This window comes from Rhinichthys klamathensis, unplaced genomic scaffold (assembly GCF_029890125.1).
Source record: "Rhinichthys klamathensis goyatoka isolate OS25496 unplaced genomic scaffold, OSU_Roscu_1.1 h1tg000154l_1, whole genome shotgun sequence".
Taxonomy (NCBI): domain Eukaryota; kingdom Metazoa; phylum Chordata; class Actinopteri; order Cypriniformes; family Leuciscidae; genus Rhinichthys; species Rhinichthys klamathensis.
The window spans coordinates 1-275,202 of NW_026606689.1; the positions used below are offsets into that span (position 1 = coordinate 1).

Here is a 275,202-nt window from a genome sequence, read left to right on the forward strand (position 1 = left end):
AGTGCAAAATGCAGTTCATTATCAATGACAGAACACAACGCTCTTCTGTGACACCATATTCCTTCAAACACATTTAGGGAATCCATAGCTTTGTAAAAACGAAAATCAATTACAAGCCTTGATTTGATCATAGCTGCGAACACCCTTTCAACATTATAATCACTTTGTTTTTCAATTTTATCTCTTCTACTAATATAGATAGCCATTTTGGCTTTACCCAAAATAAAATTCAACAAATGACACTCGTACTTTCGCTTTTGAACATATTTAAAGCCCAAAATAAAAGTCTGCACAGAAAACTTCTCATTAAAACAATTAAAAAGATTCTGCAAACCATCAAATAAAGGCTTAAGCCTTGAACAATACAAAAATGTGTGAAAAACAGTCTCTCTCTGAAAACAAAAAGGACATTCTTTGCCAACATCTGGATTTAAAACAGAAATAAAAGCATTCACAGCAATAATGCCATGCAAAATCCTCCATTGTAGATCTCCATCTCTTTTAGCTAACGGTGGCTTGTACAGCGCTCTCCACTCTGGCCTGACACTGTCATTCATCTGAAACACAGCACGCCATGGCGTGTCAACTCTTCCATGTAGTCCCTTTTTGTTAAAAGATTTCACACAAGCTTTATACAACTTTTTCCCATTACTTTCATGCAAATCCATATCTGTCAATTTTTCAGATTCCAAAAACACTCCTGTACATTCACCTAACTTTGGTGAAAGAAGCAGATTTGGAAATGTGTCCCTCTCATCAGGGATAAACTCCCCTTTACAGTAACCTTGAAGCATTTTTGTTTCTTCCGTTGTAAAAGCAGATTGCAGTTTATGTAATACTTGTGCAACAATTCGCATGGACTTAACTCCCAACAAAACAGCTAAATCTTCAACTTTATCAAAACTTGAGCCGGCCACATTGATTAAACACCCAAGTGTTGTGATCTTAGATTTAATAAGATTTGCAGACATTGACCCACATGCTCCTAAAATGTCCAAACGTGACCCATAAATCAGAGGTTCTTTCAACAGCCAAAACAAGGAGGATGTAGACTCAATTCTTTTAACATGAAAAATGTCCCACACTTTAAAAAGATTCTTGTAGAACTCCGGCATTCTGGATGTGTTGATTTTCCCGGAATTTAACAAGAACAACGACTTGTCCAAACACAGTCCTTCAGCAGTCTTTAAAATCGTACTGGCCACCGGCCTCCAGCATAAGTCCTCTGGACCAGTGAGAAATCTCTGTACAAATTGTAGCCGAAAAGCTGCAGTCCTACTCTGCAAGTGTACAAGTCCTTGTCCTCCTTCTTCTTTTGGTAAATATAAAACATTATGAGGTATCCAATGCATTTTTTCCCAAAAAAAATCTACCAAAAGAGACTGAATTTTCCCAAGTATACATGCAGGTGGATCAACACAAGCCAGTCGATGCCATAAGGAAGAGGCCACCAAATTATTAATAATCAGAGTACGTCCTCTGTATGATAAACTTTTTACAATCCATTTCCATTTCATCAGACGACCTTTAATTTTTTCAATTATTCCCTCCCAGTTTTTTTGAACAATCGTTTCATCTCCTAAAAACACTCCTAAATATCTCAAGCCATCTTTTTTCCAACTTAACCCATTTGGGAGTGTTGGTACCCCTCTTTCCCATTTTCCTATTAACACTGCTTCGCTTTTACCCCAATTAACTCTTGCTGAAGAAATGGTTCCAAAATCTCTCAATGTTTTTAATAATAAATCCACATCATTTTGTTTGTTAAGTATAATGACAACATCATCAGCGTATGCTGATAAGCATAAAGTGCTGTTACAGGCTTGTAAAGATACCCCTTCTAAAACCCTTCTCAATTTATTTAAAAGTGGTTCTATTGCCAACGTGTAGAGTATTCCTGACAGAGAACACCCCTGTCTTACCCCACGACATACTCTAAAAGGAGCGCATAAGCCACCGTTAACTTTCAGTAGACTCTCAATGTCATTGTACAGAATTTTAATATAACCTATAAAATCAGAACTAAAACCAAATGCTTGCAAAGTTTTCCACAGATAATCGTGTTCTACACGATCGAACGCTTTTTCCTGATCTAAGGAAATCAAACCCATATCTACACCCACTATTTTTGAAACATCAAATAAATCTCTTATTAAATGGATATTATCAAAAATTGATCTTCCAGGTACACAGTAGGACTGACCAGAGTGGATTACCTCCTCCAAAACTCTTCCTAGTCTAGTAGCTAAAACTTTTGAGAGCAATTTATAGTCATAACACAATAAAGATACAGGCCGCCAGTTCTTTATGTCTCTCACATCACCTTTTTTTGGCAGAAGAGTAAGGACCGCTCTTCTGCAGCTCAGCGGCAGAAGTCCTCCGACTAGACTGCCACTGAGAACCGCCAGCAGATCCTCCCCTACCACAGGCCAAAAGGCTTTATAGAACTCCACTGGGATTCCGTCTATCCCAGGAGCCTTGCCGTTCTCCATGCTCTGGAGCGCTTCGTGCAGTTCTCCCAGGCTTATAGCTCTCTTGAGCTCTGCATTGGACTCTTCAGAGACCTTTGGTAGCTCTTCATAAAAACACTGTTCAATAACCCGATCTTCCCTGTGTTCACAACTATAAAGCTTTTCATAAAAACTGTTTGCTCTTTTCCGAATTTCTCTAGGGTCTGATTCAAGAGAACCGGTCTTAGAAAATAAAGAATGTATAAAACGTTTCTGACCGTTCTTTTTTTCTAGACTAAAGAAAAATTTGGACGGTACATCCATCTGGTCTATATCTTTAAAACGTGACCGAACAAGCGCCCCCTGTGCCTTCACTTTTTGTATGTCGGACAAAACAGATTTCTTTAAAAAAAGGGATTCGATGTGTGTTTGATCTCCACTTGACTCTGCCACTTCTTCGAATTTCAGAATTTCATCTTCTAAAACTTTTATGGATTTAATTATATCTTTCGTGACATTGTGAGTGTACTGTTGACATAGTTGTTTGATTTGTACTTTACCAAACTCCCACCATTTTTCTAAAGACTGAAAATCAGTTTTTTCCTTCTTAAAGTTTTCCCAAAAAAATATAAAAGTTTCTCTAAAATGTGCATCACTTAATAAGTTTGTGTTAAAGTGCCAGTAAGCACTTCTCGGCTTGACAGAGTGTAAAGTTACTGTACATATAACAAGACTATGATCTGAAAACCCAACTGGGATTATGAAACAATTTTTAAAAGTACTAAGATGATGTTTAAAAACATAGAATCTATCTAGTCTTGCCAATGACAACCTATTATCACGGGCATGTGCCCATGTGTACTGCTTTAAATTCCCATTTAAACTCCTCCAGACGTCACATAAATCGTTTGTTTCGATCAACTGGATGAGTCGCTTACGAGAAAGCAAATGTGGCTCTACATGATTTCTATCCATGTTACTTTCTACACAGTTGAAGTCTCCACCTAAAAATAAATGCTCCTCGCTATTACATTTATCCAATGTTTCACAAAGAGTATGTAAAAACACCATTCTTTCTGCTGGTAGAGTTGGAGCATATGCACATATAAAAACAAAAATGTGGTTCTCAACCTGGGCTCGAATCTTTAGCAATCTACCGTTCACAACCTCTTCCGTCTCAATATTAGAGGGAGTAAAACTATTGGCAAATAAAATAGCCACACCACCACTAAGTGAGGATTTGTGACTAAAAAATGAAAGACCTTTAAATTCTTTCGCCCATTCATCAGCATTTGTTGTATCGCTATGTGTTTCTTGCAAAAATAAAACATCAAGTTGTTTCTGACTCATAGTATTATGTATTTGTATACGTTTTATGCATTCTCTTGCTCCATTTACATTTAAGGATGCAACGCGAAAGTCACCCATGTGAAAGTTATAAAAAAATAAACTTAGGCCATAGAGAAAAAAAAAGCCAAGAAGGGCCAAAAAATTAATCCAATTTACTGCCATTAATTACTCAATTGTTGTTGGAGTTTTGTCACAAATTTTTTCAACCTATAGACTTCTTTATTTGTGAAACATCCCTCAGCCATGAAAGCCCTCGTATTTTCCACAAAACGCTTTATGTCTGGAAAATAATCAGCAACCTGTACCCCCCTCGAGTTTTTTGACATTTTTAAGAACTTCTTGATTTCTTCAGTATCATAATCTCGACACGTCCACTCATTCTGGGAACAACTAGAAGCACCAGAATCAGAGAGATCACTCTCATTACCAACATCATCATCAGACTCCCTTTCATTTTCAGTTTTTTTAGCTTGTTTTGATTCAGAAACCTTGTCATTCTTTTTCCTCTTTAACGGTGTTTTAAAAACTGCCTGATCTAGATCCATCATTAAATTTTCACTTACGTTGACACTCTCTGAAGGAGACTTTGATTCAGACACTACAGTAGTAACATGCGAAATATCCATGCTCTCATCAGCCTTGGGCTCACCTCTATCAACTACATCAACTAAAGCATTCTCCTCGTTATTCGCAGCTATGGCCTGATTCTCATGAGGTATTGTCTCAGTTAGACCACTAGTGGATGGTCTGGGATCAGTTTGGGTTAAATCAGGAACATTATCCACTGTATTCCTGACCTGCACACCAGCTTCACCCAAGACACCTTGTGTATTTGTACCATTACTGTCTGGACAAGCACGCACTAAATGCCCAGTTTTTCCACAGCCAAAGCACTTCATCACATCAGTGCTTACAAAGACAGTGTAATCAAAGTCGTCAACTCTGAGTTTCAAATTCAGGTTGAGGTCAGTTCGATTATCCTTCAGGATCATATAAGTAAATCGCCTGAAAGACACCACATGTTTAATCAAGTCTGATTTGCTACCCAGAACGATCTTTTTCACGGGACTGACTATCTTTCCAAACCGTGACAGCTCTTTTATTAGCATCTCATCTTTTATGAACGGTGGTACGTTAGACAGAGTGACTTTTTTCGCGGGTGTAGAAAGGGGAAGCACTGGGGTAAACAAACCACTGATCACTACACCTTTTTCCACTACTTCATTCGCTCTCTCAACAGAATTTAAAAACAAAACCATTGCATTGTTCATCCTAGATGCCGCTAAAATACACTCATGGCCAACAACATTTCCAACTGCAAGAATGCACTCCTCCACATTCACCGCGGACACCACTTTCACTCCGTGACGCCGCGTGAGAGAGTCTAAACAGGTGTTTGTGTTTTGGGCTGCCATGCTTCCCAGTGACACACATACACTGGTTGCTGACGCCCGAGAAACCTCTCGCGGGAGCCTTATTCCACCACCCGATACACCACAAATACAAAAAAAAAACCTCAAAGAGATTGAAAGAAAAAGATTTGAAAGAAGAAAGCCACAGCGGGCATAAACCACTCGCACTCACCACACGCACCTCACACTCGCTCAACAGACGCTCACGCATGCGCAGAGAGAGAGAGAGAGAGAGAGAGAGAGAGAGAGAGAGAGAGAGAGAGAGAGAGAGAGAGAGATGAAGGCTCATCTCAGCTGGGCTGTTCTGAGCTAAAAGCCCTCTGGTCACTACTCACTGATGCTCTCTCGTCGCATAAAAGACAGAAAGTTCAATGAGCCCACGAGAGTCATAAGCGCTGAGGTGCCGAGAGTCCCAAACAGCTTTTCCCTAAACAGCCGCAACTTTGGACCATAATGGTCGCCCATAAAGAAAATCATCATCAATGAAAATGACAGGTTATTAAGATCTGATATTAAGCAATGGGCTTTAATAATGATAGGTTATCTATAAAACCTTTACAACCTGGCTCCGTACGAACAGATTCAATCTCGCCCAGCCGCCACCGCTGACACATGTTAATAAGCCCACAACCTTTAATTAAGCAGTATATATAAGTAGGGCCCCATTAAGGGCTGATTTGTGGGCGAGTTCATTACGTCAAGCACCGGGCAGCAGACACATACTCAATACAAATCAAGGCAGACAGAATATTATCCTGCTTAATGTGGCCCCAATATTGATATTTTATCACTGTGTCTTGATAAGTGACTTTTAGAATCGTCATTTTTCATGGTGTTGAAGCAGCAGTGAAGACCAAACGACCCGCATTCATGTCTTCGTAGAACTTTTACTTTACATTGTTGTCTGGGTGATGAACTGCCTTGCTTTTATGTATTGCACTTGTATTGTAGTTCACGTCTGGTATTAGTTTTCTACATCTGTCCTTAGAGATCTGACACAAAAACCTGAACACAAGAAAGCCACTATATATATATATATATATATATATATATATATATATATATATATATATATATATATATTGTATTACTGTAGGTAAAGTTAAATGCAAATCTTCATTCAAATCCATGTTTAATTGGAGTGCATCAGTTTCCATTAAATCTTTCTTGAATTAATTTTGTCAATATCCTTCATTGGTTTTGCTACAAATTATTTTAACTATTTTTTTTTCTTTTTTTTTTTTTTCTAGGTGTATGTAAGGGTTATGTTTAGTTTAGTTGTCAATTTAGCTTTCTGTTTCCTATATTTCATTTCGGTGGGGGGGGGGGGGGGGGGGGGGGGGGGGGGGTATATAGGGGTGTATATACTATATACACCCCTTGTATAAAGTATTGTATTGTATATTGTATATTTGTTGTGTTTATCGGTTCTCGTCTTTATATTCATTTTTTAAAGTGATAGTTCACCCAAAGAAATTCTGTCATCATTTACTCACCGTCAATTTATTCCAAACCTGTATGAATTTCTTTCTTCTGCTGAACACAAAATAATATATTTTGAAGAATGTTGTTCCATAGTATTTTTTTTCTTTCTCCATACTATGGAAGTCAATGGGGCCTATCAACTGCTCGGTAACCAATATTCGGTCCCACTTTTTATTAAGTGGCTTTAACTACTATGTACTAACATTGAAATTAATAATTTGATACAATGGACTTATTGTGTACATACATGTTTTTACATTGTACTTATATTTACAAAAAAACCTGCATGTAATTACAGCTGTAATTAATGTATGTAATTGCATTTGTAATTACACTGTTGACCCTTCCCTTACACCTTAACCCACCCTTAAACCGACCCATATCACCACACCTGTCCCTAACCTTACCAGTATCACTTCTCAATAGCAGCAATGTGTTTTACAATACAACATGAATACAATAAGTACATTGTACTTATTTTTAGATGTAAGTACATAGTACTTAAAGCCACTTAATATAAAGTGGGACCAAAATATCTTCTTTTGTGTTTAGCAGAAGAAAGAAATACATTCAGGTTTAGAACAACTTGAGGGTGAGTAAATGATGGCAGAATTTTAATTTTTGGGTGAACTATCCCTTTAATTTGTAGTATGTTGTATCTATAGTGTTTTCTAATTCTTGGTGTGTTGTATCTCTTTCCATCTGTATCTTATTGAAATCACCTTGGGCTTTATGTGTGATTGACTACACAACATGACAGTATACACTTTTACAAAAATAGTCGGACACTTAAGTCACAATTAACATGTCTAAATGTCATTTCAGTTAATACACAATATCAAGTGGCATCTGCAAACAAATGCTGTCAGAGTTTTTTTTTTTCTAATTTCAACTTTTAATCTGGTGCTTTGTAGAGTTTTAGTCAGTTCCCAAGTTAAGTTTACAAGTGTCCTAGCAGAGAAACATAGGCGTATATATCCAAATGTACTGTGTGACTTTGTGTGTGTGTGTGTGTGTGTGGCTACTTCAGGCTGGGCTCTTTAATTCCATTGCTTGAGTCACAGGCACTTCCTCCAAGAGGCTCAACCCTGTGCGATCCTTTAACACACAACACAAACAATAAAAATTTAAAAAATCAAATAACAACTTCCAGCACCATTATCATATAACTGTTTATCTTAATCTACATTCATTTGCGTCTCGGTTTGGTGTTGATACTCACGCCAGGCAGGTTTTCTCCTCTTCCTCTCTCTGAAATGTGTCACGCTCTTCATCCTCTCATGTTCCTCATGCACCTCTGATGTCTGAAACTCTTTGCTGTCAGAATCATCCATCACCTGTAACACACCATACAAAATGATCAAACTAATTATTCAGATTGCTTTGAAACTTCATCTCAATGCAAGAAAACGAATTAACAAAAAGTTATTCAAAACCATTTAAGTTATTTTCCCACAATTAACACGCATCCACGTTGAAAGTGCAATGATTCCAGTGTCATCTGCTTCCAGTTATCTTAGCAGTACAAAAACAGTCCATTATGCTGCTTGATTTAGCAAACTGGTTTTTGTTTTCATATTGCAACTTTAACCATTTACTGCACGTTGTTCTTCTTATAGTAATGTATATACTGTATAGTGGCTAATGAATCAGAAGTCTCACACATTCACAGGAAATTCTTACTTCCGTGTTGTAAACTAAAGTGGATATTCTGTCAAAGTTGAATTGTAGTTGTATTGAATTGAACTCATTTGCAATACTTATTGGTTCTGTAGACATTTAAACTAACCGTTAGGCAACAAGAAACTGTACAAGTTAACCATGAACAGGGCAGCCATAGTGGTAGAAACAATAATGGGGGGAAAAACGACAGTGTGTAACATTAAAAAATATATAAAATAAAATGACACATACAACAAAGTGGTCTTTTGAAGATTAGGTTTCACAGTGAAGTGCAGTTCAGCACTGCACAAATAAAATCTAAAAAAAATAGCAACATGTTCTGTTCCTTATTTTGGCTGGTTAGAACAAAATCTCAAATTAAATAACTTTTATCACATCACAATTGCAAGATATTGTTCAATTCACATAAATAAGTTTGCTATGCAAAAAGGACATGCATGCAACATATTTGAATGATCGCCCCATTAAACAAGAACAAAAACTTAAAAATGGTTAGAATGATGTCTATTTTTTAATTATTATTTTTGCAGTTGACCTCATGGCATATGAGACATAGTCAAACATAAAGAACAGTGATTTATAAGCAGACACGAGAGGAGGAACTGAGGTCGTTTGTCAATGATTCTAGCTGCAGGATTATTTTAAAGGTTAAATATTTCAAATTCAAATGCTAATCTGGGTCAATGTGGCTTCGGTCGGCTGTCCTGAGCTCTGACTCATAAATGTGAGCTCAACAGAAGGACTTTAATGGAGGATCTGATACACTATTATCCAAATGAAGATATGACACATAAAATGTCACGATTCTTACCTCATTGCCTGCTGGGAGCAAATGATCACCCCAGGTTAGAGAAGAAGTCTCTGGAAATGCCTTGGTTCAATAACACACTAATAACACACATAATTAATGGTATAGGGGTGACTGGGACTAGATGTCATAAATGCTAAATTTCAGGTTTTGAATCAAAAGTTCAGTTACATAAATGGTTGTTTTCTCCAGCAGTAGTACTAATTAGTCATAGTGAGTAATCATAAAATATGACCTTTTTTTGGAACTCCAATATCATCAAGCAAATACAATAAAAGTGGACTATATTATACATTACAAAAAAAGTCTATATAGCTTTATAAAGATTTTAGATTTAACTGAAAGTTTGAACTAGGCTATTTAAAGGGATAGTTCATCCCAAAATGGAAATTATGTCATCATGTACTTATCTCCAAATCATTCCAAAACCCTTTTGACTTTCATTTCATTCAGTCTTCTGAAGATACACAATCACTTTATATGATGAACAGATTTAATTTAGCCTTTTATTCACATATAAACACTGATCAACACACATGTAGAGCTCATCAAATATGGTGAGTGGAAGTTCAACCGTACATGCTTGAAATCTCACTGTTCTTGCATAAGCTCAAACATGCTTGCGTGACATGCGAGAACAAACTTCATTGGCTCTCACGTGTCAAACAATCACGTTTACCTTTCGTTTACCATATTTGATGTGCTCTATGTGCATTGATCAATGTTTATGTGTGAATAAAAGCCTAAATTTAATCTGTCTCATCAAAAAAACTGGTTTAAACTGCTTTGGAGATCTTTTAACATCTCTTTATGAACTTTATGAAGAGTCGAAGTTTATGTGGAATAGACTTTCAATAGGGACGTAAATCAGGGACGTAATAGGGACGTAAATCAGAGATTTCATGAAACTATTTTCATTTATGTTTCGAAGATGAGGTTAAGTGTCATGGGCTTGTAATGACATAAGGGTTAGTAAATGATGACAATTATCATTATTCGGTGAACTAACCCTTTAAAAAAACTGCAGCAGTAGTTTTAAATGTTTTAATTTTATATAATTCATTGATTCATAAATCATGCTGTTTTATGAATTGTTTCACTGAAAAATGTAATGTTTTGCTGAGAAGCTATTAACACAAGCCTAGAATACAATTTAACTTTACAAAATAACAGAGTCAATAAACAGCCCCATATACAGTGATGCCCTGCTATTATAATGCTATATAAACATGTTAATTCAGCTATATACATTTTTTTTTTCCTGGGCAAAAAATAGTGGGGGGTTTGGGGGAGTGCTGTCCAATAGGTTTTCTGCATTCAAGACTTTAGGTTTGTGTCAAATTCAGAAATTCACTTGATAACCCTGAAAATATTCATAGGAGTAACAACTAGCTCCGGTTTACACAATTCAAGACAAGTTCTTTGACATGCAGAAGATACTCTCCAGCACCACTGTGTCACTAAAACTATCCGTTTTGTTAGGCAAAAGTCATAGCATTCAATCGTGAGCACCTTTCGATACCAGACGATTGTCACACGGCGTCTATTTAAAGAGTCTGCTGCATTCAAGGACAAACAAAAGACACACAGAAACACAAACAGTGCCGCATGCTTCAAAACCTCAAAAGCCACATGACAAAAACAGGCTGGCAAAAGTGAGTGTGTTTAATGCGTGCTGGGTGCTCATCAGCGGTTTTGCCGAGCATTAATAATTTGTGCAGAGGTAATACTCAAGCTGTTGGAGCTGTAGTTGTGCATTTTTAATGGAAGTTTTACAGAAGTGGCGGCAGGCTTCACATATGCTGCAGACGGCATATGGGAACAAGAGATGATGCAGCACAGTTGGCCAGAGTGCCGCTTTCTTAGGCCGCAGACACTTAAACACTAGCCCGAGAGGAAAGACACGCGCTCACGCACATAAACCTACTGCCGTTTTAGCACGAGCCCTAATGAATTCACACGCGTTTATGTCCAACGCCATCTTGTTTCCACATATGAGGCGGGTGTTGGCCCAATCGGAACTGAAGAAGTTATTGGTGTTGCATTAAAATCGGAGCTATTATCTGCCTAATTTGTAGTTACTCAGGAGCGGAAAACATCTGCTTAAGTAATGTTTGCTTTTAAAGGATCCCTAACTTTAATAGAAACATCACAAGAGGATCATAAAGTTGCCGCAAAATTGCAACTGATTAAACTGCACAGTTTTCTGTTGCATGCTGACAAAGCTTATCTTCATTGAAACCCAAATCCCCTGTAATGATGGGTTTGTGCACAGAAATGTATTTGGATCTAATCAACTTCAATGGTGCAATACAAATTTGTAAACAAAATTTGTAAAGAAATAATGAGAAGATGACTCCAATCCAGTGGCGAAGCTTCTATAAATTTATAGAAAAAAAGAATGATTAAATGCAAGTTTCAATGGTCAATTGCAGGTGGTTTCCTAGTTTTCCCTCTCCCAATAGGTGCATATCATTACGCGTGTGAAAATAAAACATTAAAAATGATTCGTAAGTCTCTGTTAGTCCCGTCCACAATGTTATCCTTACGATGCAAGGTTGTAAAACTTGTAATAGTAAGATTTGCTCATTTGTGGAGTTGAATTTGAAATTGGTAAAGCCAATATCAATCAGATGATACTGTAGCTTAAATTATTTCAAATATCCCACTTGTACTGCTGCAAGAATCCAAGTCTAGCAATGAATCCGGGTGATTCCTTTAACACAAACTGACAGAGAAAATTGATTATGATGAGTTCATCTCCGTTTTCAACCAGACGTTCTGTTGTCTAAGACTAATATAGCGGGAGGACATGGTAACATTATCTTAATGTTTATAATTCATGTAATGTTTACACTGACATAGTTGATAATAGGAAATAGGAAGAGACATTTTATTGTGTTTGTCATGCACTGTTAAAAAAAAAAAATATATATATATATATATATATATATGATCAATGTCATGGCAACATGTTTTACATTACTTTATCTCATAAAAATAATTTAAGCAATTTCAACTTTCTTTTATAAGAAGATTCAACTTGATTTTTAAAGTCAGTTTTAATATAATTTAAGTTAAGGTGACTTGCACAGCCAATTTGATTATACTCAATTTGCAGCAGCGAAACTACTTTTTAAGCAGCAGCAGAACTTAAGTTTTTAAGTTTAACAGTGCAAATTTTTATAGGCTGTTGTTGTTTGCAGTTTTGAACTTGAAATTGTGCTGCGTTATATTTTGTTATAGGCAATTTGGTGTGCAGGTTTCATACTCTTTGCCCACCTTATTTTATGAAGGCCCACCCTTGAACAATTCTGACCTTGAACGCTCCAGTCATATCACTGTTCTAGAAAAAGTTGTTTTATTTAAATTCAGCCGCAGACATTTGTTTGTGGTTGTTAGACTGCTTACTATACACTTAAGAAATAAAACTTGAGGAAAAACTACATATTCCCCCAAAATAATACTAAAGTGTATAACAAAGTATTTTAAACCCCTGCTCATATCCCAGTGTCAAACACCTAAATTAGCTACTACATGGGTAGCTGTAAATGTAAATCTTCAGATCACTTTGTGTTCTAGAGCTTTGATTACTTCTAGATGATAACATTACATTAAATACATTGAAAATGAGTTACAGTTAGTGTTAGGTTGGCAGTGCTGTCTGGGTGCTGGCGTGGCTGTCGCATGTGCCCTGGGGTGGACGGCACTGATGCTATCAGCGTCTTTCGTGTGTCAGCCTGCCCACCGCCACACCCATCACACACTCCAGATACGGCCTGACACTTCCCTCTGCTGAGCCAGCCACAAACACTATACACAACCCCCTCCTAAAATAATCAGTCACTCAGTGCGGAAGTCCACATGAAATCAAAGATTACTTTCTTAATACTCTTATTGTGCACACTCTTATTGTGCAAAATAAATCATTTTTAATAATAATAATAATAATAATACATTTATACACTCTAAAAAAATGCTGTAATTTTTGGCAAATTTTTTTATTGGGTTTATCCATATTTGACCCAAAGTTGGGTTGAAACAACCCAGCATTTTTTAGAGTGTACATTCTTTATTTTTAAATAAATAAATGTCTCAGTGTGCTGAATTAACTGCTTTTGTGTGGAAACTGTTCATATGATACATTGACGGCCTGAATGCTAACATTTAACATGGATGAATGCAGGAGCGAACAAACAAACAAACAAACAAATGAATTAAAACATGCATACAGCAGTAAAATGGGTTTGGAACATAGCTTCCGTTAAATTCAGATTCCAAAAACAAAATCGAAGACTTTTTGGGCATTCTGATGGTTTTTCGTCTAAATCACTATATGTTTGCAAGAGTGAATTTTACAAAGCTGGCATTTACAGAACCTATTGTATATCTAGATATGAGTTTGCATGATTTGCTATTGTTGAATGCTAGTATACAGAATTTGGTCTTACAAACATGGACAAAGTTTAGGAATTTTTGACAGCTTGTCAAGTGTTTTGTTGTTTAGTATCATCACTGATGTGTTTGTGTTTGCAGCTCTCCAGGGCCGCCCCTCAGACTGATAAATATGTGGCGTGTTCGTTGGTGCTCTCATCAGTCACAACACAGCTCAGGACGCCATTAACCGACCGCACTGCCTGCAAGCGAGCCGTTGACGCGCATGCAGCATAAATCTGCTGTTTTTGACACGGAAGTTCTAAAATATTAATTTTGTTAGGATGATCCAGGTTGTTCTCGGGGGGGATGGGAGTTAATTCATGTGCTTGCAGTTGTTACCAAGCAGAATCAGTGGTACATTTAATTAGACAGCAATCTGGACGGCAGTCTGCGCCCTGCTGTTCCACTGCATTTAATAACGTGTGAAGCCATGGGCGGAGGTTAGCGAATATATCCTGCTATAGATTCCTAGATTAACCAAAGGAAGAAAGAATTAGCACCTAGTCCAGGTGTGAGGGATACATTCATGAACGATATGCATTGACTGCCTCTGGTGAAGGTGACAATACCCCATTCTTTAGCATTCTTTAGCTCTTTAGCTCAGTTCCAAAACCTAGTGAGCAGCAGAATTTTTAGGGATCGTTAGGCACACTTGGACAATAAGACTTTTTTCACAAGATACACTGTAAAAATTATTTTTCTTGTTGTAAATTAAATAAACATTATTGGTGTACATTTTACAAGAAAATACTATTTCAGTTATTCTAATTCAAAATGTAAGTTGTAATTTTTTGTGAAATTTTGTAGCAGTTTATGAGTGAAAATTGTTTCCACACCAATTGGTTTTTTTTTTTTCAGTGTAGACAGCACCAGTATGCTGCCATTTTGGATTGTTTTGGCTAAAACCAGAGGAAGAATTATATGTATCCTTCACAGGTAAGGCAATATCACAACATATTGTAAATCAGTAAGATGCTGGATGGTCTCTTTAATACTGAAAAGTGTGCAAAATTCTTCAATCCAATGACAAATGTATTATTATTTTTTTCTGTTTTGTGTTGTTTGCATAATTTGCAACATGCTAATGTTAGGCTCAATTGTGATCAATTGTGACTGATCAATTCTTGGGTGACCGCCACGTGAGGAGCACCATTTGTGTGTTGTGCATATAACGTTCTGAGACAGTCACTTATTAAAGGGTTAGTTCACCCTAAAATGAACATTTTGTCATCATTTACTCACCCTCATGTCTTCCCAAGCCCTTAATATTTTTGTTCATCTTTGGAACACAAATTAAGTTATCTTAAATAAGAAGATATTTTTTCTGTGCCTCCATTGACTGCTACGCAACTACCACTTTGCCTGCTTGAAAAAGTTCATAAAGAGATTGTAAAACTAATCCATTTGAATTGAGTGGTTTAGTCCAAATTATTTGAAGAGACACAATCACTTTATACCAGAACAGATTTAATATAGGCATTTATTCACATATAAACCTTCATCAACTCACACATCAGTTATGGTAAACGCAAGCATCCTTGTTTGACGTGCAAGAACCAATGAGGTTCATTCTCGTGTGTTACACGGCACGTTTGAGCTTCCGCAAGAGTTTGTTCTCGCGCATCAAGCATGTACAGTTGAGCTTCTGTTTATGTTTATTGATCAATGTTTATATGAGAGTAAAAGCCTAAATTCAATCTGTTCATCATATAAAAATGGTCTCTTCAGAATTTTTTTTTATTAAACTGCTTAATACATATAAATTAGTTTTGCAATCTCTTTATGAACTTTTTGAAGCGGCAAAGTGGTAGTTGCGTAGCTGTCAATGGAGGGACAGAAATAGCTCAGATTTTATTAAAAACATCTTCATTTGTGTTTCGAAGATGAACGAAAGTCTTACGGGTTTAGAACAATATGAGGGTAAATTATGACAATTTAAATTTTGGGGTGAACTAACTCTTAAAGTTCACTTTAGGATTCTGCCATAGAAGATGCCAACCTCTATAATGGCTCCATCAGGTTGTCTCAGGAAGTGTCTGTAATGTTGGCGCAGGCCGCTTAAGTGCAGTGTGTAGATGGATAGATGGGTGCTTGTCTCACATCCTGTACTGGGCATGCCTACAGGCGGTGCCAATCCCACCACAGGCTCCTCCTCCGTCCAGATGTAGTCATACACTGCCACCTAATGAGACACATACACCCCCACACATACACACACCTTATTAGAGATGACTCAAATATATATACAGAACTGTGGTACCAAGTATTAACACAATTTGCTGAGTTACTGCTTTTAAAATTGAACACATGCTCTACAGAAAGTGCTGTGTACATGAATCAGTGGGGCCCAAAACAACACTGGACTCTATTGACTGTCAATGTATCTCAAAAAAAGAGAAAAAGATATAAAAATAATATAAAAATATATATAAAATATAAAATAATAATCATAAAAAAAGAAAAAAATATATATCATAATCTTCTTTTGTCTTCAATATAAGACAGAATGCTATACAATTTTTAAATCACATCAAGGTGATTTTCATTTTTTGGGTGAATATTTCTTCAATGAAAAGTTTATGTCATGTCTTAGATGAACTTTCAACTTAACCAACATTATTTTGTAATTTATAAACTACCCCAAGGTGCCAAAAATATTGCACAGGACATTTTAGGATTTCTTTGTGGAATTACCAAAGATTTAGTGAATTAATTTTTTATGGGTTTTTTTTTCACCCGCTCAAGACATGAGGATTTCAAAATATGTTTTAAATTGTGGATTATTTGGAAGAAAAAAAGGAGATAATTATAAAACAAAATTGTCAAAATATCTAATTGGTGTGTTAGGCCTTGCAGCTATCCCGCTGTCATTAATAACAAAAAAAACTGCTCTTCATTTATTTCTATGTTCTTTATTTTTTACCATTTAATTGCATGAAAAAAAAAAATCAGTTTGTTTATTTGCATATTACTTTTTAACAATTAACTTCCAATTAAAGTGTGTGGATTGGCATATGCTTTGCTGTGGTATCAAAATTTGGTATATTGATATTTTACTGGACAATGCTAACGCAAAGAAAGCAAAAAATAGACTACGACTTCACATTCATGTAGCTGCACGTGTTTGTGTGTGTGTTCAGACCAAGGGTGTATCTGAGTACAACTGCATGCTTGCACGAATGCTTACCCTGACGCAATTACCTGCCCTACCTGCGGCCACAGTTCAGTGCTCACTGAGATGAATGCAAACCCGGATAGTTGACAGTAATGGTCTGTAATTTACAGCTGTGCTTGTGAGGTGATGAGCTCTGGCTGAGAGATGCAGGAATGCAGCGTGTCAGGTTTCTGAATGACTCACACAGCCTCTGACCCTGACACGACACTAACCAACAACAGTCGATAATAACCTGCTTCAGCCTAATCCTTAAACGAGGGAAAGGAAAAACAAAGAAACTACTGGCCCGTATCACTCATTAATGCTGGTGTTAAAGGCCATGCTTGGAAAAGCATGCTATTTGTACTATTTTTGCACAGTATGCAAATTGTCTTTATGTATGGAATACTTTGTTAGCCTGGTTCTACCAGACTCTCGTACATTTCATTTGTACAGAGAGTCTGGCCTCGCTCCATTGAGAAACGTTTACTTCCTTGTAGGCGGGTTCTCTGTTAAAGTTCAAAACTATTGGATCTGCCCAGCGTCACTCAGGATCTGCCATAGCCAATCACTAACGTGTGGGCGTGACGTATGTCATGCGCCGAAACCGGCTGGAAACAACAAGTCCGAATTCCATATTCATAAATCTAAATATCTAAATGCTAAACCTCTCTTTCTTATATTTGTGAAAGAATTTTAAAAATACCTCTTTTCAATTAAGTTGTCTGAGAACAAAAAAAGCCTTAAAAAAATTATCTGTTTGTAATTATTTTCCTTTTTTCAGTGTCATGTAATTCTCTTAACTTGTTCATGTTTATTTTATATTATCCCCCTACTGTTTTATTTTTGTTTTTATTATTATTTTTTGTTTGTTTTTGTATTATGTTTTCTGTTATTACTTGTGTATTGTTTTAAGCAATAAAAAAAAACAAGTCCGAATGATCAGAGGATTATGTTTAGAATAAGATGTCTGTCAACGAGAGCTGCATGTTTTGTTCATCGAATTTAAGAGTTCAAGGAACAATTCTAAATTCTAAATGTATATTTGACACTAAGGACAGTGATGTATTCAGTCAACTGTCGAAGCAGGGTGTAATCACTAACAATACGCCGCTGCGGTCGTTTCGGATCTGCCGCAAATGCTGTACAGTGATCATCGTGCACGCCGAGCTGCCCAGCACCAACTCCTAACCTTTCTGCCTCCCTCACTTGGTCCTCCATTAGTGCAACAAGAGGAGACGACAACAACTATCGGCTTTGCATCCTATCGTTCGCCTTAGCTAACTCATTCACCACTAGCGGAGTGAGCTGGAAAATTAAACTTTTCCCGAACCCCGTGGGGAGGAGGGCCACAACATCATGGCCACCAACAACACTTAGCAAACATTGATCTTGCTCCGGCTTTAACTTCTGGATATTCGGCAGTTTTGCAACAACGGACCGAATAGATTTTCTCACGTCTTTCTCCGCTGCCATTACTGAACTCCAACTCAAACTGACGCGCTACATTAACGTCATCGTTCTCAGCCACTCCCTCTGTTTGCTGATTGGACCGGTAAAAAAATTATTTCTGGAAACCAAAGTCTACAGCACAATCCCAGACGTAGTACTGAAGGAAAATAAAATTGAGCGGAAGTGCGTAGGAGGGCGGAGCCAGGCTAATACTTTGTTTGAAGACCTACTACACAACTACAGAGTGCTCAAGTTGACCTTGCTTTTCCAGTAGCATGAATGAAACCGGAAATGATATCAACCACAACCTCATAGTGCAGTGGTTCTCAATCCTGGTCCTAGGGAGCCACTGCTCTGCACAGTTTGTGTGTCTCCCTCATTTAACACACCTGATTCAGATCATCAGCTCGTTAGGAAAGAGCTTTATTAACTGAAGTGGGTGTGTCAGATAAAGGAGACATATAAAATGTGCAGAGCAGTGGCTCCCTAGGACCAAGATTGAGAACCACTGTCATAGTGGATCCTGTTTGCTTTGTGCACAATTCATTCTAATGAAAAAAAAAAAAAAAGATAACTGATCAAAACATGTTCTGACTCTGAAATTACTTTTCTTGTTTACTGACATAATGGATCCCTCTTATTTCCCATTCAACCTGTCATAAGGACCTTCCGGAATAAGGATGGACATCATATTTCATTTTTACAAAGCTGGCATGGATAGGAAGTTAGGAACTTAAGACAGTACAACCTACCCTCGCAGCTATGTTTTTATTTGCCAAACCTTAAAAATGCAATTTACCCTGAATAAAGTCTATAGCAGAAGTGTCCAATCCTGCTCCTGAAGGGCCACTGTCCTGCAGAGTTCAGCTCCAACCCCAATTAAACACACCTGAACCAGATAATCAAGCTCTTAAAAGGCAATCTAGAGACTTTGGGGCAGGTGTGTTGAGGCAAGTTGGAATTAAACTCTGCAGGTCAGTGTGTAGGACCGAGTTTGGACACCCATGGTCAATCATGTCCCACTACACTTGTGGTTGTTGTTGTTGATTATCCTGTTTCAGAAATGCATCAAATTATAGAAGTAAAATGTGGCATTTCATGGTGACTTTAAGACATAATTGGATAAAAATGCAAAAGCTGCAAAAGTTGAAAAGTTTGGGTTTAATATTTTGTTTTTCTTTTGAAAGAAATTAATGGTTTAAGCATATAGTAACCCTTTAGTTTATAGTTTAGTTATAGTTAACCATATTCTAAATCCCTTAATCCTATTGGGTAGGATTTCTTCAAAACAAAACAGTAAGAAAATCACTTTTGCTAATAGACTTCCTAATATATGTATCACTTATGCCACGCAGCGATTTTTACTTAATTGTGCTGCACGTATCAGAAGATTATTATGGAGGCAGCTGACGTTGATGCAGGAATTTGCAGCTTTACTCGCAAACTACAATTCCTATTTATCAATAAGGTGAGAATCAGACCAGTTATAAACCTAAATAACAGGAGAAGATGACATGGCTCACCGTGTTTGTTGACTGATCCGACTTACCACAGTTGTTTGATGGACCCGTAAAAGGCGCGAGCGTGCGAGGAAAATAAAATGTCAAGCACGGATGGCAGGTTAACAGGCTAGCGAAATGCTAGCGCGTTGTGCTAACGATTTAGATTAAAGCTAGCGGTGTCAGATTAATGTGACAGACAATATTAAATAATATCAGATATATTGTGATGATTAAGTTATATTAAGCAATATAAACAGCAAGGAAAGATAGAGAATAGAGATTAAAAACAAAGCTATACAGAGGAGCAACCGCATACCACTCAGGCAGACAGGAAACTGCTGCTTAACAGTGAAAACAGCAACAGACACAAACAGACCGAAACATACAAAATAACAACATAAAACAAAAAAAACACAAGATGAAAAAAATCAGATGTTGTGATTAAATCAGATCTTAAGTGTCTCAGCAGGTCTTATGTCATGAGGGATGGCTCTGATCTGTGTGTACGTGTCCCTTGTGTGTGTTGTACCTGTAATGCACTGCCCTGCTCTATTAGAGGAACACAGGAGACAAGCAGAGCGTGTAACATGCTATATAGGTCATGGATCTCAGACGCATTGGTGTGTGAAGATCACAGCGCCTCTCACCCAACTGGGCCAGCTTCACACTAGTGTCAGCACTGCTACACTCACCCCCCCTCTGACCTCAAATACACACACACACACACTATACATATACTCATCATTTCTCAAACATATGTGTGAATGCGCTGTCACAGCACGTTATGTGCAAAGACTCACCATTCTTTTTAGGTAAAACAAAAATATGACAATGGTGTTTTGGTGTACTTTGGAGTGTCATGTAAATACTTTGGTACATGGATATTATTCAGAACTACAGAATATATCAAAGTGCCACAAAAAAAAAAAAAAAAACACTCCAACATGGAGGCTCTTAACCCTGAAATGAATTATTTGTATATATTATACAATTATAGAAAGAGAAAAGTCATAATAAAGTGCTGCAGGGACGATGTATTTTTGTAGGCCAAAACCAAAAAATGAGTTAGCATTTTAGCACTTCCAGTTGCATCGTCCGGAAGTCAATGTGTTCTTTAAATTGATGATTTTTTTTCTAAATGCCTAATATAAGGTCTGTGGTTAACACAAACTCAAGATATTTTCACATTTTAATTTGCAACATAAAATACACCAGTAATATACCCTTGTGATTTTTGTCAAAAGCTATTACTTGCCTTTAAAAAGACAGCCTCATTATGTTTATAATCGCATTCTTGCACACTATTTGTGCACACTAACTTAAACTGTCAGGCTTTTTTTTTTCATGAAGACTGAAAGAGTTGTCTGAAGTGAAAATCATGCGACCATGGTGTAGCAAGTTCATAACCAACATTATTTTTTTTACTTCTGGCAATTGTATTTGAACCGTGTAGCCCAAGACTGGTTGCCCACTGAAGCTAAGCAGGGTTGAGCCTGGTCAGGAGACCTCCCGGGAAAACTAGGTTGCTGCTGGAAGAGGTGTTAGTGACACCAGTAGGGGGTGCTCACCCTGTGATCTGTGTGGGTCCTAACGGCCCAGCATAGTGACAGGGACACTACTGTCAAAAAGCAACTTCCTTCGGATGAGATGATAAACCGAGGTCTTGACTCTCTGTGGTCATTAAAAAAAAATCCCAAACAAATTTTGCCCATTGGCCTCTGTCCATCATGGCCTCCTAATCATCCCCATATACTGACTGGCTTCATCACTGTCTCCTCTCCACCAATACGCTGGTGTGTGGTGGGCGTTCTGGCACACTATGGCTGCCGTCGCATCATCCAGGTGGGTCCTGCACATTGGTGGTGGTTGAGGAGATTCCCCCCTTCTACGTAAAGCGATTTGAGTGCAGAGAAAAGTGCTATATAAAATGTAATGAATTATTGTATTTAAATGTATAAAAGTTGTGTTCATTTTTTGAGAATATCATGATGAACAACGTGTAAATATTCTAAACTTTTGTTGGTCACAGAGATTATTTGTGCAACAATACAAAAGCCAATAGAAAAATGCTGTTGGGTTTTTGTTTAGGGAATACAAAGTCCCACACATGACATGCGGACATATAGTGTATATACAATGTATGTATGTATACGTATGCATGTATGAATATATCGTGGCCATGAATTAAGAATTATTTATCTTATTCTAGTAAATTGTAGCCACTCGTTTTAATTAAATCATGGCCAATCTAACTAATTTGTACCCTCACTTTGATTTAACTAAAACAAGGAAACAAATTATTACAAAGTGGCCACGTTTTAGTAAAAGGAGGAAACAAATTATTATATATTATGCACAATTAACTTAAAACAAGGGAACAAAATAAGTTAGTCGTGGGAACGGATTGTTAATTTGTGGCCAAAATATAATTTTATTTTATTTTTTTCGGCATGTCATATGTGGGGAATCAGGGGGACGCTAACTTCAAGGTTATCCTACAAAAATACATCATCATAACAACGCTCTATAGTGGACATTTTTGGCTCTTAAAAGCAAAATGAACACTCAGTCCAGCAGGTCTGGATGACCAATAAGACAAATGCTGAGAAGAAAACAGGACTTCATCCTCTGAGACCACAAACAATTTGAGGGGTGTTTGGAAGAAGTCAACAGGCTCAGACAGGCCTGATTTCAGATTACCACATGACTCACTTTCTCTCTGTTTCTCTTTTCCCTCTTTTAGCAGGAAGTTTTTCAGGCCACAGCCGAGTTTATAAACTCAAGGTGACCCTTTAATTTGCTCAGTAATTACGACTCCTCTGGAAAAACATAGGTCTTGTCAGGCAGGGTCAGAGCGAAGGAGAACTTTAATTTCGCTGTGTACCCACGTCTTGATTTTCTAACTACTTAAGACTGTTGGCTAAACACAGGTCGGAAATTGAGAGTCATTACCGCACGTAATTAGACACTTCTTAAATACAGAGTGCCTGGAGAGAAGGTCTGCAGTGAGCATTGTCACAGGACACATCAAACGTCATCGGAAAGACATCAGCGAGCAAATTGCAAACACTCAGATTCTGTTCTCTGAACCATTCATGTGTGGTCTGGACAGATACTGAAGGCTCTGTTGTTTGGCGCTTCATATTACGTGACATTTCAAGTGCTCCTCTTTGTCGCTTGAGCAACATCTCGTCTTGGTTGTTTGCACCGAGTGGGGTTAATCTGCATGTGTAATTCCACTGTCAGAAATCACAAAGTCTGTATTCTGAGCGTTTCACGCACTGCATCATGGTTATTCCTTTGAACCTTTTCTTAAAATACTTGGCGGGCGCTTTTCTCCAGCGCTGTCTTCACGCTGGCGGTAAGTGCTTGACTCACACTCAATGCCTGGCTGTTCTCAGGGAACCCATCTGTGGGTTAAGCAGATAGCATTCAAGTGAGCTAACCTAATTCTAACCAATCAAGCTTCGATTTATTGTGGACGTCTGTATTCAGAAATCTGATAGAGTCCATATCAGTCTCTTTATTTGAATCTGGAGAGACAGCCATTGCTTCTTTGAGGACTATAAACATCAAACCATGTCTCCCAGCCGCAACATAAATTCAGATTTTGCAGGCGTTACGGCAAACGGACAGACAGGCTGGGGTCCGGGAAGTGAAAATACGGGCTGGAGCTCCATTCCTCTCCAAATGAGCCTGTGCCTGTGCCCAAGCAAATGAGATTACACATCTCCATATTTGTAAAAATGGATATTCGAAATTTAATAAGTGCATTATTTAAGTGCGGGTGCATCCTCGCGACAACCCTAATATGCTAGCCAGTGTGTACGAAAGCTGCTGTTTAATGGAGTAATAACTGCAGTGCCGTTTCAGAGTCAGATGAGAGCTACTTTTTAAATACTGACATAAAGAGCCAAATTTATTCAGTGATTTGAAATGGACCCATTTGTTCTTGTGTAAAACAAAATGCAACTAATTAGACTGTACAAACTACATATCTAAAGGGTGAACAAACAGTCTAACAACAAAATAAAGTCAAACAGATGAAACCCACTGCTTACAATCATGTTAATATTCAAAGGATTTTTTTCCCCCAATCTTCTACATCTTTCAGTAGTTTTTGTGCAATTGGGCATTTTTAGAATTTATTGCAGATATCTATTTATATATATATTTTTTTTAAGTTCTGCCCTAGTGTTTAAAATTCATTGTGACAAGCGCAGTAAAAGAAAAAAAAGGGGGGAAAAAAATCAATAAACAGCCTGATCCAATTAAAATGTCATATTTTAACCAATAACACTGTGTACTCTGTATTTTTTAAGCTTATTAGATATACCACTGTTAGCTGAGCAACATGTTAACGTCAAAATCAAAAGTGCTATTTGTGTGGCATGTAGAGTTGCTATGTACTGAAAAGCACTTAAATTAGGCACATTCTATTGTGTATTCTATTCTATTTTTTCCCACTGAGATTCAGCATTAGACGGTAAGGCTTACTTTGGTTTGGATCAATCTCCTTCTGTTGTTCAGTGCATTGGGGTGACACATAATCAACCCGATCTCACGGCAATTTGTATTAATTTTACGAGGTGGCTAATTCGTATGAATTCATACGACCTCACTCGTACGAATTTGTAAGATTTTTGCTAAGTTGCTAAATTCGTATGAATTCGTGAATGACCTGACCCCGCCCCTTAACCTACCCATCACGTGGGTTTAGACAAATCCTACAAATTCGTACGAGTAAGGTCGTGTGAATTCGTAAAACTTAGCCACACATAATACAGCAGAGGCACGTGATGGATATAATGTTAAAGTGATAGTTCCCCCAAAAATGCAAATTCTGTCATAATTTACTCACCCTCAAGTTGATACAAACCTGTATGGATTTCTTTCTTCTGTTGAACACAAAATAAGCTATTTTGAAGAATATGGGTAACTAAACAGTTGATGGGCCCCACTGACTTCCATAGTTCCAAAACAATACTATGGAAGTCAATAGGGCCCAACACCTACCGAAATTCTTCAAAATGTCTTATTTTATGTTCAGCAGAAGAAAGAAATTTAATAAGTAGGCCTACACATAGTGTAAAATAAAGTGTAACCACTTTTTCTGTTCGAATGTAAAGCTGCCCCCCTCCGAATCTCATTGTTACTTTATATATAATGCTCTGAATATGTATATATAAAGATATGTGTTTACTGAAGATCATTTTCATTAGTAGCTAGAATCAAGTGTAGCTCACAGATTCTTTAAACATTTAGTTTGACTGTAGTTGAATTTCTTTAAATTAAAATCAGCTTGTAGCTTGGCAAACTCGCAGGTTCAAAGTAGTTTCTCCGACACAGATTTTAAGATTCCTTCACCACGAGCACCTCTGCTGTTTTCCTCTTGTGTTATCAAGACAAAACAGCGCTGACCTTCCTCTGGTGCTCTACCCACCCGTCTCCATGAGAGCGGTTTATATATAGTGCCGTTCCACCACTGGAATCTGCAGCTTCTCAGTTCTGTCCCACTTGGCTTTAATTTACAGTGGGAAAATAATTAGAATCTCACTTTTGCGAAGAGTGGAGTGAAAATGTAAACAATGCTTCCCTGCGGGCGAGTGCTTCATCAAGTTGACAGGTGGATTTGAATGAGCCTGTGCGTGCGTGTGTGTGTGGCGGACAGCCTGGGTTATTTATGTGGCAGTTGCACATGGCAGGCATGGTACAGTATGATGTGATGGGCAGATTACAGCAGAGGATCATGGGAGAAAGTAAGGCAGAGCTGTAGCTGGGGTTTGAACTTTAGGGTGAATGTGGGGCCAGTGAGGGCATTCAGGGGACATGATACTGATATACAGGGTTAAGCTGCAGAAATCACAAAAGTGGATGGCTGAGCTGTATAACTATCTTCCAAAAACTAGTGAACTACCAACTTAAACTGATTGATTAGCTGCACTCCAGATGTGAATCATGTTTCAAAAGGTAGACACCAAACGTGTTATGTTCTAAGTTTCTATAACAGTGGTTTTCAAATGGTTTTGGCAATGGAACTCACATTTTCCTATGGTCATTAAGCCGCAACCCATTTTTTTTAGGAATTTGACCTAATTCCCAAATATTTACTATATTGCCAAAAGTATTGGAACACCCCACCAAATCATTGAATTGAGGTGCTCCAATCACTTCTATGGCCACAGTTGTATAAAATCAAGCACCTAGGTATGCAGACTGCTTCTACAAACATTTGTGAAAGAATGGGTTGCTCTCCGGAGCTCAGTGAACTCAAGCGTGGTACCGTGATAGGTTGCCACCTGTGCAATAAGTCCATTTGTGAAATTTCCTCACTACTAAATATTCCACGGTCAAGTGTTAGTGGTATTATAACAAAGTGGAAGCAATTGGAAACAAAAGCAACTCAGCCACGTAAAATCACAGAGTGGGGTCAGCGCATGCTGGGGCGCACAGTGCGCAGAAGTCGCCAACTTTCAGTCGCAGAGTCAATAGCTACAGACCTCCAAACGTTGTGTGGCCCTCAGATTAGCTCAAGAACAGTGCGTAGAGAGCTTCATGGAATGGGTTTCCATGGCCGAGCAACTGCATCCAAGCCTTACATCACCGAGTGCAATGCAAACCGTCAGATGCAGTGGTGTAAAGCACGCAGCTACTGGACTCTAGAGCAGTGGGGACGTGTTCTCTGGAGTGACGAATCACGCTTCTCTGTCTGGCAATCCGATGGACGAGACTGGGTTTGGCGTTTTTTTAGGAGAACGGTACTTGCCTGACTGCATTGTGCCAAGTGTAAAGTTTGGTGGTGGGGGGATTATGATGTTGGGTTGTTTTTCAGGTGTTGGGCTTGGCCCCTTAGTTCAGTGAAAGGAACTCTTAATGCTTCAGCATACCAAGACATTTTGGCCAATTTCATGCTCCCAACTTTGTGGGAACTTCAAATTTTCAAAAAGTGCAAGTATCACTCAGAGAGAAAGCAATACCACAATTCATTGCAGAGCTCAGTGCAATAAATAAATAAATAAATAAGGGTGGTTGAAGTCAAGAGAAATGGCATTCAGTATTGCACAGTGGCAGATAAAGTCAAGAGAAATGCCACTCAGTACTGAACAATGGCATATAGTCAAGAGAAATGTCACTCAGTACTGAATATTTTGCTAAAATTGTAATAAACTAGTTATATCTAATAAAAAAACAAAACAATTTCACATGATATTTGTATGTGGCGTTAATGTTTGTGATTAATATAGTTAATTTAGCATCATGTGCTAACTTATGCATTTTAGTTAGGATGATGCCTTAGTAAACACCTGCCAATGGAGAAATAGACAGTAGGCAGCACACTAGGGTTCGGAACAGAGCCACAGTGATTGGCATAAATAACAAGCTGCACACACTTACACAGGAAGTTAACAAAAGCTTACTGAAAGCACTTGAATTTGTACAAAATCAGAGAATGCTTGAAAAAAAGGTACAAGACCATACTTATTTTTAATGAGGTGGGGAAAAAAAAACAATCCCAAGAAGCAGTGAACGGCCAACCCGATCTCACGACCAATTCGTCCGAATTTGACGAGTGATTAAAAGATGGCTAATTCGTAACAATTCGTACGACCTCACTCGTACGAATTAGTACGATTTTTGCTAAAACGTACATATTTGACGAGTTGCCCAATTCGTATGAATTCGTACTAATGACCTACCCCTGACCCCGCCCCTAAACCTACCCATCATGTGGGTTTAGACAAATCGTACAAATTCGTACGAATGAGGTCGTACGAATTTGTACGAATTAGCCATCTTTTAATCACTCGTCAAATTCGGACGAATTGGTCGTGAGATAGCGTTGGAACGGCATAATCAAATAAAAACCACGGAGAAATACAAAACTACTGATTTAAAGATTTTGATTATTAATATTATGTTGAATATTGTTTGTTATATTGAATATTAATATTATTTACAAAGATTTCTGAGAACGTAGGGAGACTGACTATTAGGCCCTTTGCAGAGCTTCATTGGAGTGAGTAGGCACTAAAGGGTTTATTTGGTGTGATTTGCTATTTGCAATTCTTTGGTTGGTGGTTTTATGCAGAATCATGGATAATGTAGTTTCTCACCAGGAATTCGGCTATTAAACAAAATGTTGTTTTAAATACATTGAAATAATGCGGACAGGCTTTAACAAAAGCACACTGATTAACAGCCTTGTTACTTACGTCTTTAAAATAATGAATTCCCCTAGGTACCACTTTATTTTGATGGTCCCCGTTAGATATACGTAAAAGTAATGTTGCACCTACATGTCAACTAACTCTCATTATAGTATTACTAGGTTGTCTGCTTAATATCTGCCATTTTTTATGGTCCCCAACAGATATGCTACTGATAATAAGTAACTATAAGTGCATGTCATTGTCAACTTATTTTTACTAACCCTTAACCCCTTATTCAGTAACCCAGTAACAGTCTACACTATTAATACTCAAATGATACTCTACTAAGAGTTAGTTGACATGCAGCATTATTTTTAGTCAACAGAACAACTAAAGGAGACCATCAAAATAAATGCATCCTTCCCCTATATGGGACTACTTCCTTATAGCAACTGGTGCATTCTATACTGAGGTGATATTGACTGAGGAGAAAATGCCAATGCATTTAAAGCAGAGACTCCTGGATTACCCAGATATTTCCTGCATGTAGAACAGACATAGATGCGCATTATCGCCGCATACATGGCAGGGAATGTTGTTTGTGTAATTAGGGCAGCATAAATCTGTGGTGCCCGGGCGTGATTTGCCTGTGGAACGTCTCTATATCTGCCCTACCGCTTCCACAGACATGACAAGCAACTGCCGAACATCAGATTCGGACAAAATGAGTCATCTCAAGATCATTTGTATTGTTTATTTACCACTTGTTTGCAGTGGACAGTGAGCGCTCTTCTGACAACTCATTTACCTCAGTGAACCCATGCTAATGCAACGCCAATCTACTGTGACGTGTGCTTGACTGAAACTGGGCTGGTAGAGAGAATTATAAACTAAACGGGCATGAATATTTAACTTCAGACTCCAAGCAGAGACAGATAAAGAGGAGATAGTATCTGAGCTCAGGATAATCTGCCCCATGCATCTGCATAATTCACTGTTACTAATCTGCTTTTATAAATGCTTAAAAAGCCCATTTAATCCATAAACAACTCTGGAAAGGAGATGGTGACTTGCATGAAGCACTGATGCCTGGAAGTGCAACTTTTTCGAGGTTTGTTTGGAGGGGAGAGAATCAAGGATATTTACATTCGTACTAAGACGGTTTTGCATACACCAATCTTCTCATACAGAGACTTGAGCATCAGTACAGATACTAGTTAAAAACACAGGCCGATTGGGTTTTTCCAATATACAGATTGGATCTTCAACAAACAAAAGTGAGAACCCGATCTCATGAGAAAACAACTATTCTACATAGCCCAGGCTCATTAGAAAAACATCCTTGTGGCAACATTTTTGCAAAATGAGCTGCGTCGTGCACGTTTCGCAACAGTTTCAAAGTGAAATGTCCAGTGAGAGGCGCTAAAAGCGTTTTGTTTTTCAAAAAGATAAACGTGAATATAGCAATAATGTTTTATTACGTTGGAGTTTGTACGAATTCATACAAATTAGCCACCAATACACCAAAACTTATTTATGAAGAGTGTGCGGAACATTCTCCTAGCACTTTGTTAAAGCCATAAGCCACTCAAGGCTTTGATTTTACGACGGTGATTTTAGAGACAACACAAAGCAGACCCTCTAATACCAGAGGCAACAACAATATGGTAAAAGATATGGTAAAAGACATCAGTGTCTCTTCTTTACTCTTGGCTTCAGCTTGTTCCAGCACAAAAATGCTTGTCACCTACAGCGTTTTATAGGCAAAGATTCTTACAAAAGAATGGGTTTCAGCTTAAACTTATTCTTAAAGGGGTCATATAATGCCATTTTTGTACAAGCTAATATGATTCTTTAGAGTCTAAATTAAAACTTTGTAATATACTTTAATTAAAAATTCTCATTAGTATTGTAAGAAAACACTTATTTTACCTGGTCAAAAACAGCTCTGTTTTCAGCACGCCGTTTCAGTGCATATGACTTTAAATGATAATGAGCTTTGCTCACCCCGCCTCTCTGTTCTGTGTACACCGTTTGTAACACAAAACCATAACGCGTTGTTCATTATAGATGTGGGATTATGAATTATATTGAGAACGTCGTACATAGAAAACATGCCGTAATGTACCCTGAGTGTAAACCTTAGACGCATTCATTGTGAAGCGTGCATCTAGCGATTTGCAAAGATTAATATAAATATTAAAGATTAATAAAACGATACACTCACTTCAGTTATTTTGGAGGTTCAGCAGGAACACGAATAGTTGGTACTTCTTAGCAAAACCAGCTTTATACTGACCCTCCTCGTTTATAACCAGTCTGGTGTGTGAAATGATTCGCGCAAATATGAAAGCATTGACGTTGCTCGTGGGGAATATTCCCTTCGAAAACAAACTCAGCCACTGCGTCTTCAGCGGTTCGGATTTAGGAACATTAAAATGACTGCTGTGTTCGTTATTACACCCAAGAACAGAACACCACAATCGCTTAGACGCCATTCTGCTCATAGACAGTGCTCCAACAATGACCGCGCCGGTCCGGTCCGGTCCGCGCCGCGCAGACTATGATTGACAGCTCGCTCCCTCACGAGCGAGGGCGGGTCTGTGTTGAAACCCGGCTGTCAATCAACAATCGCGGGAGGGGCGTCCGTTTTATTGACGTCACAAAAACGAACGGCTCAATTTGAGGCAGGGGAAAACATATAAGGAGATTAAAACAAAAACACTGGATGGATTTGTATCATTATATGATGTTTGTGTACAGGCACTGCCAACACACATTTCAGTACAATCAACTTGTAAAAGTGCATGTGCCATTATATGACCCCTTTAACTTGTTACGAATTTTAGTCAAATTACATATTTTGATTGGGATCAAAATCTTAATTTAAGAACTTTGTCCACTTCTATTTGTGACTATTGTGTTTTAGCGATACACCATCTCTGTTCTGAGGCTCTGTTGGTCAATTGAAGTTGTTGCCTGAAAACAATTTATTTGGTCATTAGGGGGTGGAAAGAATTATATAAAAAATGTGATATTCTCACAAATCCCTGTTGTGCTGCATCTTTAAACAATGTTCACTGACTTACTGACCATCCAATTTGTTCCTTCTGTTTTACGTTATGAGTGAACGAGAGAGAGAGAGAGAGAGAGAGAGAAGGAGAGAGAGAGAGAGAGAGAGAGAGAGAGAGAGAGAGAGAGAGAGAGAGAGAGAGATTACAGGATCTATCTAAACATGTGGACTCAATTTCAAGCTCCCAGCTGCAATTGTTTTGACAGCTGACCGTGTGCAATATGTTCGGATAAATTTAAAAGAAACGTCCATCTCTGATAAAACCAACGTCCAGCCTGGTATGTGGAAGACAAGGGCTGTATAAAAACAATCATGGTGCTGCCATGTTTTCCGAGCGTGTGACCAAACTAACTCTTGCTCACTCTCTAAGATAATGTTTTTACTGATTACCCATCCATCATAAAATCCTGACTTATTCATGACCATAAAACAGCAACCAAACTGCAGATGAGATATGAGTTTTGTAAACCCAGAAAAGCAATAAATTAGCCAAGAAAAATCTGAAGGGCTTCCACACTCTTCACAAATCCAGACTAGATTCTCCCTCTTTTCTCTAAGCATTGTGCGACTGCAACACTTTCACACATTGCGCACACAACGACCAAAAGTCGTTGACCTTTTCTGCATGGCAGGCGTGTCCCCTCTGCAGTCATGTCGTATTGAGCTCTGTTGTGCGGTTCTGCGGCGCTGTAGCCCGGGGCCCTGCAGCCTCTGTGCACTGTCCACTAATAGCCTCCTGTAATTGAAGAAGCGGCTTTTAGAACTAATGCAAGCAAACAGGCTGGCGGAGTGGAGGGGGAGGGCTGCAGGTGCCTTCCTGTGACCCTTCCCATATCAGGAGAGATTCGGAGCATCTTCCCCCTTCGTTCCTGTGTTTATCTTCCTGTTTTGAGTGTTTTTCCAGGTTTTTTTTAAGGCCCATTGTTGTCTGACAGTCTCCGGAGCTTGCCGGTCATGGGCGGCTAGTCAGCAGGTGAGCTTTTGTAGGTGCGAACCAAATATGAGAATACAGGGAAATCCCTCAAATGTATGTGGGACTAAAAAAAAAAAAGATGATTTCTCTAAAATTACAAAATAACACTCAAAATAATCCTCAGCATTCTCCTTAGTGCAGTGTTTCTCAACCAGGGGGCTGGGGCCTCCACAAACTTCCAAGCGGGCCTCAAGATGACTTAAAATTATTTAAAATAAGTCAAAAGAAGCATGAAAATAAGATAAACCAAACTGCAAATCTAAACCTACAGCTACAAATATACATTTGTCTAGTTATGCCAAGCTTTAAAAAATGTATTTATTTTTTAAATGTAATACTGCGATATAGGGTACTATTCAATAGTTGAATAGTAAGTAAAATGTTTTAATGTTTTATTTGTTTATATGGTTATAAAATTAGTCGAAACTGTAATTTTAGGAAATTTTATTACAATTTAAAATAAATGTTTTTTAATATATGTTAAAATGTAATTAATTCCTGTGGTGCCAAAGCTGAGCAGTCATTACTCCAGTCTTCAGTGTCACATGATCCTTCAGAAATCATTTAAATATGCTGATTTGATGCCTAAACAATTCTTATTATTGAAAAGCAGCTCCTTAATATATTTTATAAACAGAAAGTTCTGCTGTCATTTTTACCAATATAATGATATTCAGATCCTTGCTGAATAAAAGTATTGGTTTATTAAATATAAAAATAATATTACTGATTGGTATAGAATTACAGAAGGGTTTTTAAAATATTTTGTTTATGTTTTGCTTAATTGTAATAAACACAATATTACAATGCAAAAAAAGGTCTAAAAATAGGTGTATTTTTTTTTCTTTTTCTTTTTACAGAAACATAATTTGTTATACTTTCATTTGCATTTGGAAAGAAACTTGACCCAAAGATGTTCTTGACGTTGTACTTTGAAGAAAAGCAGATGCCAAAATAAACAATACAATATTATCAGGGTTTTCTGACTTTCAAATATAACATATAGTTGACAATATTTCATCATGTGAACAAAGGCAACTTAAAGCTTGGAGCGAGTTCTATGATGAATTTGCCATCATAAAGTTAGACTAAAGCAACAGCATGAAAAGGTCCCACGTAACTCCTGTCTTAATAATTACAGACGGAGAGACAGAGAGATGAGTGGTGGGGGGTGCACAGGAAGAGAGCGGCAGTCTGGCCGTCATTAGATCTTCAATGCGTGTGTTCTCCTTCCTGCGACAGGTTGGGCCCCCTGTCAGTTGTTTTGCAAAGCACCTTGGGTGTTCCCTAAATTCAGCCCGTGGAAAGACATTACTGAGACATGTGGAGACAAATAGCACGACAGAGCGCAAATCTCGATGCGATTCAGTAGCGAAAACATCTCCAGGGCTATCAGCAGCCATTAGCGTAACGTTCTGGTGAATTACGGTGAAGATTACAGCGACGCCGGACTCCTCTGTCACTGTCACACAGCCAGTGACAAAACAGTTTGCGTTACCTGCTTAAGCACGGCAGACATTAGCACCTCCCTTCCAGGTACAGTAATCAAGAAGGTGACGGCACGCAATTAATGAGGTCCATCTGCAGCAGTGCCTATACATAATTAATGAGCTCATTATCCGCACACTTTGACTTTAGGCCCCTTTGCAAGATATACACACTATAGGAGTGCGGTTAAAACATAAAGTCTATGCGGTTGCAGTCACCATCAAAGAAATGTATAGTTTTATGAAAAAAAAGAAAAAAAAAAGACCCACACTAACCATGCTATGTGTGTTTATGAAATGCAAATCCTTTTTTTTTTTTCCTTTTTTTTCAGTTGCCGCTGAATGCTAGTATGACAATGTGTTAATAATGTAATAATGTTGATCACATGGCCTGGAAGAAAATAAACCATAATATGAAGTTAATTAAAGAGTAAAAAATCAGATTAGTTTTTATGATCGCCCCATGAAACGTGCAGAATTTGATCATGATAAGACCAAGCCACTTGCAGAATTATTTATTGTGGATTGTTTTATTGTTGTAGTGCTCGGAAGAAGAAACTTGCGTTAATGATGAATTACCCATGACTGTTTTACTGTCAGAACAGTTTCTTTATTCTATAAAGAAGAATGTGCTTCATATGAGGTGGGAATCAAGTTACTTAAATGAGCAAATTATTAGCTTGAATAATCTTATACCCAAAGGCTAGATGACAGATTGAATGGACACTGATTTTAGGTTAAAATGTATATGTATGTTTATTTTAGGTCAGAGATTTGGCGTAAAAACAGAGTATTTCAATCCACCTTATTTTGCAACACTGAAGTAAAGCTATTTTCTTTGAATGTGAGAGACTTCCCATGACTTTCACTGGCCGCTATAGGTAAATAGCTAGAAGAATAACAAAGTGCAGTAAACAGTAAAACTATTTGCACTACAAACCAGTGTGATTATGATAATAAATTAGAAATTTGTTATTTTATGAAAATAAAGCAACTGGAAACAAATGACACCGGAAACCTTGCATATTCAAGTAAAAGAAAAAGAAAAAAAAAGACTTGGAAGCTCTTATGTTAAAAAGGAGGTGGATTGTGACTATTTTTATGCAGTCCACTTACACTGTATCTGGTCTGAAAAATACATTTTTTAAAAGTGCATAAATTCCATGTAGTATCTTAATTAATATGAGCTCATAAAATCTGCATGCATAATAATTGTAGAGGCATTAGAAAAATAGTTTTAAATAAAGTACAGCATGTCACACTGCTGGCCTTTGAAATGCACCCAAATACTCGCATTACATAAAACAAACAGATCTTTCAAAAAGATGATAATAAATTATATTTATTGTAATGATGGTATTTAGTAAATATAATTTCCCCCCAGGGCTTTTGGAAACCCCGAGTTGAGGCCAAGACAAAGCATGTCAATCTTTGCAACATTGTAATATTCATTCGTAATGATCAGCACATGTATTGGCCAGAGGCATTCAAACAAGCTGCTAAAACTTTCTGAAGTTTCCAAGCATCCTGTGGCTCTATCTGTACCTGTAAATGTTTTCTATGCTCTCTCCACCCCCATTCTCTGCTAATGAAGGCCTCGTGGCCTCTTGTTATTAAAATCATGCCTCTTTCTGCGATATTAATTGGGTCCATAATAAGGAATGTGCCGGATTCATTATTTAATTGTGAGGGAACATTTGGAATACAGTTTCTGAAATCTATTTTTAATGAAAACTACTACATCCTGACCTAATCATATCAAGCATATTCTATCTAATTAAGGATGCAAAAAATCATTAGAGTTGCAAAATATTAGTTTCAGCTCTGTCTGGCTGCTCCCTCCCCTCCAACATATATTTTTTTTCCTACTGTGTTGATAAATAGTTAATGAGGGAAAAATGACAAAAATTTGCAAGTAGGCAAATTAGTTTAATAGGGATATGTCTTTGCTGAGTTGGGAAAGTGACCCTTTTTTGCATAGAGGAATTGCCACAATAATTATGAAATAATGGCCTAGCCCGTCTTATTTAAATGAAAAATCGTCAGCCTGAATAATGTAAAAATTGTGAAATGCAATAACCCTAAATTTTCATCATGCTGGCAAATGTGTTTAATGTGTTAGCATTTTATCAGTTCAATAACGGCAAATTAGGGCCAATATGAGAGAGGAGGTTATGACTGCAGTTCTGGGATGAAGACCGCTCTAGTTAAAAAAGATTTTGCAAGTGTGTTGGTTAAACGATGCTGTTTTCTTAATTACAATCTAAACAACTGTATCCAATTTGTAGCACCTTCATTACTAATATTGCCACAGCTGTAGCAGTACTTTTGGAATCTAAAACATAAACAGGGTCATTGGAAAGGGCTGGAAAAATAATGTGATTCGCAAAGGTCTACGATTTGAGCTAGGAATTACAGAATGCCTTTTTAATGACTTGTTTGACAGCCAATAACATTTCCTCATCAAGAACACTAAAAGAGGAGTTGCCACCCAAGTTGTGAACGTATGTGTGTGTGTGTGTGTGTGTGTGTTGTGTGCGTGTGTGCGTGTGTGTGTGTGTGTGTGTGTGTGTGTGTGTGTGTGTGTGTGTGTGTGTGTGTGTGTGTGTGTGTGTGTGTGTGTCCTCATGCGTCCCTCTGTTGATTGAGCGGTCTTTTTTCTTAATGAAATATTGCTGGAAATTGATTTCCGTGGATTAATCAAGCCGAATTCCTTTTTGGATAATTAGCCCCAACTAATTAGACTAGCTAAAAACCTCTGTGACAAATTTTTGGCATTCATAAATGTAACTAAAGAAAACAGAATGATTTGAAATAATAATGTTATATCCTTTGATTCCATTTTATGTTAATTATAATGCATATTAGAAAGCTCAGTGAACAGTTCAACGTGACAGTCCATTTCTGAAAACCATCACAAAGGCTTTCTTACTCATAAATGCTAGCGGGCATCTACAAGCCATCAGACAGACATAAATCTTTTGCAGAGGCAATCTGATGGATTAGTATCAACTACCATTTTGCCCATCTTCTTTAAAACAGCCATTAATCCAATTAAGCGCCTAAGACTTGAGTAGAGCTTTGCAACAGTCAAGCGTTGTGGCAATGCAGCCCATGGCAGCTGGATCGCCTTCTTGCAAGAAGATATTCTTTTTGAAGCCCAGTGTTCAGTGCAGGTTGTTACCACTATAAACAGAACTTCCACAGACTCACCTTGCGTCTCTCTCCATTGAAGCCTCTCCATTGCTCTGCCTTCTTTACAATGTAATTGAGCTCCTGGTTGGAGACCTCCATGTCATGTGGAATAAAGAATGCTCCCTCAGTGCTGTGGAGGCGTTGGTAGATATCTAACAGTCTCCCATCATTGTGAAGTCTGCATGAAAAAAAAGAAAAAAGTTAACGCTTAATTTTAAAATGGCAGTGTATATTGTTGCTTTTGAAATGCATAAGTTGAAATTTTGTAGAAAAAAAATCTACTTATTTTAAACCAATTTTATTATTTAACCATGAAATGAAAATCATGTTGTTGTTACAAAAAGAAATGTACAGACACCTTGTGTTGTATCCTAATCTGTCACGTGACATGAAAGAACCAATGGCATTCACTGTTAATGATGAACATCCAGCTGTTTTTAATTGAGCACAAGTGTGAATGATATTTGAGAGCCCCCAGTGAATATCAACTTAATTTCCGATCTGTTCCTCACAAAACGCTGTTGGAATATAGCAACTATGAAGGGGTTGGAATGGCATGTAAATGATTAACTGATACATCAATTAACTAATTCTTAGTTTGTTGCAAAGTTGCAGGACAGAGGTTCAGAGTTCAAACGGGTTTTATTCCACCTTGTCACATCCTGGTCATTTTTCTGTCAAGGCTGTTAACGTCTGACGAACAGCTCATCTGACCTTTCCAACACAGTGAAATTCTGATGAGCTTCAGCTCGGCAGAGAAGCAGGCCTGACCTGTCAATGTCAACCGGCAGAACAGAAGCGACTCTAGTCTACGGTAGAAGGTTTGACACATTTGTTAACTAATTCCGGTATTTTCTTCTCCCCTATATTATACTCAAGTAAACAAAGTCACAGAGAAAGTCAAAGAGAAGGTGCCATGAGTGACTTGGGGAGTATGCTAGATTCTACAAGGAGTGTAGGAGGCTTGTTTGTTTGTGTTTTTGTGGAAAGGTTGTCTCTTCAGATCATACATTGATCCTAATGTTCTTCCAAGAAGTTGAGCATATAGAGGCATCTGAATTTCTGTCTGGTGACAAAGAATTGAGTCATATGACTACTACAGTGTGGTTATTGATATCGAGTCTCCTCAGACATCTCACATACTCAGTGCATGAATCAACAGCCATAAAAAACACACAGCTTGGCTGCTCTTCAAAACGCCTCGACCCTCCGCCACAGAAAAGAGATTATTCTTGTTCAAAGGGTAATGAGCACTCCAGAAACATTTACCATGCAAAGTATAAAAGATGAAAAACAGTAGAGAAAAAAATATGATGTGAAATATAACTGAAACATATTGTGGAATATATCGATCCATCATTCTATCATGGGAAAGAAGCGTGTGATGACTGCTTTGCTATGGCATACATCGGACTTAAGCATGCATGAACATATGAAGATAACCCGTTCATTCATGATGAACAATTACCAGAGTACACATATTCTATTACATACTTAGTAACCATATGTGAACTAATATTCATCCAATCATATTTCCATTTTAAATTATGCCAGGGATTGATTGTAGAAAGTGCATGACCAGTGATGATGCTTTCAGTATTTGAAAAAGATACAAAACAATGGCTTAAGATGCCTAAGGTAAGCTGAACAATAGAAATAATAGTTTGCAGCAATATTTGGTTTCTGTGGAAGGTTTTGCTAACTGTGATCCTGGCATGGTGATAGGAGCCCCATGGTCATGGATCCTTCTCCTCAATTCCAGAACCAGAGATGCCTCCAACCTTGTCGTACCCTGAAAGATTATTCTAGTAAACTTTATGATCACTCTATAAGCATGTTCACTTGCTTGCAGAAAAAAAAGTCAGTAAGGATAATGGCATTTTCTGTGCTCTTCTAAGTCTTTCTGTTTCTGGAAGGCTCCTGTTTCTGAACGTCCCTCCAACACTCCATTGCCACTCTAGGTCCAAACTCCAGGCAAATTAAAGTGAGAAACATCCATTGCTATTCATCAAACATTTCTGGATGTGCTGGACATAGCTTGCAGTCCCGGTCTTAGCCACCTGCTCAAAATGTGAGTCTGGATCTGAGACAGCAACATGACTGCATCAAAAGGCAACAACAATCCAGAAGGAGGGACATCCAAAGAAAGTTCATAGAATCTGTATGAGGGTTGCTGTGCCTAGTTAATATGACCTGCTCACACCCAGCAATAACAGTTGTAAGTACATTTCAAGTGTACCTTTCAATGATAAATTAAGACATTCGAATAAATCTGAATGTCAGATTTACAAGCAGTCCATTGACATCTTGATAATGTACAGTTTGTTTCATCTAGCTAACAGTTAAAGAACTATTCCAAGGTCAGATCAAGCTATAAATGGGAAACCATGACATCCCATGAACCAGTGGTGCTCAGTCCTGCTCATGAAGATTTACCTTTAAAGCACAGAAGGTTTTAGTGTTTATTACAAATGAAAAAGTGTTTTAGATACTAAACTCTGCAGGAAGGAAGGAGCAGGATTGATAAATCCCACCATTAAACATTTGAAACTATCCATAAAATATTCCTGGCAAAATTTCAGAGCAAAGAAATTCATCGGGAATTAAACAAAGACCCCGGGAGAACTAGCACATTCTCGTATCAGTCTGCCTCTTAACCAATGATATCGTCAGCCTGAAAGCCTCTCAACCAACCAGATGTTGAGCAGGAGAACCATTCATTCACTGCTTTAAAACAGACACTTCAGTTGTGCCACTACTCTCCTCTTATTCCAGAATAACAGGCTCACTAATGGACCCACATCAAATGCCTGATTGTGTTTATATATTTTCCAACATATATAATGATAAAATGCAAAACATGCCTCTTTCCGGCTTTGCAGGGAGTGAATCAGGGCTTGCTAAAATGTAATTAAAAACGGATAACAGTTCATTCTATCTATACGTGTAGCCTCAGGCGTTATTTTAGAAATAGGTCAGGCACTGTGTCAGTGCTTCTCTCCACACAGTGAATAGAAGCAGATAACCCATAAAAACGTGCAAGCCTACTCACAATCAGACTGCTGGCCTACATTCACACAGCACAGCCACTCTTCAGCTTTAACCCATGTTACATGCGCCAACCCTGCCATCCTAGAGCCATGCACTGGCATGAGACATTACCCTTCTCTACGGCTGACACTTAATGTCGTCCATCCAGTGTGGGATATAAGCCCAGCCATTGAGAAACAAGATGAAAGCTCTTTCTCTGAGACCATTCTACAATGATTAGTGGAAAATCAGGTTGTTACACTTTTGGGTCCTTTGTTTTATTTCCAGACCTTAAAGCTACAGTGTGTGATTACAGACCTAAATATTCAAACATGAAAAGTGATCCATGAACAGTTGATGCCATATCTATATCTGACACGTGTATTTCTTGACTTCTTGGTCCAAATTTAGCCTTAACATCAAAGGATTTCCATTTGTGTTAATATGATTGTGTGCATCTTTCTCTTGCCCAATAACAGCAATTCAAACAATGAAAATCCAAAAGAATTCAAAATTGAGCCTATTAATTTTCTCAATGCATGTCTCTGGTTATATTATGCATGAGCCTTAGTGGACATTATTCCCAAAAAAAAAAATTCATGAACATTTCAAGAAGGCAGTAAAGCTAAAACACGACATTTTGCTGCCTGGCAATATAATCGGAAACCCCAATGTTCATTGTGTCTGTCATGCATATTAACAAACCCTGTGAAGGTGATTTGAGCTCATCTTCATGTCAGTTCTCTGATTATTCATTCTTTAATTTCATGAGAGTATTAAATCAAATTGCATTACATCAACACTTGGCTGTCAGATGATGATAATGAGCAGAAAGCTCTTGATAGAGCCTGTTTATGATTCTTATGTGCTGGTGGACAGGACTTCATTGGCTGGATGTCCCTAAGGGGTTCCCTGTCCAAAAATACACTGCCATAATCTCAGACTCTGAATAGTGTGGACTGCAGTGTTTTGACACTTTTGACACTTCCACCAGGAAGGTCACACACAAACTCACAAGTTGACAGCAAAGAACAACGGAAAAGAGAAGACTGCATTTTTTGTTCTTATTGTGAAATGTAGTTTCCAGAGATAGACAATTTATTGCTTTTTCATCTTCGCGTCTTTTCTCTCAACATCAGAATTTCCTCCACCCCACACACACACCATATACAAACATGAGATGATGCTGTTAACTAGATCAATAAATGTCAAGTCGATTATATCTATGTGTGTGTAAAATGTGTAAATGTGTGTATATGATAATATATCCCTCTGCTCAGTTGCACTGCTAACAGCCTTGTGTTTTCTCTCTCCCTCTTGTACAATTAAAAATGGCAAATGAAGAACACCTCGTCAAGGTCAGGTGAGTTCCCCTATACAATGCATGCCCTGTTCAGAGAAGAGGAACTTCTTGCGACCAATTCTTGAACTCGTGTTATCAGGCGTTTTTGTCTCTCCCACTTAACTAATTATTATACCGCCTATTTTGCATTCTAAATGTATGTGTCATTGCCTGCCTATGTTGTCTCTGGCTGTGGATTAATTGAATGTAAATTGGGGCTCATCCAGAATTACACTCCTAGAGAATATTATATTCCAAGACCAAAATGCAAGTGTTTAATTTCCGATACTACAATGACTAAAATCCTGCAGTGAGATTCAGAGCTAGTTTTGATTTCTACATTTGATTTGTAAATGTAAGCTACATTTGATTTCATTTTTGGACAATTTTCTGAAATGCCTTTGGAGGAAATGATTAGGAAAAATGATTGCAGAACCAAGGTTGCTGCAAAAGTGAGTGCTCACAGTTAAGCAAAGTGATTTGCAGTGGCATGAGGGCATGTGACAAATGAAACAAGACATTCAAGTTGATCCACTGGGACAAGTCCAGAACAACTTGAAAAACTTTTTTATTTTTGTGTTTGTTTGATTGCTTTTAAAGTACTGTACCTGAGGATGTAAACATAAAGAAAGGTGAAGGAGAAGATGCAGTGGACGCCATACAGGAAAAGTGTGATGATGATGCCTGCTGTACCCGACTGCTCCGTTCGAAAGAAATGCCAGTAAAGCTTGGCAGCATCTGCTAACGGTTCCTCTGCACTGTAGGATAGACGCTGACCAAACAAAATCAAAACATATTTTACAAATTCAAAACTGTTGCACAAATTTAAAAATGTAAATATATAACTCTCTGATGCTATTTGGTCATTTTGATTTGTCAAATTTGACCATTTTTTAAAAATTTTACCCACATTATCAGAATGGTAAGAAACGTGGCACTTGATATGTGAATAGACACAAAAAAAAAAAAAAAAAAAAAAAATGATTCGGAAAAGGTTAAATGGTCCAGAAAAAAAAAGTGTTCTCCTTGAACTAAATCTTACTGAAAGCTAATTTTATCAAGCTCAAATTTGTAAAACAACTTGTTTAGATTTATGGCCTTGATTTTCTATATAAAATATAAATTTCATATAAAAAGTAAAAATAGTATTTTTGTGCATTTTTTCAAAACAATAAATGAAAATTCTTAAACTTTTTTAAAGTTTACTTTTTAATTATGTTTTTTTTTTTTCCAGCAATAATCTGCCAAGTGTCAACTTTAAAAAGACCAAACTTAAGTCGGTGCTCCAAAGCATTCACGATTTATGACAGTTTAAATATAAATGTAAATATATAAATATAATTTAGTACCTTAAAATCCCCTAAAAATACAAAATATTAAATAAAAAAATATTATCGAGCTAAAATATAGTACATTCATTTCATTGAAATAATAATAATAATAAAACAGCACATTTTTGACCACCACATTAAGAGAACCAGAATAGAATAGTGAATAGGTGGGTTATTATTAATTAACCCAATCTATGGGTTCAATTGGTTGAACACATAATTTGTAAAGGGAGCACAATTCTGCCCTTTTTCAAGTTGGCCCATCTTAGGCACTAATTCGGGAAATCCAGGCAATGTTCTGTAACAGGCCTCACTGCTCTCCACATTTCTGTTGCACATTCACCAGGAAAGTTTTACGGGATTTCTGTACAATCTGTCCTGTTAAAACAAGTCCTAGTAGATGCCAAAGATGGTGGGGGTGGATCGGATGCAATACAAGTTATGGTCATTGAAGTTAAAATCATAATCAAGTAGGCTACTTTGCAAGTTTCTTTAATTGTATAATTATCAATACATTAACATAGGTGTTTTTCTTTAAATCATGAGAAATGATTATTAAAACATAATTAACTGTACTTTTAAGTAAAACTTTTAATTTGACTACAACAAAGTCCACTTTTTAAAAATGTGTTCTCATTAAAGTGCACTATCTTTAAGTAGGCCTACACTTTACACATTATATTATATTATCTGCAAGTACAGTATTTAAAAAAATACCAGATTTGAAGAGCAATTCTTTTCACAAGGAAAAAACTTAGCAATAAAAATGCTTGATAAAAAAAAAAAAAAAAAAACAAAAAAAAAAAAAAACAGTATATAATATTTCCATGAATTGAAATTAAGGGGTTAAGTGTTTGGAACAACCAATGTTTTTTAGTTATGCCACATCTTCATTGGTTCATCATCATTATATTATATATGCATAATAACACAATATATTCTAAGATCCATTTCAATATGAATGATGTTTACAATTCTAAGTTTAATTCTTAATATATCTAAACTTCTGAATGTACAGTGTATTGGCATATGTAAATGCCATTCATCATCCCAACCAAAAATACACCTGAATAATGTTCTCTCTCTACAGTCTGTCTATCTCATCCTTGTTCTTACATTCAGTTTTATTTGTAAAGTGACTTTGCTAAGATAATGTGAAACTTCTATATACAGTCCAGAAGTGTCCACGTTATTTTAAGTGACTTACCCCCAGGACGGCATCCACAGCAAAGACCGCCAGAGGGTCCAGCACTGTCCACACTGCCGCAGCCATGATAAACTTTGACAGGAAGGAGGGCGGTGAGCCAAACGCTAGCTGACAGCCCCATCTGATCAGGAGCAGCAGTAGCGTAGCTGCATTCAAGGTCAGGGGGCCTAGCAGCACCAGCAGAACCTCCTCCAGGGTAGATAGAAGCGAACCCTGATAGACCAGATCCACCGTGTGCGCACCCAACCCAAACCTGCCCCGAGAGACACAATGACGGGAAAATGATTTAGCAAGATTATCAAATAAAAAATAAATGAGAATTCTTCATATAATGGGTGTAAATTGTAAACTTCATCAATTCCAAGTTATGTGGTGTTGTTACGCTCTTAAAAAACAAAGGTTCCTAAAGGGGTATTTGCAGAGATGACAAATAAGACCATTTTGGGTTTCCCAAGAACCTTTCAGTGAACAGTTCTAAAAAAACAAAAAAACAAATGTACATGAATAATATTTTAAAAATCTAAATTACATTTTTTCAACTACGAAGTACTACGAAGTAGTAACTAGAAGCATAATGTAAAGTGAAACCAATTAACTGTTTATACATGCATAGCAATAATGAAAGCTGAAAGCAAAGGGGGACATAATCTAATTGAAAATCAAACAACAGCACAAAATAAGGTGAAATGTATAAGAACTTACACTAATATGTAGTGTTTTTGCACAAAGTTTCATGTCTTTCCTAATCTACCATCCTCTCTCTGCTCATTAATCCTCCTCTAATGTTACCTGGGAATCTCTTCCACTCTTCATTTCACCTATTCGGCCCATTTATGCTGCTCACGTTCACCACTCCAGCTGTTCTACTCTCAAGCATTTTCCAACACTTACTGTAGGTTATGTCTTTCTAATAAATGTTCATCTTTAAGATGATATTTTAGATTTATAGTCAAATTCAATTCAATTTAATTCAACTCAATTCGAGACTCGACCTGATTCAGTTTTGTTATATTATTCAGTCTTGAGATACAACTTGAATCCATTCCATTCAAGTTTCAGTCTGATTTGATCTGCATATTATGTATGTGATACAATTCCAGATTTGATTCTATTCCATTGTCAAATATGAAATGCACTCTTCATGTTTGTGTTAGGATGCTTTGCTGTAAATTACGTCAACAGATTTAGCCACCTAACACAACTCACTCCAGCGTTTACAACAGGACCTGTGTTGGTAATGAAGAGTTTTTCCACATGCTTGTGGTGCAATAAAATCCACAGAACACATGTTGTTGTGTAGACGGGTGGGACTCATTTGGCACTGCAAGGTTGTGTGCTGATTTTGAAGTGTGTTTGTGTGTGTAGGAGTGGAGGGGGGTGGTATTTGTGAGAATGCTGGGGGTAATGAAATGTGCGTGGGGTAGAGTGAGAGAGAGACGCTAATGACTGCGGGGCGTGCGAGCGTGTGTGTGTGTGTGTGTTGTCAGTTTGCAGCTGATCTCTGACCGCTACTGTGGTCACCAGCCCTGTAGAGAAACGCTCGCAGCGGACAAACGGACAGACATGTGGAACATGTCATGAGCCTATGACCCCGGCTCTGTGTTTTCCACTTGTTTCTCCCTCATCTGTCCTTCTTTACATTCCTCTCATCTTCTGTCAGTCGTTTTCCATTATTTAATGATCGGATTTGTTTGGCAACAACGCAACTTGGTGCATAAGAATTTTCACTGGGTGACTTCTGGATGATAAATTAAATTAACACCACATGCAAAACAGAACCACACTGCGGTATCACACAGGGTTTATGATGAAACGTTGTCCACACAATAGGAGAAGATAAATTCTTTCCAAATAATGGACACTTAAAAACCCGTACCACCGCATGTTATAATCAACTGACTTTCCCCTCATGAGGTTTTTAAAGTTTAGACAAGTCTTGTAAAAGATGCACGTGTATGAGTCTGTTTGCTTGCATATAAATGCACATGCACAACATATGACAACAGGGCATGAATCACCTGCATGATTTTTTTTTTTTTTTTTTGCGTGCGAGTGTGTTTCCAGTGAATTATTGTAAGCAGACATTTGTAAAGGTCAGCATATTCTCTCTTGGAATATTTCTGCATGTATTTGTGTGTTTGGAATAATGATGAGCTTGACACTGTGTTTGCGAATGATTGTTCTGTGTGTATGGTCACGCATGTCTCACCTGTTGACGGGGATGTGTTGAACCTGCAGAAAGAGCCACTGGCTGCAGTAATGCATGTACAGACGGGGAAACCACATTACAACGCAAAGAAAAATGCTCAGACTGATCTGAGACAGATGAGGACATGGACGGCAGGACAAATCGAGCAGTGACGGGAGGAGACGCACTGCCAGACGTGTTCTCTCGGCTGTCCCACAACACACAGGGCCAGACCTGTGCAAACTGTGCCTGTGAGATCTGGGGACGACACATATGATTTTATAAGCTGTGCACATATGAAGAGACTTTCTGGATAAATATGATTGAATAAAAATGAAAAACAAAAATCACTTCATTTTCATTTAACATGTCTGATTACAATTATTACAAATTTTGGTTCTGGGGACAAAATTAAGATCACATTATAAAACAGGCCATGTTAACATCTGTGGCTACCAAGTCTAAATATCATTAAAGCAAAAAAATTCTTAGTTGTGATTTTGACAATGTGAAAAGGATTTATAAAAGGAGAAAAAGTTATTAAATTCTTAGCTTTTAAATATTTAAATAGTGATGTTTTTTGAAAATCTAAAAATGCAAAACGTTTTCTGTTGTGTAGGATTAGGAGAAATAATATACCGTTTGTCCAGTATAAAAATCATTATGTCTAAGTAAAGTCCCCATAAAACATGAAAACCCAACATCATCTCATGCTTAACAAGGCTGCATTCATTTGATCAAAAATACAGTAAATTTTGTTGAAATATTATTACAATTTGAAATAACTGTTTTCTATTTTAATACATTTCAAATGTAATTTATCCCTGTGATGACAAATCTGAATTTTTAGAAAACATTACTCCTGTCTTCAGTATCACATGATCCTTCAGAAACCATTCTAAAATGTCAATTTGCTGCTCAAGAAATATTTCTTATTATTATCAATGTTGAAACCATGATGCAATAAAAAGTTCTAAAGAACAGCATTTATTTGACATTTTCTAACATTAGGCTATAAATGTCTTTACTGCCACATTTAATTTAATGTTTCCTTGCTGAATAAAAGTATTAATTTCTTTAAAAAAATATACTGACCCAAATCTGCACACACATACACACACACTTTCCACTATCGTAATCGAGTACGATACCTGTGTCTGCAACATTTAAGCAATCACAGCTGACTAAGACATGAAAGATAACATATACAGAACTAAAACATCCACACTACACCAAAACACCTTCTGTAAATCCACAACACCCTAGACAGAGTTAATGTGTCAGGGATGCTTCCATGTCAAGCCGCATTACGCCACAGCGGCAAATAAATTCTGACTTGCATCCCCTCTCTAATGAACGTATCAATGATATATGAACAGATGTATTTTTAGCCGCCTGCGCAGACTAGCTTTTCAAAAGAGAATGTCTAATGCAATGTGAAATCTGTTGTTGCCATAAAACTGATTTTTATTGCTATAGCTCCATTTCTTGAAATGTGTTTAAAAGAAAGTGTGAACAGAAAACAGTTTATAGCACTTGAAATGTGAAGGAGAAAAGAAGAAGGTAAAGTGTTGCATTCATCTGTGATGTTACATCCAGACTTTGTTCAATTACACACTATTGTTCACAGTCAGGGTAAGTGATTTGAACAAACCTCTAATTAAACTTTGGCTTGTAACTCATCCTGCAATGTTTGTGCTATATGGACGTACCAGTAAGTGATATCACAAATCATCTTGGTAAAATCTATCTATAATAATCTAATGTTTGTATGAATTACCAATGACTCAAAACTAATTGTTCCCACTCTTCTCTAATACAGATTGCAGGAAAACATCAGAATTATTACAAGTAGTGTGAAGTGTGGCGTAGGTGCAGGTCATGACGTGTGTTGGCAGGAAAGACGTGCAGTGAGGTGGGATTGATTTATGGCCTAATGCCTATGAGGCAAAGCACAGCAACCCTGAGAACTATCTGTGCCTTTAGTTACTGCTTAAAATCTGGAGTCAGTTAAAAGCTGGACGTCTTTTTTATTTGCAGAATTAAGTTATTTGCTTTCACTTTTTCTGTTTTGGACTAAAGGCATTGTTTTGTAAACGTGCCAAAGCCACTTTTTACCCCCTCCATCAGAGAACACACTGAGTCACACAAAGTGCTAAAGAGGGTCAAAAATGAAACTAGAGGTGATGGGTGAAAAAGAGTGAAAGCAGAACCTTTTTAAAAAAAGAAGTCAGAAACATTACGCTGACTTCTACAATAACCCGTTTTGGCCCACAAATAAGGCATCATCGCATACATGCTTCATAAATAAGCCAATCCCAAAATGCACTGCAATATTAATGTATATTATTAATGTCAAATACTGAACAAATATACAAGTTAATTAAAATGTACCATTTTATTCAATATCATATGTCCCTATTATGTTTTTTGTTTGTTTTTACAACATGCTATTGTAAAACCTTATTGGAACTTTGAGTCTAGCCTCTTGTCCGCTTCACACAAGGAGCTCTATTTGTGAATATAGTGTGGAGCCGGGAGGGGTGGAGACCCAGGTGGAGCTGAAGAGAAAAAGACCCAAGGTGACACCGTGGGTCTGGAGGGCCATGCCAGAGCCACATGCTTGCAGGGCTGAGGTGTAGACGATAGCTCGGCAGACTGGGGTGGAGCTGGTGGGAGTGAGGAAAACAGTGGAGCAGGAAGGAAGGAGGAGCCTGGTGGAGCCGAAGGGGTTGAGTGACGAGGCACAGCCAGAGGCCGGAAGTCCTTGGTGCAAATAGGGTGATGACTGACCAAGGCGAAGCCAGAGGGACGAGGGAGCTTGAGGGCTGACGAACAACGGTGGAGGCGAGGGAGAATGGAGCCAAGGTGGAGCCGATAGGTCAGATGGGTGAGGTGGAGTCCAGTGCTTGGAGGCTCAAGGTAAAGCCAGGGCATCGACACACCAGGGTAAAGCTGGTGACCAAGGAAGGCCAAAGGGGATCCGAGTAGCTGGACAGGGTCACTGAAGGAGGAGTCAGGGGCTGAAGAGAGCCAGCAGAGGCAGGGCCGAGGAACTGAATGGAGTTGTCAGTGGAAGAGGGAGTGGGAGGTTTGGTGGGACCAGTGATTTCAAAGGAGACTTGAGGCTGGGCGGGACCAGCGGCAATGAAGGAGACTTGAGGGTGGGACTAGGGATGCACCGATACCGATACCAGTATGGGTATCGGGCCCAATACTGAGGTTGTGTACTCGTTAAAATTATCCACTCACTGCTCTTGACTGGTTGAGCCCTGCTGGGAGCAGCTATAAATATGCACTGTGCTATTAAATTAAAGATACATAGAGCAATACAATGAACAGTGAAAGTAACAGTAGCTTCAACAATACTGTAACGGGCATAATTAGGCATGAAAATAACCGAAGGAGATATCTATTTGTTAAGCCAACTAATTTGATTCATATTCTTTTGGTTTCTCTGCCCATTTAAAAAAAAAATATTATTAAATCGGTACTCGGTATCAACAAGTACTAAAAATAAAAGTATCGTATCTGGAAAATCGTGGTCTCGGGTCATCCCTAGGACGGACTAACGGCAACAAAGGAGATAGGAGACTTGGTGGAGCCAGTGAGTCAATTTTATTATCCGTGCTCATAGGGAGAAAATCTACATCGGGGGCAGGGGCATGGGCAAGGCCAACTCCAAAACAGTCCAACTAAATAGACTTAATAGATGTAAGAACGGACAGGGAACTGAACTGAGCTGAACAGGGAGCATATATACACGGACAAAATTAACTAACAAGGGGCAGGTGGACACAATAGCTATAGTAACAAACAGGCACACAATAGGAAACTAAAGAAGACATACTGTAAAATAAACATAGGAACCAGGAAAATAGAAGTAAAGCAAAAACCAAAAAGAGACCAAAACAGAATATTACCATATTGCATGATTTGTAAACTAATTTTGACATTTGCAACACATAACCAGTGCCATATGTATGACATTTTTGACGTAATAAACTTGCTCAGTAGTTTACCTGATACAGCACTGCACTTTTACAGCTTTTGGTAATTCTATAGGTTATGTTTAGGGTAGTGTAGGCGGTAGGTTAATTTTAGTGCCACACTGGACATTTCATTTACAAACTGCTGTGATTCGTACAACAACCAATCTAATAAAATGTTCTTTCAGAGGAAACTGAACATGCTATTTAGTGTAGTTTGTGCTACAAACAATACAGTGTGTAAAAAAAATGTCAAATGTAACCCACAGGTACATTTTTTCATGACTGTTCAATAAATCTGCATCTGCGAAAAAAAAAGAAAAAAAAAATTTTGCTTATAGCACCTCTTGTGGACGTTTCATCTGATAAGTACAGCGAAAGCTACCTGAAACAATGCATTTCGGGTTTTGGAGAAATGTAGGCAGTCACGTATTTGAGCCTGCAGAACGTGTGCCTGTGTTACTACACCTATCTCAGCAGAATCATTCAACTGATTAACCTTCCACTGCATATTTGTTTATTTAATATTAATGTCAAATTCAGTACATTTTCATATAATATTTATTCATTATATTTTATATTATATTTGTATGTATTATTAATATTTTGTTAAACCCCTTTTCTAATATAAGCTTCAATCAATAAGCCTGCTCGCATGACATCACAGAGACCTTTGATTCATTTCATTTGACGCTTACTTAGAGATCCATCCTAAAAGTACTATGAGTCTGATGTTTCTGTGTTCTAATTAAAGCATTAATACAGAACATAGTGATCCAGCCCGAGAGAGACTATATTTTACCCCAGCTGAACTTAAAGTCAATGGAGTATGTAAGTGCTTTTGTCTGTATGTGTGATAGGTTGAAAATAGCTGTGCATGGTGATTGATAGCATAACATTAAGATGTGGTATAGACAAAGTGTATATATTAATAATCTTTTACACAAGGTTGAGTTTTACACAACTGATCCCAAGCAGATAACGTTCACTTTACAGTCAGCAGTGAGACACGCAGCTTTGATGTCAGTTGATCTAAAGCAATGCGCAAGTGAAGAGAGACAGCAGGGCTTTATTCTGAACGTTAACAGTTATCATAGAAAAGAGAACTACAGACATGTAAGAACATTCAGACTTCATGGCAGTATCTGTGGCTACACACTTTCATAATGAACTACATGTAACTTTGGAATTTTGTCACATCAGTCAGGGCCTAAGCAGCATCAGTTAGATTCACGGTAACTTGATGCTTTAGTGTGTCAACAACGGGATGTGATGTAACCAAATTTAAATCTTAAAATGCCCCCAGCACATAATAAATAGCCTAATAATCAATAATCATTGTGCTGTTTAAACCAACAGTCCCCAGATGCTATTTAAACCAACAGTCTCTTTTCCCACAAAGCCACAGATCATTTCAGCGTAATTTGGATATTATTCTCTTTGGCCACTTGCATCCTGTTTTCCACAAATATTTTACAATACAATGTAGATTTATATCTTGCCTTGTTTTTCCATAATTATCTTCACATCTCGAGCTTTTATAAGAAACCCAATTTCCCTGTTTCTGGCAGGGTGAGATGCACATAAACGTGTTTCATTGAGAAAAAGGCAGCAAGAGGAGAATCGGGGAGTAGTAAAAGAGAATTACTGCCGCAGAATTAGAATACGGCTCATAATTAGAATAGGAATTTTGCCACTGCCAAATTATCTGAATTATTTGCAGCTGAGGGGAGATGGGAGCTGGGGTACTTTAACCTAATCGAAAGCAGAAAAAAAATGTGTTCCACTTAATTAGTGGATCTCGTTTGACTAATAGGTAACCGCTCCTTTTTTAATGCAGTGAAGTTCCTATATATGAGAAAAGAGCTTGAGTCTCTATAAAAACAGAAACATGGAGTATGTGTGTTCTGCCAGTGTTCTGGCTCTTACATCCAAACACTCTTCCACACCCCGTGTACGTGAGGAAGCTGAGTTAAAGCCAGCGCAACATGTGTGTGTTTATAGGCCGGTTGCGTCTATCGGTAGGGAATCTCACATGGTAATGCCCAGACCCACTGAGTCTAATAAACACAGTGGAAACATGAAGTCTGTGAATGCACCTGGGATCCGCTGAGAGTGATTATGAGCAGGTTATTCAGCAAAACCCTGGCATATAATGTCTTATTTTCATAGCACAAGTTCAATATGCTTCCCAGCGCAACATCTGTGGATTTTAGCAGGAAATGAGACATCAATTAATGTGATCTTGAATATCCACACAACTGAAATAGGCAAATAAACAAACTAAAGCAAGCCCCGAATCTGCTAATCTTCTGCCAATTCTTTAAACTCATTTTGCATGCAACTTGGCCATAAACCACACCTCAGATAAAATAAACACTGTAACCAAAAAATGATGTGCAGTTTATGTATTTGGATTATCCTAACAAAAAACAGGCAAATTTTAAGACTTTAAGTTAATTATAGTTACAATTACACATTAATTATATACAAAATGAAAGTTGCAAAATCGTTGTTATATGTTTGTACACCTTACTAACTAGGGTTGACACAGTACTAATATTTCAGTAGTTACGTTTTTAATTTCAGCAGAAACTGTTGAATTAAGTACTTTAAAAAATGTTGTCCCATTTTGTCTTGTCCGTTGGTTATCACTGTCAATTACCACCGTTTCTGAAAAACATTTAAATACAGTTGTCAATCCAGACACTTAGCAGTGTACTTACAGTAGCAGCACGAAAAACGTCTCGGTTACTAATGTAACCCTCGTTCCCTGAAGGAGGGAACGGGAAACATAACGTCGACGTGACAACGTAATTGGGATCACTTCAAGGAGCCCTATCATCTTCAAGTGTCTACAGAACGAGCCAATGACAGTTGGCGTGTGTGAATCGTGTCACGCGCCCCCGCCCCGCAGCGCGGGTATAAACAGGAAGCAGGTGCACGCACACATTGTTTTTCGCTGAGGAGCCGAGATCGTGACGGCCGTACAGCGATGGTCAGCAACGGTGGCGACAGGACATTACGTCCCTTCAGGGATCGAGGGTTATATGAGGGTTACATTCTGTTTCAGTCGCTCACGGAATTGGGATCCCATGGAAAACGCCACAGTTGCTGCCACATCCAGCGCCCTACGCAGGACTCTCAGACCCCCAAGTGGCTGGGGCAGAAGGCCTGTGTAGAGGAAGTTCGAACTGCTGTTATAACCCACACAGTGGAACTCTCGGATAACACTGGGAAAGCGTCCCTTTCCAGGGAGAGGGACGCTGCGGAAGCCACATTCTGCCCGAAGGGAGGTAACATGTGGAGAAAACACATATGGACTGGCCGGTTAGGGGCAGTGCAACATATGGAATGTCACTGGGGTGGCTCCAGCCTGAGAAGGGGGAGGCAACACCGGGCAGTGACGGCAGAGTGGACTCTGCCAAGGCAAAGATACGGGCTCACCGCAGGGAGCACAAGTTACACAAGCATACGAGCACTAGGCCTGGTGTCAAACGCTGAGCAAACTTCTGACTGCCGAAGGGGTGCGGAGGAACTCAGCAGGGTTCGCCTGAGTGGGGAACTTGACTGGAGCAAAAAAGCGCACGTATGGGTTAGGGTTAGACACTAGAGCGGGAACTTCGGTGTTACCGGCTGGTTGAAGCGAGCACACAGGAAGAAACCGGCTCAACACGTAGTCTATAAAACCTAGCGAACGTGTTAGGTGTCGCCCAGCCCGCAGCTCTACAGATATCTGTCAGCGAGGCGCCGTGTGCCAGCGCCCAAGAAGAAGCGACACTCCTAGTGTAGTGGGCTCTCAACCCGGGCGGGCAAGGCATGCCTTTAGCTTCGTAAGCCAAGGCGATGGCATCCACTATCCAGTGGGCCATCCTCTACTTGGAGACAGCCTTTCCCTTCTGCTGGCCTCCGTAACAGACGAAGAGCTGATCTGAGGTCCTGAGACTTTGCGTTCTGTCCACGTACAGGCTCAGAGCACGGACAGGACAGAGAAAATCCAGGGCTGGGTCCGCCTCCTCCGAAGGCAGCGCTTGCAGGTTCACCACCTGGTCCCAGAAGGGAGTGGTAGGAACCTTGGGCACGTATCCGGGCCGGGGTCTCAGGATCACATGAGAGTTAGCCGGGGGAAATTCTAGGCACGATTCGTCAACCGAAAATGCATGCAGGTCCCCTACCCTCTTGATTGAGGCCAATGCCACCAGGAGTACTGTTTTACAGGACAGAATTTTTAACTCCGCTGACTGCAAAGGCTCAAAGGGTGGTCTCTGAAGTGCCGAAAGGACCAGAGACAAATCCCAAGAGGGTATAGAGAGCGGGCGAGTAGGATTTAGTCTCCTCTTCCCCCTCAGGAATCTGACGATCAAGTAGTGCTTTCCCAACGACTTATCTTCAACTGCATCGTTATGTGCGACGATAGCGGCAACATACACTTTAAAGGGTTGAGGGAGACGGCCTTCGCTCCAACCCATCTTGCAGGAAGGAAAGCACAGCTCTGATCAAGCAAGTTTGGGGGTTCTCCTCGTGAGAAGAACACCAGTCAATGAATAGGTTCCACTTCAACGCATAGAGGTGCCTCGTAGAGGGGGGTCTAGTGGAAGTGATGGTGTCAACTACCACGGGGGTAGGTCACCTAAGGTCTGGACGTGGGTGCCATAGGGTTCCCCGTCTCTGAGAGAGCAGGTCCTCTCTCAGAGGAATGGGCCAAGGAGGGGCTGTCGTGAGGAGCACTAGTTCGGGGAACCAGGTCCGGTTGGGCCAAAACGGCCCAACTAACAAGACCTGCTCCTCGTCCTCCCTGACCTTGCACAAGGTCTGTGCAAGAAGGCTCAGGGGGGGAATCGCATAATTGCGTAGGCCCCAGGGCCAGCTGAGTCCCAGAGCATCCATGCCGAGGTTCCCCTCGGTCAGGGAAAAGAACAACTGGCAGTGAGACGTGTCTGGGGCGGCAAACAGATTTGCCTGTGCGGTCCCGAAGCACCTGAAAATCAGCTGGACCACATGGGGATGGAGTCGCCATTCTCCCGGTAGCACTCACTGCTGTGAGAGCTCATCGGCTGCACGATTGAACAGGCCCGGAATATAAACGGCACAAAGCGACCTCACATGCTTCTGACTCCAGAGGAGGAGATGGCGGGCGAGTTGTGACATGCGACGGGAGCGTAAACCACCCTGGCGGTTGATGTACGCAACGGTCGCAGTGCTGTCCAAATGGACCAGTACATGCTTGCCTAGTAGAGGCGTTTTGAAGCGGCCCAGCACAAGATGTACTGCTAACAACTCGAGGCAGTTAATGTGCCAGTGCAGTTGAGGCCCCATCCACAGACCTGAAGCTGCATGCCCGTTGTACGTGGCCCCCCAGCCGGTGGCAGAGGCATCCGTGGAGACCACAGAATGCCTGGACACTTGTTCTAGGGGAACACCTGCCCGCAGGAACGAAGGGTCCGATCACAAGCTGAGAGTTTGGCGACAGTGTGGGGTCACTTGGACCTGGCACGAGCCGCTATGCCACGCCCATCTCGGGACTCGATTGTGGAGCCAGTGTTGGAGCGGCCTCATATGAAGCAATCCGAGCGGCGTAACTGCGGCTGCAGATGCCATATGCCCCAGGAGCCTCTGAAAAAGTTTCAGTGGTGCCGCTGTTTTTTGCGTCTGAGCGTGTTCAACAGCGCTGTCATGTTGATCGAGTCCAGCTCCATACAGAGAAAAGAGATCCTCTGCCCGGGGGTGAGTTTGCTCTTTTCCCAGTTGGCCCGAAGACCTAGGTGGCTGAGGTGACTGAGCACCATGTCCCTGTGTTCGCACAACTGCTCTCTCAACTGGGCAAGAATAAGCCAGTCGTCGAGGTAGTTGAGAATGCGAACATCATGCTCGCACATGGGAGCAATGGTGAAGACTTTTTCTCCACGACTTTCGTGAAGACACAGGGCGACAGGGCGAGCCCGAAGGGTAAGACTTTGTACTGATATGCCCGTCCCTCGAATGGAAAGCGAAGAAACGGTCTGTGTCGAGGGAGAATCGAGACATGAAAGTACACGTCCTTCAGGTCGATTGCTGCAAACCAATCTTGGGGACGGATGCATTTTGAAATGACCCCATTCAGAGTGGGGTCTGAGTGTGTGGTTCAACAAGTACCTGCTTCCGTCGAAGGGCAGAGTGAGTGTGCGGAGTGTCAGTGCATCCGGGACACAGCCACTCCTGCTCGCTGGTGATGAAAGAGGGGCTTAAGGGGGGCAAGGCATAGCGTCGTCGACCGCCAAGTGTGCCCTCTTGGGACCCAGAGGTTTCAGAAATTGCTCTTATATTGAAATTGTGGGTCCAGTGGCGGAACAAAAACAAAAGGAAACAAAAGATTCTCCGCCCGGCCCTCCAAGAAGCTTGCCTCCTGGTCTGGCAGCGGCCTGGACGGGCGTGGTCGACTTCCTGCGGCTTGCTCCACGCTGAGGCCTGGATGATGCCTGCTGCTGAGGCTTAGCGGGAGTGGAGGACACCGCGGGGAGGCCGACCTTGGCGACGAGTGGGCGGAGGGTCTGTGGCCGAAGGACGGGTGGGAGCAGCAGCGGTCTGCCGGGGCAGGATCGTTGTCGGGATAATTCCGGTTCACGTGGCTACGCTGAAGCGATAAAATTCTGTATTATAAGTTTCAAGGCCAGACAAGTAGTTTATTGAGGGTTTTTTTTTTTTAGGGAAGGACTATATGCCTGCGCACATATATTCAAATGTGCATACCTATAGAATGAACTCTTAATACGCATGTGCATCAGCGTTCTCACAGGTTCGCGATTTTAAAGTTTGCGTAGAGTGAACTTAAAGTCCCTGTAAAGTCAAAATTAAGCATGTGTTCTGAGGTTGTCACACCACAGAAAAATGTGTTATTAGCCACCCAGACAAATTTGAATGATAAAAAAAGCCGGCAAGTACATAAAATAAGCTATCAAAATCTTGAAAAAATGAGCTCTCAAACGCTGGGGGCGTGTCCGCTGGCTGCGCTGAAACCATGCCCACTCGCGGGAAAGCTGCCGGCGGTGATATTAGCTGATACTGCTTTCGAGACGGGGAGATGAAGGCCGAGTCGGGAGATAGTCGGTTCCGCCCTATTCACCAGTAACAGCGGATTATCAGTGAATCCCAGTTGTCTCCGACGAAAGTTTATAAAACTATCCCGTGTAAAATGATCACTACAGAGGCGGGTGTTGACGGTGATCCTCAGCTCTCCATCAAGGTTGGCTCTTCACAAAATTAATTCACCTCTTCTTGATGTGATCGTTTTTAGGAAATTTAAATAAAGACACCGATCTGTTTTGTACATGATCGCATCCAGGTAGTAGCCTACGCATTTCCGTGTCGAAGGCATAGCTAGCAAGCAAACTGTAGGCTGTAGTAACTAATAGTACTGACAGTAACTCGCAATTGAGCGGCGAACTGATGCGAATGTGCTCTATTGTTAGGGGAGTGGCCAGCCTCAGTGCGTCATCAAGTAGGGGTGTGTCCATGAGCTCAGGGGCTCCAGTGCGTCATCGAGCCCCGTTTTAGCCCCGCCCAAAAAAATCCGGAAAATAGCAATGGTGAAAAACTGTTTAACGGTCTAACTCCACAATTCAGTACTTCACAGTTCACATTCTTTGTAATATGTTTTAGCAATACATTTCTAACATTTATAATGGATTTAGAATTTTTTTTTAGAATTGCCTTTACAGGGACTTTAAGAGTTTTCTGTTAAAACGGTGTCGTGTTAGCGGCCCCTAAGTTAATAACTAATGATTGTTACGATGGAAGTGAATCAATTAAAACCAACTTTAGCTGGAAAATATCTTTATTCTAGAGCTGTCATAAAGCCAAAACAATCTCTGTTGCTTTGATTTCCTATTATCACTGTAAAGCAGCTTTGGAACAATCTACATTGTTAAAAGCGCTATATAAATGAAGATGACCTGATTTGACTTGTGTCGGATCGCCTCCGTCTGCTTCTGTGCGGCCGAGAACTGCTGGGCAAAGCTCTCGACCGCGTCGCAGAATAACCCAACCTGGGACAGAGGGGCATCCAGGGAACCGATATTTATCGGTGTCCCTCATATCCGCCAGGTTGAGCCAAGGTGGCGCTCCTGGACCACCAAGGTGGACATCGCCTGACCAACGGAACGTGCGGTTTCCTTCGCAGCCCGGAGGGCGAGGTCAGTTGCCACATCGCCGGACCAACGGAACGTGCGGTTTCCTTCGCAGCCCGGAGGGCGAGGGCAGGAGGAACTCTGGGTCAGAACCACCCTCGTTCGTGTCCATGAGCGCCTGGGCCTGGTGGACCTGCAGAAGCGGAAGCAGCCTGTCCACAGGCTCTGTAAGAAGCCTTCGCCGTAAGACCAGACGAAAACTTACATGCCTTGGACGGGAGCCGTGGATTGCCCCACCAGGAGGAAGTGGACGCTGGACACAGTTGCATCGCAACGGCACGCTCCACCGGCGGAACATCCACATGCCCCTTAGCTGCTCCGCCATCGAGGGTGGTGAGGGGGGAGGAGCTACTAGGACGGCTTCTGGCACAATACGGTGCCATCCACGTCCTAGTGAGCTCCTCATCCACTTCCGGAAAGAATGGGACCGGGGAGGCGCGCTGAGAACCAGCACGGCCCGCCCCGAGAAACCAACCGGGAAGGTTCGGGACGTGGTAGAGGGTTCCACACAACCCGACCTTCTCGGCGGCCCGGGAAAGCATAGGCGCCCATTCTGGATCGGACTCGGGCAACGCTACACTCCCCGAAGGGGGCAACGCAGCTGAATCCTCATCTCCAGAGCACTGAAGCTCCCCCTCCGATGCTGCGATCGACATCTGATCATCAGGCGGAGCCCCAAAGGAGATGGCTGGTCGTCCATGAGAACGGCGGCAGCGCTTGTGAGGCATGAGGGACCCACGAAGATTGTCTCGGCGGGGAAGCCCTCACGGTGATCCTCAGATCACCCTGGCCATGCACAGAAGTAGGTCTATTCTGAGGTCCAGAATAATAATAAGGTTTTTAATCTTTTGCGTTCCCCCAAGAAATGTTGTATTCCCTCGCAACAAAATTGCATTCTCTCGCAAAGATATGTGCGTTCTCTCGCAAAGATATTTGCGTTCCCTCGCAAAACTTGTTGTGAGCTCAGACAAACACTTCCCGTTTAATGTCCCGCTTGGCAGTGTTTCAGAAAGCTCCGTACGTTAACAATGGAGCGGTTCATAGAGCTTGAACTTGTTGTCCACGACGTTACTATGATTTGGAAATAGGTGTTATTTGTGTTTTAACAACGTTTAGGTCACAAGTTTTTGATCTGGGAAGTTCGAATCTGTGAATATATTGCCAACTTTACTGAACTCCTTGAACACTGACTGCATTTCTTTATATTTGAGTCAAAGTTCAAACACTATGAACTGTTCCACTGTTAACGTACAGAGCAGTCTGAAACACAGTCAGCGGGATATTAAACGGGAAGTTTTTGTCCGAGCTCACAACATATTTTGCGAGAGAACGCAAAAGCTTTGTGAGGGAACCCAAATATCTATGCGAGAGAATATAGTTACTTTTAGAACACATAAATGTTCCTTGATTTCTTCTTGTCTTTATTTACAAGAATGAAAATTAAATCAATAAAAAATGAATAAAATAAAAAAAACTTCCCCTGCTGCTGGAAGTTGTCGTGTTGCTTTAGTTATGGTGCCATCTTGGATTCAAGACCCTCCTAAAATGTACTACATTTCTTTATTATATCCAATCTCACAGTGTTTAAACAATAGGCATTTATTCATTAGTTTTGATTTCAACATGTCATGTTAACCTGTTAACTAAAGCCACTCAATGAAACCTAAACCCAGCGCGCAGAAAATATATGATCTCTTTTTCAAACAGAATCATGTGCCCTTGCAGTCACCTAACAAAAGCCTCAAAACAGATGCACAAGACAGGACAGGAAGGAAATTCAGAGGGACGTCAGAATGACAAAAAAAAAAAAAGCTGCAGGTTTTGACCCACTGTTCACTGAATAAATCTGTACAGACTGCTGTCGCTGCAAATCCTGCTCCATTATACAAAATCCAAACATGCCGCGGTCCACATGAACATCAGCAAACATTAAACAATTTCAGCGCCAAGGATCTTTTCACATTTAGTGTCCACAAAGCGTATTTGTATTCTTAGGTCACACTAAAAATGTCTGAATGTCAATGCAATAGAAAATATTAAAACAAGTGTCATTTATTTTAATAGAATATAGCACAGGAACACATTTTAAGCTAATATATATATATAAAGGTTTTTAGACTTGAAATGATAAAACAATACATACTATTATTGTGACACTTTGTGATTGAGGAACTTTACTGAAACATGTTCATAGGTGTTTTGATGAACTACACCTGTGGTTATCTGCCATTTTTGGTTCAATGTGTTGTGAAGATCTGAGCTCTTTTCTGATCTCTTGTTCTCAATGACATGTTGGCTTTTGCTTGATGTTTCCAATTCTTAAGAAATTATACTATCTGTCCTTTAATCTCTAAGGAATGTGTAATTGTCTAACTGTACATTTATAAAAATGTATACATTTAGATTTGAGATTTTTTTTATCAAATTAATTATTTAGAAATTAATTAATCATTTTTAAAATGCTAGTATTAAAAGCTTTATAGATAGAGAATGCCGTCAGACTCTTGAGGCTGTACAATACAATTTATTGTTGTTTTGGGTTTCTTTATTTAAAGAGAAATGAAAAGACATTACAGTTGTTGCATACAGCAATCTAAATACAGCTGGTCTTGTAAATAACTCCGAATATCACAGGGAAAACAAATCTCTGGCCTTTAAAGCAATCATAAAAAGTCCAATTATGATAAAAATCAAGCATTAGGAGAAACATGTCAAATCAACATTAGTCAATCATTATAGTCATTCAAGATAAAATGTTTAATTCTACAAACCCAGCAAAATTACAGACACAAACCTGAGCATGAGAAAAGGACTGCACCAAACTGGCCTGTGACAACTGACAGCTCCATCACGCTTTGCATCATGGGTAATTCAAACTGTGATAAAATCTGCTGTCAGCTAACCGCTTCATAGAGCCAGACATATTCACTTATTTACACAGGCAAGAAATACTACTTTAAAATGGTACTGCATGTTTATGTTGGCACTAAATACATACACACTAAAACATCTCTATTTTTCAAGGCTCTACAGTGGAAACATGCATCGGATACATCTGTTTATTTTTGGATACAATTTGAAGGAAAACAATTCTATATTAAATCTAAGTTATTTATTAGTGCATAAATCTCTTGAGACTTTCTGAACATGCTGTTGGAAGTCCATAAAAACACAACATGACTATTCCGTCCATGGCCTTATTCAGATGGGCACCTCATTCTCTGAAGTGCACTTGAAACTACGGCTATGGGAAAATACACAACACAAACACAACATGATTCAGCCACCCACCACACCACGACCGGTCAGCCGCTCTCAGGCCAACAGCCCGTCAGATTTGACAGTTCTGATTTCTGTGAAGTCAGAGGCCATCTATACAGACCTGGCCATAGAAGTCTAGCGTGTGTTTGTGGAGTTTTGATGGTTCCCAGGAGCCTCTCAGCACAGGAAAGGGCCCATCAGCCCCTGAGGTGACTCTACACACCTCCAGACAAAACTACCCACAGTATTACATCAGAATTGATTGACCTGTGACTCCAAGATGGAGGAACGTGGGATGTGAAACTTCAGGCATGCTCTTCTTACACATGGCTTTCTCTGCGCTCACAATGAACAGCCGTAAGATGATTACTGAGATCTACAATTAGCATACATAACAAAAAAATGACTTAGGGTTGATATTTTTTAAACAACATTGAGTGAAAAGCAAAAAAGTCAATGCCACTGCAAATGCCATTTGAAACCTATTTTTACTTCAGTAATCTTTACCACCTGCAAACAACAAGGCATTGAAGATCATGTTAAACTAAAGATTATTGGCTGTTTAAAAGAGTAAAACAGAAGTGCACTTAAATTAATTGAATGTGCACATGTAGTGTACTTCAAATATAAAATGTACACAACTGTACTTGCAGATAACATAAAATTAGTTAGGCAACTAAAGTGTATGTAAAAAGAGTAGGTTCATGACAGTTTCTTAAGGCAATTAACTCTTTCCCCACCATCCCTGCCATTGACAGAACTTTCCGGCAATCCATGTTTTCACTGTTATAGGGGGTGCTCTTACACATCTTCTAAAAGAGTGCAGAATCTCCAGATCAAAAAATAGGCGGAAAAGAAACAGAAACAAGCAATAAAAGCATTGGTTTTGCACATGTAAAATAAAGTGATCATCGAACATTAAACAGCATATAAATCAAAATTGCCTAATTTACTGAATGAAATGTTAACCCAGAATGAGTTATAGGACTGTGCAAACTTTGGGGGTGTTGATGGAAACAATCTATGTTTCGATCATCATTCCGAATCCCATCTGGATTTAACTTTTTTTTTAAACAAAATGTTTTTGTTTTTTTTATGAAACTTACATTCAAGTGTTGATTAAAAAAAAATAATGCATGAAGCTAGACATTTTTTTTTTAAAGCAGACTCTGTTCTTTCTTTTGACAAATTGTACTGTATGTTACGATATTCATAAAAATGTTCTGGGGGCCATGGAAGTTTCAAAGAGGGAAAGAGTTAAGATTTAAGTACACTTTAAAAAAAAAATGCTAATGTTAAATTAAATAAAAAAAATATTTCAAAGTAAATTTTAAATAATCATGTTTTAAAAATATTTTGTAATACTTTAAAGTAGTACAATTATTTTGATGTGTTGACTAACATACTTGATTATAACATTAACTATAGTGTGTTATTCAACATTACTCTTAAAGTCAACATCTTTTCAATATACTAAATTGCAACTTCATCTTTACAAATGTTTAATTACAAATAAAAAGTTAGTAGATTCAGCAGTACACTTTAACCCTATTTCAAAGACAATATAAGTACTTTACATATAAGTCCTGCTTAAGTGGGTCAAAAACACTCCAAGGTTCATCTAATTGCGTATAATATAAATATAAACTACAAATATATATTTCTTTTAACTACAACAAATGCATTTGCAATTAACATGCAGTTAAGTCCCGAAAACATTACATTCAGATCACACTTAACTAATATTTTTCTAATTATTTTATATTAAAGGTATGCTAAACTGTACTTCTTTTTCACAAGGGAACAAAGAAAACGTATGTGATCAAGTGATTTAAAAGAAAGTGACAGACATATTAAACTGCAGTGTGTATGTGGCCAATGAGAAACCACACAATTTACAGACAAGGTAAAGAGACAGAAGAAAATGGGAACACAAACCGTGAAGGAATCCATTGTGAAAGGATGGAAAGGAGTTTTGTGAAAGGAGATGGGAATGATTTTAGAGATTTTGGAAGCATTGCTCATCCTCAAGAGGAAACACAGACCCTTTATCTTCCTCTTTTTAGGACAGGAAAAGTCACAGATATAATTGATATGAGATTTGGGGGGTATATTTCAATGTAATTAGAGTCTTGATAATTGGGCTAATTAGATATAATTGTTGTGTGAGACTGAGTTTGATTAAAACAGGTTTCCCCAATACGAGAAAAAAGGGGAACAATATTTCGTTGACAGGATGACATCGGCGCAACATAAATATGTGCAGTAATTAATGAAAAAACACAAACACACACATGCAGATAAATACATTCACTGTCCCGCTCAATAAGAAAGGAATCTTTGACAAGAGTTATCTGCAGAGAAGCTGCAGAATGATATCTCAAGGCAACATTCAAAGGAAACATCCAAAGGAAAAAACAAGAAAGAAACTTCTGTCACAGTATAAATAAGTCATTAACAATAGCGTTCTCGCTGTAGGCAGAGCCCGTCTAAAGCAGCACCCTTACCAACACCAAACCAAGGGACACATTTGATAGAATACACCACCAATTGTCAAAAGTTTGGAATAATTACTATGTTAAAAATTATATAGTAAAAACAGTAATATTGTGAAGTATCATTCAAATTTAAAATAACTTGTATTTGAAAATTGAATATATTCCTGTGATGGCAAAGCTGAATGTTTAGCATCCTTTACTGCAGTCTTCAGTGTCACACGATCCTTTGAAAATCATTATAATATGCTGATTCTGTGCTTATATTAAGAAACATTTCTTAGTATTATCAATGTTCAAAACAATTTTTGCTGCTTAATATTTTTATGGAATTTATTTGTGATATACTCCTATTCAAAAGTTTGTAAGATGTAAAAAAAAAAAAGAGAAAGAAATTAACACTTCTTCAGCAATGCATTAAACTGATCAAACATGTATAATGTTACTAAAGATTTCTATTTTATATTTAGAATTTTTTATTCATCAAAGAATCATGAAAAAATATGTATTGTGATTTTCACAAAAAAATATTAAGCTGCAAATGCTGTTTTCATTATTGAAAATAATAAGACAATAATCGAGTAACAATAACAATTGAGCACCAAACCAGCATATTAGAATGATTTCTGAAGGATCATGTGACACTTAAGACTGGAGTAATGATGCTGAAAATTCAGCTTTGCCATCGCAGGAATAAATTATATTTGTATATTTAAATAAAAACAGATTTTTTTCAATTGTAATAATATTCCACAACATTGCTGTTTTTATTGTATTTTTAATCAAATAAATGCAGTATTGGTGAGCAGAGGAGACTTCTTTCAAAAACATGAAAAAATCCAACGCATTCTCATCCTTTGGCGTCATATAGGTGACGCCATATGACATTTCGTCGAAATCTTACGCACATGGCATCCTTTAGCGTCAATATAACACGCACTGTTATGGGTAGGTTTAGGTCCGGGGTAGGGTACGGTTATGACGCCTTGGGATCTGCGTTTCATATTCACGCTAAACGATGCCATGTGCGTTGGATTTAGACGAGCGTCACCTGTATGACGCCTTGGGTTCTGCGTCTTTGCAAGGATGAGAACGGGCTGAAAAATCATACTTATTTCAAACTTTTGAACAGTAGTGTACATAGCCTACTTCACACTACACATATTGATCCTCACATTAAGCAAGCAAAACACTTGACAAGTGATTCCAGTAGACTTTGATGTTAGCATGTTGCTAACCTAATAATACAATAAAGTATAAAAACACAAAGCACACAAATATATTGGGTAACATGGTTTATGTTTAATGAGACTGAACTTACTTTTTAGTACTGAATGAAAAATTATTTATATTTACAATCAATATTTCCCTCAACTTTGTCCACGATTTTAACATGATGCATTCAGGGATTGCAGTGTGTGAAGGAAAAATGTGACATTGCACTGTTCTTCCGTTGGCCAGAGGAGAACTGGCCCCCCGACTGAGTCTGGTTTCTCCCAAGGTTTTTTTCTCCATTCTGTCACCTGATGGAGTTTTGGTTCCTTGCCACTGTTGCCTTGGATTTTGGCTTGCTTAGTTGGGGACATTTAACATTTAATATTCAATAATATTATTGATCTGCCTTACTTAAGGTGGACGTTGACGCAATTTCTTTTAGAAACAAACTTTGTTATATTGTTATATTGTTTTTGTTATATTGTTTTCATGTTATCACTGTGAAGCGCTTTGATACAATCTGTATTGTAAAAAGCGCTATATAAATAAAGGTGACTTGACTTGACTTGACATTGCCTTAGATTTTGGCCAAACATCATAACACATATTTTCTTGGTCCAACTTTTTTCAGCACTTTTCTTCCCTTTTGTGATGTATTGCCAGCTTCTCGAAAGAGAAAAAAAAAAAAGTAGGACGGAACTTGATTTTGTCCGTCGGGAATTGACTGGATCGTTTCCCCATTTTGATTTAATGGCGACTCATCTGTATCTCGGGAAAAAAAAGATCTCTGACAAACAAGCACATCAAATAAGGTGAAAGGTCTTCAAACCTCAAACTCTTTTTGTTATACTTTCTACGCTCTTTTCATTCTGAAAGTCATTGTGTGCACTTACCAATACTTGTGCTTTGATGCATTTTGTTTGCTCTTTGAAATTGTAATGTGTGGTTTAAGGTTATTACTCTGGCAAAGGTGTTTGATATGTAAATCTGGGAGAGGATCAAATGAGAAGAATAATAGAAGTCAAAGAGAAAGAACAAGAGCAGCTCTGCCCATTCAGATAAACAGCTCTCTGAGCAATACCCAGCATCCCCTGCTCTCAGTTCACTGAAAACCACTAGCCTTGAGACATGCGTTTTTGTCTGTGCTGTTTTAGAGTTGGGGTGGTTGAGACTTTTTCACTGTGCCTACACCAAATGTAAGCATTATATTGTGCTTATAACCATATACAGGTGTATATTCCAAAAATGGTAATATTTTAATATTAATGACAATGTATAACCATTAATACTTCATTTCCACTTCTAATATTCTTTGGACTATTTGCCACATCCGGATTTTTCATTAATAGTAAAATAATTATAATATGAAATTTGGGAACAAAGTAAAAAAAAAAAAAAAGCTTTATCTTAATAATAATAAGTCTTTAGCTTCTAAAAATAGCACAGCAAACTCTGGTCATTCTCTTAGATTACAGAATGAGGTGTACACGTTTAAACAGTATTGGAGTTCCCTTGCTGGACACCTGACCTTCTTCATTCTTTTGAATTTTTTTCATTATTACAATTTTAGTTTTGTAAGATTAACTGACATGCACGAATGTATTACATGAATGTATTAAACATGTCAAGAATTCAATCATGAGCCTTTAAATTAAATGATTTTTAAGATCTCAAGAAAAGAAAATCATCCAAATTCATCCAAATACGCAAGTGCTACTGCACAACAGTCAATACACACGCATTACCCGTAAGGGCGCTTCTCAGCAAATGTGTTAAATGTCAACAAGCTAATACTCAAGTAATACTTTACAAATATAATAATCGAGATAAATATTGATTTTATTTACTAGTTGTCATGGAAAAAACTCACATTTCATTATGTACAGTTTACTTAGTAATACGGCATGCTCAACACTGTTTGTTTGGAGTTTTAGTCGGCACACATTGTACTTTCAGAGGTCATTCAAGCGGGCTGAGCAACAACTCATACGGATTTTCCATGCAAACAAATGGGACAGCAGTTATCAATAAACCGTGGCTGTGAACTTTCAACACCTCTGTTTGAGCCAAACACATTTCACATCAGAAGGAAAAAAAATCAAATGTAACATTAGAGTCTCTGCTGATTCTCTAGATGGCAGTAATATGCCTCACTCATTCACATATCACATCAAAACCGTACAGCATGTATGAAGGCAGCATGTTACCGCATGAGGGGGGTGGGGGTTATGTCCGATCTGTCATGCTCAGGTACATTTAGATGATCTTGCAAAATGAAACCCTTCAAACTGTTTTATCTCTGTTTAAACAATTATAGCATGTTCTGGTGCTAAATTCTGGTGATTTTTTTTGCTTGGTAATGAGCAGTATTAGGAACAGTGATTGTTTGTTATAAGAAAAAATAGGGTTGTGCATCGATTAATCGCGATTAATAACTGCATCCAAAATTAAAGTTTGTTTTTAAATAATATATTAGTGTGCACTGTGTATAATTATTTAGTTTATATAAATACACACACATGCATGTATATATTTAAGAAAAAGTTTATATATAAAATATTTATATATAATACAAATGTATAAATATATATATATATATACAGAATATACATGCAAATATGTCTCAAATATATACATACATGTATACATGTACACATATATTATGTAAATACAAACTTTTATTTTGGATGCGATTAATCGCGATTAATTGTTGCACAGCCCTAGAAAAATGTAATATCAGATTAATGGAAAATAGGTTGTTTTAAGAAAGAAAATTTCGGTAGCACTTTATTTTACAGTCCTATTTCTCATGAACATACTATGTACTTATTGTAATAATGTAGTAATAACCCTAAACCTTAACCAATGTAGTTACCTTACACTACTCAGTATGGTAACACTTTATTTTACAGTGTACTTGTACTTACAATAACAGTAAATTACAGTGTCCTTGTTACATATGTTACATGTACTTACCCTAGTTTTAACAGTAAATTATGCATAATTACATGCAACTAAACCTCAACCAAACCCTAATCCTACGCTAACCCTATAGTAAGTACACGTAGTTGCTTATTATTACTCAGTACTTAAATATATAATTACACTGTAACAATGACACCTTAAAATAAAGTGTAACCCTCAGTACCTTTGTGGGTAAGTACACTGTAAGTGCATTGAAATTGTAAAATAAAGCGCAACCAAAATGTTCTTATTTTTTATACTTTTTATAAATTGAATGTAGAGTGAAAGTCTGGGCAGCAAACAATCCCCAAAATAGAGAAATTGTAGCAAATTGAACTTGAGTGAAGAAAAAATTATTAGAGACAAAAAACCTGCTATAACCCTTACTTGTAGCTGCACAAGTTAATTCATACAATTTTTTTTAAAAGCATATATTATAATTATATACATGTAATGCACACATATAAATGTGATTAATTAGTAATAACTAATTAATCACATTTATATGTGTGCATTACATGTATATCATATATGCTTTTTAAAAATAATGTATGAATTAACTTGATACAAACTTTGTTACACCATTATTAGGGTGTAAACTTTTGTGCATGTGTTTAGGTGCTTGTACATGGGAGATTCTTCAATTAGGGATTTTTTTTTCTTCTTGAATTTAAAACAAAATTCCCTAATTGAAGAATCTCCCATGTACAAGCACCTAAACACATGCACAAAAGTTTACACCTTAATAATGGTGTAACAAAGTTTGCATCCAATAAAATAGTTTTCTCTAAAATCAGTATGATCTCCCAAGGATTGGTTCTGTCAGAACTATGTGATTTGCATTTCAAAACAATATGAATAAACTAAGAAACAGTCGATTGAAATGTATTTCAGACTGCTCGCATGAAAAACAGCGAGGCTAAACTGTGCCCGTCGATGTCTGGCATTACTTTTTGAAGTCCTTTATCGTGCTTTGGGTTAGTAGTTGTGCTCCAGCCCCTCTCTTCTCTGATGTGTGGCCTGAGTTTCATTTGATTTCCTCTCATACTTGCAGCAGCATAGCTTCTGATCTTGTTTAATACTAGTCCAGCGGCAACAAATTACCAATTTTCAGAAATGAGCAGAGGTATGGCAGCTCTAAATCCTATAAAACGAGTCGCTCTTTCTTTCTTCTCAGAGAAATGTACAGCGTTGGCAATAATTCGGGCAAAATCAAAATAAAAACACACCTCAATTTTTCCCTCTGTGGATTTAGGCGAGCGGCTTTCATTGCAGGCACGTGCAGTGAAATTTAGGTAAGTGTTTTGTGAGATGCAATTTTGACGAGGCCGTTTATAAGATTTGTACGGTGCTGCTGTTTGTGTCGGTGTGTTTTCACTCCTGTTTTCTCATTAATATCAAATGCTGTAAGCCACAATAAAACGGAGAAAACACTCATTCGTAGGCCTGCTTGTGCACTTTGCATCACCAGAGAAAAAGCAATTATCCACAGCACAAGGTTTTATGTGTTGCCGATGTTAACGTTACCTTGATCCTTTCAATAAAAACACACATTGAGTTTGACAATAAAACGACATTCATATTGAGGACAGCGACATTCATATTGAGCCTCAAATAAATCATGCAAGTTGATGAGTGTTAATATATGCACTGAGAAAAAGCTGCAGTATTATAGGGTTACAACTCAACAATAAAAATTTTCAAAGAAATATTGGAAAATTAGGTGGTGGGATTTATATATAATCTCAGCATAAAAGATGATATATTCAAAAGATAAGGCCTTTAATGTTTATCCACACACTGACACACAATGTTCAGCACAGCATACCACTGTAGTGTGTGCTCTTCTGCAGCATGCTGTGCCCAGCGTATGCAAATTTTGTGAATGCCCAATGCATTTGCCAAAATAACAGCATACTGTTGTATCACTATTCCACAATGCAATGCAATTCACTTGAACTTGCATTTTCAGTATGTCAAGACATACAAATAACTATATCTTTTTATTATTATTTTCAAAATGGTAACTTTACATCAACTGCTGAATTAAACATCATGAGGTCATGTGATGACAAAGATATTTCTGTTTGTCATGATTCTGTTTATCATGGCATAATGCCTACAGTTCCACGTGCGCAGTATGCAGTAAGTATGCAAGTTTTCCCATTCTGAACATAACTATATCCATAGGCATGAAATTGGCCTTGAGAAATGACACTTACCGCACAGAGAAGGTGAACTGGTCCAGCTGATCTTTAGGGAGAGGTTTGAGCGCCTCACTGTTTCTCTCGATTATCTTCTTCTGTCTGCCGCTCTGATCGGAGAGACACATGTGCATGTCATTTGTAATCAGAGCAGGAAACAGTTGCAGTGATTTATCTTGGGAATACAATGATAGCAGTACACTTCACTCTGGCATCATCTCTCAAACACACACACACACACACACACACACACACACACACGAAAACAATCAGCACAGGAAACAAATGACATTCACATTACAGACAACATCTAATCAAAGTTGAGGCAAAGACAGAGATAGGATGAAATGAAAAGAAAGACAGTCACTAAACATTAAAGACATAAAAAAGAAATTATATGTTTATAACAGCACACCTTGCATACACAACCTACTGAAATCAACTAGTAGTAATTGTGACTCATTATGATAATCTATAAATAGTATCACAAGTGTATTGCCAACAAAAAGGTTATTCCAAAAGAAAGGCATCATATTAATACTGCCTCAAGACATTTTGTCCAAGTCTTGCAACTAAATAAGTAAAACAAATAAATGAATCCAATATGCGACAAACACAGGAAAATTGTGATTATTTGTAGATATTTCATTAAATTGTATTACTCAGTTTCAAAATATCAGTAAAACAGATCAATATAATTAAACAAAACAGTCTATGTTATCCAATACTTGAGTTTATGTATTGTATGTGTGTATTTTGTGCTTATAGAGTATTGCGTTGTTAGCTTAGCAACATGCTAATGATAACTATTCTGTTGAGTCGAGTCTTCCATGAGTTTCTGTCTGTTCCTAATTGGTCATTGATTTGGTTCCATGCCACTTAGGGTACGTTTAAAGTTTTTCCTTTGAGTTTCCTGCGTACAGACGATACCAATGTCAAAACGATCCCCATTCACACGGATCTGCAAAAACGACTAAAAACGCTGTATCCTGCTGCCAGGCCATTAGATGACTATGAAACACTATAGATTATACACTTAATATGCATGTGCATGATGTCATCGTCTTCAGAGATTTGCATTTTTGTTGTTAACTTGGAGACCGTTGGCGTTTTCAGGCACCCAAAACGCCGTTGTCGTGTAAACAAACGACCAAAACGCATAAAAACGTTTTACGTTTTTACTTGAAAATGGTGTCATGTTAACAGCCCCTTAGAAGGTAGTTAGCTCTCTGGGTTGTGGAACACGGCTTTTGGATGATTTTGGAAGGCATTTCAAAGTATGTATATGTAATTTATGAAGGGCTGCCCTAAGGCCCCATCCACACTACTGCGTTTTAGTTTAGAAACGGATAATTAAAACGAATACGATCTCCGTCCACACCAGCGTTTTAGCTGTGTATTAGAATTGATCTCTGTCCACATTAAAACGACTGAAAACGCGGATCACGTGACCATTCACCAACACTGGGCATGCGCGTGCCGGTGTAAACACAACTTCATTGATAAAATTATCCCACCATGCTCTGGGTTAACCCCAAACCGACGCTCCATGTACGGTCAATGCCGCCGCTGCACACGGGAATTGTCACAGATCGCTCGAATAATAGCTTGACTCCGGCGCATAAGGCAGTTATAGCGTTGTAAAATGCAGAATTTACTTGTACAACAACAGCTGCTAGCAAAGATATACGCCATGACTGATGACACCCAATCATAGAGCCGAGCGGGAGCCTCTACTACGTCATCGTTTCTAAAGTCCTCCGTTTTGACCCGTCTACACTAAAACGCCCTCCGGAGATTCAAAACGAAAAACGGATCGGCAGCGTTTCTAAACTTCTCCGTTTTGGGTCTCCGTTTTTGCCGTTTTAGTGTGGACGGGAGGTGCAAACGTAGCAAAAGGTCTCCGTTTTTAAACGAAAATGCAGTAGTGTGGACGGGGCCTAAAATCACTACATTCAATTACATCAAATCACTATATTCACAGAATAAATATATATATATATATATATATATATATATGTATGTATATATATATATATATATAAATAAATAATAATGTATTAAACAACACAATCTGCCACGGAACATCTCCAGACTAGCCAGCTGAAAATCTGAAGAAGACAATATTAAAGCTGCTGGAAGCCTTTTTTTTTTTTTTTACCACACATAAAATCTTCCCACTATTTTGAAGGTTTTTCAGTGAGTCCAGGGAACTAGCCAATCAGAAACTCTCAGAATTTCTGCCTGTCAATCATTTTGCGCTTATGATTTTGCCAATGTGCTTTTGGAGGGTGGGATTTGAGAAGCATGTGGTTAGAATTAGAAAAATAGCAGAAGTTAGCCAAAAGGCTGAAATCACTTAAAGCACAGAAGAGTCATAATGCAATAAAAATAATGAAATAAATATATAAATAATAAAAATATTAAATAAATACAAGTTAAAATGGACATTTTGGACCCAGTTATGTATTTGAAAAAAAAAAAAAAAACAGTTGTGACAGACATCACCCAGAATCAGTATCTGCAGAATTAGCCAGTCACTCTCTCATAATGAACCACACTCGTGGCATTTAAATAATAATAAAATCAACACCACTCAATACATTTCAAACGAAACCTCAACTGAGTCAGCAGGTTATTAAAGTCTGTGTTCTGAACCTTCCAACACCAGGGCCATAACCACCATAGACATTGAGGAGATATGGCCAAGTCCCACTCAATAATCAGATATGGCCAAATTTTCTCCCCAGTAAATGATATTCTTGATGATGTTCTGCTGCATTCCATTACGCACCGCTCTGTTTGTTGTCATATTTCACCTTTTTGAATTGAACATTTTCCTTTATCATTTATGTGATTCAGGCGATGTATTTCATGATTAAATGTGACGAGATAAACATTAACATAGCCGTTTTTCAGTATATTAGCCCCCACACGGTATAGTCTCTCTTCAACACACTGATGAAAACAGAGGTGTACTTTCTTAAAGTAGTAAAAACATACATATGCATTTAAAAATAGATTCCAAACTTTTTCAAACTGGATGATGACAAATATATTCATGTTCTACTTTTTGTTCTCTTTCAGTGCAGTCTTAACTTCACTGGGCTGGACCAAATTTTTCTGGAAGCCCCCCTCCCCCAGATACACTAAGTACTAGCGACCCAGCAGTGCTAAAGCACTAGAGTTTGGCAATATAACAATTCTTCATACTCCCTCAAATACAGAACTATTCACTCAGAAACAGAGGTAGATAGAACAAAACAAGGCAAGAAACGGGGGTCTAATGGGGGTATTTTCAGCAGTCTTGTCACAAAAGGAGTCATTCTGAGCTGTAGCAGAGAAGAACACTGGGTGCTAATATTGTTTGTTAGTCTGTCATTCAGTCTAGTGCACTAGGCCCTTGGGTTGGCTCAGACGCACTGCTACAGCAGATACTGCCTGCATCTACATATCAATGAGTTCCCCCATATTGAAGATCACCGTCAAACTATGTCACTATGTTGAATTGAATGGCTGGCTTTCAGGTTTAGGCAGGTTCACATTATTCACATCATCACTATACTGGTGAAGATTGCGTGACTTTGATGATAAGAAACAGCCAGGAATATAAATATAACATAAAAAATAAAATGTGTTCCAGGAAATGTGTTTAAGGAATATCCTCTTGAAATTGAATGCCTTTCAAATGATCAGTTGTTTATTATACAAAATGGTAACAGAGCTGACAAGAGCTCCGATTCGTGAACGAGCTGATTCTTTTCAATTAACCCGTTTAATCAGTTAGCAAATTGAATTGAACCCAGTCGATTGCATCTGTTCTCAAATCAACAACTCACTGAATCAAATGATCCGGTCAAAGCGAGTCTCCAGTTAATATTTCTCTGAATTTCACTTGGCTCAAAATGAACCAAGAATGGGAGATCCTCGGAGCTTGAGTGTGTGTGCAACTAATGGAAAAAAAAAGTAAGTTACTAATACAGAATACAGGTTTTCGTATTATTGTAAATGAAAATCGTATTTAGGTCACAACTGTCAGTTGTTTGTGAACTTAATCAGCTGTAAAAGGGTGAGCTGCTTAAGCCAGTTGAAATGCTTGAATGTCCACATTTGTGTATTAACGTCTGAATGGTATGTTTTAAGTAAAAACTGAACATAACGTTGAAATAACCCAAATGAATTATGTAAAACTAGTATGTTTGCCAAGCTTTCTTTTTAACATGTTAACACATTTTACCCTGTCACGTCTGGTTTCATATTGTATGTTTATATCTTGTCACACATTTACACACATTTAGTTTTTCCTCATTTATATATATAGTACTATATGGAATATATTGTTATTTCCACTTGTTTGCACACTTGAATTAGGCCTATCAGTAATTATCAGTAGGAGTTATCAGTGTATGGTTTTGGTAATAAATAAAAATGCAGATCAACTTGCAGATCAATACATATTAAGTGTCTACATAATCTTCTATGATTGACTAGAGCTGGCTACTTGAAAATTCATAATACGTCATAATGATGCCAGACTAAGCTGTAAACTATGTAAGCTCTATCTGTGTGTCCAGTACATTATAACCTCTCCCCCACATGTATTTTGAGCAGTAGGATGGAGTATACAAAGTAGCAATTTAAACATTAATTTATCAGTACTTTTCTACTTTTACTCGAGTAAAATTGAAAAGGAGAACTAAATACTTTTACTGGAGTAATATGTATTAGGGCATCTGTACTTTTACTCAAGTAGGCCTACTTGATTTGTGTACTTCATCCACCACTGCTTTAAAGGGGAGAAAAAAAATGGTAAAATCATGTTGGCCTGATGACACAAAATATTAATATATTATGTAAACTAAAATTTAATGGGATCTTTAGACATGTATAAAATGGAAACATTTTAGAACAACCCATTTTCTATCCCTGAAAATCAAACCCACAACTTCTGCATTGATACTTATTGCTATAAACAAATTGTAACTGTTGATCATGACATAATATGGATAACGAGGACAATTTCTAAGACAATGTGCACACGTCCATACCTGGAATTAATCTGCAGATGCAAAGACAAAAAGTGGAATGAGAGAATGCGTAATGCACAGCCATGCAACATAAGACAGCAGCACCAGATCATCACTGAGAAGTCATTCTGCAATTACCACTTCAAAGTGTGGCAGGTAATGCCGCAGCTTTGATTCATTTAGCGTAAGTCCTGTGGAGCGCGGGAAAAGGCATGTTGGGAGTGGTTAGAGAGAGAGAGAGCCGGGCTGGCACTGCTGATTTCACAGAATCTGAGCTGTTTTGGCTTGTCGAGCACATCAAAACTAGCTTTGAAGACTGAAAAATACCTGTTAGTGTGAAATGTATTTTGACAAATCTCAGATAATAAGGGGAACATAGGGAGGCAAGAGGGAGGAGCAGCAGGGAGCACCTTTTTTTCTTTTTTCTTTTTTGAGAGGGCACTAGTGGCGGTCCTGGCTCACTTGGTGCCTTAGGCTAGATAGACATGACTAAAAAAAAAACATGTAATGTAATTACCCAAAATAAAAAAAAACTGTTTGTGTGTGTGTACAGGTTTATATTACATTGTGGGGACCAGATGTCCCCACTAGGATATTCAAATCTGAGATCACCTATAATGTGGGTACCAGCTAACCTGGCCCTAGCCAGATGAATTTCGCTTCGCCTAGCTTCACTCACATCCATCTGGAACCGATCCATTGAAATTGCGTTTCAGAAGGCTGGGCCTTATCAAAAATCCTTGCATATGATTGGATAAGACACTTGTCTGTCATCTTTATCGACGTGCTATTTCAACCACTCACACCGAAGCCAACCCGTGACGCTGAAGAATCCGGTCGGGAGAAGGCACTGATCTATATAACATCGTTTCCACCAACAAAAGCCTTAAGAGCCGTTCTCTGATGTTCTTTTAATGAAACAATATTAGGTAGATTGGACAACACGGATGAAATAGCAGCATCAATGTTAACGCTTGTTTCCTCGATGCGAGCCGCCATTGTTGTCTGAATCAAAACAGTCTCACGGTCGCTTCTCCACTACGTCACATCTATGAAACTCCCGCCCTGCGTCCTGATTGGCTAAACCATAAAGTTGGTTGGAGAAATCACTCTCAATGGAAGAGGTTCCAGATGGATGTGAGTGAAGCTAGGCGGAGCGAAATTCATCTGGCTAGGGCCAGGTTAGGTACCAGCCAGAAGACCCCACAAAGGAAATGAATTAATAAACATACTAAATTATGTTTAAAAAAAAAAAAAAATTTATGTAAAAATACAGAACGTTTTCTGTGATGTTAGGGAATCGAAAATCCAGTTTGTATAGTATAAAAATCATTACACCTATGGAGAGTCCCCACAAAGATAGCAAAATCGAGTGTGTGTGTGTACCAGTGAATCCCCAATAAAATTTAAACAAAAAGGTTCAGATAGTATTCATTATATCAAACTAGTTTGTGAAATATGCCTTTGTTTCATGTCTTTTTTTTCTTTTCTTTTAAATAGTTCCATAAGATTCCATGCATTTAGACAATTTGTATTGTGTGCGTGCGTACCTGTGAATCCCCAATAAAATAAAATAAAAAAAGATTGAGAATTATACTATAGTATATTAATTATATCATACTTGTTTGTGAAATATGTTTGTTTTTATGTCCTTTTTTTATAGTTCCTTAACATTCCATGCATTTAGAATTTTTATATTGTGTGCGGTACATATACTATGCCAAAAAAAAAATTTTCACTCTTTTAAGTCTACTCGACTTATAAATGTTGGGGCGGGGTTTGAATGGGCATGACGCCTCTAAGGAGAAGTGAGAGAGATGGTCCAAGATCAAAGTTAGAAGTCTCCTTAGTCACAAAGTTACCTTTCTACGAATTTCGGCCTTGGTTTTGTCAGCGACGGGGCGGTTCGTCTGGATGCTGGGCTCATAGGCTGACACAGCTCCGGTGGGGCTCTTATCTGCAATCACATTACAAACGTCCGAATATATCTTATGATCTATGATTTATAGTTTGATTAATTAAAAAAGGATTGCATAATATAATACCTTAGCAGACAAAGCAAAAAAAGCACACAGAAAAAGACCTTTGATGTAAGGTAAAATAAAATAAAATACCTATAAAGCAAATCAGCCAATTTAAATACATAATTGTAGCTTCTTTTTTTTTAATTCTGAAAAGAGTGAAAACAAAAGGATATAAATGATATACTATGTACATAAAGCAGAAGCATAAAGCACAACTGATGAGAACAGTGAATGTATATAGACTTTCAACAACATAAACGAAATGTACAGCTAAAGAAAAAGTGATGAAACTTTCTCTTCACATATCTTCCGTTCTTCCTCTCTCACACACACATCATCAACATCTCTGAGCCCAACCTCTCCTTTTTTCATTGCTTTAATGCACACAATTAGACATGATGAAAAATCGAAAAAAAATTAAATTTAGTTGTAATACATTTTGCCATTCTTCCTTCCTTTGGAAAATTACTTTTGAAGTGTTTTCTCTCGCTCTCCGTCTGTAATTTAAATGGTAAGCTGCCAGATGTGTGTCTCATGCTTGAAGTGCAGGAGCTTTGCATTATTTAGCATATTAACATTCACAGAATTTAAAAAGAGGGTTCCTGCATTGCCTGGAGCTTCCAATTAAGTAAACCTTAGCTTGATACATGTAAAAATTTTACCATGAGAAACTTTTTTCATTGCGTTTTTCTCTTCGCCTCAGCCAGTCACATCTATATAATAAATATGGAAACTTCCCAGATGATATAATTTTTCTCTTGCTGCGGGATTAAATATATCAGTAATAATAACTTTTAAATATAGGCAACATATCAGGAAGGCTTCAGAAGACTCAAATAGGTTTTAATAGCAGAGCGTTCAGAGCTGGTATGTCCTCTGTGATGTTTTTAAACTGATATTACACTTAATTTGAACGCAGGTGTAGGTTTTAATTAATTTTAAATTTTTCTAGTAAACATTTGAGATGCCTACAGGTAAAAGCATTACATCTGCCCTATCTTAACATAAATATGGGTGGTTATTTCATTATAATGAACGCATAATCATGTTCAGTTGGATGGCTTACCTCTGATGCGCTGTCTTTTCACTGTGGTGACAAGGCTTAAGAAATACCGTACGAAACGGAAACATATTACATGCATATTCTACTGCTGATGCTTTAAAAAGTCAAAAAGTGTCGGAAGGGAAATATGTCTTCTACGGAAGACGTGTCAGACTGTTTTCTCTTGGAAGAGACACAGTTAATGACCCACGAAACCATATGGGGTTATATTTAAAAAAAAGGTTTATTCAAAACCTTCAAGTTATGAGAACGGCCCTAGTGGCTCGCTGCCATTCAACATCGGTGTGCTTGATTCATAATGGTTTTGTAATATTTTTTTCACATGATTGCCTCCAACAGTTCATTCCAATGTACCAGGGGAGTTAATAGCCTATTTTCTTTTCTATGCTGAAACTTTCTGCATTTTATTATTATTTTGTCCTACATGTTGCTCATTAAAGAGTCTGGATGGCAACAATGCATTACTTAGCTTTGACAATGTCAAGTCAAGTCAAGTCACCTTCATTTATATAGCGCTTTTAACAAAATAGATTGTTTCAAAGCAGCTTTACAGAGATAATAGGAAATCAAAGTAACAGAGATTGTTTTGGCTTTACAGCGGCTCTAGAATAAAGTTATTATCCAGCTAAAGTTGATTAAAGTTGATTGATTCACTTCCGTTGCAAAGATCATTAGTTATTAACTTAGGCGCCGCTTATACGACACCGTTTTAACTGAAAACAGAAAACTTGTAATGCGGTCTGGCTGCTCATTTGCACGACAACGGTGTTTGGTGGCTTGAGAACGCAAACTTTAAAATAGGTTCCAAGTTCTTCGTAATGATAGCAATGTAGCACTGGCGTTACGTCTCCTAGGTAAAAGGTAACCAATACAAAGTCTGACAACTACGCAAAAGTTTAGCACCATATAACAATCTATAGATTTGTACAGGTAATATATAACTTAAATCAAGCATAGAATGCAACAATTTGCAATCAATTAAGTTTTTTTTCAACAATGATACTTTATATATGCAGCATCAGATAAAAAATAAAAAGATACTGACACAATAATAAACACATTAGCCTTATATAAACTGAAGACCCCTGTCTCTGCCATGTGCAGTGCATGAAATTTTTTCGAAGCTTTCGACTGTTCCGATCTACGGCCTGCAGCAATGTGGAGCAAAAGCCTGCCCTCCACCTCTGTTCTGTGTCCAGAGACTGTAATCCCTGTCAGCAGAGCATTCTGCCTGCCTTTGCGCCACGATCATGCATGTTTTAATGGGCCAGCCAACACAACTTTGTAACTTTGCCTTTAATTATCCTTCCTCCAGCCTGATGCTCAGATGGTGTCGGGTCTGAATTAGTGCTGCGTTGACAGCTGTAGGCTATGTCCATGAACTTGGAGTGCTGCAGCCACAGCCCACGTTCTCCCAGGGTGAACAAGAGAGGCTTGTTATCCTCTGCTCACCATGAACACAGAGAGAGTGGGAACCGGGCCTGAAGGGTTGGGTGACCGACGGGGACCTGTGCGCTCACCTAGGTTTCTAATTGCCCTGGTGTCGGTTCCAGAGTTGCAGAAATTCAAAGGTCAGTGAATTATTGATTACCCATGAGCATAATCCATGATTCTCATAATTACCCAATGTAATAGGGATAATCAAAACAAAGGGATGCAGAATAGAACACATTTTTTCAATAAATTATGCACAATGAAATTGTTTAATACCATATGTAATATTTTTAAAAAGCATTGCTTCAACAAGGAGCAACTTATGATAGATTGCATATTTGAACTAAAAATTACGTATATTCACGAAATGTTCTTTTTATATTATATTATATTATATTATATTATATTATATTATATTATGCTATATATTATAGTATATGACCGTGGGAATCCTGTGAGTTTTTATATATATATATTTGAAGATTAGCACAATTACAATGATATCATGTTTAAAAAAATTGCATTATACAAGGCTTGTCACATCAGAGCAGTTTGTTTTTCTTCACATAAGCTAAGCAGCCTTTGGGAATGTCTGTCCGACTCCATCACACTCACCACAAGAGGCTAAATTTTTCTCATCTGCTAATAAACAAGTTTGATGTAAGCAAGGTTAATTCATCCATTTAAAGACGGGCAGTGGTAAATTAATTGGGGAAAGAATGCAGTGTGATTTAGTGAGTATGATCCTGTATTAGGGTTATCCGCTGTGACCGGGACTGGCCCCTTAGCGACAACAATATAAAAGAGCACGGCCGTGTTCCAGAAACACTCTAAGAGAAAATCGTCGAAATTGTCATTGCGCTGAAGGGCCCAGTGTACAATGATGCATTTACTTAAGGGGCAGGACACAATCAAACATAGCTTCCAAAAGCCCAGCCCACTTCATGCAGTTACAGATCCACAAAGGGTGATCAGAGCAGAAAGGCCTAATTTAATTAGTCATTTGAATTCAAACAGACCTAGTGTAACCGGATCGTTCACTTAATGTGAAAGGTCAGTTAACTCATAACGCCTGCAGCTATGTCATATGTTGCAATAGAGATAGCATTCTCTGTGGTTTTAAATGAGGTAATATATATATATATATATATATATATATATATATATATATATATATATATATATATATATATATATATATATATATATATATTAGCTGTCAGTGCTGCTATTTGACATGTCTGAGCATTACAAAATTACCCAGAGATGACAAGGAATGTACCTGTATCCTAACTGGATTTTTTAAGAGAAAAGGACTGGAATGGACTGTCATAACTACAGTACAGTAGTACATAGAGTATTATTATAATAATTAATCGTATTATTGTTATTATTATCATCGTAACTATCTCGATACACAAAGACACATTTCTGAAAAGGAATGTTAAGGAAGGTACATTCAAATCTTACTTTACCATCTTTATACAGTCAAGCAATCATTTAGAAAAAAAGTATATATATATATATATATATATATATATATACACACTGTCCATTACTGGACTGTGTTTAATCATGTGCTTTTCTGCGGTAACTAACAAAAAGTTAAACTATATATATATATATATATATATATATATATAGTTTTACTTGTTGTTAGTTACCGCAGAAAAGCACATGATTAAACACAGTCCAGTAATGGACAGTGTGTATATATATATATATTAGTGCTGTCAAACGATTAAAATATTTAATCGCGATTAATCGCATTAATGTCATAGTTAACTCGCGATTAATCGCATTTAATCGCACATTTTTATCTATTCTAAATGTCTCTTGATTTCTTTTTGTCCCATTATTTTTTTCTCATTTTAATGCTCTTATCAACATGGAAAAGTGGATCGGCTTGCTTTGTGCAAATGTTTTTTATTGAAAACAATATTGGCATATACTGTTCAATTTCACACTAAAACATTATCACTTGGAGCAAATAATCTCTCACACAATATAACACTGTCCATCAATAAAAGGGTGAAATAAATACTGACGAGGTCCTGATATTGACGAGGGGGCGGAGAATTCGCATCAGCTGTGTGTGTGTGTGTGTGTGTGTGCTGGCCATCATCAAGTGGTATTCAGACTGGACGTGCTGCGATGATGATAGCTCAGTTCACAACGACAAAACACACAGATCACTTTGGTCTTGTCAATGGAACCATTTGGCAACTTTTTAAAAGTAAACTTTCCATTCAGAATCTTATTGGCATCCATTTCGGCGTCTCACGCTCGTCATCCACTCAAAACTGGACGTTTTGAACGTTCCTATAACATTCAGGAATAAAGTTTTTATAACTTAATGGGAACGTTATGAAAACATTCTTATAACCTAAAATTGTTAGCTGGGGAAGAGGAGAGATTCGCGATTGCACTGAACACGTTTTAAGTGCAGGCATATTTTCTGAGTGAGCCCAGAGAAAATTCTTACAAGAGCAGCTTGTATCTGAGAGCGCGCGCGACTCGAGCAGAGAGATTCGTGCTCGGCACATTATATTCCGCGCGCCAGCAGAGAGATTCGCGCTCGCGCATCCGGCTCGCAAGCCCAAACAAGTGTGTGCGGCGTGCCTGTTGTTTTGTTTCCGGTCTAGCTAGATCCGCTTGCGCTTTCAAAACGTCCTCGCGCGCCGCAAGCCATTGAAATGAATGGGTTTCATAGCGCAGCGGCCCGCATGCCGTCCTGTTGCAAAAGCATGTGAAAAAAAAACTACAAAGTTTGCTAGGCCAAAAAGGCCGTTAATCGCGCGATAAAAAAATTAACGCCGTTAAAATGGGTTTGCGTTAACGCCGTTAATAACGCGTTTAACTGACAGCCCTAATATATATATATATACACACACACTCTCTCTCTCTCTCTCTCTCTCTCTCTCTCTCTCTCTCTCCCTCTATATATATATATATATATATATATATATATATATATATATGAGTGTGTGTGTGTGTGTGTGTGTGTTTCATGACTTTTGGTTATTTACCGCAGAAAAATAAAACACGTGATAAAACACGTTTGTCCGGCAATGGAGCCAAAGTTGGATGTTCTCTATTTGCACTTTTTCCTCACTGAATTTGATTTTCATTTCAGAGTAATGCGACGTTGTCAGCCCAATCCCGTTCTCTCGCTTGATGGGAATACTCCATCTGAATATCATAAGAGTGTGTAGCAGTAATGCAACCTGAACTGATCCTTATGCTAACGTCATCTCTGCTCAGCGGTTTGACGCCGTGATGTCCGGTGAGGGACACCTTTTGATCACTTATTCAAGTCAGATTGAGTTTACCTCTGTTTGTCTGCGAACCTGCTTCTTTTTCATCCTATTCTTTCCTTTCACTTTTTTTTATTTTTTTGGCATATATAGTAAGTGGAACACAACTCTCCCAGAGTGCCATAGCATGGGGACACTTCCCATGTGGGGTGTTAGGAGCACAGTGGGAGGTCAAAGTTCACAGCAGAGAGGAAGTGACAAGCTGTGAAATGTAAAAGACCAATTTCTTCCACATGTTGCGGCGCTCTGAGAACAGCGCCGAGCTGTCAGCTAGCATCACGCTTAAAATGGGACAGGTTGCTACCCAGCAGACCTGTCACGACTCATTTGTAATTAAAAAGCCTATGTGATGTTTAAAGCTGAGCACCCCAGAAACTTTTTTCTTGTTCTGCTCTGTTAAATAAAGATGAGTAAAAAAAAAGCCCCAAAACTTTTTTTTTCTCTGAAAAAAAAAGAAGAAAAGATTAATAACAGAACAATGGCCTTTGCGCTAGATCAATACCAAATGAGACTGCTTGATGTTGGTTCAGTGGCGTCAGAATGTTCCGTGACCCAAGTCAGGACAGAACACTCTGAGACAGGAAGGTGTGCCAGGGAATGGCGCACTTATTGAAGTAAAAACTGCTCTACACATGGACTTGAGTGAAAGGAAACTGCTTATTTGCCTCTTTCCTGTCCAAACTAATCTTTATGTAATGGGAGGGCTGGCTATTTTAGAGCATAAATTACACAACTTCTCAAAAAAAAGGTTCTTTTTTTTTTTTTTTTACATTTCCTGAAGAAAAAAATAAGTGATGCTTGTCTGTGTAAAACTCACCAGCATAATGCTAGGGTGTGGGAGGTTGCCGGGGCATTGGTGGTTGCTATGTGGGTAGCAGGTAAACTGGTAGAGCATGGTGCCAGCAACAAGGTACATGAGGACAAACACATTGATAGAACAAATCATTTAAATTCATTGTAATCACTTTGGATAAAAACATCTTCCAAATGCGTAAATGCAAATGTTAGACAGGGCATATGCAGAGTGTTGCTTTTTCCAGAGTGATGTAGGTGGTTGCCAGGACAGGACTAAATTCATTACAATGGTATTCTGAGTGGTTTTCAACAGATTACAGTGCAGTTGTTAATTTGTTCAGAGTGTTTTTAGAGCATTCCTGTGTTTATACTCGCCATGTAAACACAGCAAAAATGTTTGCACAACTTCAAGAGGACTCTGGCCGAGCAGGTATGTCTGTACCGGCACCTTAACGGCACCCAGTTTGTATTTGTCTAAATGAATTGCATATATTTACAAAATGAGTCTACAATAGCATATATAAGCCTTTTTAATGAAATTAAAGGTCCATGGTTAATACAAATGTTCATGAAATTAAGGGCGTATTCACACCTGCCTTGTTTGGTTCGATTGAATCGAACTCTAGTTCGTTTCCCCTCTTGGTGCGGACCTTTTGGGCAGGTGTGAATACAGCAATCGAACTCGGGTGCGGACCAAACAACCGAACCGAGACCCAGCTGAAGAGGTGGTCTCGGTACGGTTCCAAACGAACTCTGGTACGGTTCGTTTACGGTGTGAACATGAACCGACCCAATTGCAAGAAAGCTGCGCCTTTGAGTTAACAGGCTTCCGTAGTCGGAGATTTTGGCAAAATGGTTTGTGTTACTGTTGTTCAAGTGCGAAAGAGATTTCCATTCTGGCGCGCTGTCTGGCCACACGATACTGTTGCGCGTCTTTCTGCGCGTCGTGTGTGCGTCATTGGAATGGAATGAATGAATGAGTGTGTGCATCAGGACATTCACGTACAGAGCGTTCTCTTTAGTCTAATCGCGCATAGATGCAAAAAAGCTTTTGCAGTTCATATAATGTAACGTCTCGGTTACGGATGTAACCCTCGTTCCCTGAGTAGGGAACAGAGACGTTACGTCGGATGACGGAGAATGGGGGTTTCGCCAGAAAGCCAATCCTCTTCGAGTATTAAAAAACGAGCCAATGGCAAAGAAATGCCATGGGTCTGCGGAATTTGCATAATGTATCTCCGCCCCACCGCGTGGGTATTTAAGGAGAGACACCTGCAACAGCAGATCATGTCTTCGCTGAGGAGCCGAGACTGAACTCAGGCGTCGACCCAGCGGTACAGCGGAAGTCCCTACTCAGGGAACGAGGGTTACATCCGTAACCGAGACGTTCCCTTTCGTAGTCACTCCGAGTTACGTCGGATGACGGAGAATGGGGGTCCCTGTATAATCACGCCACCTTCACAGCTGTCCTCCAGTGCCCTGCGAAGTCTGACCTCCCTGTCGTGATATAGGCACGGACGAAGGAGTCCTACTTAACACAGGAATACCAAGGTACACTGGGAAGCATATCTCAGGGGAGATATGCCGCAGCATGCCTACCCGTAGGGAGGACTTAAGAATACACATATGGCCCGAGGGGGCTTCATATGGAGGAACACTGGAGTGACCAACCCGTAGGGTGGCATCTACTTTCAACTCCAGGAGTGGCAAGGTGGCTTGCCGAGGGAAAGACACATGCTCAAGGAGGCTTACAGTGGAAATACACATGTGGGGGTTGCTCGGAGGAGGAACCATGCACACGGAGGCACCTAGCCGACGCACAGGCAATAGACACTGGCGCCAGCGTCAACAGTGCTGGAGGAACTCAGGGCTTCAGAAAGGAAGGCTACCTGAGGAAATATCGCACGTATCCAGTCCGTGGAGTGGAGTAGCGAGCAAGCGAAGACACCTAACGGTTCCCGTGTTAGCTTGAAAAAGACAGTACACGGGAGGAGACTGGCTCCACTCGGAGATTGTAAAATCTGGCAAATGTGTTAGGTGTCGCCCAGCCTGCAGCTCTGCAGATGTCTGTCAGCGAGGCGCCACGCGCTAAAGCCCAAGAGGACGCCACACTCCGGGTGGAGTGGGCGGTCACACCAAGGGGGCATGGTTGACCTTGCTGCTGGTATGCCAAAGCAATGGCGTCCACTATCCAGTGAGACAACCTTTGTTTGGAGAGAGCTTTTCCCTTCAGCTTCCCACCATAACAGACAAAGAGCTGGTCTGAGGTCCTGAAACACTGCGTCCTGTCTACGTAAGCACGGAGTGCGCGTACTGGACAGAGCAGTGCCAAGGCTGGGTCTGCCTCCTCCCGGGGCAGCGCTTGCAGGTTCACCACCTGGTCCCGGAAGGGAGTGGTGGGAACCTTGGGCACATATCCAGGCCGGGGTCTCAGGATCACGTGAGAGTGACCGGGCCCGAACTCCAGGCACGCTTCGTCAACGGAGAATGCGTGCAGGTCCCCTACCCTCTTGATGGAGGCCAACGCAACCAGGAGCGCTGTCTTCATTGACAGGATCTTAAGCTCAGCTGATTGCAGAGGCTCAAAGGGAGCCCTCTGCAGGGCACTTAAGACCACTGAGAGGTCCCAAGAGGGAACGAGAGGAGGGCGAGGAGGATTCAGTCTCCTCGCTCCTCTCAGGAACCTGATGATCAGGTCGTGTTTTCCAAGAGACTTACCTTCAACTGCTTCGTGATATGCGGCGATAGCGGCCACATACACCTTCAGGGTGGAGGGAGACAGCCTTCGCTCCAACCCGTCTTGCAGGAAGGAAAGCACAACGCTGATCGAGCATCTCCTGGGGTCTTCTCGGCGAGAAGAGCACCAGTTAACGAAGAGGTTCCACTTCAACGCATAGACATGTCTCGTGGACGATGCTCTAGCGGAAGTGATGGTAGCCGCCACCGCTGGTGGCAGGGTACTCAAACCTGCCTCGTCCCGTCCAGGAGCCACACGTGGAGTCTCCAAAGATCGGGACGAGGGTGCCATAGGGTGCCCCGTCTCTGAGAAAGGAGGTCCTTCCTCAGAGGAATTGGCCAAGGAGGTGCTGTCGCGAGGAGTATCAGTTCGGAGAACCAGGTCTTGGTGGGCCAGTATGGGGCGACCAATATGACCTGCTCCTCGTCCTCCTTGATCTTGCACAGAGTACGTGCGAGAAGGCTCACTGGGGGAAACGCATATTTGCGTAGGCCCTGCGGCCAGCTGTGTGCCAGTGCGTCCGTGCCGAGCGTGCCCTCGGTCAGGGAGTAATACAGGGCGCAATGGGATGAGTCGTGGGAGGCAAAGAGATCTATCTGTGCGTCCCCGAACTGGTCCCAAATCAGCTGGACCGACTGGGGATGGAGTCGCCATTCGCCAGAGGTTGGCCGGAGCCGTGACAGCTCGTCGGCTGCAAGGTTCCGCACTCCTGGAATGTAAATAGCACGAAGGGACCTCAGGTGCTTCTGACTCCATAAGAGGAGGTGGCGTGCGAGTTGCGACATACGGCGAGAGCGTAGACCACCCTGACGGTTGATGTACGCTACAGTCGCGGTATTGTCCGAGCGGACAAGTACGTGTTGACCCAGGAGCAACGCGTGGAAGCGGTGCAGGGCAAGGCGTACTGCCAGCAACTCGAGGCAATTGACATGCATGAGGCGCTGGGGTCCTGTCCAGGAGCCCGCGGCTGCATGTCCATTGCACATGGCGCCCCAGCCCATGGCAGAGGCATCTGTGGAGACGACAACATGCCTGGAAACTCGTTCTAGGGGAACTCCGGCCCGTAGAAAGCTGAGGTTCCGCCACGGGGTGAAGGTCTGACGGCAGGTCGGAGTTATTGGAACTCTGAGCGTACCGCGATGCCATGCCCACCTCGGGACTCGATCGCGAAGCCACAGCTGAAGCGGTCTCATATGAAGCAATCCGAGTGGCGTTACCGCGGCTGCGGATGCCATATGCCCCAGGAGCCTCTGAAAAAGTTTCAGTGGGACCGCATTCTTGCCCTCGAACTGTCGAAGACAAGTCAGCAGTGAGTGTGCGCGCTTGCTCGTAAGCTGCGCGGACATGGCGACCGAGTCTATCTCCATACCGAGAAAAGAGATCCTCTGCACGGGGCAAAGTTTGCTCTTCTCCCAGTTGACCCGAAGGCCCAGACGGGCTAGGTGCCGGAGCACAAGGTCTCTGTGTTCGCAAACCTGAACTCGAGAGTGAGCTAATATTAGCCAGTCGTCGAGATAATTCAGGATGCGAACCCCGTGTTCGCGTAGGGGAACAAGGGCTGCCTCGACGACCTTCGTAAAGACGCGAGGAGACAGAGCCAACCCGAATGGGAGAACCGCGTACTGGTATGCCTGCCCCTCGAAAGCAAACCGAAGAAACGGTCTGTGTCGAGGTAAAATGGAGACATGAAAGTAGGCGTCCTTCAGGTCTATCGCTGCAAACCAATCCTGTGGCCGCACGCATTCGAAAATGCGTTTGGCCGTGAGCATCTTGAACGGCAGCCTGTGAAGGGAGCGGTTCAAGACGCGCAAGTCCAGGATTGGCCGTAACCCACCGGTTTTCTTGGGGACAATGAAGTAGGGACTGTAGAACCCTGACCTCATCTCGGCTGGAGGGACAGCCTAGATTGCACCCTTCGCCAGCAGGGTAGCAACCTCCGCTCTCATGACCGGGGCATTGCCACCGACCATAGTAAAGCGGACTCCCCTGAATCGGGGAGGAGACCGTGCGAACTGAATCGCATAGCCGAGCCTGATAGTTCGGGCGACCCAACGGGACAGATTGGGCAGCTCTAACCAAGCCCCCAAAAACTGATCCAGCGGAATCATCCGAGCCACAGACGTCCCCCCGGAGGGGCAGCGAAGCGGAGTGACCGGCACAGGCAAGGGTGGCATAGCGGCCCTGAGCGTGTGCACAGCCAAGCTCCGCGCCCTGACAGAGGAGACCAGGGAAGGACCAGCGTTCCGCGGGGGTCTGCTCTGCCAGGGGTCTGGCGATAGAGGGGGATGAGAGTGGTGTGGTCCGGGGACGGCACGCACTGTCATCCTCGCCCTCAGAGACAGAGCAGGACGAGAGTGGCGAGGCACGGGGGCGTCGCACACTGTCATCCGGCTCTGTATGCTCAGTGATGGACATTTCGGTTCTTTCTTTAACCACATTAGGGTGCTGCCCACCCGTGGGTGAGCAGCGGGGAGTGGAGAACAAAAGATTCTCCCCCGGCCCTCCACCGGGGGAAGGAGGGGGCCTGCAACCGCCTCCTGGGAAAAAACCGACACCATCACTGAGCAGCCCGTCTCAGGAACGCCGCTTGGCCTGGCGTTTAGCGGGGCGCGGGGCCTGAGGGGGCTGGGGCGCCTTCCTGCGGCTTCCTCCACGACGCGGCCCGGGTGAAGGCTGCTGCTGGGGCCGTGCGGGAGGGGCGGGAGCTGCAGGAGGGCGCCCTCGGCGGCGAGCAGGCTGAGGCGTCTGTGCCGACGGCTGGGTGGAGGCAGCAGCTGGCCGTCGGGGCAGAATATGTTTGATCGCCTCAGACTGCTTCTGTGCGGTTGAAAACTGCTGGGCGAAGTCTTCAACCGCTCCGCCGAAGAGGCCGGCCTGGGATATGGGGGCGTCGAGCAGACGAGTCCGCTCAACGTCCCGCATATCGGCCAGGTTCAGCCAGAGGTGACGCTCCTGGACCACATTAGTGGCCATCACCTGACCCAGGGAGCGTGAGGCCACCTTCGTCGCCCGGAGAGCGATGTCAGTGGCGGCACGCAGTTCGTCGAACGTCCCTGGGTCAGTCCTGCCCTCGTGCATGTCTCTGAGCAGCTGGGCCTGGTAGACCTGTAAGGTGCTCATCGCATGCAAGGCGGCAGCCGCCTGTCCTGCAGCTCTGTGAGACCTCGCCACCATAGATGACGAGAATCTACAGGCCTTGGCCGGGTGCTTCGGATTGCCACGAGAGGAGGCGCTCTGAGGACACAGTTGCATCGCAACAGAGCGCTCCACCGGGGGAATCCCAGTGTACCCATGGACAGCTGCGCCATCGAGGGGAGGAAAGGCGGAGAAAGCTGACGAGCGTTCACGGGAGGTCAAAGGAGCCTTCCATGATCTCGACAGCTCCTCATGCAGCTCCGGGAAGAAAGGAATTGGGGTTGGCTGAGGCCGTGAGGCGGCAGCCGCACCCAAAAACCAATCGTCCAGCCGCGAGCGCTCGGGGCAGGGCGGAGGGTTCCACTCTAGCCCGATGCTCACGGCTGCCCGGGACAGCATGGCTGTCATCTCGGGATCCGACACGGGCAACGCTGGGACTCCCGAAGTAGGCAACGCAGCCGCATCCTCACTTCCCGAAGACTCGAGCCCACCTTGTGATGCCGCGATCGACATCGTGTCATCCTCTGGAGCGCCGAATGAAACACGCGGGGCTTCCGAAGAAGGACCCGCCTGAGTCACCGCGGCACTCGCGGGTTGCAACACAGCGGAGGGGGGCGTGGTCCGAGGACGTATCGTCGGATTGCTCCACACCGTCACCCTCAGATCACCCTGTCCCCCAGCCGAACTACCACCTCTCGTGGAGGAAGCAGAACGGGTGGTGGACGCGGGGACTCTCACTGAAAGATCATTGAGTCTTAATCTTAGTGTTGCGATGGCCATGTTCCCACAGAAGGAACATGAGTCATCCACGAGCGCTGCTTTAGCGTGTTCAAAGCCCAGACACACAAAGCAGCGCTCGTGCCCATCAGAAGATGACAAATATCGACCGCAACCAGAAGAACACGGGCGAGACATCTTTAAAAAGACGTGCCACGTGCAGCTCTTTTAGGAGAGGAAAAACTCTGCAATGCTGAGGCGACCAGGGAGAAAACACAAAGTCAGGCAGACCACTGCACAGATCGCAGGCAATGTGAAGACTCGCTGGGTACCGCCGTCACACCAACACTGGAGAGTTCGCTCGTCTCGAAGAGGTGAGTCACTTGTAAACTCAGGTCTTGTGGCTGTGGAGTGAAGAGGTTCTCTTGGCTCCGAAGCGAAAACATGATCTGCTGTTGCAGGTGTCTCTCCTTAAATACCCACGCGGTGGGGCGGAGATACATTATGCAAATTCCGCAGACCCATGGCATTTCTTTGCCATTGGCTCGTTTTTTAATACTCGAAGAGGATTGGCTTTCTGGCGAAACCCCCATTCTCCGTCATCCGACGTAACTCGGAGTGACTACGAAAGGGAACGATAGTTACAATACAAGGATGATGCTGCGTTAAACTGGACAAACTTAATCGCAAGCGTTAACATTGACAGCACTTGTTAGCAGTATATACAATAAGAATCTCATTATTTGAATGTGTGAACATACCCCCTCTCTATGAATGAAAACTTTATACCTTATCCGTCTTCTGCGCAGTTTCTTCATATTGCGTTTGTACAGAATAACACAAAATTAGTAAAATAACAAATATTGCAGTACGAAATATCTCCATGCTGAGCCTTTTTTGCACTTCCTGATTTCCCTACTTGAGAATCCTTGTCCAATGAATGGACGACCTTAGCACACGTGTGGTTTTGTTTACAAATTTTGGTTCACTTGCAAAAAGAGCAGTGTGAAAGCGAACCGTACCAAAAAAAAAAAAGAATTATTTGGTCCGGACCAAAGCAAGTGAACTATCGGACTTTCCTCGTGTGAATACACCCTAAATGAAAGGGCCCTATCATACACAGACACAGTATCATACACATGGGCGTGCTGGTCTGGTGTGTTCGGGGGCATTGTTGGCGCGTTGCTATTTTGAGGCAACTGAAATAGACTGCACCATTGACCAACAGAAACCTGATCTAAAGTCAATGGCGCAAAATTTATTTGGTTATTTAAAGAGCGCGTTAGTAATATGCACCTATAAGCAGGTCCACAATGTGCATACACTTTGTCCCGTAGACTGTCTTCATAGATAGATAGTAGATAGTGCCCTTTAACCTCGCGCACAAGCAAATCCGTTTCCTCGCTAGAGAAGGGTTCCGTTTTTCCGCTTGCAAATTCCGCCATGTAAATAACAGTGGGGATTTCTTTAAGACTCGAGGGAAACTCGGCTTCCCCTTTAATCTAAAAAAAATAATGGTCGAATATGTACTATTGTGTTAACATTTTATTGACTAAAAATGCGTTAGAACACGTTCATCTCGAATATGAGTTTGTTCAGAATCAGCTACATATAGCAGGCTGACTCGATTTCCTTCTCATACATTCCCGTAGCGTCACAGTGCATTTCCCTGTTGAAGCCTAGCGTCCATTGACTTCAATGGGGCTGCTCTGAACAGTTTTTTTTTCAGTGCTTCGTAACTAGTCGGTCATTGGATAAATGCTGCGATTATGTCCCGCCCACGGACGCTCAGCGTCTCTGAGGGTGAATGGAGGAGTGGGCTGGCCTGGACTCCGGGCTTCTGCGTGATGATTTGGAGGGTCTGTCGAAAGACTGCATCTCCTTTTGATTGACAGCGATTTTGTACTATAAAAAGTCGCTGACGCTGAAGCTATTCGAGCTCAGTCCCATCGCGGATTTTCCAAGAGTAGTCGAAAGACAAACTGCTGCAACCTATTTCTTGGTATTTGCTTGGCGAAATTGCTAGTCAATTTTCATCATATATTTCACACAATTATACACTGTAAGCAGCCTAGATCTGCTGGCCATTGTGAGGACACTGGTCAAGTAACTGGAAAAGACGCCTAGTTGGTACGACAGGGTCACAGAGCATTTTCTTGAAAAGGAATGTAGGGCAGAATTTACGTATAAATAAATGGACAATTTTTATGATGTAAACTAGCAAAAGTGGATTCGGAAACGCCCTAAGTGCACTTGTGGCGTGTGCTTTAGACCATGCGCTTAGATCATTTATCGAAACTATAAACAAGGCTTTAAGGTGTTCTGAGGGCATTTCCAGAAAGCATCATTAGCCAACTATGGTCCCAAGTTCCATCATTACTAACAACAACTATCATTCCATCGTTACTAACTAACAAGTTCCATCGCTACTAATCAACGATTCATCATTTCCCAAATCCATAGTCCCAATAAACATTTGGAAACAGCATCACAAACTTGTAAGGTTGAAACTATTGCTCTTGACCTGTGAGATCATGCTCTTGGACAATAAGCAAGCTAACATGCAGTACATTCTATATCTTTCATTCCATTTAAATATATACTGTATACACATTTTAATCTATATATGTCAGCATGTAAAGAATCACTGCCATTTTTAAGAGTGTGCATGGCACATCCATGTGTAAAGGAACCTCAGAGTAATCAACCATCAAATAAAGCGAAACGACAGGCATCAAAAATAGCGAAGTAGTCCTAAGATGCCAAGGTCATTACAACAGCATTTTGGAGATATTATGTTGTAGAGAAAGCTGTTGACTGAATGAACAGTATATAACGCTTACAGAAGTGAAGTATACACCAGTTAGATACTGCATGTTAATGTGATTAATATATATATATATTGTTGTTTTTTGAAGTATAATAATCTGACAATAATTGAGTTCTTGAATCGATTAATCGGTAGAAGTTATTACACCTCCACCTGCGAGTGACGTACGACAGCCCTATATTGTTGAACCAACGTGGTTAAAACGACAGAGGTGCGAACATGTTACTACGATTTCAGGATACAGTTCTGACTAGCTCGTTAATTTCTCCAATGATGCGTAGTACTATGTAGTTAAGCAGCAAATTTTGTCGTTAAATGAGGTGGTTGCTAAGCAATTGAAGGGTGATTGCTTAAGAGACAGAGTCAAAAGTGCCCACCTCCAAGTCTTGATGATATTCTGGTCTCTAGATATGGCTCGGATACCACCTAGAGTGTAATGGTTATATTCCCTCCCATTTCATCATCCTTCAAACTAAAATTTGTCTCTCTAAACGCTTATAATAAGTAATTGCATGCCTCTTCTCAATAAGTCACACAATTTGAGGTTTCATTCATGGCCAAAGCACAAGAAGATTAAGTCTGATGTTTGAAAATGTGGGAGCTTATGACAAAAGTATTGAAACACCATCAAAGGACTAGGCATATACATGCTGTCTACATAATTTATAAACAAAATAAAGCCAACAAAGATGGAATCATCTAAAAACATTACGCAGACAAGAACACAGGCAAAAGGGCCCCAGTGACGTAGCGTGAAAACAAACGTACAACCCGCTTGATTTGCTTCATTTGTTTGTTGAATGTGACTGTGAAGTTCTTCAAAACAGTGTTCAGCACACAAACATATGCCGAGCGCTTTGAAAGCTTCTCTATGTGTCCCATTCCAGAATCATCTGCTATTTCCCAAACAAACGGCAAACAATGAACGCACTGAAAAAAATTCAATAAGCTAATGGAGGCGCACACAAGTGATCGAGCTCTATTAGAGATCTAGCTATTACCCAATCCCGCTTACGTTGACTGCTCACGGTTCAACACAGCAATGTGAGCCGGCTTCCGGCTGAGAGTTTTGATTAGAGGAAATATGTGCCATTTGCTAACGCACCAACGGATGATGATGATGATGATGATAGCATTCAGTGAGAATTGTCAATCATCTGTAAAGCCGAGTGTCTTATGTTAGTGAGCTTCATTTACAGTGAAAACAATTTGGCCTAAATGTCGCGTATTGTGCTGCGTAAATTGGACGTGCTTTAGTCTGAATGCAGAAGGTTCATTTGCTCTGCATGAATGCCCCACCAGATTCTAACTGGCAGCTGCCATTCTGCTTCTGTGTGGGAGTCTGTGGCGGGCCGTGACATTCGTTGGCATTTATTCCTGTCGAGGGGGTGCAGAAGTCCTACCTGGCAGAGAGGCAGAGGAGCGGGTGGAGGTGTCCGGGTGGGGAGGAAGCCCCTGGCTGGAGCTCAGCTGGGGGTGAGAGGGGATCTGCAGGGTGAAGCTGCGCTCCGGCACCCCGGTGCTGCCCCGCGGGAGTCTCTTCACCTGCACAGAGGGATGTCTGCTGATTGACAAAGACTGATTATGAGAGTTGGCTAATAGATATTGTAGAGCAGTGGCTCTCGACTGGTTTTGCTTCAGGACCCAGATAATTTAGGAACAGGGATTTAATTGTGTTTGATTGGACACAGCCTTTGACATCAACAACAAAACATATGTAAGTGTTTCTCCTCCCTTTTAAATACTGATAAGCTCATTTCTTTTGCTATCGTTCCTCTGCTCAAATATGCTTAGTTGCATTTTATTTTTTTGTTTAGTGTTGCTGTTCTTTTTTTCTCTCTCTCTGCTGTCTGTGACCCTTCCAAAACAGACCTGATATTTTTGGGGTCAGAAAGTACACCTCTATTTTGACTTTCTTTATGTGTGCATGCATGTATGTTTGTATTTATTTATTTATTTATTGAACATTTTAGGACAGTGGAGAATTGAAAGGAAATTATAGTTAGAATAGGAATGGAATGCCGACATGATTTAATCCAGATCCAATCCAGAGCATGCATACTAAGTGCCAGGACAAGTCGACTACCTTGACAATTTTTTTACTACTAAAATCATGGACTGTTTCACTCCCAGGTGGAATCTGACAATTTTGGGCATTTTCTGTACTGATTTGGGGAGAAATCTGCATATGTCTGTAGAATTGATGGTAAAATGTGTTAAACAAAGCTGGAAGCATTTTCAAAGTATATAGTTTGAACAAGCATGGGGTTGGAGAGGCATTTTAAGGACTTTTTGTGAAGTACACACAAAATTCCCTATTTTTATGAATGCATTAGATTGAGATAAGTCATTGCTTTGCTTTTCAACTTCATTAAGATGTTGAATAAAAGGATCAATGCTTCTTCTCAAATGTATCTGGATCTGTTTAGTAAAGATGTGGTTTGTTTACAACCTGGCTCCAATTTCCAATTTTCTTGCAAGAGCCATTTACACTCTCTATCTCTCACACACATATACAAAACAGGACCTTTTCTCCCAGAACAGAGTTCAGTCAAGGTAACTACTAGTGCTGGGTTAAAAAAATAAAAAAAATAAACGATTTCGTGATTTGAATTGATTCTCATTTTGAACAAAACAATCTCGTTTCTTAAATCCCAAGAACATTATTGTTGTAATGTACCAAATGAGAGGGTTCCCTGAAGTTTTACTGCATTATTCGGGAGAGATTTTTTTCTTTAAGAAAATCGGAATCGATATCGCTGTAGCGCCTCAGGTCACGCGAAAAGTTACAGCATGATTTCAGAAGGTGTGTTGAAAGATACAGTACAGCTTACAGAAAATACGTATCATGTCACATTCAAATCACTCAATCAGTGTTTTAACCGTGGAAAGAAGTAGATAAAACAGCTTGTAAACAATGTCACGTAATGTTACATTTACCTCAGAAAAGCCACTCAACTTCCAAAAACTCATTAGTCAGCTAGAAAAAAATAACCCTGGAGAGGACCATTTTGCTAAATGTATGCACTATATTGCATGTTCATTGTATTTTTACGTAACCTGTTTTCAATATTTAATGTATTTTTGAATAAAATCTGTCACGGCAGTCTGTCATTATAATGACAGTCACCATTTAATTAGAAACATAACTATGATATAGTCCTGTTAATATAACGTTATTATAATAAAAACTTAATTATGTCTAATTTAAATGCAAGTAGCTTACAAGTCAGTGAATTTTAACATTATAGTGATAAGTCAAAAGTTGAAATTGCGATATAAAAACTCACAATTGCCAATTTATATTACGCAATTGTGACTTTATATTACGCAATTCTGACTTTATCACACACAATTGCGACTTTATATCACGCAATTCTGACTTTATCACACACAATTGCGACTTTATAAAAAGTCAGAATTGCGAGATGTAAATTTGCAATTGTGAGAAAAAAAAGTCAGAATTGTGAGATAAAAAGTCGCAACTACCTTTTTTATTTTTTATTCTGTGGCAGAAACAAACTTCCATAATTATTAGATTGCTGTGTGTCTTCAGTACAGCGACTGTAAATGTTTAGTACATCTTAAAGGTGTACCTGGAAGTAGAGGTTGCATAGCCAGTGGTCCAGGTCAGTGGAGAGCAGATGCTCAATTTTGCGGAATTGGTTGAGTGAGGAGTGCGGCCTGCCACGCAAGAGAGGGGTCTTGAACTTGCCCTTGAAGAGTTGAAGGGAGCAGTCGCAGATGGGAAATGCACCATAGCCCACCACACAACTCACATGACTGTGATCACCAGGCAGACATAACAGCTTGAACAATAGCACACTGGACGGCAACAGATCACATGAAGCAGGTAAGACCTGAGAGAGACAGAGAGAACAACAACTAAATCTAAAACCTATCATCTAAAACAAATGAAAATTATAATCTATTTTAAACAAGACAGAGGGAGTTCAGGGTCAAAGTCAAAATGATTTAAAAAGCACTTTAAACACAGAGCAGACCTAAGCAAGACTAAACTAATTTGCATAATACATAAATAAAAATAACATTTATATAAACACACACAAGCACACACTTGTATCTAAATGGAAACATAGACTTCTATTGCTTTTATATACAGCTAGTTATAAATACTGTAACATAACTCTAACCAACACCCTAACTGAAAACTTTATTTACTTTATTTCTACACTGTTTTTTACAAATGAGGATATCCCAAAAATGAGCTTTTTGGAGGTTTTGTCCCCAAAATATGATTAAGTAGGATATACACACAAAATTCAGCACACAATGGTCATTATGTTGTTGCACAATGTACAAGTGCATCTTATATATAGACAGGTTTGAAATATATTTATAGAAGTAGAGTATACAAGGTTGATGATGATGATGATGATGATAATGTCACACCAAAAATAGGACATCAAAAAAATTGATTACAGCACGGCAAGAAAAAAAAATCTATTTATTTGTTTGTTTGTTTAAAACCCTGTTACTCACCTAACCTATTACTCATTAATCCAAACTTTGGGTTGTAGTAAAAACATATTAATGAAAGATATTGTAAAGACAAATTGTGGCAATTATGAATAAAGATTTATTTATTCATTTTATTTTTTTTAAATATTACACACAAAATAAAATAAAAATAATGGGGCCCAAGGTCAAACCAGTGGTCTACAGCATTTCCTCTCTAGCTAAAGATGTAAATGTGTTAAATATGATCTAAAGTTTGAACCTAGATGATGAAACATCAGAATGAGATTACAGCTGGTTTCAGGAAGCCATCTCAGCAGGGGCGCCAGCATGTGACGATCCCAACATGACAGCCGTGACATCACTAGAACATGTAAACTAGGCACATTTAACGGAAAATGTGGTATATCAGGATAATGTGGCATGAGGAATACCAGCGTTTAACACACAGAGATCCTTATTTACCCATCAAGCAAGAGACAGACCTTTAAAAAATGAACTGACAGAAAGAAGCGCTTGACTTCATCAATCATTCCTGGAATATTTCATCCCTCCATTAGGAGTAATGGAAAACGGAGAAGACTTGTTTTATCACATTCATCATGTGTTTCTCTTCTAATCGCTTTGTGCTCGCACCTAAAAAAACGGCACAGATTCCCTGCGTCGGGCCTCAAATTCATGCCATAATCTCCTGCATTATACATATTGAAAAATATTTCAGACGCTTAATTCACTGAAAAATAAGCAAGAACATTGCTGACTGTATCAATTGGCAGGGGGAAAAAAAGATTAAAAAAAGAGAGTGAAAACAATAAAATGACTGAGACGTTGTGTTTCAGGCCTATGTCAGTTCTCAAGTGGAACTGCAGCATGCTGGGAATCTATTAAAGCATCACAGCGATCGCATTTCATTCAAAACAGACCTGTGCTTACTGAGCAAACTCCACAAGAGAAAGAGGGAAAAGAGAGAACGCAAACTTGAAGGCATACATAGAAAAAAATAAATACAATAAAAAGTTCTACAGACTGTGTCAAGACCTGTGTAAAGAATCTCTCTTTTTTCTTTTTTTACAGAAAAAAAACACAGCAAATGGGTTTAAATAACAGCATTTTCATTTTGGGATGAACTATTCTTGTGAGTGGGCTTCCCTCATGGACTGCTGGTCTAATTTTGCTTTTAAACATATCGTATCGACTGTTTTTGCTTTAGATGGAAGCGCTATGAAACAATGGAATGAAGAGATGGGGGGGAAAAAAATGAGACTAAGACTTCAGATTGGCAAAGATGTGAAAGATTCTTCTTATCTTCCGCTTCCTTGCCTGGACCATCACGGCTTTCACATCCCACTTGAAGGAAAGACTCAAATCTGCAAGATGGATCAAACCAGAGCAACTCTAAGCACCAGCCAGAGACACTCAAGAAAAACATGATGAGCTGTAGCTTTCCTCCTACTATCGCTAATTCCTCATTTCCTCTGCGAAAGCTGTGAGGAAAACAGACGAGATGAGGCAAGAGCACACGGTAATGTGGGCAACAGCAAAAAGCAAATGAGCCAATTACAGACAAATCTGATGGAAATCTTCGAAACATAAACATCAACAGCAACAGGATTGGCTATAAATAAGAGCTGGTAGAGGATAGAGGAGACTGACACTAGACAATCTCAATGGAGCGCTAAACGATTGCCTGCCAAATCAGAGCCCACGGTTTTGGACCAGAGAGGAGGAGTATTCAGTTAAAGCGGCCCACTTTATTTTCTTTGTGTCAGATGCTTCTGTCTGCAGATATAGGCCTGACTACACAAGCGCATGCTAGATTTAGGGCTTTAATGATTGAACTTGATCACATTTTAGGATCTTTATTTACAGTGTTTGCAAGGCACTGGCTGAACAATATTTCTGGTTAGGATTTGAAGTAAACTAATAGAATTAATTCAGCCTAAAACAACTCAACTTAACTCTCCCATTCAAACTTTGTTTTGAAGATTATTTCGGTTTTTGGTGTGCATGTCAAAAAGTATTAAAAATAAATAAATAAATACAATTTAAAAGATTTTGAGGATAAAGTCGTAATATTAAAAGAATAAAATCGCAATGTTTTAATAACAATTCAATAATAGGCCTTTTACAAGAATAAAGTAAGGTTACAAGATTCAAGTAGTAGTTTTTGAAGAATAAAGTTGTAGCATTATACATACTTTTTTTTAAAATATAAGACTACACTTTAATCAAAACTTTATTGTTAAAAATGTCCCTTTATTCTCATAAAAAGCCTATTATGAGATTATTCTCATTTTTTCATAGGTGTGCTGTGCTTTTTTAAATTAAACGATTAACGTCTGCCATTGACTTACACGGATCCTTCATTGGTTGTCTTTCTTACAGTTCATAAATTAATAATCAGTCTTTACTTCCAAATATTTGCAGTATATATTTGCATAGTTGTTCACCACACAGTGACTGATTTGATTCTCATTCACAGCCAACAGAAAACAAGATAACCTTATAACCTTAACACTGTCCGTTTGCTCTGAATGGCACTAATATTTTCTTAAATGCACATGTAGTTATTTATTTTTCTTATCTGTCTCAGTAGTTTTACTTGAATTCTGACACTGCTGGAATTCAGGTTTCACTGCATTTCTACTTCATTTTTATCCCAATAAATCGTCAGCTCTTGTATAATGAATTATAAATTTGATTTACGTTCACACACTAAATGTCATGTTAGAAAAGCAGCTGTTTTATTCACAGTGACTGTCCCTCAAGTCAAACCTTGAGCTTTCAGCAGCAGTTTTTAATACAGTCTCTTTCCACTTCCATACACTCACTGACTGTGTAATATCACATTTCATAAGCCTCATTCTGACTCTATATTTAATAACTCAAGTGGAACTGCAGTGAGAATAACTGGAGCGGTTCTGTTTTGGAGTTTAGTACTGTCTGATGACCGACACATTTGATTTTCGCTGGAATTAAGATCACTGAAATGCTCAGAAGGCACACCATATCAAAAGCATTTTCCCTATCCTTGTGTGGGTGTTCTGCACAAACCCAAAGCTAACATTGTGCAGAATGCAGTCAATCTATAAAGTGTATTTTTCTTGCGTGGCTCTCTGAAATACCTGATTGTGATTGGTGGCAACAAATCGTCAAATGTTTTGTATAATTGTCCTAAATGTCTCACGAACCGAAGCTCTCTGACAACCTCCATTCAGACAGAGGAGCCCCGAATTTAGTGAGTCTGGAATAGTGTTTTAGCCTTTAGTTAAATATGATTGTTATTTTTTATTTCCTATACATGATATTTTATTTCTTATGCATATGTTGTGATTATTTTATGATTACTTTAATTCCTTTTCTATGTAAAGCACTTTAAATTACCATGGTGTGTGAAATATGCTGTACAAATAAACGTGCCTTACCTAATGCTTCTTGGCAACACTATGCGCTTTGTTTTGTTTTTTATAAATACTTTTTTTTTCCCTCAGTATGAACATATTAAACTGATCAAAAGTGTAAAACATAAAACAAAAAATGCTGTTTCCACAAAAAAATATGAAACAGCACAAGCACAACTGTTTTTTAGCATTGGTAATTATAAGAAATGTTTCTTTAGCAGCACATCAGCATATTAGAATGATTGCTGAAGGATTGTATTAAAGTAATAATGCAATAAAAACATGTTGCATTAAAAAAAAAAAAAAAAACAGATGCCGCTCCTTTCGTTTTGTTGTTTATGTTTATTTTACGAATACATTTATGTTTAACATCAGCCTCCTTCTTCCCAGAACTTGAACTTTGTTACAGTTACATCTCTTAAAAATTAACATTATTTTATTTAATATAATGAAATAGCTGCAAGTGCTGAATTACTACTTATACAGGTCACTTAATTTGACAAATTCAAATTGTGGGCTAATGCAGCACTGTTTTACATGGTCAAAGCAATCATACTAAAAATGCATTTGGGTGTGTTAAAAGTTATATTATAATGTTACTCTGTATGTCAGACACTTGCTGTGCGTTGCAGTAAGCTAGATCGATATAATATCATATTAATTAAAGCTGAATGACTTGTGTTGATAGAAAAATGCAATTCATTTTTTTTAAATATATTGTATGGTGGAGAAAATTACTATTACCACAAATTAGGCTTTTTCTGATTAAACTATTTTTGTTGTCTCTGAGGCATACGAGGGTAACGCAGATGGTACATCATTGACAGGCGACGCAATGACACGGGCTGTTACACTGGTTAAAACTGCTAATTTCTCTGGATTTAAACATTGGACACAAAAATCTTACAGATTTATACACAATGTATGTCATTCAAATTAAACCAGTTTAGTTAGGTCAACACAATTTAGTTGGATTAGGTCAAATTAATTTACCGTAGTATGTTAAACTTAACGTTATTACATTTGTCAAACAATTGTTTTTTTTATGTTGGCCTAACTTGTTTTTTTGGGGGGTTTTTTGTGAGGTTTAATTAATTTATTGACTGTACTAACATTACCATAGTTATGACTCACTGAGTGAAGCAACTAAACTCACAGCGTAACCATCATATACCTGCCTACTCTTCTAAGTGCTACTCTTCAGCACAATAGCAACCACAAAATTCAAAAACATTACAGAAACTCTTATAAATGCCCAACATAACTGAACATTAAACACTAAAATGTCTTTACCTTTACTGAAAAACATAAAATAACACTTAATCCATAAATTTACTCTCCTAATGCAAAGCATCCTACAGATTTACAGAACTACAAATCCACTGCTCAGTTAATACTGTATGTCAACAAAAACGATCAATGTAGTTCTAACACAAATGGATTAAGTGAACTCTAGTTTTAAATAAGGTAGATTGAACACAATGAAATTAAGATGTGACAAAACGTTCAAAAATCATGTTACTTTAAATTTTAATTAGACTGAACAAGAGGCAAAAAAAAAAATTTGAGAATACCTTTGCCCTAGGTGAGCTGAAAACAGAATATTTTTTAATAAAATAAAAAAAATGTTTTTTTTTAGCTTATTAAATTGTGAAAAGAAATCTCATCATTGCTGCCAAAAACATGACAAATGCCCTCAGTGTTGTACGTCAGATGACAGACGGCCCCTCTAAACAGCGCCCGTGATTGATAGTAGTAAAATACCGCACAATTCCTAACAAAAAGGTGATGAGTTTTGATTGCTGTGCTCTTTAATGTAGCATGAATCCACTCACATCAACAATCATCAAATCAGTTCCATGAACATCAGACATTTTGTTGTTGGGGTTAAATAAACGGCAGTTCTGCGGGTGTCTCAGGAGGGCAGTTTGCTGGGGTTTTCTTACCATGTAGAGGCTCTGGTTAATGTTGAGCTCTGTGTCACAGTATCGGCCCTGGTGTTCCACGGGTTCTGTGCTTCCAGCCCACTGCTGCTCCTGCAGACGAGACCAGCGCAGCGTTCGGCCGCCCAGTTGACTCTGAAGAGACATGCTCAGTGAGTACAGACCTCTGGGCAGCTTCTCTCTCACGGCCCTCAGACACAAAACAAGCACCTCTATGGGCTGCGGAGTCCGAGTCCATTCCACCTACAGAGAGAGAGAGAGAGAGAGAGAGAGAGAGAGAGAGAGAGAGAGAAATATTTCACTATGTAAAAACAATGATTTATAGAGAGAAATAGAAAAGACTTTACAGAAAACAATTTCACTTGCATTGAAGATTCTATTCTCTTCTACTCTTTATTACAGCTTTATACTGGATATTTACACCAGATTTGTCAATGCTTGTAATCTTTTTAAAAAAATCGGTATTTTGAGATTTGTTTGGGAATTAATCAAATGTGAATGGAATAATGAGTTGGCTATTCTTAATGTTAAAATGATACACACAGGCTATGATCAGAATGGAACACTGGCCTACAATTTATTGAATAATGTGCTGTATACTAATTTTAAAAAGTGAGGCATTATTTCACAAGTTTCAAACTGTAGTATGCAAAATTGCTGTCACACCTCATCAAGTAGGATGTGAGTGGCACTCAGTTATCATCTAATATATCTAATATATATATGCATCTATCCTGTGCAGTGTGTTCTGATGTATCCTGCACATTTTGAAACATGTAGTAGGTCATGCAGCAGAACAGAACTTTATACACATTATACATATTAAATACTTCAGCAACAGTTAAAGTAGTATGCGATTTGAAACAGAGAGATTTCCAGGAAATAAAGGTGAGGAGGATTTCGCATTTCTTGCAGCTGTGGCGTAAGGGGCGTAACGCCATAACACTCGCCTAGATGACATTATAGCAGCACGCTGGATCCTTAACACTTCTCATCCCTCACTTTCTGGCACGCAGGCCGGCTTTTGCTGAAACCTTGCTGACAGATCGACAAAACACGCACTCCAAACAGGAAACAACCCCCCTTCCCTCCTCCTCCCCCCCAAAAAAACACACACACTCATGCATACACACACAAAAACTTATTTTCTTTCTAAGTATAGCCTAATATTCCAAGATTAAGCTTTCTCCTTAATTATTTTCATTTTAATTAGTAAATCTTAATTAACAATGAACATTTACCCTTAAAATTTTTGGCGTGAGAATGACGGAGGGGGGGAGGGGGTGGGGGGGGGTTGGGGGGGATCTAGTGAATAAATATGACAATCTTTTTGAGTCCTGAAGGCAGGATTACCGATGCAGGCAGGCTTAGTTATTAAACACGTTCTAAATTAAATGCCTCCATGAATTTTGTACAGAAATATATTTTCATAGTTTTGCATGCCAAATGTGACATTTTATATTTGAGATTCATCTGCCACTGTAATTTTGGAAATGTCATATAAACAAAGATTTTGTCATTTACCAATGAAATTACTATGCGTGGCAGGTCGACCATTGCTTTTCTGGCTGTGCGGGTTGTTTCAAGTCAGCAAGCCATAAAATATCTTTATCTCTCTGAAACACAGCAATTTGAGAGATAATGGAACAGTGACTGGGGGGCACGGATGCCAGGCTGAGGAATTATACTACAATCTCACTGCGTTTACTGCCTCCCTCAAAGCTGACTCTCTGTCTGCAAACCAAGGCTGCAGTTACTGTTGAGGCCCTCTTACAGGAGTCATTACAACGCAAAACCTCGCTGCAACAACTGAACTATCTGCTTTGGCTGATGTCCTCTTCCTTTAGATTTGGTTAAGTCAGAAGACTTAGGTGCAGCTACCTGTTCCCATACGCTTTCATTCCTTGCATATTTTCAAGAAATGTGTAATATGTCTGTCCCCATGACTGATATCATTAACAGGATACTGAACTTAATCACGTTATTTGATTCAGCTCTATTTAGCGTGTAAGTCAAAAGAACATTTAAAACATTCACGTTATTTCTACCTTTGTATTCTTTATTTATAATTTCAGTCAATTTGCATGTGCCCATTTATCAGCATTACGTTTAAATGGGTTCAAATATAATTTGTGCTTTCACTAAATTGCTGAATTTTTACATGCTGTTCAACCTTTTTATGTTGTGACATTTCTGCCTTTTAAATAATGGTTTGATCTTTCTGACATCAGATTTAAGGGAATGAAATCAGTCTTTTACGACCACTTGGTTCAAACAGAGGCAAGGTTCTCTGGCAGTTAGTTACTCAGTATATAATTGATTGGCATCTTTAAAATGTATCACTTTTTCCTATAACAAAGCTTAAAGGAATATTATTGTTCTTGGCAACAAATGAAAGAATACTGTCTGTAAATAATGTGCTGTGGTGCAATATTTGCTACTCTGGTTGGTTTGCTAGTTGGCAATTAGACAATTCGCATTTTCAAACCTGTTTTATAGTGTGTTGTTTATTATAATGCACATTAAAACTGAGTGATACTTCAAGCTTTTCATAAAGGCAGAGATATGTCCACTGCAAGAGAGATGGTGTGAGTGAGTGAGTGAGTGAGTGAGTGAGTGAGTGAGTGAGTGAGTGAGTGAGTGAGTGAGTGAGTGAGTGAGTGAGTGAGTGAGTGAGTGAGTGAGTGAGTGAGTGAGTGAGTGAGTGAGTGAGTGAGTGAGTGAGTGAGTGAGTGAGTGAGTGAGTGAGTGAGTACCTGCCAGTGGAGGTCAGATTTGATGCCTAGTGGCTCTGTGTTTTCATTCTCTTCAATAATTTCACCATATTGGTCGATGATCTCAGCCTGCTGTTGACGCAAAGAATTCTGCAAGCGATTCTCCGCCCTGATAATACACATACAGACATATGTTTACTTTGCTATCTACATGAGGACATACCATAAAATGTTTAAATAAATAAATACATTTCTTTAAATCATCCTTCCAATTGAGGATGTCAACAAAAATAAACCCAAATGTTAAGCAATTAGTACAACATCAGCCAAACCATTTAAAAATAAATAAATAAAGTAATATCAGATATCCAGATACTAGATGACAGATTCTACAATACTGCGACTGAAAGTGTTGGAAATCTGTAAAAAAAATTGATGTGTCACAACATTCATTGAATATTGTTGGTCTGGCCTTGATCTGATACAGACGTCTAATATGACTAACAGCCACCCAGCGCTAATATGAGAGGACATGGAGAGGGTCATCTAACAAACCTCTGCACCAGTGTCCAACTAACATCCCTGATTTCATTAGATCAGTCTGTGTGGCGCTGCACAATTATTAAAAACTTAAACACAGCCGAGCCTGCAGGCCTGACACTCAGAAACAGAGAGAGAGCGAGAGAGAGAGAGGGCTGTAGACTGAAGTGAACAGGATGAAATTGATGCTACTTTGCTTCCAATGACACGGACAGATTTCCTCGCCTTTGGCAACTTACCCAGAATGCACTGGTAGAGACAATACAATGTGGAGTATATTACATCTCCTCACAAATGTCAGCAAAATGTAAATGGCTATGGAAACACAGATTAATGATTATTTCACATCAGATTGGATGTAGAGAAATCCACGCACCGCTGGAACACAGAGTAGAGTCTGTCCTGCAGAACGGCTTCCTCTTCATCTCTGTGCCTGATCTGCAGAAGCAAATAATACACATTTAAATATTACAAAAACTTTCTGAACAAAAAATCAAAGATTGTATTCAATATTTTGAAGAAACCAAATTTTAAAATGTGACGTAGTACAGCGATAAACCAGACTATGTCACAGTAAAAATGATAATGTAGAGCAAAACGTTTCATTTACTAGCAGTGCTTGCAATGCAGCATAAGAATAATGTTAAGATTTAAAGTAAATTTTGCTGTTGTTATGACACTCAACGTGTCTTGCTCAAATAAATTAACACAATAGTTATGATTGGAACGGAATATACTTTATAGCTTACAAAATAATATTTTTTTAATTTATGCAAAATAGTATGCATTACGCGAACAGTATTAAATCTACACTAAATATATTAGCAATCATCATAATCATCACAAGATCATATGGTGATTCTGTGCATAACGAAACTATTAACAGTAAACATGTTATTTACTTCAGAATTATTACGATTATTATGGTAGTATGCTATTCCCATAAATGTGTGCATGTATTTTATTAAGAATGCATACTATTTATGTTCTATGGTATATAATTGTATAGCATTGTCCACGTTAGCCTGTGACAGTGTGTTTGAGTGATAGTAGTGTGATTGATGGGGAAAGACAGCAGAAGGTCTCAGCAGCAGCTCCTGTACCTCAGGAAATCTCATTTGACATACCTACAGTAATCTTTCCTTTTTCTGGACACACATCAGTACCTTTGAATTTCCCCTTAAGAACGACATTACTCTCTGCTTCCTCGCCCACACCTTTTCCTCTGTCTTCCCTCGCTCTGAACGCTCTTCCTGCCAAAAAGGAAAATCCATGTTCTTGTTTAGGACCAACACACTGCATTCTGCAACTGTATGTGCGGCTAAGTTGAATTCAGAACATTAGAGACGTGTTAATACAATCTTCAGGCAAACCCTACAGACACACACCGCAGAATTCAGTCAGAACGTTAAAAAGGCTTTATTTACTAGCTGACTGACAGTGGTATATCCTGTGCTGCTTAAACACACATTATTGTGAAATAGCTGTGGAGTGTGGTAGGGATAATGTTGTGTTTTCCGAACAGTTGGAGAGCAGAATAAAGCTCTCATCTGCAGTCGCACATAAACCAAGAGTGATTATTCAACACACGCCATGACTCAAACATAACCATTACATCCCATCCGCTCCTTACGCATTCATTTCTCACTTCAACTTCACATTCTCTATTTAATGTGCATCTCTTCATTCGCATTTCAGTCATATGTTGCCAAGACTGATTACAGCTTGAATATGTTGGCTAATTCTGATCTTGTTCAACGTAATTTAGCATTTTGTGTTTTGGACAATTCCTCCATATGGAATAACATTCAGTTGAAGGGAAGATTGAAGCGTCTAGAATATGACCTGCAAAATCTCAGATAAGCTGACAAGCTCCAGATTTTTTAGCTTTGGTTTCAAATGAAAAACAAAACAATAATTTCTCTGCAGACATAAATAACATGAAATTATTGTACAATATATTACCTATAATGTACATTCACAGAGGGTTTTCACCATACACAATACATCTGGGCCACATTTACAAATAAATATACACCAAAACAAAAAAAAGATATATAGTGTCATTCAATAACAAAAAATAAATAAACTGTATAACCTAGTAATACAAAATAATAACATAGAATACAAAATCAAATAACACAAAAGTAAAAAGTCACATTGTGTGACTTTTGTGTCTACTTAGTGAGCATTTTAAGGCATGAAAACACTTTCTAAAGATGGGCAGTATGGTTATGTTGTACTTTAAGACAATTCAAGCTCAGTGAAAAACAAATTCAACAAAGATAGTGGATGAAGTGAGAAATATTGATTGTAAATACAGCTTAGCAACATAAATATACAGTAAAACTGATTGAAAACAAATCCAAATCAATTCACTCATTTTAGTCAGGATGCTGCAAGGTAACTTCCTAGACAGTACAAAAAAAAGCAGCTTGCGAAGTTTTGGAATATAACTGTTGTCTAAGCTGTTAGACCACGTTAATGAAATTTTAAGTTGAGCTGCTCATGCGGTTGGTTTGATTCCAAATTGTGTCATGTCTCAATCCCATTTGTCAATAAAAAATAGAAAAACGCCTAAAATAACACAAGTTCGCCTGGACCCGATGACAATGCAGTGCTGAAGTATCCACTATCCTCTCCCTATGGAGGATCCCTTTCCCACTCTACAGATAAAGCGCTGTGAATTCCGGCTCGCGTACCCCGAAGTGATAAAATAAAACAAAATTCTGTATAAAAATTTATAGGCAAGAAAAGTAGTTTGTTTAGGCTGGGTTGTATGAATTACAAACCTGCGCACATATTTTAAAAAGCACATAACTATAGAATTCTGAATGAGCATGTGAACGCCGTCAGCGTTAATCACAGGTTCGCGTTTAAAGTCTGATCATTTCGACGGAGGTGAATCAATCAAAGTTAACTTTAGCTGGAAGTAACATTATTCAAGAACCGCTATAACGCCAAAACAATCTGTTACCTTAAAGGGTTAGTTCGCCCATTTAAGACATGAAGTTGTATGCAATCCTTACCAGCACTACAGTGCATACACACTGACCCACTCTGTTGTCACCTCCCTGGTCAGAGTTCTGGCCGCTGGAAGTTTTTCAATAAAGTACTCCCGGTTATTTTCCGGGGTCACAAAACTGTGCGTTTTTACGTGAAAAAATGATTTGCGTTTCAAAGCTTGATTAATTTACCACACAAAAAACACGCCGGTCAAAATTCATACCTCAGTTTTAATCGGCACTATTTTCTATCCATTTCTATCAATCCGCGCTGCTGTCAACGTCAACAGTGCGCACGTTCCGATCAGCTGTTGATAGCGCGACTCGCTGACAACATGTCTGACTACGAAACTTCTGATGATGAAACCAATTTTAGCACAATGTCAGACGGATCAGATGATGAAAGTAATTTTAGCACAACGACAATGTTATTGATTGCAACACAAAACCTCAATTGTGTGTGTGTTCAATCAAATAGTTTTCTCAGCAAATTGTACCAATATCCCTATATACTGTTTTTATATTAGAATATATATATTTTATATTCACGTGTTTTATAATGGAGTCTAAACATCAGCTTGTTTACCGTACAGTTTAGACATGGGATCATAAAGTTAGTAAATAGAGCTTACCCGTGGTACTGGTACAGCAAAACTCTTTAATTTTCCTTTTCCTCCTTGGTTGGGGATGTAATCGTCTTCGCTGAAGTGAGCACTACACACACGAAAATCCTTTATTCTGGATATTTTAGCTCCCGCAGAGTAGCCGATAGCAACCAGCCAAATCAACAACACGCGCTTGCACCCCCTGCTGGTGAGATCGACTAACAGCAGATGGAGATTATGCTCGGTAAGCTGTCTCATAGTTATATTCGAAACAGGAATACGATGGAATCTGAACTTTGATCGCGGCACATCCTTGTGGTCACAGCCTGGGAATTTACAAGTTCGCACCATTGTTAATTTAATACTTTTTACGTCGTTGTAAATCATTTGTGTAAACACTATGGAACAGCTGATCGGAACGTGCGCACTGTTGACGTTGACAGCAGCGCGGATTGATAGAAATGGATAGAAAATAGTGCCGATTAAAACTGAGGTACATGAATTTTGACCGGCGTGTTTTTTGTGTGGTAAATTAATCAAGCTTTGAAACGCAAATCATTTTTTCACGTAAAAACGCACAGTTTTGTGGCCCCGGAAAATAACCGGGAGTGTGTGTGCACTGTAGTGCTGGTAAGGATTGCATACAACTTCATGTCTTAAATGGGCGAACTAACCCTTTAAATTATATGTTTATCTCTGTAAAGCTGCTTTGAAACAATTCATTGTTAAAAGCGCTATATAAATGAAGATGACTTGACTTGACAAGTAAAAGCATAAAAACTGAGAGTGCTGAAAGAACAGTATAGTCTGAACAAACCCCGATAGTTTTGTTGATTAAAATAAAAAGTTTGTTGCGTCATCTCTCGCGATTTGAAGACAGACTGTAAACTGGGTGTAATAAGTCCGGCTGTGACATGAGCAACTTCAGAGCACAGATCATTCTGACCAGCAGAGGCTTATGGGCTTATATATAACTGACCTGTTCCAGCACGGGTTTGCCCACTGGGATCATGTCTTTCTGCACACGCTCTCTGAGCTGCTCCACATACTGAGGGATGACCTCCACTCTCCTCTCCAGCAGCTCAGTCCTTCGTCGATCCCTCAATCCATCCTCAGCCACTGGTTCAACATCCTCAACACGCTCAGACACCACCATACCTACCATACACATGGACTATGGTTATACAGCGAAGACACATCAAACACAAGTCTGAAGAGTCAATGATAGTGATGTTAAGCCCCGCTCAGAGGTTTAGACACATTCTTCATCTGAACCAAATTACACAGAAGCACGATTTAATTAAACCAGTGAGTTAATCAAACAGAGTAGTGCTAATGAAGCCCTAATGTGATTGCAATAGCTTCACAGTGCTACACAACACACAAATGGGGAAACACCTGGATCACGTGTAAAGATACATGTTAGCTCTGTTAAAAAACCTAGTGAGCTGCTGCCTACCTAGACAGCATTTTAAGGCAATCACAGGCACTCTGCTGATGTGATGGATGTTCAAAAAGATAGATACCTTCTTTTGGCCCAATTCTAAGGTAGCACAGCATGTATCCTTCATGCATAAGGCAATCTCATAATACATTATGACAGGCTCAGTGAAAGCATTTATCCAAGATGGCAGAAGCAGCAAGATGCTGGTTATAAATGTAATTTATTCAATACCAAAAAGTATTGATACAAATAGTTAAATTCAGTCCAAATAAAAATAGATTTCAATATAGTCCAATATTTGTGTTTGTTGTATATTATTACTCTTAGCATATTATTACAACTTGCTAACATTCAACTCTTATGAAATCAACTTCTCTGAAGGAGGAGCTCTATTTCTTTTTTTACACATACTATTTGGACTGTTCCAAATCCAGAAGTAAACAGCAAGGCGGCTATCAAGGTTTTGGAACAGAGAACCTCAAAAGTTGGTCGCATTGAGTCATGGGGCCCTATTTTAACGATCTATGCGCATGGTCTAAAGCGTACGGCGAAAGTGCACTTAGGGCGTGTCCGAATCTACTTTTGCTAGTTTAACGACAGGAAAAATGGTTGGCGCACCCGGCGCATGGTCTAAAAGGGTTGTCTCCATTCTCTTAAAGAGTAATGGGTGTGTTTTGGGCATAACGTGCAAAAAACCAATCAGAGTCTCATCTCCCATTCCCTTTAAAAGCCAGTTGCGCTCGCGCCATGGCATATTCGCTATTTACATGGCGGAATTGCCAAGCGGAAAAACTGAACCCTTCTCTAGCGTTCAGTTTTTTCCGCTTGCAAATAGGGAAACGGATCTGCTCATGCACGAGGTTAAAGCTGCAGTCCGTATCTTTTCCTCTTTGTCGCCATCTCTCTGTTCGAAATCTGTAACTGCAGTGATTCGCGGAATTATTATCTTTACGTGGGTTGTAAATCGGCATGAAACAGCACGGATGAACACAGTGCTTTGAGGCGAGTGCTCCTGTCAGTCACCGCGCTGTGTGGATACTGTCATACAGAATCACAGATTCACTTTTTGAAAGTTTGACCAACATAAGAATTTTCATAAGAAAATGTCTTCTGAACAAGTAAGTAAAATCCATTTTTGTTTTGACCAACTAAGGGGGAAAAAGCATTCGACATGATAAGCTTCGTTAGATTTAATCAACGCGATTTACAGCAACCGTGCAAATTATAGCCTACTTTGTTCTCAAATTGTTCATGTTAACAACATCAGCATTGCGTGACTAATGTTAAATTTAATGTGTGTTATGGTTAGCAGCTACCTGCGTAGTTCAGAATTCATATTCTCCATAATAGCAAAACGAGAAAGGCACAACAAAGGAAACTCCATAACTGTGTGAATTAAGAAAACGTACTGTTACACGATTGAACTATTGAAATGTCTTACTTGTTCAGCAGAAAAAAGCCGTCTCTTCTTCCGTTTTGAACCCCTTCAAAACACGGAGTTCACGCACTTTTCAAAAGCCCCGCCGATGTTTAAATCCGTGTGTTCCCATGAGACGGTTTCTTTCTCTTTCTCTAGCCACCTTAAATCCGAAGTACGAAGTCTTTTGGGTTTTATAACTGCTGAATCTCCAGTTGACACTGATGATTGTTGTTTGGATCTTTCTGGATGCCATAAGTTTAATTATGTAAAGTGCTGCGAGAAAAGCCTATACATCTAAACATCTCGTCACGCGCAGTATAGCCGGCTAGCCGAAACTCCTTCTTTATGTGTACGGGTGTGACGTCATGACGCAAAAACATGCTCGAATTTCCCACGGAAACCCACCAGTACCACTGGAATTAAAATCATTATTACAAGCTAACCGTTTTGAATCTAGCTATGGCAAGCAGATAGTTTTGACCACTGGCAGAATAAGTTTTTTTTAATATAATTATTTTGGATTATTTTTAACTTAAAAAAGTTACGGACTGGAGCTTTAAAGCGCGAGAGAAGACCATCTACAGGACAAAGTGTACAGTACACGCGTTGTGGCCTATAGACGCACATTACTAACGCGCTCTTTAAATAACAAAAAAATATTGCGCCATTGACTTTAGACCAGGTTTCAGTTGGTCAATGTGAATGTTCACTGTCTATTTCTGTCAATTTCAGTTGCCTCAAAATAGCAACGCGCCAACAATGTGCCTGCCCTGAACACACCTCGTTTTCAGACCAGCACGCCCATGGGCTCACAAATGGGTGCAAATGCATTTGCTATTTAATCAACGTGGCGCAGGACGTGAAAATGACAACTGCGTCGGGCTGAACCTAGCAAAAAACACTTGCTTCGCGCCTGGCGCTGAATTGCGTCGGATGAATGATAGGGCCCATGATGGGTTCCCTCAGAGTTTTACTCAATGCATACTGGACTGTGCCCATTCTGCTAATGATGCTCCAAACCCCTTTATATGTTAGAAGTGTGGAGAGATATTTAGAGAATTACCAGACTTTGGACTACATGAGGTGTCGGTGAAGAAGGCTTGCAGGCAATTGTCTCAAGTCTATTGTGACTGTGTTAAAGCCTCATGGATGGATGCTACCCATGATCGTCCTCCTCCTTCTACTGTTTGTGTGTTAATCCTGTATCCTCTTTCCTTCTGTTTCTTTGAAGGATTTTATGAGCATTCTTAGACAAAAGTGAAGAGGCTAATCTATATACTCCAGCTAAATCCACAACAATCCAGTTGAGTGTTAGACAGCTAACACCGTATTCGTGTGTACCGTGAGGCCTAAACCCAATGACGGTCTGGCAAACCAATTACAACTGCTGTGCGGTACCTCAACCGATCCACTGAGAGCATTTTACACCAAGACAAAAGCAGCATAAGCCCGACACTCTACTTGGGAGAGAGTCTTAATCCGACCCTCTGCTAATGGGACAAACACTGGAGTCACACACAACAATGGCTCTCGCACAGGAAGTTGAGCTCAGTGCCTACCTGAGAGCTCAATGCTTTTTTGGGGAAATACAACAAAAGCATCCTGCTGGGTAACAACATCCTACATGTAAAATCACATGAATCTCATAATGAAGTTAAATAGGAGACAATCAATATTTTATAAACCTGGCCGGTGTAATTTATTTCCACAACATTCACATGATGTCTCCACAGAACAGAGCATTGTTATAAGTTCAGCCCAGTGGAAAATTCTACTGCTCAGTGGATGCTCTTTCAAAGTTCATATGATTTATATTTCATTAAAGCATATACTTTGTTTCAGAGGTGTCTCCTAACATTCTTAATGATAAGAACAAATATCAAGAAAAAGGAGAAAGGTCTGAGTAAGCAAAGTTTCTATTTGATCCCATTGATTGCTGGGAGAAACAATTGAGATATTTAAGACATTGTGTTTTTTCTTTCCAAAAATTCCAAAAATCTTTACCTGGTAAATCTATGACAGTGGAGGCGTCTTCTTCCTGAAACATTTCGGAAAGTTTCTCATAAAGGTTCCTCTCATCTTCATTCATGAACTCTGGGAAGAAAAATCAAATTTGAATAATATTTCAGCTGACGGATGGTACATTTTATTGCTGTGCTCTCAAACACCTCTCACTGTCTGATTTCGCATGGATTGCAAAGTCCAAATGTAACATAAAGGAACATATGGCAGGAATTTCCAACAACTGACACTAATTCCTGACCTTCATTTACATTAAATGATTATAGCTCAGAGCTAATAATAACATGCTAGTAAGTCCAATGTAAGTCGTTTGACAGCAATGAAATTTATGCAAAATATCATTTGAAGGTGTCCCCACCTCTGGAGTGTCATTATCAAAGGTTTGTAGGTTTGTGAGGATTGTGTAATATTACAGGATGGTGATGTCCAACAGATATAGTCAAAATGGCTTTTCTGTTAATAGCCATGTTTCATTATAACATGCATATGACTTTGCTCCCCAGAGCACGCTTTTAATAGACGCGCTGAGGTGCACATAGCGATATTGGAAGGAACCCCCTTCATTTAAAGGAAGTTAAGGAAAGCATGGGGATCGGAAATGGAACTGACCAATGACAGGTGACCTTCGGCAATGACAGTCACAGCACTGCTCAATCTTGTGGCCCATTGGTAAAAGTATTTACATAGACCGGCCCGCCCAACACTCTGACAGGCTGTGAGTGATCTCGCTCACCCCGCTTTAATGAACTGAGACGGCCTATTACGAGAAAAAATGGCATACTTAATTCCAGCTCATCTCTGCCTCCAACCCCAGTCATCCTGCACCGCCTTGGGTCACCCTCCACCGCCGACGAGGGGTCAAAGTAATTTTGGGCACCTTCATTTCCTGTGGAAAGTCCAGGCGGGCAAAAGAGAGAAAAGAGAAAGTGAGGGGGGCTGATGGTTGGTGGGCTGGTTGAAGTTAGTGATTATTAGAAGCACATGATGTGAAAATGTTAATTTTGAAAGTCCACACCGCTCTCGCCGGCTGGCACAGGCTACCTGATAAGGCCCCGCTCGGTCACGTTTCCCTGATCTGCGCTCAAGAGGGCCCGACGCTGCTCAGGGGCCTAATTAGCATGCTAGGAAAGGTCAGAGCAGGCAATCTTTTAAACACAACCTGCCATATGTTACCTGTGTTCAAAAGAACTAATAAGAAACGTGTATAAGTAAAGGAGCCCTGAATTTCAAAGACAATACCCTAACACTGCTCCGGGGTCACCGGTCAGAGAAAGAGGGAGAGAAAGCGAGAGAAGGGGCGACAAAGCAAACGCTGTATCCCATTGACTTCTTATTAGCAATGGCTGACCTTTGGGCATCAAAGCGTCTTACCAGAGTTTTATAGAAATCCAGCAGCTAGAGGGTATACCTGTTAAACAGTTACTGCTCTCTGCTCTTCACTACTCAACACCTACATATCTCAACCACAGGTTTGGCATATTGAAAATGGCTCGAAAAGCCGTGAAAGATGCTTCCGAGCAAACCTCAACTATAAAAGAGCTGATATGCTTAGAATTTCAGGAATTCCACAAATTAGCAGAACTGATGGCGGCTAACGAAAAAGCGACCTGAAATAAATGTTTTTCAATGAGAGCTGTCAAGTATTTCAAATTAGAAATAAAATCAGTAATAAATTTGACTTCTAAAACAATGAAAAAAATGTAAAAATAAATAAATTTGGAAATCATCCTAAACCTATATTTCTCAGTCTCATCCTGCCAATGAACATTGCTACTACCTTCTAACAAAAAGGCAACTGGATCGTTAAACCCCAAACTGGGACTTTTTATTCCTTCTACAGCCATAGTGAGAGTTGCAATTTCTCTCATCAATTTATCTAAAAGTATATCCTCCTACTCGTACTGTCTCAGTTTCTGGCGTCATGAGCAAAAGCGACTTTTGGCAATGCAACAAAGTTGTGTTGACTTCATGCAAATGAGCAGCGATGTGAGGCTGCAACTACCAATGGGAGGGCACACAATGATCCCCCGCCTGATACAGATCGACCTCAAGCGATTTAAACGTTGTTAGTGTGAACGCCCCATTTGACTGACATTCAACCATCAAATAAATTAAAGTGACTTGAGTCTTGAAGTAAAGCACTTTCCACGGTAAACACAGTTTGGCTTCCATATCTGTTTTTGTTGGAAGGGGCTGAACATTCATATTTGCATAACGTTGGCGGTCTTTGAAATGATGTCTTTGAATTATATCTTTGATTTAACTATGGCCTGGCCATCTTCCAGTGTTTCTCATCTTTAATCAAACTCTCCTCTGTTCTTCATGCACACTATCAATAATGCAGAGCTGCAATGAAGTTTGATGCTGCTAGAATAACACTGATTTGTTAGGGAGCCTGCTTATAGATTTAGGGTGGGGAAATCAGGCTATTTTCGTATATGTAAGTAAATACATTCTCAACTACATGCTGACAGAATTTACAAAAACAGCCAAAAGACAGCTTCTCTTAGGACAAAATGATCTGTCCTTTCTATCTTTTTTTTTCTTTTGCAGTGTGAAATGAACATTGATGTAGTATTTATCAAAGGAATTGAACACAGCGGTTTTACTTTTGAAATTATGCATAGGCAAAAGCTAAGGTTTGATCTCAGCTTGAATTTGATAATCATTTGAATTATTTACATGCGGGAATATGCCTGCCAGCTAAAACACTCTATGTTCATTCCAGTGCTCTGTGAGCTTTCACAACACACACAAAGACGGGAGCCGTCTGAAATTTAAACTCCACTCCAACTTTATCTTCTTCTGTTTTTTGTTTATTTACTTGCTCCGTTGCCTATTTTGTGGTTTCATTGTACGTATTAAATCTCTGTTATTAGTAATATAAAATTTAGTTAAATGAGAAATAAACTAAACTAAAAATGGTAAATGGACTGCATTTTATATAGCGCTTTCACAGACCCAATGGCCACCAAAGCGCTTTACATTTTCCCTCACATTCACCCATTCACTCACTCATTCATACATCGACGGCGGTGTCAGCCATGCAAGGCGCCATCCAGCTCCTCTGGAGCAGCTAGGGTTAGGTGTCTTGCTCATGGACACCTCGACACTTGGTCAGGTGGGACCGTGGATTGAACCACCAGGTTTGTACAACCTACATGAACCACTGAGCATCAGTGGTGTGCAGTGCTGTTTCAAAATGAGGAGGCAAAGTCCTCACAGTTTTATTTAGAGCTATGTGGTGTTTTTAATGTGCTTTAAGATAAACCATGTGCAAATTCATAAGTCAACACCATTGCTGAGTATTTTCTCCTTGTTTCCGACATCACAAACTACCTTGTAACCAATCACGTAAATGTGCTGGTTGGCTTTAGCATATCATTAACAGCCAACTAAGGAATTAAGGAGTCTCTCTCGAACGATGCCAGCTAGGTTGTCCAGGTTTTATTTTAAAACAAAAAACAGAATATACAAAATATTTTTTTTGTTGATAAGAAAATATAACGGTATAGCGGGTGCATAATGTATATTATGATGTTATAATGAACTATATGCATTTCTCCACTGACGTTCTGAGTTGTTCAAAGGGTTTCTGATGATAGAAGGCAAACAGATATGGCGAACGGGAAAATAATTTGCATATCATTAGCAACACATTATTAGCTGTTTGATAACATAGTCAAGCAAAAGGCTTATCATATTAATTACCATTATGTGTCCGACGTTGTAAAGAACGATACCAGTGAACAGCGTTTACCTCAGTAAGTTGGCCGAGTGAATCTGTGAGCTGACGTGAGTGGAGGCAGGGCTAATTAGCATATTCATGATTCCGCATATTTCTCCCCCCTTAAAACTTCCACTTGGTTTTGAGTGCCCTCGAAAGTAAAGTCCCCTCAACCAGTGGCGTCATGCCCATTCAAAGTGAGGGGGCACGTGCCCCCTCAGATTTTTCCTCCCTGATAATTTTTTATTTCTTCAGTCTTGTTATAATCAGATTCAGCGCGTTGTTCATCTTCAATCCGCAGCGGTGCCGAGCAGAGCGCACGTCAGAAACAGAGGACAGTGTGTGTGTGTGTGTGTGTGCGTGCGTGTTCATCTGAGCCTCATTGGTCTGTCACTGCTCGTCAATGTCAGAATATTTGAGATGACCAATCAAATCAAAGTAGGCGGGCTTTATGTTCACAGAAGCTGAGCGCGAATTTTAGCAGTGAGACTCGACGCTTCAGTGTACAGTCAAGTGCGAGATGTAAGTAGCTAAACTAAACATTTCATATTTGACAGTTTTTTTAGTTCATAAATGTTAAACGAATGACAAAAATAATCAGGCACACGAATATACTTTTGTCTAATTTCGCCATTTTGAACTGAAAATAGGCCTATGTAACGTGACTTGTAATGTAATTAGTTCCCTTTCGAACGGTCACTTCGTATTGCGTAGCTATACGCAGTGGGGAAACTCCTTTTCCTCGATTTACTGAAACCTATATGTAAAACGCATTTGCAGCTGCACAGCCAGCACACTGAGCGTCTGGCACGCTCATAGGCTGTGCTGCCGCAACTGCACAACCAATGGCGCGGGCGACTCTGACCTGCAGCCAATGAGCTAGCTCAACGTCAGAGCCCGTCAAGGGGGTGTGGCTTAGCCTATAAAAGACCCCCGAATTCGCCATTATAGCAGATTTTACTCCTTCAGCGACAGTATACATGTCCCTGAGCCTTTTACTGTGAATTCGCCGTCGAACAAGCCTTTCAGCCTGAGCGAGCTTCTCTTCAGCAGACTTCGCCTGCAAGCAGTCGTCTCCTGACGCCGTCTCACCTGTGGCTATCCGGCGACATCCTATATCCTTTCTATTATTGTGTTTGTTTCAGAATGCCTCGTTCATCCTGCGCCACGTGCGGAGGCCGTCTGCACGAGGCAGACCAACACGAGAGCTGCGTTTCCTGCTTGGGTGTCGACCACGCGGAGAATGCACTCTCTGTCGGCGGATGTGCGGCCTGCGACTGCATGCCTATCTCCGTGCTGCGCAATCGGCTAGCTCTCTCTCGAGACGGCGATGCCGCTTCAACCACGCTTCCCATTCCGAGGAAGAAGAAGCGTCGCAGCCAACGGCAACCGGAGGATATGGAGATTGGTGAACGCACGCCGGCCGCGTCCCCGCGTGCTTCACTTTCTCCGACTCAAACGCCTTCACCGGTCCTGTTCACAGGAGACCAGCGCCCCCCCCCCACACGTGGCGGGCCTCGTCTCCTTCGGCGGATCTCTCGAGCGCGACGACAGCATATCCAACGCCGCTTCTGAGGACGAATGGCCGGGCTCTCTCGACCCCGTCTCCGCTTCTCATCTGTGGCCAGTGGATTAGCGACCAGGACAAACTCCGACGCCGAAATGCTTCGGATCCTGACGAAGGCCGTCGCGGACCTCGAGCTAGAGTGGGCCTCGCCCGAGGAGCCGCCTCGTAGTCGGCTGGATGGATGGTTTCTGGAGGGGCGCCAGCAGGCCCCGCGTCACAAACCGGCGCCATTTTTCCCCGAGGTCCACGAGGAGCTAACCAAGGCCTGGCGCGCTCCATACTCAGCACGTGTGGGATCTGCAGTTTCCGCGACGCTCTCCTCCGTGGATGGCGCAGCGGAAAAGGGTTATGAGTCTTTGCCGCCCCTCGAAGAGGCCGTGGCAGCTCATCTTTGCCCGAGCACTGCAGCTAGCTGGCGAGCTAGAGCCGCTCATCCCAACAAACCCTGCCGAAACACCTCAGCCCTCGCTGGACGCGCGTACTCCGCCTCCGGTCAGGCTGCATCGGCCCTGCACACGATGGCCGTGTTGCAGGTCTACCAGGCCAAACTCCTCCGGTCCATGGACGAGACTGGCCTGGACCCGGAGACCTTTCGAGACCTGAGGAGTGCTACAGACTTAGCGCTGCGTGCTACTAAGGCTACAGCACAGGCCATCGGAAGAAACATGGCGAGCTTGGTCGTGCTCGAGCGCCATCTTTGGCTTAACCTCACCGAAATTAAGGACGCCAACAGAACGAGGTTTCTCGACGCCCCGGTGTCCAGCTCCGGGCTCTTCGGCCCGGCGGTGAAAGGATTCTCGGAGAGGTACACAGAGGAGGCCATGCGACACTTCTTGCCGAAACGTTCGAGCTCCGCGACCAGCAAGCCCAAGCCGCCGCCTTCGCCTCATCCAGCCAAGCCGGTGAAACAGGCCTCTCAGCCCCGCCCTGCGGCTGATAGCCAACGCCAGCCAAGGCCCGCGAAGCGCTACCCGCTCCCCAGGCGTCAAGGCCCTCGACCCAGCGCCGCGGCCGACCAGGTGCCTCCGAAGTCGTCCTAGCACGGAGAGGAAAGAGAGAGGGCTCGTGTCTCGCGCTAGCCGGACCACCCTCGAAAAAACCGGCAAAACTTCCCACAGCTCCCTGTTCAGTTCAGGCGGCTGGGGATTTTATTATTGTAAACAGGCCCGTAGCAGTGAGCGCGTCTTTGCAAACAAACGCCGTTTTCACGGCGACCCAAATAAAGCACAAAAAGAGTATGTTTCACAATCACATCACACTGGTTCACGGTCCCCCTTCACTAGGCGGCCCCCGCCCTGTTGTAAGACTGAAATCCCCCCGGGCAAAAGCCGGTATAATCAGTCAAACACTCAGTATGTGCACAAATCACAGTGTAAGGGTATCAGGTCCCCCTATGTTAGGCGGTCCCCCCCATTCAGTGTGTCAAGCCCTAGCCACACGGGCGTTGGCCTGGCAAGCCATCCCTGGTGTGTCGAGTTGGGTCATAAACACTATAAAGCGAGGCTACTCGCTCCAATTCGCTCGCAGACCCCCGAAATTCCAGGCGGTTATCGAGACATCGGTGAGAAGCGGCGTGGGTCACGTGCTTCGCACCGAAGTTCAGAATTTATTAGCAAAAGGAGCGATAGAGTCAGTCCCTCCCGCGCTAATGTATTCGGGGTTTTACAGCCGCTATTTTCTAATTCCAAAGAAAGACGGCGGGCTCAGACCCATACTAGATCTGAGACGTTTGAACAGGGCTCTCATGAGACGGCCTTTCAGAATGTTAACACTCAAACAAATTCTCGCGCAAGTTCGCCCGGGGGATTGGTTTGTTTCAATGGATCTGAAAGATGCATACTTTCATATTCAGATCGACCCTCGTCACAGGCCATTCTTGAGATTCGCCTTCGAGGGGAGGGCATATCAATACACCGTTCTGCCGTTCGGTCTGTGTCTGGCACCCCGTACATTCACGAAATGTATGGATGCAACGCTCTCCCCGCTAAAAAGCCAGGGAGTGCGTGTGCTGAATTATCTCGACGACTGGCTGGTGCTAGCGCAGTCGAGAGACGAACTAATAATTCACAGGGATTTGATTCTCGGCCATTTAAAATGCCTGGGTCTCACAATCAATGTTGCCAAAAGCGAACTGAACCCCAGCCAGACTGTGGTCTTTCTGGGCACGGTTTTGGACTCGGTGACAATGAAAGCGCGGCTCACTCAAGAGCGCGCGCTATCTGTGCAGACACTGGCAGCCGCATTCAGGGCGCGCGAGCGCGCGCCCCTGAAGAGGTTTCAGAAACTGCTTGGTCTAATGGCAGCCGCATCATCAGTACTCCACATGGGATTACTGCGCATGCGCCCGCTGCAGCACTGGCTGAAACGCCGTGTGCCAACCCATGCATGGCAGTCAGGCAGCCTGCGCATTATGGTGAATCACGGGTGTTTAAGAACACTGATTCCCTGGTGGGCTCAGGACTGGTACCGCGAGGGGGTGACCATGGGGGTAGTTTCCAGGAGGAAGGTGGTTTTTACAGACGCATCCAACCTGGGTTGGGGAGCGCTGCACGAGGGCAGGCCTGCCTCCGGCCTCTGGTCGAGCACGGAGCAGAGCTTACATATCAACTGTCTGGAAATGAAAGCAGTTGGTTTGGCCCTGAAAGCATTTCTGTTAAACCTCAGGGGTCACCATGTCCTGGTCCGTACGGACAACATGTCAGTGGTGGCCTACATAAATCGCCAGGGTGGCATCAGGTCGGGCAACCTGCATGCTATGGCGAGGGACCTCCTCCTATGGGCACAGGCCAACCTGAGCTCCCTGAGAGCAGCGCACATCCCGGGCGTCCAAAATCTGGGCGCGGATATGCTCTCACGGGGCAACACTCCCCTAAGCGAGTGGTCTCTGAACCCTCAGACGGTCAGTCTGATATGGGAGAGATTCGGCGAGGCCGAAATCGACCTTTTCGCCTCGAGAGCCAACACCCACTGCAGGGTGTTTTTCTCGAAGAACAGGGACGCGCTGGCCCATCCCTGGCCCAACCGCCCCCTTTATGCTTTCCCCCCCATCTCGATGGTCCCACAAGTCATCGAACGGGTCAGGGAGAGCGGATGCCCAGTCCTTCTGGTGGCTCCTCTCTGGAAATCCAGACCATGGTTTCCGGAGCTGGTTCAGCTGTCAGACACGGTCCCCTGGCCCGTTCCAATGAGGAGGGACCTCCTCACACAGGCCAAAGGGACGATATGGCACCCCCGACCCGATTTATGGGCCCTCCATGTGTGGCCCCTAAACGGGTACCCGGGGGCCTTCCTGACAAGGTCTTAAGCACTATCTCTGAAGCAAGGGCCCCGTCTACTAGGCGTCTTTATGCTTTGAAGTGGTCGGGTTTTTCCAGCTGGTGCTCGAAAAATCGAGTTGACCCAGAGTCATGTGAGGTATCGGTGGTACTCTCCTTCCTGCAGGAGCTACTGGACGCGGGCCGCACCCCGTCCACGCTCAAAGTTTATGTGGCAGCCATCGCAGCGCATCATGCGTTGGGGGCTGGTCAATCACTGGGAAGAAATGACCTGGTGGTAAGATTTCTGAAGGGCGCTAGGAGAATTAACCCCTCCAGGCCCCCATCAGTACCTCCCTGGGACCTCTCCACGGTCCTCAGGGCCCTGAAGGGGCCGCCTTTTGAACCGCTCCGGTCGGTGGATCTAAAACCACTCTCGCTTAAGACTGCTCTCCTGTTGGCATTGGCATCTATCAAGCGAGTGGGAGATCTGCAGGCCCTTTCTGTGAGTCCGGCATGTTTGGAGTTTGGAGCGGATGACTCCAGAGTCATTCTCAAACCCAGGCATGGTTACATACCCAAGGTGCTCTCAACGCCGTTTAGAGCGCAAGTTATCACGCTATTAGCCCTTCCCCCTTCTGCTGAGGATGGGGAGGTTAATCTTCTCTGCCCTGTTAGGGCGCTGAGAGTCTATCTGGAGCGTTCTGCGTCTTTTAGACAGTCAGAACAGCTGTTTGTCTGCTTTGGTGGCCGATCTAAGGGTGGTCCAGTTACCAAGCAAAGACTGTCTAGATGGATAGTGGATGCCATTTCTATGGCTTATACTTCAGTGGGTCAGGTTTGCCCTATAGGTGTCAGGGCCCATTCGACTAGAGGCATGGCCTCGTCATGGGCGTGGTCATCTGGGTTTCCCATTCAAGATATTTGTGATGCGGCGGGCTGGTCCTCGCCTTCCACATTTATGAAGTTCTATAATATGGAGGTGCCTTCCCTGCAGGCGAAGGTTCTTTCAGTATGATTAAGACTCGATGCTGTCTGGTCTTGTCTACAAAAAATTACTGTGCATAATCACATACATACATATATAAAACCCGCTTAGGCCGGTTATGAATTGTACTAATAATCCCGACAGTGTCGGGGTTTGTTAGCATATTCTGTTGGTTGTTACTGACTCTTATATATTATTCAGGCCTGACAGTGTCTGGTCTGTTATATATATATTTATTTATTGGGTTCTGGCTTGTTCTGTTAGCTCAGGGGGCCTGAGTTGCAGTGCAACCAGTTACTAAGGGTGCGGCGTTTTACAGGGCGTCCCCACTGCGTATAGCTACGCAATACGAAGTGACCGTTCGAAAGGGAACTACTCGGTTACTATCGTAACCTCAGTTCCCTGAGAGAGGGAACGAGTATTGCGTAGCCGGCCGCATTTAGTAACTGGTGAAGTTGTCGCTTCAGTCGTTTAAACCTGCTATAATGGCGAATTCGGGGGTCTTTTATAGGCTAAGCCACACCCCCTTGACGGGCTCTGACGTTGAGCTAGCTCATTGGCTGCAGGTCAGAGTCGCCCGCGCCATTGGTTGTGCAGTTGCGGCAGCACAGCCTATGAGCGTGCCAGACGCTCAGTGTGCTGGCTGTGCAGCTGCAAATGCGTTTTACATATAGGTTTCAGTAAATCGAGGAAAAGGAGTTTCCCCACTGCGTATAGCTACGCAATACTCGTTCCCTCTCTCAGGGAACTGAGGTTACGATAGTAACCGAGTAGTTTACTGTCATTGTGAGGGGAAAAGACGTTTTCATTGTTAGGCACAAGATTAATAATGAATGTGTAGGCTACATATTGAGAATTAATATAGTACAATTTGTAGCCTTAAGTAAATTAAAAAAGCTCAGCTTTAGGAGGGGAAGGCAAGATCAGGAGACTGAGAGAAAAAGAAAGAGTGATGGATAAGAAGTGAGAGCAGGTATTGACAAATAATCTGCCCACTGACATGGTTTTAAAGCTAACGTATTTCTTATCCTTTTTTTTGGCCTTCAAACGTCTTGAAATGCACATATCAGAGAAATAAAAAATTTGAACCCCCTACCCACCTCAAATTTAGGACCTCTGTGATTATAAAGCCCTGTCTACGGCCCTGTATTAGGCATAAGATCAATAATGAATGTGTACTGTGAATGAATTTAATAAACTTACCTAGCTTTCCTAGTAGCTTTCAGTAAATAAATTCGTCTGAGAAAATGATGCATAAATCAACCTATCAGTTGACCCTATGTTTACTTTCTTCACTGACAGACAAAAATGAAAAGCCTATCAGTCAAAGCTCAACTTTAGGAGTTTTTTTGGCCTTCAAAACATCTTATAATGCACATATAAGATACAACTTAGTCCTCAGATAGAGGAGGGTTGCTGCTAGCTCCGTTAAGGTATTTCTGTCCCTCCCAAACTGCATTGAAATAGTATGTTTCGCAGCCAGAATTAAAAAAATTTCAGGGGGAGAAACCCCCTGACCCCTCCTAACATGATCCATATCACCCGTCAGAAAACAATTGCAACGTCTCAGATTGTGCCCCCCCAGAATTTTGGCTTGCATGACGCCCCTGCCCTCAACGAGGGAAGTGGAGTTGAAGATCTTTCCCTATGAAATGGGACACCACTATATGCAAATTAGCGCGGCAATCCTCAATACGTCACGCGCAGCGTCAAAGTGTCTACTACTTCTACTACTATTTTCATTCATAAAATTGCCGGTTCCAGTTGTTGTGTTGCCTGTTGTGTGGGCTGTTTTCGTTTATCTACATCTGATGAATCAACAGAGAAGACATGTGGAATATAGAAGACGCATTTCCGGTAATTTTGCCATATATTTGTTTGTATCTGATCGTTTAGAAGCGCACACAAAACCCAAAGTTTGCTTGTCTAACGTTAGTTGCAATCCGTTTCCGAACGCGCGCGCGCCGCCATGGGAACCGGGGCAACGTCTCTTGCGCGGATCATTGTGCTTTTAGTAGCTGTTTTTACCACCAACGTCCTGCAATTTAGAAACCGCAGACACTGCACTTTACAACAATCACCGATTGTGCTCAGTGCTGATTCTGACGTTAGGTTTGGGTTTAGAGAGAAATGACAGCGCGCTGTGAAGGGAAGATGATGCGCTAGACGAACGCGGCTAGTTTTGAATAATTTTACCTCATATATCTTCTTTTTATAATCCTTGGAAGCCAAAATCGAAAATAAAATTAGATTAACTAACTTACCCAGATCAGATGTATATTTGATTTGCTTTTGAAGCACTCGGCAGATATCATATGAACATCGTCAGATAGCTTCGTGAAATATTTTCTAACATTAGTGTTGAAAACTCAACAGTCCATTGGATGTGCATCAAACTAACATATTCCAACATATTTCGACATTTTAACATGCGTATTTGCGAAAATATACTTAAAATAAAATTGTTCCTTTCCAGCGGTGTCCGCCATCTTAGTTGAAAAATTTGACCGGCTCGCTGAGTTCGCAAGGTATCCTGAGTAATTTCATCTTCCACTTCGTTTTAAGCCTGCATCGGACCGCACTATGTTTTGAGGGTTGATTTTAAGGGGAGAATAGCACTCCCCCTTGCTCTTTGGAGTATTGGGACACCCTACCCCTACACGAGAACGCGCAAAAACAAGGGTTAGGGCAGAAATCTAGGGTAAGGGGAGGTATTGGGACGCAGCCTAAATGAAGCAAGGGTGTAGAGTTGCATCCAAGCTATTTTAAGGCATGAAGGGGTTTTTTTTACATGAAAAAAAAAACGTTTATGTCATTTTAGTGATCAAAGATAATATTTAAGGGATCAAATGATTGACTATAAGGGGACTTTAACATGATATATTCAAAAATAATAACTAAAGGCAGTAACAATTTAAACAATACATCTTATTTGTGATGTGATGTTCAGCTGTTCTTTTTATAAGTCAACTTATTTTCATCAGTTGTCAAGCTCGGTAAACACTGGTCACAGACACGGAAAAGTAGCCTCACTGAAACCCGCCAGTCAGTATGTTCTCAGGTCATTTCAAGTTTGATTTTGATGTGACATAAAGCAGTGATATCTAAGTGGGTGAGTTATTTACTTTTTAATTAGTTTTCCCATTAATGCCATAATTTTCTTCATTCAGGCCGATTCAGATTCAGGATTGCTCCTGTCTGCCTTGCTGCTGGTTTGCGTCTGTATATGCTCCGTATAGCTTTCTGCTTTCTCTCTATTTACTATCATTCCTTGTTGTTTATATTGCTAAATATCACTTACTCATCAACATATATTAGATATTGTCTAATATTGCCCATCACATTAATCTGACATCGCAAGCTTTCATCTAAATCGATTAGCTTATATTACTAATTACTATTACTAAATATTGTAAGTGTGTGAATGGGTGAATGTGAGGCAAAAATGTAAAGCGATCTGGTGGCCATTGGGTCTGTGAAAGCGCTATATAAATGCAGTCCATTTACCATATAAATGCAGTCCATTTATACAGGCAAACAGGGCACCATACCAAATATCAAATAATTTATCAAATAATTTGCTGACTTTCTATCAGAGTTAGTACTGGCTGCAGATAAAGTCCTAATTGTTGGTGATTTTAATATACATGTAGATAACGAAAAAGATGCATTGGGATTGTCATGATTCTGCCTTCTTGTCCTTGATTTTCGCTAGTCTTGAGGCTGGATCATGACAGACCAATGTTTTGTGTGCAAGCACATGGTCTTTTGTTTGGGCCATGTGCTTGTGTTGTCTCGTTACTTTACCCCGCCCCCTTGTTATCCTCGTCTTGTCATTATTATCTAGTCAGCATCACCTGTTCTCTTCATTAGTTTCTCCCTATTTTATCCCCTTCTGTTTGCTGTGTCGGTTCATTGTGATTCCAACCTGAGTGTTATCTTACCTTCTGAAGCTGTGTGAGTATCATGTAAAGAGTATTTGTCTAGAGAGAGTACTGATTCTATATTTGCTGTTTGTTTATCATCTAGTTATTTGTCAGGTCATAGTCTAGTTCAGTCACTCCTTACCCTGTCCATGTTTTGCCCCCTCGTGGGTTTTGTTTTTCCTGTTTTTGTCCATAAACTGTGTCAAGCATCCTGTCTGCGCTTGGGTTCATCTTCAAGATCATAACAGGGATTGGCATTTAGAGACATTCTGAACTCTATTGGAGTTAGACAACACGTGTCAGGACCCACTCATTGTCATAATCATACTTTAGATCTAATATTGTCACATGTGACACAATTGTCACAAATTCTGCAGCAGGGCGATGACATCTCAGATCATTATCTAGTCTCGTGTATACTCCATTTAGCCAAGGTTGCAAAGCCGACTCCGTGTTACAAATATGTTAGAACTATCACTTCTGCCACTAAAGATTGCTTAATTAATAATCCTGATCAGTTTCATCTCCTCAGCATCCCAGATAGCTTAGAAGAACTCGATATTGCGACAGAAACCTTTGACTCTTTTTCCCAGCACTTTAGACACAGTTGCTCCTTTGCGCTTATAGAAGATTAAAGAAAATAGTCCAACGCCTTGGTACAACGAGCACACTCGGGGCCTTAAGAGAGAAGCCAGAAAAATGGAGCGCAACTGGAAGAAAACATCGAATTTCGTTGAGGGAGCACAATTGCGTACAGAAACACTTTAAAAACTGCTGGGTCTGCTTATTTTTCAACTCTCTTAGAAGAAAACAAACACAACCCTATAGGTATTTATTTGACACAGTGGCTAAACTGACAAGAAATAAAGCTTCTACTTCTGAAGTTTCCAAAGACCATAGCAGTAATGACTTTATGAACTTCTTTACTTACAAGATTGATAATATTAGAGAGAAAATTATAACTATGCAACCATCTACTACAGTATCGCATCAGCCAGTGCATTGTAGTCTCCCTGAGGAAAAAATCCATTCATTCGTTGCAATAGAAGAGGAAGAATTGTCTAAACTCGTTAAATCATCTAATCAACAACATTGTTAGACCCTATACCGACTAAGCTACTGAAAGAAATGCTTCCAGAGGTCATAGATCCTCTTCTTAATATCATTAATTATTTTTTGTCCTCACAACTATGTTCCTTTTTAGAAAGAAATGGTATCTGCGAGGATTTCCAGTCAGGATTGAGACCGTACCACAGCACTGAGACTGTTCTCATTAGAGTTACAAATGATTTGCTCTTATCATCCGATCGTGGTTGTATGTCTCTATTAGTTTGTATGTCTATTGACCACAAAATTCTTTTAAATAGACTCGATATGTTGGCATTAGTGGAATTGCATTAGCATGGTTTAAATCATACTTATCTGACCGTTACCAGTTTGTAGCATTAAATGAAGAAATGTCTTATCGATCACAAGTATGGAGTACCACAAGGCTCAGTACTAGAACCGTTGCTGTTCACTCTGTACATGCTACCCTTGGGAGATATCATTAGGGAGCATAGGATTAGTTTTCACTGTTATGCCGATGATACTCAGCTCTATATCTATTCGCGCCCCAACGAAACTTGCCAATTCAAGAAATTAATGGAATTCATAGCTGATATAAAAAATTGGATGACTAGTAATTTCCTACTACTAAATTCTGGAAAAAAAAACGTTATAATTATTGTACAAAAAACTTCCACACGTAATAACCTAGAATACTGTCTAACACTTGATGCCTGCTCTGTTAAGTCTTCGTCGTCGGTGAGGAACCTGGGTGTGCTCTTTGATACCAATCTTTCTTTTGAAAATCACGTGTTTAGTATCTGTAAACGCATTTTTTCATCTTAAAAATATATCTAAATTACGCCGTATGCTCTCATTGACAAATGCGGAACAATTAGTTAATGCGTTCATGACATCAAAGCTAGATTATTGTAATGCTCTACTGGGTGGTTGCCCTGCACGCTTAATAAACAAACTACAGCTAGTTCAAAACGCAGCAGCTCGAGTTCTTACCAGAACCAGGAAGTATGACCATATTAGCCCGGTTCTGTCAACACTGCATTGGCTCCCTATTAAACATCGTATACATTTTAAAATATTGCTGATTACTTACAAAGCACTAAATGGTTTAGCTCCCCAGTACTTGAGCGAGCTCTTGCGTGAGTCCTTCACGCCTATTGCGTTCTCGAAATTCCGGCCAGTTAATAATACCTAGAATATCAAAAATCGACTGCAGGCGGTAGATCCTTTTCCTATTTAGCACCAAAACTCTGGAACAATCTCCTAACATTGTCCGGGAAGCAGACACACTCTGTCAGTTGAAATCTAGACTAAAAACACATCTCTTTGGCCTAGCATTCACATAACACACTATAGACTTCCTTAATTCAAAATTAGGCTGCATAGTTTAGATCAGCCGGAACCGAGAACACGTCCTGTAAATCCTGATGTACTTGGTACATCATAAGAAGGATGGCGTCTACGCTAATATTAGTCTCTCTGTTTATCCCGAGGGACCCTCTATGGTGGACCTGCGCCTGGACCCATCCCAACTCATCCTGAAGTGCCAGCCTCATCAGCCCTGTGAAGGCCTCATCGACACGACAGCCATCGGCACTGATCCTCAACAACTCGTCTCCATACCGGCGTGATTACTTCGACTTCCAAACAGATGGAAATGGATAAATACTCTAAATGTTCTGATCCAATCTGGCTTGTAATGCTGCCCGAATCATACACTGTTCCTTCGTTGGCCAGAGGAGAACTGGCCCCCGACTGAGCCTGGGTTCTCCCAAGGTTTTTTTCTCCATTCTGTCACCTGATGGAGTTTTGGTTCCTTGCCACTGTTGACTTGGCTTTTGGATTGCTTGGTTGGGGACATTTAATATTCAACAATATTATTGATCTGCCTTACTTAAGGTGGACGTTGACGCAATTTTCTTCTAGAAACAAACTTTGTTGTATTTTCATGTTATCACTGTGAAGCTGCTTTGATACAATCTGTATTGTAAAAAGCGCTATATAAATAAAGGTGACTTGACTTGACATCACTGAACTTACTTAAGCCGGACTGTGACGCTATTTTCTTCTGGAAACAAACTCTTTTGCATTATTTTCCTGTTATCTCTGTAAAGCTGCTTTGAAACAATCTGTATTGTAAAAAGCGCTATATAAATAAATGTGACTTGACTTGACAAAAACAAGGGGTGGGATTTATCGCACAAACCAATCATATCTTATCATAACCGATCATACCCAATTTTAGCACGATAGGGCTATTGACTCCTCTCACTTGACATTCCCCTATTCATTCTCAATTACCCCCCACCAAACCCAACGCATGCATTATTAGAGAGTATGTTAAAGAGGTCATATAATGGATTTTTGAAAATGACATTTCATGTAGCGTGTAACATAGCTCTAAAAAATGAAAACATCCCACAAAGTTTTAAATCTGAAAGTGCACCGTATATAAAGTTATTGTTTTTCAAAAGTAAGAGTTGACTCTGAGTCAATTAAATGAATCGGTTTTCAAACGAGTCATAAGTCGTTTCGTTGTGACGTCAAGACTCAGCAGATATTGCCCACTTCTGACCCGCCCACTTATTGCCTGCGCAGACACCAGGAAAAACTTGAACCACCCTCAAACCGGCAGCTGATTCCTGTGGATACTGGATAGCATCATATCCAGAAGATGCTGTGCTCTATGTGAATGCTCTTCACTGCCCAAAGACGAGCATGTGAAGAATCAGTGGTTAAAATTAATCTTTACCACGATACCACAGCATTATAATCCTTAACTTTTGTTGTGTTCCCTTTATTTTACTGACGACTGCTTCTCAAATCTCAGAGTTCAATGCAGGATTCACAAACCGCTTGCTCTTGAAAGATGGTGTTCAAAATACTTAGTTTTGAGTTTTATATTGTGTAGGTCTCCTGCTAACTGGTTAACTCACAGTATTACTTAAATACTGCTAATCAGTTGTAGGCCACTATTACCTAAAACTGTGTATATTAATGCAGATTGTCTGTCGTCCTCACTACTTTGAGGAAAGATTAAGCATGCAGCAAGATTTGTTTTACCACAGTTTATGTTACATCAGTCATTCACGCTAGAGCTCGGCTAATGTATGCACTGTTTTTGATACAGTTTTCACATGTTCACCGCAACAAATTAGAAAAATACTCGGTAAATAAATAAGTAACTTACCAGTAAAATAATCGGTTTGTTGATGGACATGCACTTGTTAATGCTGATGGTGAGGAATTACAGTTGCAACATCTCATAATGTACCTCAAACTGAGTAGCGGATCACTGAGAAACGTCCTGCTCGAGTCGTCCTTGCGATGTTGGTTCGGGTTGAATGACTAGTTCTTCAAATGTTTCATCATCGGACTCGCACTCGGATTGATATGGTAAAATCGACGTCATCGTTCGTTACGGTGTTTAGTTTACAGTGTAGGAAGCCTTAGGACAAGCAGAACTGACCTTGTTATGGCAATGGACGTTTTTGTTTTTGACACGCGCGCTGTACGCGGTAGACCAATCATAACAGACTGAGCTCTCTGGCCAATCAGAGCAGAGTAGACCAATCACAACAGACTCAGAGCCATGGAGAGAAAGAGTTGCGCCACTCCCATAGACCGTTATAGAAACTTTGGAATGCGGAAGTAACGCGTGTCCTGGAGCAGCCAATAGTTCCAAACACTGATAGTTCCAGCATTGAACCCATAGACAGTATAAGAAGTGGACAGAGCCATCTCATTGGAACTCAGCTGAGACAGTTGAAGCCCATTTTTAGCGATTTTTGAGCACTTCCGTTCCTGACGCGCAGACTCAAACCGACTCAAACTAAGCTTGATGACGTGAGCAACCTGTCTGACAGACGTTAATCTTCTAGTAGCTGTGCGTGAAAATTGCCAACGTTAATCTTGCAGAGACGGGGAACTTGAGCAAAGAGTCCTTTATCGTGAGTGAGCAGGAGTAAGTATTCCGTTGCTTTTATGGACTCATTATCTATGGGCTTCTCCCTTGACGGGACGTCCCCCCGGTTGCCTGCGAGCTTCTCTTCCTGTCTGTGCGGTAATTTCTGTACAGCGCGACAGAGAGTCGAGTGGTTATGACGCAATCGTTAGCCTATTTTTACAATATCTGTTTCTACGGGGCCATAATGTAACATAGAAGGTAATGGAGCTCTGTATACATTGTCGTGTTTCTTTAGAAATAAATAATGGATAGATGGAGTCTTTAAACGCCTCAGATGTAAAGTTATTCGCTGTCAAAGTGACGCCAAAATGAATGGGAGTCAATGGAAATGCTAACGCAAGTGAAGTTCTGCTACAACATGGCGGCACCCGGCCGGCTTCAACTTCCGGTCGATGGATTACCCCCTTGATTGAACCCCATTCATTTTCAGTGCTTCCGAAGTACGCTCGCTGGTAAATTAATGAAATTACTGTATTTTTTTACTTTTACACACATTAGCCGACCTCTCGTGAATCTAGTCTGTAGTTATATTTTATGTAGCCAGTTTTAGTAAATGTTTATTGAAAGATAATAGGTTAATTGCAGCGATAGCTTACGTGACCAACACTTCACTAACGTTAGCTAACTTACGGTAACCTGATGTATATAATATATAATATTTTTAATAATATTTTATATGTATGTATATATATATATATATATATATATATATATAGCCTATATATAATACATACACACACACACCCACACACACAGGGTTAGGGTTATGCATATATGTGCTTATATGTATTTAGGAACATAGTTAATTCACTCATTAACTATCTCTCCGGTTTAATTTTATGAAGAATATTATTCGGTTGAATATTTACCGAACATTGCTGTATATAGTCGTTGCTTTCTACGTTATTGGAACAGTCTATTTCCCTCCTAAATCATTCATTTGTACATGCACAGCGTAATTATTTATATTCTATGTTGGTTGGAGTTCTGAACGGACTGCAGACCTCTTTGCGTGATCACGAAGGTAGGCTAATGGCTGAATCGGAATTTATAAGCAAGATCACGGGAATCAATAGCCTAATACAGCCCAGTTGTGCTAAAATAAATATCATGAGACGTCCATCATCAGATGAATGACATGGAAAAGTAAAGTTAGAGCCGCTAAAGCCAGTGCTACTACCCATGCGAACATGAACACTAAGCTTTTCCCTCCAAAAATATAGCCTAAAACTTATCTAAGTTGTCACCCTGCCTCTCCAAATGCAAAACTGACATTAACAAAATGCAATAACCGCTTAAAAAGTACTTGGGTGTGTGTTTTATTTTATATCTACCGTTTAATAATGCAATCGCTGCTGTCTGTCCATAGAAGAACATGATAGCCCACGTATGTTTTGGAACTATTGGGGCTTACATAAACCACGTGACAGCCGTCGCGGCGACATCAAAGCGTGTCACAACTCTTTGAACAGACTGAGCTGTCTGGCCAATCAGACCAGAGCAGCTCGCGGAAAGGAGGGATTTAGAGAGATGGGAATCATTGAAAATGTGGTGATGTGCAAATGTATATTATGAGAAAATTAAACAGTTTTTTTTTTACTTTGATGCATGTAAACCTGTTGTAGGAGACTCCAAAACAACATTAGGAAACTTTAAAATAGCATAATAGGGGCACTTTAAAACTCAATGGGCTAAGAGGAGGCATGAGAGACGCGGACTCCAACTGTAACAGTGTTACTTACACACTTTTTAATGTCACATTTTGTAATATTTGTGTCATTTTATTTTTGTAATATCGATTATTTTCAAAAAAATTTGAGGAGACAATGCCTTCCTTGCCTCCTCTAAGAAAATGCACCTGTAATGTATTTTAGGCTATCTTAACACTTACACCTAGTCTCCAAATAATAATTATATGAATACATACTGTATATTTTTATTGATGTCTATTGCTTACGTGCACTTGCATTTTAACTTTAAATTCGTAAAGATATTTTCACATCTGAGCTGAACAAAAGACACTCTCTCAAATGAATGATGTCACTGTCTCTCAGCTGAAAGTCATGGGTCATGTCAATGTGTTTACTTTCACAAAATGTCCATTTGCTCTTTAAAGATGATCAGTATTAAAGCTGAAGTGTGTAATTCTGCACCACTAGTGTCACCAAATGAAATCTAATGTTTTCAAGCACATTTCTCATCTCCATTCGGAAGACAATCGACCAATGGCTTACTTTTTGTTGACGTTGAAAAATAAACAGGGTTACAAGAAAGTATTCGTACAATTATACACTTTCAAACCAGACATCTGATTCATAACCTGCTATGACAGGAGGGCGTATGTTCCCGGTCTAGGTCTAAACTGGATTATTTTAGATGATGAGCAGCGCGTTTAAAACATGATATCATCTCACGCACATACACTTTTTTTTGTCAAATCCGCTGCTATAACATCTGTAGATGCACCAATGCTACACAGATACCTGTTGGGACAGGCTGCAGTGGAATGTAAGGCCGTGCCTGCGTTACAGAGGGTGGGAGAGCGTGAAGTTTCACCTCGTGCCGTAACTGTGGCCTGATGTCGCCGAGCTACAAGCGTGCTATCGTTCACGCCATCTCTCATCTCACTCTCTTCCTCCGAGTCCTCCTGGAACGCAGGATTCACGGCGCCTTCCATCAAGCCTCTTTCTGCTGAGGACAGAAAGACAGAGCGCATATGAAAATAAAAAAGAGAAGGTCAGAGTGGCACATTATTCCACAGCACATTTAATCACAAACGAAAAATCCCTCCCTCTTAAAATGACACAGAAACACAATGAGGTTAAAATTAAACCCAAATCACGAAGAGGAAGGGTGTGTATAAAAGAGGGAAAGAGAGAAAGACGAAGAAGATGAAGGAGAAGAAGAAGAAGAAGAAGAAATGATTAAAATAATTACAAATTGCGCCCTGACAAGCAAGAGCAAAATTTAGCCCAGAGCCATTTGTCTGTAATTAGTTAATTAATCCTTACACAAATTATGAGCAATAACTCATCACGCGGGACTCACCCATCAGAAATTCAGCCGACTTGGATTTCTTCTGCTCAGGTTGCTCCACAGCCTTCTGCTGCAACTTCTGGAGGGAAATTGTTAAATGAATAAATTAGCTGCAGAATGAAGATCATCATTTCTGATCCGCAACTAACGCAGTATTTTAAATATGGGACGACACGGAAATGTCATTTAATTTACAACGCCGCTAAAGGGGTCAAGCGCTAATTGAACAACAGAGTGGAAGAAACTGGAATCATAAATAGATAAGTTGACATGAATGCCTGATGAAGGTCACATTAAAATACTTACAATGTCCAACCCCCACCCTCACAAAAATCCCACCCCAACCCGAGAAAAACAACGTTTTCTCCTCCAAAAAAAAAAAGATGCATTTTTATGCACACTAAATGTTGGAGGTTTGCCGTGCATATGAATATGCAAATCATCATAAACACATTGCAAGCACCATAAAGGCTCAAACACACAAAGAAGAAAATAGGATGAGAGCCCTCACACCAAATTAAAAACATAAACCAGGTTTCTCACATTGCTTACCAGAAACTTGAATATTGAAACCTGAAACTTGAACATGTTATGCAGGAATATGAAAAAAGGCAGAACATTTCAAATTAAAGATGTGTACAGAAATATTTGTAGGGGGCAGTCTCTTAAATATATTGCTCATACTTTTACAAATTGTTTCTACAAGTCCAACATGTAATAAATGTAAACAACAAAACTACAATAACCAATAGCCGCGCACTGGAATAATGTCATGCATTGTTTGCATTTTTATACATGTTTTGCGGTTAAAATTGTGCTAAAAAGCCTAAACACCTGTCTAAAATGACAGGACCCTTTAAGAACATGGGTTCAATGTGTTCAACTTTACTTTTTATCCAGAGCAATAACAGTGGAAATGTTCAATAGGTTCTTTGTATTCAAGTTTCATACAATTGACTTTAAAAATAAACCAACCATAAGAAATAATCACTGGAGTGATTAAAAATCATGGCAATTTGCCCCATTAGTTATTATAAATTATAAAAATAATAGTCTTGTTTTATTCTTTATTGAATTAGTTTTTTTTTTTTTTTTCATGAAATCCGAGATCTGTGACTGCAGTACTTAAATCTAAAATATGTAAATGAGCTCTCAATGGCTCAGATTACAGCGATAAACACGGCAAAACATATGAACAGAGCGTACAAATAATCAAAACATAAAACATCATCTTAAAGACAGCAGTTTAAGTGGGAAATGTTTTTCATCTTACATGACAGAGCAATTAAAGTTGAGCAGGACACACTCCAATCTGGAGCAGAGTTTAGAAATCTGCTTTAACATCCAACAAGCCCTAAAGCCACACATTCATTTGCACTGCCGAGATTAATGCTAATCTAATTGTAACTTATTTAAAAACCATTTGCTTTTTCCCCTACTGTCTTCAAATCAATTTCTCTACAGGAAGATGGTGAGGCTGACCAGATATTTTAAATGTGTCAATTAAGTATCTTTGTATCCTCCATTTTTTATGTATAGTCATTCTAGCATGACTGAAACTTTATTGTTGGAATATATATATATTTTTTTTAGGTTTTGGTGCATGTCCCGCAAGGAAATTTACAAGTGATAATTGGGCCACCACTTGAGAAATAAGCAAATAATGATTTTGCCAAAAGCAGAATGACACATAATTATCCTCACCAATTCAACATTTCATATTATCCGTCCAGCGCTCCCTTACACTGGTGGATTTCAATTATCTCCCAGAAACAAATCTCTTTAATTACTTTCTGAAGTTGTCACACCAGCATTGTCGTATTCCTCTATTTTCCCCTGATGAATTTTTGCACATGTACATATGAACATCCATGACTTTGCATGCATTATAAACCACATTTAGTGTTATAGCTTGACTAACACAATTAATAAAGCTTCTTCGAAAATATCTTGTTTTAATCTGCCCTGTTTGGTGCAATACTGCAACCACCAGAGACAAACACTGCAACTTTGTTTTAGAAATTATTGTAATAATTATTATTATATGCCATTTATGTTTTATTATACTTTATCAAAATGTCCTGAGAAAAGCCCCCAAATGCATATGATTAAAATACATTATTATGATAGATGAGTAAATCATTTAGTAGTAGCTTTATAAATTTCTACACTGTTCTTAATATCACTGACTGTAAACCTGATACTGGACAACCTACAGCAATCCGTTCAATTTAGTGCCATTTAAACCGGACATGTTCTTTTTTTTTTATTCTGATATATTTATTTATGAATGTAATGAATTTTGACCTGCTTGATTGAACAATATTTTAAAATTGATCCAATATTATCACTTGAAATAATAACGATCAAAGATTTATGCTAAGATAAATACTGCATTTTTACTTTAATTTCGCCAAACAATGCGTTTAAAAAATACATTGTACAAATTATACACAAATAGAAAAGTATTTACAAGAAGTCTGTTTCTCTCAAATGTAATGTGTGCCAGCAAACATATGTTGTTAGCCAAGAGCGTTTGGTCATTTTTGCTAAGACACTCATTTGGAATAAAGCATGTATATTTCAGGGAATATTCAGTTGTTCTCAACTCATCTCTCTGTTCGTATGTAAACAGAAACATGCTCTGGGATCAGCAATCTTCTGTTTAACATCAAAATGAATCAACCTTACTGTGAAAAAACAAGGTAATGATCATTATTCATCAGCGGGGCCCTGTGCCAAACTCTGTCACCAAACACTGAGCAACTGCCACATTCTTTTAATATCATAAATACTTAACAAATATACATGGCCAGTGCATCAGTAATTCAGCGTCGGGCTGGTATAAGATGCCAAGTAATCCTGCTGATATCTGCCTTAAACACACTATACAACAAGAACGGGGTGGGGGTGGGGGGGGTTGGGGGGGGGGGGGTTACGGCCCCACTGACATCCAGAGGCATCCAGTCTGCTGTTAGAAATGAAAATTCTGCCTTTTCTTTCAATGAACACTAACAAGATGTCACTATATGCTGCGCACTGGACAAAGAAGAGCAAGAAATCCTCTAATGGATGACAAGGGAAATGCATGAGCTTTATAAGAGAATGTGATTGTTGTCGAAAGGAATTGGGAACACGGATGCCTTCTCCAGCCTGGGATCCGTTCGGCTGGGCGTAAGGCTGGTGGGCATAGACCAGTTCCAGAGTGAATTTTGCATACTGTACGGATCATTGCCCAGTTCAGAGCAGTCACATTGAATCTGCCTTCAACCAATTGTGCTTCATGAAACCGTCAACCCTCATTTACGTCTGACTGTTTTCTTCTGCTGGCTGCGGTAAACAAGCCCTACGACAATCTCTCTCTCGCCCTGTTGATGTGCTGACAGCCTCTGTCCTCTATGTTACAGCTTTAACCTTAAGCTTAAACACACACACTTACATGCACAAACCCAAAATCCAGGACTATAAAGCATCTACATTCCAAGAATGGATCTTAATTTTAATGAGCTTATAAAAAGATGCACACTAACATGAGTACTCTGTAACTCATCTCTCATAAACAGTGACTTCTCATCTCATAAACTGTTGAGCCAGTTCTGTACAAAGTAGCTATTTTCTTTCTGTCCGCTGTAAACAGAAAATAAAGAATAAGGTGTCCATAATAACCTACAATTTTAGTCAAAACCTGTGATTCTTTTATGGTTAGCATTGAACATTTGGGCTGTTACCTCTATTTTTCTGCATTTACAATAATCTGTAACAGTGAATAATAAAGAAATAAGCCATGAGAGGCTGTTACAGTGCTAAAGTGTACACTTGTAAAGTGTAAGTGGTGTTCTTAGGCACTCCAGAGCATGGTAAAATCACTGTAACACTGCCTCGAATGGGTTACTGGCGGCTACAGCAATATCATAATAGTCACAGATGTTTAATTTATATTTAATAATATTAATCATTGGAATAAACCATTCATCTGCCAAGTAGCTCATTAGGCTAAATGAAAGCTGTTTACTGTTGCCACGTAATGTAGCAATTTGCATTAATATAAGATGTGCAGTCACAGATGTGATTATAGTGATTTTACAAGCTTTAAAGCCACTTCATCCAATGAGAATTCAGAACTGTAACTATCAATAATCAGCTTTATAATACTACACAGAAATGGTACATGCCTGCATCCTTCGATGACACACATATATGTGTGACTATATTTCACAAACCCTGCAATAAGATCTGGATATTTTAAATTCATATTGAAACAAGGACTGATGAAAGTGCTAGCTCGCTTTGTACACAGACCCTCACTGCAGCTCTATCCTCATGTATTTTTAGAGCACGCTTTTTCACAAAATACTAATTGTTATTAAACTAATAGCTTTATGTCGAACAACAACCATGTCAGTTGGTGAAAACAGGAAAACATAATTAGAATTCAGACTTAATTAATCTACGCTGGCCCCTTTAAGTGAATTAGCCAATTATTTATGCATGTGTGCCCCTTTGATGCTAACTGATTAAGAGGGAAAAAAAGAACCTTGAAAAATTACGGAACTTTCTTTGTCGTTTTAAAAATGCCACTAAAAACTAAGGGGGGGAAATAATTTTGCAAACTTTTGTGTTATATACACACACACTCAAAGTCTGGCCATTATTTCACAATCAATATTTCAAACAGTTCATTGTTGTCACAAGAGCTCATCACATTTCATGTGAATGGCATCCAGTTATTCTTTTACATTTTATGCAAAAATGGCAGCCTAACCAATAAATTACAAAAAGTGAACATAGCGTCTATAATTATTTCCGGTTCATTTGTTACATTGAAGGTCAAGCTAAGTGCACTGTATTGTGTACAGTATGTCTGTACAATGTGTTCTGATATTGTACATTTCAGGGAAGGGCTGTAACCAAAGATTATTTTGATAATAGATAAATCTAACAATTGTTAGAACGATTAATTGACTAATCGTCAATTGTTTGCCCAATTAATCAGTAGGCTTTGATCAATTATTCAGCTTTTGCAATTAGTTAAAATATTGAGTTATACCTATTTTAACTGATAAATAAAACAAAATGTTTTATGAAGCTTACAGTGATAAAGTGTCCATCGAATGCACACTTCAGAATCTCACTAGAAGTAGGTCATCTGGGTACTTTTTGCCTACTCTTTCATGAGTACTGTGAATTCGGACAAACTTATTTTGTCACATACGTTTTATACTATATAATAGAGAAGTATGAGTATGAAGTAACATGAAGTATGTTTCAGATGCTACAGTGTTGTCACATGACAAACATTGAACATTAAATCAGCACAGCTGTCTTTGTTTTTACCTTACAAATAAATGTGCAAACCATTCTTTTTTTGTGTGCAAACCTACCTTTTGACTGCTTTCATATAATCCTCCGGTCTTAATATAACCCATACAAATTCTGTTTGTTGGTGTAAGGTCAAGTGATTCTGTGAAATTTAATCAAGTTTTTCACTAAAAAATCAGTTGATTGGATTTTATTTTGCTAAACAAAAATGTACACTGAAAAAATATTAACATAAACATGTGGTAACGTAAATTAAATGGTTTGGCTCAAATCAAAAATAGAATAATCATGGTCGAATCAAAATGACTATATTAAGCTAATTTTAATTTTCAGATAAACATATATCTCCTTACAAGAACACCTACCACCTTTTACTGTGTAGAATACAATTATATGTAACAAATAACTCATTATAGCTGGGTTTTCCAAAATAGCACAAATAATTATCTTAAGATTTTTGGTAGATTATGCCCTACATATTAGGCAAATGGGATATATTTTGTCACCATACAAAAAGTATTGATATGCTCATTTATATTTATATAATATTTCATGACTGTCTCAACCCGGCCAGCATCCTACTATGGAAGTCAATGGTGCCGTCAACAGTATGTCTTGGCGAGCATCAACTGAAGCAATTGAACTCGGGTTCGGACCGGGCAATCGATCCAAGTGTGTAAGCACTAAATATAGGACATCTGGGTATTCCATGCAGAAAATGTGCATGCTGTGAACACTATACAGTACATACTATATATTGCAGAAATAGTAAAAGTTGTATGTTAGTATGCACCTACTTTAAATGTAAGCAATACAATACAGATTAAGAAGGAAAAGTATAATAAACATGTCAATATGTACTGTTTTGTGTGTAAAACCAAGATAGGCAGTCCAGCCCAGCTGAATGAGGGGCCAGGTCAGGATCATGAGAACTCATAGGGATTTTAAATAGGCTTTTTGTTCAGCTACTTGAGAATTCCTCAGCTTTCTGTTATGCCGTTTCCTTCACTCAATTCCCAGCTGACCTCTCACAGGCCATTGCAGCAAATGTTAAATGTGAATGGTAAGTCTGCCTTTGACTTAATAGAAAACTGAAAGCTAAAGGCTCTGACCCCGTATTGAAAGCATACTCACATCCATCGCCACAGAGAGTATGTTTTACTGCTCCTTGTGTGTTGACCTTTGACCTTTACCTGCAGAAACAGAATTACAGGTTATTAGTGTCATTTGTCTCCGTGTGTTTATCAAGTACGTACAAGCATGTGTCTGTGTTTTAAATTGTGTCAATTCATGAAATTTTGAAGATAAAATGTAATAACTTGCCTTTGGAGCAAATGCTGCGTTTTCTTTACATCTTACGTTTGAAGATCATATACATATTGTAGAGGTTAAACATTTGGTTTTCTGTGATTTACTGAACATACTGGTGTAAATTCTGCTTGAATTAATTTGTAGCACTTTTTAAAGGTGCAATAGGTGATGTAGGAAATGCTAACTTTAGCCTCCTAGTATTGAAACCCTCCCTGCAAATCGCCGTCCAAAGCCACACCTCCTCCAAAACACATGAACGAGCAGCACAGACCAGAAGCGAGACGACCAGTCTATAGAGACATATACTGTAAGAAAAATGTGTTTATTATCAAAGGTAACAAATTATTTCCCCTTATTGTTTAAGTCCTGTTTATTCATTTCTATCAGATACGGCCTGTTTAGTATTTCTATCTGCTCTCTCCATGGTAATTCACATGGCCTGCACAAGTTTTTGCAGAAATAGCAAAACAAACCCCAGGCAAAATGTGAAAGATTATCCCATACTATGCGGGTTACTGTGAAACACTATACTTTTTCACACTAAACGCTGCTCCACCGGGTGCGATTGTAAAACATGTTAAGCTATTGAATCTGCACTTTGTATATATGGGGAGAAGTGTGTGTAGTAACAAGTGAGTCGGTGTTTTGGTAATTGTTTCAAATTACATTGTGTGCAATAACAGAGGAAAAGCTATCCGCCACCTCTCCTGCAAAGGCGAACGTAAAGAGCACAGGATATCCCTCTGAATCACACCTCAGACACGCCAGCTCACTCAAATAAATAGGCAGGAACAGAGGAATGCCTTCCGTTCACTCGCTCTCTCCTGCCGAATCGCTGTCTGTGTGCTTCAATTCATTCTGTAAGTCAGCTCAGCGCTCACAGCACCCATAATTCTCTCTGATGAAGCACTGGGTCTCTGCGGTTTCTCCACATGTGCATCTTATTGGATTACGGATGGGTTTTCAGACCAGTGTTTCTCATTTGCTGATTTGTTTTTTCAGTAACTAATAAGTTAGGGAGGATGAATATTTTATAGGGGCCATAAAATGCAATACAGCAAAAAGGCCAGACAATTGCGAGTAAAAGCTGCTATTTTCTATAAGCCAAATGTTGTTATGAAAATGACATGCATGCCAGCAGGTTTTCAACCACACAAACGCCTGCTGACTCACTGCTGCTCTGCTCCAAAACAGTTTGTGAAGCAATAAAGTCACAGACTGCAACATATCAAATGATCATCAGTGAGTATATTTAAGCAATCAGGTACAATAGGCCGTGTTGTATTAGAATAAAGTCATGGCTAAAGGCCTTCGGAGTGATGCACAGCAGTGTTGCGACGTGTTAGCTAACCTTGCGAGTCGCAACAAACTTACTTTAGTAACCTTGCACCATGACCAAATAAGCCTGATCATTTAAACCATTTTCTAAATTGTAACTTTTTAATACAGAGCCTTTTAATATGGACTTCGGGCTAACAAAACAACAGATGTCTGGTTTTATAATTTTAGTTCAGTGTGCAATGGTCCGAGGTTCAAATCCCAATCTAATAATTTGTTTGTAACTAAACTTGACAGCCAGTGATGATCACTGATCTCCATCCACTTTCATGGATTACAAATGAATTTTCAGTCCGCTTTTTACACATAAAGAGAATATTGCACTATATATCTTCATTTGGAAGAGTGCTTTATAATTTAGAGAATGTTCTCTGTAATCCTAGAAAAACGCATCTCACAGAGATTTTCTGGCCTTGAGCTAATAGTCTGCAAAAAGTATTTACGTGGATTTATAATAAATATATATTTAAATGCTTAAAGTATTAGGTCATATTGGATTGAAAAAAATAAGCTTTTGTAGTTTGGAAGGGGACTCGCTTCTACACCAAGCTGGCTTCTTTTTTTTTTTCACAAGGGTTAATTATACCGAATGGCAACGACTGCTGCACTAATATTCTATAATTGTGCAAATAACCTTTTGTTACGCAGCTCTTTAAAACAATAATTTCTGATTGGCTAAACGCGACAATTTCCAGTCCAATATTTACAGTATCATGCCTAGAAATTTAATAGAAAAGGGATGGAAAGAAGGCATGGCAGCTTTACAATATAATAATATTAAAAAAAAAAAAAAAATTAAGCAAATTCACTTCACATGTGCTAAGTGCTTTCTGAAGTAATTGAGTGAAAGTAATCTAAGTGAAAGACATTCGTCACAAAAAAAATACCAAAAAATTAAAAGCACTATGGTGAGTGATTATTGTACCATTAGTATACTTTATTTGTGTGCTGAAAGTAAAAGTGATGCATTTTTAAATTGTTTATTTTTGCAAAAGAGATGCTTTTGAAATGCATGATAATACAAGTTGTAACGGTAATGTATCTCAGCTGACAACTTGTGATCAGTTCACCAAAAACAGGTGGAAACAGGCTTTCTCTCTCGCTCGCTTGATTTCCGGGATATTGTATATAATTCGTGGGTGTCAGGGAGCCGCTATCAATATGTGGGAGACACCTGGACCTTCCGGGTGAGGTGGGATGTCTGCATTATGTTTCTTTCTTTGTTAAAAATGAACAAAATGCATCAATACATCAATCCTTCTTTCAAAACATGTTTTTGTCTTACCCTGATTCACTTTGGTAACACTATTGTAAGTGTTTAGATTTTAGTTTACATAAAATAGAAATAGAGAAATGTTGCTCTGGCTACTTCGATGTGTGTATGGTGTGAGAATGGCATATGTTAATTGTCGCAATGAGCGAGAAAGGTTGACAATGGAGCACACTCTTGACCTGTAAAAAAAAAAAACAGAGAGTCTGCTGGCAAAAAGGTAACGTGACAGAGCTTGTAATAAAACGAGAATCAACATTGGCTTGGCTTTTCAGATATAGCGATGCTTTTGTTCAATTTAAGTAGCATTTAAGTAGCTTTTATAAACATTTAAGTAGCTTTTATAAACGTGCCTTAAAAAAAAAAAGCCTTGCCTTGAGACAAAACAGTGGCACTAACATAATTTAAAATGTGTCAGTGCAAGTTGCTTTCAGTTAAGACAGCTCAAACATGGATTTTAGTCTGGGACTAGGCCCAGCAAGCAATTTTGCATTTAAAAGATGTCTAATGGCCATCCAAAAACAGCCCTGATGTCTAGGCTAAAACAAGGCAAAATTTGGGTTGTCAATGAAAATTTAATAGATGTCTAAACGTAGCCCAAGAATAGAGTCATCTAGAACATGAACTTGTCAAAGAAAGGAAACCAAACACCTTGTGATCACTGTTGACTTTGTTTACATGATGGAATATCATACATCTTGCTAGTTTATTTTAGCATAAAACGACATGAGTTAGAAGTGGGCTACTCGCTAGAAGTGGGCTACTCATAACGGGACTTTATTGGGTCTATAGTTAACCTAGACGGTGAAATGACGACAATTGCTTGCTGCGGGCTTAAGACTTATCTGTGAAACCGGGCATCAGAGTTTTGGGGTAAGTTTGACATCTATTTAAGTAAATTTAATTAGTGAGAGGTAGGTAGGCAATTTGTTTTATAAACACTTTTTGTTATACTGGTATAAGCTCTCTTCACATCCTGATAGCAATCGATAATAGAAGTTTTCTAGATATTAAAACGTGTACATTAGAGGTCTTCAGGTCCTTCAAACCCGAGGTCCGACCCGAGACCTGAGCGGGTTCGGGTCCAAAACTTCGACGAGTGCCTCGGACACGGGTCGGGTTCCATTGAAAATAAAATCAGGTTGGATCGGACTTGGGTCTAATTTTATCTGGTCTGTCTCGGGTCGTTTTTTTATTTTTTTATTATTAATAATTTATGCACGTCGGGTTAGGGTAAGAAGTGATTCAGGTCGGGTACAGATTTTAGGGAACCGTAATTAGAAGATGACAACATGTGACGTTCTACCCGGAGCACGTCCTCAGACTCAGATTCATGTATTTCTCTGGCAACACTATCAATGCCAAAATTATCTGCAGCAGTCAGGTGGTACAGCTAGAGCTCTGAAATGTTTTTACGTTCATTATTACTGTAATTTTATGTGCTTTGAGGCACAAGGTTATTTAACGCCATCTCTCATCTTGTAACGCTTTGCAGACGCTGTTGTGTGTGTTGCGCTCATGTGTTTTGAATGAGGCGTGGCTTTGGACAGCTCTCTGAATAGAGGGTAGGTTATTATGCTTTAAGTGCTTTAGCTTTAAGTGAATTAATGTAAAATTTTGTTGCACATTTTTTTAAGGTAGGCTTAATATATATATATATATATAGTATATATCCCAACAAATCTATTCATATCATAGAGATTTTTTGTTTGCATGAAGAAAGTGTCACATATTAGAAAACAGCTAAATGTTATGGAAAGAACTGTGATCCTGTTTGAACCTGTCTACAGTACAGTATTATAATGTCTACAATGCAATAGAGTTTTTTTTTATAAGTTCTGTTACATGAATAATCAATAGACTCTAAAAAACAATAAAACGGGGAGCAATGGATGACAAAGAAGGATTTGTTGTAGACAAAAACAACATCTCAAAATATGGCTTATATGTTGAGACATTATTAGGATTAATAACACACACACACACACAAACGCTTACCTCAGTTAGGTATGAAACACTGGAATATCATTATGAGATGTTAATGTGCTGTTATGGTGTTAATAAAACAGCACATTCAGTCGGTTTTCTGTTTTTGCTTGCAGTTGTTCAAAAGTAATACACAGTTGATTAAACACATTTAAGGTTATACTGACATGCATTACTGTTGCCTGTAAAGTTATCGTGCAAAGCGTCCGTCACTATGGTGACAGTGACGTATACTGGGTTTCACTAAATTATGAGGGACACAACGGTGAAGGCTTACCTCATGCATATTAATTAGGTTGACGTTACTTGGTAACTTTCTTGTAGTGTCCAGTCACAATTAATATTCATGTGCCAGCCCTTCTCCATAGTAGGACAGGTTAAGTTTTAGCATTCCATTATAATATGTCTGATCTTTGAGGGAAAAAGTTGTGTTTGCCAGTTTGGCTGATAAGTTGAGAGGTGTGTGTAGCAGATGGCCTATTCTAAATGATCTTTCATTATTGATGGAGATCAGAAAGTGACTTTATGTGCAAAAGAGCCCTTTGTTACCTCTCTGCATCACTTATTGTAATGAGTTTCCATCTAAGGTGAGCTTTCATGCAGCTTTGTAAACATACATTATGTAGTATGACAATTTACACAAAAGTTCCTCATACATAATTTACAACCGTACTTCACACAAAGCCAACCAGAGGAGAGCCAAACATCTGCTGTGACGGATGATAGGTGCTACACAACACAACACACAGCTCTCCTGTACATGACACACTAGTAAATGTTTGGCCTCAAAGGAACACACACATCATGCACACACGATAACGAGACCAGTCACAAGATACTTAGGAAATATGGAATGTTGAATGTTTCTGAAACTGAGAAATTCTATGTGTAAATATATTTAGATGACTCTTCAGTTAGGGCATTTTTGACTATTTTTTAAGTTAAAATAGTTCAATTAAAACATGTATCGCATGTTATGTTAAAACATTTATCGCATGGCCTGATATAAATTTCTGATCATATGATTTTGATCAAGTGGATTTTGCTAACACTTATAAATAAAGATTATTCACTGGCATCATGGTTCCATGAAGAACTTTAAACATCCATGGAACCTTTTGAATGCACTAAAGGTTCTTTGTAGTGGAAAAAGGATTCTTCAAAAAAGTCAAGTTAAATCTAAGAAAAAAAATGGCTCTTTTAAAGAGTAACTACGTCAATGTCGCAATGCAAATTAACAATGTTTACTTTTTCTCCGTGTTACCTGGACTGAGAAATGAATGTTTATTTGTCAGCAAAAGTCCGCCAAATTACAGAAAACAAGTTATTCGGCAGTTCTACAGATTAGGGGTGTGCCATATCATACCGTCCACGATAACACCGGTATACATTTTTACATGATAAAAAAGTGTCATATCGCGATATCAATGATAAAGCGACGCGATGACATATGGCGCATGCATCTTCTTTCTCTCGCCTCTCAAAATGGCTTGCACAAGGCAAGCGTCAAGCGCGCTACAGGCGGCGATACTAGACTCGCGTTTAGGAGGTGGGACACTTGACGGAATTGACAATTGCACTATCGGGCCAGCAGTGCATCGTAACTAAAGTTTATCATTTTCACGTCTTTTTAAGTCTTATCATTTTAAACATTCAAGCGATTTTAAACTATTCAGTACTCGCGTGCTCTCTGAGAGATGGTTTTCTCTGCGTGCATACATACGGTAGCCTAAAGCCGCCTCAAAAACATCTCGCGAGTAACAAAAGTTATATTTCGCGGATTATATGGCTTTAACAGGAAAAAATACGCAAAATTTTGTCAACATTCCGGTCTTGGTTAGTATACTCGTAAACACAGTTGGTCATATCTTAAATAAGCATAAAACGGATGCAGGTGCGGACTTAGTGATTTGAGGGCCCTAAGCGATTCCAGGTATGGGGCCCCAACAGTCAAACTTTGAACTCAAAACTTTTATATATATGTATATAAACAATTTTTTCTACATTTGTAGATATCTGTATCTGTAAAATATCTGTAACCTGGAAGTTTTATTTTCTCAATGTAAAATTAAATATAAATTAAATTAAAAAAAACTAAATTCACAAACAAACTATTTACAGTTAATTAATCATATTTGCGATTACACTTTAATATTAATGCGTCAACATTTCTGTAACTGTTGTATTTTGTCAATGTAAAATAAAAGAAAAATGAATTCACAAATAAAAGAAAAAAATCACCAACTCAAAGCTTATTATCTGACAGGTGTTTCGGCTAGAAAGCAGGATCGCACTCATTAAAAATTCGTGTCTGTGTACTGTTCACAGGCTTCACTCATCGATCCGATTGAAAGAGGTGGTAAATTTATTTTCTAATCTGATCGAGAGGACATGTAAACACATGATCGGATTGAAAACCTAAACTGAAAAGAGTGTCAAGAAGTCTCGTCGAAACTGCTCGCGCATTGTGCAGTACGATAGGAAAGTTCCACTATTCATGATGGCGGGGCCCCGCAATCGAGCAGATGCAATAATATATGGTTTATATAGGCTTCTTGGTATTTGTCGGGGGCCCCCTAATTCCTCGGGGCCCTAAGCGGCTGCTCGCGAGCTTTCACGGTCGACATGCGTCCTCGATGTGCACTTTTCCCGCACTGAAGCGAGCTCCACAGCAGACTTCTTCCCGACAGTCAAAGCGGCGGTACGTCACGAAAGTGCGGACTCGTAGGAAGACCGCGAGTGCTTAGGGTGCCATTTGAGACAGGGCCAGACAGTATAATGAAAACAGTAATGGATCCGTTCACTAGCTCTAAAAGTGACGGCACGCAGCCATATGTGTCTGTCATTAATGTTGTTGTCAAAACAACAAAAGATAGCTTTAATTGTAAGGAATCAGAATGAATAGCCTATGTATTTAATTTAGTCAGGACTAAAGACTAGCATTGTTATTTTACATTTGATTACTTTATTCAGTTTCTGTAGTATTTCTGAATACTAGTGTTAGACCTACCCAAAAATGTTTCTCTTTATTTCTTTATTTGTATCTTTATTATTTTGTATACATTTTTGCAACTTTTTTCAATTTAATTCAAAGATTGAAATCAGGCATCCTTGTGTTGTGTAAACTCTTAACAACAAATTTTTTTGTTTGTTTTTTAGCTCATTGGAAAAGGATGAAAAATGTCCTTCATTTTGTTTGCACTAATAAATGCTGCTGCCTGTCAGCTGCAATCACCAATAATACGCTGTTCCATATATTTTTTTCTATATCGTCATAAATAACATTATCACAAATATTCTTGATTTATCGTGATATCATTTTGAGGCTATATCGCCCACCTCTACTACAGATTATAGCCTACTTCCACATATTTGTATCCCTGCGAACAGACAGTTGGATCGACGGAGGGTAATTAAAAGAACAGTTATTAAGGGGAAATTGTATAGGAAATTGTTCTTCACTGGAAATTGTATATACTATACTCTTTAAACAGCATTATGGTAAAAATTTAACAATGGCAACAGTTCCCAGCAAACAATGACCTGGCGGTCCGCCAGAGTTTTTTGGGCGGCACAAAGTCAGTGGATTGACACGGTTGGACCTCCATCGGCACGCCGAGAGTCTGAAAATGCAGACTCAGAGTCAGACTCAAATGCAGAGTCTTAAATGCATTAAAATGCGTTAATGTCTGCCAGCGTTTTTTTGGGTGGCACGTCACCAACGGTTTGCCGCAGCTGGGCCTCCGTTGATACAAGCAGATAGTCGGTCCAGTGTTTCTAGTTTCTACTGAGCGCTTACAGGACATCTTTAATTTATAAATATATATATATATATTTTTTTTTTTTACCAATAAAAATAATCTGAAAGACACTGAATTAAAAAAATGAGACTGACCTAATATAGCTATAGCTAGTCTACATCAAAAGCAAAGTGTTGGTATAAAAATACTGCCTATGAGCATGCTTTCAAATGAATTATGGGGTTAAGTGTTCGTAAAGACAACAATAAAAAATCTTAAATTATTAAAGTGCCACAATTGTCCCACTATCACGTGGAGGAGTTGCATTTTGCACCTATGAACGGGTCATAGAACTTCAAAATGAGATTTAATTTCATGATTATTAATTATATTTTTATTTATGTAATGTTCAATACATGGTGGCTTTTCAGAGTTTGTGTTGTGGAATTCTCTTCATATTAGCCTTCAGCCACAATGTGCTGGATCCTTTAACTCACTGCAGCTAAATGGGCCTTTACTCTTTGAATTATTGCACCTGCATGGGAACAATAGGCCTACTAGTTGACACCATTATGACTAAACGTTTGCTAATAAGTATTTCCAACTAAAACAAGGCGGTGTTTGACTCTGCTTAGGGTCTGTTGCCCACTAATTTTCAAAAGTTCACTGTTAGTTACACATTTCTGTAATTTGTAACATTACTGTCATATAACATAATCCAACACATAATCACCCAGTATAGGTAATACTGCAACTTCTTAGTAAATAATTGATTCACTTTGCATGGGAATTTTATGTGACAACAAAAACCACATACAGAGATTTACTGTATTTTTAAAAATTGCTGTAGCTTAGCCTATAATACTGTACTTGCCAGAAAGGCTGCCATTCCATCGTTTTTTTTTTTTTTTAGTTTTTTTTTTTATCATTATTCATTTGACAGGATTTGTCTTTCACTATGTCTACAACGCACAGCTTGGACAAGTTAAAGCGAACATTGCAAAATACCATTGTTCTTCTGTCAGAAATAACGCGAGAGCTTGGAGTCAGAAATAGCCAACTGGACTTACTATCTGGGATTTGTCACGTCGCATCCAGTGTAGACAGTATCACTGATTATAATGGGTTCTATTGTCTTTTGCCGCGTCGCGCCGCTCGCGTCCGGGATAGACATGGAACCATCACTGTAGCGTCGCGGTTTTGCCCGGGCATGGAACTCAGGAGTGGAAGAGTTCCGGAGAACAGAGTGCTGTGTATCGGTGCACCTTACGAAGACTGACGTCAAGCAAGGTAAAAAGGTTCTGTGTGTGTTGTCAGGTTTCTGCACCTCAGTTTACTCGTCAACATGGCGGTAACATTTTACACGGTTTAACTGAGCTGTTTCATTTTACAAACGACTTTGGGTGCGTCTCAATCAGCCGCCTTTCCACTGCACACGACATTCGCATTCGATTGTCGCATTTCGCCCCCTAGTGTCAGTCGCACGGAACTTTGAAATTGGTCGTGAAGTAACCGTTACCCTCGGCTATTCACAATGGTAAAATTAATGATGAATGTAATGAATGCACTGCATGCATGAATATATCCACACAAAACAAATGACCCTCAATACATCTACAACAAAAACAATAGATTTTACAGAGCTAATCAATATAAATATTGATTTAATAATTATAAAATATTTTATTCTGCCATAATTATTAATAACCGACATTTTACAGAAATAGCGTTTACAGAATAACATTAAAGAGTTGAAATATTGGTAATTCTAGCCTCACGCTCATAGAATACATCACATCCGGTCGGCCGGTCGCATACGGTCTAGCCGCAGAAGTTCAGATATTTCAACGGATCCAAAGCTCAAATCGGATACGAATTTTCCGCATACGCATATGATCGGAACTCCCCGCAGCTCCCGTGCGACTCCTCATTGGAAATGAATGACTTCCGGTCCAACGGCTGTCGTTTGTCGTGTGCAGTGGAAACACATTCGCATACGATTGTCGCATTTCACCCCCTAGTGTCAGTCGCACGGAACTTTGAAATTGGTCGTGAAGCAACCGTTACCCTCGGCTATTCACAATGGTAAAATGAATGATGAATGTAATTCATGCATGAATATATCCACACAAAACAAATGACCCCCAATACATCTAAAATAAAAACAATAGATTTTACAGAGCTAATCAAAATAAATATTGATTTAATAATTATAAAATATTTTTTTCTGCCAGAATTATTAATAACCGACATTTTACAGAAATAGAATTTACAGAATAACATTAAAGAGTTGAAATATTGGTAATTCTAGCCTCACGCATATAGTTTTGATTAGAATACATCACATCCGGTCGGCCAGTCGCATACGGTCTAGCCGCAGAAGTTCAGATATTTCAACGGATCCAAAGCTCAAATCGGATACGAATTTTCCGCATACGCATATGATCGGAACTCCCCGCAGCTCCCGTACGACTCTCCATTGGAAATGAATGACTTCCGGTCCAACGGCTGTCGTTTGTCGTGTGCAGTGGAAAGGCGGCTTTATAGTGTTCAAGTAGTCGTGAAGACTGCAAGTGTGTGTAAAGCTTCTGATTAACTGATGTGGCACACTTATAGTGTTGCTTTGGATATACTGAAATAGCTATTGTTTCAATACTTTGCATTTTAAAATAAACTTCTAAATGTCTGGTCAGTAGTCCCTATGTAAGACACAATTTTAAATAGAGGGAATGCATTAACGTCACTTCCCCGCCGGAACACGCCCCCCTCAGCGGGACTGAGTGGCAGAAGAGCTGCTGCGTGACTGGAGTTAATAGGGGAAACTGCGTTAACGCGAGTAAAACAAACTATTATCAGTTTAAACTAAAAGTTGGACTCGATATAGTGTTCCTTACAACTTATCAAAGATCCAGTGATCCATGGATATTGACATGCAGCCAGGAATCGTGTTTCCTGACATTTATATGTGCCTGATTTCAACGCCTGGGAAATAAATTAAGAAAATTTGCCTGTAAACGTTTTATATAAATACAATATAGATAGGTCTAAATCCGAGTGATCACTTATATTAATGTTATACTGTATATCATCATATCGTCCAGCCCTAAAACTTGTATAGTTTTTTGTCAGTGTTTATTAAACATCCAATTATGCAGAATTGTTCTGTAGCTTTTTGCAGTCTGTAAAAATATACAGTACCTCAGATTTCTGGTCAAATCTAGTTGTGCAGTCAATCGCAAAGCTCTTTCCCGTTTTAGATGTGTTTTGTGTGTTTTTCACGGCATTCACGCTGAAAACAAATGCTGCCGCTCAGTCTTTTTGCCACTTGTGGGCGTGACCGCATTCACTCCGGCCGACAGTGACGTCATGCGCATACCCTCTATTGTGGTGCTTTTAATTAAGTGATAAAATGCAGTTGTGAATGTTGTACAGAATACACACAGCCTACTTTTTGCACCAATAAAATTACATTTTAACTACCAAATTACATGTAATATATTAATTTAACTTACAGTGGAATGTCCTCGCGATTTTGGGGCATGCGTGTTGTTTTCCTACCTATTTGGATAAAGGGAAGACAACACCCTTTTTTTTCTCTGTTTTCTCAGGTAGCACATATTTAAATGTTTTGTCTTTCTTCCGTAGGCCTATAGGCAGCCCAGTTTTAATGAAACCCCATTTTGCCAGAAGTGCCCCTTAACTGTTCTATGAAATGTTCCTTGGGGAACCCTAAATGGTTCTTTAATGGCATTGCTGCAACAAAACAAAAACAAACAAATTAAAAACCCTATTTTGGAACATTTATTTTAAGAGCGTATAATGTGTCATACTCTTTTATTACCTTAAATACTCTGGAACTGAGAGTTTAGTAATACACCCTTCACCAAAAGTTTGATTGACAGGCGATCTGACCAATTATAGCACAGAATCCGCCATTTTGTCGGATAATCAAACCAGACAGGAGAGATTGGCCCTGTCCCAAATGGAACCCTAAGCACTCGCGGTCTTCCTCTGAGTCCGCACTTTCGCGACGTAACGCCGCTTTGAATGTCGGGAAGAAGTCTGCTGTGGAGTCCGCATCAGCGCGGGCTCGGCAAAAGTGCGCATCAAGGGCGCAAATCGACAGCAGAGGGGGCGCTCGCGAGCACCCTTCTGAGATCTAAAAATGACAAATGGGACACACTGCGGTCTCACGGACTTAACGGACACGCGCACGCGGCAGCCATTGTAAGTCCACAAGACCGAAAGTGCACATGAAGTGTGCCATTTGGGATTGGGCCTTAGTAGATTAACTTTGGTGGACTTGAACTTGGGGCTGGTGATCTTCCCAAAATTTCATATCACGATCATATAACAAACAATCACAATCTGAATCTCGATCTTCCCAATTTTGAGATGTACTATCGAGAATATCCAGATTGGAACAAGACTATGGACTGATCTATTTTCACAATTTAAAACACAATATTGCATTAAACAATCAGTTGTCAAAATAGTCATTAAACTAGTAGTCGACCGATATTGGTTTTTGAAGGCCGATATCTTAAAAGAGCAGTGGCCGAAATAATATTAAAATGAATTAAAAAATAAATCTCTAAATTAAACCGACTTATTTAAGATTGTAACTTCTTGATTCTGTAATCATATTACTGTATTTTTCACGAATAAATAAATTGTTTGGAAAAAATATGAATAAAAAGGAAGTAAACACTAATCAACAGGGCACTCCATAATCTGGTAAATTTGTGCCATTGGAAATCTTTTTTTTTTTTTTTTTTTTAAAGACAAGGTAACACTAATTTTACATAGAGCACACTGAAAATGACATTGAATGAATGAATGAATGAATGAATGAATGAATGAATGAGGCATTTATATAGCGCTTTCATATGTACTACTGTACACCCAAAGCGCTTTACAATCATATCAGGGGTTCTCTCCTCAGCCAGCACCAGTGTGCAGCATCCACTTGGATGATGCAACGGCAGCCACAGTACAACGGCGCCAGTGCGCTCACCACACATCAGCTCATTCATATGACATAGTGGGCAACTGCACAGCGCAGCATAGTTTGAAATCAAGGGTTTAAAGTTTGTCGATAGTGCGTCTCCAGTGAAGCTTATCTGACAGTCATGCACAGTAACACGTTGATGCAGGCTACAAATGCTCACTTCAGAATATCTGAAAGCTGGATTCGACTAAGCCTGCAAGCAAGGTTTGTGAAATTTAATGTTTATTAGATATTGAAAGATTTGTTTAAATGATATATAAATGCGTATGCTGGCAGTAAATGAGAAAGTATTAATAGTGTTTGCCTTTATGTTACTAATAATATAAAAGCAAATGCTATGATATAAATATACAGGTTATATTCTTTGTTTAACAGTTCTATCCAGTAACGTATTTCGACAAAACTGTTCAACAGAGACCACTAATGAATCCGGAAAATGTGACTGCTGTGCTCAGGCGCTGCCGTTCACAGAACCGTCAAAATAAAAGTCCCGATATTACGAGGACATAAAAGATCACGATCTCTACTATTCACTTGAAAAGTAGATCGTGGACATCTTCAAGATCGATCATGATATAAAATCGTCAGATCGCCCACCCCAACTTGAACTTTAAAAATGGTGTGTATTGATGTCATTCCACAGTTGAAACAGCATACCTTCTGATATTCATTCTTTTTTTTTTTTTTTTTTTGTGCTATAGCTTGAAGAGATGATCGGTTCATGTGCAGCTTGAACTGAGGCGCTACAGCGATCTGTCACGACACCTGAAAGAGCCACGAAACGGTATATTGTTTGAATTTCTTTAAAAAATTAAATTTAAAGGGGACCTATTAAGCCAAATTCACTTTTACATAGTGTTTGAACATAAATGTGTGTTGGCAGTCAACCACCGTAAAATGAAAAAAACATTTCGAGATTAAAGTCAAAACATTTCGAGATTAAAGTCGAAACATTACGATCATACAGTCTTCCATAGAAGTGTGTGCATTCATAACAGTGCGCGTCCACTGGCTCAGAGCCCGTGTGTGTGTAAAGAAATGCACTTGTGAAGTCGAACTGCCATGGATCAACACAAAATAGTAGCTTTTTACTTTTATTTGGGCTTTCAACAAAATTCTACACATGTGCTAATCTACCAACAAGAATTACCATGGCGTTGCCTATAGACGAGCGCACAGACTCCGCCGAAGTAGGTATCACAATCTGGTCCAAACTTTATGTGGCAGTGTTTTTGAGGTGTTTTCGTGCTCGTCTAGGCGACACTATCTGGGTCAAGAACACAACAGTAACCGTTCTGTCTCCCTCCTCACCGTAAATATGTTCTGGATACATTTTAAGTGCATCATTCTCTATCCAATCATTTGGCCGGATCCCGTGATTTCCTCAGATTTAATAACCAATAATGGTTGTTGAGGAGAGATTCTCTGATATGATTGTAAAGCGCTTTGAGTGTAGGCCTAGTAGACATATGAAAGCGCTATATAAATGCCTCATTCATTCATTCATTCATTCATAAAGCTGGATATCTCCATCCAGTCTGAAAAGTGTTTTCCGGGTTGGTTTTCCTATAGGCTAAAGTCTATTCCGGCGCAGTATATTTTATAACGTCCTATAATGGTAGCCTAATGCTGGTAGATTGGCACCTGTTGAATTTCCTTTTGTTGAAACAAAACACACACACACACACACACAGTGTGAAACACTCGCTATGCACCATGAATGCCTGTGTGTGCGGCAATGTGAAACAATGGCAAGCACACACGCAACTTCTACGGAAGACTGTATTCTCGTACTCTTGAAATATTTCGACTTTAATCTCGAAATGTTTCGACTTTAATCTCGAAATGCTAGATTTTTTTTTTTTTTTTTTTACGTTGCGGTTCAGGGCTTCCGTAACAGTCTCATAGAACAAGCCGTTTCCATTTTCTGAGTAATGTGCCATCACATTGCTTAGGCCCCGCCCATGACTGCTGACGGACCCTGCCGAATTAGCATAGCTCTGAGCAAGTTGTACACTGTCTGCCATTTTCTCAATCCCGGAGCAGCTGTAGCTGCAAGAATGTCTCGTAAGCAATTCAGGTGATTTGTTGTTGGATGTAAGAATGAACATAACAGTCTTCATTTACTCCTGAAATTAGAGCCGCTGAAGACACAGCGGAGTCACTTTAAGCAGTTGTATCTGTCTTCTAACCTTCATTATAGTAAACTGTGTTAGGCAATGGTTTTTCATAAATTAAATTTGTTTTGAGAAATTACAACTATAATTAAAATAATACCTCTTCTTTCTCCATGCAGCATATATTTTCTTGTCCGTTAAGCATGTTGTCACATTTGCCACATTAGCACCTGTACAACAATTAATAAAGTCGTTATAGAGCATAGCGAACGTTGTAACAGTATTTGTGTGTGTGTGTTGCTCAGCCATCGTAGCTAAACGGCTGAAAAAACGTATCGGTTACCTAACGTAACCTCGGTTCTCTCTAGAAGAGGGAACGAGTATTGCGTAAGCTAGCATACGCTACGGGAAAGATTAATCTTTTCAAGATATTGAAGCCAAAAATTATCCTTAATTTTGTATTTATTGTCAACGCAGTGCAGCAGCTGCCAGACCTAGAGCGGGCTATCTAGCGAGCTCATTGGCTGCTCTGCGGCAACTCCAGCAGCCTATCAGTGAACCTGGCGTGATGTCACGCCCAATGAGAGGTGCTCGCGCCCTCATGGCATCATAGCCCGCCAGAATGGGCATGGCTATGTGTATATAAGCGAGGTTCAGAGGCTGCTTTCTTGGTTTTCATCGACTGAAGTGAAAGTCGCTCGTGGCGCGAGTACGGCCGGTTACGCAATACTCGTTCCCTCTTCTAGAGAGAACCGAGGTTACGTTAGGTAACCGATACGTTCTCTTACAAGAGGTTCTCTCGTATTGCGTAAGCTAGCTTACGCTACGGGAACCCTTTGTCAACGCCGTGCGCGCCAAGCATCCACTACATGAGCCCAGGGAGCCCTGATAAGTGGGGATAATAAGGTGGCCAGCAGCAGTGCGGGCCAGCGCATGTACATAAGCACTTAAAGGGAACAGCAGAGCGGCGGCGCCGGTCTGTGTAAGCATATAGCGAACCAGTAGTGCATATACTTTGAGCGTGGATGGGGACCTGCCCTTATCCAATAGCTCTTGTAAAAACACGAGCAGCCACGAAACCCCACATTCCCGTGGGTCCAGATTTTTGTCGGTGCACCATTTAGAAAACACAGACCATTTAGACGCATAGAGCTTTCTGGTAGAAAGAGCTCTGGCATGCACGATCGTGTTTATTACTCCTTCTGGCAGAGCAACGGGTAGTCGTTGATCACCCACGCATGCAGCGACCAGCGCTCTGGGTGGGGATGCCAGATCGAGCTGCGAGCCTGAGAGAGGAGATCTGTTCTCACCGGAATGGGCCACGGGGCTGTCTGTGACAGCTGCGTAAGCTCCGGGAACCAAGCCTGATTCTCCCAACGCGGGGCTATGAGGAGCACCGAGTGGCGCGTTTCCCTGATTCTCTTTATTACCTGTGGTAACAGGCGGGAAGGTGTAAAGCGGGCGGCTGGGCCAGTCCTGGGCCAGCGCGTCCTCGCTCTTCGAGAAGAACACTGGGCAGTGAGCGTTGTCTTCTGACACGAAAAGGTCGACATCCGCTCTGCCAAATAGGCGCCATAGTTTCTGGACTGTTTGGGGGTGCAGGGACCATTCCCCTGTGGGACGTTGTCCCTGGACAGTCTGTCCGGGCCGTCGTTCAGGTGGCCTGGCACGTGCGTCGCTCTCAGCGAGCGCAGGTGACGCTGAGACCAAACTAGTATGAGTTCTGCCAGATCGCAGAGGTTCCTGGATCTGACTCCGCCCTGACGGTTCAGATAGGACACCACGGACATGTTGTCCGAATGGACTAGGACGTGGTGTTCTCGAATAACTGGGAGAAAGCGCGTGAGCGCGTTCTCGACCGCTATCATTTCCAGACAGTTTATGTGAAGGAGCTTATGTCTGACCATATGCCAAAAGCCGGCGTGCCCTCGCAGACCGCGCCCCAATCCGTGTTGGACGCGTCTGTCGAGACGACTTTCCGGTGTGAGATCGCCCCCATCATCACTCCCCGCTGATACCACTCGGCCACTTTCCAGGGCTTCAGAGCTGAAATGCAGGTCTGAGTCACTCTGATTAAGCTGATGATTCTGTTGAAGCTGCTAGGAGGACTTCGCGTGCTCGGGCTTCAGCGCGATCTTTGGCCGAGGCCCACGGGGGGGCGGCGGCCTGCGGCGGCTGTCCGAGCGCGATCTAGGGCGGCCGCCCTGGCGTCGCTGCGAAGGCTGGCTGTGCTGAGCTGGGCGCTGTGAGGAGGCTCGTGCAGGAGGCTGGTCACGTGAGCGGCCTGCAGAGGAGCTAGAGCGTCGAGGCAGGAATAGACTCATGGCTTGAGTGGTCTTCTGAACTTCGGAGAACCGTTCAATGATACCACTCACCGCGGGGCCGAAGAGACCGGAGGGAGAGAGCGGCGCGTTGAGAAACGTGGCACGTTCAGATTCCCCCATGTCCGCGAGCGTCAGCCAGAGGTGCCTCTCTGTAACAGTCAGCGCGGCCATACATTTTCCCAGTGTTAGAGCTGCAGACTTTGTGGCGCGAAGGGACAGGTCCGTCGCGCTCCTCAAATCCGTGACAGCTTCTGGTTTGCTGCCTTTCCCATCCCACTCACGAAGGAGGGCAGCCTGGAGGATATGAAGGACGGCCATAGAGTGCAGAGCAGATGCAGCTTGACCGGCGGCGGCGTAGGTGCGGCCAATGAAAGCGGATGTTGTTCTGCAGGCCTTAGACGGGAGCACGGGCTTTGAGCGCCATCTCGCGGAGGGCGGGCAAAGGTGTGCTGCAACCGAGTCCTCGACAGGGGGAATAGCTGTATAGCCCTTCTCCGCGGCGCCGTCCACAGCAGAGAGTGATGCGGAGACGTGTGAGTGAATCCTGGCCGAGAAGGGCGCGCTCCACGATTTAGAAAGTTCGGCGTGGAGTTCCTGCAGGAAGGGCGCGGGCCGCGGGCGCTGGGCGGCGGCGGCTTTGGGGGAAGCAGCTGTCGAGCCTGTTGGGCGCAGACTCCGTAGGCGGTGACCACTCGAGCCCGAGGCGGTCGACGGCCTGTGAGAGGAGGCGCATAAGCTCGTTCTCCACTCCAGCGCGGGTCCGGCCAGATTCTTGAATCGAGGAGGAAGCAGAGTGAGAGCCTGACCACTCCTCGCTGTCTGAAGCCAAGATAGAGCAACAGTCATGAGTGACGTTCTCTTCCGCCTCTTCATCCGTCGTGACGGCGATGCGGCCACTCGTCGGCAATGGCGCGTCCGTGGGGGGCGGGGAAGGCGAAGGCGGAGCTCGAGGGAGAGGCTCCGGCGAGGCATTCGCAGTAGTCGTGGGTTCCGGCGGCCTTTGTGAACGGCGCTTCTTCCTGCGCGGTGCAACGAAAGGCGGCGCGGCGGCTTCGACGTTGAAATTCTGAAGTCGAGCCCGCAGGGTCGACAACGGGAGTTCTTCGCAGAGCTCGCATCCGCCGTCGGCGAGGGCGAGGGCTGCGTGTTCCTGGCCCAGGCAGAGAGTGCAGATCAGATGGCGGTCTCCTGCGCTGAGCGGGGCTCTGCACGAGCCGCAGGATGTGCGAGGCATCTTTAAAAAGACACTCGCTGCTCTTTTTGTAGTTCGCGCTGGCGAACGTGCTCTAAAGCTTTTAGAAAAGGATACGTCGCCGGATGGCGTAGCTCGCACGGATGGCTGAAGGTGGCGAAGACGGCCGGCTTCTTCGAGCGCTGTCCTAAGCTCGCTAGATGCACCTCAGACGGCGACGTGGCTTCTGTAGTCCAGCGATGCGGAGAGCTTCGCTGAAGAGATGAAAATCAGGGAAGCAGCCTCTGAACCTCGCTTATATACACATAGCCACGCCCATTCTGGCGGGCTGTGATGCCATGAGGGTGCGAGCGCCTCTCATTGGGCGTGACATCACGCCAGGTTCACTGATAGGCTGCTGCAGTTGCCGCAGAGCAGCCTATGAGCTCGCTAGATAGCCCGCTCTAGGTCTGGCAGCTGCTGCACTGCGTTGACAATAAATACAAAATTAAGGATAATTTTTGGCTTCAATATCTCGAAAAGATAAATCTTTCCCGTAGCGTAAGCTAGCTTACGTAATACGAGAGAACCTCTCGTAAGAGAACTCTACTACAGCTAAATAAATTGATCAAATAACCATTTGGAAACTTCCTGCGTCACTCTCAAAGTTGTTGCTTCTGCCAGATCTCTTCTTCATCAGTGTCCGACTCCGGTTCATACATATAGAGATGAACACCACTATTATTTTCGTTGACAGTCATATTGCTTCTCCTGATTTCTTATTGCCATAGTTATCCAAAGCAGAGATGTAAAGGCTCTGCCCTATTTTGGAAAAGGTGTGGGGATCAGCAGCTTATTTGCATTTAAAGAGACGCACACAAAACAATGTGTTTTTTCTCCCACCCCAAAATGGCCATTTTCAACATAGTGTAATAAATTATTTGTAGGGTATTTTGAGCTAAACTTAACAGAAACATTCTGGGGACACCTGAGACTAATTATTACATCTTGTAAAAAGGGGAATAATATGTCTCCTTTAAAGCCGGGACTTTGGATTTATACCAAAAGTAGCCTGCTCTGTCATGTCTATCTGCACGTTGTCAGTGACCTCTTTGCTTCGCAATGTATTTTTTCACTGAGTGAGAACATGATTTGTGGCGTGAGAGCACTGTGGCTTGTTGAGCGTAGCAACGGTAACTAAGGGGAGCGGGTCTTTGCACAGGATCAATTGAAGTATCACCAAATGGCATAAGTCATTACAGGGTTAATAATATCAATATACAAATCAATAGCAATAATTGAAGTGCATTCCTATCTTAACTAAAATCATGGTTGATTGATGTTCCTCAAAGACATTTTCAGATGACATGGATTTATTAAACCACACTTCATTATGTTTCTCAGCATTGACTAATTGCATAATATTATGATAAGCTCATCAAACTGACCATGATGTCTTTTTTTACAGTTGCTGCCATTGCCAAACTGCTATTGTTCCACAGATTCATTATTGTAAAGTATGCCATTAGTGTCCACGTGCTTATTAGGCAGGTTGTTAGAGAATCTAAATAAGACATCTTGTGACGTGGCCGGCGTCTCTCTTCCATTACTCCCCTTGATTGTTACATGATTACACATAGACCTGAATCCAGCCTCAGCTTATCCAATTAATTCCATATGTAGGGATGAAAGAGGTTGATGATGTTATCTTACCTAATTAACCTGCATAAAGCTCTGACTGGAGGACGGGCGCAATCATCCCTCATGATCAAGTGTTCATTACTATCATTAGTGTAAGGGGACTAAACCTTGGGATGCTAGGGCACCATTAATTTATATCGAGTCCCTTTTTACCTTACTTTGCAGTTGTTTGTCAACACTGAGATCATATAGTCCATGTCTGAAGCTGAAGCTAGCTGAAGAGTCTGCTATTTATTTAATCAGTATGTAATGAGAAGAGAACGTACAGATCCGGTAAATGTACAGGCTTGCAACTTGTCGTAACTTGCTTTATCTTCTTTGTGTTCTTCCGTTCAATCATGCTTATTTTCCATTACACAAGACATCGCCAAGTGCTGATGGGTAATGAAATACAGCACAAACTCTGCTACAATGATATGTGGGCAACATATGTAAAAGTTTGTAGTTTTGAGAAAATAACATTTATGTGTGGTTCGTGATTTTTTTTAAATAATTTAAGTCACTGAAATAAGGCCATAAAACCCATACAGAATATTTGTTCACAAGAATTTTGAGAACTGGATCTTGTAGTCTAGAATTGTTGTTTTGAAACTGTGATTTTTTTTTTAATTGTACTGTGTTTTATATTATAGAGCAGGGGCCAGGAATACAATTTCAACAACAGTAATTATTAGATACATAGACAACTAAAAACAAACAAATATGCAACAAAATATAAATATGTTGCAATATGGAATTAATTGTGCAGGGCTTTCACTGCGAGGTTCTTAACAACTGAGGAACATAATCCTGTGTGTATGTCAGAGAGTGAGTAAATGAGTGACAGTGACAGTGTTTACTTGAATACTCGACTTGGCCAGGCTTTATGGGGGAAACACACAGGTGAGTGGTAGGGTTTGAAGGGTGCGTTGAAGTGCGGAGGTAACTGTATCTGGTAGGTGACTGGGTTGATCTGACTGGTGACAGTGAAGGGGCCAACGTTTCTGGGACTCAATTTCTTGCAGGGCAGGCTCATTTTGATGTCACAGGTAGAGAGCCAAACCTTTTGTCCCGGTTGGAATAATGGTTTTAGCTCTCCGGACATCCGCTTAGCTTCTTTGTCTGTGCACTGCTCTCTGCAAATGGTGATGTGCAGTGTCCCAGACCATCTCACTCTCTCGGAACCAATGATCTACTGATGGGACGTCCGATGGTTCCAGAGGCCACAGGAACAGGGGATGCTTGTAGCCAAGCACACAGTGGAAGGGAGTCCAGTGGCAGGCTGATAAAGGGAGGTATGTGCATACTCGGCCCAGCCTAGGAATTGGTTCCAAGAGTTCTGGTGGCCATGACAGAAGATTTTCAGGATTTTCACCTAGGGGTGTGCTGGTTTCAGAATTGGTGATGACGGTTATGAAGTGATCAAATGTGACGGTTCGTAAACATAACCGTCGTCGGGGGAGGGGGCGGGGCAACGAGCAGACACTGATTAGCTACTTGCTCTACGGTTATTTAAAATTAACAGCAAGACAACTAGCAGTGAATGTGTTTTCCATTAAATGAATCACACACAGTAAACAAATCCTTAACAAAAAAAAAAACAGGCCTATTCTGGTGGGTGCGGTGATGCTCGGCTCACATATATATAGGCTATATTTTTTTTATTTATTTTTTTATTCCAGGCTCTCACGCCACCCCCGATTTCTCACGCTGAAGTGTCAACCCGGTCGGTCAAATTCCTGAAAGATATAGTTTATCTATAGATCTACCTGTTGAGCCACTCATGATCGACTAGTTATTATACCGCAAATTAGTTAAAATATCCCGTAATCTATCTAGAGCGAGCGTGCATGCGAGACAGATATTGTGCTCCAAACCGCGTGCGCGCGCATGGCAGAGAGGTCTGTTCCCTACAACCTAGAGTTTTTAAAAACATGGTTTTAAGTAAAGTGTGATTTGCCAGGGGGGACTGGGATTTCCTTCTGGTCTAAACATCCCTGCTTCTGCAGAATTATTTTAATCCCCACACCCCTCCCCCCACAGCTAATCAATGCTAGCCTATAGGCTACTTCACCAATATCAAATATATAAAATAGAGATATGCAACAGGCACGTTTAAACGACAAACAATAAAATCAAAACCAGCGTTTCAGTTGTTCATTAGTTCCAGTGGCCTTAATGCATGCACGGCTTTTCAAAATTTCACAAAGCGTGTTGAGATTATTTTGAATGAAATATTGAAGTTTATAATTAAGTGTTTTGGCACACCACGTACGCCGAGTGGCCCTATGCATTTTTCTAAAGTCGGGTTTTATTCTGGCATGGTGAGTTAGTGTTCGACAAACGCGGCGGCGCGTTCATTTAGATTAATTTATTTTTCTCATTATTACAGCTAAAATAACTTAATAGGCGACTCCATAATTTTTTGGTCATACAGATAAGAGTAGAGTAGCTTACATCGTTCAAAACTGTAAACTTGTATTCATATTAGGCTAACGACAAAAACAGTATAGGCTATCTGTCGTCTCTGTCTCCGGGAACTGCGCGTCACAAAAATGAACCGAAAGCCACTTCAGCTCAGTCACGATAAGAAATCGGCTATGTCTAAAGCCTTTAAATGTCTAAATATTTAGGCTAATAAATCTGATTATGTAGGCTAATCCATATGAAAACGAGAGGTACAGATGATCTACTCAAACATGTAATGTAAGCTCTTCCCAATGAGAAAATGACAAGACAAGGGTGAAAATCTCGCTCTAATTAAATGTAGGCTAAATCGCCCTGAATTAAAATGTAAAAACAGATCAAATAATGTATTTGTCGAAATGTTGCGATATTGTTTCACTTAAGTTCATAATTATTCTATAAATGTTATTTAATTTAGCAACATTACCACGAAGCACCGTGTTTCGATATTTATTTGAATAATACAAAATAAAATAAAAACTTAATTCACAAATTGCATGCCTGGTTGTAAGGATCCAAAGATCCCTGTAGACTTTAATATTGAGTTGAATGTTTTGTTCATGACAACAAATTAACAAGCGTTTTTTTCAGATTATATTTAGTTTTGCTTGGAAAAAGCTGCCCCAAACCAGTTTTATTTCATCAATTATTAAAATAAAGAAATATTTAGTAATAAACTTTTATGACAGAAATATCACTAGGCTATACATGTAACTTAAATAATTTAATTCCTTCATTATCAACACTGTCTAGAATAGCGATTTAAGTGTGAATTGCGACTTCTCTTTGTGTTAAGTCAGCCTCAGACTCCGATAGCCTGTGGGGGGTTGGAGGGACAGTTGCTGGACAAAGGTGTTAAGGTTCCTCTTTCATATGGAGAGTGTCGGATAGCCAGGCTGATGAGCAGGCAAAATTATTGTAAGGATAAATCTGTGTCCAAATGTAGGCCCCATATTTTATTAAATTATAAATATTGTAATTTATTTATTGTAGCCTATTTAAAGGTTTTTTTCACACAAAATTTCAATTGAAGTTATTGTAAGGTGAATTCAACAAGGCATGCTGTGTCTTTGAAGCAACAATTAAAGGCTAAATAATTTTTTCGTGATTTGTATGGCTGACACGCAGCGACATATACAGTATTATCAGCTGTATGATGTGTTTTTACCCTGAAATGTTTAATTTCGAGAGAGACCCGGTGCGCGCAGCGAGGGAGACTAAATAAACTTGTTAAAAAGAGATCCAGCGCGAGAGAGGCAAAGAAAAACGCATGTTTTTAATTTAATTATGTTTCTTTGGACAATTTTCGTTTTGTACTGTTTTAATTGTTTAATTTAGCTGTAATTTCTTTGGCAATACAAATTTAAAATGTCGCAAGAATAAGATTAGCCTAGTGTTTCTTATTTTGCATCGCAAAAGAAATAAACTCTAAACCCGATGCAACCGTTTTAAATTTTAAAAAACTGTCCCGACACTTTATTTAAACCTTGAAATGTTCGAACTTGGTTTCAAACTTAAGTAATTTTAGTGTTCTTTTACATTACACAAAATTTAGCAGACTAAAGACGAGCTTCTTCATTTTCATTTTCTGATGCAATCGGCTGACAATCTTCCTTCATCAGTTTTTGTCGTTTGTGCAGCGGCTGCGGTTCTAAAGGAATGTAGCAAATTTATGTTGTAATGATAATTAAACAAAACTCTTGACTTTAAATAAGTAAACAGTTATAAACAGTTACCTATTTAAGCATCAAGGTGGTAAAATATAAACGCTGTAGGCCAACATCAGTTAACAACATGTATGCTACATTGAGATTCGATCTCGGGTCGATTGAAGCTCCTCGAAGCTCGTGTTGTTGCGTTGATCACTGAGCTACCGTCAGTACGCTGTTAAAGTTGTAAAGCCTCATTGATGTAGCCTAAATGTTTTTATTGCAATGTTTTATGTTGAAATGTTTTCATTATTTATTCAATTACATTTCAGTAGCCTAATTTCAGTATTGTGATTATGAATTATTTTAACTACGTTTCACTTGTTGAATTCATCTGCTATCAGCTTTCAATCGCTCTGAATCAGCCGCGGTGCGGCAGCAGATTACGCATTAGAGAGAATAAACCGGAATAAACGAACACTTTTCAGAGTCTATGATTGTAGCGCCTCTTAGCGGTAAAAGGCAGCAAATACACCACACATTTTACCGCCGCGGTGGAACGGCTGATGTGGGCATTGTCATGGCTTGCCTCGACATTTGCGTTTGAATAGCGCGCGTCCTCCGTGGGCGTGTCAGATTAACGCGTAATGAAGTGTAATGAGCTGGGGAAAAAAATACTGACAGCACTCTCTTTTCATACAGATTGCATAAACTGAGAATATTTGTTTTTTATATAAATTACTTCATTTAAAAGAAGAGAATTCAAGCTTCATAAAGAAAAACCTCTCGTGCCTGTGTGACAAGTATTCGCGGAGTTACAGTTAATCTTAGGACGCGTTTCAGAATGGACTTCACTGACAGAGAGAACGCAGAACTCGCATCATGTTTGTTTTTCTTTATTTGGTGAAAAGCACAACACTTTGTTTTTATTGTGAGTATCCACAAAAAAAAATACAAACTTAACAGGATCGAATGATGTACAACACTTATATGTAAGATCAAAATCAACAGAGTAATTTGAGTCTCTTTTGCACTGATAAGGAAAAAAGTGAGCTGGTATCGCCGACGAGACCGCCGACCCCAGAGGGTTAAACAAGAGTTCAGCTGTGACCATGGCAGTGGGCTAACACTTTAGATGATGCTTATGACAATACTTAGAGAATTGATCAACAATGACTAGGAAACTAGGATGTGCTACTGTCAGAGGGAGGCAGATCTGTAACGAAATCCACTCCTAGGTATGACCAGAGATGCTGTGGGAATGGTCAACGGGTGGATTTTGCCAGATGGAAGTTGGTGTGGTCTTTTGGAGGGTGCGGTTGGCCCCTGGGTGGCCAGTGCCCACTGAGGAGTGTACTGAGTGTTTAAAATTGCTGTGTTGTGTCCTAGCAACAAAAGTGGGGCCTGGAGGGCACCTCGGCGGAGATGACTCGGAGGCGAGTTGCTGATCGAGGGTCTACTGAATTGGCCACATGAGTTGACGAGGCAAGACGAGTTCAGGTTCCTCAGATTTCTCCCCAGGAGCATGGAGATGTGACAATGTATCAGCATTAGCATTCTTTGTGCCTTATGTTACGTTCCACCCAGTCTAGGATAGGGGAAGTGACAAAGTATTGACAAGTATTAACAAAACTAAAGTTTGGCTCCAAAAGTTAAATACCAAAAACAAAAGAAATGTGGTACAACAAGGTTTATTGATGTAACAAGTATAGGAAGTGTAAAAAACAAACAAAATACCTACTCCCTAGAACTTCCAAGTTTGCCTATATACAATATTTACAAGAGAAACATCAGATCAACAGTTTAACAATTGGGTTCAGCAAATAAAAAGTCTCTACATCAACATACCGTATTTTCCGCACTATAAGGCGCACCGGATTATAAGGCGCACCTTCAATGAATTTTCATAAATAGGGCGCACCGGATTATAAGGCGCATAAGATACTGCAGTCAAACGTTTGATTGGGTTTGCGTTATGCATCCACTAGATGTGCTAAAGGGAATGTAGCGAGTGCGCGGCGCTGGAGGCGATCGTTTATTAGTAAGCGTGAGCACGGGCACGTAACTTACATTCGCAGCCTGACTTATATGAGTGTTCATATGCGGCGGCTCGCTGACAGCAACAGCTGGCTGTTTTGAATGAGACGACCCGGTTACTGTGAACGGGGAGCGCTTTATGAACATTCTGTGACGCGTGAGCAGTGCCGGGGAGAGTGTGTCTGTCCGTGTGTCTGTTAGTAAGAGTGAGGGCTCGTGAGCGAGCACGTGACTTACACGCATAACCTGATTTATACGAGGTTGAACTGACCGTGTGACAGAGCGGGCATATGATGGACACGAGCGCGAGTTCGGAGCGTTATTAACCAATTGATCCAATTAACCAATTGATCCATATATAAGGTGCTCCGGATTATAAGGCGCACTGTCGTTTTTTTGAGAAAATTAAAGGCTTTTAAGTGCGCCTTATAGTGCGGAAAATACAGTAACACTGTTTATACAAGCTTTTAACAACAAAAATACATAAAATGGGTAAGGTTTGTAATAAATCACAACAGATTAGCAACTGACAGGATAAGTAAAACAAGCTTTGTAATGATTCACAACCGAATAGCAGCAGCAATGTACATCAACAACAACAAAAAGCAAACCAGCAAAAAAAAAAAAAAAAACCATTCCTTCAGTGGAGATCAGTGAGGCTTTATACATGCTTCATTTCCTTGAAGACCAACCCCAACCGAGCAGTCATCAGCAGAGGTGAGCACCCTCACCTGACTTTACTTGCACAGAAGGCGGCGGCAGAAAAACTACCACTACTGCCACCTAATGGCTTGACACAAAAATATAAAATAAAATAAATTACACCATAGGACGTAACACTGGACAATAGGAAATGGAATAGTTGAAGCTAGTGATGAATAATGCACATCTTACCTGTCTGGGGTTGAGTCTTTTTGGATATCTGAGGTATTGAAGGTTCTTGTGATCTGTGAGGACGAAGAATGATTCTTTAGCACCCTCCACCCAATGCCTCCATTCCTCCAGAGCAAGCTTTATGGCAAGCAGTTCTCTAGTCCTGATGTCGTAGTTCACCTCCGCTGGGAATAATTTCTTAGAAGAAAAAGGCACATGGATGGAGTTGGGCTGGGTTCCCTTGCTACTGAGACAGCACTGCTCCTACCCCGCTGGTGGCAAAGGGCTTGGGGTCTGGATGGATCAGGAGCGGTGCGCTGGTAAAGGCTTCTTTTAGGCTCTGGAAAGCCTGGGTGGCGGCAGGTGTCCAGGACAAAGACTTGGGCTTGTTCAGGAGGAGGTTGGTTAGTGGACTGGTGATGGAACTGAAGTTCTGGATGAAGTCGATAGAAGTTTGCAAAACCTAGGAAGTATTGAAGCATTGAAGTTCTTTGACATTTGAAGGTGTAGGCCAGTTCTGTACCGCTTCGACATTCCCCTCGTCCACCTGGATGCTGTGTTTACTGAGGTTGTAACCCAGAACCAGCACTGAGAAATAATGAAAGGAACATTTTTCATCTTTCAGGAACAGGTGGAAATGTTGTGGCGATGTTCGGTCATACTCCGAGAATACACCAAGATGTCATCGATGTATACGAGCATGAATCGGTGAAGGAAGTTCCGAAGTACCTCGTGCATAAAGTCCTGGAATACAGAGGGGGCCTTGACCAGGCCAAACGACATTGCAAGATATTCGAAGTGCCCTGTAAGAGTCACGAAGGCGGCCTTCCACTCGTTCCCCTCACTTATCCGGATGAGGTTATACGAGATATGAATCTCAAAGCCAGCGGTGTCGAAATAATTCTGTGTGACATTACCAGATTGATCCCAATGGATTGAATAGATGGATGACTGAGCGCACACCTCAACGAGGAACAGGTAAGTATCCGATACCTTCAACAACACTGAACAGGAGGAACTGGAGACAACAAGGAACTGGAAGACGATGGTGAAACGCTGGAGAGAAGTAACAAACACTTCAGGAACTTGGAGTCAACATGCAAGTGAGTCCTTTGCTCAAGACAGTCCAGACAATGAGATTGAGCGAGGTGTGTGCTTAAATGCAAAGGGAGATGATGAGGGAATGTGAAGCAGGTCCAGGTGATCAGTACTCTGGTGAATGTGAATGAATGAATGAATGAATGAATGAGGCATTTATATGTGACCTATGTGATTGGCTGATGGTGGAGACACGAGTTTTCCAACTAATTAAATGTGAAATTAACCGAAACTGAAAATTTATTGTAAAGCATACACCAACAATTATTTTATTTACCACTACAAAAGATTATCTTTATACAGTGTAATTAATGTTAACATTTACTAATATATTATTCAAATCAAAAGTTGCATCTGTTAATATTTAATGGACCTGAGCTAACATTAACAATTATTTTTTATTAACTAACGTTAAAGCTCCAGTCCGTAACTTTTTTGGGTTAAAAATTATCCAATGTTCAAATCCGCTTGCCTTAGCTCGATTCAAAACGGTAAGCTTGTAATAATGTTTTTAATTCCAGTGGTACTGATGGATTTCCGCGGGAAATTTGAGCATGTCTTTGCGTCATTGCGTCACATCTGTACACATAAAGAAGGTGTCTCAGCTAGTAGGCTATATTGCGTGTGAGGATGTTGGAGGTGGAGATTTATAGCCTTTTCTCACAGCACTTGATATAATTAAACTTATTAATTTGATGGCGGATCCAGAAAGGTCCAAACGACAATCACCAGTGACAACTGTAGATTCACCTGTTGTAAAATGCAAAAGACTTTGGACTGAGAGTTTGGAAAAAGAGACTGCATTAACAATTTGACAACAACGTATAATTTGCACGGTTTGACGTGATATAAGCGATCGTTAGATTTACTGCAATGCTTTCTTTCCCCCTTAGTTGGTCAGAACAAGTGGATGTTACTTACTTGTTCAGATGACAATTTAGGGTGAAAATTCTTTTGTTGGTCATACTTCCAATAAGTAGAATCTGTGATTCTGAATGACTGTATCCACACCGGCGTGGTGACTGGCAGCTGCATATTCTCCTCAAAACATTGGATTCATCCGCGCTGTGCCGTGCCGAGGCACAACTCATGTAAAGTTGATAATTCTGCGAATAACTGCAATTGCAGATTTCGAACAGAGATGGCGACAAAGAGGAAAAACTGTGGACTGCAGCTTTAACAATGATTGATAGATATTATAACAAATGTAATGCTCTTTATTAGTTAATGATAGTCAATTCATTAATATTAATAATTTAAACATTAAATAATATTTAATTCTTTAAAGTTAAGAATGAGGAAATTTCTCAATAATTTCATACTTTCATTGAGACTATTTTCCTTCATTATCCTTCTGATTTGTTACAGCATATCTATATATTTGACTTTATGCCCCTATGAATGAATCAAAATGAATTTTAATTTAGACATTGAAAACATGCTCATCGTAGAAGAGGATTTCAAGTCATTGACTGCAATAAACATGAATTGCAATTTAAATGTAAATCATATTGAATTATTAGACCAACCAAAAAAGTCACATCATTGACAATTAAACTTGAATTACTGAGCTTTAGTTTGGTAGTTTTGTGTAAACTGTGCAAGTAAGCAGGTTTCTCTCTGACATTAGACAGGCCTTTTTGTCAAAGCGAATCAAGCTGTTTGAGAGAAATTACTTTACTCTGTTTTGTCAGCTTTTCAGTTTGTTAGGAGGCTTCAGCTTATTTATGCTGTGGAATGCAGGCAGATCAATAGCATTCATAGGGCAATGTGTCATTTGTTAATCGGGTATTGATGAGAATATCGACAGGAAGCTAATTAATCGTAGACCTCGAGAAACCTTCCATGTGTTTCCTTAATTATGTTCTTCATCTTAGTCTGTACTCACACCGGATGAAGTTAGTAAGCAAAGTTCACTGTCCGCTGCCCTCAGCGCTCACAACACTTCACGTACTGCTGTTAGGAAAGAAACGATGCAGTCTTTCATTGATGTGAATTTCCGGAGGTGGTACATTTACAGCTTCGTTAATTGCCACACTTTCTTACTTTGTGTTTTTTGCTGTGAGAGAGAGTGTAATCTGTCTGAGCAATAGTGGGCGTATTTAACTTTATTGTTCATCATTTATGATCCAATTTAATGAGAACTGCACAACTATTTTAGATAACTATTATTTAAGCCACCCTTTTAATCAACCATTCAATAGTTATAATAATTGCATGAATTATGTGTGCTCTAAGCATAATAGTCACATACATAGGTTGTAGACATTATATAGAATTATGCAGTTGAATGATGTTTGATTATAAGTCCATCAAGCCTTGTTTTGGGTCTTATGTATTTATGATCTTATGTTTTTCGATATGTAAAATCTCAGTCTCTGTGGTTTTAAGAGATTTCAGCCCTTTGTTTCAGAGCTCAGATCAAACTGAGATCTTAAGAAGAGGAAGGTCTGTTTTGGATCTTTTGTCGTGGGATAAAACAACCTCTAGTGTTATCTTTGTGTTTTTTCTTGTGCCAGTCATATTGTCTCATACTTTTGACTATTAGTCTTGGGTTAACTGCCTAATGTTGACAAGTTCTTCCTTTAGCTAGGCTCATCTTTACAAGCTTGCATGGCCATAAAGTAATTAGCTGGGGGGTTCGTTAGTTCGCTCAGACTGAATGGAGTCTCAAATGGCAGATCGTCTGATTTAGGGTCCGGAGTGTTGAATTGGGTTTTTGTGTGGAATTCTGTTTGAACGAATCATCTCTGTCCGATCTGGTCTTAGATTCATCCGTTTCTTCCCTGTGCCTTTGTTGATACCGGACTAATGCAGCCGCATATGTGTCATAAATTACATGCACTCTGGTTAACTTGTATAACTCATAACTCCTGTTCCCTTTCGAGGGAACTCGCGATGCGTCACTTGACGCCTTGGGAACGCCCCCAGCGTGAATGCGTCTGAGCATCAATGTCAACTAGTCCAATGGAAAGAATGAGCGTCACGGGCGGGTGACGTCATGACCAGGAAGGGATAAAGGCTCACCCGGTGAAACGCGGCATTAGCTTCTGCGTCTCAGCAAGCGATCTGTGTTACTCTGTCTCTGTCTATTTATTGTTGTCTGTTACGATATTATTGGGAAGAGTTATGGCGAAACAACTTTACAAACTCTGTGCTTCTCCCTGCCCGCGTTATTTAACGGGTGGGGACACACACGAGCTTTGTGTAGTTTGTTTGGGAGTGGAGCATGCGGTATCAGCCTCCGAGGGGGCTGATTGCAACATTGTGAGAAGCTTTCGCTTCGCATGCTCCACTCCCGCCTGTCACTTTTCGAGGAAAGTGGCCAGGCTCGCGATCCTCGGGGTGCAGGACACGCGTCTGCCGAGGCAGCGCGGAGAATGCATTCCTGTGGATCGCGAATAGGATCTCGTTACGGGGTTGGAGACGGGTCCGCGGATCTTATCTCCTCCCTTTCCACGAGTGATCCAGTGCTCTCTCTCCGGTCTCGGAAGCCCGCGCTGCGGTCTCTTCCGCCCGGGGAGAGAAATCAATGCTTCAGTGCTCTACCTCCGAGGAGGTAGATGTGCTGGGCATTGAAAGTGTACACAATCATGGGGGAAGTGGATTTGCCATCTCTTCCCCAGCGTATGAGAATTATATATAGCCTATATATATATATATATATGATAGTTTACATATTATATATGAAATAAAGTGTATATGTATAAAGTATGTATATAAAAAATATATATATATAATGATAAGCTGGTGGAGGTGTTTACTAAGGCTGTAGATAAATTAAATATTTAATGGCCAGCAGAAATAAGGGGGCACTCGTCCTTAAAATAAATTGAACGAGTTTCCTTCCCTCTATTTTTCCACCTCCATCACGGGGCCTTCCATTTTTCCCGATCTGCACAGCGAGCTGTCTAGATCATGGAAAAAGCCTTACTCATTTTTTAGCCCCACATTCACGTATATTCAGATATTTGGGGGTTAAGAGAGTATGGCTATGGGACAATACCCCGGGTAGTACAGACACTTGCGAGCTATGTCTCCCGGTTCAGTATCGTCCCTGAAGGCGTCGGCTTCTCTCACTAAACCATTAAAGAAAACTATTTTTTTTTTTTTCTAGTGGGAAAAGCATATATGGCAGTGGGTCTAGCACGAGCCTGCTTGCACACTATAGCAGTGCTGCAAGCATATCAGGCTGACCTGCTGTGGTATTTGGACAGAAGTGAGGGAGTTTGGCCCGATGGGGTTTGAGAACTCCGTCGGGCCTCAGATTTATCTCTCAGGGATGGCAGCCAAATAAATGTGGTCACTGAGAGACACCTCTGGCTCAATTTGATGGGAATCATGGAGAAAGATACAAGATAATCTCTCCCTCGCTATGTCCAACCCACTGGGGCTGCTGGGCGTGAGCAGCTCCAGCCGGCTAGTTTCTCATACACAACACAGCAGCCAAAGCCTTCAAAGCAGAAGCCGGATCCGAGGACCGTTCTTCATGCTGAGAAGGCTGCGGCTCAAAAGAAAAGGTCTGGCGCCACGGCGTCAGACCGGTGAGGGCAGCCCCAACCGGGGTGGAATGGTGTACACCTCATTATACGGTGCCCTTTCCATCTCTGTGCCCTCAGGGGACCGTTCTGCCAACCCCGCCACCCTTGGTGCTTCGGGGCGCAGCGTTCTCCAGCGAGCTTCTGGCGCAGCGTCAACTCGACGTTGCGTCGGACTCGCGCCCTCTGAGGGGGGTTCGAAAACAGTCAGTTTGGGTGGTTCCTGCCAGTATGTTTCAGGTCCCCGAACTGGCTGTCTTTATTACACCAGAGGCCAGCCTCGAGGGGCTGGTTCCCTTGGTAGATTTTCTGGCAGCGTGGAAGCTTCTGCCAAATATATCTCTATGGGTAATGGTAATCTCTCTGGTAATGGAGCAAGGGGTAAAGGCCCTGTTAGCAAAGAAAGCTATAGAGCAGGTGTACTCACCCGACATTGCGTCGGGTCTTTACAGTCGTTATCTCATTGTTCCAAAAAAGGATGGAGAGCAGCGTCACATACTAGATCTTCGTCTGTTGGAGTGTTTGGTGCTGGAACTCAAGTCCAAGATGCTGACACTCAAACAGATCGTGACTCAAATCAGATCCGAGGACTGGTTTGTCACGATAGATCTAAAAGACGTATACTTCCATATCTCCATCCTCCCTCAGCACAGGAGGTTCCTGAGGTTTTCTTTGGGGCAAAGAACACCAGTATCAGGCACTTCCTTTCGGTCTAGCTCTATCACCCCGCACGTTCACGAAGTGTATAGACGCAGCTCTGGCCCCGCCAGGCTGCAGTGTATACGCATTCTGAATTGCATAGATGACTGGCTGATTCTAGCGGAATCAGAACAGTTAGCGGTTCGGCACCGAGGTGTCGTTCTCGCTCATATGCAGATGTTGGGGTTGAGGCTCAATGCCAAGAAGAGTGTTCTTTCTCCAGTACAGAGAACCACTTTCCTTGGTGTGGTATGGGATTCAGTGACGATGCGGGCCAATCTATTGCCCGTTCGTGTAGCTGCTATCCTGACAGCCACCATAGAGCTAAAGCTAGGCCAGTCACGCACTGTAAAACAGTTCGAGAGACTGTTGGGTCTTGTGGCAGTAGCGTCCAACGGGATACCTTTTGGCCTGCTGTACATGAGACCTTTGCAGTGGTGGCGCAGGACCAGAGGGTTCTCCCCGAGGGGAAACCCACTTCGTATGATCAAGATCACGCGGCCGTGCCTTCGTGCCTTGGTTATATGGAGGAAACACTGGTTCTTAACCCAGGGTTCGGTGTTGGGAGCTCTTTGCCATCGAGTTGCTATCTCGACAGATGCTTCCCTCACCGGCTGGGGAGCGGTATTGGAAGGCCGCTCAGCTCAGGGCTTGGGAGGAGTCATCATCTCGCTTGGCACATGAATTGCCTAGAGATGATGGTCGTCTTCAATGCGTTGAGACATCTCCTCCCAGACCTGAGGGGCCATCATGTGTTGTTCTGAAACAGTGACTGTTAGGCCTCAGGGCAGCAGCGTTCAATGTGATACCCTTTGACCTGCTGTACGTGAGACCTTTACAGTGGTGGCTCAGGACCAGAGGGTTCTCCCTGAGGGGAAACCCACTCCGTACGATCAAGATCACGCGGCAGTATCCCCGCGCCTTGGTTATATGGAGGAAACTCTGGTTCTTGACCCACAGACAACACGGTGGTGGCCTATTATTTTGGTCCCTCAGGAAATTACGCTGTCTGAGGGCAGTGTATATTCCAGGGGGGCCAGAATATTGGAGCAGACACCCTGTCGAGGCAGGGGCTGAGGCCAGGGGACTCCACCCCGAGGCGGTGGAGCAAATATGGGAGTTTTATGGCCAGGCAGAAGTGGATTTGTTCTCGTCTCAGCATACGACGCACTGTCCACTTTGGTTATCCCTCACTCAACCAGTCCCCACGGGGCTGGTTGCTATGGTGCAGACGTGGCTGAGGCTACGTCTGTACGCATTTCCCCCTGTTGCTCTGATCCCAGGAGTTCTGGAGTGATTCCGCCAGGATGGAATAAGCCTATTTAGTAGCACCACCCTGGCCGAGCTGAATTTGGTTTGCGGACCTAATTTTTCTCCTCGACGGACCTCCCTTGGAGGTCCCGATCAGGAGAGACCTTCCGTCTCAGGCAGGGGATGCAATATTGCACCCCCGGCAGGGGATTTGGAAACTGTGGGTTTGGCCTCTGAGGGGGCCCAACTCATAGAGAGTGGTCTCTCAACCGAGGTTGTTGAGACCATTCTAAGCTCCAGTGCTCCCGCTACGAGGAAACTATATTCACTATTTCGAGAGTTTTTCACTTCTTGGTGTTAGCAGCGTCAGTGGGATCCGGTTAACTGTTCAGTAAACACAGTATTCGAGTTTCTGCAAGAACGCTTTGTATCAGGTCTATGTCCTTCTACGCTTAAGGTATACGTGGCGGCCATTGCGGCTTTCCACGCCCTGGTGGGTAGTACATTTTTGGGTCGAGACCCCCTGATCACTCGTTTCCTTCGTGGCACTTTGAGGCTGAGGCCTGCAACTTGCACTAGGGTGCTGGCTTGGGACCTTGCAATAGTTCTAGAAGGCCTATCTGGGGCTCCCTTCGAGCCCTTAGATTTGGTCTCAGAGAAGTTCCTTTCTTTTAAGACTATTTTCTGCTAGCTATTTCGTCCCTATTAGAGTCAGACCTTCAGGCCCTTTCGGTCCCCACCTGCCTTGAGTGCACCGGGGATGACCAAGGCATTCTTACCCGAAACATGGATATGTTCCAAAGGTGCCTACCATTATTCCGAGGCCTATTGTGCTGCAGGTTTCTGTCCTCCTTTTACATCTGCGGACCAGGAAAGGCTGAACCTCTTGTGTCCAGTGCGAGCACTGGATACTTATGTTCATCGGACATCTTCAATGAGGAAGTCCGACCAGTTATTTATTTGCTTTGGATCACCTAAGAAGGGTCTTCCTGCTTCTAAACAGATGGTTAGTAAGTGGATAGTCGAGGCTATTTCACTTGCATACGAGTACTCTGACCATCCGTGTCCCTTGGTGGTCAGAGCTCACTCAACGAGGGGTATGGCGGCCTCTAAAGCCTTGTTATTTGGGGTTTCTCTCCAAGACGTTTGTGATGCGGCAGGCTGGTCTTCACCGCTCACATTCGTCAGGTTTTACAGTTTGGACCTGGATGCTGCCCCAGGTTCTCAGGTGCTTAGTTCCAACAGACTGACACTCAGGTACTTGGAATTCTGGCGTTTTGGGTATTCTCGTTCCCAAGGCGTCAAGTGACGCATCGCGAGTTCCCTCGAAAGGGAACGTCTCAGGTTACTACTGTAACCATAGTTCCCTGAGAAAGGGAACGAGACGATGCGTCACCCTGCCATACTTCCTGCTTCCCTGTGATCGGCTTGCTTCGACTTTTTGAAGCTAATGCCGCGTTTCACCGGGTGAGCCTTTATCCCTTCCTGGTCATGACGTCACCCGCCCGTGACGCTCATTCTTTCCATTGGACTAGTTGACATTGATGCTCAGACGCATTCACGCTGGGGGCGTTCCCAAGGCGTCAAGTGACGCATCGTCTCGTTCCCTTTCTCAGGGAACTATGGTTACAGTAGTAACCTGAGACGTTTTCTCTTTGTGAGCTCCCTCTGTTGCTCTGGCTAAAAGGACAACAGTATAGTGAGACGGGAGAGATTGCTCAAACATACTCAGATCGCATAATTTTGTGGAAAATGTATCCTCACTCTTTCTAAAGATATGTGACGTAAACATAATATTTTATTAATATATTTCTAAATGTGTAAGCCTTTGGACTTAATAACCTAAATGGAGATGTTTTGTGCATTCCTGTGATCACAAATAAATGCAACTGAATGGGTATGCATGTTCTGTTTTTATGTTCAGTTAACATGTTCTGAATCAGTTTGATTCAGCATGATTGATGTGCAATCCTGACACAAATTAATAAATTGCTGTCACAGCTTGTTTTATTGTAAACCATTGGTCAAATATCAATGCTGGAGTCTTAAGTCTTTAAGTAAAGCCCAAACGTTCGCTTCTGTCATTCTCATTTTGCGATCTAGATAGTTTTTTAGTCCGCTGGTGAAATGGTGGGGTTGTATGACGTTGTTCTATGGAGGCGTGTTATGGGCTGGTTTTTGGGTAGCGCTGCGGGACAGTGGAAATGCAGCTTGATTTTGTCCTCGGTGCTCGAGGTCCAAGGCTATTTGCCCTGCTGAACACATTGTAAGCCCTGACTTAGGGGCTGATGCTAATAAGAATGCCACCTTGAGGGTCAGCATTTTCTAAAGCTGACTCCAAAGACTGAAATGGAGCTTCTGCTAACGCCGCCCAGGACCAATGTGCGACTGCAGATAGGCCTCGGCCATCTGGCACCATGCAATAAGCGAGACACCAGAGAATGTCTCCCAACATAAACCCCTTCTAAAGGTATGTGGCTAGCTAAGATGGTGGCCACATAGACCTTTACACTAAAAGGCAGGATCAACCCAGTTGAAAAACGTTCTTAAAGGAACTCCAGCACTGAACCAACCGGGCAGTTGACTGGTTTCAGTTGATGCTGCTCGCACAATGAAACAAAGAGTCACCATTTTAGGTCATACAGCTTCTTAGTGCAAGGGGCTCTAGAACTCAGAATTGTCTCAACAAGAGATGTCTCAATCTATGAGCTGGGACCCCTCATGGGGCAGACCCAAAGTTTGCAGATCTCTCTAGGAGAAGGTGGTCTTGGTCCTGGTGAACCCTTGCTAGAACCCTCAGGAGCAGAACTACCGGAGGAACGCCATACCGATGCAGCCTCTGCAAAGTCTGTGCAATGGCGTCCAGACCCAGCGGAGCAGGAGGTGTAAGGCCAAACCAGAGGGGATGGTGGGTCATCACCTCTGAGGCAAACAGGTATACTTCCGCTCTGACTGAAGTTGCAGAGCCGCCTTAGTGGCCACGAGACCCGAGCCACAGGTCAGTCAAATAGAGCAAAGCGGGATCAGAGCTTGCAGAGATTAAACTTGTCACAATAAGTGCAGTCATCCCCCTCAAAAAGTGACCTTCAATGCTCTTCACCCATACAGAATTACACACGTCGTGTGAGTCGTCGCCCATAATGTATCGCAGACACGGCGACACACATCTCCTGAATTTATTTCCTGACATGGTGGAATCTAACTCCTATCTTTGTCAAACCCACACCCAAAGCAGCAATCACACACTCACATGCAACTTCTGAAGACAAAAAAAGCTGGCGACATGCTAGATAGCATCTATTTAGTGACATCATATGCTACGTCGCCATGTCATCACGATCAGCCAATCACCATTTGGCGTGTGTAAACATGCTTCAGACACCAGCTAACTTTGAGGGTTCCTATAGCATCAAGCTATGGCGTGCAGTTGAGTTCAATTGGAAAGGGAACCATATAGTTGTAGGCTGTTTCATGTAACATTTTCTTCAAAGTGTGTGTGTGGTCCAGCTATTTCTTACGTTGTTGGGACTAAACTTTTTGGTTCCTATGGGGAAAACAGCTCATATCATGAATCATATTAAATGATGTTTTTTGAAATGTAAAAATGCAGAATGTTTTCTGTGATGGGTAGGTTTAGGGGTAGGGATAAGATATATTATACAGTTTGTACAATATAAAATCATTATGTCTATGGACTGTCTCTATAAAACATGAAAACCCAACGTGTGTGTGTCTGTGTGTGTCTGCTTATATTTAAATTGGCTTTCAGAAAGCTGTCTACACTGAGGAATATTCACAATAGAGTAAAAAGTTCAACAACTAGCCCCATTCTCCCCATGTGTATTTTCTTATGATACTATATGTGTTGATTTAATTGATTCTGTTGGTTTTAATTGTCTGATGTAACAAATGAAAAAATGCGAGACATACACTAACCACTAATGCATGTGCCATAATTAGCCAAACCCAAATGCTGACTGTGACACCAATAGGTTTGAGACTGTATCCGCTAAACAATTAAAACAGAGCTGCGTGAGGTCCGCATGTATCTCTCTCATTATTAAATTTCAGATCGCACCAGTGAAAGTGCAGTCTTTGGTCCGTCTGCTTGTCTCTCGCAGTATTAGGCCACAGGAGCGTTTCGTGTCCCACCCTGCTCTCGGGCTAAATAAGCGTGCACGCACACAGTCCGTTTGAAGTGGAAGTGTAGGGATCGATAGGCTGATACATTAGCTCCCCTACTGCCAGAACCGGGCTCCTGAAGGTCAGAGCCGCCAAGGGCAACACCAGGGGGCTGCACTGATGTTTTTCCCCAAACTGCAGCACGGCAACAAACAAAAGCCCTCAACTTTCGCCTGGTGGTTTGATTATTGTTTATAGATACAGTGAGGAAGAAAAGCATGGCCTGGAGGCAGCATAATTATTTACAGCTGAAAACTCATATCATTATCAGCATGCCTCTAATTGCCAGAAGTAATATCAATGTTAGTTGATTAAATGAGAGCTTTTCGCGCTCTCTTCTTCTGTAAGATGCACAGAAATTGCTTTTTTTAAACTTTGGCATATGGAGTGGCATTTCATCAGACTGCAGCTGTTCAATTAGCCATTTTTTTTTCTCTGTTCCAACTATAAAGTGTTTAATTGATTTTCTCCTTCTTCTTTTTTTGTTTATTTCAGTGCCTTTTGCCCGTGCATTCAAGGTCACTCAAACAAACAAAAAATGCGGCAAAATACAACCTCCTCTCTCTGCAATAATCCTCCATTAAACATTGGTGCAAATGAATGCAAAGATAATCAAACCATGTTTCAGAGTCTGGCAGGACGAGCTTGGTGTGGGTGCGTGTGCAGCGGCGCTGTAGGAGGTATAGCCTGATGCTGAATTTCAGTGATTGATTAAACAAATGTTTGTTTGGCCTGCACCAGCCCCTTCCACCATCAAAATGTCACAATATTTTATCATATTTTTAAGCTTGTAATAAAGATGAAGCTATAAATAACACTGCTCATATCAGGGAAAAATACATAAACCTGAAGGCTAATTTATTATTCATGTCTAGATTACTCAAATGTGAAAGCTGCAGCATTACACTGCATTGAAATATATCAAATCTCATATTTGTATGCATTTCAAATGTCAGTTCAAGTTCTGTTGTAAGCAAGGGCCATCATGGGGAATAAATGTTTCGGTCCTGACACAAAACAATTGGTCAGCAAGCCTTAGATTTTTGTTAACCAAAAACTGAAAACAACTTAAAGTGAAACTAAACTAAAATACTTTTTTTCCCCAATAAAAATGTTCCACAAATTCCACAAATTCACTTTGATTTGAGTTTTTAATGCACAGTATATTATCAAACTTAACACCTTTATAATCCATCTGCATTAAACATGAAATTGCCTCTAGATATGACATTAGAATGTAATGAGATATTTGACACTGTAAAAAAAAATATTTATGCCAGTTAAAGGTGCTCTAAGCGATGTCATGTGTTTTTTAGGCCAAAACATTTTTTGTCACATACAGCAAACATCTCCTCACTATCCGCTGGCTGCCTGTCCCCTGAACACACTGTAAAGAAACGCGATCTCTGTAGACAGCCCATGCTTCACAAACAGCACCAAAAACAAACTGCAGCGACCCGCTCCCCAAAACATAACAAACTGTTCCAGCCAATGACCGACAAGAAGGGTTTGGGGGTGTGGTTTGGGGGGTTAGTGTGCGGATGAGGAGGAGGGAGGGTCTAGCTAGCCTCCGTTTTGTTTGACAATAGTTCGAACGTCAACAAGAAGTGACGTCACCCAGGATCGCTTAGAGAACCTTTAAATAATTAATTTTGGCATTCCAGAAATACTAAAACTAATTACAACAGTTAAAACAATTAGAGAAATTAAAAAGTAAAACAGAAATAAAAACTAAATACAAATTACTGTATAATACCAGCATGTTAAGCATGTTCTCTGCACAAAAGCTGTTCCAAAAAGCAGGAGGTGAAATTATGTTGCCTTCTAATGTACCTCAATTTGGCCAAAATCTAAACCAGCAAATTAGTATTCTCGGTTAGGGCATATTTAGAATGCATTGTGACCTGCTCAATGAATCTATAAACCCCATTTCCAGAAAAGTTGGGACATTTTGTAAAATGCAATAAAAACACATCTGTGATTTGTTAATTCTCTTAAACCTTTTTTTTTTTTTTTGAAAAGATGCCCAATGTTTTCACTGAACAACATAATTGTGTTTTGTAAATATAAACACATTTTGATTTTGATGGTTGTGCACACACTCCCAAAAAGTTGAGACAGTCAAAATAAAAGTGAAAAGATTATATAATATCCAAGTTAAACTGTTTTAAACAGTCCACAATTAGCAGGTGAATTGGTAATGGGTGAGGGTATTGTGATTGTGTATAAAAGATCTTCTCAGTGTTTGCAAACAAAGATGGGTCATGGCAAAAAGATTGCAAAAAATGTATGTCCACCATCTACAATACATAATATTGTGAAAAGATTATAGTCCAGGTGATACTGTATGTGCAAAATTTAAGGTGATATGTTCACTTTTTTCATAAAATCATGAAACTTGGTACAGTTTCTTGGTACACTTGATACAGTTTGGGGCCCTGAACATTTTCAGAAATGGAGCCATTGCAAAAAAGCCTTTTACTTTAAAATAACATTTACCTTTCAGACATATCCAAATTATGGTTTTTGTATCATATCTCCTGAATCAGACATGAAAGCACAGAAAAGGTTATGTTTACCCCTATGTTTTGATGGCGAAGGATTACAATGATACCATATACAACATCATAAACTTCAGGTGAATAGTTAATAGTGAATTCAGTGATGTGAGAAGGAAATCACAGTCTCTGAGAACCTAGGCTAGACTTTATAATATCATGTCTGTTGTGTAGTTTAAAAAGCTTAATCCTTTTGTTCATTAACCCCTCCAAATTGTATATACTTTGAGAGCCTGATTACAAAAACAAAAGGCTCGCCATGTGGAGGTTGGGACACCATGTCCCAAAAACTTCAACATAAATAAAACATATACAATACATTAGCCTAGTTTGAACCAGTGTAAGAGTCCTTAAAGGGATACTTGATGATTTTTTATATTTGATAGTATCCACGATGCCATGTATCTGAACAAGAAGTCCAGGACCTCCAGCAGAAAAAATATGGCCACAAGATTAAAGATCCAACGGTATATTAAATTGTACACATGGGGTACTTTTTATCCCTGTGTGCACCAAACCCATCTAGCGTGTTTGCTGCCAAAAAGCTCTTTTTTAGTTTCATCTGACCACAGAACCTTGTCATTTGAAGTTCCAGTCGTGTCTGACAACTGAATTTGCTGGAGTTTGTTTTTGGATGAGCGAGGAGGATTTTTCTTGAAACCCTCCCAAACAACATGTGGTGATGTAGGGGTTGTCTGATTTTATTTTTTTATAGGCTTTCTGACCCCAATATTTAACTAATCTCTGCAATTCTCCATCTGTGATCCTTGAAGAGTCTTTGGCTACTCAAACTTTCATCCTCACCATTAAGGCAATGTAGACGTACGTCCTCTTCCTGGCAGATTCCTAACATCTTTAGTTGATTGGAACTTCTTAATTATTGCCCTGATGGTCAAAATGGGGATTTTCAATTCTTTAGCTATTTTCTTACAGCCACTTTCTATTTTGTGATGCATAAAAAATCTTTTGATGCACATCAGAACTATATTCTTTAGTTTTTACTCATTGTAATGGATGATTAAGGGAATTTGGCCTTTGTGTTTCCTCATATTTAAACTCCTGTGAAACAAGAAGTCATGGCTGGACAATTTCATGTTCCTAGTCACCCTGGTGTGCTAAAAAAAGGTAAACATTAATGGGAATATACTTCAGAGATATTTTACTTTCCCCCCACTTTCAATTCTTTTACTTCAATAAAAGGTTAGTTTTTTGGCAATTGTTTTAATGAAAGATCAAAAGGATAAACGATGCAGATTTATTTTTTACAGCCAGTTTTGATCATATTTACCAGGGGTGCCATTAATTCTGAGCCCGACTGTATGTTTCAACAAAATCACGCACATATGAACTTCAACTAATTGTGTAGTAAGAAGAATGTAGGCTATAACTCATGTTGTGGATGCTATATTCCCCTAACAACACGCTGAAACACAGCAACTAAACCCAAAGAATTCACAGAGTTTTTTACAATACTGTATACAATTATAATGTTATGTATATGACAGCCCCAATCATAGTTTTTAATGTCTTTAAAATGTCTAATGTCTTTATCATTACTGTTTGAGCACACGTGCTGAAGAAAGATGATCACCTGTAGGCTACAATGAAGATCTGCGGATTATTTACCTCAACGAAATATAATCATGAGATTTATACTACATAACTTTAGTATTACGATTTATATCTGTACAAAATGACGGAAATGCGGAAATGACGTACTTGTCAGAATGCGTTGTGGATGCGTTCTTCCCACAACAACACGCTGAAACACGGCAACTACCCTGAGAATTCACAAGGTTTTATTACGATAGCGTTCTCATTATAATGTCATGACAGTCCCAGTAGTTATTAATGTTGTGCATTGCTGTTTGAGCTGCGCGCACTGAAGCTAAAGACTGGTACAATGAAACGCTTTACTGCTAAGTTAATTAACTCAACCAAACGCATCCTATATGAGATTAATCATATATATATATATATATATATAAATACTGTATGTATATATATATATATATATATACACACACAAAATAAACATAATAATACAACTTACACTGGCAAAAAAAATTTGCAAATGCACAAGCGTAACACATGTACGCGGTCTTTCCGCAACAACATTCTTTTACAGTCGTGTTCTCATAATTTTATGTTGCCTATATGACAGATTTTTGCTGCACATTGCACTTAACTGTATTGTCCTTTTCAAAGTAATTTCAAATCCTAGCCTGGCTAACATCAGACCACGTCTCATTGACATTGAGACGTGGTCTGGGAACCACATGTTCATTTTCTCGTATTTGAGGCGTGGTTTGCGAATGCCCAGAGCCGTTTATTGGGTGCTACGAATGTCTATCAAATGCGCCTGTCATAGCCAATCGTTTCAATTATACCAGATGACGTATGTAGAGCGAAAGAAATTAGACGAGGAAGAAGACGATGGGTCAGAGATTTATTTGCGTTCTAAACTACTTAGAACAATATCTTAGGCTGCATCGAAAGGTAACTTCACGTCTGCTGCCATGTTTGATCCATAGGTATAAACAAACTGCTTCGGTGTGTCGCATAGACGTCGTCATCGTCTTGCTGCTCCCTCCCCGTTCTGTGATTGGTCCCCTCGCTGAGGTGAAAATTTGGTCCATGGTATCCAGAATGCCTAGCAGCGTGAATAAAATCGCGCTGCGCAAAGGCAGTATGGGAAAACCCAGGCTATTCAAATCCATAATGGCGAACAGAATGCATCTGTTCCTCAGCTGAAGGAAATAATACATTATCTATCAGCTTTAATATATCGGCCTAATTTTCCTATCAGATCGATAACAATGAAAATGACCATTTATCATGACCATTTATCGCCCGATACCGAAATGATGGCAATATATCGTGCATCCCTACTTTTTGGAGCATTTGATAGAGCCATGAATGCCTCTGTTGCCATGTTATCTGCATTCCAGGTATCCCATGCTGTCTTCTGGCCACTGGTTGCAAATGCAGATACTGTGTCACAGCCAGTGATGGCATGGAACACAGGAAGGGCCTTTGATTTGCCAAGACCCAGAGACTTAGCAATCTCATGGGCAGGTATGTATATGAAGTTATTGCCAGTCCCATAATGTCACCCACAACTCCTCAATGTCCAGCTCCGACACATGTGCAATGGCTAGCATGTGTATCCACAGTGCGCAGGGTGATCTTTTTAAATACTTTTCTTGCAGCATCCGCCCCATGGAGTAGGGTCCTTCATGCGTGCAAGGGGCTATCTGATCTGATTCTTGTGGGTGATATAATAGAACATTGGGTCCACAAGTGGAAACAACTTGTTTGATAGTAAACATTTCCACAAGGTTCCTGGCCAGAAAGTAAAAGAGCTCTGTTTTGTTTTCATCCACTCTCAGGAATCCTTTCCACTTGGTTGGTAACTTGTTTTTTCCACCCACTCTTGTTCTTGTCCCCTTTCCACACTTATGTATTGTGTGGGACGTTAAGCTGTTAACTTCATAGCAATCCCATACAAAATCCACTCTGTTGGCCCTTTCAAGTTTCTCTTTGATATAAGGTATCTTGCTAGAAAAGTCATTGAAGGTTTTAGCTACAGCGGGGTTCAGCATTTTGATGGCTATTGGCCCATCTAGTATCAGCGACAGGTGCAAAAGCAAACATCTTCATGTTATGCATACGTGTGAAGGTACCATTGACATGGAGGTGTATATTGGGATTGTAAAGAGTAATATAATTCCATCAAGATGACATCTTTCCTGGGAAGCAAGACAATGCCAGGCCTTATTCTGCACGCGCTACAACAGAGTGGTTTCATAGACACTCTACACCGTAGAGTGGATGTGGCTGACTGCCTGCCTGCAGTCCAGATTGAAAATGTTTGGCCCCTCATGAAAAGGAGAATCAAACAACGACGACCACGGACTGTTGAGCAGCTGTCTTATATTAGAAGAGATTGGGTAAAGTTTGCACTTGCAAACTCCTCAATTCCCAAATGATTAAAAAGTGTAATTAAAATGAAAGGTGATGTGACAATGGTAAACATTCCTCTGTCCCAACTTTTTTCTAGTGTGTTGCACTCATCAAAACTTATATTTACAAAATACAAGTTGGTCAGTGAAAACAATGGAAATATTTTCTTTGTACATTTGTCAGTTAAATAAAGGTTTAAGATAATTAACAAATCACAGATTCTTGATTTCATTGCATTTTCACATTTTCTGGAAATGGGGTTTGTAATAGGTAAGACCAGAATCAAGAGACTCTACTCTAAGAGTACTTTCATTTCATTAAATTCTGAAAGGTATAAAATGTATCTATTTTTTTAACTACCTTAACTACCTTTGCAAGTATTGTGTTTGTTTTGTATATTTGTAGTGTACATTGTTTAAACCCATATTTGAGTCAAATATGGACAGTCAACCATTGGGTTTAAAAAATGATGAGAAGAGATGAGATGTTATCTGAAGGTGTTATCCTTTCAATAAACTCATAATTGTGTGTGTTTCTTAAAATAAATAACAGTAAAGCTTAGTAACAGGGGTTAAACTGGAATAGTATAAGTCAGGTCTCATGTGCTTTACATGAGAAGTGATATTTGTGAGATGTAGATAGTTGTTGCCTATATAGATCGCTTCAAAACAGTCGCTCCTGAAGCTCAATTTCATTTAGGAAGCTGCTTATGTAGACAGTATGGAGTGGGGCAGTGACTGTTTTAGAACTCAGTTACTTTTATCTGAGTGAAAACTACAGCTGTGATCTGTTTGTTTTATTTACAGAGTGTTTTACAGACTGGATTGCTCAGAGGCTGTGTCTGCCATGATATATTTAATATGCATGCTAAAGAGAGGAATAAGACTATTAAAGAATTTTCTGCTTTCTTTGAATGTGGTGTGCCTGCTCACTGTGATAAAGAAAAGAGGAAAGATCGCGTGAACAAGCTTGGCATGGAAAAGCATCTCTAATTTAGTTGTCATATTGGGCATGCGACTGACATGATCATTAAAAGGGCTCCACAAATTATTGAAGAAACTGGCCTAAGGTCATCATTAGGTCTTGATCTTCAGAACATCAGGACCACAGGGAGATTTTAGAGAACATATTGTGGTGCTGTTGGCGTTGATTGTATATTCGCTGACGGACCGTGAATCTCTCTTTGATAACTGCAGTCAAAAAACATACCTGTGAGGGAGGACACTTTTTTTCTGGTGAAAAAATTACCAGATTTACCACTGTTCTTCGTTTTCTCTGTTGCATTAATTGGGTGAAGTTTCAGTGGTGTCAAAAGCTCTTGACTGGAGTGTGCGTGTAATTATATTTCTTGCTCAATACAAGGGTTTATTCCACCCCACTCCTGCTTCTGGTCTCTATCACATTGCATGTTTAGGTTTGCATCATAAATGCAAGGTGTACTAGCAGCAATGCGAGCACTGGTGTACCAATGTTCAGCAGCTAGATAAAAAAAAATCAAGAAGAGATAACAGCAGTTATTAAAGGTTGTTATTAAAGGATTTACTACCAAAAACAAAATGTCACTTGCATTTTACTGCTATGGATGTTTAATACTTTTCTGAGCTATGAGAAATGCATTATAACATCATGAAATTGTGACTGGGAGCATGCAGTGGTGCAAACTAGAAAAATAAAGTTTGTGAAGACAAAACTCTGAATGTTAGCTTGACAAAAACAGTTTAACCATTTTAAAGGAGAATTTAAAGGAATAGTTCACCCAAAAAAGAAAAAAAATTATAATCATTAGTAATTTTCTTCCAAACTTGTATGTCTTTTTTTCTGTAAAAAAAAGATAGGTTGAAAAAATGTATATTTTGGACCCACTCAAATACAAAACAATGAGACAAAATATTGGATTTTAGATAGATTTTAGACATGATATATCTCAGGGATATATACTTCCATGTGTCCATCCTTCCTCAACACAGGAAGTTCCTCAGGTTGACTTATCAGGTTCTTCCTTTCGCCCTAGCATTGTCACCCCTCACCTTCACGAAGTGCGTGAATGCAACTATTGCTCCGGTGTGACTCCAGGGCATCAATTACATTGACGAATGATTGATTCTGGCTCATTTGGAGAACGGGAATTCGTCCGGGCGAAAGTGGACCTGCAGACGTGGCCGAGGTAAACCCGCTCAGGCCGGCCCGAGTATAGGGCACGGTCACTCACCCCCGTCCGGAACTGTGGAAACTTTGGGTTTGGCCTCTGAGCAGGCCCAACTCTCAAACTCTGGCCTCTCAACTGAGGTTGTTGAGACCATTCTCAACTCTTGAGCTCCTGATCGAATCGAATTGTGGCCTGCTCATATTTACCGTACATGACATCTTTGCAGTGGTGGCTCAAGACCAAGGGTTTTTTCCAGAGGGGTAACCCATTCCGCATGATCTAGGTTACACCCCGGGTGCTCATGTCTTAGGTTGTACTCACCAGGATTCACACCAGACAGGCACTTGTCTGTATGGAGGAATGGGTATTAACGTTCCCGTAGCAGCGTAATTTCCGACGCAGCGTGAGTTCCCTTGAAAGTAATGACTCAGGTTATGACTAACAGTAGTTCCCTGTAAAGCAAACAAGACGATGCATCGCCCTGCCATACTTCCTCCATGACTGTGATCGAAGCTGTGTTTTGTACTGGTGCGCTTTATAGCTTCCTGGTGATGACTTCACACACTATGGGATGACGTCCCACCATGCCATTAAACTGATTACACATATGCTTTAAGACGCAATCACACAGAAGCTTTCCCATAGTATTTTAACTTCCGACGCATTGTCTTGTTCCCCTTTCAGGGAGCCATGGTTACAGTAGTAACCTGAGACATTTACTTGCTATAAGACAACTTTAAAAGGCATTGAAGTTTATTGTGATGTTTTTTTTTTAATGCATCATATTTTCTTTCTGCTAATCTACTGCCAATAATTAAACAATAAGTGAACCCACAATAATTTTTAGTTAGCAAAGCATTTATTTAAACACTGGTCACACTTTATATTCATTTTTTTTAACTACTACATAGGGCCTACTTACATCAAAAAACAAGTAATGCACTTATTGTGCCCATGTTGTATTGCAAACACTTGTGCTGCTGTTGAGGTGGGATATGGGTATAGATAGGTTTAAAAGTGGGTTAATGAGTAAGGAAAGGGCCAACTGTCTAATTACTGTATAGATGGAATTACAGAAATTAATTATAGCTGTAATTACATGCAGGTATTTGTTAAATATAAGTACATTGTAAAAACATGCATGTACACAATAAGTGCATTTATATCAAATGATTAATTTAAATGTTAGTACATAATAGTTCAATTTGGAAGTCAATGAATGACATGAGAGTGAGTAATAAATGACAGAATTTTCATTTTTGGTTGAACTATCCCTTTAAGGATATGAAGAATGTGAGCTTGTTTTTTAAGAGCCAAGACGTTTTAAGAGAGAGTGAGCTGAAGAAACTATGCATGAATTGCACCCCAGATCACTTTCAACCAGACTTTGGGAGATGGTCCTCACTGCAGAACACGAAATCCAGGGGGAGGAGTTGGATCCAGATCCAACTCCTCCCACCTTACATATACCTAAACCAACCCATCTCCGCCCCCTGATCCCTAACCCCACCCCTAATCCTACCCATCTCCACCCCTTAGATCTGGATCCAACTCCGCCCCCTGGATCGCGTGTACTGCAATGAGGTGCTACTGGACTTGGGTGCGTTTTGGTTGTGCACAGTTTGGAAAACTACTTTCGTACTAACCAACAACCTAAAGTTTGACATCACAAGGACTCGAGTCCACATGAAAAGCTCTAGTCTGAAAGCGACACAAGTGTGTTTGTGTATGTGATGTGGTAATGGTAAACTCACTTTTTAGTTTCTTTGAAGCCAAATACTTTTAATCATATTTCTTCAGATGGAGTGAAACAATTACATGCTAATATTTGTTTAGCACTTAGTCACTTGCGAAATCCTCAACATACTCAGAATTATCGACACACCTTAACTTTGGTGCTAGGCCGCATTATTTTTATGACTTTATGTAAAGTGTTCTGAGAAACTCTTGAAAAAATCGCTGTAGTGAGCTTTTAAGACAAAGCGCATGAAAAAAAGTCAGCCAAGCATTTCTCCTGTACTTCCTGAATACAGTGCTAATGCTAAAGCCCCTCATTCCACATAAGATGGCCTAATGCAGTGATTTCCAACCCTGTTCCTGAAGCCTCCCCAACACTCAAGATTTTGGAAGTATTCCCTATCTGACATAGCCATTTCAGGTTTTTCTACTAATGAGCTGAAGAGTTGAATTGGCTGGGTTTTATTAGGGAGACATCCAAAATGTGCATTGCTGGGGGTTCTCCAGGACCAGGGTCGGGAACCACTGACCTAATAGACACCTAATTCCCTGTTAGATAATGTTCTGATATAAGGAAAATATTAACAATGGACAGAAGACTTGTACAAAGGGTAAGAGTCTCTCTCAAATGAGATGGTGTGTAAAAATGTGTGTATTTTGGGTAAATGGAAAACCAGCATGTCTAAAAGAGCCCTTGATCATCTGAGCGCTGCACCTGCACACTGAGAGAGTGAGCTGTTGATGTGCTGTTAACCAGTAGCACACTCAGCTCATGTGCATTAACTCCAGATTCTTTTGAACTTGTAATCATCAGACTGAACTGGTTAATCATTCAATACTGAGCAAAGCAAGGTCATATAATATGGTGGCTGTGTGTGTGTGTGTGTGTGTGTGTGTGTGTGTGTGTGTGTGTGTGTGTGTGTGTGTGTGTGTGTGTGTGTGTGTGTGTGTGTGTGTGTGTGTGTGTGTGTGTGTGTGTGTGTGAACAAAAATAGGTTGATTATATCTCTTTTCTTCCGCACATAAATTGGTGTTAGCATTGCGCATGTAAGCATATAACACTCACTGATGTGTTTGATAGGTTCAGGGGACTGAGTTAGGTTGAGTTATCGACAGGAAGAAGGATTGAAAACATACACTATGAAAGTACCTAAATTGAGAGCTTTTGGTGTTTTATCAGCTAATTGTCACTATTGACAAGAAATAAATTACCTCAAAACACACTTTTCACACTGTCTCAACACTGGACATTCATGCATCAAAAAATAATTTTATCATTTTTCGGAACTAATTTTTCAACAAATGTTATTTCGACCACATCTCAAATGATGTACCCTGTTTTGCATACATAATTGTATTATATTTATTATGTATTCTGATCTTTCTTTGTCATCTCATGCTATAATATATATAAATTATATATTATAAATAATTATTGGGAAAGTCTGGAACTATGGTAAAACAAAAACATATTTACATAATTAACATTTGAAAAGTAATCCAATTAAATTATTTAAAAGACTAAATGTGACGGTCATATGACAAAAAAATAAATAAATACAAAAACATACAAAACCCATACAAAAACTCTTATAGTAACAAACCTCTGTACTCAAGGGGGAATTAAGCAATTAAACTCCTGCATTCACAATAGGCCGCGTTTAACACTGCAGGTCATAATGCCCAATTTCAGATTTTTTTGACTATATCAAGGGTTTTTTCTGATGACCAGCTTATGTCTTTGTTTAAAAGTGACCCATATCCGATATCTGCATTTACACTGTACGGTTGGCGAAACAACCCAAGGTAGACATACTGACCCGGAAACACTTAGGCCGAAAAGCCAAAAAAAAATTGCAACGGGCAAAGACGAAATGATAATACAAGCTTTTGCTTTCCACACCATCTTTAATTAAAGGTCAGCAAAACATTGGTCTCTTAAGGTGGAAAAAAAGAGGAGAGCCCTTGTGGCCGCCTGAGCGAATGCAGCAATGATCGCTGTGGTTTGTGTCCACCCGAGTGGACGTCATTCCCCACCGCCACTTCTTCAATAACATACTGAATATTCTATCTGTCTGCATACATGGTAGACCAAATTGATATGTGATTCATATCAGATTTATTTCCACATATGAATGAGGCCTGAAAGCAATCTGAGAGTATCGGAATCCATGTGCTTTTTTTTCTGATTACACGTTTGAGTCATAATTCGATCTGTGCCACATGGGGGCAAAAAATCTGAAGTGGATCACTTGAACCACGTAATGTAAATGTGGCCAAACTTATAGAGTATAGAGTATGTTTCAGGCCAAGCAGTCCACAATGGCGAGCAGATTCATGAGAACTATGCAGAAATCTGATCATACATCCTTATCAGAATCTAGTACTTCTTTCTCTGTCAGCATGCACAGACGTTCAGCCCTGTGCACGTCATGTTAAACGTTTGGCATCTGTCATAATTTTTTGCCGCAATACTTTGAACTATTAGCTTGGGAAAACCCAGACAACTTCCGGCAAATTTAAATTTGCTCTGAAAGTTAGTCTGGCAAAGAGCTCATTCAAGCCCATTTCCAATCCGTCTAAATCGCGGCACCAATCAGAAACGTTGGGGCGGGCTTTACACGATGACGACAGCGCTGGGATTGTGAAGCAGATTTTGTAGCCTACATTACAAAGATGGATGCCGCCGTGGAACATCACTCGTTCGAATCAGCTATCGCGTCTGTTTTAAGCGATTTGAACGTTTCCTTTTTGTTAAAAACCGAGCAAAGAACAACACTCGGAGATGTTTCTGCCGCTCTGCATACGTCATCTCCTTCATCGGTCTGATTGGTTTTAGGTCTATCCGGGACGTCCGTTGGTGACGCTCCTCTGGAAATGGTTTGTCTATGACGCTTTGCCAGACCATAACTCAGTTACAACTGAGAATGGTCTGGTTTTAACCAGGCTATTGAACTATGCGGTTGCTCCTAGAATGCACTGTGCATTAAAGTAGTGGCAGTTCACTATAGTAAAGAGTCTCTCATTTGACACGTAATGCCTGAGAGCAGTACACCACCACAAACATGCTTGATGTCTGTGAGTGTTGTGTGGGTATGTGTGACAGCAAAACTGTAAGCGTTAGCAGAAACACAAACGGCATTTGTGTCTTATTGTTTTTGTTTTTATAGAGTTTCTAAGAGAATAAGCTTCTTCAAGGCAGTATTCTAGAGAATGTAAGTTAGATGAGGGGACACTAAATGTAAAGCATGAGGAACCCATATGAAATGGGAATTTGGTAATTAGCAAATTGGTCGTTAGTAGCTCTTAAGTCTTTGCAGTGTCACAAACAAGCACTGCAGCTTGTCAATGTGTGTGTCACCCTCCCGAGCCTGATTTATTCGACCACTAATCAGCAAGATGCTTGAACAAGCAGTTAAAGCTGTGGAGGAAATGAGAACCACTCGAAGTACGTCAAGTGCACTTGATATACAAAACACACAAGCTGTAAATGCCATGTGCAGAAAGAAAGTAACAGACCTCTGACAAATTCAACAGTTTGAAGTTTAAAGGAGCATTTCTGGTTGTTTTCAACTTAATGTCGGTCCTTTTCAGCAATGTCTATGTACCGAATCTGTGGCATGCTGTTGATACCACTAACAATAATTTAAATGAGGGGTACTCATTCTAGTTACTCGAGATCTACATTCCTGAAGAATTCAGTTATTGAGGTGTTCAGTCATTCAAAGATTTATAAGAAACCATGTAGTGTTGCAGTCACCAGCCAACTAGTTCTATTTAATTACTAAAGCCAATTGTTTGGCATTTTGCATTATGAAGTGGTTTGTTCTGCATACAAACGGGTGGGAGCCCCGTGATGCACATGAGCAAGCAATCTTGAATGATAGCCCTACACATGGACTGAGTAACTGTGAAGCTCACGCATTAGTTGTCTTATGAGGCAAAATGAGCATTCAACAGAAAATAATGCTCCTGAGGATAAGCATCATCATGGAAGTGAACTTCATTATATGAATATTACACAGGAAAGTAGATTTATATTTGTTCACCTCAGTTGTAGACTTAAATATTCATGTACATTGTAAAATGAAAGAAGTTTTATTTGTATGACTCTATCCATTAGGGGATTTTCTTGTACTGCTACTTTGCTGCGTTGAATAACGTCCCACCATTGACCTCCCAAGAGAAAAAGACAAAAAACTTACAAATTAATTTACAGTTGCCCACCTTACAGGTAGCAGAGTTGAATGTAATTACCAGGCAGAACTTAAATGAGTGTAATTGAGAAAAGGCCTACAGCATGCTTGATAACGAATAGCGAGCTAATGAGAGGGCTAAATGGGCGCTGGTGGGGAAGTGAGTATGGAGTGTTTCTGCTACATCTCTTAACTTAACTTTCCATTCCTGCCTCATACATAATTGTGTTGAAAATGCAGGGATTTCAACCAGCAGAGATGAGCTTTATTTATTCAGCGTTGGCCGTTCAGAATTACTGAAGATCAGCGCAGGGTGTAAGGGTCAGGCCATGGCACGATGATGTGAGGGCTCTGAACTCTTGACATGTGCTGTTCATTTCATTTTCATGGTTTTGGCCCGTCATTCCAAATTCAGTTTACATGTCAGAGTTTTCTCAAAAGTGACAGATCAATTCTTAAAGTTTTCAGAATATGTCTGTAAAGCATTTAAAGTGATAGTTTACACATAAATGAAAAAAAAAAAATTCCCTCATATTTTCCAAACTCATAAGATTTTTCAACCCAGTCTCATGTGAAACCATAACTATTTTACAAGGTAGTGATTTTGAATGAATTCATATAAAATGAATCGTACAAAAACATATATTTATTTAGAAAAACACAAGCATGAAGGTCCAACCCTAACCCCACCCCTGAACCTAACTGTCAGTGGAACAAATATGAATGAATAAGATTGTGCAAATCCATACGAATTAGCCACCAATTCGCCAAAACATAAAACAGTTACAAATTGCCATGAGAGTGTTGGACTGACTTTCTTTTGTGGATCGCAAAAAGAGATGTTTTAATGTTCATGTTGCTCTTTTTCATACATTGGCCATGGGCATTTTTTTGTCATTTTTTTATACACCGACTTGGGCATCACTGTTCAGGATTCTTTCCACATTGTGAATGCCATATGGATTCAGTCTTTGCCGTATGGATATGCCATCTTTCTATCATCTGGCTTCAGACATTTTCTGCTGCTTCGGCCATACAGACAGCCTACAAATTCTGACGTAGGACATCTACAGCCAGTGATCATTGATTCTCTTCAATGTTTAGTGAAATCACGGGTCACGTCATTTCAACATGCCAGAATACATCAAGAGAGGTTACATACACCATACATAGTTACAGCACTTTTCTATATAAAACTATTATGAGTACATTCTTCATCTCATGTGAGTGTACCTCATTCAGTCTCTTCACAACAACATAATTGATTTATTAATGTGTGAAACGTTTGAAATTAGCACCAAACTACAGAATGCACATTTAAAAGAGAGGAAAACAAGGCAAAATGCTGCTTTTTGTCCAATCAAGCTCCAGTGTTTTGTCGCAAAATCAATTTGTCATTCATTTGGTAGAAACTAGCTAAATTAGGCAGATTCCAATGTAGACAGGCTGTGTGACAGGTCTTGGTCTTCGGAATCCATTACCAAAAGTAAACAAGTAGAAGAAAATACAACACTGATTATATTAAATGCAATGGTTTTAACAAACAAACACTGCTCAGAAACACATGTTAAATATGTTTAGCTCAGATAAAACCATAAAAAAAACTACTTTATTTTGAGACAACTGTGACAGTTGTTTTTGTGGAAAAAAAAATTGTGACAGTTTTGTCCCTAAATTATAGCTTAAAGAAAAAAAGCATATACAACACGTCTTTACTACTTAAATGTTTACTATTTAAAAAATATATATATAATAAAAAAGTAATTATAACTAATATAGTCAACCCTACTTCTTGCTTTTGTAAAGAGAATTTTTTTTTTTTTTTTTTTTTTTTTTTATTGAGCATATTCCCAAATGCCCCTAAAGGCGGCTTTGTCAAATGTAACTTTTGGGGACAATTTTGTCTCCCAAGTATAGCTAAGTACGCACGCATGCACACACACACACACACACACACACACACACAGAGAGAGTGAGAGCCAAATCAGTTCCTTCCAATTGACTACATTCTCTGCACAGACAATCATATGGGTGAAGTTCCACACTTTTAAAGCAGGGGGTGGGGGTCAGATGATTTCTTGTCTGACTGACTGTCTTTCAAATCATCAGGCCCTTGCTCTATCAAATGCATCCATTGTTTGTCTATATCAGGATGTAAAAGAGAAAAGCAGCAAGAGAATGATTCGGAGAACTGAAGTGACAGTGGCTGCATATTAGTTTTTTTCTGACCGGAGAAAAAATCAATACAGCTTTACAGGCCAGAGCAGAATGACCCACATCTAGAAAAAGGCCTGGCTTTCACCCACACCCTGGTGTGTGTGTGTGCATGCGTGTGTGTGCGCGTGCGTGTGCGTGTGTGTGTGTGTGTGTGTGTGTGTGTGTGTGTGTGTGTGTGAATGCAGTGAGGGAGGGAGGGTGTTCACATACGCCCTGCCCTGCCCTCCTCTTACCGCCTGATTTCACAATGACTGATTCCAAGTGACGCAAAGATCATAAAAGAGCAAAGCTAACTGTCAGCCTCTATTAGAATGGACACACAGACATAGACAAAGAGGAACAGCCTCTAACATTACCCCTGATTATCATACAGGCCTGGGCCTGGACTCACCTGAACGCTGCATCTTTAGGAGTGGTTTAACCCTTGGATTTTGCTAGCAAGCTCGAGCTTGTTTGTCGGTATCTTCAGTATTAGCCACCCTAGCACCGCTTAAGCTAATGGACATGGAATCAGCATATTGGAAAAGTAACCGCGTTTCTCATTGCAGCAGCTGTGAGGGTTCTCACATTAAGGGTTTGTGTGAAAGGCCACTCGGGGTCACAGAGGAACTCCCTGGCATGGGGATGGGTGGTGTTTTGGGGGCTTGTAACCATCCATAGGGGTCAGAGAGGGTTCTGCTCAACCTTGATGAACAGAAAACTGAGAACTCTTAATGAAAGTCATATGTGTCATTTGTTATTTTATGATAATAATAAGACCAACAAAATGATGACTCGAAAGAATCCTCGTTGCACTATTTTGGAAGCAGCCTATATAGCTTGTTGAATGTTAAGGGTTATGAATGGTAAGAAAAACAAAAGAGTACAGTTTTGCTCCTCCTGTCTTTACTTAATCATATCCTACACTCACATACTCACACTAGTGAAGGACCTGTGTGGTTAGTCAATAGAGTAGTCTGTCACCACACACACTCTTTTCATGAGAGCAAACGCAACATTCAGATCAATACATTTCTCATCACACTCGCTCCTCCATCACTCCATACACGAATCTATCCGCAGAGCTGTAAAACCAACTATATTTTTTATATTATCTGAAGAAAACATGAGCGCTGCTTGCCAGTACAAAACTCACCACTTCAATCCTATAGGGTTTTGTGGGTAGTTGCTGCAGTAAAGACATTGTGAAGGTTTTTAGCACATTGCATGGTTTAAGTGGTGATGTTGTTTGGTTTATTGGGTGTGTGTGTTTTTTTTCTTCTTCTTTTTTTATATGATGTTCTGTAGTTAATGTCAGGGGTCTTTTGGGTGGCTGCTTACTGGCCCAAGTCAAAAGTGTTCATGCAGGGGTAAACTGGATATTAAACATCTCACTGTAATTACATTATTGTAGCTTTTGTGTAGATTTTAAGGAATATGTAGGATTATTTTAAAAAAAAAGATTTTTTTTTAAAATGCAAAAACTTTTTTTAAGGCATAGAGCCCCTTGTGGAAAAGAATTGCGTTTAACTGTATTTAGTGTTCACTTTAGTTCACTTCAAAGTATATGGTTAATATAAAAATGTATCTTACATATATAATATATATATATATAATGAAATAAAAGACCACTATCGTGTACTTAAAGAGAGTACATGGTTGCTTTTTATTTAAAGGTTGTATTTGTTGCAGTGATTAATTACACATTTAAGTACTAAATTTAATATTAATTAACATGTACTTACTAGTAAATAAATTATTTTATTTTTAACTTTATGTAAAGGTAAAAAATACTGTATTTTGCATTGTTGCACATTGTAAAGTGAATAAACATTTTGTATTGAGAAGATTATTTACAGTTTCATGGCACTTTTATAAAATAAAAAATAAAATAAAAACAGAATTAACTTGGAAAAAGGTAACTTAAAATGTATGGCTTACAAGGAGAAATTTGTAAATATTACTTATAGCTTTAAGTTTATACAATATAAACCTTTAAGTAAACTGGCTGAGAGTAAATTGATAAAATTGATTTCCCATTACTTAAGAGTTGAAAACATGTAAAGTCTAATAGGATAAATGCAAATAAAATGAGTTTAAAATACTCAAAAAGCTGATCCAAATAGTTGCCTCAATTTTATTGAGTAAAACGGGCACAGTATTTTTTTACAGTGGAGGGTTAGGGTTTGGTTTAAGGTTAGTTGCATAGATAATTAAGCATCATTTACTGTTGTTATTATAATAGTAAATGCATGTACCATGTACCAAAGATACTGTAAAATAAAGTGTTGGTTTACATTTTCATTTCTGTTATGTAATATATTTTAAATGTATTAAATTGCAACTTCATCGTTACAAATGGGTAATTTCAAATATATTTAAATACATGACATACATTTTAATGGATATAACGCTAACGTATACATTTTAGTTTACCATAAATTATTGTCAGTACAGTTAACCATAATTCAAAGACAATATAAATAATTATGAAATTACGTACTGTAAAAAGAAGTACTCAAGTGGGTCGAAAAAAGCACTCTTGAGTTTAACTAACTGCATTTAATTGAAAACAAAATTGAAATTAAATTTCAAATTGAAACTACATTTTCATTTAATTGAAAATAGCACGCAATTAAGTGTCTGAAAACATATTCAGTTTGCCCTTAAGCATACTTTTTTAAAGTATATCTCTTAAAGTATATAAAATCTGTAATAAGTAATTATTTTTAAAAGTATGCTACAGTCAACTTTTTCACAAGATCAGGCATTTGTGAGTTTAAACTTCCAAAAGGATGCCTCAGTAGAGCTGTCTTTGTGGCCAGTTGACAGCAAATCAGCTCACAAAATTTTGGAAAGGAACTATTGTTTTTCATTTCCTGTCTCCGTGACTTTCTGTCTTCTTCTCTCTGTCTCATATGCAATGAGTCTCTAAAGTGACACATCTGTGTGATTCCATTATTAGCCAGGTTGGAGATGATGACAGGTGTTTGTATGTGTACTAAGATATGTCATGATTCCTGTTTTGCACCATGTTTTGTAGTCCTTTGTAGTTTTTCTTGTTGATTAGTTCTTTTATTGTCCCCAGGTGTGTCTTGTTTGCCATTTACCCCTTGTGTATTTGAACCCCCAGTGTTTCTTGTGTTCCTTGTCGAGTCTTGTCCTTCATGGCTGTATGTTAGGTGAGCTCATTCTGTTTCCTGGTTCTCTGGTCTCCGTGTTGGATTTGTTTATGTTTATTCTGTCAATAAACTCACTGCATACATACAACTCTTCTTCGTTTTTGGGAACACCCTAAAACAAAACGTCTGTCGAAACCTCATCAGTCTGTGGTATTTTAGTTGTATATAAAACTGATTTGTGTGTGTGTCTGGTAAACCCTACATTATGGGGACTAAATTACTTTTGGGAATATAATTATGGTCCCCATGTGGAAAACAGAAATCATACTTCTTTTTTTTTTTAAATGTAAAAACACAGAAAGTTTTCTGTGAAGGGTAGGTTTAAGGAATAGAGAATATCATTAGCTCAGTATAAAAACCGTTACACCAATGGAATGCCCTGTCCTGTCGTGTGTGTGTGTGTGTGTGTGCACGTGCATGCGTGTGTTTCAGGAATTCCCTACATTGTGGGGATAAAATGTCCCCATGATGGCAGTACCAGAAATCTTTGGTCTCCATGAGCAAAACAGCTTATAAATTATGCAAAAAAGTTTTATATAATGGGTAGGGTTAGGGTTGAAGAATAGAATATACAATCTGTACAGTATAAAAATCGTTATTATGTCTATGGAAAGACCCCATAAAACATGGAAACTAAGTGTGTGTGTGTGTGTGTGTGTGTGTGTGTGTCCACCACCCTACACTGCCTCTGTTTCTTCTTTAAACTCCCCACGTCCATGATTAATCTTCATGTGACCTTATGAATAAACTTAGGAACTAAATTTCATTTTCAAAGGAACGAACAGACTTAAAAGTAAAGAAAAGTCCTCTGAAATGCTCTACAAAGCTCATGTGAGCTACAAAACTGGTGTGTTGACACAATTGACGCAAAACAACAGTGGTTCAGGTGTGTCGTGACCAAATGTTATGATTTCAAACCCATGTTGATTGTCCCCAATGTTCCACAGATGAAGGGAATGCATATAGGTTTGGAACGACATGAGGGAAAAGATGAGATTTTCATTTTTTGAGTTAAATATTTAACGCAAAAAGTTGTGAATGGCTCATGCCATGCGTTATGATATGCAAAGGATGTTCTTAAAATGCTTCATAAAACTCATCAAATGCACACACACACACACACACACACAGACTGTATATATTATATGTGTATATAATGTGTGTGTGTGTGTGTGTGTGTGTGTATTTGTACAGTTGAGTATCAGGAAGCATTTTAAGAACTTCCTGTATATATATGAAGGGAAATGACAACTATACACTTTAGCATATAAAAAGAGTACTTATGGAAATAATATACTTTAAAAGTGTGATATACTTAAGTGTAAACTGAATGTAATATTTTTTGACAATTAATTGCATGGTATTTACAATTATATTAAATGCAATTTAGTTGAACTTGAGAGAGCTATTTTTACACTTATGTAGGACTTAAGTACATCCTTATATGAAATTTCAAAATTACTTTATTGCTTTTGAAATATGTTTAAAGTGTACTGCTGAATGTACTTTCAAGCACATATGGGAAATTGAAATGTACTTGAATGTCATTTCTTTTGAAATTTAGTACATTTAAAATAAAATAACTTTGAAATGTAATATCATAAAATAACAAACTTTAGTTAAAGTTAAAATCAAGTACTTAACATTTGCTTTAGAATGTTAGTCAACACATCAAAATTGTGTTTTAATAATCTTTTAATCATTTGTCACTTAATGTACTTATTTTGTTTCCTTTAAAATATATTTCAAAGTAAAAAAAAATATTTGACATTTTTAAAAAGTGTGATTTTAAAGTTTACTTAAGTGTGTTCACTGTCATGAAAGTCTACTTAATTACACTTAAGTGGCCTTATGTCATTAATTATCTTTAAGTTCAGTGTTTAATATATACAGTATATATTTAAAGTACACTGCAAGTGCACATTGAATACAATTAAGTGCACTTTTTCACAAGGGACGCTATGTTTAAAAAAAGTTTTAGCATTTTTAGAAAAGGAAAAACACATAATTAACATTGAATAAAACATTTAGTATGGAGTTTTTGTCATATTTAGCTAACCTTTTTTTGTACTTTTTTTTCTCAAACTTTAGCTAAGTTTACTCATACATACACATATTTAGAGAAACACAGATGAGTCTGAAAAATGCTGGGCTTTCCTAAAAACCCTCTAGCTTAAACCAGCGTGTGTGTGTGTGTGTGTGTGTGTGTGTGTGTGTGTGTGTGTGTGTGTTAGGTGCTCTTACAAAGACAATGCATGCAGCTATGTCACCCTGAAGCTGAAGGGGCCACGCACACACACACACACACACACACACACACATACACACACACACACACACACCCCTGAGGGAGAGAGGCTGTGCGTGTGACCTCAGGCTGCTGTGTGTTTGGTCTGTTTCACAGAGAAAAAGAGACAAACACTGCATTACACACAACCACACACTCTCTGGCACAAACAACACCCACTGGTTTATTGCCCACTTTATTATTACTCTGAGTTGTTGCATTCAGCTCTTCTGCCCTGACATGTTTGTCACGATGCAAATCTTTTCAATTTGTGGTAGCTGGGAGCTAAAGAAAGACTTAGTCTGATTGGCTATGAGGTAACCTCTATTCCCTCAGCCAACCAATCAGCTGCGGGTGAGGAAGTGACACCAGTAGCAGACTGCTCATAAGTAGTCACTCATTTTATATCCTCACGGTGCCTTCGGTGTGTTCATTCACAGTGCAACTGTGCTACAACACATAGTTCTCCCATTGTTTTTACCATTGTAATACTTCTTTGAACCATTGTCATGGTTGTGTGGTTTTAAAATAAGAAAGAAAAACAGTTATTTAAAACAGTTTGGCAGACTATGGCGACAGAAAATAAACTATAGACAATCATGGAATGTGTTTATAAAAATGTTTATGAGTGTTCTATACTTTAAATTTACAACTTGAGTTCAGAAGTTTGCTAAATGTGACAAAAATAGTTTATTTATTTATTTATGTTTTCTTTGGATAAGCCTACAGCACATGTGGTTAGTTTTATAAAGAAAGTACAGAATTATTTCTGTGAATTCTAGAATAAAGACCAGGCAGGACCTCCAAGAATCCATAGCAAAATAAAAATTTTTAAATTCAGGACTTTTTTTTTTTTACTGGAAATTTTCTGTAAAACTCCTGTAATTTGTTACAATGTGGGCGTTTATTACAGTGTAATAAAAACATCGTTTATTTTTTATGTAAATGTGGTTGATGTAAATGTGGATTATTTTGCTCTAGTTTGAGGAGTTTTATCTTCAGCTAAGTTATGTTTGTCCCCAGATGTAAACTGATTATAACAAAACCTCCCTATGGGGATCTAGACACATCCTTATATATAAAAAAATATATATAAAAAAATCCTGGATCCTGGTATTCCCTTCGTTATGGGGTCCAATAGTAATACCAGAAATTGTTGACCTTGTGGGTCCTTTTTTTTTTTTTTTTTACTCGCCATGAGGAAACAGCTTATAAATCATACTAATTTATTTTTTTATTTTTTTATTTAAAAATGCTAGATGTTTAGGGGTAGGGTTAGGGGATGGAATATACAGTTTGTCCAGTATAAAGATCCTCATGTCTATGGAAAGTCCTCATGAAGCATGGTAAACGTGTGTGTGTGTGTGTGTGTGTGTGTGTGTGTGTGTGTGTGTGTGTGTGTGTGTGTGTGTGGCTGTAGGCTGTGCTTAAGCTGTGAGAGCTGAATGATTGAATGTTTAAAATGTGAATGAGGGTTGAACAGTGTGACATGGCTGCATGATGGAGCGGTCTGCCATTTACACGTCATACAGTGATGAATATGGCCTTCTCAAATAGTGTGTGTGTGTGTGTGTGTGTGTGTGTGTGTGTGTGTGTGTGTGTGTGGTCCTGGTAAACCCTACGCTATGGGGACAAAATGTTGCCACAAAGATGGCAATATCAAAAATCCTTGTCCTAGTGGGGACATTTTTTTTGCTCCCAATTAAGAAAACAGCTTATACATTATGTTTAGTGATATTTTTTGAAAATATAAAAATGCAGAGCTTTTTTTGTGATGGGTAGGTTTGGGTTAGGGGTTATAATCTACCGTTTGTACAGTATGCCTATTCCCTTTCCATTAGACCTATGTCAAGTCAAGTCATCTTCATATAGCGCTTTTAACAACGTAGATTGTTCCAAATCTGCTTTACAGTGATAATAGGAAATTAAAGTAACATAGATTATTTTGGTTTAATGACAGCTCTAGAATAAAGTTATTTTCCAGCTAAAGTTAGTTTTAATTGATTCACTTCCGTCGCAACGATCATTAGATATTAACTTAGCGGCCGCTAACACGACACCGTTTTAACAGAAAACTCTTAAGTTCTCTCTACGCAAACTTTAAAAACGCGAACCTGTGAGAACGCTGATGGCGTGCACATGCGTATTAAGAGTTAATTCTATAGGTATGCGCGTTTGAATATATGTGCGCAGGCATGTAGTCCTTCCCTAAAAACCAACCCTCAACAAACTTGTCTGGCAAATAAACAGAGAGACTAATATTAACGTAGATGGCATTCTTCTTATGATGTAACGAGTACATCAGGATTTATGGGAAGTGTTCCCAGTTCCAGCTGACCTAATCTATGCAGCCCAACATTGAATTATAGAAGTCTATAGTGTGTTATGTGTATGCAAGGTAAAAGAGATGTGTTTTTAGTCTAGCTTTGAACTGAGAGTGTGTCTGCTTCCCGGACAATGTTAGTAAGACTGTTCCAGAGTTTTGGTGCTAAATAGGAAAAGGATCTACCGCCAGCAGTCGATTTTGATATTCTAGGTATTATCAACTGGCCGGAATTTTGAGATTGCAATAGATGTGACGGACTATAATGCGTTAAAAGCTCGCTCAAGTACTGCGAAGACTGGGGAGCTAAACCATTTAGTGCTTTGTAAGTAATTAGCAATATTTTAAAATGTATACGGTGTTAAATAGGGAGCCAATGTAGTGTTGACAGAACCGGGCTAATATGGTCATACTTCCTGGTTCTGGTAAGAACTCGAGCTGCTGCGTTTTGAACTAGCTGTAATTTGTTTATTAAGCGTGCAGGGCACCCACCCAGTAGAGCATTACAATAATCTATCCTTGACTAATTGTTCCGCGTTCGTCAATGGGAGCATATGACGTAATTTAGATATATTTTTAAGATGGAAAAATGTGGTTTTACAGATACTATTTACGGGATTTTTAAGATGGAAAAATGTGGTTTTACAGATAATATTTACGTGACTTTTACGTGACTTGAAAATGAAAGTTTGCTATCAAAGAGCACACCCAGGTTCCTAACCGACGACGAAGACTTGACAGAGCAGCCATCAAGTGTTAGACAGTATTCTAGGTTATTATGTGTGGAAGTTTTTTGTCCAATAATTAGACTCTCTGTTTTTTCAGAATTAAGTAGTAGGAAATATCTAGTCATCCAATTTTTTTCAGCTATGCATTCCGTTAATTTCGTGAATTGGTAAGTTTCGTCAGGGCGTGAAGAAATATAGAGCTGAGTATCATCAGCGTAACAGTGAAAACTAATGCTATGCTTCCTAATGATATCTCCTAAGGGTAGTATGTACAGAGTGAACAGCAACGGTCCTAGTACTGAGCCTTGTGGTACACCATAATGAACTTGTGATCGATAAGACATCTCTTAATTTACTGCTACAAACTGATAACGGTCAGATAAGTATGATTTAAACCATGCTAATGTAATTCCACTAATGCCAACATAATTTTTGAGTCTATTTAAAAGAATGTTGTGGTCAATAGTATCAAATATAATAACACTTGTTGGAATCGTGGTCAGACGAAGTCAGAGCATTGAGTGGTGTAACATCTAGATGAAGTCAGATTGAAACATACGCAACTAAGATTATTCAATAAACTCTGCTCTTTTTAGTATCATCACTTCGTCTCCTGCTTCTGCTCTTCTCTGGCTTTCTCAGTCAAACTCTCTAAAGGCTGTTAAAGGCTGTTAATGGAGTCTTGAGGTAAAAGACAAGACTTTCTTTGCTGGGTTGCACATCAGACAAAACGGATATCTTTTGACAAGATCTGGCGTCCGGGGCTGGATTTGATATTTCTGACGTGGGGATTCCATCCGATCTAACTCTGACTTGATGCTGGTTCTCCCACAGGAAGTGCCGCCACACATCTGACTAACTGTTGTGTTACGATCCTGTGTGTGTGTGTGTGTGTGTGTGTGTGTGTGTGTGTGTGTGTGTGTGTGTGTGTGTGTGTGTGTGTGTGTGTGTGTGTGTGTGTGTGTGTGTGTGTGTGTGTGTGTGTGTGTGTGTGTGTGTGTGTGTGTGTGTGTGTGTGTGTGTGTGTTTGTTTGTGTACAGTGACTCAAGGTGAAGGCAGAGCAGGTGTGTCTCCTCATAAAGTTAAGCTTGACCCTGTTCTCAGTGCGTTAAGGTGTATTTACTGGAATAAAAGGAATGCAGAAATGTAACTTCTAAGAGATAAAAACACAGTATATAGCACAACCCCATACATTCACACACCGTTTCTGGAAAGAATCCAGATTGCTCTTCAAATGTAGAGTATTAAGTACATTTCAGATCCATTCTGATATCCTGTGGCATATTGAAAGTGACACCGCAGGTCTATAGTAACTCAATGCGCCATGAGAACGGATGTAACAAACTTCATAGATGTTTAAAGATCATACCTGTGGCCAAGTCTTGTTATTCAACCCGCAGAGTGAATACATTTCAGCGCGCAGGAGCACAGGAAAGGGTGTGGAGAAGATTTGACTGCCTGTCAGCGCCTGTCAGGTGTGTGTGTGTGTGTGTGTGTGTGTGTGTGTGTGTGTGTGTGTGTGTGTGTGTGTGTGTGCGTGTGCGTGTGCGTGTGTGTGTGTGTGTGTGTGTGCGTGCATATGTGTGTGTGTGTGTGTGTGTGTGTGGTGGAATCCTGAAAGTTTTAATCAAACCGGGCATCTAAGGAATCTTCCCACAGTGTGTGTAACACCCAGAGACACGCCCAACACACACACACACACACACGTTTACTTAGCTCACTAAATGAGGACATACCCTTAACTTCTATTGATTTTAAATCAACTTAATTATAATGACTACAGACTAGCCCCTACCCCTAAGAGAAACTATATATATATATATATTAAAATTAGTTATTTAAATAATTGAACTTTTTTTTCTCACCAAGGACGTCCTCAGATGTCTCCAAAGGAAGGTTTTGACAGATATCAAATTGTGTCCCCAAATTATAGCTAAGAAAACCCACACACACTTTTTCACTTTCTCTCTGATCTTAAACATCCCAATGTTTGGTTTCTAATTGCATTTCTGTTCTGTTTTTCTTTTGAGTGCTCCATATTTTAATCTGTGCTGTCGAGCTGTGGCTCTTGTCGAATGTGGCGTGATGTCAATCATTCTTGTGATCTATCATCATTACAGTATCACAGCTCTTTGCTGCGGGGCTTGAACCTTAAACACTCCCCCCTCACCTCTCTCCTCTCACACAAAAAAATGATTGAAAGCCATGTGAAATTCGACAAAATCAAGACGCAATAAAGGACATGTGAGTGTCCAAGTGCTCTTCCTCGTTGAGACAGCAGTGTTAGAGTGAGCGCACTGTCCTGAGTAATCCAATCCGATGAGGCCAGTCCCTTAATCTCTGTCTAGGGAATCTGATTGCTCTAATGCATTTAGTGAAACTCAGGCAAGGTTTTATTTAATCGTGCGCGCTGGAACTGCGGAGGGGAGATGAGAAAAGTACACAATCTTTCATCATACAATCATCCAGTACTATTGCATTTACTGTTGTTCTGTTGTTCGTACACATTGGGTGTGTGTATCTCTGTGTGTTTGATCTGTAGTGGATGCGGGATTTGTTGTTCATGTTTTTTGTTTTTAAATGAAGTAGTTATTGAGTTTCATGTTTTCCTGAGCTTCGCCGTAAAAAAAATATGATTTGAAGCATTAATAATTATATTGCACTTGAATTACTATATTTTACAGGTTGGCATACATATTGGGTTAATATACAAGCACTTTTCATTTAACATAAATCTGCTTGACACTACAGAAAGCACTGATAACCACCGTATTACCACAGGAAGGTGAACTCTCACATCACAAAAACTGGCATTTTAATTTCTTTTGGCCAGTAAAAAATGACTTTAAAATGCTACAATACATGCTATGACATTAAAATAGCATAGTAAATATTAACTAAATAACATTAAATATATTGATGTACATACATATATATATATATATATATAATTTTACAATATATAATCTTGAAACAAAGATCTACTTTTTACAATTCCCACAGTACTCAGTTTTTAAAGCCTCTGTGAGTGACATATTAACCAACACATTCGATTAAAAATGTGTGTTTACCTGAGTGTGTCTGATTTAGTGGCTAGCCATGTTAGGAAGCTGTTCGTGTCGAGGGGGAAACGACTGCAGCCTCATGTGTTTAAGGGGCGTTGAGTGACACATGAGGGGTTCATGGAGGGAAACTGTGACACAGACCCCAGCTGTGGCTTCAACTCTAATACATAAAGAGCTGTGTTTGTGCATATGTGTCTTCCTGCAGACTATTTCAGTTGATTTCACACAACCACATATCTATGTGGTTAGCTTTGTGAATCAAATTTCAGTCACAAATAATATACTACATCCATTACTACAACTTAAAAATAGTGAAATCTATGTGCATCTATATCTTTATCAGTCCTTGCTCAGTTGTGTATGCATAAATGAGGGATTGTTTCATGTACTGTAAAATGTTATGAACTGTTTTGTGGCAGACCATATTTGTGCTGTTGTTTAAATTCTACAAGCATTGGCCTTGAATCTCCTAACAGTCTTTAGTGAATTCTCATCATCAGAGAACAGACTAAATGCTGCACTGCTGACCTCAGCAATGAAGTTTATAGTGGTGATGAATTTCATGCCTGGTGCTTCATTGTTAAATATAAAAGGTTTGGTCAGACAACCTGATCAAAAAGAGTATGATTCATCTTACAAATAAAGCAAATAAAAAAAGCACATCCACCTTTATCTGCTGTCACCTTTATTCACTTCATTGCTGAAGTGAGATCCAAAAATAAAAGAAGTTACCATGAAACCACAAATCACAACAATCAATGTTGTGGTGAGTTTTGTTGTGTTAGCTATAGCTAACATTAGCTTGCTATCTACACTGCATAAAATGAAAATGACACAATTGTTTTAGCACATGTACACATTTTAAAATATAAAGTCTTGATCTTCCTGTAATAACAACATATTGATGACCAAACATATTGATGACTCATCTTGCATTCATGGGTGTACTTTTTTTTTTTTTTTCTCCAGTTGAATAGTCTATAGAATAAAAAAATCCCTCTCCCTTAATTAAGAATATCACCTGCCAACAACTAGCAATAGCAAATCATGTTAGGTTTATATGGCAAAGTCTGGCTATTTTCCTCGCATACGTCAGTGTCAACAGGAAATACATCACAGAAAAGAAATCTGCACTCAAGCCATTCCAGTAATCTTTAAGAAACAATTTCTGCTTTAAAGGGGTCATGACATGAGGAATCAAAATGACAAATACTTTTGCATATGACTGCCCCTAGAGCAAGACATTGACAAACAGTTATACAGTATTGCACCATAGGCCCCGCCCACTGGCATTCAGAAGCTATGTAGCCATTATATAGCTCAGAAGCCAACTTACACTATCTACTCTGGATACAGTATTCAGATACCCATTCAATTTTTATGCTCTCCGCATGCTTTAGTCTGCTGACTGCAGGACAAATGGAGGAGTAAAAGAACGTTCACTTTGACTTTAAAGCTTGTTTGCGTCTCTGTACAGACTTCAGGAGGATTTCAGCATCAGGAACAAAAGTAGATGGTTTTTTTTTTAAAGTCCCCCTGCAGTCAATAATTTTATCCCTTTAAACTCCTCTTGATAATCAAAATTACATATTTAAACTTTTTTTCCTGTAAAACTAATTTCTTCATGCCTTAAAATAGCTTGAATGTAACTACACCTTTGCTTCATTTAGAATACATGGACCATGAATATGCAAATTAGTCCCCACCTCCACTAAATCATACCAGCTCGTACCTGATCCAATCGGTCAACTGTAGAAAATGCTCGAAATGGCAAGTGGAAATATTGGTTTAATAAAGCAAGAACCCCCTCAGTTAATACTGTAATAATATCATGTTGACAAAACAGATTTGGTAAATGTTCCAGTTTGTATTTGTGTTTGCGCTCTGGAGAACGCCAAATGTTTCTATTTACTACGTGTTTTTGTAGCGGTGAGCATTGTAGCCAATTTGTTGATCCCTTGACTGCAGTGACCAATCAGGGGTGTTTGTTTAAGTCCTAATCCACTCACTGCTCAAAATGCCTGCGTTTTTGTTCAGTGCTGAGTTCTGCTCACTCATGAATCCTCTCTCTAACTAACTCACTAGTTTAGAAATGATATAAATAAGAGATTAATTGTGTAGTGTGTACCACTTGATTGATTATAACAAAACTGTGTGAGATCACAAACTGAGATAAGTGACAGATTTTTAGTAATAAGGATGTGATCTTTGCACGCTTTCTAGGCTATATATAATCCATTCAGAATTTTTATAAAAGTTGACACATAATGGCAAATGATATGATTAGCCTTTGGATGGACTACGTTATCAAACAGCAAATAATGTGTTGCTAATGTTACACAAACCATCTGTCACGCTTGTCATGGTAGTTAGTAGAATCATGACGCAGAATATCAAACAATATGTTCTTTAATGAACACAAAGAGAATACACAGGAGTATGCATGGAGAATTAACACGTGAACTACTCACATGAAAGATGAGAACCAACAATGAACTGAATGAAACAGGGAATATAAATACAGGGAAACTTAATGATAGACAGCTGAATGTAATCAGTAACCAAGGAGACTAGCTTGGATGCAATCAAGGCCAAACTGAACTGAAGCACAGGATGGGTGGAGGGCTGTGGCGCAGCCGGAGGGTGACGAGAGACCAAGGTGAAGCCGGAGGGACGAGGTGGTGGTGAATGCGCTCCTCAACTGGCTCATTTGGGAACTGGAAGGATCTCACCAAACATGACTCCTCGCTGGATCTGGCAATCGGCTCCAGCCTCGGGATAGGTGTGATGACCTGCTCTGGCTCCAGGATGGACTCTGTGGCTGGCTCTAACTCCAGGCAGGGAGTGGGATCTCTCTTTGTTTCAGGGACACTCTGGGCATTTTCTCTGGAGCGGGCAGAGAGATGGCTGCTGGAGGTGTTGATAGTCTTGTGGAGTCTGAGTTAATGGTGTCGTTGTCCTCAATGACTCCCACAGTGAGGGAGGATCCGCACACCCACAAGGCATAATCAATGGACTTGAAAGGATGGTGGTCCTCCTTCAACAGCAGCATCTGGCCGAGGATATCGTCCATCCCACTCCAGAACCGCTGTTTCAAAGTTCCATCGTCCCAGCACACCTCGTGATAGTGTTCCAGGTACTCCTCCACATAATCCTCTAGCGACCGGCCGTTCTGTGAAAAGCAGTTCATAAAATACTTGTTGTCAAAGGTCGGTTCTTCTGTCACACTTGTTATGGTAGGTAGTAATTCATGACACAGAATATCAAACAATATTAATTAACGCTTCTTATAGAACACGACAAGAATAGACAGGAGTCACCACAGAGAATTTACACGCTAACTGTAAAGACGAGAACTGACAATATACTGAATGAAATGGAGCATAAATACACAGGGAAACTGAATGATAGACAGCTGAACATAATCTGTAACCAAGGAGACTAAAACCGGGTGCACACTGCGATTTTGGCCACGATTTGGCCGTCTGAGACAAATTTAGCAAATCCTAAAAGATTCCTATGATCCTTGGCTAAAATCTGATGACTTTGATCGTAAGTTTGACATGTTCACCAACAGCCGATTAATGACAGTTGTGATCAAATTTTACATCCGACAAAATTCTGGCAGTGTCTCATTTGGCAGTGTCTCAGTGTCAGATTTAACTCACAGTCCTGCAGTGTGACTTCACCTACGACGACCATCAAATTGTCTTCGTTTTTTAAGTCGGGCCATGACTAAAATTAATGTTAGAAGCTATGTTTCCATCCACACGTTTTTATCCAAATTAAGTGATATTGAATGAAAAATGCCTTATGGAAACAGTAAAATTCGATTTAATTTCATGAATATTGACTCAAATGAAATACGCTGATGGAAACGTTATTTGCCGAATAAATAATGAATTGCGATTAAGTTTTAGGTCATTGTATGGTTGCAACATGCCACAAAACATAGAAGAAGAAATTTTTGTTCATTTCCGCCCAGTATTTCCACTCTGTTTGCGCACATGGCGGGTGTCAACAAAGACAGATGTAAGTGGACAAAGCAAAAAAATGCTTCAACCAAAGGGTTTTCGTGAAGTGTCTCTGAACCACGATCTCCCAGAACTGTTTGGAGCGCTGTCGTTCCCAAACCACAGGCCGCCTCCTTTGTCGTCGGGCATTTACGTGCATCTGCATCATCATAGCAATGTGTTGATAGCGTCGTTGTGTTCTTATTATAGCTTGTTATTACATGGCTTGGTTGAATTCTAATGTAGAATGCGGTCTGTTATTTCTTGATAACAGACCGCTGCTAAGTATAACACACGGTTGCCATGAAAAACAGAGCGTTGCCATGGACGCAGTTCAGAGACAAAACGGACTATTTTCTTTAGCGGAAGCAATACAATCGTTTTTAAATCAATAAACTCCCTTTTAAATCAATATTTTGTGTCAAATTATTGATTTATTTGGTAGGTAGCCATGTAATAAGCAGGATAATGTATAGCGAGGCGGTTGTTATAGCAAATACAACCCCTTCAGGCTAATTAACCGCCTCGCTATACATTATCCCTGACATATGTCGCTATCAGCTGGCACATAAGCACTATTAGGCTGCAACTTGTGCAATTTTGATCATTTGTTGTTAGATGGCGCGATCCATTTTGTCTAGCAAAACTTTGTTCGCAAATGTTTGATTGAATGTTGTGCGATTCAGTGCGAAAATGAACGGAAACACCATAAAATGTCTCAAATCAATTCGATATACCAATTTGATCGCAAAACAGCATGTGACGTCATTACGCACAGGTTTTTATTCACTTTAAAGCCGTTGGATGGAAACACACTTTCACCAGCTTTATTCGCATTAGTTTTTGTTTTTTTTACCAAACTTCAGATAATTCGATTGACAAGTGGATGAAAACTTGGCTAGAGATTTCTTTGTAGCCACCATGTCAATCCCGCATGTAGCACAGCTCACATCACCAAATGTGTCATTGATTGATGATGTAAAACTCCGGACAAGTTTTCTTCCGTTTTTAACACGTCTTGACTGTCGTACAGTCTGACATTAATGACAACTGAGATCTTACAGTGTGACATGGCTTACAGCAAGGATCACGTTCATATAGTTGACAAGCAACAATCGTAAAGGACTATTATAAATCGCACAGTGTGCACCCGCCTTAACTAGGATGCAAGGCTGCATCCGAAAACCTAGGCAAAACCTAACCTTGTTGCCTTGCTGCCCTGTCAGGCAATGACTTAGCAGGCAGAGTTTATGCATGAAGAGACCTCACGAAACTGATTTCAGACAGACTTCTGAGGCAGCATAATGATTTAATGATTGATAAAAAAACAGAGAGAGCTTTGGTGACAACCAATTGAATACTTAATTACTACATTACTAACTTCTCGCTAGAAATGTCATCAAAAGTGGGAAAAGTTGGTCAAAATGTACACTTTACAAACAAACTGACCACCAACCTCAAATTTCTGACGTCATCTTTATTGCGTCTGAAAGGTAGTGAAGGATCCATCTATGCTGCCTTCTAAAATCGATCCAAGGAAGGTATCTCAGAAAACAGGATGTGGCACTATCATTGGATTCGGACATGCCTTGTTACCTTCCTACCTCGTTATCCTGCCTCCGGAGGCAGCATTTTTCAGTTTTTGGACGCAGCCTAAACTGAACAGAAGCGCAAGAAACAAACACACAAAATTAAACTAAATTAAAACTAAATCATAATCCTGACACCATGTGCACGTTGATTATATGTTTGTACGGAGCATTTGACTACAGATTGTTTTGTACACGAGACGGTGTGTAATGGAGAGTTAGCGAAGAAACTTTTGTTAAAGATGAAGCAGCTACATCGCAAACCACACGTAAGCTATTTCATACTCTATCGTAAATGACGGTTTTATATAGATGATGTTTACAATAGTTTGTTTGTACAAAACTTTATTAACATTATAAGTGAACCTCATAGAACGTAAAAAAAAAGTACATTTAGATTTTACCACATAAAGTATTTAGGTACAGTATTATGTGACACAATTTTTATACAGTAATAATAAGTCTACTAACATATACACTTCAGGCAGATCCATGGACCACAATGCAACACTATTGTGACGTCATAACAGCAACTCGCAGTGCACTTAATTTACCCACAAGTGATCAAGGACTTAGGTCATTCCATTTAAACCCAAGGGTCCCGGCAGTAGTGGGCACTCATGCAACGTAAGCAATGACGTATATCTGAATGAAGGAGATGGAGGGAAGTTCCGGATAGAAAGGCATAAAAAAGACGTAATGCAGCCAAGGTGTGAAAGCAGGTAGCACAACCTATATATAAGCCCCGCCCCTGCAGTGCCACGCCAAACATATTGACATTTGAAAGTGTTTGACACTGCTGCCTCTTTGTTTTGGCATGCATGAAGCGCAGAGAGGAGGAGGTCATTTGGATGATTAACAGGAAAAGAGAGCGAGCAAGAGCGTCTGGGGTTAGTGGTAGGTGTTCCTAGGCCCCTCTGGCAGGAGCAGCTGGAGTCTCTAAATTAGTGCTGGGCTTGATTATGCGCCGTTCACCCTCTCCGGCCCCTCCTCTGAGTTTAGCTGCAGGTGAAACTCGCTGCCAGTCGGCCTTCTGCCGCCCCTCTCTCAGGCTTTTGTCCTCCCGCACGTAATTGTAGCGTGCATGGTGCCACACAGCAAATGTGCTCAGGGTGTTTCAGAGTGTGTGTGTGTGTGTGTGTGTGTGATGTTTTTCATCTGTTGACTATAGAACCAGCCCATATCTTAAACACACGTACACAAACACACTTCCCTCTAGTGGAACTATTAGCCAGCATGGAGTAGCTTGGTGATTCCCAAACATGTAAACACATCCCCTAAGGGGTACTTAAACAGGTTAGTTAAACGTACAAAACTGTAGGTTAAATAAAACAATTTTACAAAAAGTGTAGTTCAGTATTTAATCAGATTATTTCTTCATTAATTTCTTCATTGAGTTTGTTTGAGCATTCTGAAAAGACTGACACAGAGACTACAGTAGCTCCACCAATTGCATTTCTGTTTTGACCAATTGTGCATGGGTTTTCGTGTTCTTATTTTTGCCGATGCTATTGGTTACGAAATTGCACCTTTCCCTTTGACATTCGTACAAATGGTGGCGTGCACCAAGTCAAGCTTCGATTGACAATTGCATGTCAGCGTACACAATGACTTTTGTTAAGCATCTCATTGACATTACATTCATATTAAATTCGTCATTTCCACTGGTGTCGATGAAGGGATGCCAGAGCATTGTTGCCAGCCCTGTGGTAATATAGAAGACAGAAATGGTGAGAAACACTGGAGCAGATATTTGCAGAGGGGGTACCTGTCTTTCTCTCTCCCTGTCTCTCTCTGCAGGGTCTTTGTGCGTGGGATCCTTGGGTGATTTGGGATTTCTCCCGGTTGCAGGCCTGGGGGAGGACCGGTAACTGAGCCACCAGCCGAGGGAGCTGGACCAATTACACTGTTAGGATAAATGTAGCGCCATGCATGGATTGTGGTACTTAACAGGCTGTATGAAGGCAAGCTTCACCAGGGTATTTTAAATGGAAGGGAATTTAAAAACAGATTTATGGGGCAGTTAAAAATAGTAGGCAACTGATTTCCCTCCCCCATTCGTTTGCCTCTTTTCTTTTTCATGAAATGATAGATCTGCAGAAAGAGGGAAAGCTGTCCCCAGCGGAGTGGCCCAACACAAATTGACAATTTCAATCCTGTAGCATAATATCCTCATCGTCGTTCCTCTCTTCATTTCTTCTGTCCTCCTGACCAACAGTGACATATTAAATTAAGCCTTAACTAAATCTGAGTTAATAAATTATTCCAGCACCTATAATGTGATTATTTTAATTAATGGGACAACATACCTGCCGCCACTCTCGTCTGCTAATGAACAGTGCGCTTGGCTCTAATGTCTTCCGCCCCCATCAACCCCCCCCCAATAATGGGAAATGAATGTTTCTGTGTTTGATGGCCAATTCCCATCTGTGAAACAGAGCTTTGTGAATCAGTGCTAGTCTCTTTCACACGCGCACACTCAAAGTGGGTTGTTCTATTTTGTAGCTGTACATAATTGGTTGTCATATCATATCATCCCCTGCTCCTCTTACAATATAACTGTGGTGGTACCATGGTACAGCGATGGTATCAGATGGTAATATATGCCATATTACCATAGACATGTAACAGATATTGTATGTTTCTTTTTTTCCAGGCAGTGTTTGAATTGTTTTGTTTGTTTTTTTGTCCATTTTTTTTTTTTTTTTTTTTTTTTTTTTTTTTTTTTTTGTCAACTCTGCACAGTATAGTTGATGGACAAAAATCAATGTGATAACACACTTGGCACTCTTCTCTTCTTTCCCTTGTCCAGATCTGAGAAAATAATCAAATATACTTTTAGATTTATGTTGCTGTTACTGTGAATATATTTGGAAAAGCACTTCATGTTAGTTTCGGAATATATTATTATTCATTATATATGTTATTATAAGTTAATTAAATTACATTTCGTTTTAAAAACTAATTTATCTTGAATGCCACATAACTGCACAGGAAATCAAAATTCACCTGAAAACTCCAGTCTCAAGAGCCTTGAGGCGTCCACAGCCTCTAAAATACATCGAACGCAGGGAGGTTTGTTTAAAATCGTGTAATTCTCAAGATTCATATTTTTCGATTGTCTTCGTTCTCATTGACAAAAAAAAAAAGCCTTCATAAACGCTAATTTTCTTCAGTAATGTCGTAAAATAAATTAATACTGTTTTTGAAAAATTGTACTGCTATTTACTTAAAAAAATATGTTAACAATATTACACATAATATTTTTGAGTAGTTAAGGCATTAAACATTAACAGATGTTTCCCTTTACTCAAAAACACATGAAATAACACTTAATTTCAATATTTACTCTCCATTTCCAGCCATGTGCAAAGCATGCTGGGAACTAACAATGGTGTCTCTAAATAAAACCGCATAATTGAGCTAATTCTCTTAAAATAAATATGTAGCCCTTTTTCCTTAATTTTATCAGGTTTATCAGTTCCTCAATTCAAGCCTCAAAATTGTGTTTCCTTAAAAAAATAGGAAAATGTTTTTATTTTTTTTATTTTCTCTTTTTATTTTTATTTTTTTTACACTGCACCACAATTTTCTAAATGAAATATATACATAATATTTTGAATTATCACCTTAATTTTTTTAATTAAAATTACAAGAGTCATGATTCATTTTTTACAGTGTAGTTTTAATAGATTTTAAAATTACATACAGAATGGGTTGTTATCTTAAATTTTTTTAGAGAACTACGTGTGGCGCACGTGAGCGTGTTTATAGTTTTTAGACGAAAATCTAATTTGAATAACTCCTTATGAAATTGGAACAAATTCGACATTGAACACGTACAACATTCGACACAATATGGGACAATGTCGCATTATGTCAGCATAATAATTTGACACACACACACACATACAAAAACTGGTTTGATGTTTTTAGTATTCTAGATTTAATTTTCTCTTTAAGAAACTGTTTCTGACCTATAAAAATGACTTTTGTCATTGTATCTAATGTAATCAGTTTATTCTGTCATATTATTTGTTTTAAATAAAACCCGTCAATTTTGATGTTACCACGTGAAACACTGAAGGTTTCGCAATGTACCTAACATTTGTTAATATGGGATGCTGTGCCTTTTTGCAACCAAGAGGTCTGTGTCTTCTTCATTCTCTATTGATCTAATATGTTTTTGCTATATGAATACACTAAGTTCACTACACTTAAATAAAGTGAATGGAACATTATAATATAGCCATACTTTTAATATTATTGACAAACTCTATTATTTAACTCTTTATTATTCTATGTGGAGAAAATGAATGGACAATACAATTCTAGGAACAAAAACTGGGTGTTCACTGTTTATGTTCATATAAGGTATGCAAGCAGTAAGTACTGTCTCTATATAAACTTGCACTGCCACATATTGACATTTGAGGGTGTTTGACAGTCTGTTGTTGAAAATGCCAAATGTGTAATTTCAGTTCAGTTGCTTCTGTTGTGTCTTATAGTGTGGCTGTAACTGACCGGGAACGGGATCTGTTGAAACATGAACACACAACTGTCACTCTGCTAAAGAACTTTTTTTTAACAAGCAATTAAGCGAAGTATACAGCATAACAACAGCCAACTATCAATGCCAAAAACATCCACCCAGTGCTGATGGTGTCATGACACATCTATCAAGAAATGCCTTTATCTCTTCTTCAACAGTGTCAATCACCTCCATGACCACAAACTTGGAAAAAAGGTTGGCCTGTTGCACTGTGGTAAATTTTATAACTGAAATTTTGGGACACAAATAAAATCCTATTTGTATTTTTTTTTACTTCAAGCCTGACATTTCTAAAGAGATGATTATTAAAATGCAATCTGTTTTTGCTCTGTACCTATGAATAGACACACATTCAAGAACCTACTTTTAGTGTGTCCCACATTTTGCTATCTATATACATTTAATTAATTCATATTTGTTTTTACGTCGCCATTAAACTGAAGTTGTGATAGTCGTTTTTTTCTCTATGGTGACATATATCCAAATTAAACGGCTTTTCGAACAAGAAAAAAATGTAGGGCAGGATTTGATTTTAGGAATTGATTGGATCGTTGTCATTTGATATTGCTGCAAGCTCGAGCGACAGGTTGTCCTGCCCTTGCGCCAAAAAACATTTCATCTGAGAACATTTCATGTCACTGGAAGTGGGAGGGAAAGTTATTTTAATTAAAGATTATGAGGGCACATGAAAAAACAATAATAATAATGTGCACGGATAAATGATCAAACTAAATACTGCAATATTCCATAAAAAGATTTATCTTTAAATTGTATTTCTCCAGATAGGAAAACTTCTTATCGGACCTTCACAGACTATTAAGAAAGAGGGTTCAGTTAAAAATGTTACTTGCTAGTCTATATGAAATGCAACTTTTCATGTTCTCATCTGTGAAAAATAAATCAACAAATTCCCTCTTTCATTCCAATAACGGCACACGAGCTTGTTTGGGTTTTGCAGTACCACTTCAATTTTGTGTATCAATGAGGATGTCAGATCGAGATACAACTGATCGTCCAGTCAAAGTCGCCAGTTGTGACAAAAGTCTTGTATAACGTCTATATTGTGCAGTATGAAATAAAAGGCGGTTGATGTCACAGTCTGCCTTGGCATTTTTCTAGATCTCATTTGTTTTCTGTTGTATAATTTGACAAGTAACAATTGTCAAGGACAGAAAAAAGATTCACAGTGTACACTATCTGCACTCCATTTTCTATAGTAGCTATTTTCTGAAATTATATCAAAAGAAAATGAATATTTTTCTGTAGTGTAAGTTAAGTTAAGGATGTGTTTGTGAAGAGGAAACTCTGATTTATACATACATGTATTACACAACTCACAGGATTCTTACATCACATACTCGCTCAAAAGGAAACACCTAGTTTCCCATGTTCATCCCGGTGCATTCATGCGTTCAGACTCAGCCCTGTAGATCTGTACTCGAGTCTGTGGTCCTTGTGAGACAGTGACAGACAGTTGCAGTAAATGCGGCTGTGTTTGATATTTAAAGTTCAGGCTGCGCTGACGCTGAAGGCCAGACCAGAGGACTGACGTGCTGTCATTTACTCTCACTGAGACGGGATCAATTTCACTACTGCATAATACACTGCAAAAGACTGGGCGGAGGGCGTTTTACGTTTGTTTGAGCAGCCCAATATGTCCACCAATTGGTTTGGGGCAGGACTATCTGTTTTTAGAACTAATGGAATACAATGGGAGCATTCAGGAATCCTGTTTGTAAACAGGTGATGTTAGTGGTGCAGAAATGTCCACAATTAACACAATGGAAGACCACATATGTGTAATAACTGATTAGTAAAAAGGCAGTTTAGAAACTAAAAACATGTAGACATATAAAGTGTTTGCCAGACAGGGTTTAAATTAAACCAGGAGTAGGTATTAATCTAGAACAGTTAATCATAGTTTATGGGGCCGTTTACATACACAGTTGAAAACAGTTTTCAACAAAAAAAAAATTTGTATGTGTTTTGGCTGTTCATTTACACAACAACAGTGTTTTGGCGGCCTGACATCGCAAGCCTTTGAAATCGGGTTTTAAAGTGCAAGTTTTTGAAAATGATACCGTTATCATCTCCATCTAAACAACAAAAAAACACAAATTTGTGAAACTGGTGACGTCATGCACAAGCATATTACGTGTTCAGTCTGTAGGCACATAATGTTTCTTTACAAAGTGACATCGCCAACTACTGGCCTGGCGTGCATAATACAGTCTGTACGAAAAAAAAGCAAAGGAATACTTTCCCGTTTTTAGTATCTTTGTCGTGTAAACATGCCCTAATCTTTTTTTTTTTCTGAAACGAAGATTAAGTACAGATTACAAACACATGAACTATAGTGTCCTAAACTAAATAAAACAAGATTCATTTTAAAACCACCTTCGCAAATCTAAATTAGCTGGATTGAGGTTGCCTATAAAACATGGGATGAAAAAGAAAAGTTTAAAATTGCATGGAACTGGGAAGAAAATCCAAGGAAGCAAATCCAGGAGAAAAAAAGGCAACCAAATTTTTTTTTTCTGAAAAATAGAAAACCCTCTTAAAGCAAATAGTTTGAAGAACCCCATTATTGAAGAAAAATGGTGTATAGTTATATACATATACACTGACAACACCTTTTTGTGACAAACTGGTACAGGCCATCCTTCACAGATGAAAGCCTGGGTTGTAAAAGTGAAATAATCTGTGAAAAAACAGGTATTTGAGTGAAAGAAATGTGGCAATGGGTCATTTCTGTCAGCAAGAACTGTTGGTACTCGTTGTTCTTCATTCACATAGTCCAATTGTGTTCATTGAAACACAACATTAATCTGAAGTTAAACTTGTGGCAATTTTTATTGATTTGGACCATACTCAAGTGTATATGTTTCTTCTCAGGGCAGTAAATGATCATCTGAAGCCTAGAATGGCCCTCGCTTTTTGAGCTCTGGTTCTTCTGCATTTCTATCTAAAGCAGTATATAGAGAATGCAAGAAGAATGAATCTAGTTGGCTAAGTTACTAAAAAGTAGCAAACTAAGATACTCTATACAGAATAAATAGCTACTTTAAATCTGGTCTAAAGTACTATAAAGTACAAGCTGCATGAATAAAAGTTTATAAATGTGAAATACACAGTTCTGGCATGAAACTCTAGATGGTGCAGGCTAATAGGTCATTTTTCTCACCTGTTCATAATCACATCATATCTATAGGGCGCATCTATACTGCCGTATCAGTAGCCAATGAGCTCAACCTTCAAATACTTGGGTAGCATTTGCCTTAGCAGTGCAGTGCGCTTTCAGAAACCACACACCATCCCCAGCTCCACCTGTATAGATCTGCTATGGGTAATTCATGTATGATATATTGTACAGCAGCAGCATGTCTTACTTGCTCACTGCAGAGTAGCAGATCTATGGGTAATTCATGTATGATATATTGTACAGCAGCAGCATGTCTTACTTGCTCACTGCAGAGTAGCAGATCTATTCCACCAAGACCAAACATACAACATCGCCATACCCATTACTATGCCAATCACTCCGAGAATTAGCCTGGGTTTCCTCATGCTGCCTTTGCGCAGCACGATTTTATTCACGCTGCTAGGCAGCCTGGATACCATGGACCAGATTTTCGCCTCAATGAGGGGACCAATCACAGAACGGGGAGGGAGCAGCAAGATGATGATGATGTCTATGTGACACACCGAAGCAGTTTGTTTATACCTATGGATCAAACATGGCAGCAGACCTTTTGATGCAGCCTTAGATACATACGCCATCGTGTACACATAAATCTCTGACCCATCGTCTTCTTCCTCTTCTAATTTCTGTTGCTCTACATACGTCATCTGGTATAATTGAAACGATTGGCTATGAGCTACGTACAGGCGCATTTGATAGACATTCGTAGCACCCAATAAACGGCTCTGGGCATTCGTAAACCACGCCTCAAATACGAGAAAAAACTATCCAAGAGTTGTCATGACAGAAGTACTTTTACTTATTCTTTTAAATGAACCAACTCCAATTCATTAACCTGTGAAGCAGATGTCGCTAGTTATAAAAACAGCTGAAAGATAATACTGGTACAACAAGAATTGCTGAATTATTGCTAGCAATGAATAGTTACATTTGAAATTGTAAATATTGTACACTGCAAAAGTAATTTGCTATATTGAAGCTGATTTTTTTTTTGTTTATGAAAGAAATAATAGAATTCTAGTTCTGATTGAAACCTGATTGCTAAAATAAATATTAAGATAAATGCCACATGATTTCAAAACAGGCACTACATTGCTACTAAGAAATATACTTATGCTATTATATTTGACACCATGCTTGTTTTCATTTAAATAATCATAAATAAAAAGGGCCTTTGAAAATAAAAAGTAAATTTTTGGGCGAAATATTCAATTAAGAGACTTACAGTAGGGACACTTTTGGTAGTATTTTACCATGCAAGATAACAAATATCAGTCATAAAATATTCCCCCATTCATCTTCTCATTCCCAGGTAACATGTCTTGGACCATAGTAAACGTTAAACTGCAGAAGAGAGAGAATGACAGTGAAAGTTCAAAATATTGTCAGATGACAGACTGCATAACCAGGACTGCTGTGGCTCCTGTTCTGGCCTGGAGCCGTGTGACTCTGATCCGATCTAGTTAAACAACAGCTGTTTATGATTTCAAGGGAAATCAGAGGAAAGACTCTCTCTGGAGATGAAGCTCTGTGCCAGGCACTCCTCCTCTTCGTAAATCAAATACCTGTACAGAAGCCTGTGGGTGTCAACTGATTCCAAATCTAACCAAATCAGCCCTTCATTGTACCAGAGCCTAAATAACAGCTTGTCATTGCTTTTCAGAAGTGAGGAAATCTCACTTAAGAGTTTTAAAATAACTGACCTTGAAAAGGTTAAAAATATGACTGGCCCCAACTGTTGTCGGACGTCATTCAACTTAAAAATCAGCATCACAGGTTGGTCAGGTTGGAAACAGTGTTTGTGTTTAAGAAAGAATGCAAGAAAGAAATAGAATCAGGTTATGTCAGGTTTGCAGTCCTGTCATGGATTGAAATGATTAGTGAGCTGTTTTATAGTTTCGTCTGGTTGGGGCTTGTGAATGTTTGCAGCGAGGTTGTTTGGATTCAGAAGTGGGCGGCACTCTCCAGTCATGTGGACCATGACTATAAATCCCACTGAAATGATGCAATGGGGCAAATTATAGAGGTTGAAGTAATCAGTTAAGTTGGCGTTCATGATGCTGTAAATTCCTTTCGATTACACTTTGCCAATACATGATATATTTTCTTGTGTGCCAGCTACCATATGCTGAATTTGACCAGTAATAACTCAATGAACTCGTTACTGAGTACATGTTTGGACTTCACAAAACATCATAAATTGGTGTTTCTTCTACTATTAGAACATTTAGAAATGTATTAAACTCCCTTCAAACCAACTTTTCAAAACTCAAAAACATCGTTTGTCTTACAGTCTCAAACTTTGGACATACATGCCTCAAGGTTAATTCTCTCTCTCTCTCTCTCTCTCTCTCTCTCTCTCTCTCTCTCTCTCTCTCTCTCTCTCTCTCTCTCTCTCTCTCTCTCTCTCTCTCTCTCTTTACCGACGCTATTTGGCACTTTAGATAAGCTATTGTTGGGGGAAATCAATGTTGTGGGACAAATGACACTAAGGGACAGTCATCATTTTTCTCTAATTTGTTTTAATCCAAATTGTGAAACATCCAAATTCTATATCAACTCAAGAAATACCAAATACAGTGTATTTTTTCCCCCATGTTCTGTTTAGTGATTTTTTTTTTCAATCCTCTCTCTGAAAAATAATGTTTTAAAAGGGCTGAGGGTGAGAGAGATCCTAAGAGAGAACCTTTCCTGTCTGCATATTATCACTGTTCCAAGTAATGCTAGGAAACACATGTCTCTGTTTAATTATGGTTATATGACCATCATAAATAGACTGGTGTTATGAAGGGAGATCCTTTATGGGGAGTGGAGAAAACCAAACTCGCTCTTTGAAGTGTGAAATGCACTCTGCTTAGAGCTGTAAAACCACTGAGCTAAACACACTCAAATGATATTTACTTTTTCCATAGAGCACCTGAGTTTGATGTCCAACTTTATTGTCCTCGTAGAGGCATTAATTGGTTATTTTAAAAAGATTATACAGCCCAACATAAGCATTTTATATACTGAAATGCACATTAGCAGCACATGTATGGAGGCTTGATGTATGGTGACAAGGTGTAAGTCATTTTCTAAAGCAAACACAGACGTGGTGGCTTTACTGGGCCGATTACCTGAACTACAGGGAGGCACTCGTAAAAACCTGAGACCGCTGATGCTTTCTTCTGTCAACAAACATCTCATTTATTATACCAAGGATACTTACAAGACCAGAAAAAAAATCACTTAAGTAAAATCACATGAATAATTCTGAATGTTGTAGGCATGCATGCCATAAGATTGGATAGTTCAGAAGTAAATATGAAATACTCTACTGCAAACCATTGAAAAACTAGCTCATCACAAATTTTGTTTACATAGTTACTACTTACAATAGTTACTGTAATTAGGCCCATAGAAAAAAAATGCCTGTCAGCAATCAATCTAATATAAGAGACACCTGTAAAATCTACATCATGTCTACATTAAACTTTACTTTGCTGATTTTAAAAACATAAATCCATAGTGAAAAGGATACTGCCAGAAAATAAGTGTCAGAGAATGGCCTTGGAACACGAAAACAAAAAATTGCAGATAATTACATTTTCAGTGTCATACACTTGTGATGTGATGCTTCATATACTGTCAGGGAAATTAATTCTTACTTTTTTTTTACTTGTAATAAAATCTGCAATGTAAAGTTTGATGCAGATGCACGTGTTTCTTATCATCTTGCTGAATTGTTTGTATTCACTGCAGCCTTCTCATAACTTTTCCGTTTTCAACTGGCTGGTAAAAAAAAGTTATAGATTTTAATTATTATTTTGTTTGAAGATAAAAACCACACTAAATATATTGTACAACCCCAAATCCAGAAAAGTGAGGACGTTTTCTAAAATGCAAAAAAAATCAAGAAAATATTTGATTTGTTTATTCTCTTTCAACTTTATTTAACTGACAGAGGTAAAAAAGAAAAGATTTGATGAAAATATTAAAGAAAATATGTTTTAACAGAACAACTTAATTGTATTTTGTAAATATAGACACATTTTTATTTTGATGTCTGCAACACACTTCAAAAAAGTTGGGACAGAGGCATGTTTACAATTGTGTTATAACACCTTTCCTTTTAATTAAATGTTTTAATCATTTAGGAATTGAGGATACTAATTGTTGCAGTTTTGCAAGTGGAACTTTTACCCAATATCGCCTGATATAAGACAGCTGCTCAACAGTCCATGGTCATCATTGTCTGATTCTCATTTTCATGATGGGCCTTACATTTTCAGTAGGATACAGATCTGGTCTGCATGGTGTAGTGTCTACAAAACCACTCTGTTGTAGCACATGCTGAATGAAGCCTGGCATTGACAGATACCATGACAGATGTTTGCTTTTGTACCTGTCAGTGATGAAAGTCTGGATGGTCCCTTTTGTCTTTGGGACTGAGAACTCAATGTCTGTTTTCCCCCAAAACATGCCTAGATGTGGACTTATCTGATCAGATTTCCACTGTAATTTTGGATCATCTGAGATGAGCTTGGGCCCATAGAACTCTGTGGAATCTCTGCACAGAACTGATGTATAGCTTTCTCATTGCGTAACAGAGATTCAAGTGGCATTCCTTGTTGTAGCAGCAGACTGTGTTAAGTGACAATGGTTTTCCAAAGTACTACTGGGCACATGTGGCTATTTTTTAACACAGTAGCATGATGGTTTCTCGTGCGATGCCATCCTAGGTCTCAAAGGCTATGCACATTCAACAGAAGTTTCCTGCCTTGCCTTACACAGCCTGAGATTTCTCTGCATTCCCTAAATCTTTTCACAATATTATGTATGGTAGATGGTGAAAGACCTAAATTCTTTCCAATCTTGATGTGATTTTTGAATTGTTTGGCAATTCTCATGATATTTGGCGCCAAGTGATGAGCCCCATGTTTGCTCGCAAAGACTGGGATGCCAGCCCGATCTCACGGCAATTCGTACGAATTTTACGAGGTGGCTAATTCGTACTAATTCATAAGACCTCACTCGTACAAATTCGGACGATTTTTGCTAATTCGTACATATTTTACGAGTTACCAAATTCGTATGAATTCTTACGAATGACCTACCCCTGACCCCGCCCCTAAACCCACCCATCACGTGGGTTTAGACAAATCGTACAAATTCGTACGAGTGAGGTCGTATGAATTAGTACGAATTAGCCACCTTTTAATCACTCGTACGAATTCGTACGAATTGGTCGTGAGATAACGTTGGGGAGGCTCCTTTTACACTCAGTCACGATACCCTCCCTTATTACCAATTCACCTATTCATTGTGAACTGTTCCAAAAGAGTTTGAGAATTAACAAATCAGATTCTTGATTTTATTGCATTTTACAAAATGTCCCAACTTTTCTGGATTTGGGGTTGTATTATATATACATTACAATCCCCATATGAATTAATGACTTATTACGGTTTTCCCCCTACACTAAAGCATGCACAAAAGGGATAATGCATCATTCACTTAATCTATAGCCGATAAACACACACTTGTGACTCCAGATCATATGCATTTTATTAATACACGAAGTTGTAAACAGCCTACAGTTAATGAAGTAAATCACTTGGCAAAATAATTGTTTATTATTAACAATAAACAATTCAATTATAACAAATTATATATTGAGCACTGGTTCTACTTCTTGTTGTGCCTAACAACATCCCTTAACCATGGTAAAATCACTGTAACGCACGACCTCCTGTGGCTTATTGCTTTAATTTACCATCCACAGACTCTCTCTTGTTAGTTTACACTGTGATTATATCCCTGGAGGCTAGTAAAGTCATGTAAACAGCCTACTCCACATGATTGCAGTTGGATACATTGAAGTCTAGTTTTCCTCAAGTGCTGAAATGCACACAGGAAGTGTCATGCTCGTCCAAGTCTGCATCTGCATGCTAGAGGGCTTCTATGTTGTCTTAGAGTCGGAGATGTGTATAGTTGATTCTCTCTCACTCAGACCACGTGCTATATGCCAGCAGAGTGTAGATCGGTCACCAGACCCATTCATTCATCAGATGTCTCCATTCACAGAGATGTCCTCCAGCAGGCATCACAATGCTTCAGCAGGCAAACACACTTGAGATTAAAGCCCCTGGGAGAAAACACACTCAAACATACACACACTTTGTGAGTGCTTTGTGAGTTGGGTTCTTTTTGTGAGTTATTCTTTTTTTTTTTTTTAAAGCCTCTTTCCTGTTAGAACATATCCAGATTTTTTTATTATTAATATTTTGCATGTTACCCCACAAAACTGCTTTCATCTAGCGTCAGGCTGCAGATAGTCCAACATGTAAGTGGCCAGGTAAGTTGAAGCATGTATACAACAACAAGACAAGACAACTGTGATGAGGAGATTGACGGCTTAAATGGCGTGGAGCTGATGAGAGTGAATGATGGCAGGTGTGGATGATTATGAAATGTGTCCAGGTGTGAGCCAGGAGGGACTATGGGAAATAGTGTGATGGTGAAGTGACTGGAGATCGTGACAAGTATTCACGATCTAAGGCAGTTATGGTAAGGGGCGTGACATTTCCGAAAAATGCTTGACCAATCACAACACGCTAATCCAGCCGACCAATCAGAGCAGACTTTGTTTTTTCGTAAGGAGCGGCTTCATAGAGACAGGAACTAAACACTGTTACTGAAAACCTGCGAAGAATGGTGCTGCAACAAAGTAAAATATGTGATTTTCATGCTTGAATGTTCAAAAAACATTTCTAGTATATTCCAGAAACAAAATCAAGGCTTTGTAAAAGGGCATAATAGGTCCTCTAACACAATCTAAACACACAATCTAAACTGCGATGCATATTTGTCCCTCATACGTATATGAAACAGGTAAGAAACAGTTTAGATATCTGTAATGAACTGAATAACCATGCATACTTTTTTTTTCAGTCTCGTAATTTTTTAATAATTGAATACTGCTTGTTCCACGTCTACCCATATTTGAACCATGCTTATGCTTTTTAACTGAATAAATTGAATTGTTTTAAAAATGTATTCAGATTTTAAACAAACTAAATTCTGTAAATACTTTTTTAAAATCTGATTTTTGTTATTTCAATAAAATCAAATAGATGAAAATAGTTGATAATAAACTATGCCAGAATTGTTTTTGTTTTTTTTTTGTACAGAAATCTTACCTGTTTCTTTTATGCAGCCTACAGTATGACTGACAAATTCGCACAACATTAAGTGTTATGTTAAAACTGTAAAAATTCTAAATGGATGGAAATTGTATGCAATTTAAATACATCAATCTTAAATTTAGGCCTGAAGATTTTTTTTTTGGAGGAACTTTTCATTTGAAGAATTTTTCATTTTCATTCAACCAATCCTTTAATCTGGATGTCCACGAGTTGCTAGACATAGACGGTTTTTAGACGTTAATCTCATCGCACTTTGTCAGGTCATGCCATTCGATCGTTAAACCCAATTCTAGATGCTGGCATAGACAGGATCCATATGTCAGCTCCTGTGCGTGGTCATCAGATGGCCTCCACCTCAGAAGGCACTGGCTCCAGTCTGCCCATCCATCACCTCCCACCCTGCATTAAAATTTAATTCTGGTTACTGAGTGAGGCCATTGAAACTTTTATCTCAACCCTTCTTTATCTTCTCTTCATTAAGTTCTCATGCCGTAATAGCCCGAGAGCTCTGCGGCTAAGGATGATGTTTTGAATAATGAAGACTCATTATTCCTGCACAGAATGCTTGTTAATTCAAATGATGATATTAAAACTATAGTAGCCTTTAGCAGTGGGGTGATTTCTAGCATACTTTATCATGTATCAATATATACTCTGTTTGTCAAAACTGCCCTGGGCGGGACGTGACATTCTCACAGAGGACTGGAGCGCTTCACAGGCCCCGGAATACTCCAAGGTGACAACTCTCTGAGTCCGAGCCCTCAGGAAATGGGGACGCGGGGAAAGAACCCGACTTCAAGTGCCATCAAACACACACATACACACATAGCGACACATTCTCCATCTCTGTCTCTGTCTTTTGATGTCATGAGGGACACACGCTCATGCATAGTAAATCCATACACACACAACCACACAATATAACGTGTATATGCTTGATTGTGCACATTAACCTTTACAGATCATCTCTTTTTCTTTTTATTATTTGCATTTGAGTTTGAGTAGGTCAGATGTCTTTTTAGAATGGATTGGTTTTTTGTACAAAAAAAATAAGAATTGGCTCCCTTTCAGTTCACAAGATGTTGAATTAGAAATTAATTTAAATGACAGGAAGAGATATTTACTGAACTGCGAGCATCAAAGTCTTATAACAAACTTAAATAATCGCATCAATTACTTCCATGATTTATGCACATTTATGCCTGATTTCAAACGTTTATAATATACTCAAAAATATAAAAAAAAAATCAAATATACTATTCAGATATGAATACTTTTTTCTCATCAAAATGTAGGGTAAATTGAAACATTGTGGGAAATGAAATGATATTCCATACAAACAAATGTAATACAAATTTCAAACATTGAATATTATAATGTTTTTGGAAATCACCATATGTTGTGTATAAGAAAACAACACAAGAAACTACTTTCGTAGTTCTTTTTGAATTCTACTTCAATTAAAAAGTTCTGCATTGGGTCTGCTCAATTCAAATAAAATAAAATGAATTGAAATTTAAAGGGCATTCTGCAACATGACATCATGACTTTGCATAAACATACACGCCACTTTAAATTTAAGTGGCGTGTTATCTATACGCATTTTGAGCTATCCGCGTGCATGTCCACGCCGAAATCTTTTGCGTGTATGTCTACGCCATTAAATGTCCGAGTGATTCCGCGTGTATGTGTACGCCGTTAAATGTCCGAGCGAAACGAAGCAAAATCTATATCTACATCTGTGGAGCGATATTTCTTTTCCTAGGATGGTAGGAGAAGACTCATAAATGGTATTAACCCCAGTGACGGGTAGGTTTAGGGACGGGGTTGGGGTAGGTCATATATTTATATATACATAATACAGTAATATAACGTTAAGTCAAAGGCGTTGATAAACACGCTGAAAAGCGATTATGCGTGTTGATAGCACGCCAAAAATGGAAATACGAATTGGCGTGTCATACATACGCCATTTCATGAGATCAGTCTGCATTCTGAATAGTTCGGAATAATTAATTGGCAGTTCCAATGAAAAACAGCTATACTATTATGACCGAGCATCTGACTCCCACAATGCATTGCTGCCCCTCAGGCTGGGTCGAAGAAACTGCTACCCCTGGTTTCAAAGCCAAAAGTGGAAGTAAGACCCAGTGTGCCACATGAATGCATAAACATTATAACACTCATATACATTTACTCCACCTTGCAGGCAAAGAATCTGATCTTATATTGTTCAACAGGCCAGAAAATGTCAAAAGTGATTTGGACGTAATAACCATTATGTATTTGTTTTGTAAAATATATAGAATCAATTGAAATCATGTGACTGGTTTATCTCATTATGAATGAGAGTTCCTAAAATACCGGAATGTAAGCCAGTGCAACTCAGTTCTGATGATCTGGCTCGATTCCCCGTGGCCCATCCAGTGTCTGCTGAAAAAGCCCAGTTGAGTGACTTATCTGGGGGTGGCAGATATCCAACACAAACCTTGCTGCCAGCCGCATACACACACTGTATTTGCACAGCATGGTGAAATGTACAACACTACACACAGAGAGAGAGAGAGAGAGAGAGAGAGAGAGAGAGAGAGAGAGAAAGGAATTAACAGCTAACTAAAACTACAGTGCAATGTGTGCATGTTGTCTTTTTGTGTTATACTCAATTAATTTGCGTGTGGTTTTCTGCATGCAAGTTTCTGAGAGCATTCTTTTGGTTGTCATTTTGCTGCCAAACTCATTTAAATTGGACTACTTAAAATTTGCCTGATTGTATAAGAGCAGTCATTTGACCGGAGTCCTTCAGTTGTAAATGACCGCAATGGCTCTATTCCCACAATAATTTACTGATTAACCTGGTTTGTTATAGGAGTCTGAGAGCGGTTGACGAATTATACCTTATAGTGAACATTCCAAATGAACTTAGAACTCAAACTGAACTTGCCCATCTTGTCAGGAGTACAGTTACTTACAACATGCAGTGTATGTAATTTGTAAATAATAATATTATAAATAACAATAAATTAATAATAAATACATTTGGGAAAATGATTGAGTAGTAAATGTGTAATCATTTAATTACTTTGAATTTAATGAATAAAGGTACTTTGCTTGTAATTTTACTGTAAAGTGACCTCATGCATTGTGAAATGTAAACTTTTATTTTGATCACTATTATTTAAAAAATCCGCATCAAAGGTTAAAGAAAGACATGTGCGCACACAGACTAATGCACACCCTCCAAAAATCAAATATCTTTGAGTTAAGGAGCATGGAGGTGGGTGCTCTACCTGATAATGGGTTTTGTGGACCCCTGCAGGCATGAACCATTGGCAGATCCTGAATGCTATGGAGGGATCAATGGAAGAATGGAAGAGAGAGAATGAACATCAACGGATGTATAAAGAAGCAGAAATCCTGTGGCATCAGTCTTTGGAAAGAGGTGAAGAGCTGGGCTCAGGAAGTAATCTGTTGTTAAGACACAAGGCTGCTGTAAGGTTTCCCATCAGTACGTGGATTATGACAGCGGAATTGTCATTTACATCAGCGCGTAGTTTTATGCATCAGTGGCGCGGCGGTTAATAACATTTAGGAAACAATGAGCTTGGTCGCATCATCTCAATCTCGGCTGTCAAATCCACAAGTTGGAGAGTGCTGAGCTCTTGTTGATGTTTGCACAGACAATAGGTTTTGTTGCGGCCTTGTAACGGCGCTAATTCCTCATATCTCTGCGCTCCATGCGCCTGCCATGGCTGTCACTCCGTGCATATCTCTCTCGATGTATCAACTCCCACCATTGTCTTTGTGTGGTGTCTTCAATAATCCTGTGTAACGCCTGTGTATTCTGTTTTCCAGGACTGCATGAGTACCATGACCAGACTCAGCCTTCGATCAGACTGGAGACGTCTACAACGCGTGCTTCTTTTATTTCAGTGGAGGAATCTCTGTCTAGAGGCGAGCTAAGCCGACAGGGTTAAAGCCCTTGTTTTTATTCAGGAATAATTTAGTTAGGTCTTTCTGGAAGTGCAGGAACAAAAACACATCTCACCTTCGAGGAAAATGTGCCGTTAATCTAGTTACTGAAAAGCACAACGTTTCAAACGGACAACTGTAATCGTGACATCTGCCTGAACCTTTAAATCAAAACCACCACAACGTGTCTGAAATGGCTTGCTGGTCTCTTCCTTATTAACAGGAAGGAGCAATCGAGACAAATTGCTTCTTATAGTTGCTGTGAACCTGCAGAGGAGGACTCAACATGAGATTCGTGCACTGTTCGCAGACGTTGCTTTTATGTACAATGATCCAGCTTACGTTCACACAAGCAATGCCTCCTGAGACTCTAGATGCCAAACGCTGCTGCAGCGCCCACTCAACATCTGACAGGGAAATGAAGCTCCTTCATAGTGCGCTAGCAGTCACCGGCAAGGCAGTTGTGGCCTGCAGCTACGGCCTGCCGGAGGGCGGCAGGTGTGTGTGGCTGGGTCTGTGATGGATTGACAGAAAGCAGCAGAAGAAAGAGGGCGGTGGATGGGTTGAGATGACTCCCTGACATATACGGCCGACATCACAATGTGAATTATGCTTGGCTGTAATGAGCAAAGGCAGCTGCATGTGAGCGCAGCTCTGTAGAAACACGCTTAAACTCTCAGCTATCAATCACACACAGAGAGGCTCTCTTCTATGACTTTGATTCCATTTCAAACACCCTTTCTCTCTATTCGAGTTTCATTTGCATTCAATTTGTTTCAGCAATCAAGACTATGAGAATAACATGATTGCTAAGGCACCAGTAGTTTTATTAACCATCGCACTGTGGTTAAAGATTAGACTGGCCCAGTATTGCAGGTCAGTGGAGCACATTACGATAAACCGCACACAAAACTAATAGCTGTTAAATTCACTCCATATACAGTACCTGCAGCAGCTGGAGATCTAGTTTGAAGTCAAGCATCACTATTACTATCACATTAAGGAAATCAAAACCATGACCTTGGGATGATAATCTTTGAGTTGAGCTACAGGAACGCAATTACTCATACTTGAGTTAAGCATTAAACTTGTCTCGTTTTGTGCACGAATGAGACCTGAAATCATGCAACTTATTGAGGAGATGTGTGCTACGCTTATTCAAGCAATCAGACTTGTTTTCTAACTGGCGTGGAGAGAAAAAAATCAGAAGACTTGGGCCATGTCAACACTAATACGTTTTAGTTTGAAAACGCATCTTTTTCTCTCCGTTTTGCATGCCCTTCCATCCACACTGTGGAATTTTTATTAATAAAAAAAAAAAACCTTTTTGAAAATGCTCTCCAAAGTGGATCAATTTGAAAACGCCGTTTTCGCGTTGTAGTGTGGACTGTCAAAACAGAGGTATTTAAAAACGATGTCGTAAGTCATGTGACGCATATTGTACCAATAGATATTCATATTTATACTGTATACTATATTGTGCCTGTTAAATGCTATTCACTTTCACACTGTTGCTGAAATACGTTACTTTGCACACTCTTCATATTCACAGTCCTGCAAAGATGACAGAAAATTTACTCACACTTGCTGTCCTGCGGCAATACATGAGAGCAGTTGCATTTTAGACCAAACCTATGGTGACTGAGTGTGACCTGGATGCATCAGTGAATGGAGAGATATTTTGCTAAATAAAATTATTTATCCTGCCAGAAGAATTGTGCGATAAATGTATTATTTATTTTTCCATCTGTATCATCTCAGTGAGCTTTTGTGAGGGTGTACGTTTGCGCAGTAAGCTGGACGGAGAGCGTTTTTAAACGAAAACGCTGTTTTCAAATGTATCCGGATTAATGTAGACGTAGCCTTAGATACCACCAGAATATTAGCGGTGACTTGCGACTTGGTGTTGGGCTCTTTTGATTTTTTTGATTTGGGTTAGAAATCAACCACAGACAAGCAGCTCACGAACACTTCAAAAACCACATTACAATAACCTGGCAACCACTCAGATCACTTTCAAAATGTGACAGCAAGCAGCAGTCACATTTTCTTCAGAATATCTAAAGAATCTTGTTCTGAATAACTTGTTCTCTCTTTGTTCCTCTAGTATGAAGGTGTGAGAGAGATAAAGCGATGAGAGAGCAGTCCTGAATAAGTAAAACTCTATTCCACTCCACTTTCCATTATTAATACACATCCCTTCATCTGTCATTAACACACTCCTGCTCCCCCTGACTGCTTTTGTTCTATTAAAACTCCTGCCTATCTCTCTCTTTGTTTGTTTCTTTCTATGTTTGTTTTCTGCCATTCTTCCTCGTCTGCTGTCTGTCTCTGTGGTTTTCTTTGCTCTTCTGCCTGATCTGTGAACACATTCACTCTTTCAGCTAGGGAAAAATGAAAAGTAATATGTTGACCTGAGAGTGGAATGACTGATCTATTTGCTCCATTAATCATGCCTGAATGATTAGAGTTCAGAGAGAGAGAGAGAGAAATGGAGGTGTTTTCAGCAGTAAGTTGACGAGTTCACTCTCATCAGATGAGACGCTGTAAATGGGCCAGTGAGGGAGTATAACCTGTCACTGCGTATCCAACCTGCATTTAGACCAACAATTTAAAAGCAGTTCAGCAGCATTCCTGCTATTACGTCACAGGCCCTTTAAATTCAAATTACAAATGCAAAAAAAAATAATAATAATGTGATCAGTGTAATGGGGACTTGAAGAGCTAGCTGTATATTTAGTTATAATCATGGCCAGAGGGATGGATTGGAGAGTACTGACCTTGCTGTGGGTCCAGACCATGACTAAAACTTTCTCCAGTGACTATGAGAAAATTTGATAATTAGATAAAATAGTCAAATATGTGTCTCTTGGTTTTCATAATAGTACATATTTGCATTCATAGCCTGAAAGCAGCCATTTGAATTGCACTGACAAAAATGATTCTTTAGACCGACTTAAAAGGGCTATAGAATTCAGAAACCCTTGCTATCAGGGACACCGGTTGCTGTTAAGTGAACTGTCTATCTATCTATAAATTAGCTTAAAATAAATAAAACCCACAATCATTTCTACAGTTGGTAAAGTTTTTGTTCTGCACATCAACAATCTGGCATCAAGCATATAAAAAATTTTAAAGAAACAAAATTGTTTCTTTTACTTTTTTCCTATGGGGATTATTATTTGATTTTTCGAGCTGAACTGAACAAAACAGGTTTAAACTGGAAAGTGGAAACCATGATTTCCAATTAGACCAATATAAAAATGCACTTTAAATAAATATAATTTCTCTGTTTTTAGTGTGCTATAATTTTTGAGTCTGTTATGTCAAGTTATCTTTATTGAATGTTAAATAACAAAGCATTATTGATATTTGTTATATTTTATTGATTCTGAGGACGAGATGATGTCTTGCAACCTGCCTATGTTAATTAGCCTATGTATTGATTATATTGATAGTTGCAGTTTGCAACATTTGACAACAAAATGTTACATTCTGCTCACCTTTTTTTTACAGTTCTTGCGGCAAAGCATTCAGAAATGCCAGTAACAGGAAGTAAAATACTCCCGGAGTTTAAATGAACACAATGGTGAAAGAAAATTCAAAAGCAAAATTGTGTCACTTTCCTTGAGGTTGTTGGGGGAAGATCTCCTCTGTCTCTTCTCCTCAGTCTTCTTCAGCTCTTCAGGGGTCTTCACCGGGATTATTCATGCTCTCAGGATTAAAAGTCAACCGCCTATCGCCCCTCTGCTCAACGTGCGTCACCCCATCACAGCCAATAGTGTGGCAGTGGCGGGTGCAACAGGCGTGATGGTTGGCCACCCACGCTTCCAGGAGTGCGGGGAGAGCGGTATCAAACGGAGAACATCTGTGAGCGCTGGGCCGCGTGGACCTGAAACAGAGGATGCCTGGGGCTAGAGGCTCTGCATTGGCCCACAATGCACTGCTACAGAGAGCGAGAGCACATCCAAACGCACCCAAACCCCAGTGTGGATAACAAAACGCAGAGAGAGTGGCGACGTGTGCCAGAGACCATCCACAGACTGGATGATCTGAAAATCGGAAAAGTTATAGTTATGGGAGGATGCACACACGAGGACATAAATATGACAGATTTTGTTTGTCATCTAAATATGATCTATTCAACATTGTGCGAAATTTCCTGGTCAATTATTCCAAGATGTCATCCAAATGAATAATAATTTTAAACCAACCTTCATTTTCACAAATTCCTCTCACTTTTCAAAGCCTCCCCTCCAACTACCAAGCTCCATTCTGGTATGTAACAATACAGCTTCCAATTGACAAAACCTGCCCAACAGTTTTGCCTCTTTGAATATCTTGTTTCACTCAAAAATATGTCAGTTTACTGAAAAACAATGAGCTGCAAACATGTTGGCTTTAGTTTAGTTTTAGTACTTTAAAGAGACATGTTGCAGGTTATGTGGCAAGATATAGTGATAGTACAGAATAGGATGCCAGCTTTTAATAATATGTAAGTGTTGCATTCTAAGCATGGCCTACAAAGGGCTCTATAAGTAGGCTATAAACTGTCTTCTTCAACAATCAGTTATCTCTTTCAGGTAGCTACTACTTTCCTGGCAGAGCAACAGTCTGTAGAGAACTGTGTACCAAGTTAGTTAAAGATAGCTAAACGTGTATAGCTAGCTAATAACTCATCCATTTGTATGTTTTAATATAACGGCATTGCACAGTTAATGGCTACTGTAGTAATTCAAGAACAATAAGTAACAATGGGTCCACATGCATGCAATGTGTTGGCCAGGCATTCATGTTCATATTTGTTTATGTGCATTTAGTATGTTTCTTTCCTACGAATAAATTGTTGCAGTTCTCTCTCACGTTGTCATGACACTATTAAGCATGTCTCTCTCTGTTATCACATTGAGCTATGCTCAATTGTGTCTGTTTATTCCCCCACAAGTACAATTCTCATAATGTCTCTTCTGAGCTTCATTTCAATTAAATATTCGTCATCTGCCACAGCTCTCATGGTTCGCCGCTGGTCGCAAACAAACCCACACACACACGTGCATGGTGAGTGTTTGTCACTGATACACCGCTGTGACACACTGTCACCTGTCTGTGTTAGGTGTGTGTGTGTGTGTGTGTGTAGCAGCTGTTCCTGTTTTTAGCTCAGTTAACTCCTTTAATAGATGCCAGTTTGGACGCAGGTGTGAGAGTGTCCCTGTAGGTTTTTCAGGTCTCTTTCTCTATCAATATGAAAACGTGCGTATAGCTAAATGTGTAGATATGTTCATAGACATGTGTGAATATTGTGCGTGTGTGTGTGTGTGGAAAGTTTCAGTAAATTTAAGTATTTTAATTTTTAATCAGGATTTATTCTAAAGCAAATTCAGCAGCATTTGCAGTGGATGAATGCAAATATGAAAATCTTTCACCGTGCTTCATCCATTTTTATACAATTAAATCAATTAATTTGAGTGTCATATGAACGTAGGTATTATTAGCATAGCCGCTAATAAGAGGTGATTCATTTGCATGACTGCTCATTTCCTCTTCCTGTCACACACTTATTTCATTGGGCTCAATAATTCTCTCTCCAAATTTACACAAATGTAGCTCATACTGAAATGTGTGAAAGAGTTTCATGTGTGTGCAGAGCAGAGGAAAGATATAAGAGGATTGCTTTAGGATCTTTATATCTCTCTCTTACACACACACACACACACACACACACGTGTCAAATGATGTGTTACTATTTTTTTTTCTCATTATTACAAGAGGTCACAGTTTCATGTCTACCACCGTTCTCTAGACAGCCCATTGTGAACATACAACCACATTATAGAAATGTGTATGAGCACTGAGATTGTAAAGCAGGATACAGTGAAGAAAACCTTGGCAGCAGACCACACATATCTCATGTAGAAAAATACTCAGCTTGATCTTGAAAAGATGCATTCGTTTAGTGGCTGCATTTGGGATATCACAGGCATTACAGGGGCAGTAAGCAGCTAGTGAGTTGTAAATAACCCTCCATATAAATGAAAGGACCTTTAATATGATTTCAGAATAAATAATTGCAATTCATGGAGGGCTGCCTGGCGCTTCACATTTTTAATGTGCAATTGCATTTGCTTTGAATCTCCACACAACAATTGTGTTTGTTCTATTTTAAGGCTGCAGTGTTTGCTATAGGGAGTGTGTCCAGGGTCTGGCATGCAGGAGACAGGTCTTCCCAACAATTTACTTTTCAGAAGTAGCTTTTCATAGCTCGGGTGGCTTATTGGAGATATCAGTTGTGCTTCAGCAACTTTGTCTCAAATATATCTTCTAGTAGAAATAAATATCGACTCAAATGAGACATATTTTGTTATATAGAGCTCTAAAAAGAATGTGACTAACTTTTTAGTGACTTCTAAAAAGAATGTGACTCAGATATATTGGTCTTGAGGGAATTTAATGATAAATATTCATATTCAGATCTCTGACTTTTGAAGACTTTGCTTTGCTATATTGGCACTGGCATGTTTGAGAAATTGACTTTCTTTTTTATCACTAAGGTCCACCATTGTTTAAAACATTATTTGAAAGCCCCTAAGCCTAAGAAAAAAAGAGAAAAAGAGGCTAAATAAAAATGGACTTAATTCCAAGTATTTTAAGACATTTTAGCAATAGCAAGCTAGCTTTGAAAACAATAGATCCCATTCCCTTCAGAGCGCTCTCCAAAACCACGCCTTCTTCAAAACACATGAGCAGAGCCAGAACAGATTCAAATCATCACGAGAGATGGTGTTAAATTACATCTTGTCTCAAAGGTAGCAGATAACATAACAAAAATAATGAACGTAAACAACTTACAGAGCTCGGACCTGACTGCTGCAGAGACATTTTGCCCTTGATAGTGTTGCCAGAGAAACGCATAAACCTAAGTCTGAGGACTTCACATTTATTAATTTTGCAGACGCTTTTATCTACAGCTCTGGGTAGTCGGTCACAGGTTGCCATCTTGTAATTATTATAGTAACATCATATTGTGAAAAAAGCTCATTGTTTTTTTGGCTCAGGAGGAACTGTAAAAGGTGGCTGCTGTTTGTTTGCGCTGCTCGGTTAATGTATGTCTGCAACTCTACATAGTCTCATGGAACGCGCTGATGACATGTGATGTCTGCGTGAGCAAGTTGTGCAAAGGTATGGAAATAGGTTGTCAGGCAGGCAGGACATCCTATCCGGTCCAAATGCAATGATTGAACAAACACTTTTTGTTCCTGAGACTTACACTGAAGATATATGTAAAAATATATAAAATATAAAATGTAAAAATATTACTTTTCCAGGTCTAGAAATCACACTTTTAAAATAAGGCTTCCTTATTTACCCAGGCTTTCCTAGACTGTGCGAACCCTGGTTCTTCAAAGTTTAATAAAGAAAAAGAAAAGGTTGAGGGTGTGAATTAAAAGAAGAAATCTTAATTTTAATTGGCTTAGCTTATATTAATGCTTTTTAAAAATCATTTTAAGTAATCTCGAGGCCCCCTAGTGGGCCTCTGCCTCCTGGTTGAGAACCACTGCTCTAAAGATTACTGTTAGCTTTTTTGTTTATTTCATAGGAAAAAAATCTGAGAATAAGCAGACGTCTCATTTAATATCAGTACTGTAAAGAAGAAAAAAATGAGATGTTAAAGAGATCTCTTTTGTGATTTTTCTTTCCTACTCACTCATCGCTGCATAGTGTTTGCAGCCTAACAAAGCAGAGAGAGTGTTCACCTGTAACCCTTGGGCAGTGTACACACATGCGTGCTTGTTTTCTACATCTCATTCGCCTTGTGTTGCATTGTGCTTCCTGTCGCACACAAACACACACCATAGCACACAAGTGCAGTACAGTGCAGAAAAACGCAATTATAACAGCATACATTTCCCCTCAGAAGCTGATTTCAGTGTGTGCGGTTGCGCGTGTCTGAGTTTGTGATTTTGTGTGTGAAAAAAGGCTGGGTAAAAGCGGCCTGTGTTCTGTTGATCATTGAGTTTAAAAAAAAATGATGTCAAAAAGGCAACTCTGTATTTATGGCTCGACAGATATCCTTCAGTTGACAGGTATACAGTCATTATGTGGCTGTCAGGAGTCGCCGCAGGGCGATCGTTGAGCCGCGAGCCCGTGTTCCCATGCATCAGAGAGAGCCTATTAGTTTACTTGTCTCCCCCTCAAAGGCCACGCAGCACCTCCAGACACCAGCAGGACAAAACAAGGTGTCATATTTATGGAGCAGTCAGCAGCACGCTGATGCCAGAGAGACTGACAACTGGATGCTGGGATTTTGCAGCTGAGGTAAATGAAATCCTGTCTCTGTACGTGACACCTGAATCCACGGCATGATGATGCTTTGACTATTGTCACAGCCCAATTAGAAGAAACTGGAACTGTTACATAAGAGGAAGAGTTTGTTTCATAATGACCTCACTTTTGCTGCTGGTGTGTTTTAAGAGCAGTCTAATATTATGCTACTGTCATCTCTGTATGTATTTACCTGTTCTTTGTTCAAAAGTCTGATCATTCAACAGTGTGCCCCGGGACCTCATCTGACATTCCCTCCGCTCTCATGGTGCCCCCGAAGAGTACGTGCGGTGGATCCAGCTCCTCTACACCAGCACCACCAGCTCCATCCAATGACCCACCGGCCTGTCCGAACCGTTTCCCACCACTGTCGTTGTGCACCAGGGATCCGCCCTCTGCCCCCTCCTGTTCATCCTTTGCATGGACACTGGCACGGCGGATATTCAGGCATCTCAGCCCTGGTCACTTCTATTCGCCGACGACATCTTTCCAAGCTGAGGAAGCCCGTCGTGGGCTCGATCGTCAAGTGCAAGACTGGAACAAGCAGTTGGACGTCCACGGATTGCACCTCAACCTCAATGGAGGTAAGGCCCCAGACCGACGGGACGATCAGAGTTAGAAGGCAGCCACTGAACAAAGTCACAGAATTCAAATATCTCGGTTCGCTCATCTGGAGCGATGGCGACTCCCTCCCTGACTTCTGCGCCCGAGTCAACACGGCATGGCTCAAATGGCGACAAGTCACAGGCATTCTCTGTGACTGCCGAATGCCCATTACACCCAATGGCAATATCTATAAAACTGGTGTACGCCCAGACGCAATGTAAAGTTCCGAGCCACCACCAAACATGAGCAGGCCCTCCACGTTATGGAGATGAAGATGCTCTGCTGGTCCCTCTGCCTCACACGATTTGACCGCGTCATGAACGAAAATGTCCGAAGGCGCATGACGGTGGCTCGATTGCCTGGCGGAGGATATGAACGCAGTCAATATCGCCCCTGGTGATGCTCTGGATCGAGCCAATTGGCAAAAGGCATGCGAACAAGCGGACCCAGTGCAAATATGGGGCAGACGCTAGGATGAAGAAGTTGTTAAAAAGTTTTAACCAAAACCATTTACAGTGGGCCGTAAAAGTTTTTGAACAAACTAACACTTAAAAATGTCTTAATATAATTGAAAACCAACATTTAAAACAAGTGAGAGATAGAACAACCACACTTTTTGAGCAAAACCTTTTTAGGAAAAGAAGCTTGTTTAAAATGGTAAAAAACAAAAAGAAGACAAGAAGTATGTCCTTGGCATGTGTTACTGGAACATGCTCATGGAGATAATGTGATGAACTACACTTATGGCTAGCTTGCTAAGACACCTGTGTGAACTAATAAAGCTTGAGGTCTGAAATGTAAAGTTGGTAGATATTCATCAATCTAAGCTTTAGTTTCATTTGAAAATTTTACATAATGTATGTGACTCCAGCAATGTTCCATTGGTTATGTCCAAGCGGATGCTGGAGAATTCCAAATTATTGGAACACAACATGATAGGAAATTGGGAAATTTCAACTGGAGTATCCCCACCTCTGACTTTGTCTAGGAAGTGGCAGTAAAAGTTATTATGAAAGCATCTACAGTAAACTGTTCTTACATCATTTGTCTAATGCAAGGACTTTTTTGGCCATGATTTTGTCATCCGAGACAAATTTCTGTGAACGTAAAGGACTTCTGTTGTCGTAGGTAAAATAAAATTGTGATTCTTTGGTCCCCTAGTGTGATATTCACAGATGTAAATTAATTGTCTTTCTGATGAATCTTAGCCTCTGACCAAGTTTTGGCAAAGACAGAAAATTTTGAGTCGCAGTGTGACAGCTCTTAAAGCTTGTGTCCACTGAAGAACCAATTGAAAGGCACGCCACATTTCAATAAAGTGGCCACATTTCAGCTCTTGGAGGCTGGTCGAATTCTTCCCAAGACAAAAAGCACTTTTCCATTAATTTAAATAATATTCGTCTCAAATTATTGTTAATGTACATGATGATCTTACCCAGGCTGGAAGATTTGTGAATTTATCTGTATGTTTGTCTTTATGTGGCTTGAATAAAATCTTTGCTTCATATAGAGAAAAACAATAACATAGATTGCACATTTTATTTACGTTTGCGTTGTTTTTCACCTAAATTCATGATCAAATGATTAAAATCCACTTTAATCATTCTTTTTGTCATGTTTTGCAGGTCTGTGGGTTCATCTTGCTCGTCTTGGTGTGTTTTCTGTCACCTGTTGGTGGCTCGCATTGCCAGGCAACACTTCCCATCAGTACTGCCTTTAAATCTGGTGTGTTTGCCCTTGCCTTTTGTCGGATTGGTTTGGTGTTCATGCCTGCAGTTTCTTCCTGTCCAGTTTTGTTTCCAGTTCGCTGTGCCATGTGTTTCGCTCCCTTTTCATGTCTGGATTATCTCTGCATCACTTCACTGGGATTCTCTTTGGACTATCTACCAGCAGACGACGCTCAGCCCGTTGCAGTCTCTTCGCTGCCAAGGCCTGCCATTCACAATTGTCTACCCACGATTCTGATCATCCTGCTTGACTATTGTCTGTTTATAAATAAACTGACTTTCTTGCTTTTACGACTGGATCCTGAATTATTTCCTGAAATAACGATCTGACCTAAATGTATCCAGTGAATTATTCTGTGTTAAGAGACTTCTTCTGTCTAGCAACAACGCTAGAATGGAACAGCAAAAGGAACAGATGTTTGCAACCGGTCGTGCAGTCCATGCCTTGGTAGCGCAGGTGTCCGAGTTAACTGCCCAGTTCCAGCAGATGAAGACCGATGCTACGGCATCACCCACTGCACCAGACCCTCCGCCTGTCCCCCGATCATCACACTGAACCACGACTATCACCAACATCCACTGATTCTGATGAGCCACAAATTTTTGGCACTTGTTTTTTTGCCCCCCAGCCATCAGCTTTTCCTACAGAACACTAAAGTGGCGTTGGTGATCACGCTGTTGTCTGGTTGGCGGGACTTTGGGAAATGGCGGTGTGGGAAAATAACCATCCATGTTGTTCCTCGTTCCAGTATTTCTCTGAAGAACTGAAAAGGGTATTCGACAGTGCAGTCGTGTGCTGGCAGATTTGCGTCAAGGAAAACGATCAGTCACGGATTATTCTATCGAGTTTCGGACATTGGCTGCTGAATGCAAGTGGAACAAGGAGGCGCAGTGGGATATGTTCCTGCATGGGTTAGCTGACCATATCCAAAAGGAGATATTTGTGTTGGATTTACCCACTGACTTGGATGGTTTGATTGAGTTGTCTATCAGAGTTGATGCTCGATTGCATCGTTGTGATCAACATGTTTTGCAGAGCTTTGTTCCTGAGAGAGAGGCTTGCTCTTCGGCCATCCCCAACGCTACGGTCAGCCCTGCTTTCGATTCAGAACCCATGCAGGTGGGCAGATCTTGGCTTTCCCGGGAGGAGAAGAATTGTCAAAGGACATTGGGATTGTTTATATTGTGGAGTTGCGGGTCACATTGCAGAACTTTGCCTTTGAGAAATCCTCCTTTTCTGCCACTCTCCTCCCGGTCAGACTGCAATGAGCTGCTGCTTATCACAACTCTACTGGACTATGGAGCTGAAGGGAATTTTTTGGACATCACTCTGGCTCATCAACTCAAGGTTTGTGTTATTTCCCTCACACCATCCTATATCGGTCAACGGCCTTAATGGTCAAGCACTTCCATTCGTCACTCATTTCACCGGGCTGGTCAGTCTCACCACTTCTGGCAATCACACTGAAGAGATCGATATGATGTTAATTGACTCCCCCCTCGCTCCAGTAGTTCTTGGACATCCTTGGCTTACACTTCATAACCCACACATCAGCTGGCATCAGAGCAGTGTCTTGTCTTTGAGTGACCATTGTCATGCTGCTTGTTTAGTGTCTGTGTGTTAATTTGTGTCTTGTTTTGTGTTAGAGAATGAACCTGCAGACATGTCTAACGTGCCTAAGGAGTACCTTGATCTGAAGGAAGTGTTTAGTAAGTCTCGAGCTGCTTCTCTCCCTCCTCATCGTCCCTATGACTCTGCCATTGACTTTGTACCAGGTACTCCGCTCCGGAAAGGGAGGCCATGGATAAATATATTTCTGATTCTCTGGCAGCCAAACTCATCCGGCCTTCCTCTTCCCCTGCAGGTGCGGGGGTTTTTTTGTGGGAAATAAAGATAGTGCCCTGCGCCCTTGTATTGACTATCGAGGTTTGAACAACATCACGGTTAAGAATACTTATCCTTTGCCGTTGATGCCTTCGGCCTTCGAGCAGTTGCAGGAAGCTTCCTTTTTCACGAAGTTGGACCTTCGCAACGCCTATCATTTGGTCCTCATCAGGGAGGGGGATAAGTGGAACACTGCCTTCAATACCCCCAGGGGGCACTTTGAATATTTGGTTATGCCGTTTGGGCTATCCAATGCTCCCGCAGTGTTTCAGGCACTCGTCAATAACGTGCTGAGAGATATGGTTGATCAGTTAATTTATATATACCTGGATGATATATTGATAGTTTCTCCTTCTCTCTAGGAACATGTTCAGCATGTCAGGCGAGTGCTTCAAAGGCTGTTAGAGAATGGGCTTTTTGTCAAGCGGAGAAATGGATCCCGAAAAGATTCAGGCTGTGGTGGATTGGCCAACCCCAGACTCCCGCAAGGCCCTGCAGAGGTTTCTGGGCTTTGACAATTTTTACCGGCGTTTTATTCGCAATTACAACCGCCCCTTGACCTCCACCAAAACAACGTTCAGGTGGCCTAAAGTAGCCGATGCTGCTTTTTACAACCTCAAGAGCTGCTTTGTTTCAGCTCAAATTCTTATTGCCCCTTATTCCTCTTGTCAGTTTGGGGTGGAGGCCAATGCCTCGGAGGTGGGGGTTGGTTTGGTCTTTTCCCAGTGTTCTTCCGAGGACAACAAGATGTATCCATGCATTTTTTTGGGTGCCGGCAAGGGACATATTGGATCACTCCCTTATCGATGATTACAACCGACAGGTAGGTTCCTCTGATAGCGCCATGAGGTGCTCTTAAGGGGACGGATACTGTCACGGTTTGCAGTTCTGTGGGTTCATCTTGCTTGTCTTGTTGTGTTTTCTGTCACCTGTTGCTGGCTCGTGTTGCCAGGCAACACTTCTCAGCTGATGAGCTAATCAGTTCAGCGCCCCTGAAGCTTGTTAGTACTGCCTTTAAATGTGGTGTGTTTGCACTTGTCTTTTGTCAGATCGTTTTGGTGTTCATGCCTGCTGTACCAGCAGATGATGGACTGGATCCTGAGTTATTTCCTGACACTTTTGCCATTATGATGATTAGATTCACTGTTTTGGACTGCCTTCTGGAACTCGAGAATGCAAGTACAGAATGATGTACACATTATGTCTAGTCTATCTCTTTAAGATCACATCGTGGTCACATTTCCTTAAAGAGTTCAAAAAAACTGTACAGCGCATAGCATTACATAGATTCTTTAGTTGACTATTAATGTGAATGCTCATTCAATGTGCACACAGTAATCATCACAAAACTAGTGGCATTTTAAATTAAGTCAAGCATGACACTTCATTGCACATGGACTTGCAGCCACATTAAATGCCTAATATTCAGAGATCTCACACACACACACACACACACACACACACACACACACACACACACACACACTGAGCACCCGAGAGACACATTTAGCTGCATAACTAATTACTTTGACACACCCATGCATTTTTGGGGTGTGTCCTACATTCTCACCTTTGACCCAGGCCAGGCTACCTGCAACCACATGAAATGAAGCAGGTTTGCGCTAAGGGGGAGGTGGATGTTGAGGGCAGAACTCCACTGCATTAATCCGGATTAAAACCCAGAAACCGTTTCAGCTCTATATTAGTGAGAAAGACAGATTTTGCAGAGAGATCAAACTTAAAAGAACACCAAAATCTTCTGATTCTCAGTAGAGGGGAGTCATTAGTTAGTTAATTAATAGTAGCAATGCGGCTAATTTAACTATATTTTCAGTAGCTTCATAGTAGCTCAAATATTTGCAAAACTGCCATTGCCAAGTTACTTTTGCCATTTTTTTTAATTACAGCCAAGTGGAATGAGGCAGCTATCAAACTCACTCTCTTAAAACTTATTTTGTCATTCACATTTCTATTTTTTAGCAACTTGTAGAGTAGCTAGCTTTTAAGCTTGACTGAAGTTGCTTTAAAAGATCAACAACAACAAAAAACAAACAAAAAAAAGATTTGGCAGCTGATCAAAAACTTGATTTTTTTTGGTTTGCAAACTGCTGTTTTAAAATTAATTTCCACAGTGATTGTCATGATAGGAATGAAGGTTTGAAAATGAAAGAGAGAGAAATCTAAGAAAGTTCTTAATCAGGTTAATACCATTATTGTCAGTTGGGATAACAGTTGCCCTGACATGTCAAAAGTGAGGAATGCTTCAGTGGTTTCACCAGTTCAACAGTTTGACACAATGTTATGGCTTTCAGGTAGCATAATCAAACAATTTCTATAACCCACCATCAAATTAAAAGGTCACACTTTATATTAGGTATCTTTAACTACTATGTACTTACATAAAAACATATAAATAAATAAATAAATAGGTTTAGGGGTGGGTTTAGGTGTAAGGGAAGGGTCAACAGTGTAATTATAGATGGAAGAAATTATAGAATTTCAGAAATGAATTACATCTTAAATTACAATTTAAATATATGTACAATGTAAAAAAAAAATACATTGTATTTACACAAATACAAAACCGCTTGGTCTGCCGGTTCAACTGTGGATGGTATCCAGATGAGAGACGTATGGTCACACCTAGGAGGGAGAATAACCCATTCCAGACCTTGGAGATGTATTGTGGTCCACGGTCTGAAACTATGTCTTCAGGAATTCCGTAATATCTGAAGATGTAGTTGAAGATGAGTTCTGCTGAGTCCATTGCTGTGGGTAGTCCTTTGAGGGGAAGAAGACAACAGGATTTGGAGAATCAATCAATTATTACCAGGATGCATGTATTACCATCGGAGGCTGGGAGATCTGGGAGAATCTTCAGACCAGTGGATTGGATTTACGATTATTTCACCTGGGAGGATGGATTCCGGCTCTTTGCTGACCTCTTCTGGAGCGTTCAAATGTGAAAGCACGTCAGCCTTCACATTCTTAGAGCCTGGACGATAGGAAATGGAAAAGTTAAATCGGGTAAAGAATAAGGCCCAACATGCCTTATGTGGGTTAAGTCTCTTGGCTTCCGTTCTTGTGGTCGGTTATAACTGTGAATAGTGTTGAGCACCCTCCAACCAATGCCTCCGTTCTTCCAAGGCCAGCTTGATGGCGAGGAGTTCCCTATTGCCGTCATTGTAATTGCTCTCCGCCAGGCTGAGTTTGTTGGAGTAAAAGGCGCATGGATGGAGTTTGGCTGGGGTCCCCTGCTGCTGAGATTACACCTCTCCTACCCCGTTGGTGGAGGCATCCACTTTGCACTGGTGAATTTCACCTTTAGATGTTGAAAGGCTTCGTTGGCAGATGGTGACCAGGACAGAGACTTGGGCTTGTTTCTCAGGAGGCTGGTGAGAGGATTGGTGATGGACCTGTTGCCGTAGATGAACCTTCGGTAGAAATTGGCGAAGCCAAGGAAACAATGGAGTTCTTTTATGGTGGATGGTGTGGGCCAGTTCTTGATGGTTTCACGGAGGTGTTCCAGTGCAGCTGGGACAAAGATAGCGGAATTTGATGGTTATCTTGTTTAGGGAGCGGTAATCGATACAAGGCTGCAAGCCTCCATCCTTCTTGGCCACGAAGAAGAATCTCGAAGCAGCAGGGGATGTAGAAGGGCGGATGTAACCTTGTTGGAGGGCCTCTTCTACATACTCTTCCATGGCCTTCTGTTCGGGGAGTCAAGTCAAGTCAAGTCAAGTCATCTTCATTTATATAGCGCTTTTAACAATGGAGATTGTTTCAAAGCAGCTTTACAGAGATAAACATACAATTTACGGTAACAGAGATTGTTTTGGCTTTATAGCGATTTTGAATAATGTTATTTCCGGCTAAAGTTGGTTTTGATTGATTCACTTCCAGCAAAATTATCATTTGTTATTGCATTAGGGGCCACTAAGACGACGGCGTTCTCTCTAAACAGACTTTAAACGCGAACCTGTGACCTGATGGCGTTCACATGCGCATTAAAAATTGATTCTATAGTTATATTCGTTTGAATATGTGTGCGCAGGTTTGTAATTTCCCTACAAACCATGCCTAAACAAACTACTTGTCTTGCCTATAAATTTGATACAGAATTTAATTTTATCACTTCGGGGTACGCGAACCGGATTTTCAACAACGCTTTATCTGTAGAGTGGTAGAGTGATAAGAGATAAATTTTTCTATGGGGCACTGGTTCACCCGGCATCAGGTCGATGGCGCAGTCCCATGGCCAATGTGGAGGCAGCAGAGAGGCTCTTTTAGGGCAGAAAACGTCACTGAATGGGGCATAGCAGGTTGGGATGTCGACCGACTGCTTCTCGACAGGACTCTCAATGGAGGTGGAATTCACAGGCAGCACCTCGACCGGAGCTGGAGCAGGACAAGGGAGCAGAGGGAAGCAGTCGGGAAAGCACTTCCTGCCCCACTTCAGGACTTCGCCGGTTCTCCAGAAGATGATGGGATCATGCTGCACAAGCCACTGGTGCCCTCAGCGGTGGAATTCTCTCAGCGGTGGAATTCTGCAGAACCAGGAGGTGGATGGATTCTACTTGGACTTGACCGACCTGTAGCTCAATGGGACCGGCGCTGTAGCAAACATGCTTGCGGCACAGTTGTCGTCCAGTCACCGGCTGGACCTGGGAGAGATACATTAGCAGCAATAAGAGTCAGAGTGGTGGTTAGTGGTTTTGAGTTTGTGATGGGGTTCTTCACTCACCAAAGGACGTGGAGGACGAATGGGGCATTCGGAGATGATATGCCCTCCAGCACCGTAGTACAGGCAAAGCCTCTGGGTCAGCCGCCTCTGCCGCTCTGTAAACGGAAGTTGTGTAGAGTCGATCTGCATGGGTTCATAACCTGGTTCTGGAGAGCTGAGGTGCTCTGGCTGGCAAAGGGAATAGGACAGTGCTTGACCCTGGTGCTCTTCGAGCCACGACTGCATAAGATGGGTGAAGCAGGTAGATAGTTGGATGAAGCTTTCGAGTCCGATGGAGTCATCATATGCAGCGAGATGCAGCCGCACTCTAGGATCTAATCCCTGCGAGCACTTATTCCAACCGCTGGCGGCTGCGAGGGTCCTAAACTTGAGTGAATAATCATGAATTGACATTTTTCCTTGATGGAGATGATAAAGCTGTTCACCCACTGATGAATCTCCCACTGGCTTGCTGAAGACGCCGCGGAAATGTTCGATGAAATCTGTCAGGGACTGGGTTACCGTACCAGCTTGGGTCCAGATGGTTTCGGCCCATTGGAGAGCTCGCCCCGTCAGCTGGGAGATGATAAATGCGATCTTCGCCCGATCTGTGGTATAGAGATGCGGCTACATCTACAAGGTCACAGTGAACACTGCAATAGAAATCCGCTGCAGTCCTCCGCCGAGCCAGAGTAGGGCGCTGGTTTAGCCATGGGACTGGCGATTGTGATCGTCGAAGAAGTGGTGGAGGTGATGACGGAAGTGGTGAATGGTGCAGTGGTGACGGCTGGTGTGATGTCAACTGGATCTTCCGGGAACGGTTCTGATGTGCTCATGATGTTGTCTTTACTGTAGATTGTCCGGTCTTCTGTTACAGAAGCAGACTCAAGAGATGGATATGAAGTTAACAGGAGTTTATTGACAACACAGAGTGGGAACAGAATGCAGGTAAGTAATATAAACAATGATGATTTGGAGAACGGTGTGCAGGTGATGAATGGAATGAATCTTCTTACAGGTATGAAGACTGATGGAGTGTGAGACGGATGATGGAAACGAGGAACACTAGAGACACAGAGGAGAAACAAGACGCTGCAGATAGAGACAATGGAGATGGAGACTGGAGAATAGACATATGACAATCAAGATAATCGCTAGCTGGGTAAGTAGTCCGAGACCGGACAGTGAACTGAGGTGAAGAGTGTGTCTTTATAGTGGTGGTGATGATGAGGTGCAGGTGTGTGTGATTAGAACGCAGGTGAGGGAATGCACTGTGATTGGCTGGTGTGAGAGCCTGGCTGATCTGTAACAACTGCATAGCAAGTCATTGAATCAAATTATTAATTTAAATGTAAGTACATAGTAATTAAAGACAATATAAAGTGGAACCAATTAAAAAAACTGAGCATAATTTAAAACTGCAATATTCTGAACAATGTTTCAGGTCGATGTGCATGCACATACAGCTGTTTTTAGCAGGAAAATATGGTATCTTATTTTTACTCTTATTTTTTATTTGATTTTTTTTACCCTTACACTCTTCCCCTGCAGGCCTCTGATTTAGAGTAGGATCAATACAATCTCCCAACCCAGAATTTATTTTCTCATCGGACCCATTGATCTCGATCACTGAAAGTTTCTGGGTGAAAAAAGAAGGAAAACCAAGACAGTAGAGTTTCTTCTTTTACCTCATTTTATCAAAGGTATATAGATTTTCTTCTTTCACTGAACACTAAGAAAAGTGGTGGAATGTTTCTTGTGTCTTAGTTTTTTATGAATAATAACATGTTATTCAGCTGTGGTTTGTGCAGGCCAGAGCTGCTATGACCATACTATAATTTTAAGATAAATCATAAATCTGTGAGCTATGCCTACACAATGGGTTGAGTTGAGGCATTATAGACGCACTCCTGACAGGAAGGCTGTGCCAAACAGTAGGCAGCAAAATTGCGCTTTCTTATAATACACCTATCATTTTGGCTGAAATCTAAGGTAGCATTACACAAGAAGTCAAGGTTTGACTGGTTAGCATGGGCAGTTAGCATCTGCTATATCATAATAGATGTTTGTTAGTGACCTTTTTTTGGAGGGCTCTTACATGAAAGGTTTTTTTTTTTTTGTCTCATTCACTAGTAGGATAGTCGACTTGGGAATATGCATGTTCTTGTAGTGCCATTAGGCAGTCATCACTGCAATGACATTTTTACTGCAGCTCTATGAAATTAAAGAATAATTGCAGAAGCAAATTGTTGTGACCTTTGTAATTAAAAATATAAGTATGTGCATAATGTTGATGAAAAATAGTGATAATCCTGGCTAGAAAACACTATTCCTTTGGTCAATGAAAGAAAGACTTTAGCAACCAAACTACATTTCCCATAAATCCTTTTGGCAGCATTATAATGATAAACTACACAAAAAAATCATCAATTACACAGAAAAGTTTCACATGTGCTGACTTATTGAGCAGCCTTAATGTACACAGGATGTATCCAAACCAATATCACGGCAATTCGTACAAATTTTACGAGGTGGCTAATTCGTACTAATTCATACGACCTGACTCGTACGAATTAGGTCGATTTTTGCTAAATCGTACATATTTTATGAGTTGCCCAATTCGTATGAATTCGTACGAATGGCCTACACCTGACCCCGCCCCTAAACCTACCCATCACGTGGGTTTAGACGAATCGTACGAATTCGTACGAATTAGCCACCTTTTACTCACTCATACACATTCGTACAAATTGGTCGTGAGATAGCGTTGGATGTCTAGTGTTTATTTTGTTAAAACTAGAAATGGCATGTGTCAAAATGTTTCTACATAACATGTAATGATTTTGACTACATTACTGATGTGAAGGCCTGGCTCAGGAGATCTTGTAGTATAGGATCCCTACGTATGCTCCACATGCGTGACAGATGCAGATTTTCCCGCACGGACTGGGACAGAATAAATCACGCGCCAAACTCGCTGTCATATTGAGCACACGCCGTCCCTGCGGTGGCTTCATGTTTTCTAAATGAAGAGTGTGGACTGGTGCGAGTTGGCAGCCGGGACTTTGCCTAATTTTTTGATAACGCCTCGGTGGGTTTCACTACAGCATCTGGACGACCCAGAATGCTGCGCCAATTTTTAATAGGTTGCTGCTCTTTGCATATTAGCCCAGTGCAGCACAGCTTGACTGAATCTACCCTGCTTCCCCCACCACTATGTGTGTGTGTGTGTGTGTGTGTGATGGGCACCTGTTAACTGTGCCAAGTAATATGTTTCGTTAAAAATTTAATCACCTGCAAGTGCAAAACAAGTGCAATGCAATCATACGTTAATTAGCAGAGCAATTAACACTATTCTCTTCTATAGCTAACGCGTCTACACACGTGTGACTGACTTCCTCATTAGAGTGTGCCCTGTGATTGCATGTCTTATTTACAAATGTTTGTTTCTTCATTTGTTCATGTAGCCTATATTTACAGATTGTGCATGCACTTAACTACAAGTGTAATAAACAAATTGTATCACAATAGACCTCAGTCAGGGTAGATGTTATATTCAGTCCGACACAAATAAAAATGAGTATGTGAGGAATATTCTGTCTTAGGGAAACATATTGTATTAAGTTTAATAGAAAATATTATTAATATTAATATATTACTATACAATAGCCTATATGCTGTAATTATGCATTGTGTATTTTGTTCTTGGTATATAGCTTAGCAACATGCTAATATCAGACTGTAAAGAAATCAGTTGAGTCTCTACTTGAGAGGAAATAAACAGACAGCAAGTGAATTTGGTTTCAGCTTGGTTTTTGTTTTAAAATTTTACTGTCCAGGTCTTGCATTTTCCAAAAGCATCATAAGCCTAAGATCATAGAACCATTGCCACCAATGGTCTCTATGATCAACTTAGCTCACGATGCTTTTGAGAAATGCAGCCCCGGTCAGGTTAGGTTGGATCAGGTCACAGGGTCTTGTTTATGGGCCGGGTTCAGGCCTTAAGTTAATGCCTGTGGCGACCTCTACTATTGTGCTGGTTTTCTACTATGAATATTTTATTTATCAGAAAAGTATTTCGCTCACTTTTTCCCCTCACTCCTAACAACTGCAAAATGACTAGGCAGTGGCTCAATCCTGTGTAATAAGGAGGCTGTAGTGAATAATTATGTTTGGACAGAGATGTGGCAGCTGATCAATACTTCTGAAAACCACTGACCAGTAGTTCTGTAAAAGAAAGAAAAAAAACTGCATGCTTAGCAATGACTGAAGCAGAACAATAGATAAAAAAACAGCTTTCTAAAACAGAGAACACTGTGACTTCACACTCAATGTGTGTATCACAGCTGTGAGAGCTGAGCGGAGGGTCACTGATGGCTATTGATCAGACAAACGGACACACTCATAGATCCGTCTGTCATCCAGCACTATAGATTCATGTGTCAGTGTGTTAATGTGTCTGTTTCTACTTCCTTCCTGTCCAAGTGTTTGTGAGTGAGTTTTGTGATGTATAATATGCGATTTAAAAACATTTTCTTGATGCATCAACACAATGCATTGTTTCATTAATTTATACATTTGTTTGATCATTAATTCAGTCCAGCAGTTATGTTCCGTATGTGCGAGCAGGGAAATGTGCAGGCCATGTGTGTGTCTTCTGCTTTATCTGTTAGTAAACTCAATAACAACAGACAAGTCTCCACTGAGAATGCAATAAAGATATGAATAATATTTCCTGAACAAAATTTGCTCCAACACCACTCGTTAATTCATTAAAAATTATTTTGTTCAGTTATTTACTCATTCTCTCGTTTATTCAATCATTAATTTATCCATTCATTCACTTGTTTGTTTAATTCATTTATTCACCTTTTCACCCTCATCTTGACATTTAATAAGTTCTCAAGGTTCTTTTCGGAACCATTGCTTCATGTGTCATTATTTCGTCAATGCTCAAAATATCCACCAGCCTCTTTCAGTGGCTCATTTATCATGACTCCATGGTTTAAGTATGACAGACAAAAGTGAGGCTGCTGCTGTTTTGGGGGGATTTTTCCTGATAGCATGTGCCAACCAGGCGCCATGGTTGTAATTCGATTTAGCCAGAAACAGCTTTAAAAAACGAGAAATGACCACTTCCATTGAGCATGCATGCTTGGAAGCCTGCGTCATCGCTACAAAGTCCATCCTAACAGATGACTTATTGTAGAAACACGTTCACACACACACTCACACACTGTGAAAGATACACAGCAGTCCCCTGATCATCTCTAATGAGCATTGGAGCAGTTGCGTGCTGGTGTGTTTAGACCATTGGGTGCATTCTGATGGAGTCCGTGGTTCATTTGTCAGAACTACATGTGATGATTAATGAACTTCAGTTTCTGAAAAGTGAGACACAACAGAACTACTGCAGTCCAATCCATTATTATACCAATACAAGACCTGAGAGAGACATATGAAGGGAAAGACAGGATTGAAGTGAAGTGAGCTGAATAGAGTGCTGCAGTGATGACGAAGTTTTTGTGGGCCAGCCCGGAAGTTATGCCGCGTTCCAGGCAACCTGTAACCCGTGTTTTTCGAACTCGTAACTGGGAGTACATCGTTCCAGGCAACCTGTAACCCGTGTTTTTCCAACCTTATACCCGTGAAAGTGCACTGGAACGGCAGTCAAACCCGTGACTTCCCACCCGTGAACTCGTACTAGATCGATGTACTCCCAGTTACGAGTTGAAAAAACACGGGTTACAGGTTGCCTGGAACGCGTCATTAGTATCACCCTGGCTCCCTCTCAAAAATCCAATTGGCACAGCAAAAATCCAATTGGCACAGCTGATTGGTTCCTGCTGTATCAGTAGCCAATAAGCTTGTATGCTGCAACCTTCAAATACTGGGTAGCATTTGCTTAGCAGTGCAGCACGCTTTCAGAAATCCTCTGAAATTCAACATCTAAGATAAGAAAACAGGTTTTTATGCTATATCACTATGTGTTTTTGCATAGTCTGCTTTATCAATTCCTCATGAAGTAACCACACACAAGGTTTAATTCATGTATCATGTCAACAGTCCTGTTTTAATGCTTAGAGTGAATTACTAAGCATATTAGCAGCCAGCGAATATGCAATTTTGCATTTATGCAGCAGCAAGCAGGCAATGTAGTTGCTGTAAAGTTACAGAGACAAGCTTTGCTTAATTCTTTAAAGTGGAATAGGCTTTCGATTGTATTCACATATCTAATGGAGCTACATAAATTCCTAGTATTTTTGTACAACAGCAGCAGCATGTATAACAAATTCAGATTGCAATGTTAGCGAATATCAACAGCAATTGAACACTAGCAGACGTTGCGGTTATGGGTAAGTTTACATGACAACGAAATGCTTAAAATGGAGAATGGAGAATTTTTCCTTTGAGTTATCCGCATACAGACGACACCATTGTCAAAACTATCCCCATTCACACGGATCTGCGAAAACGACTAAAAACGCTGTATTCTGCTGCCAGGCCGTTAGATGGCGATGAAACACTATAGACTGAACACGTAATACGCGTGTGCAAGACGTCATCGTCTTCAGAGATTCACATTTTAGTTGTTAACGCGGAGACCGTTTTCAAAAACTTGCACTTTGAAACCCGTTTTCAAAAATGTGCGTTTTCAGGCACCCAAAGCGCTGTTGTCGTGTAAACCAACGGCCAAAACACATAAAAAGTTTTACGTTTTTAGTTGAAAACGAGGTCATGTAAACAGCCCCTAAGTAGACACTAGGGCAGGGATGTCCAATCCTGCTCCTGGAGGGCCACTGTCCTGCAGTGTTTAGCTCAATTAAACACACCTGAAACAGCTAATCGAGGTCTTACTAGGCATACTAGAAACTTCCAGCAGGTGTGTTGAGGCAAGCTGGAGCTAAACTCTGCAGGACAGTGGTCCTTCAGGACCGAGTTTGGACATCCCTGCACTAGGAACTTTAAGCAACAGCTGCTGATGTAACGGCGTTCTGGCATTCTATTGCGCATGAGCGACTTTAACTGCTACTTCGTGACGTCCTACTGTAACCGTCTACTACGGGAGAACAGCTGATTTTCCATAGTCAATAATAAATTACAGATTAGATAAGTAAATGTTACATTTTATGGTTATGTGGCATTTTAATTGTATCTGTACAAATTTACAAATCTGTATATTTTATTTGTATTTTGTTAAATGATTGAATGATTCATTACTCCCTCATCTTTATTTTTGCTTAGTGATTTTTGCATTCTTTGGCTACAACAGTTAACAGTTTACCTCTGGTGGCCGTTGCCATTCCTTCAGCAGCTGTCCCTACTGTGTGTGATCGATCAAAAAAGCCGATCATGTGTCGGCTAATGAGTCGATCATGCAATGTGAACATTGCCATGATTTAAATGCAAACAATGTATTCACCTTATTTACATAAGAAGTATGCAAGCTGCATTTCGACAGAATTATATGTGGGCATACTATTTCATGCTATTGATACTATTATGCTATAATAATATAATTTTGGCAAACGCTCCACTGGGTATCTCTGTGTGTCTGGAGAACATCAGTCGTTTCCGTTTCTGCACATTTTGCAGCGGTGGGCAGTGTGGCCGATCATGGACATGTTGTTGATCCTGAGCGGTGGCCATCAGAGGTGTTAATTATTAGTCGGAATCACTCACTGCTCAAAACGCCGAGGTATTTGCTTTAACAACAGGAGTGTAAATATGACACTCATTGCAGTGTGGACAACTCATTGATGTAGCAGCACTCCTGAGATCACTACAGCCTGAGATGAGTGGAGTGGTCTTTGCATTATCACGTGGATATATGTAATTCATTGAAGTGTTCATGCTGCTGTGAGGACCGAAAGTCGGATTGGATGCTGCAGAGTTTCGGAAGTGATATCTACATATAATGTGGGATTCACTCTTGAATTGCATTGATTGAAAACCATTGCACGGGACAGAGATATGATATGCCAAAGTAACGCATTAGCAATGTAACTCAGACCATAGATATAATAGAAATATATTTTCAAAATATTTTGAGTTCTATTCCAAATATCGTTAATCTAAATGTTTCACAGTACATTACTATTCTTATGGTGGACGTTGCTTACACTGCATAAGCATTGATTAGAGCACCCTCATTAAATTCTGGGAAATTTCTGGATTCCGTAGCCAGGCTAGGCATTCACGTCTAAACATAAACCTTTTCTTTTAATCTACGAAACATAAAACAATGCCTTATTTGTTTTAAGAAGGGTGTTTACAGTCTTTCTGTCAGGGTTCACAGAGGAAACAGACTGGATGGTAAGTTATTGTCGTTTATTTGTGCAGATGGATACTCAGTCGGAGATAACAGGTAAGGATCAAATGACATGGAAATATTGAATAGGCTTAGCTGATTGGTAATGTCCTTTTCTCTCTTGCAGATGGTTTGGAAGCAGTCACACTGGAGTTGGATGGAACGGAAGGATCGGGAAGCTGGTAAGTAGCAGGTGAGTGGAAGGAGAGTCTGTGAGTCATGTAGCGACGAGACCAGACAAGTGACTGCAGTGAAGGTGAGTGCTTTATAGTGCATGTGGGTGATGGGACACAGGTGACGGTGATCAGTAATCAGGTGATTGTGAACGGGGGAGTGGGTGATTGGGAATGAGTGGGCGGCGATGGCGATCGTGACGTGGATGGAATCCTGACACTTGCATTTGATGTATGAGTAAAATACAAGCATATAGCAGCGTATTAAGTTTATACAGCAGCAGCAAGCAATTTACTTAAGATTACTGCGAAGCATAGCGGAGAAAATGTTAAATGAGAAAATGTATTGCCATTTAACTGGGGCTCACTTTATTTGGTCAACTTCCAACAACACTTTTTCCAAGGCTGATGTTTTCATTAACCCGTGTGAGTTACAGGCTGATTTCAGCTGAACGCGTGTTAGAGTCATGCTCCATTATTCATCCGTTGTCTAAATGTCCACATTTACAAATAGGTGTATAGAGGGTTTTGACAATGACGATTATCAAATGATGCTAAATCATCATACTATTTGCTCAGGTGGTTGTAGGGGGTTTCGTTTCTCATCTCTATTAGCCTGCAACGTGTTATAATTTGTAACCCGTCCTGGCAAAATTAGTCAGAAAGCGCACAAGATAAAGACGAGCTACAGGCTTTTGGTCGATTTTGGTCAATTGGAGGTTTTGAATAAATTAAGCCCTCGTCTAGCAATCCCAATGCTTCAAATAGCAATTAAACGTCTATAAATATCTTTATTTATATCTTTAAAGATATCTTTATCTTTATTCTGAGAGGATTACCTTTCTTTTTTCCAAGAAAAATTACACGGGGGGGCTGAAATGTCATCTTGCCTCCTGGATGATCTCCTGACGTACAGTATTGGCTTGTATTGTTCAAATATCGTGTCACCTGCTCTGTTGGGGGGTAATTCATGTATGCTATATTTTACAGCAGCAGCGACTTACTTGCTCACAGCAGCGTTTCATGTATGTATTGGCAGTAGCAAGTCCCATAGTTGCTCTGCAGCAGCAGCAGCAGCAGCAATAAAAGTATCAGCAGGGTAGCAGATTTATTCCGCCAAGACCAAAAATATCAACATTGTCATAACCATTACAATGCCAAACACTCCGTGTTGTCATGACAGAAATAAGATCTGTTCACATTATGAATTTTGAAGCCTAAATACAATCACCAGAAGTAAAAAGCTAAAGTGAACAAACTAGGTCACACTTTATATTAGGTGTCCATACCAAAATTAAGTTCAATGTAGTTGTGCCGATGTTTTATTGCAAAACTCTTGTGCTGCTATTGAGGTGGGAAACGGGTAAGGTTAGGGACAGGTTTGATGGTATGCGATAGGCTTAAGGGTGGGTTAAGGAGTAAAGGAAGGTACAACAGAGTAATTGTAGATGTAATTACAGAGATTAATTACAGCTGTAATTACATGCAGGTATTTTTAAAAATATAAATACATTGTAAAAATAATAAATAAATAAAAAGTAAAGTTATGACAACTTCTTATGAAATTATGTTCAACCAACAAACCATACTGAGTTAGAGGAACTTAATAATTTGGAAATAATAGTTTTTAATTAAGTCACTCCAACTTGAACCAATTAATCGTATCTATTTCGGTAAAAATCCACAGCTATCAAAGCACATACTTAATGTAACTTATTTAGCGTGCATATTTAATAAACAAGTAAGATATTACTTCACTGGCATCAACACAGTCATTGCTTATAGAGTTAATGTAGTGTTTACCTTCATGTAGTCTACTCTTTAGCAAAATGGTAACCACAAAAACAATTACAACTTAATAATAAAATATAATCAATTAAAGCAGAAATTTGATTAAAATGATTGTCAACAGAACTAAACAAATTAGTGTTTGCAACTTAAAAGGTTTAATTAAATAAAAAAAATATATATTTTAACTTGCAGCCATGTATTTAAGTTGTGGTAACTTGGTAACACTGTATTGCTTTTTAGAGCGTAATTATTTATTTTTATGTATTGTAAATTATGCATTTATGTAAAATACATTAACAACAAACAAAAATACAATTCATTTTTAAATACATCATTCACAGTTATCATGGGATGGGCAGTTCGTTTCCAAATTGAAAATGTATTTGAAAAATACTGGAAAAGTGGTGGAAAAGTGGGAGGTCACTGTTGCACTAAGAATTTAAAGTAGGTACAAATAAGAAATATGTGGAGGACTGCTGGAGTCAGATAATGACGGGTGAGTGTGGAGGTGGCACACACAGGTTAAGGATGCTGTCACTGGATCCCTTTTTTGTCTAGGTCAACAGCCATTCCCAATGGGTGGATGCGGTCAGAGAAGCAAAGGGGAACGATGCATGCATCCCAGGCCCTGAGGCCACACGCTCTCTTTCTTTATTCTTTGTTGCATTCGTGACACTTCCAGAAGGAGGCACAAGGCTTGGTACAGAGGCTAGGGAAATTTCCCTTTGATTTGATTATATGTGCTGCTGTGACGCACCCATGAATGCGTTTGTGTGTGTGTGTAAATGCATTACTGAACACCCCCAGATGGCCTTGCATCCACAAGGCCCAGACTGAGAAGACGAGAGGAGGACGTGAGCGTGTTGCAGGGAGTGTGTTGGAACCGGGATAGCTGGGATGGTACAACTGTGAGCCACGGGTACCAAAGCTGCAATTACACACGTGGGAAGGCTTGGCTCAGGAAGGGAAGTTCAGTAGAGGTGTAAAATCAAGACGTTCTTTGTGTTCTCTTTATGAAGTTGCAGTTGAAGAATGCAAAGGAGTCATATATAAATATGTTTAACATGCAGGGTCCTCCAAAAATGTGGACACTTAAATTACACTTGATTATGAATGTTGTTGCATTCAATAATAAAACAAGTGACATGTATGTTAAAGAAAGTAAGCTCAGGCACACTGTTTTCAAGAAAAAAAATCACAAAAAGAAGTTTGTCAAAATGAAATCAAAATTGCCTCTATCAACTAAATGTATAAATATTATATGAAATATGATAATTTAAATATAATAAAGATAATAAAGCATGCTGCATTTATGTCAAAGGTCATGCAAGCAACACACACACACACACACACACACAAAGAAACAACTGAAAAATAGAGTTTGTTTAAAACAAATAACACTCCCTATAGAAAACATTTTTAGTAAATAACAGAAAGATAGCAAAATGAATAAGACATCACAATAAACATTTATAAGACATTACAATAAACATTCAGTTATTTCAAATTTAAACTAAATAAAAAAAAACTTGACAAAATGTTTTATTTTAGTTTTATCTTCAACTTAATATAATTTATGTAATATACATATATAATATTGCAGAAAGTATATTGATTAACACTGAAAAAAGGGAAAACACAGATTGTCCAATTTCTTGTCAGGGTTGGGTGGTGGTGAAAGAAGCGAGGACTCAGGTGGAGAGTTAATGGGCTTTTGTTTAATAAAAAACAAGAAAAGAATACAAACAAAAACTACCCCGAGGGGGAAAACAAGAGACTAGACTTGACTTGGCTTTGACTTGACACAAGAGGTAACATTAAACAACGATCCAGCATAGGACTGAAAACACAGGGAGAATAAATAGGGAGCAAACAAGGCAGGTAATGAGGGAGGACGAGGACAGGTGGGGCAAATAAACCAATAATCAGGTAACAAGATGGGCGGGGTTAGACAATTGAAAGGAGAGCACATGGCACAAGGAAACACGCATGACAAGCCATGTGCTCACAACAAACAGGACTAGAACACAAGCACATGGCCAGTAAAACAAATCACCAGCCATGTGTGAAAGCTCATCCTGTGCGCTCACAACAGAGGACAAACACGCGGAGCATGAATGTCCGAATCCCGACACAGAACCGAAACCTAACTAGACAGATGTGCCGGGATCCAAACACCATGCCCCACACATGTAACAAGGCATACAGACAAGAGAGCGCACGGCTCGAGAATGCTCGAAGGCGTGCGCCCACACAAAGACATGACAAAACAGGAGTGTCAGAGCTCTGTCACAAAACCAAGAAATAAACAGCAGGTTTTGGGACGGCCTCCTACCCTTGTGGAACGCAGGAAGCCCTCCTCCTCCTCCGTTTGCGAAAGCGAAGTGGCGCTGCAGCCTCTTCGGCCACCACTGGGGGCGCGATAGGGAGAGTGGACGGCTCTAGGATCACCGGGCTTGGGACCACCGAAGTCGAGTCCTCCTGGACCACCGGACCTGGGACCACCGAAGTCGGGTCCTCCTGGACCACCGGACTTGGGACCACTGAAGTCGTGTCCTCCTGGACCACCGGACTTGGGACCACCGAAGTCGGGTCCTCCTGGACCACCAGACGAAGGGAAGCGATAGGAGCCCTCCTCTTCCTGCGCTTGCGAGGGCGAGGCTGTGGGAATGAGCTTACCGCCTCTGGGAGCGCTGCAGCCTCTTCGGTCGCTTCTGGGGGTGCTGCAGCCTCTTCAGCCACCACTGGATAGGAGGCTTATGAGGCTGACCTGTTCTTCCTCCTCCCACTCCCCAAAGGGGTCATCGGAGGACTGGGGACTTGGCAGTTTGTGAGGTGAATGGGAGGTGGGCCAAGAGGTGGAAGACCACCCTCCTCTCCACGGTTGTATACATACCCCACAAACTGCCAGAATGACAGTATCCCCAGCAATCCCATCTCCCAGGTACGGACAGGCTCATTAAGGCTGTTGTTGAAAACGTTCTTGAGCACTGCGTCGCTGATGTTGAGCCCCTCCACTACAAACACGAACTGGTGAGTAAACTCCTTCACACTGGCTCCGCCTTGTCGAAGAGAAAGGAGTTTGCTGCGTTGATCCATCCGGTGAGCGGAGGGGCAGGGAGATGGGAAAAGGAAGATTTTTCTGCTGAGTCCTCTTTTGGCTGGATCGTTCTGTCAGGGTTGGGTGGTGGTGAAATGAGCGAGGACTCAGGTGCAGAGTTGATGGGCTTTTATTTAATAAATATCACTCCCCTGCTCATTCTGCGTCTGGGTCTCCCCTATCTGAATCCTGACATTTCCAATGTGCTCTATTGTATTATTTGTCAGGCTAAAACAGGGTGGTTAATGACACTTTAAGTCCGGCGTGATCTGACGAATTGGGATCTCGTCTGAGAGCCCAATCACCTTCGAGTGTAAACTAAATGAGCCAATGAACATTGGCGTGCGAGATTTGCATCGTGCACCCCGCCCCACGAATGGAATGGAATGAATGGAATCGCGCTTGCATCACACATTCAGGTTTTCGCTGAGTAGTCGAGCCGGTGACCAGGCCACTCATCGGTGGTACTGCAATTGTGGCGACGGGACGTAACGTCTTCGTTCCTTCCTTCAGGGAACAAGGGTTACATAAATAACTGAGACATTCCCTATCAGGTAGTCACGTTTGATCCCTACCAAAGTGCCACTATTGCTGCTCCTTCCAGCACTCCACGTAAGCCACTTGATCCCCCCGCACCTACTGGGGCTGAAGATGGGACATGGCTTTACGCCAAGAAAGTCAATCACTGCTGTGCACAGGGGACACTGGCTCTACACGAAGATTATAAAATCTGGCAAACGTGTTGGGTGTTGCCCGCCCACAGCTCTACATATATCTGTCAGTGAGGCTTCGTGCGCCAGCGCCCAGGAGAAAACAACACTTCTGGTAGAGTGAGCTCTCAACCCGAAAGGGCACGGCACGCCTTGGGTCTGGTACACCAAGACGAAGGCATCCACTATCCAGTGGGCCATCCTCTGCTTAGAAACAGCCTCACCCTTCTGCTGGCCTCCATAACAGACAAAGAGTTGGTCTGAGGTCTTGGAGCTCTGCGTTAGGTACACGCACAGGCGCAAAGCTAGGCCTGGGTCTGCCTGCTCCAGGAGCAGTGCTTGCAGGTTCACCACCTGGTCCCTAAAATGAGTGGTGGGAACCTTGGGCATATATCCGGGCCGGGGTCTCAGGATAATGTGAGAGTTGGCCGGTCCGAATTTCAGGCACGATTCTTTGACTGAAAATGCTTGCAGGTCCCCTACCCTCTTGATAGAAGCCAGCGCAGTCAGAAGCACTGTCTTCATTGACAGAATTTTCAGCTTAATTGACTGCAGCAGTTCGAAGGGTGCTCTCTGTAATGTCGTAAGCACCAATGAGAGATCCCAAGTGGGTAAGGCTTGAGGGCGAGGAGGATTTAGCCTTCTTGTACCCCTCAGGAACCTGATGATCAAGTTGTGCTTCCCTAGAGATTTACCATCTACTGGATTGTGATGTGTGGCAATCGCGGAAACATACACTTTCAGCAGGAAGGGCAGCACAGCTCTGATCGGGCATTTCCACTGGTCTTCCCGGTGAGAAGAAAACCACTCAAAGAACAGGTTCCTCTTCAGGGCTTAAGCATGCCTCATAGAGGGTTTTCTCACCGAAGTGATGGTGTCTACCACCGCCTGGGGTAGATCACCTAAGTCCTCCGCATCCCGTCTAGAGACCATACGTGGAGATTCCAGAGGTCTGGACCTGCGTAGGCCCCGGGGCCAACTGTGTGCAATTGCGTCCATGCCGAAGGACCCCTCGGTCAGGGAGTAAATCAACTGGCAGTGGGGCGTGTCCGGAGAGGCAAACAGGTCTACCTGTGCGGGTCCGAAGCATCTCCAGATCAGCTGGACCGCCTGGGGATGGAGTCTCCACTCTCCCGGAAACATAGGCTGTCGTAAGACTTTGTCGGCTGCATGATTGAGCATGTCCATTATTTGAATGGCACAAAGCTACCTCAGATGCTTCTGACTCCAAAGGAGGAAATGGCGGGTGAGTTGTGACATGCAACAGGAGCATAGATCACCTTAATGATTGATGTACGCAGCGGCCGCAGTGCTGTCCGTTCTGACCAGTACGTGCTTGCCTAGTGTGCAGCGATTTGAAGCGGCCCAGCGCAAGCCGTACTGCTAGCAACTCGAGGCAGTTGATGTGCCAATGTAGTTGGGGTCCTGTCCAAACACCCGAAACTACATCCCCGTTGCACGTGGTACCCCAGCTGGTGGTGGAGGCATCTGTGTAGACAACAGCATGCCTGGACACTCGTTCTATGGGAACTCCTGCCAGTAGAAACGCAGGGTCCAACCACGGGCTTAAGATTCGCAGGCCGGGGTGATTGTCACCCAGTGTGTGCCGTGTTGCCACGCCCATCTCGGAACTCGGCTGTGAAGCCAGTGCTGAAGCGGCCTCATATGAAGCAATCCGAGCTGTGTTACTGTGGATGCCATATGCTCTAGGAGCCTCTGAAATAGTTTCAGTGGGGCCGCTGTCCTGCTCTTGAGTGAACTGTAGGTTAAGACAATAACAGGTGATAACTTGGAGGAGCTTGAGGGTCAACTTAACCTTCAGCATCCACATCCCCATCAAAAGGCCTTCTTTGAATATCCTGTTTTAGTGTAGTCACATTATGGAAGTAAAAGTTGTTGTGGTTGTTAATGTTGACTATTAAATGATGAAACAATAGACACAGTGTTCAAAATGAAGAAAAAGTATAGATATAGTGACACTATGTGGTTGACAGAAAACCAAATCCTACACTGTAAAAGTGGTAACATGCAGTTGTTACCTTAAGAATTTTCTTCTGATTAAGCCGTATAATTAGTGTAATCAATTGTGTTTGGGTTCTTTCTGTGATCCTTTGTACTTGAATTAAATCAGTTAATTTACATGGAACCACATATAGCTTAATTGTAGTTTTTCATTTATTTTCAGTGTATTTGATATGAGCAATGACTTCTGCAATGACTGAGTATTTACATGGACATTAAATTGTCCAAATGCTTTTTGGTGTTTGTGTGTGTGTGTGTGTGTGTGTGTGTGTGTTTCAGGTATACCCTACATTATGTCCCCACAAAGATGCCAATATCTGATATCCTTGTGTCCTTCTCCTTACATCTATGGAATGTCCCCATAAAACATGAAAACCCAACATGTGTATCCATGTATGTGTGCGCGTCTTTGTGTTCCAGTTCTGTTTGTGCATGTGGTCATTAGTATTAACAAACACACCATTTTTGACGGTTTATTCTGTTGTTTGTGTGTGTGCTAAGTAAATGTCCCCTGAATTTATTGAAAATGCAGTGTCTCAACAGTGTCTATGTGCATCTTTTGTGTCCGTTCTCGAACCTGCCATAATTTCTTCTATTGAGAGAACATCTTGTATCAGTGACGCTAAAGTAGCTCCTGACCCTTCTGTTTGGACAAATTAAAGCGTCTCATTATTAGCACACATCAACACTAATAGGGCCATATTATTGCCTTTGATATATAGCCACATCTATTCAATGGGGAAAAAAAGCCATCAAAGAGCCATCTCTCCAGATATATATATTTTTTTTGTCCAATTTGGAACAAATTTGTTCAGGAAAGATTATTCATATATTTATTCCATTCGCAGTGGAGTCTTACTTGTTGTTACTTACTTAATAAATAGATACTTGTTTACTAAGAGATAAAGCAGAAGACAAACGTGGCATTCTGTGTAACGTTTCCCTGGATGCATACAACTGCCATCATGCAAATACACAACTCTACAGTGCCGTCAGATAAAGACTAATATTTGACATCCACATTGATCACCCATGTGACAACGTTTACATGTGAAGCACTGTTTGTGTTATTACACACAAGCTCTGAATTCCATGCCTTGAACTTGAATTGTTCTCTGCATTTGGACTCATATTTAACTACTGCTCAGAAAATATAATAAAACACTGTGCACAACACTATAGCACTACCAGTCAATAGTTTTTAAACACATACTTATTCCGTAATATAGCTATTTTCAATTTTTTATTCAAAACTTGTTGTAAATCAATACTATAAAGTAACACAAAGTAAGGGAAGAAAAAAAAACTTTAAAATCATTCAAATAAATCAAAATGATCTTATAAGTAAGCATATATTATTGACCATAAGCTTTAAATATAGAAATTTAAAGTCACCACCCTTTGTATAATTACAGTTGTCTTGGATGAGGTGCATCCTGGGATGTTTACATATGTAGACATCACACTCTACAGACGTAAGCCTTTAGTGTTTTTTTTTTTTTTTTTTTCTTAATATCATTTAAATTATAAATGTATTCAACTATGTCAATACTTTTGACTGGTAGTGTACAAAAATTAAACAACATTAATTAAAAAAAAATACAAATTAATAACCATTAAATATATTTTTAAACAATAACTTTTTTGCACTTTATTTAATTTGGTTTTAGAACATTTCAAAAATGAAAACATTTGCCAACTCTTTTACACAGTATATCCAAAACCTTGACAGTCCTCTCATATCTCTCTTCCTTTATTTTCTAATCTGTTGATCTAAAAGACTGTGTCAATCTGAGGAGTAGTTTAACTTTAACTGACAGCTCTTAAATTACTCTGCTGAAATGTGTGACAGTTTAGAGGGTCATGGCTGAGCAACTGCAGTTTATGAAATTTAAAGTTTGTAGGAGAGATTTTGTGCATATGCACAGTTTAGCCCTGTCATTGTCAAGAAAATGAATTTCCACTCACTTTACAAGCATGACCTGTTTATACAAATGTTAAAAACAGTTTTCACACAGACTGTTTAGCAGAATGATGTTTGTCATTCAACATAACTTGCAAATCAAGCTAATTTTGCCTTTGCAAATAATTATTTTTGAAAGAATTACATCATATTTATAAATGCTGTGGCCAGTCCATCACGAGGGCTCGTACGTAGATGTACATAAGCAGTTGGAGGAAAATATGTGTGAATGTGAATAGAAGTTAAAACATAATTTAAATCATGCAATGTGGAATATTTGCAATCTGCCTGCCAACGGTGTGTTAAACATAGCATCTAAGCATCCCATAGCCACAAAGAAATAATTTCCATTACTTTTTTTGTGTTTCTGAGCACTTGAGAAAATAAGGTGATAGGCCTACTATTCAGTAGCAACACGACACATCCATGACTCTCTGACGTTTATGGATCAATATGCATTCTGTTTGTATTCCGAGGTCACCAGTTGTGTAAACACCTCTATGATGAGATGTTATTTCTGAGCATCTTTGTCTCTTTTGGCAATGATGGAGAAAGCAGAACCCTTTTAGTGGTGTTAATCATGAATTTTGATTAGCCTAATAATTCATTCGACATCATAAATGAATCTGTATCTTTGAAAACAAAAATCATAAAAATCATACTTTCATACTTAACTCATATTTTTTTGTACACAGAACTTCATTCTATTTGAAGCTTGATTTTGAAGCATTTGTTGTTGTTTTTCCTGACTGTAAGGACTGAATATAGCACAAGCCAGTGGTTTTTTAGTGTATGCATTTCACTTCCTATTCTAGTGTTTCACTGGCTTGGACCTACTAAACAAGTGTCAGTGATTTAAATTGAGCAAATCAGCAGAGATATAAATTATTCGAGTAATAGCACTTTGCTACTATACTTAACTATTATTTTCAGGAATTTGAGCTCTGTTAAACCCAAAAACTCGTAGGCCTACTTTTATTCAATTACATTTAGAGTAACAGTACTTTTTTATTTTCACTTATATATTTTTTTCTATAAGTACGTTTTAGAGTTTTAATTAAGTAAAATTGGCATATTGTTTGTACAATTTCTCAGTACATTTTACACCCCTGACAATAAGAACTATTTAGGTATTTAAATTATTAATAATTACATTTAATCTGCAAAACAACGAAACATTAAATAATATTACAACTATATTGCAAGACAAAACACTAATTCCATTTAATTCCAATTCCAACTGTACTCTATCTTATTGTTAATCTTATCTTTGATTCATTTTCACTCTTCGGAAAGTTAATTATCACAAATATGTGCTTACACAGGTCTCTCATGAAATTCTTTTATATAGATTTTTGCAGGTTCTAACATGTAACTTCTTGTTTGATGGCTTAGGGAATATGTTTACTCATGTCTAAAGTACATGCGCAACTGGCCATTTAAAATACAGTATTTTTCATCTGCAAATATGATCTATAGATAGATTATGGTCCCGTAATCCAATTCAACATGGATGCCATTTAATCTGAATTAAGTTCTTATTTTATTGTTAAAAAATGTTTAATACGTGGTTAGGAAATGTTGCCATTTTGCCCTTTTTGAGCTATATGTGTCCCCATGACTTACTTCTGCTTATTGAATGCTTATTTTCTGGCAATATGTTTAAAACAGAGGTATGTTTCTATTACTGTCTTAATCTGTATTACTGTATTAAATTTACACTTATATTGACCTCTAAAACACTCAATGGTTATATAGTGTATACTCTATCATTGCAATCAGTTCCCACAGAAAAATATGTTCTTGGCTGAAAGAAGAGAAGAATACTGACTTCAAATATGTAAATATTTCTGGTGTGGTGCAATTATATGTTCTAGTTAAAGCTGTACAGCACCCCTGTAACATTAACCTTAAAATATTTTGAATGAAAAATGTTGGCACATAACAAAAAGGAAATGTCATGGGTTAATTACAAAGTGTGATTTATTGCAAGGCACACCCAAAACTGTATGATACTAGCAGAATTTCTCAGTTATCTATTCAAATTTATTTGAATTTCAAAGCTCACTGTGACATGGTTGAAATTGTCTACTGCTTTAGGGTTAGTACGGATAAAGAAATACTGGTTAATGTGCAATGCTGTAATCACATAGTTGGGGGTAAAAGTTTAAGAATTGGCCATTGGAACACCCACAGTGACCATTAATTTGTCTATTCAGGGAGGACCTATCCCACTATGTTATTACAGCCCTGGTACTTTAAGCATGAGGTGTTAAAATATGATTTTACTTCAGCAATAATCTTCTTTAAAAAAAAGAAAGTCAGCCATAAAGTTCCTGAGAATCACCCATATACACACTGTAATTAGAGAAGTGTCCAGAGCGTGTGTTTGTGTGTGTGTGTGTGTGTGTGTGTGTAAACTGATCAAAGCAGTGCATGTAGGGCGCTGTGGGTGTCTAATAAAGAACAAGAGAGCAGGAGGCCTGTTCTTATGAGGTTTCTAAAGTGTGTGATGGCTTACAAGAAACATCTTGCGTGCATCACCCTTGTTACATAAAAGTAGTTTAATCAGAAGCATGGCAGGATTGTGAATGAGTGTAGTTTTTGTCTACTGTTTTCTGTTGTTCATTTTCTGAGATGCAAAAGGATCTTTAAATGCTGATAGAGAGGAAGTAGAGAGCTTGACTCAAGGAAGAAAGAGTTTTTTTACGTTGTTGAGATGTCTGTCTGTGTGTGTGTGTGTGTGTGTGTGTGTGTGTGTGTGTGTGTGTGTGTGTGTGTGTGTGTGCGTGCGTCTGCGTGTGCGTGCGTTTACATTCATTTGCATGAGTGTGGTGCAAAACACAATTATCAATATGAAAGCATCAGTTCCTGTGTCGTGCCGTACACTGATGCTTAGTTTTATACATTGTCTTCCTCCTCTATTCTTTAGATAAATGAAAGCTTGTTCCTATCATCAGACAGGCAGCTTTCAGGCCAAACTGCAGCAGGTCACTGTGAACAAGGGTCATGGCGTTAATGAAGTAATTTCTCTGGCATGGTGCACTTTTGTGTTTAGCTCTCCAATAACCTGCTCTAACCTGAGGCCATGCTGTCACATCAATGAGACACTAGATGAAAGCTGAAAATACTTCATAGATTTGGTTTAAATTCAACAACACATCTGCCTAGTAAAATGAGTAAAAATTAAATGCAAATAGGCTTCAAATATAATTAATCTAAAGACATCTCTGATAAATTATAAATTTAGATATAAACAGATTTATATATATTTATTTGGTTCACCTGAGATCGACTTGGTTCAGGTGGTTCAGGTATACCCTAAGTTATGGGGACAAAATGTCCCTGTAAAGTTGACAATACTAAGTGAGGTTTTTTGAAGATCTAAAAATTTAGAAAGTGTTCTGTGTGTGCACCTGTAAATTTTCAAAAAAACAAACTGTATATTCCATTCCTAAACCCTGTGTGTGTGTGTGTGTATATATATATATATATATATTATTATGTATGTATAATTTTGTTAGACAGTTTTATTGACAAATATATATATATATATATATATATATATTTTTTTTTTTTTTACATTGCATGCTCCTTTACCTGTTTGGGGTATCCTTTTTTCCCTTATGGGATTAGGATGGTGTTTTCCAGTGTGGATTAATACCTGAGCGGAGGTACTGCGAGAGGTTAAAAATGTCTTTGAAGTGCGGCCGTGTCAATAGCACCCGGGGCCAGACACAGATGAGCAGAGCTGCTTTTGTTATTCACAGTCATGGGCCCTTAATTGCAGCCCGACACATAGGCAGGGCTGAGGTAACATTTAAACATTTACACAAGACTAAAGACAGGAGGGAGGGGTAACTTCTTCTTTTTTTTTAACATAATGGACAGAGATACTCCACCATAGCCCTCAGAGAAAGTCTTGCTTTTCCTACAACCCTCCACCTCAAGAGAGGGAGATACACTTCATTAAAAATGGTTTCAAATATCAGAAAGGCCAACAGTATGTGAAACCAATATTCAGCCTTCACTCAGTTAATGAATATTTAGAAAAGACTTTCATTTTATATGAGGATTCACTTTGCCAAATTATTTATAATCTGAAAATATTTGCCTTTGCTGTACTCAGTTAGCTTCCTGTTTGCCATGAAGTGTCATATTGATGTGAGGGGTCACTTGAGCCTGACAAGCACTGAAAATGTACTTTGTCAAAAAAAAACAAAAAAACTTCCAATATACTTTTAACTAATTTATATGATTGAGTATTAATAAACTCGTTTCGCTCTCAGATAGATAGATAGATAGATAGATAGATAGATAGATAGATAGATAGATAGATAGATAGATAGATAGATAGATAGATAGATAGATAGATAGATAGATAGATAGATAGATAGATAGATAGCGACTGACAGACATGTGAGACTGATGTGTTGTAATAACTCCTTCGATCCAATGCTGTCAACCTGAACTTTTAGACAAGACTGGTCAGATCAATACCAACTTATTCTCAGCTTCAGATTAAATGTCTTTTAAATGCAATGTCTTTTTTATAGATCACTAACTTGTGTTAGGTCAACATAAATGACAGTTCATCTTCATCAGGATCATAACATGAACAAACATACAGCTTTACAGCTAAAGTAGAGTTGATCATTTGACATGCGCCTTTAAAGCAGATTCTGTAAAAACCTAAGAAACCAATGATGCAATGGCTGTATTGTGTTTGTG

The 275,202-nt window shown here is 40.0% G+C and overlaps 2 protein-coding genes across 2 annotated transcripts; both read right to left on the minus strand.

Moving 5' to 3' along the window:
- Nucleotides 1–7,705: 7,705 nt before the first annotated feature.
- Nucleotides 7,706–103,143, minus strand: LOC130090926 (uncharacterized). Its single transcript, XM_056258573.1, has 12 exons — nt 102,905–103,143; nt 96,675–96,938; nt 94,482–94,623; nt 76,889–76,983; nt 70,018–70,109; nt 45,731–45,967; nt 43,522–43,774; nt 41,592–41,755; nt 36,630–36,789; nt 15,625–15,807; nt 7,920–8,034; nt 7,706–7,795 (listed from the first exon to the last, which is right to left on the minus strand). The coding sequence occupies exons 1-12, from the start codon at nt 103,046–103,048 to the stop codon at nt 7,719–7,721; spliced, it is 1,926 nt and encodes a 641-aa protein (XP_056114548.1). The 5' UTR covers nt 103,049–103,143; the 3' UTR covers nt 7,706–7,718.
- Nucleotides 103,144–103,882: 739 nt separating this feature from the next.
- LOC130090924 (orofacial cleft 1 candidate gene 1 protein homolog) lies at nt 103,883–142,704 on the minus strand. Its single transcript, XM_056258572.1, has 10 exons — nt 142,638–142,704; nt 136,197–136,263; nt 135,705–135,839; nt 115,433–115,537; nt 114,634–114,723; nt 110,745–110,923; nt 107,322–107,408; nt 106,532–106,593; nt 105,658–105,784; nt 103,883–103,939 (listed from the first exon to the last, which is right to left on the minus strand). The coding sequence occupies exons 1-10, from the start codon at nt 142,641–142,643 to the stop codon at nt 103,883–103,885; spliced, it is 915 nt and encodes a 304-aa protein (XP_056114547.1). The 5' UTR covers nt 142,644–142,704.
- Between the last annotated feature and the right edge of the window lie 132,498 nt (nt 142,705–275,202).

Excerpts from the sequence above, each read along its gene's own strand:
- LOC130090926 (XM_056258573.1), bottom strand. The coding sequence starts at position 103,048 with ATGTCTCTTCAGAGTCAACTGGGCGGCCGAACGCTGCGCTGGTCTCGT. Across the intron at positions 96,939-102,904 it reads TTAACCAGAGCCTCTACATG|GTCTTACCTGCTTCATGTGA; the intron begins GTAAGAAAACCC and ends TGTCTCTCTCAG. Across the intron at positions 36,790-41,591 it reads CTTTATGTTTACATCCTCAG|ACTTCACAATGATGGGAGAC; the intron begins GTACAGTACTTT and ends TTTTTCATGCAG.
- LOC130090924 (XM_056258572.1), bottom strand. Across the intron at positions 115,538-135,704 it reads GGCCACAGTTACGGCACGAG|GAAATGAAGGTGCCCAAAAT; the intron begins GTGAAACTTCAC and ends GACTTTCCACAG. Across the intron at positions 106,594-107,321 it reads TCTTAAGGGGAAATTCAAAG|ATCAGGCACAGAGATGAAGA; the intron begins GTACTGATGTGT and ends TTGCTTCTGCAG.